At 37.4% G+C, this 288,358-nt stretch overlaps 1 protein-coding gene across 3 annotated transcripts; it reads right to left on the bottom strand.

Moving 5' to 3' along the window:
* Positions 1 to 31,880: 31,880 nt before the first annotated feature.
* On the bottom strand, positions 31,881 to 205,222 carry nek7 (NIMA-related kinase 7). Of its 3 annotated transcripts, XM_039735004.1 has the most exons (10): positions 202,180 to 202,248; positions 199,694 to 199,720; positions 186,288 to 186,428; positions 171,516 to 171,578; positions 144,240 to 144,350; positions 124,654 to 124,762; positions 71,405 to 71,512; positions 59,457 to 59,551; positions 37,376 to 37,489; positions 31,881 to 32,576 (listed from the first exon to the last, which is right to left on the bottom strand). In XM_039735004.1, the coding sequence occupies exons 3-10, from the start codon at positions 186,408 to 186,410 to the stop codon at positions 32,466 to 32,468; spliced, it is 834 nt and encodes a 277-aa protein (XP_039590938.1). In that variant the 5' UTR covers positions 186,411 to 186,428; positions 199,694 to 199,720; positions 202,180 to 202,248; the 3' UTR covers positions 31,881 to 32,465. The 3 variants fall into 3 exon arrangements, with proteins under 3 accessions (XP_039590938.1, XP_039590937.1, XP_039590936.1); XM_039735003.1 differs by lacking the exons at positions 199,694 to 199,720; positions 202,180 to 202,248 and adding an exon at positions 205,135 to 205,222; XM_039735002.1 differs by lacking the exon at positions 199,694 to 199,720 and having other exon boundaries at positions 202,180 to 202,270.
* Between the last annotated feature and the right edge of the window lie 83,136 nt (positions 205,223 to 288,358).

The raw sequence follows: 288,358 nt of genomic DNA on the forward strand, positions 1-288,358 counted from the left end.
GTTGTCGATCGTTATGTGTAGAATTTCAAATGAAACCTGCTTAACTTTTGTAAGTAAGCTGTAAGGAATAAGCCTGCCAAATTTCAGCCTTCTACCTACACGGGAAGTTGGAGAGTTAGTGATGAGTGAGTGAGTGAGGGCTTTGCCTTTTATTAGTATAGATATGCATACATATAAAATCCGCGATAGAGTGAAGCAGCGAAAGTCGAAGCACAATATAGCGTGGGATTACTGTATCTTTGTTGGGGTGCCCAAATTTATGCACCTGTCTAATTTTATTATTATGCATATTGCATATTTTCTGTTAATCCAATAAACTTAATGTCACTGCTGAAATACCACTGTTTCCATAAGGCATGTCATATATTAAAAGGAAGTTGCTGCTTTGAAAGCTCAGCCAATGATAAACAAAAATCCAAAGAATTAAGGGGATTCCCAAACTTTTCATATGACTGTAATTTAAAGCGTGACAAAAATCGTTGCACTTTTAGGCTTATATAGTTAATATATACACACATATATATATATATATATATATATATATATATATATATATATATATATATATATATATATATATATATATGATATACAGTGGTGTGAAAAACTATTTGCCCCCTTCCTGATTTCTTATTCTTTTGCATGTTTGTCACACAAAATGTTTCTGATCATCAAACACATTTAACCATTAGTCAAATATAACACAAGTAAACACAAAATGCAGTTTTTAAATGATGGTTTTATTATTTAGGGAGAAAAAATCTAAACCTACATGGCCCTGTGTGAAAAAGTAATTGCCCCTGAACCTAATAACTGGTTGGGCCACCCTTAGCAGCAATAACTGCAATCAAGCGTTTGCGATAACTTGCAATGAGTCTTTTACAGCTCTGGAGGAATTTTGGCCCACTCATCTTTGCAGAATTGTTGTAATTCAGCTTTATTTGAGGGTTTTCTAGCATGAACCGCCTTTTTAAGGTCATGCCATAGCATCTCAATTGGATTCAGGTCAGGACTTTGACTAGGCCACTGCAAAGTCTTCATTTTGTTTTTCTTCAGCCATTCAGAGGTGGATTTGCTGGTGTGTTTTGGGTCATTGTCCTGTTGCAGCACCCAAGATCGCTTCAGCTTGAGTTGACGAACAGATGGCGGACATTCTCCTTCAGGATTTTTGGTAGACAGTAGAATTCATGGTTCCATCTATCACAGCAAGCCTTCCAGGTCCTGAAGCAGCAAAACAACCCCAGACCACCACACTACCACCACCATATTTTACTGTTGGTATGATGTTCTTTTTCTGAAATGCTGTGTTCCTTTTATGCCAGATGTAACGGGACATTTGCCTTCCAAAAGTTCAACTTTTGTCTCATCAGTCCACAAGGTATTTTCCCAAAAGTCTTGGCAATCATTGAGATGTTTCTTAGCAAAATTGAGACGAGCCCTAATGTTCTTTTGCTTAACAGTGGTTTGCGTCTTGGAAATCTCCATTTTGCCCAGTCTCTTTCTTATGGTGGAGTCGTGAACACTGACCTTAATTGAGGCAAGTGAGGCCTGCAGTTCTTTAGACGTTGTCCTGGGGTTTTGTGACCTCTCGGATGAGTCGTCTCTGCGCTCTTGGGGTAATTTTGGTCGGCCGCCACTCCTGGGAAGGTTCACCACTGTTCCATGTTTTTGCCATTTGTGGATAATGGCTCTCACTGTGGTTCGATGGAGTCCCAAAGCTTTAGAAATGGCTTTATAACCTTTACCAGACTGATAGATCTCAATTACTTCTGTTCTCATTTGTTCCTGAATTTCTTTGGATCTTGGCATGATGTCTAGCTTTTGAGGTGATTTTGGTCTACTTCTCTGTGTCAGGCAGCTCCTATTTAAGTGATTTCTTGATTGAAACAGGTGTGGCAGTAATCAGGCCTGGGGTGGCTACGGAAATTGAACTCAGGTGTGATACACCACAGTTAGGTTATTTTTTAACAAGGGGCAATTACTTTTCACACAGGGCCATGTAGGTTTGGATTTTTTATAGAAATAGATAGAGAGAGAAGATATATTCTGTTGAAACAAAACTCTAAAACAAAGTCAGATTTTTTAAAATACAGAATTACCAATGATGGATGCCAAATACTTTTGTTAGATTCAAGTTATTGCACGGACAATTGTGGGTTCATTTTTCATGCGGAGTTACCAACAAATTTGTCCACGTCTAGTTTTGAATTCACTGGATATAAGATTATACTGAAAAGGGTATTTGAACTTCGGTAGGGTATTCATTTTGATTACAATGATATTCCGAATACATATAACAAATCCATTATAAGCAGTGCCTTGCAGAGCTATTCTATTCCTAGAGCAGTTCTGAACGAAGAACATAGTGCTGATGTGACATGCCAAAAGGCTCCAGTTTTGTCTCATCTGTCCAAAGGGCATTCTAACAGAAGCATTGTGTTTTGTCAATGTGCATTTTAGAAAATTCCACTCTGGCTTTGTTGTTTTTCTTTTAACAGAGGTGTCCTCCTGGGTCGTCTTCCATTGTGAGCCAGATGGTGCAATCGGACACTTGGCCTTGGACTTCAGCTTGTACCTCTTTGGATGCTGTCCTTGTCTTTTGGATGCTGTCTTTGTCCACTAATCACACTATCCTTCTGCAGATTCTGGGGTCGATTTTCCTCTTGTGGCTGCGTCCATGGATGTTTCCTTCCCTCCCATGGACTTCAAACCACTTAACATTTTAAACTGTTGTCACAGGAACATCAAGGCACTTGGAGATGATTTTGTAGCCTTTGCCTTTAACATGCTTGTCTATAATTTTCTTTATAATCTCCTCTGACAACTTTTTCATTAGCATTCTCTGTTCCAAGTTCAGTGAGACATTCAATGATACCAAACAGCAGAGTGACTAAATTTTCTCCACTTAAATAGGCTGAATGACTGATTGCACGATAGGAGATGCATGTGATACTAATTTAAAAAAAAACAGTTGCTTTGAAAATCACTCTAATTTAATGATTTGTAATATTTTCTAGGCTTACTAACAAATGAAGAATAAGCACTATTTGATCTCTTTTCAAACATGCTTTACTTTATTCGATGACATATGAAAGGCATGCAGGAGTACACGAGGCAATTGCTTTACATGTGGTCTCTTTTCAGGAGGCATACAGAACTTTTCAATGAGCTGCAAAGCTAAAGACAATTTTGTCCACATCTGCATTTACAACCCTTTACTTTCTGCACATTTTATTGTGTTGTAGATTTAATTTTAAATTTGCCATTTTTGCCCATGAACTGACAAAGTGAAGACATGTTTTCAGAATATTTTACAAATTCATTAAAAATCAAAAACTGAAATCCTCCATTCTTATCAGTATTCAGACATTTAGTTATGGCATGCCAAATTCTGATCAAATGCATCCTAATTGCTTTATTTCTCCCTGAGATGTGTCCAGAACTTGAATAAAGTACAACTGTGGTAAACTTAAGTGGACAATTTAGAAAGGCACACATTTGTGTGCAACCATCGGCCACAACATCAAAAACCACCTCCCTAATACTCTGCAGATCCCCCCTTGTGCTGCCAAAAAAAACTCTGACCTATCACATCTGAAGGTGTCCTGTGGTACCTTGTACCAAGACATCAGCAGCAGATCTTTTAAGTCCTGTAAGTTGTGAGGTGGGCCTGCATGAATTAGATTTGTTTTTCCAGCATACTGTATTCCACAGATGCTCGATCAGATTGAGTTGTGGAGAATTTGGTGGCCGTGTCAACGTGAACTCTTTGGTATGTTCCTTTAACAATTCCTGAAAATGTTTGAAGTGTAGCAGGGTACACTATCCTGCTGAAAAAGGCCACTACCTTTAGGGAATACTGTTGTCATAAAGGAGTTTATGTGGTCTGCAACATTCTTTTTAGCAGATCACATATGTTAAAGTAACATTAACATGAATATCAAGGCACAAGGTTTCTCGGCAGAACATCGACCAGAACACCACACTGCCTCTATCTGCTTGCCTCCTTTCCAAAATGCACACTGCTGCCATCTTCACCAGGTAAACACACATGCACCCAGCTTTATGCATGATCTAAGAGAAAACATGTCACCAGACCAGTCCACCTTCTTCTATTGCTCCATGGGCCAGTTCTGACGCTCACATGCCCACCATAAGTGCTTTCAGTGGTAGACATGAGCACTCTGACTGGGCTTCAGCGACAATGCCCCCATATACCTTTATATATTGTGTCTTTATGTTATGTGTTGTGGATTCTTCATTGTCCTGCATTCTATGTAGAACCATGATCCTGAAGGAACGTTGTTTCGTTTCACTGTATGCTGTACTACTGTACATAGATGAAATGACAATAAATACACTTGAATCTTGAAGTTCTGATGCACTGTGTGTTCTGGCGCCATTCTCTCATAGCCAGCATTCCATTTTTCATCAATTTGTGCTTCAGATGCTCTTCTGTGGTACTGGACCAGACGAGCTAGCCTGCACTCCCCACATGTATCAATGAGCCTTGGGCTCAAGAGACCCTACCACCAGTTCACCGGTTGCATTCTTTGGATCATTTTTGGCAGTTACTAACCACTGCATACTGCAAACACCCCCACATGATCTGAATGTTTTGGAGATGCTCTGACCCAGTCATCTAACCATCACAATCTGACCTGTCAGTGTTACTCAGATCCTTACACTTGCTCATTTTTCCTGATTCCAACAAGTACTGACATTACCCTTGCTCCTTAATACTTGTATATGCCACCCCTTTACAGGCTATATTTGTAACAAGATCAATGTTACTTAGTTAGTGGCTGGCTGGTATATTTGTAAAGAACCACAATTCATACTTTATGTCAGGACAAAACTCTGATGTCCAAAGAACTCTCTGTAGACCTCCTCGATACTAATACAAATTGGTGGGGCAATATCAAGGCAGAGGTATTAAACAGTTTTAAAATTGAGTAATCCCAGGAACAGAGTTGCCTTAATACATTGTGAAATTGAAGAAGTCTGGAATTACCAGAACTCTTCCTAGCATTGGCCATTCAGCTAAACTTTTTAACCATACAAGAATGTCCTTATTCAGGGAGGTGACCAAGAACCCAATTGTCTCTCTAATAGAGCTTCAGAAGCCCTCTGTTGAAATAGGAGAACCTGTTGGAAGAACAATAATCTCAGCAGCAGTCCATCAATGTCATTTACAGTGTTTAACTCGGACTTGGGGTATACCAAACAGCATTTAAAAGACTCTGTGAGACCATGAGGAAAATGATTCAATTACCTGATGAGACAAACATTGAACTCTTTGGACGTAACTCCAAACACCACGTCTGGCAAAGATTAGGCACTGCTCATCACCCATATAATTCCAGGATAGCATTGGGATGGTAAACAACTAAAAATTAAAGCCAGATCCTTAATTCTTGCTTCTCTCTGTGATTTTTCCAGCCACCAGGAGGGAAAAAAAAACATCAAAGAATACAGATCAGGGGTGGCCAACTCTGACCCTGGACGGCCACAAAGGCTGCAGGTGTTTGTTCCAAACCTGTTGCTTAATTAGAAGCAAATCCTCACCAACAACAGATCTTATTTAATTTCATGGCTTATTAGTGTTTTAACTCTACCATTTCAGTTCATTCTTAAATCATAGATTTGTTTTTCCTTTCTAATTATACATGTATTACCTAAGCAATCTAAATCCTAAAACGGAGGAGTAATTTTCAGTTCTTCACTTTCTCTTCAGTTTCCTTCTGAGTACTCAATTAAACAAAATAGTGAACCATGAATACACACGGGTGGAAATGGAAACAAGCCACATGTAGAACTGTTCGATCTGTTCTTAACTCAATTTTTCTTTTTGTAAAAACATGATTGCTTTGTATGGATTGTAATAAAATTAATAAAATAAAAAAAAAGAACTGTGGGTTCCTTTGTCAGTGGCATCTTATTGCCAATAAGGAGCAGTTATTAAAACAATGAATACAGTGGTTTAAGACTAAAATAAGCAATTAAGGGTTCAAAATCTTAACAAGTGAGACAACTAAAATGAAGCAAAAAAAAAGACTCCTAAGCAGTAAGTGATTTCTCATGAAGCAACTGGGATGGAACAAAAACCTGAAGCCACTGCAGCCCTCCAGGACTGACACTGGTGAAAAGGAAATAAATACAATGAAGTTAATTATTAGCAAAAACTAGTCACTAATTAAGAAAATGGTTAGAATGAAAACCTGTAGCCTCTGTGGCGCTCCGGGATCAGTGTTAGCCACCCCCGTTACAAATGCTTAAGTTCCTAATTGAACACTAATAACAACCTGGGCATATTTTTTAATCAGTGCCATCAAACCAATCTAAATACATAATTTTTTTTTTTTTTATTAATTTTATTACAATCAATACATAGCAATCAAGTTTTTACAAAAAAAAAAGAATTATGCTAAGAACAGATCGATCCCCACCCTTGAGAGAGAGAGCAAGCCAAACGGTGTAAAATTTAAGGCTTTTAAAAATACCTAAATCAACAAATTCTCTGTGCTTTATAAACTGATTTCAAAATATTACTGATTAGATCCTGCCATGTTTTGAAAAAAGTCTGCACAGATCCTCTAACTGAGTATTTGATTTTTTCCAATTTTAAATAATATAACACATCAGTTTCCCACTGCCTTAAAAGAGGAGAGTTTGGGTTCTTCCAGTTTATCAGAATAAGTCTGCGTGCCAACAGTGTAGTGAATGCAATCACAATTTGTTTGTCTTTCTCCACTTTAAGACCCTCTGGAAGAACCCCAAACACAGCTGTTAATGGGTTAGGAGGGATTGTGAGTCCAAGACTGTCTGAGAGGTAATTAAAAATTTTTGTCCAGAATAATGTTAATTTGGAGCAGGCCCAGAACATGTGACCTAGTGAGGCTGGGGCTTTTGCAGCGTTCACAGGTTGGATCATGCCCTGGAAACATTTTGAGAGTTTTAGTCGAGACAGATGTGCTCGATATATAATTTTGAGTTGTATAATTGTATGCTTTGCATATGGAGCTTGAGTGAATTCTCTGCATTGCTACTTTCCACTCCTTTTCTGATATATTAATTGAGAGGTCATTTTCCCAGTGTCCTCTTGGATCTTTGAAAGGAAGGGATTGTAAAAGGATTTTATATATTGTAGAGATGGAGTCTAACTCCTTGAAATTGAGCAATAATTTTTCCAGCGTGGATGAGGGTGCAAGATGAGGAAAATCTGGAAGGTTCTGTTTAACAAAGTTCCTGATTTGAAGATAGTGAAAGAAATTTGTAGCTGGAATGTTAAATTTGGAATGTAATTGTTCATAGGATGCAAAGACGTTGTCTATATAAAGATCTCTAAGCAAGTTAATTCCAAATTTTTCCAGATATTAAAACTGCATATGTTTGTGAGGGTTGAAAGAGGTGGTTCTTTTGCAGGGTGCCACAGAAAGAAGCTTCTCCGTCTTAAAATGCTTTCTACATTGGTTCCAGATTCTAAGTGAGTGGAGCACAATTGGGTTATTAGTGTATTGCCGATAAGCGTGTGTTTATTGGAGCACAAAGCAAGGAATACAAAGAAGTACTGCAGGATTTTACTTCTATTGCGGTCCATGCCTGTGTATGTTCTTCTATTTGTGTCCAGGTTCTTATCGACTGTATATTTGCGCCCAGTAATAAAACTGGAAGTTAGGTAGAGCCATGCCGCCTTCTGCCTTTTGTCTTTGTAGGGTCGCTCTTTTGATGCGTGGATGTTTAGAATTCCAAATAAATGAGGTTATTGTTGAATCTAATTGCTTAAAGAACGATTTATTAATGTATATTGGTATGTTTTGAAATAAAAAGGAGCTTAGGAAGAATATTCATCTTAACAGTGTTAATTCTTCCAGCTAGTGTGAGATGAAGGGTTGACCATCTATGCAAGTCTTGTTTAATTTTTTCCATGCAGGCACGAAATTTTGTTGATAAAGAGCTTTATGTTTACTTGTGATGTTTACCCCGAGGTATTTAAACTGTTCTGCAATGATAAAAGGAAGGGTGTCTAATCTAATATTATATGCTTGCGAATTCACGGAAAGAGTACACTTTTATTCAGATTAATTCTGAGACCAGAGAGCTTTTGAAATTCTGTGAGTGCTGCTAAGACTGCAGGCACAGAATTTTCTGGGTCCGATATATACAGTACCATGTCATCTGCATATAATGAGATTTTCTGTTCCAGTCCTTCTCTGCTAATCCCCTTTATCTGATCAGTATTTCGACAATGTATTGCCAGTGGTTCAATGGCAATTGCAAACAGCAGTGGTGACAAAGGGCATCCTTGTCTTGTGCCACGTTCTAGTTTAAAGTAGTCTGAGCAAATGTTATTGATGCAAACTGAAGCTTCTGGGTTAGTATACAGTAATTTAATCCATGCACAAATGTTGGGCCAAACCCAAACTTCTCCAAAATAGTAAAAGGTATTTCCATTCAATCATGTCGAATGCTTTTTCTGCATCCAATGATAATAATATTTCTGGGGTGTTTGATTTAGTTGGTGAGTATATTACATTAAACAGGTCGAAGATTTGAAGATAAGTGTCGGCCCCTAATAAATCCAGTTTGGTCTTGTGATATTACTGAGGGAGCACTTTCTCCATCCTTCTAGCTATGATTTTAGAGAGTATTTTAACGTCGTTATTCAGAAGTGAAATTGGTCTGTATGATGCACATTGTAATAAGTCCTTATTTTGTTTTGGAAGACAGTGATTAGTGCTTGGCGAAAGGTTTGTGGAAGAGATTGGTTATCTCTGGCTTCTGTAAATGTTGCTAATAGGAGGGAGCTAGCTGAGCGGAGAATTTCTTGTAAAACTCTGCAGGGTAGCCATCAGGGCCTGCTGCTTTTCCACCTTGGAGTGACTTTATAGCATCCAGTAATTCTGATAATGACAGAGGTTTATCGAGCTCCTCCACACTAATAGCGTCAATTTGTGGTATCTGTAATTTATCCAGAAATGCATTAGATTGTATATTGTCTTCTTTAAACTCAGTAGTATATAGGGATTTATAGTAGTCTCTAAAAGTGTACATTATATTTTTGTGTTCGATGATTTTATCTCCATTCGTGTTAGTAATTACGAGATTGCGCTATACATCTTGCTTGTGAATTTGTTGCTAAAAGCTTATTAGCTTTCTCTCCATGTTCATAATAATGATGTCTGGATTTGTAAATTAGTTGTTCGGTTTCTTTAGTTGTCAAGAGGTTTAATTCTGAATGTAGAGCCTGCCTCCTCTTATGTAGAGTCTCGCTTGGTAGTCTGGCATGTTCTTCATCTATTTTAGTAATTTCGCTTTTATCTCTGCTACTTTCTTCGGATTTATTTCTGTGGGAAAGATATGAGATAATCTGTCCTCTTAAGAAGGCCTTAAGAGTTTCCCAGAGTATTCCTGCAGAGATCTCAGGGGATGTATTTGTCTCTAGAAAGAATTCAATTTGTTTGGATATAAATTCAGTACAATTCTCGTCAGCTAATAGAAGCGGATTAAGGCGCCATCTACGGGGTGAGTGTATGGGGCTTAGTAATTTCAGCTCCAAGATCATCGGAGCATGGTCTGAAATAACAATAGCATCGTATTTACAAGATTTAATCTTAGGCAAGAAGTTATTATCTATAAAGAAGTAATCAATCCTTGAGTAGCAATGATGTACTGGTGAGTAGAAAGAATATGTTCTTGAATTTGGGTTTAAAACCTCCAGGGATCTGATAAGTTGTGATCAGTTATAAACTTTGTAATTATCTTTGCGGTGTTAGTTGCGTTCCCCTGTGGAGGAAGTCTTATCTAAAAGTGGATTTAGAACACAATTAAAGTCCCCAGCCATTATAAGTTTATGAGTGTTCAGATTGGGAATGGATGCAAATAAATTTTGTATAAATTCCTTATCATCAACATTAGGTGCATAAACATTTATCAAAATCATTTTACAGTTAGATAAGTCTCCCATGACCATCACATATCTCCCTTCAGGATCCAATACTACATCTGATGCTACAAATGGTACTGTTCTATGTATGAGAATTCCCACCCCTCTAGTTTTCTTTGTAAAACTAGAATGGAACATTTGGCCAGTCCAGTCTTTTGCAGCGGAACTGATCCTTACTTAGTAAGTGGGTTTCCTGTAAAAATACTATTTTAGCATTTAGACCTGTTAGGTGAGAAAGTACTTTCTTTCTCTTTAATTCGTGATTCAGGCCTTTAACATTCCAGCTTACGAAGTTAACTGTCCCATCATGGAGACACTGATTCTGAGTTTTTGGTGTCATATTATAGTCTTAACTGGAAGTGAAATAGTTTAGGTCTTAATTTCCTATTCCCCCAAGAGTTGTTGCCATGCAGCTTATTATTACGTTGATAGTTATAATTATAAAGATTGAGATGATAGATTAGATATAGATCAAGCCTGCTCTTTCTCTTCCCCTTAACCCCCCACCCTCCCTTTTTGCCTCCCCAGGTGAGGCTAAAACCCACTTCATGCAGTCCCAGTCCTCTGACATACCCAGAGACAGAGCACGTCCAAAGCACATCAAGCCCCCATGCAGTGGCGCTTTAAGGTTAAAAGATAGAGATATCTGTTACCAATATAGTCTTTAAAAGAGGAAAAAGAAAAGAAAAAAAAAAAAAGAAAAGAATTTTGCACTTAATATATATACATATATATATATATATACACATATATACATATATATATACATACACATACACATATACATATAATCTTCATCAATTTTAGTGCATTAAGATGATATCCCCAGATAATAAACCCAGGTGATGGTGTTAAAGATGTGTCCAAAACAAGCATAACAAGTCTTAATGCAGTAATAGCAATAACAGCAAACCAAGGGTATGATATTGAACAGTCTCATTTAGGGTACACATGAAATAATTAGAAAAGAAAAAAAAAGAGGAGGAAAACGTAATTAAGCACAATAAAACATAAACATTTAGCCCTAGTAATACTAAGTAATGATAAGTAATAAGTAAGTAATAATAATATAAGAATATGAGAATATATGCTGATAAAAACCCGTATTTTAAAACAAATAGATCAGACAGTAGATTATTAATCCTAGCTTTATCATTTACCGCCATGACTCACAATTATGTATCAGAATAGTCCGGGATCAGCTTTCTTAACTCATTTTCTGCCTCCTCCTTGCTAGCGAAAACATAGAAATGACCCTGCCATTCCACTTTCAGTTTTGCGGATACAGGAGGCCGTATTTGACATTGGCTTGCCGTAGCCGCTGTTTAATATTATAGAAGGCGGTGCGTTTGATAGCTGTTGCTGGAGAGAAGTCAGGGAAGACGCGAATGTGGCAATCTTCATATATAATATCTTCCCCTTTTTTCCTGAGGAGTTCCATCACCTCTAACTTAAATGATAATCGTTCAAAACGAACTATAAAAGATCTTGGTCGGGGTCTGACGGTGTTTGATCCGCGTAAGCCGCTGCTATCTCAGATTCTGCTTTAAAGTCGCCCCCGATTATTTTAGAAAAAGTTCAGTTGCGAATTTCACGGGTTTAAACTTTCTCGATTCTCCGGCAGGCCTTCAATTCTGACATTATACCTTCTATTCCCATCTTCTAAAGCAGCCAGTCTGTCTCCAAGTTTTTCTCCGAGTTTTTACATTCGAACTGACATTTACTGCTCTTTCCTCGGCACAGGCAGCTAGATGTTCGGCTATTTCGATCCGATTCGTGAATGTCTCACTAAGATGCTCCAATCGATCAGCAAGCGTGCTCAGTTTAACTGAGTTTTTCTCAATGCGCTCTTCGATTTTACCCAGCACCTGTCGAAGTTCAAGTTGTACCTCTTGGCGCAGCCTTTCATTTGCCTGTTGGATTTCCTGTTTTAATTCCTGTTTCAGTCTCTCAAGTGCCTTTGCCGTTGCTTTCTCATTAGCCTTCTCGCTTTTCTTTATATCTTGCCTGAGCTCAGCGAGCAACACTTTCAGTTCAGATAGCTGAAATGTGCCTTCTTGTGCCGTAGATGAAGCAGCAGACTCTGCTGAAGCCGGTGTCCCGCTGCTCCAGTCCAGCGTATTGCGTAACTGAAGCCGCGGACCTCCCGGCCTTTTCCAGTTTCAGGTAATCCTCTCCAATCGGCGAGCTATCCACATCTGCACTCACGATCGCACCACCGCTCCCCTTTTCGCTCTCAGCGGCGGCGATGTAGCGGACCGTGGTCCCGAGGAGTCTGTACTTTCGCCCATCTGATCCAGGTCTGTCTCTGAGAGGCCGTATCTCGAACTAGGGCTTGCTGATCGCAGCTTGGATGTAGCTTTCGTCTTCGATTCTTTCGGACCCCCCTTCTTGTTGGCCATGTTTATATGTGTTTACATATACTGTAGCGGTCCCTCTCGGGTTGAATAAATACAGGATATCTCAGAATAATAAGCAAATAATATGAAAAATAGCACCACTGCTAGCGGAGCTCCACTTCAGACGTCCATCTCTCGCATCGGACGAGACCAAAATGAAATACATAATTTATAAGCCTTTAATAAGGACATTCTGATAATCATTTCAGTTAGAAGAAGTAACTAATGACTGGAACAGTGACATTGTAAGTGAGGAAAAACTGGATCCTAGTATTTATAGACCAATAAGCCTTCTGTCCCACAAAAAATAATAAAAATACTTCATATTGAAAATAATATACTAAACAACACAGAAAATGAGTTTGTTTAGAGAAAGACTTTACACACCAATTTGTTAATAATTTCTGGACAGACACTTAAATAGCAAGAAAAAAAGCAATGATCTCTGCTTGGACTGTTACACTATTCGATTTATATTAATTATACTGACCCTAATATCATTAGCAAAGATATGAATATTACAGATGACACTAAACCTGGAAGGACAGCTAATACTCAGAAGGCAGGAAAAAGACATGGACCATCTTAAAAACTTAAAAAATACTTGGGAAATGCAGTTCAATGAACAAAAAGTACCAAGTAGTACATGTACTGTAAGTACAAAAATATTAAGAATATCTACAAGATAGATACAGTCATATGGAAAAGTTTGGGAACCCCTCTTAATTCTTTGCATTTTTGTTTATCATTGGCTGAGCTTTAAAAGCAGCAACTTTCTTTTAATATATGACATGCCTTATGGAGACAGTACTATTTCAGCAGTGACAAAGTTTATTGGATTAACAGAAAATATGCAATATTCATCATAACAAAATTAGATAGGTGCATAAATTTGCGCACCCCAACAGAGATATTACATCAATACTTAGTTTAGGCTCCTTTTGCAAATACAACAGCCTCTAGATGCTGTCCTCTTATGGCCTTTGATGAGTGTCTGGATTCTGGATGGAGATATTTTTGACCGTTCTTCGATACAAAATCTCTCCAGGTCAGTTAAATTTGATGGCTGCCAAGCATGGACAGCCTGCTTCAAATCATCCCATAGATTTGTTTTTTTTAATTTTATTGTAATCATTCCATACAAATAGATCAATTTTTACAAAAAAAATAGAATGAAAACAAATTAACCCCCACCCCTAAGAAAGACAGCATGGCCATCGGAGTAAAACTTAAAGCTTGTAAACATACCTAAATTGATTAGTTTAAAAGGGCAACAGAAAAGAATGGAGAAGAAAACGAAATGCGGAAAGAATTGCTTCCTCGGTGCTTTAAGAGCTTATTCTAAAGTACTAGCCAAAGCTTGCCGTAGCATACAGCGGTGTAAGAATAGGAACGGAAAATGGTGAGAAAGGAATTCAGTATAACAAAAGCTTAGGAAACCACCATCACATTATAAAGAAAATAGCAAGGAGTGAAACCAATGCCAATGGTTGACAGAGTACCTTCCTGTAGCAGGCTACGGAAAACAAAGACATATATAGATAGACGCTGCATTCACTGTGTTGCCCAGTCGACACGATAAGTCAGCGCGTCCGCCCTATTGCGAGTGGTAAAAGTACCATTTAAACTAATACAGGTAGATGTGGAAACCGGGTTTTCTGATGAAAAAACAATAACGTTTTAAACAGTATCGTTTACAGTACATACAACAGATTTTGGTAAATCATTTATATTTATATATTATATCATTTATTTGTATCCATTTATACACTAAATGCATACGTATCCCATGGTCTTAGAGTTGGCGGGTGTGGTTATCTGTCTTGTGTGTGGTGTAAAGTCAACGTGGCTCAGAGGTGCATGTGGACCTTTGCACAGACGAAAGCGATTGAGGCTGTGTTTGGTAAATTGTTGCATGCCTTGAAAGCAACGCTGGACTCGGGAGGACGGTTACAGTTGGCATGCGTGGCTCTGTCATGCGTATCCCATGATGCAGTAGGAGGGTTACAGTTGGCGGGCAGGGCTCTGTCTTGTTTGCGCTCACTGTCTTGAGTGCCCTTATATATATACAGATTATTGATTAGATCCTGCCAGGTTTTGAAAAAATTCTGTACCAATCCTCTAACTGAGAATGTGATTTTTTTCCAATTTCAAATAGTATAAAACAGGTTTCCCACTGACTTAAAAGAGGAGAGTTAGGATTCTTTCAATTTAGCAAAATAATTCTGCATGCTAAAAGTGTAGTGAATGCAAGCACAGTTTGTTTGTCCTTCTCCACTTTAAGCACATCTGGAAGAACACCAAACACAGCTATTAGTGGAATAGGAGGGATTGTGAATCCAAGGCTGTCTGAAAGGCACTTAAAAATTTTGGTCCAAAATTATGTTAATTTGGTGCAGGCCCAAAACATGTGACCCAGTGAAGCTGGGACTTGACTGCAGCGTTCGCAGTTTGGATCTTGACTTGGGAACATTTTAGACAGTTTTAAGCGAGAAACTGGCGAGGGTTGACCATCTATGCAAGTCTTGCTTAATTGTTTCCATACAGACGGCGAAATTTTTTTGATAAAGAGCTTTGTGTTTACTTGTGATGTTAACCCCTAGGTATTTAAACTGATCTGCAATGATAAAAGGTAGGGTGTTCAATCTAATATTATATGCTTGAGAATTCACTGGAAAGAGTACACTTTTATTAAAATATAAGATCCCAGATCTCAGAATCACAGTACAAGCCAAATACTAGCTTAGCAGACCCTGCCGCACATTGCATTCAGCACTTTAGTCATTTTAATCCTGTAACTCACCAGGAAGTCTTAACTTTAATTACTAAAATGAAGCCCACTAATTGTTCCCTAGATCCAGTGACAACAAAACTAGTAAAAAGTGCAATGGATGTTCTTGCAGCACCTATTCTAACCGTTATCAATAGTTCATTACTGCATGGCACCGTACCTGATGCACTAAAAGTGTCAGTCATTAAACCTTTACTTAAAAAGTCAGACCTAGACACACACATACTAAATAACTATAGGCCTATTTCAAATTTACCATTTCTCTCTAAAATACTAGAAAAAGTAGTCGCCAGTCAGCTTCAGTCACACCTTACGCATTACAATTTATTTGAGAAATTCCAGTCTGGCTTTCGCACTGGTCATAGTACAGAAACGGCACTAACACGGGTTGTAAATTACATTCTTTTATCCTCTGATGAAGGAAATTCCACTGTAATTATGTTATTGGACTTAAGTGCAGCATTTGACACCATTGACCATTCTATTTTACTGAACAGGCTAGAAAACGATGTTGGACTTACAGGCCCCGTGCTCGCTTGGTTCAGTTCTTATTTATCAAATCGATTCCAATATGTACAGAAATGTGCAGACAGTACTCCATCATTATACACAAAAGTTTAATATGGTGTCCCGCAGGGCTCAGTACTGGGACCTTTACTGTTTTCACTTTACATGCTTCCACTGGGATCTCTCATTAGGAAACATAATGTTAATTTTCACTCATATGCAGATGACACCCAGTTATACCTTTCATTTAAATCAAATGAAGTTTCTCCGATGTTGTCTTTAATTAGTTGTGTTAGTGAATTAAAGGAATGGATGAATGAGAACTACTTGTCTTTAAATACAGATAAAACAGAGATGTTAATTGTTGGAGGGAATGACGCTGATCACAGCAATATTTTGTCGTCATTTAACTCAGTTGGAATCCCAATTAATTTTACTGAATCAGCCGCAATCTAGGAGTTATCTTTGATTCTAGCATGTCATTTAAAGCACATATTACAAAGTCGTCCAAAACATGCTTTTTCCATCTTAAAAATGTTAGGAAATTAAGGCGCTTTCTAAATAAACAGGATTGTGAGAAATTCATGCAGATTCTACATTCATTCATGTAGGATTGACTACTGCAATGCGGTGTTCACTGGCTGTTCAAACTGTTCTCTATACAGCCTCCAGTTAATCCAAAATGCGGCTGCAAGAATTATTACAAGAACAAGAAAATATGAACACATAACTCAAGTTCTTAAATCTTTACACTGGTTCCCAGTTAAGTTTAGGGCAGATTTCAAAATCCTCCTTTTAACATATAAAGCATTAAATGGCCAAGGTCCGGCTTACTTGTCTGAACTTATCATGACTTATAAACCTGAGCGCACATTAAGATCTCAAGATGCCGGTCTGCTTAGGATTCCAAGGATTAATAAAATAACAGTGGGAGGTTGAGCTTTTAGTTACAGGGCCCCTAAACTGTGGAATGGTCTTCCTGCTTCCATAAGAGATGCCCTTCAGTCTCAGCCTTTAAATCCCGGCTGAAGACTCACTACTTCAGTTTAGCATATCCTGACTAGAGCTGCTGATTAACTGTACATACTGCATCTCTGTTGTTAGTCATTAGCACTATAACATAAGTAACATGATAATTATATTTGAATACTAACCCTCACCTATTCTGTTTCTTTTCTCGGTACCCAAATGTGGCAATTGGTGCCACGGCCCACCTGCCAAGTTGTTTGCCTGCCTATGGTAAAGTCATCCCTGATGGAGGATCACAGGAATCATGGGAAAGAGGGGTCCTTTCATCAGAGCAACGTTTTAGCCGTGGCATGGCCAAATGGGGAGGCAGCTAGATTGATGAGGTCTCCAGGACTCTAAAAATATCCAAACCTAAATATGTCATATCATCTACTGTTAAACCGTACTTCTAAAATTTTTATTATTATGCTGTATTAAGGAATTGTTCTGTTCTGTGTATTGTATTGTATTGACCCCCTACTTTTGACACCCACTGCACACCCAACCTACCTGGAAAGGGGTCTCTCTTTGAACTGCTTTTCCCGAGGTTTCTTCCATTTTTCCCTACAAGGTTTTTATTGGGAGTTTTTCCTTGTCTTCTCAGAGAGTCAAGGTTGGGGGGCTGTCAAAAGGCAGGGCCTGTTAAAGCCCATTGCGGCACTTCCTGTGTGATTTTGGGCTATACAAAAATAAACTATTGTATTGTATTATTGAAATTCTGAAACCTCACATCTTTTGAAATTCTGTGAGTGCTGTTAAGACTGTGGGTCTGATATATACAGTACCATATCATCTGCATATACAGAAATTATCTGTTCCAGTCCCTCTCTGATATATACAGTACCATATCATCTGCATATAGATAAATTTTCTGTTCCAGTCCCTCTCTAATAACCCCCTTTATCTAATAAGCATTTTGACAGTTAACAAGCAGTGGTTCAATGGCAATTGCAAATAGCAGTTATGACAAGGGGCATCTTTGTCTGGTACCACGTTCTAGTTTAAAGTAGTCTGAACAAATGTTAATATTAACTGAAGCTTCTAGATTGGTATACAGTAGTTTGATCCATGTTTGGGCAAAACCCAAATTTCTCTAATGTAGTGAAAAGGTATTTCCATTCAATCATGTCAAATGCTTTTTCTGCATCCAATGATAATAATATTTCTGGAGTTTTTGACTTTACTGGTGAGTATATTACATTACACAGGTGTTGAAGATTGGAAGTGTCGACCCTTGATAAATCCAGTTTGACCTTGTGATATTTCTCCATCTCTTTAGCTATGATTTGTGAGAGTATTTTAACATCATTATTCAAAAGTGAAATTGGTCTGTACGATGCACATTATAATAAATTCTTATTTTGTTTAGGAAAAACAGTGATTAATGCTTGGCGAAAAGTTTGAGGTAGAATTTGATTGTCTCTAGGTTCTGTAAATGTTGCTAATAAGAGCGGAGCTAGCTGAGTGAATAATTTCTTATAAAATTCTACAGGGTAGCCATCAGGGCCTGCTGCTTTCCCGCCTTGAAGTGACTTTATAGCATCTAGTAGTTCTGATAGAGCCAAAGGTTTATCCAGTTCCTCCACACTAAAAGTATCTATTTCTTTATCTAATGTATCCAGAAGTGCATTAGATTGTGTGTAGTCTTCTTTAAACTCAGTAGAATATAAGGATTTATAGTAGTCTCTAAATGTGTACATTATGTTTTTATGGTCAATGATTTCATCTGTGTTCATGTTGGTGATTACTGGGATTGCATTACAAACTTCTTGCTTAAGGATTTGTTGAGCTAAAGCTTATTAGCTTTCTCTCCGTGTTCATAGTAATGATGTCTTAATTTATAAATTAGTTGTTCAGTTTCTTTAGTTGTCAAGAAGCTGAGTTTTAGATGTACAGCCTCGCTTGGATGCCTGGCATGTTCTTCATCTATTTTAGTAATTTTGCTTCTTAGCTTTGGTACTTTCTTGGTTTCTAATTTATTCCTGTGGGAAAGATATGAAATAATCTGTCATCTTAAGAAGGCCTTTAGAGTTTTCCAGAGTATTCCTGTAGACACCTCTGAGGATCTATTTGTCTCTAGGAAGAAGCTGATTTGTTTGGATATAAATTCTGTATACAGTTCTCCTCTGGTAACAGAAGCGGGTTAAGATGTCATCTGCGAGGTGAGTGTGTGGGGCATAATGACTTTAGCTCAAAGATCAGAGGTGAATGGTCGGAAAAAACAATAGTGTCGTACTTGCAAGATTTAATCGCAGGCAAGAAATTATTACCTATAAAGAAATAATCAATTCTTGAGTAGCAATAATGTACAGGTGAACAGAACGAATATGTTCTTGAGTTTGAGTTTAGAAACCTCCAGGGGTCTGATAAGTTGTGGTCAGTTACAAACTGTGTAATTGTCTTAGATGTGTTAGATGTCACAAAGTGACAGGAGTCCTATCTAACAGTGGGTTTAAAACACAATTAAAGTCCCCAGCCATTATAATTTTATGACTGTTCACATTGGGAATGGATGCAAATACATTTTGCATGAACTCCTTATCATCAACATTAGATGCATAAACATTTATCAAAATCACTTTACAATTAAATAAGTTGCCCATGACAATCACATATCTCCCTTCAGGATCAGATACTACATCTGATGCTACAAATGAGACTGTTCTATGTATGAAAATTCCCACTCCACTAGTTTTCTTTGTAAAGCTAGAATGGAACATTTGGCCAGTCCAGTCTTTTTGCGACCGGAACTGATCCTTGCTTAGTAAGTGGGTCTCCTGTAAAAATACTAAACTGCTCAAAAAAATTAAAGGAACACTTTGAAAACACATCAGATCTCAATGGGAAAAAGAAATCCTCCTGGATATCTATACTGATATAGACTGGGTAATGTGTTAGGAACGAAAGGATGCCACATCGTTTGATGGAAATGAAAATGATCAAGCTACAGAGCCCTGAATTCAAAGACACCCCAAAAATCAGAGTGAAAAAATTATGTGGCAGGCTAGTCCATTTTGCCAAAATTTAATTGCAGCAACTCAAAATTGTACGCAGCACTTTGTATGGCCCCTGTGTTCTTGTATACATGCCTGACAACATCGGTGCATGCTTCTAATGAGATGACAGATGGTGTTGTGGGGATCTCCTCCCAGATCTGGACCAGGGCATCACTGAGCTCCTGGACAGTCTGAGGTGCAACCTGGTGGCATTGGATGGACCAAAACATAATGTCCCAGAGGTGTTCTATTGGATTTAGGTCAGGAAAGTGTGGTGGCCAGTCAATGGTATCAATTCCTTCATCCTCCAGGAACTGCCTGCATACTCTCACCACATGAGGCCAGGAATTGTCGTGCACCAGGAGCCACTGTACCAGCATAGGGTCTGACAATGGGTCCAAGGATTTCATCCTGATACCTAATGGCAGCCAAGGTGCCTTTGTCAAGCCTGTAGCGGTCTGTGTGACCCTCCATGGATATGCCTCCCCAGACAATCATTACCCCACCACCAAACTGCTCATGCTGAATGATGTTACAGGCAGCATAATGTTCTCCATGGCTTCTCCAGACCCTTTCACTTCTGTCACGTGCTCAGGGTGAACCTGCTCTCATCTGTAAAAAGCACAGGGCACCAGTGGTGCATCTGCCAATTCTGGTATTCTATGGCGAAAGCCAATAGAGCTGCATGCTACTGGGCAGTGAGCTCTGGGCCCATTAGAGGACATGGGGCCCTTGGGTCACCCTCATGAAGTCTTTCTGGTTGTTTGGTCAGAGACATTCACACCAGTGGCCTGCTGGAGGTCATTTTGTAGGGCTCTGGCAGTGCTCATCTTGTTCCTCCTTGCCCAAAGGAACAGATACTGGTCCTGCTGATGGGTTATGGACCTTCTATGGCCCTCTCCAGCTCTCCTAGAGTAACTGCTTGTCTCCTAGAATCTCCTCCATGCACTTGAGACTGTGCAGGGAGACACAGCAAACCTTCTGGCAATGACACGTATTGATGTGCCATCCTGGAGAAGTTGGACTACCTGTGCAACCTCTGTAGGGTCCAGGTATCGCCTCATGCTACCAGTAGTGACACTGACTGTAGCCAAATGCAAAACTAGTGAAGAAACAGTCAGAAAAGATGAGGAGGGAAAAATGTCAGTGGCCTCCACCTGTTAAACCATTCCTGTTTTGGGGGTCATCTCATTGTTGCCCCTCCAGTGCATCTGTTGTTAATTTCATTAACACCACAGCAGCTGAAACTGATTAACAACCCCCTCTGCTACTTAACTGACCACATTAATATCCCATAAGTTTAATTGGCTTTATGCTATACTCTGATTAAAAAGTGTTCCTTTAATTCTTTTGAGCAGTATATTTTAGCATTTAAACCTGTTCGGTGAGAGAATACTTTCTTTCTCTTTAATTCGTGATTCAGGCCTTTAACATTCCAGCTTACAAAGTTAACTGTCCCATCATGGAGACATTGATTCTGAATTTTTGATGTCATTTTATAGTCTTAACTGGAAGTGAGACAGCTTTAACCTTAATTTCCAATTTCCCCATTAACTACTGCCATGCAGCCAATTGTTACTTTGATAGTTGTAATTATAAGGGTTAAAAGGATAGATTAGATATAATCTGCTCTCTTTCTCTCCCACACTTTATCCCTCCCACTTCACAGAGTCCTGGTCCTCTGACATACCTAGAGGCAGAGCACGTCCAAAACAAAACAAGCCCCCCAAGCAGCGGTGTTTGAGGATTAAAAGTAGAGATATCTATTGCCAATAAAGTCTAAATACTATTTTTCTAAATATAATCATTAAACTATAAACATAAAATATAATATTCAGCAATCTTAAAGTATGAAGATAATAAAACCCAGGGAATGGTGTTAAAAAGTGGTCCAGGATAGGCATAGTAAATCCAAAAGCAATAATAACAGTAACAATAACACAAGGGTATGATATTAAATAGTCTCCTTTAGGGCAGAAAAGAAAAAAAAAAAAAAATTCATAATTTCTTCCACACACACGTCTATAACTAAGTAAAACATAAACAGAAAGCGCCCGAGTAATGAAAAGGATATAACCCGAGTAATGAAAAGGATATATAATTATAATACCCGTATCATTACAAGTGGATCAGACAGCAGGTGATATCTACAGTACTTGCCATGCCATGACAGGATGTGACTCACTATTGTGTTTCAAAAAAGTGTCGGGATCAGCTTCCTTAATTCCTTTTCTGCTTCCTCCTTGCTGGAGAAGATGTGGTATTGGCCTTGAAAATCCACATGCAGTTTGGCAGGATACAAGAGGCTGTATTTGATATTGGCTTGCCGTAACCGCTGTTTAATGTTGTAGAAGGCTGCACGTTTAGCAGCTGTTGCGGGAGAGAAATCCGGGAAAACATGAATGTGGTTATTTTCAAATATAATCTCTTGCTTGTGTCTGAGAAGTGCCATCACATCTAGCTTACATAGTAATCTCTCAAAGCGGACAATAAAAGACATAGCGGTATCTGATTTAAATTCTTCTCCAATTATTTTAGATAACAGTTCAACTGCGAATTTCACTGGCTTTGGACTTTCACAATTCTCAGGTAGACCTTTGATTCTAATATTATTCCTTCTGCATCAATCTTCCAGAGCTGCAAGTCTGTCTCAGAGCTTCTTGCATTCAGAATTCACAGCTGTAGCTTTTCCATCAGCGTTAGATGCCAATTGTTCCGCTGTTTCAATTCAGGCTGTGAATGTCTGCTTAATGTCATCCAGCTGATCGGCAAGTTTCTTCCGTTTAGAAGTATTTTCTTGGATGTGTTCCTCAATTTTCCCCAGAATAACTTTAAAGGTCGCATCAAAACAATTGTATAGATGCATTTCCAGGTCTTTATTATCTTTCTTCATATTTTTCTAAATGTCTTTCTTTAGCTCACTTATGGCCGTGGCCATGACTGATGTTGGGATCATTTCCTTCAGTTCGGAGAAATTGTTTCAGCTTTCGTGCTCCACAGTTGAGTGGCAACCCCGGTTACAGCCAATGTTTCGGGCTCGCGAGGAATGAATGAAAGCACGGACGGCAAGGCCATTTCTGGCTTCAAGTGATCTACTGGAATCGGCGAACTCTCATGACCTGCATCACTTGCACCTTCGCTCCCATTTTCGCTCTCGACTGGAGAATTTGCAGTGGGGCGGGGTCCTGGGAAGTCTGTGCATTAACCTGCCTGCTCCAGGTCAGTCTCTGAAAGGCTGTATCTCACACTTGGGCTTGATGTCTGTCTAGACTTGGATGTAGATTTAAGTTTCCTTTCCGGTTCTTTCTGATCCCCTTTCTTGTTACTCATATTTTATATATTGTAGTGGAAGCCCCTCGGGTTGGGTAAATACAGGATACCTCAAAATAACAAGAAATAAATGAAAAAAATAAAGCCGCTGCTAACAGAGCTCCGCTTCAGACCTCCATCTACCGTAATGGACGAGATTTTCGATGATATTCAAGTCAGGGGAATGTGACGGCCATTCCAGAACATTGTACTTCTCCCTCTGCATGAATGCCTTTGTAGATTTCGAACTGTGTTTTGGGTCATTGTCTTATTGGAATATCTAACCCCTGCGTATCTTCAACTTCGTGACTGATACTTGAACATTATCCTGAAGAATTTGTTGATATTGGGTTGAATTCATCCGACCCTCGAGTTTAACAAGGGCCCCAGTCCCTGAACTAGCCACACAGCAAGATGGAACCTCCACCAAATTTGACAGTAGGAAGAAGATGTTTTTCTTGGAATGCGGTGTTCTAATTCCGCCATGCAAAGTGCTTTTTGTTAGATAGATAGATTAGATAGATAGATTAGATAGATTGATAGATAGATAGATAATGACCAAATAACTCAATTTTTGTCTCATCAGTCCAAAGCACTTTGTTCCAAAATGAATCTGGCTTGTCTAAATGAGCATTTGCATACAACAAGCGATTCTGTTTATGGCATGAGTGCAGAAAGGGCTTCTTTCTCATCACCCTGTCATACAGATCTTCTTTGTGCAAATTGTGCTGAATTGTAGAATGATGTACAGATACACCATCTGCAGCAAGATGTTCTTGCAGATTTTTGGAGGTGAGCTGTGGGTTGTCTGTGACCATTCTCACAATCCTGCGCATATGCCGCTCCTGTGTTTTTCTTGGCCTGCAAGACCTGGGTTTAACAGCAAATGTGCCTATGGCCTTCCATTTCCTAATTATATTCCTTACAGTTGAAACTGACAGTTTAAATCTCTGAGATAGCTTTTTGTAGCCTTCTCCTAAACCATGATACTGAACAATCTTTGTTTTCAGATCTTTTGAGAGTTGCTTTGAGGATCCCATGCTGTCACTCTTCAGAGGAGAGTCAAAGGGAAGCACAACTTGCAATTGACCACCTTAAATACCTTTTATCATGATTGGACACACCGGTCTATGACGTTCAAAGCTTAACGAGCTAATCCAACCAGTTTGGTGTTGCAAGCAATAATTATTGAGCAGTTACATGCATTCAAATCAGCAAAATTACAATGGTACCGAAATTTTTGCACAGCCAGTTTTTCACATTTAATTTCATACAACTAAATACTGCTTCACTAAAAATCTTTGTTCGGAAAACACCCCAGTACTCAGGTGTTCCTAGGAAATGAAAGACATACCACTGTTATCTTTTTTGTTGAAAGTAAATTATTATGCAGGCTGAGAGGGGCATTCCCAACCTTTTTCATACAGTATGACTGTACCTCTGTCCCAGCGGAAACATTTTCTTCAAACAGGCGATGTACAGAGGCATTTAAAAAAGTAAATAATTTAATTATATTGAAGGAAATGTCAAAATAAATAAAGATATATTAAGCTTATAATGCTATAATGAGACTGCATCTGGTGTCCTGTGTGCATCCCTGGTTACCACACTAAAAAAAAAAAAATAGATAAGCTCATAAAAAAAAAAATGTGCAGCAATCAGGTGCACCTCTGGACTAAGGGGAGTGTCCTACTCTGAGAAGGTTGTGGATTTAAACGTTTAGTTGTTTTAGCTGGGAAAACTGTGTAGGGACCTAACCCCCCTAATTCTCACAGACATTAATAAAACTGATCCAGTAGAATTCTTTAAGTTAAACAGTGACTCAAATACCTGAGGACACCAGTGGAAAACATTTAAAACTGTAGAAAGGAAGCACTTACTTACACAAAGAGCCTTAGGAATCTGAAAAAAAAAAACTACCAAAATGTGTAGCTGAGGCAAAAATATTGCCAATTTTTAATATGTATCAGGATGAGATATTTGGACAGCTTAACTAACCAAAAAAGGTATAGACCGAATGATGAAACTTCTTGCTTGGTTTAAACAAGTAACCATTATTTTAAGAATTTTAATGTAATCTAAAGATAATGTCATAATGCCTCTCTTCAAGACATTCACTGTCCTAGAAAGGAAAACAATAGAATTAAAGATTTCAGCCATCCTGCACAGACGCTTTTCTCATTCCTACCCTTTGGCAAGTGGTACATGATCATGGGCACCCAAAGCACATTGTCAGTTTCTACCCACATGTTGTAAGGTTGTTGAACAGTCTGTTGTAAGAATTCTAATGTTGCAACATTACAAACAGTGTGTAAAAACATATATTTGCCAATATAGCTCTGGAGCAAAAATCCTAGAAATGTTATAACAAAAAAAAAAAAAAATTATAAAACTTACAGCAACTCCATTTTAGTCACTTTCAAAATATTCTCCCTATGATGTAATACACTCGCCCCAGCTTTTCTTCCATTCCTTGAGACATTTCTCCTATTCATCTTTTTTTTTTACCAAGTCTAAAGCCTTTTTTTCCTGGATTTCTTCCACAGTAACAAATCTTCCTTTGAGTCTCGTTTTTGCTTTATTGACATCTTCAGTCTTGCATCCTCAGTGTTCCTCGTTTTCAATTCATATTGTACTGTTTATTACGTCAAAATGTTAATGTCTAAGGTACAGTATGTGATACTCAGCCGTCTCAGCGTTAGTGATCATCAACCTTGCGTAAGTTTTATGAAGGTTCTACCTGCTTTAATCTACCTGGAAGTCTCTAAGCATCACTCAGTCATATCTTGAATGTCATCAAATAAAGGAATGGTTGTGAACATCAGAAGATGGAGAGCTGAACCTTAATATGTAATTGGTGAAGACACATGTGTTCACTGGCGTTGATGGAAATTATTGAATGGATCATACAAAACTCACACCAATCTCTTCGGTGTTTCCTGAAGAAGAGTGCTGACTTGTTATGCTCAGCTGTGAAGGCTGGGTTTCCAGTTACTTGCACCACTTGTATCATGTCACACAATGCATTGTATCCTCTGTACCTGTCATGTATCTCTGGCTGATGGCTTAAAAACTGCTGTGTAATACTACCCAGCTCCTTGTGAAAAATGACCATTTTCACCGTTACTGTAATACACCTGCTAAGAGCTTTGAAACTGAGCTGGTTCATGTCAGTTATTGCTCACATTCATGTAAACACTGAATTCTAAAGAAGGTCTGGATAGATTACATTTTATTGACTACTCCATTTGAGTTATTATTTTCTTTTTAAATGTATGTTGTAGAATCTGCATTCTTGTCTGCTATATTAGGGTCAGCAAGGTAGTGCAAGAAACAACTCAAATGTCTTTGTGACACACAATGGTAACGAAATCAAACTAAAATAACCATCATGTAACCATCATGTACACACTTGGTCAACATCAATAAGTATGATTCATCATCATTCAATAATTGAATTCAAACAAACCGGTTAGATACCCTGAAGACTACATTGAAAATATGGGTCACAAAGTACAAATTCAATGCAATAAAAGTGAGTTCAACTAAAACCGTTCACAGCTACAGTAGTTAGGAGGCAGAGGATGGGTCATTCCACTCAACAAAAGTGATTACACCAGTGATTTCCAATTTAGGCTAAATGCATGAACAAGGGTATATAATAAACCGTTGAGTATCATTGCCTTCTTAATTATGGCCTGGGTTGACCATACAGCATTGCTCCAAATGGTGAGGAATTGCCTGAACTATAAAGAAGCCATTTTGTGAGACTTCATAATGATGGTAGTGGGTACATGAGCATCAGTAGGTTTCTGAACATGAGCCAAAACACAGTTGCAGCAGTGGTTATATGGGAAACAGCATACTACCAACAACAGAAAGTGCAATGGGTGTATTAAAAAAACAGATAGGGAATTGCTTCCGACTTGGCACACAGATTGTCTGTGGAAATTGGCGCGTGCTCAGAAAGTGGTGTCTTGAAGAAGAAACCTTTACTTCACAAAAAAACACCCTGAAGATTAAACTTTGCCAAAAAAATAAAAAAAATAGCCTGATGAAGACTGGCAGGAAACTCATTGGTAGATTAAACTAAAATAAATTTGTCTGGAACTGATAGGGCCCTGCCATGAAATGGGAGTGTGCTGATATGGCATACGGGACATGATATTTATACATGGCACTCTGAATTCAAGTTTTTATCACCAAATACTGAATGAAAAGATGTCTCCTAGTCTCAGCTGGCTTGGCAGGAGGAGAATTGTCCAACATGACACTGATCCCAGACACAACTCAGAAATCATACAAAGTTTTTATAGAAGAAAATAAATGAATACTATGACCTTGGCATTTTAAAGAGGAAGGTAGTGAAACACAATCCTTAAAGTAAAACTGACAAAAATCATCCTTGAAGAATGGCAGAAAATCTCTCTGAAGATTTATGCAAGACCAGCATCATTCACGTCTGGAAGGATTGAATCTGTCATCAGAAAATAAGGCCATATATAAAAAGTATCAAAAAATAAAAATAAAAGACAAATCTCACTAATAAACGGTGTAATGACATTTGTTGCAGTTGTGATACATATGAACCTTTCATCAGAAATTACTGTTATTCAAACTGAGTAGCTTCATTCTTCTTGGGCTTTGGCTACTAATAAATTATATGCATTATATGGACATGGTTTGTAAATAAAAAAAAATTGTACTGATAATGACCAGGGGTGTCTTCAAGTTTTGTTATATACTGTAACTTCTCTTATCACCACTAGGTAGATGATGCATACTGTACATCATTTTCATTTACTCTGTTTCAGTCCAGTCTCAACTGCTTCTCTACCATCTCATTACAGATGAAAGGACATCATCTTACTTAATCACTTCAAGAGTAACACCTTGTACATGCCTTTTTTCAATTAACAAATCTTCCTCTAATCATATTCATGACAACATCACCTTCTCACTACAAAAATACTATCAAGAAACTTTGTGTGACCTTGGATAATACCTTCTGTTTCAACCAACACACTTCTTTACTAGTTCAGTCGTCAACTTTTTGTTTCACAACATCCAAACAACAAACAATAACTACACACTCTCCTTCAGGCTTTTGGTCTCTCTAGGCTGGGAGGTGAATCTTACGTCTGTTAATTCTCAAGATATCTGCAATCCAGACTCTCCAATTAATCCAGAATGCCCCACGGGACTTGTGAGTTCTGTTTATATTTTCATATACAATACACTTTTCCTTTACACTTTAGATTGGCTTCCAGTTGATACTAGAACCCACTTTAAAAATTGTTCCTGAACTTACAGGTCTGTGCAAAACTATCATCCACAATGCCACCAGTTTTGTTTCTCTCCATGTGAACTTCCAAGGTGGCTCTCTTTTGTTTTCGCCGACTAATTATGTCTCCATTAAACAAACATAATAAAAATTACTGCTCTCAGGCTGTGATATGAACCTTCAATAAAGAGTTGAAATTCTGACACGACCCTGCCCAGCAGGCTATTAGTATACAGTATACTAAAGCCCATTTTCAAAAACAACTTTCTGTAGTACAGCATCAGGAAGAGCTCAAGTATTTGGCAGCTTTAGGGAAGAGGCAGGTATGGAAATTCCAAAATATTGCTAGTTAAGCACAAGGCGAATTTAAACACAAATGTAGATGAAGGTTGTTAAAGAACACTTTGACACTTAATGCAAAAATGCATTGTCAGAAATTAGTACAAGGAAAGTGCATAGTAATTTCCTTTTTATCAATAGACATATTGGTAATCAAAATACTGTATATTGTAAGTGACCATATAATACTCTTCTGTTAATTACATTTTTAAAAATGTCTACGCTTTAAATGAGTTTATGTAACTTTGACCACTTTGATATTAATCTTTAGCATGATTAGGGTTCGTAATTCTATACAATTATGGTTAAGCTCGAGTCAGACTCTGCTATTAGGTGAAAAGCTCAAATAACTCTCGGGAGAGTATTCTACTGTAATCTAGTGGATAAAATAAATTATGCTGCCAAAAAAAAAAAAAAAATCATGAATATTTCTATTTGTTTTGCCACTTTAATGTAACTCAGCAATATACATGAGAGGGCAGAGCCTTCAACCAAAACATAATGGAAGTGTAAATGAGAAGCTGTAAAGTCAGTTCAACAAAAAGCTGAAACTGAACCATTAGTTGAACGAAGAGATAGTGATGACAATGTGAATTGGTCATCAGATATTGACACTGATAGTAAAACTGATACATATGCACTGTACAGTTTAACCGCCATGACATGCTTTGTGAACTCAGTTGCCTGAAGGTTTACCATGGTGCAAAAGTAGGTGCATGGCCCAAAGGCAAAATTAATGGGATCAAGCAGAAAGTCAAGAAAGATGTTAGCCCCCTAAGCGACATTGGGTTGTGTTTTGGTTTCAAAACATGTCAAACGAAAAAAATTATTATAAGAAAAGTGCGCAAAGAAACAGCTTCTATGGCGTATTAAGTGTGCATCAGTACAATGGTGGACAGCAGACATACATTTCCTAATATTTTTGATTTTTACGTGATTCTGTTACACCTAATAACACATTTTTCTTGCTGAAAAAAATTCAATGTTTTACCAGGAATAAACTTAATGATGAAGAGGTTGAGGCAGGAAATGCCCTGGCTCCACAACATGTCTAATGCAGTACGAATGTTAAGCAGTTAAACAGCTATATCAGCTATCACTGCTTGCTATCCTATGTAGAAACAAAATAAACTTTGCCTCAATGTTGCTAAGACAATTACAATAAAGTTGCATCCCAGTGTCACAAAGTAAGGAAAGCGAGGTGACCATAAAGTATTTTATAATGTATCCATTAAACAACAGCTGTTGCAGGAAGTTAAACCTACTAGCTGCTTATTTTCAGTTTCTATGAATTACAGGATACATTATTTACATGTCAAAGAATTGTTAAACAGAACTTAATGCCAATTCAGTACTCAAGGAGTACAAACAATTCACATGTTGTACTAGGTATAGTGCAACATGCACTTTTTGTTTATTTAAAAAAACACTTCCTTTCATTGTTTTGCTAAGATAAATCATAGATGTGATTAAGGAATGACAAAATATTGCATACAGATGCTTTATATGACAACAAAAACGATCTACTTATCACCTCATACATATTTCAAACCTAACCAAAAGTTAAGATAATCTTTTATTACTTTAAATCGTTTAAAAAATTATAGGACATCCTGAACTATAAATACTGTGCGACAAGACAACAGATAAAATATAAGCATTAATTTTGTTTAAATGCTACTTAAATAACAACACATTGCATTGGTGTGTGATGTGCATACCTGCACAATTTAAATATCACAAGATTATTTCAATACTTGCTGAAGTTTAAATGAATCACGTATATTTTGGAACTGTTGTTCTTTTTGAAGACAAACATTTGTCTTTTTTGCCATTTGGTTTTGTAGTATTTATAAAGCACTGGGTTGCCTAAATAAAACTGCACAAATTCTACTCATACTGATAAGACAATTCATGAAAACAAATACTTCAAGTAACTATCATAATGTGATATCGTTAACATAAGCTGTTCAATATGTTAGTTGTCATTATTCACTAATTTCAAAGGATAATTCAGATTTGTGTGAGACATAGTATTATTGATTTCATAAAATGATTACAAATTAAAAATTTGTCAATAAATATTCAATACAATTAGTGCAAAACACAAGTTACTCTGGACAAAAAATAAGACATTTTACATTCTTTCAGACTGAAATTTTGAAAATACATTATAACTGACTTTGGATTTTGTATAACAACGACAACCTTCATGCAGTTTAAAATTATTTAAATTTACAATATGACACAAAGGTTCCCATAATTGCTTAACAGTCATCCATAAGTACTAAAAACTCACTGGGGAACATAATACATCAAATAACATTTTCTAACTTGCCAAATTGAAAGTCATAATAATTCATACAGTAATCTTATTTTTAGTAAATTGTACTTTGAAAGATCACCACCCAACATTGTGTACTTGCATTAACTCTGTGATATGTGTACTATAAATATATTTTTAAATAATTTTCAAAATCTGAAAAATAGATGAGACAAGTGAAGAAAATGGAAATAAGCAAGCAAAAATTTCATCTTTTTTGCAAAATTAATACACAAAAGTTACCTTTAAAGTTTTAAAACACTAGAATGATATTTGCCATTAACCATTTTATTTTGAGTCCTCCAAAATAAATGATATACAGTATCTGTATACTTTCAAATTAAATAACTTTGTACGATCTGTTTCAGTTTTAAAATATAAATTTGGGGTGGGTGATGCTCTCCTTGCAGCATTAAGCAGAATGGGTGCATATTGTTCGCAGGACACACTCCCACAAACATTTACAAATATTCACGCAATGAAAATTCAGAATCACTAATCAACCTAATTTAAACAGTATTGGAAGGATCCTTAATTACCATGAGCCCCTGTTATATATATATATATATATATATATATATATATATATATATATATATATATATATATATATATATACACATAAAATATTTCTTACCCAGCCAGAATTTTTTTAAAATGTAAATTTCTTTAATTTAAAACCAGTATAGGTTTGAATACAAGAACAAAAACAAAATTTTAAACATTAACATTTCTCAAAGCCGAAATTAGAATAATAAAAACACTGGGATAAATTTGTATTAAAGCAATTTTCTGTGACAAGTGTACAAGATCATAAAGAAAGATCTTATTTATATATGACTGTGCTTATATTTTAAATAATTAGAGTTTAAAATCCCATGTATTTGTATTAGAGACAATACTTGTCACTTTACATTAAAGGATTTTCAAAACCTTATATTCCAGTATGTTTTAGAATGCTATGCAAACCACTCTTGCCTCCTTGCACATCATTGAAGTTTAATGGCATACATAAAACACAATTAAAATGGTACAATATTTTATAAACAATTGTGTGAAGATTAAAAAAAAAGTAACCTAGATAGGCATACATGACACAAAACACTTTCAAGTGGAAAACACTACTTGGATTCAAAACACAAAACAGAAATCAGTCTGACATCATAATGTGTAACTGGGCAAGTCAGATTAGAAATGTTCCATTCCATGGTTGTCACTCATAATTTATACTTCTGTTGTAACAAGATCCCCCCAATCCCTTTTCAATTTCATGTTTATTATATATATATATATATATATATATATATATATATATATATATATATATATATATATATATATATATATATAAAACTGAAGACCCAGATGGCTGAAGAATCCAGTAACAAATCCCAGCTGGGCTTCATAAAAAAATATACTTCTAAATGAAAGTTATAAGCAAAAAAAAGCTGAATTACTGGAAATGTTTTCCATTTCATGTGTTAGAACGTTTTCAGATATTGAAAGAATTGCAGAGGACACTGGGAAATCACCTGCTTCTTTTCTTCATTCTTGAAGACAGATTTAGCTGCCCAAGGTGAATGCCTGCATCCGTTTTGCTATATCATACACATAGGCAATATCGGGCCTCTTTTCAGGATCCGGGTTTATACACATGTCTACTAATTTCCTCAGCTTGAAGAAAGAACAAGAAAATAATGTTATTGAAACAAAGTGTTGTTTAACTGAGGAACATAAATTAATACACTATATGAACTATATGAAAACTACGCTTCAAAATCGCAAGTTTTTTTTTTTTTTTTTTAAAGTTGAATTGTATTCCTTTTCATGAACTAGGTTTTGCCCAGTCATTTTGTTATACAATTATTAATATTTATAAATATAAAATTACATAGCAAATAACAAAGATCTTAATGGAGGTGTGACCATTTTAAAGTGGGCAATAAGCACTGGAACCAGGTGCAAAAGACAATTAAAGCTACTTGCGAAAAGTGTTATTTTAACTATTTTTTAAGAAGAAAAACTAGCTTTGTGTTTTTTTTTTAGTATCAGTTTTACTTAAAATAATTTTACAATTCTAGATTTCAATAAACATGGCAACACAGGAGTTAGTGCAGCTGTGTTATGCATCCAGCATCATAGAACCGAATCCCTAATCCAATTGACAGCATGGGATTTTCTTCTTTGCATGATGGGTTTCCTCCTACATCACCCTGTGATGATCTGGCAACCTGTTTGGGACAGCTAAGATTGGCTCTCCCACCCATAACTTTAGATTGGATTAAGTGGGTTTGAGAATGTTATGGTCTTACGCTCTAAAGAAGCTAAAACTTTGAGCACCAACTATTTAAGAACATTTTTACTTAAATGATTGTAGCTTTTTCTCCGCTCACTTTAAGCTCCAGAGAGGTATCACTTTAAACACATTATGATTCATAGTCTATTCAAATAAAATGTAATACACTTTATACAAGTCATTAACAGTAATATTACTTCTGAAGTTAGATTACAGTTAGAAATGCTTAGGTATGTCTACAAACTTTGATGATATAGTAACTACACAATAGTTTAAGGTCACACTTTTTGTGTTTAAATTGATCATAATTATTTTCATTAAAAGGTCTAAGAATTTCTACAACAATCAAAAATGAACTCAAACATAAAAAGATTACAATTGTTGTTTTACATAAACCAATCATGAGTAATCAAATTCACTAATTTAAGCAAGCAAGATAAACAGTATTTGTTTTAGACACATTGCTTGATACCACACTGTGAACTTCTATATTCCTAGTATGCATAAACAAAAAGGGGCACTTTAAACATATATAGGAGTAAACATGGACAGATGAACTTGCATAATTATGATGCAAATAAGGACTATTGACAGTAATAGACCAGAAAATTCAAGCATATATTTCTTTCATAATTACATGGGATTGTGACATGTATGAATACAAATGGGTAAAATGATAATTACTACTAAATTGCTTTAGTTCCACATATAATGAAGGTGTTGCACAGCTACAACACAATATACAAAACCACATATACATGCATAATATGTACAAGAATGCCTCACTATGAAGTTGTTAGTAGCAAAGAAAGTTATTTCAAAAGTAATAGCATTAATACTTATGCAGAATATTTAAAGCTATGATTTCTTACTTTACTAGCTATGTAATCCTCCATCTGGGCTATATCCTTTGTAATTGCCCTTTGGATATGAAAGATTTGCATCCCCCCTACCCAACTTCACACTTAAATGCAGTAAGAGGCTGAGCAAAGCAGCCCTGCAGGCAGGCTTACTTCAACCAGCTAGCAGTAGCATCATCATTAAAATTCTGTGCAAGGTCACCATAGCAACCGCCTGCAAAGTCTCCTCCGTTGCGCTCGGCATCTCCTAATCAGGGAGCATGTGAAATGCAAATTTAGACAGTCTGAAAATTAGTCAAGAAAAATAGGGGATATGTGAAATATTCATGTGTTTCATGCTGAAATAAAGACGGACAGACAGGGAAAATGACACAACAAAGAACGTCTGACTTTTAAAATATATTTTTTTTTAGATTTTTTTTTAACCCCAACTCTGACTAAATAATATGTTTGTGCACATAAACAAAATGTTATTACTGCAAAAACAATTGAAGGTAATTAAGAAATATATACACAATTTGTCTTGTCAGAGTGTTATCTGCAAAGAGAATCAGCTTTATTCTCCACATTAATCTATTTTTAATTTTCTTTTAAAGACTAACAGTAACAATGCTTGAAATACTTTGATCCAACTAATCATTAAAATATTTAAAATAAATTGTTATTCACACACATCTATATTACTTGTCACTATGGAAATGAATGTCACTGACCCTAGTTTGTATTTTTAAAAACAATTATTATGAAAGTACTTCTTAAATGTTAGTAGCAGCATCATGCAGCAATAGTTAGCACTGAAGCCTGACAATTATAAACACCTAGGCTTTATATCAGGCCTGGTCACTAATTCTGTGCAGCTAGTCTCACCCTTGTACCAAAGAAGTGTATGTTATGTTCACTAGTGGCTCTAAGTGCAGTTATTGCTGATGAGTAAGGGGTCTATGCATTGGGGGTGTCAATATCATATGCAAGTCTGCCTGCTGCAATGCCCGGAGTGTAATAATGCTGAAATATGCTGTAAAAAATATTTTGCTCAAAAATGAAGGCATTCGTGATTACACCTAATAGAACTGTTTACTGGACCAAAGTTTATCAACTTTCTTTCTGGGCCTTCTAAGGCTGTAATTTCTGAGAGGTGCTGAATTCTGAATTGATCACCTAAGGGGACTAATGTGGCTGAAGTGGATCGACTCTCAATTGGATTGACAAAGAAAGTGCAAATGGGAAAATGAGGAAGACAATGAAGTATGAGGGATACATGAGGGATACATTTCAAGCCTTCAGAAAAAAATACCTGGTGCCAAAAGTTATGGCAGAAAGGTGGACAATTTCAAATTAAGAAAAGAAAAGTTTTGTTAGCAAAAGGGTATCTAGTTTTAAATGAGAGGTACCAGCGGACAAAGATGTAAAAGATGATATAGTAGACAGAGTGGCCAGACTATAAGAGTGGAGGAGATCTGGCAAGAAAAAATGTCTCTCTTAGTTAAGAAGCATCTTTAACTATGTATGGCGCAAGATGGTGTGTTGCTGTAGTCAACAGACCACATATTTCTTAACTTTCCTGGTAGACTAGTGCATGGGGTACTGAAACAGAGATTTTGTCTAATGGTTGAAATTTATACTGAGAAGCAGCAAGGAGGATACTATGTCCTTGGTTTGATACATTATATTGATTCAATCACTGTTTTATAAACTTTAATTTGGAATGAACACACAGACCTACTTCCTTCAGTACCATTGTAGACTAGCCACTTGATTTGAAATGTTTGTTGATTCTGTAGTTACCATTGCCAATGTGGTGCTTATGGACTATTCCCCTCATCTTCAAAGGCCTTCCCTCCCATATTACAAAGCAATGCAGGGGTGGTTTTAAACTGTCCCTGTATGAAGAAATATACCCTACAAAAATGAAGGGCTATTTGGTGGAGAAACAGTAGTTATATCCATTACATTCAGAAGAGAAAAATGAATTTCTTAACTGGGTTTTGCAGAATGTTTTAATAAGCCAGCAATCCAGAGCTCTATCACTACTGATCCTCCCCCATCAAACTGTGGCACACTAAGTTTAAAAAAATGTGCAGCTGACAGCTGAGTGGTCACATTGTTGTGCTCTCTAAACACGCTTGAAACATCTAATGTTGTACACTTTTTAACTCTTATAGTATAACAGAATAAAATTAGAAATAACAGCAGTCCCTTATTTATGAATTATTTTGATTTCCCAACTTTATTAAAGTAATCCAAGTAGGATTTTTAAATAAAAGGCATAAGTGCTAAAGTTCCATACTGAAATTCAAGCCCTGATGTATATTTACTTAGGTGTTCTCTTTGTGTTACTGAAAAGGTGTTCTTACATATTGACCTACAGTTTGGTGGAATGGCAGTTTAAAAAAAAAAAAAAAAGTTTGCTGTTAAAAAAGCATCAAATCAGCTCACTGAGTAGGGCTTCAGATTATACAGTCTGCAAGGACCTCAAAACCAGCCATACTGTTCTTCCTCAGTAGAAGGATCCATCAGGGTGGCTTGCATATCTAATAAAGATGCTCCTTGGGTAACTACTATAGAAAGGGCATAAAATGTGACCTACTGGGTTATTAAATCAGGACTAATTAGATATCTCAGTTTTTCTAAGAACACAACCAAACCCCTCCTGGAAATCAGTGATGAGGTTAGTTAATACCGGTGTTAGCAAATCAGTTTGTTGCTACAGTAGTGTACACGAAAGAGTGGAAATAAAATGAGATGAAATAAATTAATTTTACTTTGAGTGAATGATTTTTTAAATATAAGCTTGTTTTTCCATTTCTAACTAACCAGTGACTATGAAAAAGAAAAAAAAAATCTTGTTTTAATTTAAAACTACTTTCATTTACAAAATATTGGTTTGTATGGATTAACATCATTAGAGATTTTTTTCTTTAACAGTAAGAAGTATTATAAATTAGTGCTGAGCCACATATATAATGACCTTCTTTGTCGCATTCAATTTAGATAATGAAATGCGGGTAAGTTCAGCAGTATACTGAAGGTTATGCAGTAAGTCAGTCACTGAATCATTAGAAAGTCCTGTATCATGTGACATTTCTTTATCAAACACCACACTTAAAAGCAGGAAAGAGTAAATTCAAATAGACAAACACTAGCTGCAAAAATACATACTCATAATTTTATAAACATTAAATATTAAATACTGGAGAATATTAAATGCATACCAATAAAAAACTGACAAGCATACAATATTAGCCTAGTAAGGCAAACTAAACTTATTTGCCTCTGCCGAGGGAAAAAAGAACCAACTTGGAACTCATATTTCTTACCTCTTCTGAATAATGATCAGAAGGAAGAGGAGGGTAGTCACACTGCTCAATTTTCTTGCACAAAGAAAAGAGGTTCATTTTATCACCATAGAAAGGACTCTGTAGGGCAGCCATCTGAGAATTTAGAGAAAAGGTATTTTTAATAAACTTAAAGATCCAGACTGTAACATTAATTAGCTTAAGCAATTATTAGTTTTAGGTTTTAAACACTATGTCATTTGCTATCTGTTAATATTTTTCCTGATAATTTCATTGAGAGTTTGAAGCACTATTAATAAATCAAATGAATTATCAGTATATTCAGAAATTAAATGTTTCTTAGTTACTTTAAAAGGTCTAGACAACAGAAAGACATTTATGTTCAGCTAAAGCAAAAAGAGATTAAGACCAAAACTAACATATGTCCTGAGTGGCCATTAAATTGTAAGTGGAAGACAGACACATAATCAGTGCAATGTAATGTTCCTTATGCTTATTGTGCATAATGATGTAGTCTACTGACCTAATATAAAAAAGGCAAACAAAGACAGTTTGAGTTTTTATTAAGGATAAAATTTATAGAATACTAAAGGGACAACTCTGCATGTCAGAGCCAAGGGTTACTATGATAAAGTGGAGAGCTAAATGAAGAACAGATCTCAAAAGAATTCATATCTCACCAACAAGAGAAGAGCAGCAACAACAAAGTACAGACCTTTGGCACAAAAAAGCCAACCAGTAACCCGTAAAGCTTAACTTCAAACCTATTATGAGGAAACCTCAGCTAAAGATACAATTTCAGTGTAGCTACAGGATTAAAAATGATTATGTTCAGGTGATAAGTCAGATCTCACTCAACGAACACTTAAAATAATTCACTTGCATAAGGTAGTCAAACAATATTAAACACTTTCTCTATATTTTTATAATTCAATTTGATTAAAAACAAAATCATGTTTTAAGTATCAATGTCAAGCAAAATCATTGTTAACAAAGTTGGATACAATAAACCAATATGTTTGCCTATCAATCTACACTCTGTAAACCAGAGTGATAAAGTTAAAACATGTTTTCAGTAAGGTTGGAAAATGTATTAAAACTCAAAATCAGAAATCTCTCTCTCCTGTATATAAGCATTCAGAATCTTTGCTGCAGCACTCCGTATTGTGAACAGATGCATAGTGTAGGCATTAATTATCTGTGAGGTGTCTGAAGGACTTCACTTATGTGGCAAATTTAACCAATTGGACATTGTTTAGAAAAGCATACACCTGCGCCTATAGGGTTCCCACAATTCACACTGCATGTCAAGACAAAAACAAAGTCATGAAATGGCAGTGAGGGCCTTGGTCGAGGAGGTGGCCAAGAACGCAATGATCACTTCTTGGCTAACTCCTGTCTAGAGTTTTCCAAAAGAAATTTAAAGGACTCTGAGAGCCAGAGGAAAAAGATTCTCTGGTGTGATGAGACTAAAATGAAGACCAGACACTGCTCATTACCTGCCTAACACCATCTCTATGGGGAAGCATGGTGATGGGAGCATCATTTCTTAGGGATAATTTCTCAGGGACAGGGAGACTGTTCAGAATCGAGTGGGAGGATGAATGTAGCCAAATACAAAGAGAATTTTGAAAACTTGCTCCAGAGTGCAATCTAAGGAAGCTTGAGATGATCTGCCCAAATCCAGGTGTAAAAAGCTTGTAGAAACTTGCCCAAGAAGATTTGAAGCAGTAATAGTTGCCAAAAGGGCTTCTACAAAGTACTGAATTAATGGTCGGAATACTATTATGAATGAGAGATTTCAGTTTTTGATTTGTAATAAATTGCAAACATTTCTTAAAACATGTTTTCTCATTGTCATTATGAGTAACTAAGAGCAGATTGATGAGGAAACATGGCAAATTTGTCCATTTAAAATTAAATTGACAACACAATAAAGTCTGGTGAAAATAAAGGGGTTTGAATACTCTTTGAATTAAATGTAAAACAGACATTTTCCAACTTTCAAGAGTGGCATGAATATCATCTCATTCCACAGTCTAACACTGGGTATGACAAATTCAGCTGCTTCAATGTTTAGTATTCTGTAAAGCATGATTTCAGTGTTACCATCCTTTCAGCAAAAAAGTCATTGCAAGTGGTGCTGAGCTGGAAATTGAGCAAAGGAAGGAAATAAAGTTCTTTTTATGTTAAAAAAAGGTTCTTGTTCAGCTCTTTGTACCTGGAACAGATATCTACATAGATACTACTCTATTGGGACTTCAGTTCTATGGTTCATTTGGTTGATTCACTTTTTTCTTTACAAACATACAAAAATTGTTGCTAAAAACACTCTTTACAGCTGTAATTGCACAACAAGTCTTCATTCTAGTGCCGTAAGCCTATCAAACACATCTTGATCAATTTTTAAAGCTTTGACGAAAACCAAAGATTCTACAGATGCAATGTATAACAAAACATGAAAACATAACTTAGTTGCATTCCAAAAAATACATCCAAAAATGAAAATTTAATGAAATGTAAAAAGCAGAAAACAAGAGACAAACTCCTCTTTTTTATGTCAAAGAACACAATATAAATACTACATAACCACTTGCTACATGATGTTTTCAAAAAGTCACACAAACTCAAAGGTCCATATTTTTTCTAACAATACAGGGTAACAATACAGTAGAAATAAATTGAATTTTCTTTTTTTAATGGTACGAGGCAAAATTCCTGATAAGACTAATTTAAAGGTTATAATTATCTTGGTGACCAAGGGTTGGGGGGGAAGAGCAGCTAATTCACAAATATGAGTGAAAAAGACCTTACAAGCTTTGATTCTAAAAACATGATAAATGTCAAACTATCCACACTAGGGGCTGGAAATGTACCCTGTTCTTCAATTTGTGCACCAATCTCACAATAACACTACGACAGTAGCATTGAAGAACCAACTTAGACCTGCATCCACAGTTGTACTGAAAAACAAAAATTATCATCATTAGTGCACACTATAGGCCATTTAGAGTAATTATGCTTATTAAAAGTGTCCACTACAACAATCAGCTAACAGTGAACTGGTGCCTTTGTGACCCTCACTATAGTTACTTTATTGTCACTGACTGTGCTGTTAGGAAGGGACAATCACCAGCAATATAAAATAGCAGGAGTTTTCTCCACCTGACACCATATTTACACTGACAAGGCTACCCTCCAAACCTGAAATGGGGGTGAGGTGGGTGGGAGACTGAACAACAGAAGCAACCCAGCTCAAGGAGTTCTGGCAGAATTCATTGCCACTGTAGTTTGTTACTACAGTCTGGTGTTCAACTAGGATTCTAAGAGAGAATACAGTTGTGTGTATAAACATAAATGCTTTAAGGGGTCACCACTTAAATAATCACATATTTGAGCTGCTGGAAGAATAAGTAAAAAAAAATATGTGGGTATCTATGCAGCTAATAGAGGCTAGACTATTGAAAAGCCCTATTGTTAGAACTAAAACAAACTATTAAGTTTTATTAACAGTTACTTAAGTATTACACTTTAATGCCAACAAATATACTATTGTATTACTTGCATTAATAAAAACTGACACTGAAAAGGTGATAATGCTTTGAAAGTATCACTTCTACAAAACCAGCTTAAAAAGAAATGTTCTTTGTAGTCTACAAAAACAACGTACACTCACATTAATACAAAAAGTTGGCACTTTGTTAAGAACACATACTAAACAGCAAGATGCTCCTACATTTCTTCAAAGAATAAACTAAATCTGTTGCTGCATAGACTCATTAATGGGAAAAGCGTGCAAGAAACGGCTACGGAGCCCATGTTGACTCTAATGTGACTCCATTCTCTCTGAGGTGTACAGCAAAGCAGTGATGGTCTAAGAGACTGGGGTCATATTCCAGGCTTGTCTGCATGGAATTTCCTTGCAAGTGGAAAAAGGTATGTGTGCTAAATGCCAATGTGTTCAGTGTTGGTTCCTGCCTTTTTCTGAGTTCAGATTGTCTTATAAAATGGATAAAGCAACCTTAAAATTGAATGGATGTTTGCTCACAGACATCAGTTCCATTTAATCCCATAGATAAAGAAAATGCACCCATATCTTGTAAATATAAAAGCCAAAACATTAAGCTGAATTTGCAGTGACATTCCTAGAACAAGGAAAACAGTGTGGCATTGGTACAACATTATTGGACTTTAACCAATGGTGAGTTATATCTGGATCTTATAAGCCACATCTGTCAAATATGAAATAATAATTATTTACTGCAAGTGCTTTCCTATCGACAAAGTATGACATGCAATGCTGAAGGAGAGGCGATTTTGCTGGTACCATTATAGCTGTCATGGAGGGATGTATCTTCTTAATACCAATACTTATGTAACCAAAGGAATTCAAATGTTCATTTACTTACATCAATGGGCCCAGGACCACAAAAGTACTCCCCACTCATTACACTGCAACCATTTGCCTATATTGTTCGCACCTCATGGACTTGTGTTTTTTTTTCCATATCCTTGTTTTCTCATCAGAGTGAATCGGAAGGATACAAAAAACATCAAATCAAATCAAGCTAGGTTTTTCAAATATTTTTTTTTTACTTAGTCCATTGCAGTTATCCATTATTTTTCACTCAGAGAAGTGAAATTCAGTTGGATCACAGTGAACCAAAGCCTACAATGGCAGCTTCAGGAACAAGGTAGGAATCAGCAAAGAAAGGAATGCCACAATTTGTATTGCATGCCATACAAGAGCATGTAACTCAACCAAATAAAAAGCTTATTTTTGGATTATTCAAGACATAGTGATATTTAATTTTCTGTAGACATACAAGTAACAAATCCATCAATACAGTAAAGCTAACAGTTGTGTGAATCAGGTACTTCTAAGCAGTAATTTGAATAAAAAACTTTGCAGTTGTTTTAAGACAGTTTTTTAAATATTGCACAGAAGCCTGCCCTTATCAGTGCTAAATGTTTAGCTTCAGCCATTAGCAACCACAGTATGCTGCACAGCAAATACTGCTAGCATCTTGCTCACTCTGGACTTTGACATTACATATAAACTAATTTGAGTTTTCTATGCAATACAGCAACAACAAAACACACAACAAAGTAGAAAAATTACAAAAATAAATAACTGCTGTAATAAATCTCAAAAGCTACACAATATATTTTTTGCATTTCTTTTTTATAATGTACACAAAGCAATAAAAGTGCTTTAAAGGAATATTTTATGGAACAGTCATGCTAAGCACAGCTTAGATTGCTTAATCTCAAGCAGCTAAAGATATAAAAAATATTTTATGTACTTGTAATTTGTAAATTGTTTTGAATAAAAGAGTCAGTGGTTTGTAGGTTTAATAAGATTATGTACACTAACTGCTTGTTACATTGGATCTCTCTATAATATGGATTTAGAAACATCATGGAGACTGAGTTAGCTGTAATTCTTATGTGTAAAGAGTTTGTGCCACATTACAAAATTTCTACTTTTGAGCTTTTCAGTTTTGAGACCCTGAAACTGTTTTCCCATCTTCTTAAAACTACACAGGAAACAATATAAAGCAAAAGTACTGTTTGTCTCTTAATAAAATAAGAACTTACAATTGACATATTTTAATATACTTGCCAAACACTGAAGCAGCATAAATGAGGTAAATGGAATTCAAGCATTTGCGAATGAAGAAATACAACTGAATAGTCCACCAATGTTTGCAAATATGCTTGCTATTTGCAAACAATTTGTGCAGCTATGTAATGAACAAAAATTAACAGTGAAAATGTGCTGCTGACCATATCAACATTTCCATTAAGTGATATTGTATGTGCAAAATGTTAAAGCAAATGTAAACTTAAGCACACACAAATCAATACCCCAATAAAATATGCACCTGTGAATACCAGAAATGTCATTAATAACCATGCTGCACATCAACTTATTCTATAATAAAATTAATAACAAAATAAAGTTAACTGTCAAACTTTGTGGTAAAACAGGATGTTAAATGAAATACAAGTGAATGGTGCAAGAGAACCTGTTTCAATCTATTAAAAAATGAAGCTTGTGCAAAGTTCATCTTTCAGCAGGACAGTGTTCCCAAACACAAGGCCAAAGTGACCTTGGAGCAGTGGCTTAAGGACAAAAAGGTTAATGTCTTATATTATCCTGACAAAACCATGATCCATGCCTTACTGAGAACTTGGGGCACTAAGTGAAAATACTAGTTTACAAGCATCACCCAAATAAGCTAAACAATGCAGATTTTACATCTGATCAGAACAGACTGAAATCAAACCAGAATGGTATTCAAATGTATACTTCAAAACACTTAAAAGCTGCCCTTTGCTGCAAAGTGTGGCACTGCAGAATATTATGTGGCATAAACATTATGACATAAAGTAATTTTGAGTTTTACTACTTTGAAATAAAAATATCACAGACATAAAAATTCCACTGTTAAGGTTTATTATTCAGCACAATTATAAAACTGTCACAGGAATTAGTATTTTTGTAAGATACTGCATATAAAAAGCTACCCACTCAACAGGCTATATCCACACATATAAAAAGGTTACTTCAATCCTAAAAACACTTAATATGAAACTTATAAATATTACAAAGCTTAAGCAAACAATATTTGTATGCAACAGTAAGGGAAAGTGGTGGCTAAAGAATCAAAAATGAAATGTATATGGAAATGATCATTTAAAGTTTAATTGCTGAAATCAAGAAAAAAGTAAATGTATGTTAGTATTTACTAATGAAACATAATGCTTTCAATTATGAATTTAATAACACTAATACTTGATCAATACTTAAGTCGTAGTAAATAATTCAAAAAGAATGACTGATAAAATGAAGTATAGATTTAAAAAAGCATAGAGTTGCACATTTAGTCACTGCATAACTATTTACTAAGCTTTAGGATTAAATCATTTCATTACTCTAAAGAAATTATAACTAGACTTCAATAGCCCATGAATAAAAAATACCTACAGCACTGGATTAAATTAGTTTGGCTTTAGCTGTTGAAAAGGATGGGATTTCAAAAAAAATAACAAAAAAATACTTCTTTCAAAAATGAACTTGCTGGCATTAAAAAAACTCTTGCCATATTCTTTAGTAATACAATAAGTCATTTTTTTTTAGTTTGGAAACAAAGCAGAAGCATAAAGTCAATTCATTCTAAATGAAGTTAAACAGGAGCCAAAGTATAAAGGCTGCAGCAACAGGTGAAAGAGGAAAATGAAACTTCCTTAATGGGATACTGATCAGTTAATAAGGGACATCAAAAATAACCTATCAATGCTAAGACCTTAAAGCCAGTCTTTGTACTCCATGTGGAACCCAGACTCATGTACAGAGTACATACCTGTTTAGTCTAAGGCAGAGCTATTCAATTACAAATTCTGTTGGGCCAGATTTCCAAACCATGAAATTAAGCTGGGCCAATTTTAAGTGGTTAGTAAGCAAAAGGTAATGACAAATTTTAAACCAAATAAATAAATCTATTGAAAAACAAGTAATGTTTATACATCGGCTCCCTTTTAAATTTGGTCACATCTGATATGGGCACATTAAAAAGTGCATAAAAAAACAATAAAAAAAATTGTAACTGATCAGAATCAGAGGTAGAAGCTAGAAGCAATATTTTTTTCACTTTTGAAATAGAAAAATAAACATTTTGGTCATATATAAACCAGGCACAGCACAAAGTGCATTTAATAAAATAAAAAAAGAACAATCAATGCTGTCAAAGCTATCAGTGCACAAACTTATAACATGTGGTAACAACAACCAACTCACATGAATATGTACTCTACTGCATACTAAGGGAACATAGGTTAATTTTATATCACCACATGGGGAGATTAGACACGGTTTTGTTACACTTCCCATATTATGTTGATATTGTGATGCGTCTCTCACTGCTGCATGGGCTGTGAGTGGTGGAGTCTTGGGGGAAAGCACATTGTGAGGGCTCAGGGCATGTCCCTAGACAGAGCTGAATGACAGGATCATGGTGAGAGGGGAGCTAATGGTAAAAGATTAGAAAGAAACAGAAAAGCGGAAACTACTAGAGAAGAAGCGGTAGGGCACTGTTTATATTGTGGCACACCAAATAAAAAGCCAGTTGGCATTTTGAAGATTCCACCAGTGAAGTGACTCCTGTGCGTCTTATTCAACATGTTGTCACAGTATCATAGACTACTACCACCACTTCTAGACACGTTTATATAACACTTTTCTCACTACTCAAAATGCTCTCCGCACTGGCAGGACCCAGGATGTGAACCGATGATCTCCTTACAGTGAGACAGCAGTGCTACCATTGCACCACCTGTGTGGATTGAATGTTGCTAGGCTACATGGAGTGTTGCATTCATGGTCTGTACGACTGTAGGAATTTATGTAGAAATTTCTGAAGGCTTGCAAAATGTGTTTTTCCTCAGTTTTTCTCTGCGATTCTGCTGGGACCATTGGCTGGGTCACTCAGAGGTTGCTTCTCAGAGTTTGTAGTGCATACACTTGTATTAATTTCCTTGTATTCTGTACTTCTGATAATAAACTTTTTCCCACTAGCAACTATTTATACAAATTTAGAATTCATTTTCCTCAGTTCATTATTTTACTGTTACTCAGAAAGATGACTATTTCAGTCAAACATTTTGGTGCAGTGGATGATAATTAGTTTTCATATTTTTGATTAATTTTACTATTTTTACAGGGTAAGATTTTAAGTCCTTAACTGTATTCCCCCCACCCCCATTTCCTACACATGTTAAAAATTACAATGTGCACACAAGAAGGAAATGTAGTAATTAAAATTTTTAAAACATTAGAGTGTGAATCATGAACGTGGTTTTCTGAATTAAATACTCAGATAGAAAATTGTAGTGAATTTTTATAGTGAACACCACTCATGTGCTTTAAAATGACCCATCTATAGCAGAAAGCTTTACATATATTTATTACAGTTGGATCATAAACCAGTTAAATTACTTGTTCCGAGTCACCAACTAATCAGAGGTGAACAGTAAACTAGCAGCATATGATTTTACTGTACATTGCCTTAGCCACTAGGGCAAAATGAATGTAAAAATGTTAAGAAGAGGGGTTGTAATTTACTCCAGAAAAGACTATATTCAATTAAAAAAAGTGATGCTGGAATTAACAGCCATGTCAAATTACATGATCCAATAATATCAAGAGCTGACAGACAACTAAGAAATTGGTTGAAACAAATACTTAGTCAGTACAGTGTGCTTCATGAACTTTTCTATAAGGTGATATGTCATGCTGCTTTATTTGCTAAAGATTAAAAAACAAATAAAGTTTTCGATAAATTTATAAAACTTCTGCCACCTTTCTATTAATTGAGAAACGTTAAACATTATAAAGAGATACATAATTAGTGGAATCTTTTAAGACTGCATTACACAGTTTCAACTGAATACACAGCCACCAAGTACCTAAAAATTAACCTTGCTTTCAAACTGGGAATTATTCTAACACATACAAAACAAAATCTTGCTTATTTATTCAGGGTAAAAATGTATTTGTTCAATATAATAAAAAAAGAAAGATGCAAAAACAATGAAAGCCAAAACAAAGCATTTCATACTACTAGAGAACAAAGTTATACACTCCTGGCCTAATTATGACATAAAAACAAATACTGCAGCAAATGAGTGTGTATCATTTTTGTTTGCTTTGCTTTATAAAGGTAATACTAGGAGTTTTACACCATACTCGGTTCAGTTCTTATGTAGCTGTTTACGTCTTTGTCCTTGTCATGACAGCTCTACTACACATTTCAGAATATAGATGAAGACAACACACTTTAATGAACATAAAAAATAACTTTTTTTAATGCTCCAATAGTGACAATATCCCAAAAGTAATGATTTCACAAGTAGAAAGAAAACTTAATTAATAATTGAAATACAAAGACAGATGATATTACTTGGTTGCCAAAAAAAGTGGCAGTTAAATTGTTTTATAAATGTTGCATACTCATTTACTTATTCTCTTTCCAACTTAATACCTGATGGTACAAGTTTTACATATTTTATACAAGAGTACAAAGACTATCTGTGTTACACTATTAGAGAAAATACACTTATTGTTGCTTTTAAAAAGCAACCTGTGACACTAAGGATTACAACATATTAAAGAACATAGCTAAATGATATGTATAAAAAATGAAGCTGCTGTTAAAAAAAATCTCCAAGAACATTCAGATTAAGGTTAGCGTTACTCTGTAATATTACTTACTTTGACAGTTATTTGTTTCACAAAACATTTACTCTTTTAACTAAAAACCAAAATGATTCATTTAGCATTATAAATAGCTTACGTATGGTAACAGTTTAACATAAATGTGGTCAGCTGAAGACTACACTGTCTTGTTATTATTTTATAACTCATCTTGTCAAGGAGCTCACTATGAAAGGTACAATAAAAGACTGGCTGAATTAATAAAATATTTCTAATGCAGCACTATGGAAACAAGAGCAATTTTGATCTTCTAAACATACACTGTATTAGTGAACTTTCCCCAAAGGTAAACATCAATATCTGTAAAATATAAGGGAGTCATTATTGTTCTAAAATCTAAGCAGCTGTTACTTATATTTTAGCTTCACAAATTTACAATAATCATTACAAGACTGAAAAGAAACACTTCACAAATTAGTCCTTATTCTGATTACATTATTTCTGGATTAACAATGTCACTATAATGACATTCAGCGATCAAAAAAAATCATTAATTTCTTAACTTTATTCAGATACTCCTGCAGTAGTTAACAGTTTTTAGTTTTTTAGCCCTCATTTCTGTCATTCACATTCTGCTCTACCTAGGGATGTAAATAATAATACATATGTTAGCATTGTCTTAAATATTTTTTCATCAATGACAATAGGTTCTATTCTTTGAAGCATATCTTAAAAGTGTTCATTTAAAAGACCTAAGAGTTAAGTGGGACAGAACTGCTAAATCTAAATATTAACATCTTTGAAAAATGTTTAATTGTAGTTAGAATACAATTCTTCTAAAATGTTATATATTCATATATAATATACAATAAATGCTTTAAATAACTTTATGGCACAAAGGCATCACTATGACTAAACAGGGTACTCGCACTGCACGTGACTGACTAATTTAGTAATTTTCTTTGAGTCAGGCAAAATTAAGGTGTAATTTGTCATCTTTTACTATAGAATAGATTAGATGGTCACTTCATCTTTATTTTACTATTAGTGAATAATGAAATAAATAACATGAGGTGTTTTCATTTTAATACACAACATTCATTTATTACTATATTTGTAGCTTTTTTTCCAGGTGAGAGTTGAGTAGGGCTGGAATTTATGCAAACAGCATAAACATGGGTTCATGACAGGAACAAGCTTTGAACATACATTAGTTCATACCCAGAGACATTCAATGAAATGTTCACTCAAAAATGCATTATGAAAATGGTTGCACAACTTAATATATTTAAGTAATTTGAAAGGCACAGACCATCTGTCGGACTTGTTTCTGGAAGGCTGAAAGATGAATATGTTTATTGAAATATGGTATAGGAACAAAAAAAATGTTATTAGTGATTATTGGTAAATAAATTTTAAATATTAATATAGAATCAAGTAAGTAATATATCTCGCACAATATTTTACAATACATGAATGGAAACATACATTAATTCTAAATGGAGCACAGGTGGAAGTAGATGCTAAGAACATCACTGTCATTAAAATGTATGTAACTTCTCAATGTCAAGTTGATGAAGTTCGTGTAAACAAGGTATTCATTTAATTACAGCTTACAAAGCTCTTCTTGGGGATAATAGAATATGGCATCCAATTAGCAGTTAGCATCTGGCTGAACCTGCTTATCATAACTGTGGTTTCTTTTGCTGATAATACAAAAAAGGACATATTCATAGAGAATGTTTATAGATGTAATCCATCCAAGCAGCACAAACACAACTTTTATTTAAATATATCTTAAAAGCACTAGGCAGGTCTATCAATAGTGAGCTATGAACTGCCTAATTTTTCATGATCAAGGTAAATAAAAACACACAAATACTTAGAAGCAAAGTTCTGCTAGACTGCACATATAAAACTGTAACCTTTCAACAAATAACACGCTATTAAAAATAAAAATGCATACATATTTAAAGAATAATCAGTAGTTCTAAATGTCAATCAACATTGGTAGGCATTTTCTGAAAAATAAACAAATAAAATAATTATATACGATGGTACATCATTTACTTAGAGATTACTCTGTAATCCTGACTAATTATGTACCTCTAAACATTTTACATTTTATTTCATTTGTATTTATCAGCTTTTTTAAATGGGTTAACAATTCTTTGGATGAATTAAGACACTTTATTTAAAAAAAGTTCACGAGTGATTTTTGCTAATTAATAATTAAAGAAACTGTAAACATTAGGCTGTTGTGCCACTTTAAGCATATAATAAAACTTTGTGTTTAAAGAAAAACAATTAGTGAGGAAATAATAGATTTAACTGGAAATGTTATATGTTGTTGTTAATACATATAGCATTTGAAAAATTATAATTACTCACGTAGTCATGGATTCAGGTTGTAACAAACCAATACATGTTAAGGACACTTTATTAATATAATATTTAACTTTATAATTTATATTCAGTAGGAACATAGGCAAATGTATTTAGACAGTGTGTATGACAAGGAAAAAAAATTAGAAAATCTGTCCCTTTTCAGATTTTTTTTCTTTTCTTTATGGGACTAAAAGCAGTTTCATTTTAAGAATCCTATCCAAGAGCTGCTAAACCTCTCAAGCACAACAGCATGAACACCACAATAAGGATCCCTGCTCCAGAGTCAGTCACCCTTTTCTGCATGTGCTAATAAGACTGATTTTGAAAGGACAATGTGTACATTCCCCAGACAGGCAGAGATTGTGTGAAACACGCTAGCCCATCCTGTGCTACTTGGTGAGCTTCAACAGGGACAGGACAAGCTGAAAATGGCTCTCATCTGTCTACTGCTCTCTGCAATAACATTAACTCTTACCTCACCAAAGGAAAATGATGAAAATACTGAACTCCATTTTCTGTTATGGTAAAGAAAAGAAACACCTCTAAAACTGATTAATTTTTCATGTGTAATAAAAATAATGTTAATCTTTGATATTGTACTAGTCTGCAGTATAGCAAGTTTCTGTTAAATACAGAATACACAGCACCAAAAATGACTGATTTTATAGTACCATGTTGCCTTCATGTTTAATCATCATGCGATAAGTATATAAAAAAAAGACAACAAAAAACTTGCATAACCTCAAATTCTAACAGATGATCTCAAATGACAATATTGCTCAATATAAATTAATTTCATAAAGTTATAAGTGCCTAGAAATCAGGTGCATTATTTTGAATGAGAGTGTAAACACTTTAAAATCTGCTCTATCAGAATATACCACCACATAATAATAATACCTACAGCTAAAATTACAGAAGTGTTACAATGTGTTTACTCTAACATTAAACTTTATTTATGAATCACTAAGTTGGATGTCTGATATTTATTTGCTTATGCACAATACACATATAGACACACAATACTATTTCATTATTTTTATAAATATTTGAAAAAATTATAAACCTGTAAAAATGTTGCATAGCAAAGATATCAGGAAATCCAATAAAGGGTTAAACAAGGACTACAATATTTTCATGATCTCCTGCTTTGACAGATGAAAAATGTCAACTGTCCTGTTTTTATTTTCAAGTTTTTGCACTATTCATCTGGTTCATTAGTGCATCTCGCTGCTGCCCCTGACAGCTGCTCGCCCTCTCCTCCCAGCAGCTGAATTTTTCAGGCTAATTTGATCCTCCACACTGAGACGATCGCTGAAATGATTGACTTGCTCCCTGACCTCCAGGGCCCGACTTTTCCTGATTAGTATTCTGGGGCTGTTCAAGGTACAAGAACCTGCTGTCTGTCTTCAGGGCTGGTGGCGGCACTCTCTCTTATTTTCCGTATGCCACCAACCTACAACCTCGTGAGGAGGCATCCACTGCTCAGAACACTAAAGCAAATGTGTAAAAACCCTCTTCCCCATGTTAAGGTCCCATGTAAAAGGAAAAAAAATGGCATTAGCTTAATTAATACTGATTCTTTTTCATTTTCAGATCATGCCAATTAATATTGTTTCCCTGTGCGCAGAGGGCAAAAACCAAGTGCTAAAATTCAAACAGTTCTAAGATAGTTATAATTATTTCATCTACCATCCCTTATGTTAACTTTCATAATATATTTATCAAATAAAAATGTCCATCTTTTTAAGAGAATTTTAGTATAACTGTAATTAAATATATATTGAAAGAATTATGCTATAACTACCATCTTCTTCAAACAGCAGCTTTAGATGACTCCCTCTGAAAAATAGTGGCCTACTATGATTAAAAGAAACATTCTTCACACAGAGACCATATAGTTTAAAATAATCGGGCAATGAAGGCAATGGCTACCAAATCAACACAAAACCTAACTTGACCCAGAACAAATGTTAAGAAAAGATTTGTATGACTGTCATTAAAAATACTGCATTTTTACACATGTATTGCTATATTATAAAATTAAATTAAAACTTCATGCATCTAAAACGTGAACGAAGTAAAGATGTTTGTAGTTGTAATACTTGGTTAATCTTTACACTAAATGGCCTAAGGTGTAGAAAATCTGCCAAGTCTAATGTCAATTTAAATTATACATAAATACATATTTCAGACAACAAATTTCTATAATCTAAAAAAACTGATATGCTGCTTTTATTGATAATGAAATTTTACAAAACTCCTGTAATAGAAGTGGTTTATTTCAAATAGGTATTAAAGTAAGCACTTCAATATGTGTTAAAACCACACTATATCACACAGTACCACATCACTGACAGTTTAAATAAAAACATGGAAAAGAGACAAATAAAAGAAAATAAAATGTGAATCGCTTGCATCATTTAGTAAATTTCATTAGGAAAATACAATTCACTGAATTAAAGTCAAAGCAAGTTATAGATAAACATAATTTTAAGTCTATTCTGTTGAACCAATAAAATAACTAATCTTGGAAAAGAGTTATCAATTACATACTCCAGATGATCAATTTTAAAATATAACAAATTTCAGACAGGTTTTGGGAAGCTAGAGACCTACCTGGCAGTAACAAGGAAGATGCAAAAGCCCAACCTAGCTGGTGCAGTAAAACAATTCAGTCTACTTTGACACCTTATAAACCAAAAGCTTAGGAATAGTAATCCAAACAAGCAATTAAATTGAATTAACAATGCATGTTGTAATACAATACTATGAAGTATTGCATTACTAAATATGTATTCTCAAGAATTAACATGTCAAGCGTACAAAGTAACTTTGATTTCAGTTTTTCAATTCTTCCAAATAGGTGAAAATGTCCACTGTACTTCATAAGTAAATTTAAACAGTTATTACTTTATTACATTACTGTAAAAAGTTCACCTTTGCACATAATTTTTAGTCCATGTCACAAATGTGAATAACACTTCTTTTTTTCAAGATAAGTAGTTTGTTGTCACAAAGCCAAAATGACATGTTTTTCTTTTATTTGATGTTTATTTCATACTGTATAAAGTTTCAGCATAATGTTAATATGGATCACAATGTAACTGGAACTGATAGGCTTTAAAGGATATTCTAATGCAATTCTTATCAATTATTTTTGGACAATTTCTTTTTGTCTCTGATTCTTCTCCCAGCCACAAATGAAACAGAAATAGAAAGCAATGAACAAAATATGGTTGACAGAGTTGCAACCATTTCTGAAGTGGATAGTAAACAGTAATACATATAAAGGGCTGCCAAATTTTATAAAGTAGGTATCACTTTTTAAGCAAAAATATCTTGATATTTAGAGTTATTCATTTTCCCCTACCAGACTCCTTTTCCCGGCTGAACAGAAGCAGTCTTATAACATTATCCTGTTACCACCATGTTTGACAGTAGGTGCTGTGTTGTTTGGTAGATAATCTGCTTCAGCTTTGTACCAAAATGTCTTTAAAATTAAGGCTAAAATATTGTACCTGGGCTTATTATAACATAACACAATTTTCTTATATAAATCTAGGATAATGAATGCATCTTTTTGCTAAACTGACCGGGATGCTTTTTGTTTCTGATAAAACCATTTCTGTCATGCCATGCAATGATTAAAGAAATCAAATTTATTCCATTTAAACAGCAATTAAAAAGTATTTTAACAGTTTAAAATGGAAATCTCCAACTGTGACTTTAATACTGGTTTTTCAACATGGTCATTGAGAAATTGTGATGGTACCTGGTTAAAAAAGCAATCTTAAAGTCTCAGAGTATTTCTTAGCATAGAGAACTATGCGCATGTAAGCTTTAACCAAGTAATACAGTTGAAAGCAGCATTTTGGGGACAAGTTACAGCCCAAAACATTAGGTGATAATGAAGTGAGGAGCTGGGCTGTACGGCCTGTTCCCAATTTATCATTCCTCGTGTTTTTTAGCGACAATACTTCAAAACCTCCCCTCATGCAGGAATCAAGTCGATTCAGATGACCTTAGCCAAAAAATGTACATTATTATTAAAAAAGATATTTTCTGGATACCACACATACATTTATACTGTATGTTAATGTTTATTTTAGTATCACCATAGTCTTCAATTGTTTTTATTCTGCTTAGGGCGAGTGCAAATCATGAAGCACTTGTGACTTAGGAACTGATTCTTAAAAGATACATGTGGAAATTGCAGCTTTCAAATAAATGCAACACTTGAAATCCTGTCCCTTCAAAAAATGCAAAGTCATGTAAAGCACATGGAGCCAGACACGCTTCACACTCCCACTTTTACATGTGGCATACAAGAAGCCCAGACAAAATTGCTTGTGATTGCTCAAATATGTTACACACAGTAATTAATCATTTTTTTCTGTTCTCAGCTATGCTTCTTTTTCCTCCTAGAGACCAGAACAGATGATGCTCCAACCCATTTCTCTGTATTCAAATGGATGCATTGCAAGTCTTCATGTATTTCACAAATAAAGCAGCTGAATAAATAAAATGTATTATTGCAATGGTCTTTAAATAGTTCCTTCTCATTATAACTGTTTATTTAGCAGTACATTTTAATTATAGTTAATTACAAAAAAATCTGCAAAATGAGTTGACTTCATATGAGGAAACTACAGTACTATTAATAAATAATAAAGAACTAAATTTTTAAGTAAAACAAAAGAAGAGGCTACACTTACTTCCACAGCTAAACAAAAACTAGGAATCTCAATAAATATAATGGAAAGTGGAATTTAAAAATGTTCATCATTTTGGAAAGAATCTATTCTGGTTCAGGAGTGCATTGTAATTTTCCCCACCAAAATTACTGGAAAGGTTAGCTTTATTCCATGACTGCTTACTATAAACCAATTTTGAGCAATTGTTTCAAGACATTTATCTTGACATGTACATGGCTTTAATTTCACCAAGTTATCTCTACTGCTAATTTAGTAGGGTTCAGGAATAAAAGGGTTAGGCGTGTGAAGATTAGCTGAAGCTCACAACAGGGGCAGTAAAAAGTTATGGGCAATAGGAAGTTGTGGTAAGGAAAGACTGGATGTAGGAGGAGCCTAAATTATGATGAGTCTGCTAACTCAAAGTGAGTACCAGATACACCCTAGATTTTGAGTAGATGCTGCAGAAGGAGGCTTCACATGATGAAGAGAAGGGACTTTCAATAACCTGACTTTTTCATTTACAGCTATTAGAGAGTCTGTAGTTTTGCCATTTCTGCTCAATAATGAGCACTTCGAAAAATATATTGTATATATCTGTTGGTACATGCTCATGACTCTCTTAGGCTCCAATTTGACATTCTTGTGATTCAAACCTACTAACTATTCTCCACAGCAGACTAAAACATGTGGCTATCAGTGTTTTATAATGAAAACATTTTTTTTTCCCAAACAGCGTGAGAATGGTATATTTGGGATTTTACATGAACCCTGTTTCTATAACTGTTGCTTGCCTAAAAGTAAGCCTAAGATTCACTCCTCACAGTAAACAATCCAATCATAAAATTTGTCCATATATTTAACATAAACACTGTCTACTTATTTTAGTTACTGCAATTGTCTTGACATTGTATTTGATTAAAATATTACAGCAGAAAAAATAGTTCATATTTTCTGATGCCTTCATTTTTTCAGTGTAGAAAGGAAAAAAAATAGATTTGCTCTTTCCCCAGGCATTTGTGTGCTATTTGGATCTTGTGACTTACTTCTCAATTCTTGTTCTAAAGACCAATAGTAAAAGATGCTGGTTTGTCTGGACCCTTAAAACATAAAAAACAGATCAAAATAATGTGTAAATACCATCATGTAGTATTTTTATGCTGCTGACCTTAAATTAATTTTTCTTTTGGAAAGGTAAATGTGAGAATGTTTGTGTATCAAATAAAAAAAGTCATAATTATTTTATCTACCATCCCTTATGTTAACTTTCACAATATATTTATCAAATAATATTGTCTATCTTTTTAAGAGAATTGTAATATAACTGTAATTAAATATATATTGAGAGAATTAAGCTAGAACTACCATCTTCTTCATACAGCAGCTTTAGATGACTTCCTCTGAAAAATGTGACCTACTATGATTAAAAGAAACACTCTTCTCATACAGACCACATCGTTTAAAATAATCAGGCAATGAAGGCAATGGCTACCAAACAGTAATTTGTTTTGCTTTATAAAAAATCTTGCTTAAATATCTGTAAGGCAAAGTTCTTATCACCTAGTTGCAAGGTCCAAAACATGCAAACAAAGACACATTGACATGAATAAAGGGTAAGCAATTTAACATGATGTTCTCAGACTGTGGGAAGAAACCAGCGTCTCGAAAGGAAGCCCAGATGAGCATGAGGATTTTTGATAAAAAAAGGAATAAATGCTACCTGTTGCACACAGGCAACACAGTAATTTTTACACTTATATAATTCAAAATGTATATATCAAAATATCTTTAACAAATCTGTGCAAAGACATCTAGCAATATAAAAGTAAAAAATGAAAGCATATTGAATATGTACAGCAGGGATGCCACTAAAGATGATTTTGCAAACAATTTGTCAACTACTTTGTTAATTTAAAGTTAATTTTGTACAAATAATTCAAGCAAACATAATACTGCTTGATGTATTTTACGTTTATGAAATAATTTATATATGAAATTTGAAAGAAAAAGACATTAAGTTTTAAGGACAGCTTTTTAGCTCTTTAAATGGAGTGGGGAGATAATGTGTGAGAACAGTATATTTGGGATTTTACATGAACTCACACAAACAAATGTAATTTCTGTCTTAGCTTGAATAAAATACATTTAAAAAAAAATTGTGTTCATTTTTACTCAAAGTCTCATTATATGTACTTAAAAAACTGTCAGATATAAATAGATGCTTGTTCATATCTGTCATAAAGTTTGTTTTTCTAAATCTAAGATGGCTGGCTCAGCTATGGATATTTGCATATAAATGAACCCAACTGAATGCATATTGCATACGATGGCAACTCATGTCTTCTGTAAACAATGTAATAAAACTTTTGTAGCATTAGTATTAAACAATAATATAAATTAAAGTTTTCTTTAATAGTTAATTTTGGCACTGTACGTGCAGTATAGTTTTGCACTTTGTTCCGAAGGGGTAGTGTGCAAAGTAAACATTTTTTTAAATTCCTGGTATTTGTTGTTGCCGCCATCACATTTAAAATATTTATTTAGCCAATTATTTCTGGCAATTCCAATGAATTGATTTTTGAAGAGATGTTTGTGATATTTGATTTCTTACTGTTTACACCATTTCCCATTACATATTTAATATAAAAACAGACATGAGCAGGGCTGACAATACATGTCTAAATCAGTTAATTTGTCTTTACATTTTTAATGTTTTTCAGCAATGTTTCCTTTTTGGAAAACAACCTACTAGACATCTTTGTAAGTAGCCTGTACAACACACAAATTAATTTACTCAGAACAGTTTTTCGGCTAAAAAATGACCCTCTACTTCAGACTTAGGAGAGAGAGGAATGAAATGAAAGAAAAGTTTTCATTACAGAGCATCTGATAGATGGCAGTCAGTATGATCGCACATGTTGCTTTTCCAGTGTACTCATCTGTAGTGTAAGGGAGGTAGCTGGGCACTTTTTAGCCTCTTTTATGCCAACTTTAGACAGAACACTGAAAGAGCCCAGAACCATTTCACTTCAGCAACTGCTTATTTTTATATTTTCAAAATGTGAGAACAGGGTTTCGTTGAACCATGAATTCTGTACAGTTGGCAAAAACTAAATTGCATTACAAAGTGTGTTTCTTTCAAAGTGTGTTGCTCTTCTGCAAACTTTCTTACATCCCCATATTTAAAAAATCACCTTTCTGAGTCAGCCTAATCATTTACTGAAAGTCAGTTATTTAAAATGTAATTACAAGAGAAAAAACCTAAAACAACTTAATAAAGATACCATGTTTATAAAGAATTTTATAGCTGATATGCAGTTTTCTTTTGAATCCACAAGATTGACAGTTAGACAGTCACAAGTAAGGATTAAAATGTAACTCTACCTGAAAAGGATTAAAATGTAACTCTACCTGAACACAAGGTAACACATACATTTAACAGACTATCTGATTGTGTTTACTGTAGTTAGCCTGTGTATTGAAATATTATTTTAATTCAGCGTGCTTACGAGAGATAAAGGTGGTAAGTTGCAAGTGCATACAGCAGATATTCCAAATATATTATTAATCCTATTCAAAGAAATAGGAAGTTTTGATACAGAAATTCTCAATAGAATGGATTTTCCATGTCAATCAGGTTCACACTGCTAAAAAAAGTTACCGTATGTCTAAGTGAGTATAAGTGGGTTATTTAAGTTAAAGTTTAACCCTTATTCGTGAGCTATAGTTAAGAGTGTTTCCTCTTCAGGTTTTACTGCATGTAACAAAGGCTGCTGCAGAATACCATTTGTGTTTTACATAATGAACAAACAACCATCTTGTCAAGTTGTTCTAGAGCAGGGGTCTCCAACTCCAGTCCTGGAGAGCTGCACATTTTTATTCTAACCCTTTTCTTAATTAGTGACCAGATTTTGCTGCTAATTAACCTTTACCTTCATTAGCAACCAAACAATATTAAAACACAAAATGAAGCAGCACATAAACAACAACCTGCGTCCATTACACAATAACTGAAAACAAACAAAGGTGAAGGCCTCAGTAATGTTGATCTGCTCAGGTCCACAAAACATTTTGATGGTGCTTTAAAAAAAATTAACAGTTTTGGAAATGTCTGAATGAGCACCATGGAATTAATTAACTGTTTAATTCGCAACGAGAATTGGCTTCAAGTTAAGAAACCGAATGAAGGTTGGAGTTTTAGGCCCCAACTTAGTTCATCATCTGTTGGCTCACTTCACATCAAATTTACATTTAGGTACCGTTTAAGGAAAAAGAATCAATTCAGCGGTCAGAGTCTCAAGAAAAGTCAATTAAAATAAAAGGAAATAGTTAATTAGCAGAAAAAGCTGGTCACTAATTAAGAAAAGAGTTAGAATGAAAACTTGCAACAACAGTAGCTCTCCAGGACTAGAGTTAGAGACCCCTGTTCTAGAGAAAAATATTCACATTGAGAAGACTTTTGGGTAATAATTGCAGGGACCTCTGAAGAATATGAGAGCTGCCATCATGATTTACGTACTCAAAAACTGCACGGGACATCGTACCATGCCAGTGTACAATGTGGAGGAAGAAGCAGAGATGATTAGATAATTAAGAAGATTTAGCTAGATTAATTTTTGTCAATTATATTGAATAATCATAGCAGTCCTAATTTAGAGTAAATAAAATAGAAAATTTATCAATTGTGTAAAGCACTGCTAAGTTTATTTGTACAATGAACAGCTTATCTTAAAAGTTCATACTACATCTCTGGCAAAAAAAAAAAATCTAACACTTGATTTAGTAAAGTTTTAAAGCTTACCTCATAGAGCAAACAGCCTAGTGACCAGATGTCAGATTTGAAGTTGTACCCGTTTTCATGTATTCTCTCAGGGGACATGTAATAAGGGGTACCAACTAAAACATATAAAAGTAAAAAAAAAAAAAAAAAACATTATCTTTGAAATGTTCAAAGATTAAACATACGTTTGTTGTCATTAAAATTATATGCTTCTAAATCAAAAAAATATTATATAAGCAAAAATTATAGTAATAGCAAATGAGTATCATTTAATTTACCCAAAATACCCCAAACTGTTTCTATAAAAGTTGGTTTCATAAAAACAAGCCTAAGGTTCAAGCCTCACAGTAAACAATCCAATCATAAAATGTGTCTTTATATATTTTATATAAATAACCATCTACTAGTAAGGAGTTATGATCTATTAGATAGATTATTAGTGCTTCCACTAAAGGGAATTTAAGAGTTCAAATGAATGTGTAAACAAGTGGATCCCATTTTTATAATATATAATAAAGGCAGCAGACCCCCGTGACCCTGTGGGTAGGATATAGCGGGTTGGATAATGGATGGATGGATAAAAAAGTTCTGCATGCATGAAAGGTGATCCTGGCCTCAAACATGCAAACCAAGGAACCAAGAAGAATTGTGAAAGTTTGCTGGGCTGGATAGACCAATTTAGGCTTACTTTAATGTTTGCTGCTGCTACTACACGTCTATAGGACTGCTAACTAACTTAATAGTTTTTAAAGTATCAATAAAGAAAGGCACATACTTGAACTCAACATTTTTAAACTTAACTTTTTTTTGTCAAAATCAAAAAATTATTCTTTGTAGTGTACTTTTCTTGCACATTTCTAGGTGCAAGGGGTGCTGAATGGGATATGTTTACTTTAAACTGAATTACCTGAACAGAAACAAAGATGTAGAATAGCAGGTACAGCTACAAAGCATACATGATGCTTTAACTGATCTAATTTAGTAACTAATAAAATAGACACATTATTCATTTTACAGCTTTATAAGGCAAACAGCACCACCTTTCTGTGAAATAAAGTTGCACATAAACTAAAATAAAGATGTGTGTCAGTTTATTTTGATAAATGTTGCGCTTTGTGTACACATATAGCACACTTATTAAAAGTACACTTAATAAAATGTTGTACTATTTCCTCTCTACACAGTAAGTATACACTTTACTTGCCTTTCAATAACAACAGCATGTATAATGCCTTAATTATTAGGAATACCTATCTAGTACTGGGTAGGAAATTTGATCCACAAAAGCTTGAACTCTTCAAGGTATGAATTTAGTTGTCAAAGAAACAAATGAAAGTTGTTTGCCTACTTGACTTCAGAGATTGTCTGAGTGAGCGAAAGAGTTTTAATGCACATTCTAAGTTTCATGCTTTGCTATAAAAATAGGACTGGGAGATGAAAAATAGCCCTTTAAGCTACTAGCCTATTAAGCGGCAACACTAGTAATATTTTAGCTGTGCTGGATATTAGATGCTATTAGATGCTAGAATCAGGACATAAACTAGAGCACAGCTTCTTAGCTATATCCTAATATATAAAATATAGTTGTTAAAGATTATATAGTATGTTAAGACATATATATGCATGTTTTTCCAAAAAAAAAGTAATATAAAATAAATAAATAAACTAAGTAAATACCACCAAAAACACTTTCACTCAATTCAAATGCCAGGAGAAACTAGACAGGCCGCAAGGATGAAATGCTTAATTAAAAATGCTCACCTTAAAAGAAAAAAAACATTTTTTTGTTTTTTTTCCCAAGCAACTTCGTCAAAGTTAAAAATATAGGATAGGAAGGTTCTGCTCCAACAATGATATAACGTAAGTGAATGAAATTTAAAGGTATTAAAGGTCAGTTTTATATTTATCTTTTAATTTTCAAACAATCCTCATTAGCTTTCACCCATCTCATTAACAAGTGCAAAAGTGGCCAAGGTGTTTTTATGCTTGTTTATTTAGAGAAATTAAAGAAACATACTAAACTCACGCTAAATACTTAACTGCACTTTTCCTGAAGATTATATTTCAAACTTTAAGGAGGCAGAATGGACACAAAATTATTACATCTGCAGATTTCCCAAAATTGTTAATTTCAACATTCTTTCAATATAGCTGATGTTGCCTAAAATTAATTTACAGCTTGCAGAAATAAGCAAAGTATATAAAAACCCAACTGAAACAGTTTTATTGCTGTTCCTTACAATTGCATGAATTATTCAAAAAATAAGTGAGTTTATTTACACCCCAGCCAAATTACATATTTTGCTGACATTTAAAGTATAATAATAGTGAATTTAATTTCAACAGCAAACAAACTAAAACAGTGGTGTTTTTAATATGTTAATGCACATTTATGATTTATTTGATAAAGTAAAAAATTTAAAAGGATGGCTTTTTCAATAAGTCTGACGGATTTAATTTCCTCAATAGAAAATGAACACATAACGCCTGTGGTCTATGGTGTAATTATAAAACTAAGAAAGTTAACACTTTATTATAGGACATGAGACTTCTATGTGTCTAGTTAAGTGGGAGCTTAGTATAAAAAGTTTTTATGGGGTTTTAAAAAAACAAAAATCTGCATCAAAATCGGCTCTAAAAAAACCTGATTGCAGCATCCCTAACTAGATGAGCAAGAAAACTGTTAACTTGTACACTGTGCAGGAAGGCAAAGCAAAACATCCAAATGACTGCAAGGAGCCTACAGGCAGGTTTAGCTGAGAATGGAGTGGTGGAGCACTGCTCTACTGTGCATTGTTACTTTCACTGATATGGCCTTCATGAAGGACTATCAGAAGGACGCCTTACCTGTGATCTCATCACAAAAAAATATTAAATATGCAAAATAATGTCTGCATAAGAGAGAGGTACTTTGTAAACAAGTCCTGTGGCGAGATGTAGTTAAAACTGGACTCTTGGGCTGCAGCCACAAAAGGTTTATTTGGAGGAGAAAAAAAAACATTTGAAGAAAATAACATCTTGTCAACTGTTAACTACAGTAATGGATCTACAGTATTATGTTTTGTGGCAGTAGAACAGCTAGTGACCCCAGAAATATTGTGTGCATACAGGGAAGAACTGATTACACTAAATATCACTAAATCCTTGATGAGAATGCCATACAGTAATGAAACTGAATCTGAAGAATGGGCTGATTTCTACAAGACAACAATGCAAAATATATTTCAAAATCTACTGTGAAGTTCCTCAAGAAACACAAGGTAAATGTTTGGAATGGCCATTGCAGTACTCTGACTCAAACATCATTGACAAGGTGTGGATAGATCTTAAACATTCTGTGCATATAAGACAGCCCATGGACAACTCAGATCTAGAAATGATCTACAAAGAAGATTGGGAAACATTTGAAAAACAAGAGTATAAAAATTCTTAGCTGTCTACAAAAAATGTTTGCCAGTTCTGGGCTATCCTGAAGGGAGTGTTACTAAGTACTGGTTTAGTAGGGTGCCCAAAGTTTTACAAATGCCACATTTATTCTTATTCATTTACAGTTTTTCAGCTAATCAAATAGATCATAACTCCTTACTAAGTTTGTTTCCTCTTAAAGATCTATTTACTGTTTTTACTTCAAATGTCAACAAAATATGTAATTTGATTAGGAATGTCCAATCTTGCATGGAACTTATGATACACTAGTGTAAAAATACCCTATTGTACTTAAAAATTTACATCACAGAAAAAACGCATCTGTAGGAAGACACAGATGTCTGAGTCAACAATATCTATATTTAGGTTTAAAATCAAAATTTTCAAAAATAACATGAAACTCTGGGAAAATGATTCAAATGACATGAATTACATATCACTGGAATTTCCAGGGGTAAGATAAAAACACCTGCTGCATTAATGCAACTCCAAAGTGAAAAAACAAGAACATTAATCTGCTATATTACCAAGACAAAGAAAGAAGAAACTGCTTATACATTAAGATGCTTATACAGGAAAATAACAAAATACAGTGATCCCTCGCTATAACGCGCTTAGACTTTCGCGGCTTCACTCCATCGCGGATTTTATATGTAAGGATATCTAAGTATATATCACTGATTTTTCGCTGGTTCACGGATTTCTGCGGACAATGGGTCTTTTAATTTATGGTACATGCTTCCTCAGTTGGTTTGCCCGGTTGATTTCATACAAGGGACGCTACTGGCGGATGGCACGTATTACGTATTAAATAAAACTCCTCAATGATATACGATATGCTTCCTGCATGGTGATTTGCATACTTAAAAGCCCGAACAGCACCTATTGATTTTTAATTGTTTGCTTTTCTTTCTCTGTCTCTCTCTGTGACATTCTCTGCTCCTGACACGCACTCCTTTGAAGAGGAAGATATGTTTGCATTCTTTTAATTGTGAGACACAACTGTCATCTCTGTCTTGACATGGAGCACAGTTTAAACTTTTGAAAAAGAGACAAATGTTTGTTTGCAGTGTTTTAAAGTCCCTGTCTCTACAACCTCCTGTGTTTCTGTGCAAATCTGTGATCCAAGCGTGACAATATAAAAATAATAATATAAACGTATGGTTTTACTTGGATTTTCACCTTTTGCTGGGGGTTCTGGAACGCAACCCCCACGATCGAGGGGATCACTGTATACATTAGCAAAGTTATTTAAATAGTAAAATTATTCTCTGTAAAAAAATATTGCAATATTCTATAATTATTACAACAGCATCAATTAGGTACACAAAAGAAGCAGCAGCACTGGACATAAGGTTTAAAACATCTCTAGACAGGGAGAGTGTCAATTAGCACAGTGAAATGACGGATTCCCGATCAGGATTGCGGGGGTGAATATTGTTTTTTCTTTGCAAGAACTGCTCCACACACAACAAGTGGACATTTGTAACAAACTGCAAAGGCCGTAATAAATGTTTATTTTAAATTATTATGAGTTAGTGAAACTATGTACATTTCTTTATATGTGATATTTTCTTTGATATCTGAGAGTATAGCACTGACTAGTTCTATAGTTGATAATTTTAACAGTTAAGCATTCCAATTTATTGAACTTATAATGCATGGCAAAGCCTTGAAACTCTTAAATGCATTATGCCAACAGCTGCACTGTTAAATGACTGAATGTTCAGTAAAAGAAGTGACATGCCTGTGAAGTGTTTTTCCTAACATTCATAAGTGAATGTGACCCACGTACAACTTCTGTCCAAACAATCTTTGAGAACACAAACTGTCTATCTTCTGCTTAAAGAAATACTCCACCCCAAAATGTATATTTTTAAATGTTACTTGTTTTGAGGTGATTACCAAGAAAAAATATATCTCTTGTTTTCATGGAGAATGGAGATAGAAAAAGAAAAAAAAGTTAGACAGAATGGCACTCTATGGCAACCAAAGCTGGATTATAGCAAACAGTATCAAAAACACCCAAGGAAAAAAATCTTTTTTGTTGCATAATTCACATGTCAATTATCCAGTCACTAGCAAAATACCCGCCGCAGCGGAGATAGTGTGTCAAAGAAGTTATGAAAAGAAAAGGAAACATTTTAAAAATAACGTAACATGATTGTCAATGTAATTGTTTTGTGACTGTTATGAGTGCTGCTGTCATCAAGGATTTGATAATCATTATTTCTTTCAATCAGGTTTGTATTTGGAGGGTGTGTTGTGTTCAAGTTATATTCCGTGTTTGTCAACTGTTGTAAAGATAACCGGTTTCATTCATCGAAGTGTTCACTACCCAAATCGGTACTCGTGAATCTAAGATGTTTAACGGGCATTCCTGGTATTAAGTTGTGGATTTGCCTGCGAATATTTAGCGGCAGCGTGTCAATGAACTTAATTTAAACTTAAGCTTTACACCTTGCTTTCCTATTGATATGTCTACGAAGGCTTGTTCAGATTCAGAGGGTTGTTCCTTTCTTACTGCATCAATAAACAGCTCGTCTTCCTCTTTATCTGAGACATCACACATTGCATGCACGAGTTTACCTTTCCCAGTCCTGCAAACTTTAGCGAAGTGGTTCAATTTACCACATTTTTTCCACTGTCTTTAGCTGGACATTGATTTTTTCCACTGTGTGCTTTGTTTCCGCAGTACCTGCACTTATGAATATGCTTGTATGTGTCACACGCTTCATATTCTTTTGCTGCCTTCTCAATTGTGTAATGCGTTTTTTGTTCAGTGCTCTTTGGAGCTCTTGCTTTTTGTGTGCGTACTGCGTTCACAGTCAGTTCACGTGAGCTGCTCGGAGTACATGCATCGAAGGTTCTCAGCTGTGGTTGTGCTATCTTGTGCGATCTTGTGATGTCCATGGCTTTATTTAATGTTAGCTCAGACCCGGCACTTAAAAGTGTTTCTCGTACTTTCGCTGATTTTGTGCCAAACACTATACTATCCCTGACCATCTCATCTTCGTTTGTATAAGCACAGTCCTTCACCAGCAATTTTAACTCCATCACAAAGTGTTCAAAAGTCTCATTTATATCTTGCGTCTTTCTCACTAAACTTGTATCTCGAAAATCGTATTCGTCTTAGGCATGACAAGCGCCTCGTAGCAGCAGCATGTCTATTGGATTGTTGCGACCAAGCTGCAGGCTATGGCGTATATATGCGTAAGTAGGATTCAGTTATGACCGTTACACGTAGATTTTCGAAATGAAACCTGCTTAACTTTTGTAAGTAAGCTGTAAGGAATGAGCCTGCCAAATTTCAGCCTTCTACCTACACGGGAAGTTGGAGAATTAGTGATGAGTCAGTCAGTCAGTCAGTCAGTGAGGGCTTTGCTTTTTATTAGTATAGATATGTTCACAATATGGAAAACAAATACATTTTTTTGCAAAATAAATGCTTCTGGAAAAATCATAGCTGAGCATAAATAGGAAAAGCAATCTGCCTGGAATTGACCTTTAGAATTGCAGATCTGCCTCTAGTGCTTATTTACTGGTCAACAGTCCTATCCTTAACTTGCAATGTGTACGGAAGACTTTTTACAAAAAAAAAAAAAAATTAGTTTAGATATGTTCACAAAAAATACAAAGATTGTGAATATAAGTGGAAGAGGATGGATGGATGAGTGCATACAGAAATATGTTGATACTATTTAGTCATTACTGTATATTCAGCAGTCTCAGGGCTTAGACCTTTACTGTTTTCACTTTACATGCTTATCATTATCAATAGAAATCATATCATTTTACTTTCATTCAGATGCAAATGACACTTGATGATTTTTTTTTCAGATTATGATATTCCTTCAATAATGTTATTAATTAATTGAGTCAGTGAATTACTAGAATAGCTGGACAATAACTCCTTGCCTTTTGAATGAGGCAGACTACAACAATATCCTATAATTTCTTAACTCAACAGGTTTAAACATCAATTGTACTTAGTCGGCAAGCAAATTAGACATTATCTTTGACACTAACATATTTGCAACACAGGTTACAACACTACCCAAAAACTGAATAAGTTGCATGTCATTGCCTGTGTTGGGTTAATTAGGCAGGAGAGGTGCTTTTTAATTGACTAGTAACAGCTAGAGTTGCCACAAAATAAAAAGGTGGGTTAGTGTTAGAGAGGAGAGGAAAAGAATAACAAGAACACGATGAGAACAAAAGAGCAGTCACTTGTGGGAAGATGGGTTTGGTAAGAAAAATTCAATGGTGAGAGGACAGAACAGGGGGCCATCAGTTCTGCAGAGCTATAACAGCAGACTAAGACCAATGGCTATAGTGTAGGTCCCTGGAAGCAGCTGTATTTGGGTCTACTGACTTACAAAAGAGAGAAAATGAGTATGTTGAGAAGGCTCTGGAACAATACCAAGACAGAAGGATCCAAAGACTAGGAACATCCATTTCAGGGCAAGAGGCCAGGGAGACAGTTTGGGTCTGCAGTGACCGATTGAAGTGGCGGTTCAAGAATGCAGAGGGCTACACCAAAAAATAAAGTCTTAGCAAGATATAAAATACCTCCAAAAGATTTGTTTGGATTTTAACTGTATTTATTTTTAGAAATTTTTGCTATACCTGAAGACACTGGTCTTCAAATGCAAGATTTTATAGAATTATTGATGATTTATGCACTGTTGCATTGTGTCACTTTCTTTTATTTGTAATAAACTTTGTTACACTTTTGAATGAAATTCTTGTCTGGCTCCTCATTCTCCGTGTTCCATTCTGGTCATGAAGTCCCAGAACAGAGGATGGTGCCCATGGCTGTGGGCAATGGGGCATTATGCATCTATAATAATTTCCAAGGACAAATAAAACAGGAGATTGAGCATTTAGCTACAGGGCCCCATAGCTGTGGAACCATTTACCTGTTTGTATAACAGGCTGAAGACTCCTTATTTTTTTGTACTCTTTTCTACTTTTTTCTATTACCTGTGAATATTGCATATTATTATCTCTGTTGTTAGTCATTTGCATAAAACATGTTAAGTATTGCAATAATTAAGAACTGTTACTAACCCTCCTCTATTTGGTTGCACTTCTCAATATAAAGCTACTTTAATGTTGTTAACCTGCCCAGTGAAAAGACACCACAGATTCCAAGAACATTGTAATGCAAGGATAACAAATATTCTGTCATCTTATTAAATGCCCAGCTCAGATTATAGTGTAGAAGGCCAGGAAATGGGTGTTTAGCCAGTTGGTCAAAGTCTCCAGAACTGTCTTTGTCTGAATGTGTCTTTGTGATATAACCCACAAAATGGTCACACAGATACAAAGAGACAAAGAAAACTAAAGGAAAAGGAGTGTGTGCAGTGTGCTGGGAAAAAAAAAAACAATTTTTGTTAGGCAGCGTAATTAATACATCATAGGGACCATTTGCACATACACCCATGCTGACTTGTACCAGGAAAGAGCATGGGAGGTCAAAAAAAAGTTTTGTAGGAAGGTTTACAATGAAATGTAAATCTCAACCTAAAAACAAGAACAAAAATCCAGTGAAAATAATTTCGAAACACAATGTATATATTTATTCATCATAGAGAAAAGCCAAGCAAAATGACACCTTTCATTGGCTAATTAAAAGGATTACAATATGCAAGCTTTTGAGGCAACTCAGGCCTCTTCTTCAGGCTTGCCTCGAAAGCTTGCATATTGTAATCCTTTTAATTAGCCAATGAAAGGTGTCATTTTGCTTGGCTTTTCTCTATATGCATAATGACTAACACGGTACAACAGCCTAGTACTTTATTCATCATAAAAACACTTGTTTTATATGTTTTTATGGTACTTTATATTTTACAATTCAGTTCCAGTTATAGTATGATTGTGCATCCAGCATTCTATTCATACAAATTAAACTTTCACTTGGCATTTGTGGATTCAAACCTGTACTACATCCTCTAGACAGAGAGCAAAAAAACAATCACCAAATTAATGAAATAAAATTCCTTCATCTTATGTGACTAATAGGGCTTTTAGCAGCCTCACTGCACATTAGGACTTCTGCGCATGTATAACCTGGAAAGATAATTGTGGCAATGGTTCCAGTTGCAAACTGCCAATTTATTAAACTAATAATTTCCTTTCATGACTATAAACCTATAACACATGCATTTGTGAAAAAATATAATAATAATTAAGTTTAAATCAGGTAATTGACAGACTCAACGACAGCAAGGTTATATCTCAGCTAACTAATGGAAAGCATATTTGATGCATTTCTATGAGAAGGCAATGGATAAGACAGACCTAAACTACACAAAACAGAAAAATTGGTAAAAGAAAATCTGTATTTTATTTACTATAATATATAATGTGCGGTCAATCAGTTAATTTGGCCATTCATAAAGACTTTAAAGAAAGTAAAGTATTAATAACATAAAGACTTGAATTCTAGCAGAGACAGAGTTCAAGCAGTATACTTTTTATTACCAAAACAGAGAAAGCAAGTAATTGGCAGTGAGTAATGTGCAGGCAGGCAGCTGAAGAAAATCCACAGGGGGCAGGTAAAACACTGAAGTTTGAAGGTTCATAGTTTACCGAAAGCAAAAGTAATTCCTACCAGCAGCTCAAGGAAAGCTTCTGATACATTTGGGGGAAGATAAGAGTGTGAAAGATTGATGATAGGAAAAATACAGACAAATGCTGGCAGTTTACAAAGTTTAGCCCTCCACACAACACCTTAAATGCACTACTGAATTAACTCTCCTGTGGCCAACGAAGCAAAAACAAAAAAAAAAGAAAAAAAACAAACTGCAGGGTCACAAGTATTATTAAATTATATGGTATGCAGTTATGATGGTTTTAGTATAATATCAGCTTTTAGGTTTAACTAAACACACTGAATCGCAACAAAGATATTTCCTTATGTATAAACTAATAGATGTGCATGTATTGAGGTTATGTTTTAATAATGTTTTTATATATATATATATATATATATATATATATATATATATATATATATATATATATATATACACACACACATACATACACACAATGTTTACAAAATTCTATAAAAAATGATATATAAAAAACATTATTGTGATTGCAGTGACACCGTTTCTTTTCTATTTTGAGCATCTGTGACCAAATCATTTTTAATTGTTGTCCTTTTTTTCATTTTTATAATTTAAATGTGAACATGCCCTGACTTGAGACAATAATGCTGTTCAGTTTGTGTCTGCAGGCTACTTAAACACTGGAAATAGAGTTAAAATGATAAGACAGAGCTTCACAACCTAAATATTGACAGGCATATACAAAAGTATCCTAGACTTCTATGCACATACAGTATTCTTGTGCAGGTCTGTCTCATTACAACCAAAACTGTCAGTATTCCCATAGAGAAAAGGGTTAGTCTAGATGCCTACAGGAGCACAAATTCAGACTTTTCATGCCTGATATTAAATTAACCTAATATAAAGAACGCCATGATTTGCAGTTCTCACTAAGAACATTAACTTATTTTAAACAGGAATTTGAGTAATATCCTATCAGATAACTGCACACACTTAGACATTATAAATAGATTTTGTCAACACGTGAAGAAAGGTAACATAACTGCAAATATGTCAGTCTTTATTCCTGTCAGCTATAACCATATATCAAAATTATTTTGCAATATTATTTTTATTTTTTACATTACCTTTTTCTTTTATGGGCTGCTATGTGGTATTAAAAATAGCACCTAACAAGAAGCCACCCACAGAGGGCGCTCTTCAAATCTATCAGCAGAAGCTATCCCTTAAACAGAAAATGCTAATGCAAACTAATGTGAAAAAAGATAAATAAACAACAATAAAAAAGTATTTCCCCTTATTTAGTACTAAACATTGAAAAGAGAGGGCCATGCAAAAACAGAAATGTTTTATTATCTAAACATATATAATTACATAAAAAATTGTGTAACGGAATTATATAATGGAATTATCACATTTAACCCAAATAAAAATGCTACAAATACCATTTAACTGGCCAAGAGGGAGAGAAATATCTTCAACTATGGCAGAAATCAGAACATTCTCATGCATGAATAAAATGTATAGTGGATTATTTTGATGTGTGAAATCTCCATGATTAACACAAAACAAACAGTGCTTGAAATTTAATATAATGTATATTTTACTTTATAAATTGTTTTATTAAAGACAAATATAAAACTCAATTTTATACCCTTAAGGAATATCAGGTCAGCACTGAAAATGATCTTCATGCAGCCCATTTATATCTGTCTGCTTCATTTTATTGTACCATTTTTTGTGTCAATGCTGCTAAACCACTTCATACCCTTCATATACTTCATATATTACATGCTAGACTTGCGAAAAAAGACAAGGTTAAGATAACATGAAAACCCCTAACTACCAATTAAATGTTTATGTACAGTATATTGAACATAAACATATACTTTGTATTTATTTTTCAGTGCTGGGTTTCTTTCTGAACATACAGTTATATTAAAAAAAAAAGTTTTTTCTTACCTAAAGAATGTGCTGCTGTAGTTTTAGAGCTAAAGAATCTTCCAAGACCCAGGTCTCCTAATTTTACAACCCCAGTGGCGGTGATGAAAACATTTGCAGGTTTAATATCTATAAAAAAAGATTAGAAAAATTATGAAAAAAGAGCATGCAAGAGACAAATTGCTAAATAGTCATAAATAACTAATACTATGTCATATAACACTAAAATTTTCATTTTATGAAAAACAATACAGACTGTACATTTTCACCTAGTAATGAAAAAACTCCCATACTGGCACAATGTTCCTTAAAGAATATAACTTAAGGGAACATAAGGATAAAAGTAAAACTATATGCCCTGTAAAACTGTATATTATTTATTTAAATTCAGTCATTGCTATAAACAATGAACAGTGAATTATTTGTGACTATATTAACAAAAAATACAGTCAGTCAGACATTTTCCAACCCGCTATATCCTAACACAGGGTCACGGGGGTCTACTGGAGCCAATCCCACCCAACACAGGGTGCAAGGCAGGAACAAATCCCTGGGTTGGGTGCCAGCTCACTGCAACAAAAATACATATTTAACATTTTACTTGCTTCTTATTATCTAGGATTGCAAGTAATAAATGAATGAAGGAAATAGAAAGAGTAAATTCTTATTTTTGAGGAATTATACTAGAAAAGGTTTAATAATGTTACCTGCTTAAAAGTACTACAACTACATTGACCACCACTTAAAATATAGAATGCAAACAAATGTATGCAATATCATTAACAGAAACATCTAACCATTTCTATTTAAATGTGCATGCATGAAACAGCTAAAATCTATAGTATTTTTAGAACTATTTCTTTTTTACACCCCTATTAGAAATAACTACATCAAGGGATCACCTACAAAACTGCTAAATACTTTAAAGTCAGAGGGAATCTAATACACTTTTCAAAAATATACTCTTATTATCTAGAGAGCGAGAACCAGAGTTTTAAAATGCCACATATTTTACTTAAGGATAGTTTTCTGTATGGGGTGATTTCTGATTGCATGGTAATGGACGTACTAAACAGTTGGTAGTACCACGTGAGCATAAGGAGAAGGTTTCAAAAATTGAAAAGAGTCACGTTTTGGGGGATCACCTCAGCCCGGAAAAGAGGGAACGCATTTCAAAGCACTTTTTTTGGGTGAATGTGGGCCGGGATGTGGAGCGATTTTGTAAGGCCTGTCTTGACTGTCAAACAGTTTCTGCTCGCAGACCTGCCACAGGACCCCTTATACCAGGGGTCCTCAAATCATAGTCCTGGAGGGCTGCAGTCGATGCAGGTTTTTGTTCTAACCCACTTGCTTAATTAGAAAACAATTATTGCCAATAATTTAATTTCATGGCCCATTAGTGCTTTAACTCTGCTATGTCAGGTTATTGTCATATCCTAGATTTTCTTCTCTTTTCTAAGGATATCATCCAAAGGATAAGAAGCTTAAAATGGATGAGTAATTCTCAGTCCTTCACTTTTTTCTCTTCACTTTCCTTCCAAGTATTTAATTAAACCCAATAGTGCATGATAAATACACACGGGTATAAATGGTAACAAGCTAAATGGAGAAATGCTGGTCTCTTTTGTCATTTGCATGTTATTGCTAATTAGGAGCTATTAAAAACCAAGAATACAGCTGCTTAAGACTAAAATAAGCAATAAGGGTTCAAAATCTTAACGAGCAAGACAACTAAAGTGAAGCAGAAGTGTTACTTGAGCAATAAGTGCTTCTTATTAAGCAACTGGGTTGGAACAAAAACCTGCAGCCACTGCGGCCCTCCTGGGCCGTGATTGAGGACCCCTGCCTTATACTGATGCCAATTTTAGACGTCCTCTTTGAGAAGGTGGGATTAGATATTATTGGCCCGCTTTCCAGGAGTAAAAGTGGCTTTCAGTACGTGCTTGTGTTAATCTACTATGCCACAAGATACCCAGAAGTAGCAGTGCTGAGATTGCCAGAAGGCCAAACTATTGCAAAAAGCACTCTCTGATAGGTTCACACATATTGGTATTCTTCATGAGATTCTCACTGATCAGGGCACATCCTTTATGTCTTGCATCATGAAACAGCTATGCAAATGTTTCAAAATTAAGAAGTTGCACTCTGCGGTTTATCATCCGCAGATGAATGGACTGACTGAACGTTTTAATAAAACCTCAAAACAAATGATTCGGCGGGTAGCCCATGACGAGTCAACTTCCAGGGATACAGTTGTACCTTTCCGCCTGTTTGCTGTCCAGGAGGCCCCGCAAGTGTCCACTGAGATGAGTCCTTTCAAACTATTATTTGGCTGGCGGCCACGAGTATTGAACATTTTTCAGGATGAATGGATGTGGTCTTGTGAGACACCCCTGGGGGAGGTTCGTCGACCAACTCATTTCGCTACAAGACCAGATTGCCAGATCGTCCACTATTGTGGTGGAACATCAGCAGTGCGAGCAGGAGGCACAAAAACATAATTATGACAAGATGAGTAAACTCCGAGAGTTTAATAAGGGGGATCGTGTGCTGGCGTTGATCCTATCTGATCCACATAGATTTCGGGCCAAGTGGCAAGGGCCGGCAGTAATAGAAGGGTGTATGTTCCCAGTGAATTATAAAGTCGGAATTCCTGCGTGGCGGAAACCCATATAAATTTTGCATATTAATCATTTAAAGGAGTGGCATAACCATCATGCAACTCTGGTCGAGGCCAGAGTGGTCCCCCAGACTGAGGTTGCTATTGGGGATGATTTAAACGACAACTAGAAATCGGAAGTGCTATCGCTGTTCGAGGGTAATTCAGATGTCTTTTCGGCAACACCTATCTGGATAATAATTTCAGAACACAAGATTGTCACTCCACCCAGTGTTACTATACAAGTACCCCCATATCGCCTACCAGAGGCAACAAGGAAACATTGAACATTCAACATACGAGGAAGTCCAACAGATGCTCCAATTAGGCATTATTCGACCGAGTAAAAGGGAATAGCGAAGTCCAATTGTACTCGTCTCAAAGTATGATGGTTCAGTTCTGTATTGATTTTGGGTGTTTGAATAATATTTTCAAGTTTGATGCATACCCGATGCCGTATGTGGACAAGCTAATAGAAAAGCTTGGGTGGGCTTCATATATCTCCACCCTTGATATCACGAAGGGTTATTAGCAGGTCCCCTTGGAGAAATCCGTTGTGAGAAAACTGTGTTTGCCACTCCGGATGGGCTGTTTGAATTTACGGCACTCCCTTTTGGTCTCCATGTACATCGTTGACCTTTTAGCAAATGACAGACCAGATCCTGCGTCCCCATGCCACGTACGCAGATGTCTATCTTATCAATGTGGTCATTTTCAGTAATGACTGGGAATCTCATCTCATCCATCTTTAGCTGGTGCTTGACAGTTTAAGTCTGGCGGGGTTGACAGCCAACCTTAAGAAGTGCAAGCTGGGTATATTAGAAACCAATTATCTGGGATATTCTATGGGGAAGTGTTTGCTCAAGCCTCAAATGGACAAGGTGTGTGAGGTGCTTGCATATCCCTGTCCAGAAACACAGAGGTAGGTTTGTGCCTTCCTCAGGGTCGCAGGGTATTACAGGCAGTTCATTCCCAATTTTGAACATCGGGCTGCACCCCTTACTGACTTGACAATGCACAGAAAAAAATCGCAGTGTTGACTGGACCAATGCCTGTGAGAGCTTTCGTGGATCTAAAAGCCGCTGTATCATCAATCCTGGTTGTGCGGAATACTAACTTTTCAAAGGAATTTATTCTACAAATGGATGCTAGTGCTTTTGGTATAGCAGCAGTGCTCTCACATTGTTTTCAGGGGGAACAGCACCCCATCATGTTTCTCAGCAAAAAGCTACTACCCAGGAAGCATAATTATTCGACTACTGAAAAAGAGTACTTGGAGATTAAGGGGGCAATGGAGTCCCTCCGTTATTATCTCTGGGGATGACGTTTACCCTGGTGACTGACCACGCCCTGCTGCAGTGGCTGTACAAACAGAACACCACAAATGCTCGGTTCACTTAGTGGTCAGTTTGCAAACGTTTGCTTTTGATGCTCTTCACCGTCCCGGGGCTGCACACACCAAAGCTGATGTTCTCTCACACCTAGCCGAGCCCAGCTTGGATGGTCACTTTGCCCAAACTGATGTGGACAAAGCTGAGGGGGGAGATGTAAGGTTTCTAAATTCTTTTGGGACTCCCCTCAACAGATGATGTGCCGAAGTGCATCTTGTAGGGTAATCGCCACATCTGTGGAAGACAACCACAGGCTCCCAGTGCTGTAACAGCTCGCCATGAAAGCAAATCCCAAAAGATTGCAGTTGTGCAATAAGGAACATTAAAAATGCAGGGAACAGTATTACTTGGCTACTAACCTGGCCACAACCCTGCGTGATTGTCGTGACTGTGTATAGGAGAGTGGTAGATCCCGCTACAATAAATAACAGTGCTGTTCCTTTTTCAAGCTGAATAAAGGCTGGTTATGCTAAAGTACTGAGAATTAGCCTTGTGTTTTGGGGTGCAAGACATGGACTCGCACGTCACCTTCCGTATGGAGTTTGCATGTGACCCTTGTGTAGGTTTACAACAGAGATTTCAATTTCAAATGTGTCTCAAAATTAATTGTGTGTGAAATTTTGACTGCTTTGCTTCTCCTTCTCCCATTGTTACAAAATATTCAAACAGATAAATACTTATACAGTATATCCTTGTTAATGCTAATTGTTCTGTTGTGTAACTGATATAGTTATAATGTTATGGATCACAACTAGCCAGAGCCTCTGTAGTGTAATGTTTATCACAGCACAAATATGCAAAAAACTTGAAAATTTTCAAGAGGATCTTTTATTCTTCACCTATAGACAAGAGTAATTTATAAGCAGAAGAAAACAACTAGTTTGCAGCTAAATGATTAAAGAAAATCTAAAATAGTTTTTGTAGTTATTAACAAAAAGATTTTATGTCAGCTCTATAATCCTATAAGTAAAACAGAATAGTAGTTTCTTTTTGTCTTTTATGTTAATGACCTCCTCTGCAAACCTGGACGATATAAATACAAAATTATAACATTAATAATCAACTTTTACCCCACACTAAATGTAACCTGTATATGAAACTACAGCTTTTCTGTTTGATATTTAATATGTAAGTGGTGACATTTGGTGGGTGACAGTCTTCATGTATTAAAAGGCCATTTACTATTTTTATTTTAATAACAATGAGTACAAGAATTAGTTTTCACCTAATAGCAGCCCAAATCAATTCTCAAAGCCTTGTCACAACTTTATGTGTAATTTGTAAACACATAAATTTGTAAACTGCGATAGTGTGCTTTGTAAAAAATGCTTTAGAAAATATTCAATGAAGTACTATCTGCTAAAAGACAGTTCAACACAATGACCATGTACTCACACAACCTTACCAATTATTCTAAGAATAAATTCCAAGAATAACTAAAGTTATTTACTTAAAATCTTTAAGACATGAACTCAGGCTGACTGGTGACCCCAAGTGGTCCTGTTATGAGTGAAGTGGGACTATATGTACTAATGATGCAGAATTGGTTCCTGCCTTGTATTTAGTACTGCCAATTTATGCTCCAACCTCTTAAGACTGGGCTGGATAAAGCAGTTACAGACAACAAATTCACTGACGGCAAACACAATGACAAGAACTGAGCGCATTAAATGCATATGGACAATGAAATCCTACAAAATCTCTTCAAGCAAAGTGTGATAAGACGTCATATGCTGTCACCAAAGTCCATTGGGTTTTCTTGCAGTTTTTGATTTGTGATCTTTGTCTCTCTATGTCTTTTATTATCTCTCTCTCTTTATCTCTCTCTCTACTAGTACACTTTTTTTCTCCTTGACCTCTCTACTTTTTTCTTCATATCTGTCCGATGGAGGTTATTCTCCCCAGTACATGATTGCTATTAAACTTACTAAGCTCTCTTAACTTCTGGAAAACCTTTCTCTTTTGTTTTTCTTCAAATTTCTGAACAAACCATAAACAGGATTATCTGGCCCTAATATCAAAAACTGTGACTAATCAAGAGCTAGATGTAAACCTCTTTTCATAGGTTTTGAAGTCAGTTTCATTTTATTGTAATTTCGATTCCTTCAGTTTCAAATTTTAAAATGACATGGCAACAAATTTAGACATTACAAAGTAAGAAGTACCTTTTGTGTTAAGGCAAGCTACTGTATGTGTTATGCTTTATTTGACAGAACTAATAATTATGATTTTTTTTAAAAATACATCTTTGTCCGTGGGACACAAAATTCAAAGCTGGCAAATTGATCCTCAATGTCCCTTATGGCTCAGGTAAGATCTTGTGAGTCATATTCAGAGGTGGAGAAGGGATGAGCCCATAAAAACAAATTACTGAGAAATTTCCATAAATGCAACAGTAAATGGAGTTAGTGAAGAACTAGACCAATTTTTTGTCCAGGATTTCTCTCTGTTTTGCTGCATTTTACCCTCTACCCTTAAAAGCTTTCCAGTGCCTGCAGCAATAGAATTGTATTCCCACACTAACATGCTTCATGGTGAAGATAGTACAATAAAAAAGACAGCCCCTACCCCTATATACAATAAGAACAGAGTAAAAATCAACTAAATGCATAGATGAAGAAGAGGAAACTAATTATTTAACAAAAGCATCACAAACACCACCAACTGAACCCAAATGTGCTGTGATTGTGATACCATATAATAAAAGTTTTCACTGTAGACCAATTCTCAATGGCTTGCAAGGTTGTTCCATTGGTCTAAGAGGTAGACAGATCCAAAAAAATTAGATTAATAAAAGAAAGATTGTCAACTGTGAAAAGAAAGAAGTTTTGAAAGTTTCCAATGAGAGGCAAGAAGTCAGTCACTATAATGCAAAGATAGAGTACAGTCTGTCTTGATTAATGACGGTATGTGGTTCCAACGATGCACATCATTAAGTGCACTGAGGTATATTAAGGGAGCTTGGGCATGCCTTTGTGTTTGAAGGCATTTTTGTCCCTCTGACTTTGAACACAAGGTGGAGCTTCTGCATCACTGAATTCAATTTCCAGAGTGCAGTGAAAACCTAGCCAAGTTCCAGCAACATCCAAGGAGGTGCCTTTGTGACATTTTCATCAATGAAGCACCATGTATACACCTGACCTGACATAACCGACCCTAAGCTAAGCTAATCTAACCTCAAGAAACCAAACCTAACATTAGCATAATAAATGCATCACATAAATTAATAATCATTATTGAAAAACAGTAATAATAATACATTGATAGCAATATTAATATAGTAATATGACTGCTTGTGTTTCAACACTGTTTGAGTACATTTATTGTATCTCTATAGAACTTGTCATTAAAGCATGATGTTGTTAACTAAGTCATGCATGTAATTCACAATGGTAAGCACTGGCTTTGATAGATCCAATGAAAGTAGGGTTTGAGGAAAAGGAATGATGTTTACAGACAAAAAAAAGAGAGAAATGGGCTTATCTGTAACCACAAGCTGAAGACAAAAGAGAGCAGTGCCGGGTAATTCAAAGGTTATGCAAACGACAAAGTGGATCAGGTGAAAGGCCTATGAGAAAATGTTTATGAGGATTAGGGTGGGGCCTACCTTGAGTTGGATGAACTGGTAGTTTGAGTTCCTGGAAATCTGACATTCATTATATAAAAAAAAAACTGCAAGGAGTACATGAATAATTTGAGACTGGCTTCTGTATCTTTTCAAAGGATAGGAGACACAACCTTCCTTTTCTGCACAGCGATGGAGCTCAAAATCTTGACAGAAGCAAATCTTGGAGGCTTCAACAATAGTGTTAGAGTTGCAATGAAACACTTTCAGCATCAGCTGATGATTGAAAAATCCCAAAACCTTACTAACAGGACAAGGGCCAGCATCATCCAACCACCTTCTGTATACACAATATGCATTCATTAGTTTCAAATTGAAGACAGGAAGGGCCAGGAACCATTTAGACCTCATCTGAGAAAGAAATTTTGCTGATTTGCAGCTTCAGTCTCACCAATCACAAATTGCCTATATGGGATCTATCTTCTTGATCTATCAGCTTTTTCAGGAACATTACTTTGCCAATGAGCAACTGAAAATTAGCTTCAATGAGCAACTGAACTGGTCCTAGAAAATGTCTAATAATTTAGATTTTCTTTAGTAGATGTCAGTTCAGATCATATCTCATTAAAGCTAGCTTACACAGCAGTATTTTAAGTAGTCATATGCTCAACAAGCAAATTCTTCACTGAATCCCAGTACTTATCCTAAAACTTCCAGGGCTGCATGCTGTGACTTTGTTAAGTTAAACATAGCGGAAAAAGATCTTCTTCCAAACAAAGACATCTCAAGGTAAGCAGGCAAGTGTCTCTAAAAAGTTGGGAAAACAAAACAAAGTTAAAAGAAATATTTTAAATGGACTACGTTTTGAGTTAGGAGGTGGAGCATAACCTTTAGCCATCCAACACCATGGAGTGCTATGTGACTTCCAGTGTTTTACAACAAACATGGTGTTTACTGTGATGGTCAAAAATCTCAATTTTGGTATCATCAGACAGCAGAACCTGTGCCTTCTGGCAAATTCTAGCTGTGCCATACTCTATTAGACTCCTAGGGATATTCTGTGACATGGATACTTTCTTGTTTCCATCCCGTCTTGTGCTTTTCAATTCCTTTTCATAGTGTTGCTTGAAGTGTCTTTTTTTTGATCATCGGTGTCAAAAAAAATGCAAATTAAATACATTGCCATCTTATGTTGTATAACCACTAGGGATTAACAAAGAATATCAAACCAAATTCAAAAACAACAAAATGGAAAAACTACTAGGGCAGCACCGCACAGTTCCCCCTCATGCTGCCGTAATAGCTCTGACCCATTGAAGCATGGAATCCACAAGATCTCTGAAGGTTTTGTCTTGTTTCTGGCTCCAAGATGTTAGCAGGAGATCCTCCAGGTCCTATACATTGTGAAGTGGGATATCCTGTGTGGAATACTGGGAGCATACATCTCCCCAAACCCGGACACTGAAAGGCACAGAGACACAAGTCTAAGGCAACACTCTGGCGTTTATTTCTCATGATGCAGCACAAGATTTTTCCCCACTACAGAGCATGGTACCAAAGCACCAGAAGTCCCTTCTTTCTTCTTCTTTCTCTCTCTCTGTCACCTCCACTCCTCTCCCAGCAAGCTTTGTCCTCCACCGGGCCCCAACTCTAGCTGTTTGAATGGGTGCTCCCAACTGGGCTGCACACAACTCCGCTCCTTTATTCAGCACCTGGGAGTGCTCCAGGTGGTTCATCAAGATTACCTGGAATCACTCCCAGGTATGGTGGAAATTGATTGAATGGCTATGCAGCTCCCCCTGCCTGACCCCATGAAACCCAACAGGGCTGCACCCAACTCCAGCTCCCAACAGGGCTGCACCCAACTCCAGCTCCCAACAGGGCTGCACCCAACTCCAGCTCCCAACAGGGCTGCACACAACTCCAGCTCCCAACAGGGCTGCACATAACTCCAGCTCCCAACAGGGCTGCACATAACTCCAGCTCCCAGCATGCCATGTGAGAATCCTTGGTGCCACAGCTGCCCAGGAGGGCTACGCGCTAGTTTTGGACATGCTCTGACCCAGTTGTCTGGGCATCACAATTTGGCCCTTGTCAAAATTGCTCAGATCCTTATGCTTGCCCATGTTTCCTCCTTTTAACACACCATCTTCAAGAACTGATATTTGTTTATTGCCTAACATATCCCATCTCTTGAGAGGTACCACTATAACAAGATAATCCAAGTTATTCATTTCACCGGATTTTAATGTCATGGCTGATCAGAGCATGTGATAAATGTTGCACTCTTTTTGAGAAAGCATTTTGTGTGTTCCTGCCTTTAAAACTCATAAGTAATTTAACAATGTACAGTATGTAGGGGCACTTCAAAGAGTGACCTGCACAACAACATACATTTCCCTAATCATAAAATCATAAGTGACATCCATGTTGTGAATCTGAAATATACTCAGTTAAATGAGTTGCCTACAAATGTTAAAATAAATGAAAAACTGATAAAAATTTAAATAAAATCAACAAAAACTGATAATTTTAAAATTTTAAAAATAAACAGATTAAACAATTACATTCTCTGTGTCTTCTTAGAAACAAACATTGTTCCCTGTTTATATGGAGATTTTTGCATCAAAGTACAGCAATTCAGCATTACCTTCTCTATTTTACTCTCCAACCCCTAGCTTCTCTTCCTCCAGAGAACTGGAAGCCCTATTCTGCCTAAGTCCTGACTCTAAGATCACTGGAGGATTAGCTGGAAGACCAAGCCACCAATTACTTCCAGAGTGAATCCCCTATGGACTTCTAGTTATTTATCTTTATGCAATGTGGCATATTAAAAATACTTCACTTTGGTGGCTCAAGTGAGGGATCATATGCCTCTCAATATTAAATGCTGCAATATACGACTTGTGAATGTTTAAATATTGCTTGATAAAAAGATCTCATAGTCAGAAATAATTTTACCAGCGTACCATAAGCTCTTAAAATGCCTCAGTGCACAAATACGAATAAGCACTTCACAGACACTTTGAAAGTGTTACGACTGAAAGAAGTCACTGTTAATGTCTTATTACATATCAGCATGTAAAAAGCTGAGGAATTACAGGTAGATCATACTTTATATAGTGTAAAAAAGAGATTTAGGATACATTTTAAAACATGAGTTCAGAAAAAAAAATTATCTATTGGGATGTGCCCCCTTAAAATATTGCATTTGTGCGATGATGTTTTCACATATATTGTCTCTTACTTTCAGGTGTGTAATAGAAACCACAGCATAGAGAGAAATGCAATATTATTTGAAAACGAACAGCGTCCGATCAGCTGTAAAAGTATGGCATTTCTAAAAGTTTGCTTTTTTCAATCTGATTCTCTCAGTCAGACTGTATATTTGTGGCTTATTCAGTGCACGCAAGAACATACAGGTGGCCAGATGCTGTATGCTACAACATGCTGGCGGTGATCAACGCACATTTTATAAAAAGAAAGAGACAAATATATGTGACGTTTTGAAGAAATCATTTTATGACATGATTTACCTTTATTTATTTACTTACTTCCTAAAGCCTAAAGTCACAAGTAGTGTGCAGAGGGAATGCTCACAAATGTGTGTAATGCCACGAAAAGCGCCTGCTAACACTTTAGTATGCAAGCAATGGTATGTGCATTCTTGCTCCGAGGTAGAAGGGGGTTGAGTTTACTTCTGTTAAAGCGCATCTATGTGAAAACAGCAGTATCAGATGAGGGGGTGGGGTGTGTTTGGGCTCGTGAACACGGCCGAGATAATAAAATTGACTAATAAAAATAAAAATAAAAAGCTAACCTTTACAAGTATCATAAATTACACGGCTGTTACAGACTGAAATCAAATGTATGTTTTTATTCTAAAATAGTAAGACTAAGAGCAGTTTACTTTTTAAAACGGAGTGGTGCAGGATCGAACTCGTGACCTTCTGATTCCCAGTCGGCAGCTGATTCTATTGCTCCACAGAGGCAGTCATAATAAACAAGTGTCAATGTCACATGTTAAGGCGGCTTTTTGTTTCTGCAGTTATATTTTTGAATAAAAGCGCAATTGTTGTGTTAGATTTGTACCTTCTGTGAAAATATTTCTTTAATATCTGGACTTCCGGCTTCATACATTATATAGTTTATGCCTACATTTTGTCATCAACTACTAGAATATAAAAAACGCTTCTGTTTTAAAAATGTGTTTACACAGATTACTGTAGAAACGGAACAGAAATGAAATACGTGTGTTCCAAACAACAAACTATTATTTCCACTCTAAAACTCCACTTCACTCCCAGAAAATCAATCAAGGCATGAGCTGGGAGAAGTTTGTGCACGTTCTAAGTCGGTGGGGGGATGGAATAGTTGGCTACTTGCAGCTTTTCTTTTAGATCAGGGGTGTCGAACTCCGGGCCTGGAGGGCCGCAGTAGATGCAGGTTTTCATTGTAACTCTTTTCCTAATCAGTGACCAGTTTTCACTGCTAATTATCTTTTTATAATAGAATTTAATTTTAATAGCCTTATTTTCCTCTGAATGTATTTCTTTCTTCATTAAATGACAGCCAAACAGAAATGAGATGTGAAACGAGCCAACAGATGATCAGCTAAACTGGGATTTCAAACTCCAACCCCAACCTATTTCACTCCAACCAATCTCTCAATGAGAAGCTGATTCTTGCTGTTAATTAAACCTGTTATTTAATTCCATGGCTTGTCAAAATGTTTTGGTGACCTGAGAGATCAACCTTACCGATACCATTGTCTTTCTTTATTTTAAGATATTGTGTGATGGGCATAGGTGAGCTGGTCATGTGATGGCTTGTTTTCTGTCTCATTATTGTTTGGCTGCTAATTAAGAAAAAAGAGACAACTAAGGGGCCTGAGTCAAGTTAATTAAAACTAAGGCAAAAGAAGTTAATTAGCAGCAAAAACAGCTCACTAATGAAGAAGATGGTTAGAATGAAAACCTGCAACCACTGCGGCCCTCCAGGACTGGAGTTTGACACCCGTGTTTTAGATTAACAAAAGACGCTGGCGGAGAGGTGAGAACGGTTTTAAGATGCGATTTAAGGTGGAATGGATTTACGTGTTTTTTCGTAGGCTCTGATAATTCTAGTGTTAAATACAATATTGTCTTGTTTTAATGCAAACATTTTTATTTTCTGTGTGGTACTATTGGGTTTTGTAAGGTCTTGCGCTGTGGTGACAAGATATATTGTGCAAACAAAATATGTATATTACGTGCACAAGTTATTATCTCATGGGAACAGAAACATTATGCTTTATATACAAAATACTATTATGTGGCCACAAAAATAGTTTTTTGTTCCTTCAAAGACAAATACAGTAAGCCTTACATGTGTATAATCGGTTTTGGCAGCTTTGCAAGTATAGAGGATTGATGAATAACTGATAAAGTTATTGGCTTGATTTACAGAGACATTCTTTGTATTGTATCACACAGTACTTCTTTATATAAATGCAGTAAACTGAAATATATTGCTATTGTTCACAGTGAACATAATTACTGAAATATGTTAGGAATTAATCACTGTTTCGTTATTTCATTTAATTCTACAACCCAATCTTAAAAAAATAAAATATATATATATATATATCATTTTTATTATGTTTAAATGTATAGGGCAGCACTTTGACCTCTTAGTTGGGGTATAAATTACCCAATCCCCAAGCACAAGGACACTTCCCTGTCAAGTGAATAAGGGAAAAAACTGGGGAGCAGTTTTCTCAGTGTAATAAAATGTACTTGGTGAAACACTTCTTGAAAGTCAGGAAAGCCAGAACAGTTAACGGTTCATTAATAGAAAGGAATGTAAATGGTTTAAGTGGAGAACTTCAAACTAAGGAAGTAATAAGTGGAACGCAAAGTTAAGAAAACAGACAGAGAAAAAATAAAGTTTAATAACTTTGAAGAAAGACATACAGATGACATTCAAGGGGGGACAGTATTACAGAAGCTTAAGGGGTCAGAAGGTGTTAAATAACTGCAGTAGTTCTTTACTGTATTGTAGCGGTGCTACTAGGGAATGAAACTTCAACTCCCAGCAGTCCCTGTAGAAGCTCTGATTGGTCATCTGCTGAGGGTGCAGAAGCTGCTGGGGACTAGGAGGCCAGAGCGAGATTTAAAAGTTGTCCAGTTCTACAGAGAAAAACAGTCTTTTGTTGTTTCGTCTCCAGAGTTGCCTGTCTGTTTGCCTTCCCTATTAATACCAGTGAATTCTTGTTTTGTCCTGGATCATCTCTTGTTTTGGGTGTCTTCCTGCTGCGTGAGGACTGTCTGAGGATTTGTTGTCGTCCTGTGAAGAAAGGAGAGCTCCTGATCCCATTCACATGACATCATCTCATCAGGAAATACCGGTACGACTGATTTTAACGTTCACATACAGTGTGCTGATCTCTGGACTATCTACTTCCATTATTTCATTTCATCAGTTGCCGTTTTTCATGGACTTCATTGTATGTGGTTTTAGTTATTGTTGAATTTGTGTTTATTGTATATTGCCGTAAAGGGAACTGGGGTGTAATCATTTTAGATTGTATAGTTGTATTACATTTATTAATATTGTTTAACACATTCTGTTTTATTATCTGTTGCTTTATTGTCTCTGTGAGGGAGTGTGTGTGAGTTGGGCTAAGGTTGGGTGTGTTCCTGGGATCCCGACTGAAAAAATAAATAAATCGCCATCCTATCAACAGTGTGAATCTTAGCTGGGTTTTTTTAGCCTACTACCATATTATTCATTTTAATAACTTAAATCATTTAAATTTAATAAAATGTGAGCATGACAGTTTAGCAGTTCAAAGAGAAATCTCAAACATTGGACAGTGCCATGAAAGTCTTTTGGATGTTTGATTTTTTGGATGGTGAAATCAGTCCACCTTGAAGGCTACATTTGCAGGAGATGCCAGCTGATCCAGTACCTCAAGCTCAGAGTCACTGAACTGGAGGAGGAGTTGGCTGGCCTGCGCTGTAGTAGAGAACTGGCTCAGGTTTCCTGTAGACAGATAGTGTGCACCCATAAGGTGGTGCGGACCTCCCACATCACAGATACAGGTAGGTCATAGTCACATGGCAAAGGGTGCACACTTTCCAGGGAATTCAAACCCAGAAATGGAAGTTTCAAACTGTTTTCCTGTTTCCTTGTGAAGCTTTCTCTGAAGACACTAAGGTAGGTAAGTAGGCAGGCAAGCATGAGGAGCCCCAACAGGCCACCTCAAAACCAGTCTGCAGAAAAAGTGAGTTTGCGATAGTGGGGGACTCAATCACTAGGGAGGGGTTGAAACGCAGGGTTGCTCCAGGGTCTTGCACAGTGTGCTGCCTCTTGGGCACACAGAGGGGAGACAACCTCTCTGGAAGGGTTAATAGGCTATTGGCCAAAGCAGGGCTGAATGCAGCTTTCATTGTCAATGTTGGAACAAATGACATACAAAAGGGCAGTCAATCAGTCCTGTGGTCCCCAATGTACAGAATTAGGTACCAAGCCAAGGAACAGAACTGACAGGGTAGTCTTCTTGGAAGTCCTACCTGTGCCATGCGCCAGACCAGGAAAGACTGAGATTAAAAGGCTTAAACTGTGTTTCAAATCTTGGTGAAGGACAGAAAGGTATTGGTTTATGCGGCATTAATACTCTGCCACAACTGATTAAATTTGAACAGGAGGGGCACCAATGTGTTGAGGAGGCATACGAGCAGGTTAGTCTAAGATTGTGTAAACTAGGGAATGGAGGAGCAGGGAGTTTAGGACAGGCCAGGTTTAGAACTGTACATGAGGAGAAGAACAATGATGTAAAATGAAATATGTATTGTAACATAAATTATAACACAAAGTTAAGTGCAAAAGTAAAATGAGTCACAAATTAAAAATAGATTGCCTTTTTGCTGCAAGCATAAAAAATAAAATAAGTGAGTTGGAGTTGTATGCAGCTGAGCATAATTAAGATATTACAAAAATAATAGAAAACTGGCTAAATAGCAAAGACAGGAATAAGCATAACATAGATGGGTACACATGTTTTAGGAAGGATAAAAGGAACAGAAAAGGAGGGGGGTTGCCATTTATGTAAAGCAGAACTTAAATGAAAGTTGGAAGACAAGCCACATCTTAGTGAGGACGTGGGAGGAATCAGTTTTATTTTTCACAAATTTTTTTTTTTGATTTTCAGTTTTCAATTGTTTATTTTTCCTTGATTCTGATTTTTGGGTTTTATGGTTTTTTTTACTGTACAACAATGAAATGGCACTTTACATTCCTTTTAATGAAACTGCACACTAGCACAACTGAACCTTATTTTGCAGTTCCATTCATCAGGTAGGAGCCCAGATCCTCCATGATGCTGTATGCTGCTAAAATGTCATTAAGATTCATTTAAGATTCATCTGGTTGTTGTGAAGGTACTGAAGCGCTACCTGTGAAAAGGTGGAAAAGTTGCAGCTCTCCATAAAGATAACATCTGTCAAAAAGTACTGGTCTCCAGTACCTGTAATTATGCATATTATTTCTAATCATTCCTAAACCTTAAATGTTTATACTGTAGATTGAAAATTGCATCATTACATCTGTAACTTCATCTACTGCATATCTTAAAATAGTTTGATTTTTCGTTGTAGTTAATTAATCTGCAAGATGCTAAATCTGGGAATTAAACAGAAAAAAAGAAAGGGAGACCCGCTTTTAAGGGCTCGTTGCATCTGAGAAGAAACCTGCTCTTCTGCCCAAGTTTGTGGGTGCCAAGTTTATAATAGAGGAGTCAACTGTGGACCATTTGTGCCTCGTCACTGCAAGGTAAAACATTTATTAAATCCAGAAACATTGTTAATTTTTAAAAGGGAACCCATTAACAGCCAGTGCAATTCACTAATAACATTTTTCTAAGGGAAAGACTGTTAATACCGGTTAAATATAATTTCATGTACAGTTAGAACTGCCTACAAAAAAATTATCATGCAGCCAAACTATGTGCTCTCGGCTATCAGTGGTTTCATCAACTACAATATAAATTTTATTGCCACAAATCTTTCAAAGAACGGAATCCATATGTTGTTCAAAGACACGGAGCAAATGACTTTGATGAAGACTGCTCTCATTTTCTGGCAGCGCACCTCCTTGTTTACAATGCTTAATAAAGAAAGGACACATCTTCACCATTTTTTCAAGCAGTACGTCTGACTCGCCAAAGTATCTTTTCATGTCCAGTCTATGGTTTGCTGGCAAAACTTGCAGAAAAGCAGTTGTCCAGTTTCGTAAAAGTCGCCGAGATATTGCTGTGCCCTCACTTTTGCAGTAAAGCTCATGTTTCTTCTTCTTTTTTTTTTATACGCAGTTAGGGTATCTAATACTGCTTGCTTCAACATTTCTGTCTTATGCAGCTAGCTACTTCATGTGCGCTTAACGAGAAAACATACAGGAAATGTGCACAAACAGAGGCACAACTGAATTTCTACAAAGAACTGCATTTGATTGATAAACAACAAACTAGAAAATAGTATCTGAATGATAGAACTACAGATTATTCAACTGTTTAAATTATTGGGAAGTTTTGTAGCAGTCACCCCTTCAGTCTCTAAATTCTGCACATTTACGTTTTTAAATCTAAATTCTGTTATTATGTGTTAATTACGTGATTCCGTCCATGTTTTCTACATCCCAAATATATTATGTTGGATGTATTCTTCAGTAGCTACAATATGAATGTAACTTCAATTTACCTTATTTCAAAGTACATGTCTACATTCTTAACTCTTCTACTGTATTTCCCTGAAAATAAGACATACTCTGAAAAAAAGCCCAAGCATGATTTTCAGGCTGCTCGGTAATATAAGCCCTACACCAAAAATAAGCCCTAGTCAAGATCGCCAGTTGAAAAGTAAGGCGCCTAAGGCCAGGTTTATACTTAATACGATGCAATGTGTGTGCCTGAAATATCTATTACATTCTAAGGATACCTTGCCACAATATCTCTGAAAAGGATGTTTAATGATTGCATCCATCAATCCAGGGATGCACCCATTCTAGCAGCATCGGCAAAAGACAAAAACAAAATCCCTGGACGGGGCATCAGCTCATCAAAAGGCGAACACAAGCACACACATACACTAACATCATTGTAGCTTCAACAGATCCCCAAACATTCAGGCCTTTGGATGGAAAACTGAGCAAACTGTGGAAACCCATCAGGAAAACATGCAAACTCTAGGCAGGGACCACAAGAGACGTGACTCCCTGCGAGACAGCAGTCCTACCACTCTGCCACCGTGCCACCCCGATATGTGTAACTATTAACAGTATTCATTATTTAAACAAAGTTAATTATTTATCTGTAAAATGTAACATACATAATTTAATGCATTTCATCATGACAGTGATATAAAGTATAAATTTAAGAATTCTAAATGTTCAGAGAGCTGGAACATCATAAATTTAATGTGTTCTGTGTGGTGATCTATTGCTGCTTACCGCTGCTGTCAGGTCAGGAGGAAGCCCAAGAAGCACGTAGCAATTAACAACTGGGTTGGTTTTAAGATGAGGTTTATGACAGTCTACTTTAATGATAAAGTAAACTACAAGATTAAAGTGGACATTTTGAAGTTAAAGCTAAAATTTCCACTTTAATCACAAAATAGACATTTTCATTACGTCCTTAATTTTTTCTCTGTGGCTTAAATACGCCACCATATATTCTGATGCTATTGTGAAGGTGCAAAAAAAATAAATAAAAAAGATGGCACAGAAGATGGTATGTGAGACTTTTAAAATATATCATGTCATTACGTTGGGGAATATGCGATGCTTGAATATAAAAGCAACATGAATACATTTGTATGTCAGCATTTTGCTTCACCACATCGAACCATTCATCAAACACTGAAGCACGCATATCGATCCTGGAGGTTCCTAAAAGTGGCTAAAGTAACAAGAAATTCAGGCTGGAATTCAGGGTTTGAATGTGGAGAGTTATGACGATATTCCAGAAGAAGATGACATGACTGTATTTGGATAAATGTAAACTGCTGTACATGAATAAATAAGACATAACATGAAAATAAGACCTAGTGCATCTTTTGGAGAAAAAAATTATATATGGTATTATTTTCAGGGAAATACAGTACATTTCTGTTATTAATGCTTATTTTGGAATATCTGACTAACGATTAGCTTATCAATGTTAGTTAGTGTGTGCATAGTGAGGATGCCCTACCTGAGCACATGGTGTAGTTATGATGTAAGATAGGGACGATTGCTCAGCAGTCTCATAGGGCCACCTCAATATGTGTTCTAACTGATCACAAGCAAACTTACTCCAATTGTTTTTTTCTTAAACAAAATCAACTCTTGTCTGATCACATGCGCTAGGGACTTTAATATGGTTCTGATTGATTAATTGTGTGAGTCGTTTTATACAAATTGTGTTATATTTGCACCTGTGTGCATTTTTTTAATCTTTTGTTGTTTTTAATGCTCCATTTCAGCCCTTCACTCATCATGCTATTAATGAGATTCCCCAATTACCGACAGCAAACACTCAGCAGGACTACCAAAGCACACAAAATGTCATGCAAATGTTGCTAAATCAGTCCTGTGACAGATCACATTCAGACTTCATGCAAACCACTCCAAGGTTTGCTTGGAACCTCACAGAGACCACCCTTTCCGAAGGGCGATTTGGAAGGCACCAGGGTGAGATTGGCATGCTCAAATCTACGTAGAAAAATAGACCTTCAGGGAAACTGCATCAGTAAAACTGGTCTAAACAATCTAGGTGTGAAAACATTTTTAGATTACAAAGTGTGCTACAGACCCCCAATGCAGACAGTACTATCAATTTACATGTTATTGATAATATTTAAAAAGTCAAGTTTAATGGAGGATAATATAGTCATGGGGGACTTTAACTACCCAAATATTAACTGGGCTAACTTTGCAAACAGTGGAGTGCAAGAGCAGGAGTAATAAGTGACATTTTTTCAACACAGTTTGTGAAAGCACCAACACAGGGGGAAGGCTGTCTAGATTTAGTATCTATCTATACTAATAAAAAGCAAAGCCCTCACTGACTGACTGACTGACTGACTGACTGACTCACTCACTCACTCACTCACTCATCACTAATTCTCCAACTTTCCGTGTAGGTAGAAGGGTGAAATTTGGCATGCTCATTCCTTACAACTTACTTACAAAAGTTAGGCAGGTTTCATTTAGAAATTTTACGCGTAATGGTCATAACTGGAACCTACTTAAGTAGATATACACCAGCCATAGCCTGCAGCTCCTTTGCCGTGTGAGGCGGAGTTGCGTCTCTCATCGTCACACCTCCCACGTAATTGAGTGCCTGCCCATATAAGGCTGTCCGTCAGCGGCAATCCAATAGAAACACTCTACTGCTAAATATTCGCGGGTTTAGGGCTGTGCTTATGGAAATGAAGATGAGATGGTCAGGGTGGTGTTTGGCACAAACTCAGCGAAACTGCGAGAGAAACTTTAAAGTGCGGGTCTTAGCTAACATTAAATAAAGCTGTGGACATCGCACGAGATAGCACAAGCACAGCTCAGAACCTTCGATGCATATAGTCCCAGCGGCTCACGTGAACTGGCTGTGAATGCAGTACGCAGTCAAAAAGCAAGAGCTCCAAAGAGCGCTGAACAAAAGAGCATTACACAATTGAGAAGGCAACAAAAGAATATGAACCGAGTGACGCATACAAGCATATACATAAGTGCAGCTACTGTGGAAACAAAGCACACGGTGGAAAAAGTCAATGTCCAGCTAAAGGAAGACAGTGTAAAAAAAACCCCGTGCATGCAGTGTGTGATGTCTCAAATAAAGAGGAAGATGAGCTGTTTACTGATGCAGTAAGAAAGGAATCAATGAATGAAACCTGATATCTTTACAACGGCTGCCAAACATGGAATGTAACTTGGACACAACACATCCTCCAAATACGAACCTGATTGAAAGAAATAATGATAATCAAATCCTTGATGACAGCAACATTCATAACAGACACAAAACAATTACATTGACAATCATGTTAAGTTATTTTTAAAATGTTCCCTATTCTATTTCATAATCTCTTTAACATACTACTTCTCCGCTGGGAAGCACGGGTATTTTGATATTGATATATATATTATATATCTGTCCTCTTTAATAAAACCCCTGTGTGCGTCCAGGTGTCCGTGTCTTTTGGTGAAGTGCGAAATGCGCGAGGCTTGCGCGAGGCTTGGGCGACACACACTGGAAGCGTACACGCGCGCGCCACGACCAAATAAAGGACATCATCGACCATGGGCCACACACACTGGAAGGTTGGCACATAGTGAATGGTGTAGCCGCGGCCACGCACGATAAGCAAATAAAGGACATCATTGCTGGGGAGAGTGCTGATTGGGTAGTCGCGGCGCGCACATAAAATCCGTTGCTGGGGAGACGCCACACTACTGCCCCGTGCATGTTTACTAACTATCTACTAACAACATGCCACCCAAAAAAAAAGGACACGTCAAGTAGGACAAAAGAAACAGGCACTCAAATCGTACATAAGCAACATCTCCTAGAAGAACGGTCAGCTCAGCAAGTAAACATCAACAAAAGAAAGGCTGAAAGACAAGAAAAATACGAGCAAATAGATCGATTGTAAAAAAGAAAATGAGCATCAGAATATTCCCCGTATTGGTTTGGCTCTATCCTCTACTAATTTACCCTTTACCATAAGAAGGCGACAATTTCCAGTTACATTAGCCTTTGCCATAACAATTAATAAAGCTCAAGGGCAAACCTTAGAAAAAGTTGCCATTTACTTGCCAGAACCAGTATTCAGCCACGGTCAGTTATATGTTGCATTATCAAGAGTTAGAAATTTTACAGATGTTGTTGTCAACGTTGTAGATGGTTCTGAACAAGAGTGTTTACAAAAATGTTGTCTATAATGAAATTTCATTGAAAAATTTCCTGAGGTAAAAAATAAAAACATTTTCCTAAATATCTTCTTCAGATATTGTGTATTACAGATTGTTATAAAGTTTTACACTAAGGCAATATTAATTATACTTACTGTATTGTCATATACATTTCTATTTTATTTTTAATATTATTTTACTTTAGGCTTCTTGCAAAATATTTTTAACAAAAAAATTAAGACAACAAACAGAATGAGGTCAAGGTCCCTTGCCATTTAATATAGATTGTTCCTAATAATGTTTATGCAATACTGTTCTAGCGCCCGTTATTGTAACGGGCTTAATGTCTAGTATATATATATATATATATATATATATATATATATATATATATATATATATATATATACAGTAATCCCTCCTTGATGGGGGTTGCGTTCCAGAACCCCCCGCGATAGATGAAAATCCACAAAGTAGAAACCATATGTTTGTGTAGTTATTTTTATATATTTTAAGCCCTTATAAACTCTCCCACACTGTTAACATTATTAGAGCCCTCTAGACATGAAATAACAGTCAAAAGTTTAAACTGTGCTCCAATACAAGACAGAGATGACAGCTCTTTCTCACAATTAAAAGAATGCAAATAGATCATCTTCTCTTCAGGAGCAGAGAATTTCAGAGAAAGAGAGAGAGCTCGCAAAGAAAAGCAAACAATCAAAAATCAATGCGTGTGCTTTTAAGTTTGCCGCGGCATTTTTAGAGGAGCGTCCGTATCTTCTAAGCAAACAGCCTCTGTGCAAACAGCCCCTCTGCTCACATCTCCTCCGTCAGGCGCAGAGAACGTCAGAGAGAGAGAGAGAGAGAGAGAGAGAGAGAGATTAAAGCAAACCATCAAAAAATCAATAAGTGTGCTTTTGGAAGCACCGCGATAAAGCAGCATTTCTTAGAGGTGCTTCCGTATCCACCAGGCAAACAGCTTCTGTGCAAACAGCACCTCTGCTCACACCCCCTCCGTCAGGCGCAGAGAATGTCAGAGAGGGTGAGATAGAGGCAGAGACAAGCAAACAATCAAGCACTGCGCGGGATGCATATCTTATAGCATTGAGGAGTTTTAGTTAATATGTAATACATGCTCTGATTGGGTAGCTTCTAGCCATCCGCCAATAGCGTCCCTTGTATGAAATCAACAGGGCAAACAAACTGAGGAAGCATGTAGCATAAATTAAAAGACCCATTGTCCATGAAATCCATGAACCAGCGAAAAATCCATGATATATATTTAGATGTGCTTACATTTAAAATCAGCGATAGAGTGAAGCGCGAAAGTCAAAAGCGTTATAGCGAGGATTACTGTATATATATATAATATATATATATATATATATATATATATATATATATATATATATATATATACATACACATACACACACATATATATATCCCGATCTACATACTGTCAAATAAATGAACCACACGCCGTGGCGCAACATAAGAGTCTTCACCTCTAGTGCTGGCGTCCGAGGTTCAATTCGAGAGGGGTGCAGTGAGTGTATATGCGCCTGATGAGTCCAGAAATAGGGCAAAACACGTGTCGCGTTCTCTTTGCATTATTTGACAGTAAAACTATTTCTATATATACAGTAATCCCTCCTCGATCACGGAGGTTGCGTTCCAGAACCCCAGCGATAGATGAAAATCCGAGAAGTAGAAACCATACATTTGTATGGTTATTTTTATATATTTTAAGTCCTTATAAACTCTCCCACACTGTTAACATTATTAGAGCCCTCTAGACATAAAATAACACCCTTTAGTCAAAAGTTTAAACTGTGCTCCATGACAAGACAGAGATGACAGTTCTTTCTCACAATTAAAAGAATGCAAACATATCCTTTCTTCAAAGGAAAGCTGTCAGGAGCAGAGAATGTCAGAGAGAGAGAGCGAGATAAAAGCAAACAATCAAAAATCTAATTTTAAGTATGCGAAGCACGCGATAAAGCGGCATTTTGTAGAGGAGCGTCTGTATCCTCTAGGCAAACAGCCTCTATGCAAACAGCCCCTCTGTCAGGCAGAGAGTGAGAGAGACATAGAAAAGCAAACAATCAAACATCAAGTGGCATGTTTGAGTAAATAAGCATATCTTATATCATTGAGGAGTTTTAGTTAATATGTAATACATGCTCTGATTGGGTAGCTTCTAAGCCATCCGCCAATAGAGTCCCTTGTATGAAATCAACTGGCCAAACAAACTGAGGAAGCATGTACCATAAATTAAAAGAACCACTGTCCGCAGAAATCCGCAAACCAGCGAAAAATCTGTGATATATATTAAGATATGTTTACATTTAAAATCAGCGATAGAGTGAAGCCGCGAGAAAGTCGAGCGATATAGAGAGGATTACTGTATATATCTATACTAATAAAAGGCAAAGCCCTCACTGACTCACTCACTCATCACTAATTCTCCAACTTCCCGTGTAGGTAGAAGGCTGAAATTTTGCAGGCTCATTCCTTACAGTTTACTTACAAAAGTTGGGCAGGTTTCCTTTCGAAATTCTGGCGTAATGGTCATAACTGGAACCTATTTTCTCCATATACTGTAATGGACTTTAGCTTGATGGCCGTGGGGAGCTGCGTGTCACATCATTACGCCTCCCCGTAATTAAGTGAACTGACTGTGAACACAGTGCGTAGAAAAGAAGGAAGAGCTCCCAAAGAGCGCAGATCAAAAACGCATACAAGCTTACTCACAGGTGCAGCTACTGTGGAAACAAAGCACGTGTAAACCGTAAGTTTAAATTAAGTTTATGGACCGCTCCGCTGCGTTTGTCATGCCTTAGTGAATACTTTATTAGTGAGATACAAGTTTAATGAGAACACACGAGGTATAAACGAGACTTTGGATCACTTTGTATGGAGTTAAAATTGCTGTAGCGAGAAACTTTTAAGTGCCGGGTCTTAGCTAACATTAAATAAAGCCGTGGACATTGCAACATCACACAAGAGAGCAGCTCATGTGAACTGACTGAAGCATATGCAGTGATTACTTCCATGCATCAAACCTGTTCAAAAACTCATTACACAATTGACAAGGTAGGAAAAGAATATGCTCGAGCTGAGGCTCCACAGCTAAGCGGTCTTCGGAAGCAACCGTCACGCTGCCACCAAATACTCACAGAAAAATCCGAAGTTAATACACACGCTGTCTCTAGAGTTTCTCCACACTCAATGTATTCCTCGCATCCCGTTATACCCTCTGATCTCCCATTTCAATTCAAATGCCTCAAATTTCCAGAAAGGCTCTGCTTAGCGATGACAATTAATAAGTCTCAGGGACAGACCCTACAAAAGGTTGCCATTGATTTGAGGCAACATTGCTTTCCTCCTGGACAACTATATGTTTCATTCTCAAAAGTAATCTCAGTGCACAGCTTGGTCATATTACAGCCGGAGTGCTGAACTGACAACGTGGTATACAAAGAGATCCTTAACAGATATTTATTGGTATATTTTCCCTCAGTTTAAAAAGGTTTTCTTTTGTTCTTAATAAAAATTTAAAACCAGTTCTTTCGCTCTCGGCCTTGAGGATTTTGCTATATACTGTACAGTATATATATATATATATATATATATATATATATATATATATATATATATATATATATATATATATAAACTGCTCAAAAAATTAAAGGAACACTAATTAAAGGAAAAAGAAATCCTCCTGGATATCTATACTGATATAGACTGGGTAATGTGTTAGGAGCGAAAGGATGCCACATCGTTTGATGGAAATGAAAATGATCAACCTACAGAGCCCTGAATTCAAAGGCGCCCCAAAAATCAGAGTGAAAAAATTATGTGGCAGGCTAGTCCATTTTGCCAAAATTTAATTGCAGCAACTCAAAATTGTATGCAGCACTTTGTATGGCCCCTGTGTTCTTGTATACATGCCTGACAACATCGGTGCATGCTTCTAATGAGATGACAGATGGTGTTGTGGGGATCTCCTCCCAGATCTGGACCAGGGCATCACTGAGCTCCTGGACAGTCTGAGGTGCAACCTGGTGGCATTGGATGGACCAAAACATAATGTCCCAGAGGTGTTCTATTGGATTTAGGTCAGGAAAGTGTGGTGGCCAGTCAATGGTATCAATTCCTTCATCCTCCAGGAACTGCCTGCATACTCTCACCACATGAGGCCAGGAATTGTCGTGCACCAGGAGCCACTGTACCAGCATAGGGTCTGACAATGGGTCCAAGGATTTCATCCTGATACCTAATGGCAGCCAAGGTGCCTTTGTCAAGCCTGTAGCGGTCTGTGTGACCCTCCATGGATATGCCTCCCCAGACAATCATTAACCCACCACCAAACTGCTCATGCTGAATGATGTTACAGGCAGCATAATGTTCTCCATGGCTTCTCCAGACCCTTTCACTTCTGTCACGTGCTCAGGGTGAACCTGCTCTCATCTGTAAAAGCACAGGGCACCAGTGGTGCATCTGCCAATTCTGGTATTCTATGGCGAATGCCAATCGAGCTGCATGCTGCTGGGCAGTGAGCTCAGGGCCCATTAGAGGACATGGGGCCCTTGGGTCACCCTCATGAAGTCTTTCTGGTTGTTTGGTCAGAGACATTCACACCAGTGGCCTGCTGGAGGTCATTTTGTAGGGCTCTGGCAGTGCTCATCCTGTTCCTCCTTGCCCAAAGGAGCAGATACTGGTCCTGCTGATGGGTTATGGACCTTCTATGGCCCTCTCCAGCTCTCCTAGAGTAACTGCTTGTCTCCTAGAATCTCCTCCATGCCCTTGAGACTGTGCAGGGAGACACAGCAAACCTTCTGGCAATGACACGTATTGATGTGCCATCCTGGAGAAGTTGGACTACCTGTGCAACCTCTGTAGGGTCCAGGTATGCCTCATGCTACCAGTAGTGACACTGACTGTAGCCAAATGCAAAACTAGTGAAGAAACAGTCAGAAAAGATGAGGAGGGAAAAATGTCAGTGGCCTCCACCTGTTAAACCATTCCTGTTTTGGGGTCATCTCATTGTTGCCCCTCTAGTGCATCTGTTGTTAATTTCATTAACACCACAGCAGCTGAAACTGATTAACAACCCCTCTGCTACTTAACTGACCAGATTAATATCCCATAAGTTTCATTGACTTTATGCTATACTCTGATTAAAAGTGTTCCTTTAATTCTTTTGAGCAGTATATATATATATATATATATAGATCTGTATATATGTATATATGTGTGTCTGTGTGTGTGTATGTATATATATATTGTTTGTGTGAATGTATGTATGTATGTATAATGTGTGTGTATGTATATATGAATGTGTATGTGTGTATATATGTATATTTATCTGTATGTATGTGTATATGTATATATGTTTATGTATGGGTGCAGGTAGATTCTTCAGGGCCTGGTTAAGCTCATTTCTTGGGCTAGGATGAGCTTCAAGCCAACAAAATCCAGGTCTATGGTACTGAAGAGAGGGAAAGTGGTGGACAAGTTTCGCTTCTCAGTGGATGGCGTAACAATACCATCAATTAATGAGAAACCAGTCACTAGCCTAGGTAAGGTTTTTGACTGTAGCCTCAGAGATACTCGTCCAGTCAGACAGCGATCAAGAAGCTGGAAGCTTGGTTGTGGCAGTAGATAAGTCTGGTTCACCTGGCAGATTTAAGGCATGGATATACCAGCATGGCATCTTGCCACGGATTCTTTGGCCGCTGTTGGTGTACAAAGTGTCGATGTCTATAGTAGAGGCCCTGGAAAGGAAGATCAGCTGTCACCTTCGAAGATGGCTTGGCCTGCCTCGCAGTCTTAACGAGTGTAGCACTATATGGCAGGAGTAATAAGCTCCAGCTTCCTATCAGCAGCCTGGAGGAGGAGTTCAGGGTTTCTCGTATAAGAGGCCCTAGTCTACCAAGGCTCTGGAGATTCTAGAGTAACAGCAGCAGGTATTGAAGTGCGAACAGGAAGGAAGTGAAGAGCACAAGAGGGACTGGAGTTGGCAGAGTCTCGGCTGAGACACAAGGCACTTGTGGGCACAGTGGCAACGGGGCGAGCAGGACTGGGAGCAATCCCAAAGCCACAGTACAACAAGGCTCAGGGCAAGGCGAGACGAGGATTGGTCCTAGAGGAAGTCCGAGCAGGTGTTCAGGAGGTGAGGACCAGCAGGCGATGAGCATGCGGCAGCAAGGGGCATGGGCGAGGTGGGAAGGAGCACTGGAGAGGAAGATCACCTGGAATGACATCTGGAAGGCAGAGCCACAGCGTATTAAGTTCCTGGTCCAAGCTGTGTGCGGCGTGCTCCCCAGCCCAACGAACCTGCATGTTTGGGGCAAGAGTGAAGTTCCAAGCGTGTCCACTCTGTCCTGGATGAGGATCCCTGGAGCATATTCTGAGTAGCTGCCCATCTGCCCTTGGAGAGGGCCGATACCGTTGGCGACACGATCAGGTCCTAAAGTGTATAGCAGAGACCATTTCACATGCAGTGGCCAACAACAAATATGTTGGCAGCCAGAGAAGAATTGCCTTCATAAGGGCTGGTGAGCAGGCTTAAAGCAAAGCAAAAATCAACCAGCCTCCTTTCATCTTCAGCAGACTGGGAGCTGCTTGGGTTGACCTGGGCACGCAGCTCAAGTTCCCGAATTTGTAACATCAACCTCATTGAGACCCGATATAGTTTTAACATCTGCATCGTCCAAGCAAGTCCTTTTGTTGGAACTGACAGTCCCATGGGAGGACCGCATGGAAGACGCAAATGGCGTAAGCGGCTCAAGTACCAGGAGGCTCATTGAGGACTGCCGAAGGAAGGGTTGGAAGGCTTGCTGTGAGCCCATAGAAGTAGGGTGCAGAGGCTTTGCGCTCGATCCCTGTGTAAGATCTTTGCCAGGCTTGGAATCACGGGAGCTGCAAAGAGGAGAGCCATTAAGTCCATCACAGAAGCCGCAGAAAGAGCCTCGAGGTGGATTTGGATCAAGAGGTCCGCAAAGTGGGCCAGTGCTGCTGGGACACAAGTTGGGGCGTGATCAACCCGGCTGGGTCACCTGAGAGAGGGTGTCTGATGTTGTGAGACCAAACACCCGATGATCTCAGGAAACATCACTGATGATGTGTGCCAAGCGCATCCAAAGATGTATCTAAGTACTGTTGATATGTTTATGTTTATATGTGTGTGTGTCTGTGTATATATATATATATATATATATATATATATATATATATGTATATATATATATATATATGTATATATATATATATATATATATATATATATATATATATGTATATATATATATATATATATATATATGTATATATGTATATATGTATATATGTATATGTATATATGTATATATGTATATATATATATATATGTATATATGTATATATATATATATATATATATACACATATATACATATATATATATATATATACACACACATATACACTCACCTAAAGGATTATTAGGAACACCATACTAATACTGTGTTTGACCCCTTTAAGCCTTCAGAACTGCCTTAATTGATGTGGCATTGATTAAACAAGGTGCTGAAAGCATTCTTTAGAAATGTTGGCCCATATTGATAGGATAGCATCTTGCAGTTGATGGAGATTTGTGGGATGCACACCCAGGGCACGAAGCTCCCGTTCCACCACATCCCAAAGATGCTCTATTGGGTTGAGATCTGGTGACTGTGGGGGCCATTTTAGTACAGTGAACTCATTGTCATGTTCAAGAAACCAAATTGAAATGATTTGAGCTTTGTGACATGGTGCATTATCCTGCTGGAAGTAGCCATCAGAGGATGGGTACATGGTGGTCATGAAGGGTTGGACATGGTCAGAAACAATGCTCAGGTAGCCCGTGGAATTTAAGCGATGCCCAATTGGCACTAAGGGGCCTAAAGTGTGCCAAGAAAACATCCCCACACCATTACACCACCACCACCAGTCTGCACAGTGGTAACAAGGCATGATGGATCCATGTTCTCATTCTGTTTACGCCAAATTCTGACTCTACCATTTGAATGTCTCAACAGAAATCGAGACTCATCAGACCAGGCAACATTTTTCCAGTCTTCAACTGTCCAATTTTGATGAGCTCGTGCAAATTGTAGCCTTTTTTCCAACTTGTAGTGGAGATGAGTGGTACCGGTGGGGTCTTCTGCTGTTGTAGCCCATCCGCCTCAAGGTTGTGCGTGTTGTGGCTTCACAAATGCTTTGCTGCATACCTCGGTTGTAACGAGTGGATATTTCAGTCAAAGTTGCTCTTCTATCAGCTTGAATCAGTCGGCCCATTCTCCTCTGACCTCTAGCATCAACAAGGCATTTTAGCCCACAGGACTGCCACATACTGGATGTTTTTCCCTTTTCACACCATTCTTTGTAAACCCTAGAAATGGTTGTGCGTGAAAATCCCAGTAACTGGGCAGATTGTGAAATACTCAGACCGGCCCGTCTGGCACCAACAACCATGCCATGCTCAAAATTGCTTAAATCACCTTTCTTTCCCATTCTGACATTCAGTTTGGAGTTCAGGAGATTGTCTTGACCAGGACCACACCCCTAAATGCATTGAAGCAACTGCCATGTGATTGGTTGATTAGATAATTGCATTAATGAGAAATTGAACAGGTGTTCCTAATAATCCTTTAGGTGAGTGTATATATGACAGCAAAACTCATAACAGTGACAAAACAATTACATTGACAATCATGTTATGCTATTTTTAAAATGTTTCCTTTTCTTTTTCATAACTTCTTTAACACACTACTTCTCCGCTGCGAGCTTGGTATTTTTGGTATTTTCGAGTGTATATTACATATATATATATATATATATATATATATATACACATACATATATTATATTAACACACACACATACATATATATATCAGCGCTTCCCGATTCATTTTAGCCTCACACCCCCTGTGACGGACGATGCTGATTTCGCAACCCCTTGGTTTGAGAAGAAGTATGAAAAAATATGAGGTTAATGCAGAAAAACAGATCACCAATTGAAGCTTTATGAATAATGGATACTTTATTCGCCATCAATAATTGTTTTGTTAAAGCCATACTCAGTGTAATCCTCCTTCCATTTTCTAAATTTTTCAGGACTAGCCATGATTAAATGAACGGTAAAAAGTAAGAGCAAGCGGCGGTGACTTATTGAGGCAGGCAGGCGAGAGCACAATAGCACGCTGGCTCAATGTAGTGCATGTCAAGTTGATCTAAAATGCGATCAGATTAAAAAATATATCTTTTCAAGCTCTATTTGCATATAAGTAGGTTCTATGTAGTCAACAGAAATATCTTTGGTAGGAATGTAAGTGGAATTTAGTCTTTACATTTCTATGGTGAAGAAAAATGTATGCAATGATGACTAAATTTAACTTACATTCCTACCAAAGACATTTCTGTCAACTAAATAAAATTACTTATATATGTGTGTATATGTATATATATATGTAGATATATACATATATACATACATATATATATTATATATATATATATATATATATATATATATGTGGATGTATGTGTGTGTATTATATATATATATATATATATATGTATATATATATATATATATATATACTAGCAGAATACCGTTATACAGTGGAGAAGTAGTGTGTTAAAGAAGGTATGAAAAAGAAAAGGAAAAATTTTAAAAATAATGTAACATGATTGTTAATGTAATTGTTTTGTCATTGATATGAGTGTTGTTCTCATATCTATATCTATCTATCTATCTATCTATATATATATATATATATATATATATATATATATATATATATATATATATATATATATATATATATATATATATATATATATCTTATGGCAGCGAGAAGTAGTGTGTTAAAGAAGGAAGGAGAAACAAAAGGAAACATTTTGAAAATAACGTAACATGATTGTCAATTTAATTGTTTGTCACTGTTATGAGTATTAAGCTGTGATATATATATATATATATATATATATATATATATATATATATAGCAAAATATCCAGCCATAGCGATGTTGTGTGTTAAAGAAGTTATGAAAAGAAAAGGAAACACTTTAAAAATAATGTAACATGACTGTCAAAGTAATTGTTTTGTGTATTTGGCGGCAGCGTCACAAAGTTTTTTACGTCTAGCTGCATCAGAAAATGTACCACGACGTCTGACACACCTCCTTTTTAGTGTTTTCTCACAGCTTGGATTGCTGCTGTCATAATGGGTTTGAGTCTACACATATATATATATATATATATATACACACATACATATATACACACACATATCTTCATATCTATATACATATCTATATATACACACATATACTGCTCAAAAGAATTAAAGGAACACTTTTTAATCAGAGTATAGCATAAAGTCAATGAAACTTATGGGATATTAATCTGGTCAGTTAAGTAGCAGAGGGTTGTTAATCAGTTTCAGCTGCTGTGGTGTTAATGAAATTAACAACAGATGCACTAGAGGGGCAACAATGAGATGACCCCCAAAACAGGAATGGTTTAACAGGTGGAGGCCACTGACATTTTCCCTCCTCATCTTTTCTGACTGTTTCTTCACTAGTTTTGCATTTGGCTACAGTCAGTGTCACTACTGGTAGCACGAGGTGATACCTGGACCCTACAGAGGTTGCACAGGTAGTCCAACTTCTCCAGGATGGCACATCAATACGTGTCATTGCCAGAAGGTTTGCTGTGTCTCCCTGCACAGTCTCAAGGGCATGGAGGAGATTCTAGGAGACAAGCAGTTACTCTAGGAGAGCTGGACAGGGCCATAGAAGGTCCTCAACCCATCAGCAGGACCGATACCTGCTCCTTTGTGCAAGGCGGAACAGGCTGAGCACTGCTCGTGCCCTACAGAATGACCTCCAGAGGGCCACTGGTGTGAATGTCTCTACCCAAACAATCAGGAACAGACTTCATGAAGATGGCCTGAGGGCCCGACGTCCTGTAGTGGGCCCTGTGCTCACTGCCCAGCACCGTGGAGCTCGACTGGCATTTGCTCAAGAACACCAGAATTGGCAAGTCCGCCACTGGCCCTGTACTTTTACAGGCGAGCAGGTTCACCCTGAGAAGCTGTGATAGACGTGAAAGAGTCTGGAGAAGACAAGGAGAACGATATGCTGCCTGCAACGTCGTTCAACATGACAGGTTTGGTGGTGGGTCAGTGATGGTCTGGGGAGGCATATCCATGGAGGGACGCACAGACATCTACTGCGTAGGAAATGGTGCTCTGACTGCCATAAGGTATCGAGATGAAATCCTTGAACCCATTGTCAGACCCTACGCTGGTGCAGTAGGTCCTGGTTTCCTCCTAATGCACGACAATGCCCGGCCTCATGTGGCAAGAGTATGCAGGCAGTACCTGGAGGATGAAGGAATTGAAACAATTGAATGGCCTTCACGATCCCCTGACTTAAACCCAATAGAACATCTGTGGGACATTATGTTTGGTCCATTAGGCGCCAGGTTGCTCCTCAGACTGTACAACAGCTCAGGGATGCCCTCATACAGATCTGGGAGGAAATGCCACAAGACACCATCCGTCGTCTCATTAGGAGCATGCCCGACGTTGTCAAGCATGCATACAAGCTCGTGGGGGCCACACAAGATACTGAAAAGCATTTTGAGTAGCAGAAATTAAGTTTTTGAAAAAATGGACTAGCCTGCCACATCTTCATTTCACTCTGATTTTAGGGTGTCTACACAATTGAGCCCTCTGTAGGCAGAAAACTTTTATTTCCATTAAAAGACTTGGCATCCTTTTGTTCCTAAGACATTGCCCTGTCGTTATTTGTATAGATATCCAACTTCATATTGAGATCTGATGTATCTAATGTGTTTCTTTAAAGTGTTCCTTTAATTTTTGTGAGCAGTGTATATATATATATATATATATACTTATCTACATAATATATACACACATATACATACACAAATGTATGTATATATATATATATATATATATATATATATATATATATATATATATATATATATATATATACACACATACATACAAACATACACACAGGTATATATATGTATGTGTCTATATGTGTGTGTATAGCTTTGGTCACTGAGTGCAAGGGAAAAATAATAAAATATAGTCTATAAGTTATTAAACAGTAAAACATTAATGTTTTAAAGTACAGGTACATTGAGCACTACTGGAGTGGTTGCGGTAAACTACAATTTAAAGACTGTGTAACACAACAGGTAAGTAGTACTAACAGCAGCTAAAATGTATATGGATCATCTGTCGGTAGTAGATCCCTTTTGAAAGGCTACACGGCTGTGGTATAGAAATGACATTTCTATGTGAGCGTTCAAATTTCTGCCTCTGGTAATGTGCCTTACCGGCATACCCAGCAATTAAAGAAAATTAGTTTTGTGTCCTCTGCAGTGTTAAGAGAGAAAGGTGTAAAGAAAGGAAAGTTGCCTTTTTCTTTTATATAGTGTAGAGAGGCGTCTTCGCTGACGATATGCGCTTTTGGGGACAGTGCGGTGGGTCTTGTGTAGACTGGTGAGACGTCCCTGCCATTAATCGGCTGTGATGCCACTGTTGGTCCTCCACTCCTGTGCGTGTCTTCATAATCCGAGGTGCGAACTCATAATCGCATACGTGCAAAAGAAAGTGCGAAGCGCCTTAATATTAGTTGCAGCGGTGTAGAAAAGGGGTCCCGTGTTTGCACTTGTCTGGGCTATAGCTCAGGGGGAGGAGGAAAAATATTAAAAGTGCTCACTTTCACTTAAGGCAGAAGCGCAGTCAGCGTCTCAAAGACCGGCACAGCTATGCGGCGCGCGCGGCTGCTCGACTTTTGCAGGGCAGGAGATGCCACTTTTGCAGACACGTTCGCGTGATCAAAGTCTCAGAGCTCTTTGGAGGTCATTCATATATATATATATATATATACATATACACACACACAGTGGTGTGAAAAACTATTTACCCCCTTCCTGATTTCTTATTCTTTTGCATGTTTGTCACACAAAATGTTTCTGATCATCAAACACATTTAACCATTAGTCAAATATAACACAAGTAAACACAAAATGCAGTTTTTAAATGATGGTTTTATTATTTAGGGAGAAAAAAATCCAAACCTACATGGCCCTGTGTGAAAAAGTAATTGCCCCTGAACCTAATAACTGGTTGGGCCACCCTTAGCAGCAATAACTGCAATCAAGCGTTTGCGATAACTTGCAATGAGTCTTTTACAGCGCTCTGGAGGAATTTTGGCCCACTCATCTTTGCAGAATTGTTGTAATTCAGCTTTATTTGAGGGTTTTCTAGCATGAACCGCCTTTTTAAGGTCATGCCATAGCATCTCAATTGGATTCAGGTCAGGACTTTGACTAGGCCACTCCAAAGTCTTCATTTTGTTTTCTTCAGCCATTCAGAGGTGGATTTGCTGGTGTGTTTTGGGTCATTGTCCTGTTGCAGCACCAAGATCGCTTCAGCTTGAGTTGGCGAACAGATGGCGGACATTCTCCTTCAGGATTTTTGGTAGACAGTAGAATTCATGGTTCCATCTATCACAGCAAGCCTTCCAGGTCCTGAAGCAGCAAAACAACCCCAGACCATCACACTACCACCACCATATTTTACTGTTGGTATGATGTTCTTTTCTGAAATGCTGTGTTCCTTTTCGCCAGATGTAGCGGACATTTGCCTTCCAAAAGTTCAACTTTTGTCTCATCAGTCCACAAGGTATTTTCCCAAAAGTCTTGGCAATCATTGAGATGTTTCTTAGCAAAATTGAGGCGAGCCCTAATGTTCTTTTGCTTAACAGTGGTTTGCGTCTTGGAAATCTGCCATGCAGGCCGTTTTGCCCAGTCTCTTTCTTATGGTGGAGTCGTGAACACTGACCTTAATTGAGGCAAGTGAGGCCTGCAGTTCTTTAGGCGTTGTCCTGGGGTCTTTTGTGACCTCTCGGATGAGTCGTCTCTGCGCTCTTGGGGTAATTTTGGTCGGCCGGCCACTCCTGGGAAGGTTCACCACTGTTCCATGTTTTTGCCATTTGTGGATAATGGCTCTCACTGTGGTTAGCTGGAGTCCCAAAGCTTTAGAAATGGCTTTATAACCTTTACCAGACTGATAGATCTCAATTACTTCTGTTCTCATTTGTTCCTGAATTTCTTTGGATCTTGGCATGATGTCTAGCTTTTGAGGTGCTTTTGGTCTACTTCTCTGTGTCAGGCAGCTCCTATTTAAGTGATTTCTTGATTGAAACAGGTGTGGCAGTAATCAGGCCTGGGGGTGGCTACGGAAATTGAACTCAGGTGTGATACACCACAGTTAGGTTATTTTTAACAAGGGGGCAATTACTTTTTCACACAGGGCCATGTAGGTTTGGCTTTTTTCTCCTAAATAATAAAACCATCATTTAAAAACTGCATTTTGTGTTTACTTGTGTTATATTTGACTAATGGTTAAATGTGTTTGATGATCAGAAACATTTTGTGTGACAAACATGCAAAAGAATAAGAAATCAGGAAGGGGCAAATAGTTTTCACACCACTGTGTGTATATATATATATATATATATATATATATATATATATATATATATATATATATATATATATATATAGCGAAATACCAACGCCAGATGAGAAGTAGTGTGTTAAAGTAAGTAATGAAAAAAAGGAAACATTTTAATAATAGCGTAGCATGATTGACATTGTCATTGTCATGAGTGTTGCTGTCATATATATATAATATATATATATATATATATAGATATACACACACACACATAAACATATATATACATATACACACATATATACAGTATATATACATATACATCCACATATATATACATATATATATATATATGTGCACAAAACCACGCTTTTATTATCAATGCTTCCGTCAGGTAGTCTTTTGAAATGAAATTTTCCTCCAATCAGTCCTAGTAGCGCGCTTTCTTCTGACTGTTACATTTTTGTAGCTCTGATGTGTACATCAATGTAATCGGTGTACCAGGAAATCATGCATTGATAGAAGTTCCCCTTTGCTTGGAATGCAAAGTGTGATTAAATGCGTTATTTTTTAACGCGTTATGGAGTACATGCATCTAAGCTTCTCAGCTGTGCTTGTACTAAGAAAAGGAAACATTTTAAAAATAACGTAACACGATTGTCAATGTAACCTTTTGTAAGTAATGCCTGGAGGATTCAGAGTGTGGAGAAACTGCAGAGACAGCGTTTGTGTTAACTTGTGGATTTTTCTGTGAGTATTTGGTGGCAGCGTCACAAAGTTGGTTCCGCAAGACTGCGTTAGCTACAGACTCAGCTCACAGCGATATAAGGTGAATGGGAGGGGAGATGATGACGTGACTCTCCCACCCGCCTTAACTGTCAATCCCCCACAAAGACAGTCTCTCGGAATTTGCATAAGCACAGCCCTTCACCAGTAATTTTAACTTAGTTACAAAGTGATCAAAACTCTCGTTTATATCCTGCGTCCTCTCATTAAACTTGTATCCCGCATTAGCAGTGGGCATGACAAACGCCAGCGGCAGCCTGTCTATGAACTTAATTTAAACTTTAGGTTTACATCGTGCTTTGTTTCCAAAGTAGCTGTACTCGTGAATATGGTTGTATGTGTGACTCGGTCGCTTCTTATTGTTTCGCTGCCTTCTCAATTGTATAATACATGTTTTCTTCAGCGCTTTTTGGAGTTCTTCCTTGTTTTCTATGTACTGAGTTGACAGTCAGTTCACATGATTACATGGGAGGCGTGATGATGCCACACGAAACTCTGCCCCCCACGGCCATCGAGCTCAACTCCATTACAGTATATGGAGAAAAATAGGTTCCAGTTATGACCATTACGCGTAGAATGTCGAAATGAAACCTGCCCAACTTTTGTAAGTAAGCTGTAAGGAATGAGCCTGCCAAATTTAAGCCTTCCACCCACACGGGAAGTTGGAGAATTAGTGATGAGTGAGTGAGTGAGTCAGTGAGGGCTTTGCCTTTTATTAGTATAGATATATATATTGAAATAGTTTTACTGTGAAATAATGCAAAGTGTCTGCAGCGACACATGTTTTCACCCTAATTTTGGGGTCATCAGGTGTACATACTCAGTGCACCCACTCTCAGGAATCGAACCTGGAACATCGGCTAGGCGAAGCCTCTTCCATTAGCACGGCGTGTGCTTTGTCTATTTGAGAGTAGGCAGATATATACCTGAGCTCCGCGGTGCAGAAGTAGTGTGTTAAAGAAGTTATGAAAAGAAAAGGAACATTTTAAAAATAACGTAACATGATTGCTAATATACAGTAATTGTTTTGTGAGTGTTATGAGTGTTGCTGTCATCAAGGATTTGATTATCATTATTTCTTTCAATCAGGTTCGTATTTGTAGGATGTCTTGTGTTCAAGTTACATTCCCTGTTTGTCAATCGTTGTAAAAATAACAGGTTTCATTCATCGATTCGTTTCTTACTGCATCAATAAACAGCTCGTCTTCCTCTTTATCTGAGACATCACACACTGCATGCACAGGTTTTTTTTTTTACACTGTCTTCCTTTAGCGGGACATCGACTTTTCCACCGTGTGCTTTGTTTCCGCAGTAGTTGCACTTATGAATATGCTTGTATGTGTCACACGCTTCATATTTTTTGCTGCCTTCTCAATTGTGTAATTGGTTTTGTTCAGCACTCTTTGAAACTGTTGCTTTTTGTCTGTGCACTCGTCAGTTCACGTGAGCCGCTTCGGTATACATGCATCGAAGGTTCCCAGCTGTGCTGGTGCCATCTCGTCGCGATGTCCACGGCTGTATTTAATGTTAGCTAAGACCGGCACTTAAAAGTTTCTCTTGCAGTTTAAGCTGAGTTTGTGCCAAACACCACCCTGACCATCTCATCTTTCTCTGCATAAGCACAGTCCTTCACCCGTGAATATTTAGCGGCAGTGTTTCTATTCGATTGCCGCTGACGGACGGCCTTATATGGGCAGGCACTAAATTACAAACGCCAGCGGCAGCCCGTCTATGAACTTAATTTAAACTTTAGGGTTACACCGTGCTTTGTTTCGAGTAGCAGCACTCATGAATATGGTTGTATATGTTAGTCGCCGCTTCTTATTGTTTCGCTGCCTTCTCAATTATATAATACATGTTTTGTTCAGCGCTTTTTGAGCTCTTCCTGGTTTTCTACATACTGCGTTGATAGTCAGTTCACGTGATTACGTGGGAGGCGTGATGATGTCACATGAAACTCCACCCCCCACGGCCATCCAGCTCAACTCCATTACAGTATATGGAGAAAAATAGCTTCCAGTTATGACCATTACGCATAGAATTTGAAATGAAACCTGCCCAACTTTTTAAGTAAGCTGTAAGGAATGAGCCTGCCAAATTTCAGCCTTCTACCTACATGGGAACTTGGAGAATTAGTGATGAGTCAGTGAGTGAGTCAGTCAGTGAGTCAGTCAGTGAGGGCTTTGCCTTTTATTAGTATAGATTAGAGGCTTTGTAATTAATTAATCTTGATTAATCACATCTAATCGCACAAGAAAATCTGCCCCAAAGTGCAAATGTTTTTTTAATTTAAAAGGGTTTTAGTGGGCGACAGAATCAAATAACAGACATGGACATGAATATTGTAAACTCAAGCTCTTTTAATTTCTGAAAAAACTGCATTTCAATTTAAAACAGAAACAAAAATATCATCCCTCTCTAAAACTGGGCAGACTTAAAAATAAAGTGGTATTTTAAGTACTTTAAGTACATTTTCAGAATGGCATTGTCTTTAAATAATAATAATAAAAATTTCAACAGAAAGTGCAGTTTTTCTTCTTAAAAATTAAGGCAGAAATATAAAAGGTAATTTGACCAGCTTCACCTTTAAACTCTTTGAGTAACATTAGCCAAAATTATTTTGTACATTAGGCTAAAACAGTGTGATCATTGAACATTTTGTAATTAGATGTAATTAGAATTACTAACGGTCATGGAAGTCCAATGATCCCCAGTAAGAGGCACAAAGTCCGCTTTCTATAGTGCATCTAATTTTGTTTGCTTTTCAGTGTCATAAAGCTGTTGAATTTCACTTGAAATAGTCTTTCGGCACAGCAGTTGGAAAGTTGGATCACCTGGCGCTAACTGTAGCACATCTTCAAACCCCTATCTTCTACTACTGATAGTGGTGTAAGTCCAAAGCAATCCATTTTGCGAGAGAATTTGTAGTTTGACCGATGTTGACCTACTAATTTTGGCCCGAAGCCAGTTATTTCATCAGGTTTGGGCTGCCGACACCTTTGTTGGTACTCGAACTCGTACTGCTAGTGCTAACAGCTGTGCTCGCTGCAACATGTGTTGCATTTAGATGGTACCGTAAGGTTGAAGTGCTTCGGTGGTATGCAGACTCCTTTTTGCAGTTTGCACAAAACCACGCTTTTATCAAGGCTTCCGTCGGGTGGTCTTTTGAAATGAAATTTGCCTCCGATCAGTCCTAGAAAGCGCTTTCTTCAGACTACTCCATTTTGTAGCTCTGATGTGTGCATCAATGTAATCGTTGTACCAGGAAATCATGCATTGACAAAAGTTCCCCTTTGCTTGGAATGCAGTGTGATTACATGCGTTATTTTTTAACGCATTATTTTTTTTAAATTAATTAATCGCAATTATTTCCCCGCGCGTTAAATTCCCACCCCTAATATATCTATATGAAACCTGCTTAACTTTTGTAAGTAAGCTGTAAGGAATGAGCCTGCCAAATTTTAGCCTTCCACCTACACGGGAAGTTGTAGAATTAGTGATGAGTGAGTCCGTGAGTGAGTGAGTGAGTCAGTCAGTGAGGGCTTTGCCTTTTATTAGTATAGACTAGCAAAATACCACGCCATGGCAGTACTGCCTTAAAATTTTATTAAGAAGAAAATTAAACCTTTTTAAACTGAGGAAAATATACCAATAATTATTTGTTAAGGATCTCTTTGTATACCACATTTTGAGTTCAGCCCTCCGGTTGTAATATGACCAAGCTGTGCGCTGAGCTTAGTCTTGAGCATGCAACGTACAGTTGGCCATATGAACAGTAATCTTGTTTCAAATCTCACAGCTTGGATTGCTGCTGTCATAATCGGTTTGAGTTTCATGGTTTGTTTCAATTACAACAGTATTTGTAGGACTTGTGTTGAAGAGACATTCGGCATCTGTCAAGCGTTGTAAGTATACAACCGGTTTCATCGATAACTTCACATCCAGCTTTTGAGAGTTTAAACATTCATAAACATCAAAGTGTCCACTACTGAAATCGTCACCTGTCAATCTAAGATGTTTATGAGGCATTGGCGGTTGTCGAAAGGTGTAAAATATTTGGCCATTTTGGTACACTTGAAAGCGACAACCGAACAATTCAGCGGCAGCCATCAACTCACATGCAGATGCATAGGTGAAGGGCTTAAGCATTTCACTCTTATAAGCTCCTGTGTAGTATAATTATCTCCTGTACCGTCATCAGTCCACACCTTGGACCTGTCCCAGTCATTAGAATTAGAATTAGAACAATCTAGGCGAGAACAGGCCATTCAGCCCAACAAAGCTCGCCAGTCCTATCCACTTGCTTCCTCCAAGAAAACATCAAGTCGAGTTTTGAAAGTCCCTAACGTCTTAAGCGTCTTAATTCAATACATAAGACACAATGTTCCTCGGATATCAAGAGTGAGCCTGATATGGCTGTGCAATATGTAACAAAGAGAATGGAAAAGGCAGGTGCCATCTCTGGGCATGGAAACCACTTTCGGTAAGTGACAGTTCTTTGATCGATGGTGATCACCTCGATAGACATGTTAATGGGGAATACGGTTGGAATGATAAAGGAAATGGGTACCTGAACAATGTAAAGTAAGTCTAAAATACCTAAACAATAACTATAATCATAATAAATGAACAATAAAACAGCGGAGAAGCCATGGATTAAATAAAAAGGCTGTAGTTATCAGCAGGGAGGCGTGAATCTCATGGCGAAGCAAGGAAGGAATGTAGAGACTGGAGCGACGGACTGCCTTATATAGGCAGGCAGCCAATAACGTGGGAGGCGTTGGAATGGGGACCCAGCGCCGCCTCACCGGATGACGGGCTGCAAGCTATGGGCGATATATATATGCGTAAGTAGGATTCAGTCAGCGTTGGGAACCCAGCGTACCAAATTTCTTGAAGATGGGCCCATAAGTAACAAAGTTCAATATGGCGGCCGACAGTGGCATCATATAACCGAAATAAGTACCAAATTTCAGCATTCTACCTACACGGGAAGTTGGAGAATTAGTGGCGTTGGAAAGTTCAATATGGCGACTGACAGTGGCGTCATACCACGAAATAGAAATGCATTACATTGGTTTCAGTTAAGCGCGGGAAGCCGCCTACCAAATTTCGTGTAGATGGGGCCATGAATAAGAAAGTTCAACATGGCGGACGTTGTTGACCGTTATGACCATTACGCATAAATTTGAAATGAAACCTGCTTAACTTTTGTAAGTAAGCTATAAGGAATGAGCCTGCCAAATTTCAGCCTTCTATCTACATGGGAAGTTGGAGAATTAGTGACATTGGAAAGTTCAATATGGCGGCCGACAGTGGCATCATACCACCGAAATAAGTGCATTACATTGGTATTGGTTAGCACAGGGAAGCCACCTACCAAATTTCGTGAAGATGGGGTCAGACTTCTACCTACATGGAAAGTTCAATATAAGCCCGACAGTATAGTGTAGAATTTGAAATTAACCTGCTTAACTTTTGTAAGTAAGCTGGAACAGGAATCAGCCTGCCAAATTTCAGCCTTCTACATTCCTGCCAAATTTCAGCCTTCTACCTACGGGAAGTTGAAGAGAGAGAGAGAGAGAGAGAGAGAGAGAGAGAGAGAGAGAGAGAGTGAGTGAGTGAGTGAGTGAGTGAGGGAGGGAGGGAGGGAGTGCTTTGCCTTTTATTAGTACAGATAAGAGCAGCTCACTACTGAAAACGGCAAATATAGGAAGCAGTGGGGATCAAACCGGTGGCCTCTTGATTACAAGTCAGCAAATATTACCGCTATGCCATGGAAGCTGTTGTACCGTCCTTGAACCTTTTGTGAAAGTGTTTATTTGATCTTTGGACTTCAGGCTTCACGCATTCTATAGTTTATGCCTGCATTTTGTAACATTTATTACTAAAATATGAAAAATTTTCTGTTTTAACAATGTGTTTACACAGATTACTGTAGAAACGGAACACATCTGAAATGCATGTGTTCCAAATAATAATCTATTATTTCCACTGTAAAACTCTAGCAGTTCACTCCCAGATAATCAAACAAGGCATGAGCTAGGAGAACTTAGTGAACGTTCTGCAACGGTGGGGGATGGAATAGCAGGCCGTTTGCTGTTTGTCTTAATTGGCACATTTACAGGACAAAAGCCGCTGACGGTGACGGATTTTTAGGTGGGCCGGATTTACGACTTTTCTCGTAGGCTCTGGTAATTCTAGTGTTAAAAGAAAAAGCATTTCAAAAGAATGTAAGGTTATATAGTACAATGTGTAGAGTACAGTCAAAGGAGGTTACGCTAAAGCTTTATAATGAACTGGTAAGACCTCATCTGGAGTATTATGTGCAGTTTTGGTTTCAAGGCTACAAAAACACACAGAATCACTAGAAAAAGTCCAGAGAGCGACTAGGCAGATTAAATGGCTGATGTATTTGACCTAACAATGTAATGGGGTAAAAGTAAAAGTTGCCCTAAATGAAATTTACTCGTAAAATAGAAACAGCTGAAAAATGTACTCAAGTAAAGCAACAAAGTAGTTGCACTTAGTTATTTTGCACAGGTAAATACATTCACACACATTCTTCCAAGTACTACATTGCACTTTGTTCTATAAAAATTCCATAACATTAATACATTTCTGAAGATTGCATGGAAATTAAATAATTCTTTGCATGTTTATTTTGATTTATTTCATCTGCATGCAAGTCTAGAATTAATGGTACTAATAAGGGAAGCCTTACGTTTCTGTTTTCAGACAAAAATCCTTCTTTAGTACTATACATTTTTAATTGAAAACATGGGTTTCAAAAGTACTGGCAATCCCATGATAAATGTTTAGTGAAGCCTTCCCTGGCAAAAATAACACCACTGAGTCCTCTTCTGTGATGTTTAACTGGGTTGGAGAAAACTTGTAAAATGATCTTGTACTACCTCTCCAGGAAAAAAATTAAAAGTTCTTTGCACTTTTGAGTTTGTAGACTGTCCTCTTTTGGTAGTAGCAGCTAGATCTTGGGTTAACATTTCTTGACATGTAGTGGAATTCATTCTAACAGTCCATGGACCACTTAAGAGAAAAATATCTCCCATGCATTTATTATATAAATGGTAAATGGTAAGTAATTTTTACATATGTTTTGAGGAATATTTGAATCATATGTTTGGGGTGAGCTACATTGAAATAAGGTATGTTACTAAAATAACATTTAAGTTTATATATTATGTGGATTGACGATAGTCTCCAAAATGGAAATCTTCCTATTCTATGTCATCCTACTTAAAATATGGCTTTCAGCCAAGTAAATGTGTTTTAAAGTATTTATAAACATATTATTTTGAATAAATTCAGACAAAAATCTAAATTTTAATGTATATTATTTTTTACAGCTCATTGTAAAATTACTGTATACATCCTTGAAAGTTATTAAATGAAAAGCAAATGCCCCATGTATACCTGCATGCCTCTGATATGTTATTGAATAAAATAAAGTAAGTCTTGAAACAGAATAAGTATTGCTTATTCTGCATAGATATTCTAAAATGTCCTGGACACATTTGTTGGTAACCTCACAAAAGATTACAAATCAAACAAACTGATTTATTTGATTAGTATCACACGTGTCTCCTATCGTGTAATCGAAAAGCATAGTCACTCTGTTGTTTGGTATTATTGTATGTCCCACACTGAACGTGGACCAGAGAAGGCTAATAGTTGTCTGAGGAAATTAGAAAGAAAATTCTAGACACGCATGTTAAAGGCAAAGGCTACCCAATCATCTCCAAAAGGCTTAATGTTTCTGTGAGAACAGTTTAAAATATTAAGAGGTTTAAAGTCCATGGCAGAAAAGCCAACCTCCATGGACACAGCTGCAAGAGGAAAATCGACTCCAGTATGGACAGAAGGATAGTGTGATTAGTGGACAAAAAGACAAGGACAATATCCAAAGAGACACAAGCTGAAGTCCCAGGTCAAAGTCCATCAGTGTCTTATTGCACCATCTGTCAATTTTTGAGTGACAGTGGGCTCAGAATGGAAGACAACCCAGGTGGACACCTTTGTTAAATAAAAAACAAAAAAGCCAGACTGGAATTTTCTAAAATGCACAATGACAAAACACAATGCTTCTGTTAGAATGCCCTTTGGACAGATGAGAAAAAAATGGAGCTTTTTGGCAAGTCACATCAGCACTATGCCCACTGACAGAAAAATTAAGCTTTTAAAGAAAAGAACACCATACTTATGTGAAATGTGGAGGGGGGTTTGGTTATGGTTTGGCACTGCTTTGCTATGTCTGGCACAGGGTACCTTGAGTCTGTGCAGGAAACAAAGAATTCTCAAGATGATCAAGACATTACAAAGCAAAATGTTCTGCCCTGAGTCAGAAATCTCTGTCTCAGTCCAAAAGGACAATGACCCCAAACATACAGATAAATGCACTCAAGAATGGCTAAGAACAAATCACTGGACTATTCTGAAGTACTGTAGTCTTGAATGAGTCCTAATTTCATTGCAGCGTCTCATTTCCTGCTTGGCCAACTGGAATAAACAGTGTTGCTGCTTTCCACTACGTGTTGCTTTCCGGTATGTAGTATGCATTTAAACTGCATTTTATCAAGTTTAAATGCTTCTATATATGCACAAAAAATGCATCAATTAGGAAAAGGGGGATTAACATTATCCAAATGTCTGAATATGGAAGATTCTGCCTAGAAAACCAGGCCAGCAAAGACTTTGAAATAGCTACAGAGGACAGTAGGTGAAACCTATGTAAAAGAGCACCAGTCTGTTATACAATGAGTTCTTGTCAGTGTTTGAGTGACACACATGAAGCCATTACACCACCAAAAAAAAACGTAAAAGATTGTGTAGACTCCACCAAAAAGCAACCTTCTGTGACGTGGGAAAAAATTCTGTGGTCTGACGAGACCAAGAAACAGCCTTCTGGCCAAAGTTCAGAGAGATATTTGAGGGGTGTGGTGTAAATGCTAACACCTCAAATAACTACCATAGTTACAGTGAAGTAGAATTGAGGGATTCATTTTGGTACTTACTGTAACTGTGTGTCAGCACATATGAATATGCCATCCTGGATGAGCTGGACTACCTGTGCAACCTGAATTGGCTGCAGCTACCAGCTCATGCTTCCATAGTGACAAGGACACAAAAATACACAACTAGAGAAGAATCAGTCAGGAAGGATAAGGAGAGGGCAACTGTCTGCGTCCACCACCTGCAAAACAATTTGTTTTTTGGCGGTTGTTTTGCTGTTGCCTCTCCAGTAGAACCTGGTGTCACTTTCATTTGCATCAAAGCATTGCTTATGCTTCCTAACTGGATAGATTGATATCCCTGGAGTTTAACTGATTTGGTGTTAGACTCTGATACTCAAGTGTTCCCTTGATTTTTTTGGCAGTGTGAATATAATATATATAAGCTGTATGAAAATAAAATAGTTCTTGCTTTCTTTACTATCTCTATGCAAGAGTACATTGCATTACATTTCTATATGAAATGATGATTATTCCTTCCAGGTTTTAGCTCCTTTAAAATCTATGGACATTACGTAATTCACAGTGTGATCTAACCAGGATATGGTTGAGGTAAGGTGTAAATACAATACTAAACTACTGTCTGTCATTAATGTACTTTTCAATACAAACTTTCTGCCCAATCTAACAAGACATTTAGTAACATAGCTTCTAGGCCTTGTTAAAATGTTTTAATCACATTAAGATATAGATGTTAAATGCAGATGAACGTGAAAATAACTTCAGAAAAAAACATACACTTTTTAGTTAGCAAAACTTAAAATCAATCAAAACTAAACCTTTTTAGAAAAAAAAAATGACAGAATCTATTTTATACAACATCCAGTAATGTTAAATTTGAAGGTTGAAAACTTTTTAATGCTGTATAATATTTCATATAATAGGACAAATCTCAGAGATGATTATAAATTTATAACTCACAATTGTGAATAAAATCTTCACGGCCTGAATAAGACTGGCAATATACATTTTCTCTTTACACAAAATCTGCCAGAGGCATACATCTACAGGGCTATTTCCTTCTATATTTAAAAGCAAAAAAAAAAAATCATGCTTAAGTTAACTTCTTTTGGCTATAATTAAATTGTTTAAATGCCTTGTTTATTGATTTTTCCTTTATACGCAATCTTTTAGCATAGGTGAGAAAATTAAATATTAACCATATTTGAACACAACTATACAAATATTTGACAATTAAAAAATATATTAAAAATATATTAATTTCAACTGAACCATAAAACACAGAGTGTGTTAATAAAAGTAAACCAAAAATGTAGAAATATATTTTAGGATGGCAAAAACAATTATTTTTAAAACAAATATGTACTATAAATCTTAACATTGTGATTACGCATGTTTTTATGTAGTCTGACATAATAAGTGTTCTACCAAATCTAATCTAACATAACAAGTGCTTTACCAAATTCTGTCACCACAGATTTATTCTCTACCCTTTTCTTAAACGTGCACATGGTATATTAAAGAGTGCATTCCACTAGGGCTTGACTGGTCATACTGATCACTGCTATATTGGGAAATATTTGTTTTTTATATATGCATCAGTATTGGTTGAACTGGCATCAATATTATGATGCAGAAACTCTGACATTAAGCCTGTTTAATATGTTATTTTTCAAAAATACCTCTGTTTGAAAAGCCATTCCTCTTGACTAATATACACCAAGTCTGTAAACAAACCAAGTACATGGTAAACAATTCTATGCACTAACCATTGAGCACATTCAACATCCCTAAGACTAACAAACAGATAATATATTATATAATATCTAATATAATAATACAAAGATGGCTGACCTACTCACTTATTCATCAATAAAAACACTATTTCCTATTTAGTTAAAAAGCTGAATTTTGGCAGGATGGTACAATTAAGTCAGTAGGTACTCACTAAGACAGGACATTTCCATATATCAATATTTAGTGGGCTCTTATGTACTTCCATTTCAAAAAGCTGGGTGGGGGTGTGGCTTGGTGGTAAAATACATGAAAAATGCAGAGAATAGTGATGTCAGACCACAATATGCCGCTATGCTCCAATTCACAAAGCAAAAAAACAAAGACCTGTCAGTGCAGTACACCAGATACTGTACCTTCAAGCCCTGTGTGCAACACAAGCCAGGAGCACCGGCTTGTCATTATCAGTTTAATTGCTGGCACAGTTTGTTAAAGTTGTCCCCCACAGATAGTACATAGAGGACATGGACATTGTACAGAGTACTATTTGTTTTGACCTGCTCTTATAAATACAGTGCTTAAAACATTGAGTTAATCCCACAGGACACAAATGTGAAGCCTGTAAACATCAGTACTGTACAGTATGTAGCATATTAAAGGAAACCAGTGTATATTGCTTTTGATCTAAACCCTCCTCAAACTTTGTAATGGTACAAGATTACAGATCAAAGCGTTACACTGAAATCTAACTGAAGAGACCACTTTTACAGGATCTGCTACAGGATTAAATACTTAAACACAAAATTCCTTTTATTACTGTTAATCACCTATTTGAATTCAAAAGAATAAAGTTTCCACTAAAATGTTTTTGCAATGACTATCACGGCAAGTCACAAGGAAAAGCAAGAACTGATCTACAGTACGTCAGGAATGTTTTACTCATGTGCAATTGTATGTAGCATGTTCAAAAGTGGGCAGCACTGTAGTGCAGTAGTAGCACTGCTGCCTCACAGATAGGAGATAATGGTTCATGTCTGGGATCCCCCCTGCATGGAGTTTGAATGTCTTCAACAAGTCTGCATGAGATTCCTCTGGGTGCTCTGGTTTCCTCACACAGTCCAAAGACATGGAAGTGGACTAGTGATGCTGAATCAACCTTGGTGTGTTTGTGTTTGTGTGTGTTTATATGTGATTTCACCCTACAATGGGCTCGTACCATGTCCAGGGATTGTTCCTGCTTTGTGCCCTATCAATAGCACCTGATGACACCAACTCTTTCGATTCACTAACACAATGTCTTACTGGTATTTCTGAATGGATGAATAGCAATTTTCTCAAACTAAATAAAGAGAAAACTGAAATTTTAGTGATTGGCAATAATGGATTCAATGAGGTTATCAGAAATAAACTTGATGCACTAGGATTAAAAGTTAAGACGTAAGTAAAAAACTTAGGGGTAACTGTCGACTGTAACCTGAATTTTAAATCGCATATTCATCAGACCACTAGGACAGCATTTTTTCACTTATGAAACATAGCAAAAGTTAGACCTCTTATATCATTGAAAGATGCTGAGAAATTAATTCAAGCTTTTGTTTTCAGTCGACTAGATTACTGTAAAACACTCCTCTCAGGACTACCCAAAAAAGACATAAATCATTTGCAACGAGTGCAGAATGTAGCTGCTAGAATCCTAACTAGGAAAAAAAAATCCACTAACACATTTCTCCAGTTTTGATGTCACTACACTGGTTACCTGTCTCTTTCAGAATTGACTTTAAAATTCTGCTTATCTATATATATAATTCACTAAGGCAAGACAACCATGGAAAGCACGCCGGAAGGGGCATGGATTCACTAAGCTGCCGACAAGTGAGACACCTATGGCGCATACAGGAAGGAGCCACGCCCACCAACTCCAAGACCATTGAATACGACGACAACTCACAGAGCCACGCCCACCAACTCGGACGCAACGACACAGAAAAACCGGCATCATTTATATTCATCTGTTGTAGAGGTCACATGCAGCTCCGACCCACGTTGACTGTTCATAGAGGCATGTTTCTCGAGGTGAATCGCCATATACAGCGTGTAAAACTCTTTGTGAGGGGTATCCCATGGGATCCTTAAAAAATTCATTTACAACTGAGGTTAAAACACAATGAAGTGAGCGGTCTTTAAAAAACAAGTTTTCGGTTACGACGCACGACCGCGTGCACCATGGCAAACTTTTTTACACAATACATACAGCAATTCGCATCCGCGACAAACATGCGTCTTCTTAGATGCTCCTGCACTTTGTACACACCCCCCTCCCACCGTGGTCGGGTGTCTTGGTGGATTATATATAGAAAGGCAGCCAAAACCGCACAGAGCAATGAAAAGTCTACGTGAGTCACAGGTGCATCTGGACTGTGCAAAGACGACAACGACTCGAGTGACGAGTTGGAGGTGGGCACATGAGCAGGCAGTGTATACTAAACGAGAAATCAGCAGAACTAGCATGACAGAGGGACCGGAGTGGACATCCTCCTCTCCTCCTGTTCCACCCTCCGCGCCTGAGCGCCGCACGGATGATTGTGTGTTGGTTTGTTCCGTGCATTGGTTAAAACCCAATGAAGGAGGCAGTCTAAAAACCAATAAGCCCTGTGCCTCTGTTTCATTACTGTTTCGCCTGCTTCACCAATGCAGGCCCTGCAACAGTCGAGACGCACTCTCGGCAGCTGACCTTCTTTGTGCCTGACCGGTTCACACAGAGGCACCACATGACCAGACGGTGTGTATGCTTCGAGAACGAGGGTGGACGCGACAGGACTATCTAAGAAGAGGCATGTTTGTCACAGATGTAAAACGCTGTATTGTATGTTGCCCTCTCCAGAGTTGCATCTTTTTATTCACCTACAGTCGTATACACAATGAAGTGAGCAGTCTTTAAAAACCGAGTTTTCAGTTACAACGCATGACCGCGTGCACCATAGCAAACTGTTTTACACGCTACATACAGCAATTCGCATCCGCAACAAACATGCGTCTTCTTAGATGCTCCTGCACTTTGTACACACCCCCCTCCCACCTCGTTGCTACCGTGATCGGGTGTCTTGGTGGATTACATATAGAAAGGCGGCCAAAATCGCACAGAGCAATGAAAAATCTACGTGAGTCACAGGTGCATCTGGACTGTACAAAGACGACAATGACTCGAGTGACGAGTTGGAGGTGGGCACATGAGCAGGCAGTGCATACTGGACGAGAAATCAGCAGACTAGCATGACGGAGGGAGCGAGTGGGTTAGCTGGGTTAGGTTCTAGCTCCTTCGCGACCCTGCTCAGGATTAAGTGGGTCTAGAAAATAGCATGAGAAATTATATACATAATGTTTTGCATCTTATGAACAATTGCACTTCAAATTTAACTTCTTATCAACACAATTTTTCCACTATTTTCAAATCAGAAATGTTGCTAAAAGGAACCTCTCCAATTTTCCTAACCTCCCAACCAGCTCTATTCCAGAAGAAATACTGATCAGTCTTGTATAATTTTTAATTTAACTGTATGTTTATTTGTTAGTAATTACTGCTGTCACTATTTTGAGAAGATATGCAAGATATGTTCAAGGTATAATGAGGAACACTGAGTGTACACAGAGGTAGTTCAAATCTATAACAAACTAATGCACAAATGCAAGACTCAGTATAGAAAACATGCAGTGTACACTTAATTTATATTTTCCCTAAAGAAATACTGCTGCTATGCCAAAGTGTCTGATATATGTAGGCAAAGAAGTTCCATAGTAGCTTTCACACATTGAGGTGGAATGAGCTACTGGCTAACAGTGATCCAGTAATAGATGGAAATACATCATACAGAAGAGTGGCAAAGTCAGTCAAGAGGACCTCTACATTTGTAAGTGAGTTCACAATCAGTCCAATAATACAGCTGACCTTTCTTGTGAGTTTATTTAAGGACCTGACATTCCATCAGCTGGTATTAGTCCCCCATACACCACAGTGTAGTACAGTATACTAGCTACTTACAGACTGGTAGAACATTCCTGGCAGCTTATTACATACATTTAAAGTCCTGAGCCTCAGAAAGAAAAGCTAAACTGGCCCTATATGCATAGGAAATCTAAGTTGCCTGTGAAATCCACAGTGTTCTGCAGGACACATAGGTATTTTAAGATTGCATCACCTCCATATCCTCTTCCATGATGGTAACTGAGCTCAGGAATACACCGTCATATTTAAAATTCACCACTGATAATGTTGGTCTTGCACTAGTGCTGGGTATTGGCAATGATGTCACCTCGACAGCTCTGCATATTGTATAACTGGCATGCAGCATGCTTGTCTGAAACATAGTAATTTTTAACGTAATGAAATGTAATTGTCACGCAGGAACTTGCTGCCATGGACATTCAGCTATCTCAAGCTAGGGCTACTCTCTCCGCTGACCTGAGAGATGTGGCGATGCTTTGCTTAAGATCTTCATAATGCATTGGTACAATAACTTCACTTGTTTGTTTCCTGGTCGGTATAGCATACCACCGTTCAAAAACCTGCATCATTTGTAGAAAGCCTTCGGTTTCAATAATGGTGTAAGTCTCATATCTTTACAGATAAAAACTGCTATAGATTGTCATTTTTTGAGCACAAGGTGAATTAAAGAGAAACTTTGAGCTACCCCCAGTCTGCAGTGTCAATTGTTTAGGCTCTACTCATTTGGATGTTGACTTAGATTACATTTATGGTTCACATCGGGATACATGATTTCTCCAATTTGTTGTGCTACAACAATACTTTACTTATGAGCTGTACAGCTTATATATGGCTTTGCTTTTATTCTGTTTTTCTTTACCGACATACTGTTTGCATCCATAGGAAGTCTGCATACCTGATTTAAGTTTCAAAGGCACTGATTGGTTAGTAAAGTGCTTTTTCTGTAGAAAGCCTTAACAGGCACATTCGTGACATCTACTGGATGGGATGCCAAAAACAAAGATAAGAAAAAATATACATATAGTAATTGAGCAGAATTGAGATTCACAAGATCGATTTTGAGATTTTTGAGAATCAATATCAAAATTGTTTAAACAAAAAAAAATGATTAATCAGAAAATCAATATTTTTACCCAGGTCTACCTTTCAACACAAAATAGAATCCTGAAATAGCTTCACATTTTTTGTCTTCATTACTGATATAGCCAGAAATGTTGAAGTTAGTAGAGAACGTTCAAAGGACACAAAACTTGCAGCTGAACTTCAAATTGACATGTGTAGAGCATGAAAAGAAAGGGAGACCAGACAAGTTCTTATGGTGTCTGCACTGCTGCCCTGACACTGAGCCTTTAAGCCACACCTATAACTGTAAGTTGTATGTTCCATGTATCAGAATACTGTGTGTGTACCTACCTATCTAATTTTGAGCTCATTTCCCAAGCAGAGAGGCTAGACAGCATATAAGACAGAACAGAAATTAAACTTCAATGACAGAGGTAACAAAGGTAGAGGCAGTTACTGGCATGAAACTGTAAATTGACGCCTTGATTTTGCTACACTGAAAAAGATTAGTAGACATCAAACCTTAAAGCTATACATGTTCCTTCATAATATAGTTATTGATTACAAATTCTGATGCAACTCTGGGATATTTTCATAAGTGAAATACCTCTGTGCATGACACGCCGTGAGTGCATATGATCCAAGGCACTACAAAGCTGAACAAAGTATTTCCATACTGTTCTTTCAGGAATCAACCTCTTCTGTTTCTTAAAATGCTGTTGAAAGAAAACAACAATATTAGTGTCACAATAACAATATTATTGTCACAATGTGTTGCATATGCAACATTATGAATGATTTTTTATAATCAAGTCTTAAACAAAAAATGAAAAAAACAAAATGTAACGCAGACTACAGACCAGTATTTATATGTATTCATTTCACACTACTAAATTGTTGTCTATATACAATATTTTCTTCTTTTTATCAAAATGATGATAATGTATTGCTGTGAAAGTTAAAAGATTTCCATCTACCACAATATGCCTTTAACACAATTTAATAGGTATGTTATTCTAAGCACAGCAGACAGCATCTGTGGCAAATTCTACACCATCCAACCTATCTGTGCCAAATTTTGCAGACACTCCCCATTTGTCGAGGGGAAGACAATAAGATACAACAACAGCACATTTTCATACAAATAATGTAGCTCAAAGTGCTTTACAAGATGAAGAAAGAGAAAAAAGAAAGTAATAATTTAAAATCAAAGAACACTAACATAGAATAAATACATTTTGTTCAGAATATTTTCACCTTAGGGAACTCTATTTAGTGACTGCACCAATCCTTTTTAAGGGAAGTGTCCCAAGGGTTCACTATTATAACTTGGTACAGGCATCAAAAATTACTCACTACTGTGGCTTTAGTCAGTAAAGATTTGGTTTGGTTTGGTTTATCCCCCTCGGGAATTTATTTAATACCACTTCGGCACTTTATTCAACCATCCAAGCAATTTAGTGTGATTTGATACATTGACTCTTATCAGAAATAACAAACAATTTCCCAAGTAGATATATTTTACACTTAACAGTCCCAGGTAAGGGTGCAGATATTTTTTTTTTATGTAAAAGAACTCACACTAGTGAGAAGCAAACAGTCAAACGCATCATTTATTACTGTATACATGTATTGCTGTATCTGATTGCATAATGTAAACTGACCATAAAAAAGATTCTAAAAACAAACAAATATAATAGAGACACTGAAAATTACTAGAGCTAAATATGAACCAGCAAACCTTTAAAGACAAATACTGCTACAGTTTTATTGTTCTTCATAGATGTTTAAAATTCAGTTTTGACCAGATGAGATCAGCAAAGTACAAATCTCATTTTAATACCACCTGAGCACATCACAAAATGCCCTTTGGAAACTAGAAAACTAAACCTAACCATTTCGTTCTTGACTCAGATGAACAATAACACTTTATTTAAAAATTTCTCAGATTTCCCAGAATGGATATAGGGGTGTGGTGGAAGAATATCTCTATTAATTGACAGATTTTTTTAATGATTTTTGCAAAAGCTGTTTTTAGCTTGTGCATGCACCAGCTTAATGAAATTATCAGCAGGCTCTGGCTACAAGTTGGCTTGATCAAGGGAAGTGGGTTGGCACTTGGGGGGGTTGGGAGGAAAAGTTTATCTTGAGAAAGGTCTTTGTTAGAGAGAGACTGAATGGAGAAGTGCCAAACAGTGTGATGATGGGAAGGGCAGCATTGGCTGTGCTGATGAACCATAGAAGCAGAACATCAGAGGGCTGCGAGAAGGTTCTGGATTATGGCCATGATCCTGTCCACTGAGCAGATGGGATACAGAGAGAGAGAGAAAGAGGGAGAGACAGAGACAGAGATAGATCATGGAAACAAGCAGAAGTAGGGGGGCAAAATGCAACGACATCCAGTAAAGGGAGTGGCATCCAGGGAGCTGTGGTAACAGGCAGAGCTGGCAGCTCCGTGAAATGCAGGTATTACAGGATAGAAACATGCATTTGATTTGAGTGTGTAACAGCTGGTGTAAATTTATACTATTTGTAAAGGTTAGGTTTTTTATTCAGGTTTATTCTCTAAGTCACGTTCACGCTCCCCCTGATGTGGCACTGTTTTCAAATAAAGATGTGCTATAACAAAAGTGAATTCAGATGTGGATTCTATATCAGAAAGAGAGAACAGAAGCCCTCCCCACAAGAAACGTACAATCACACATAAGAACAACGCAGCTGCACCAGGCTCAAAGGTGAAAGATGGCACCATTTGGATGCAGCATTAAGTTGGGCATCTTCCTGCCACTGAATCTGCCCCACACATCCTTCAACAAAACAGCAGAGCCTACAGAGTTTGCCAAAGCATCATGCAAAGTTACATTTGCGATTATGTTTTTTGATGGTCTTTATATAAAAAAACATTTATATGTTACTTATATAAATGCCACATCGAATGTTGTTTACCTATACTTATTCATTTATCTACCTGCAGCGTAAAGTCAAAGTAGACTGTAAAGCTTCCAGTGGCTGATCGACACAGGCATGCTGACAAAGTACATGTGCAATGCCACTCATTTTTTAGGAAAAGATCAGTTATGTAAAGTGCAATGGCAGCTTCCACCTGCAGCTATAGACACTTCAGGTCATATAAAGACCATCAAAAACATAATTGCACAATACCTTGGTGAGCTCTGTGCGCCCTGCTGCTTCGTTAACACTAGAATATCTAAGGCCTACGAAAAACCTTAAATCCCTTCACACCTCTCCATCAGCGTGTTTTGTTTTGTAAATGTGTCGATTAGCACAAGCAGCCTACTGTCTTATCCCCTGCCTTGACGGAACTCAACTTGGGCAAAATGTTCTCCACCTCAAGCCAAGGCTCCTTATCTGCATATGAGGTTCCTGGAGTTATACAAGGTAAATAATACAGTATACTGTTATTTGGAATACATGCATTTCATGTGTATTCCGTGTCTACAAAGTGTAAGTGTAGGATAAAAGGAAATGTGAATTAAAAAATGCTGAACACAAACCTAAAGCAGAAACGTTTTCCATGTTATACTAATAATGACATGAAGTGAATAATGTGTGAAAACTTTAATCCAAATATCAAATAAACACACTCACTTTTATTCAAGAATATAACCAAAAGAAAAAAAAGCATTTGCTTTACGTATTGCTGTCAATGAGTTAAAAACCCAAGCGCAAATGTCAATCAACTAGAAGTTCTTGAATGGTGCAGAGTTAAGAAACGCTGTCTTATAACGCAAAGGTCCCGGGTTTGAGACTGGGCACTCTGCATTTTGAGTAGTAAGCTGCTATTATTATTATCTATACTAATAAAAGGCAAAGCCCTCACTGACTGACTGACTGACTAACTAACTCACTCATCACTAATTCTCCAACTTCCCGTGTAGGTAGAAGGCTGAAATTTGGCAGGCTCATTCCTTACAGCTTACTTACAAAAGTTGGGCAGGTTTCAATTCGAAATTCTACGCATAATGGTCATAACTGGAACCTATTTTCTTCCATATACTTTAATAGACTGCAGCTCGATGGCCGTGGGGGGCGGAGTTGCGTCTCACATCATCACGCCTCCCATGTAATCACGTGAACTTACTGTGAATGCAGTATGTAGGGAACAAGGAAGAGCTCCAAAGAGCGCTGAAGAAAAACTGCATTACACAATTGAGAAGGCAGCAAAAGAATATCAAGCGTGTGACACACTCAAGCATATTCATAAGTGCAGCTACTGCGGAAACAAAGCACGGTGTAAGCTGCAAGTTTAAATTAAGTTTATAGACACGCTCCTGCTGCCGTATGTCATGCCTAAGACAAATACGATATTTGCGAGATACAAGTTTAATAAGAAGACACGAGGTATAAATGAGACTTTGGACCACTTTGTAACGGAGTTAAAATTGCTGTAGCGAGAAACTTTTAAATGCCAGGTCTTAGCTAACATTAAATAAAGCCGTGGACATCGCAAGATCACACGAGAGCGGCTCACGTGCAGCTACTTCGGAAACAAAGCACGGTGTAATCCTAAAGTTTAAATTAAGTTCAGGCAGCCTGCAGCTGGTGTTTGTCATGCCCACGACGAATGCGATATTCGCGGGATACAAGTTTAATGAGGACGCGAGGTATAAACAAGAGTTTTGATCACTTTGTAACTAAAATTGCTGGTGAAGGACTGTGCTTATGCAAATTCCGAGAGACTGTGTTTGTGGGGGGACAGACAGTTAAGGTGGGTTGAGGAGTCACGTCATCATCTCCCCTCCCATTTACCTCATTTCATTCACTCCATTTCGCTCCGAGCTGAGCTCCGCAGCTAACATGGTCTTGCGGAAGCAACTTCGGAATGCTGCCACCAAATACTCACAGAAAAATCCACAAATTAATACACACACTGTCACTAGAGTTTCTCCACACTCTGAATCCTCCAGGTAATACTGAGCATAATCTAATTTTGAGGGTTGGGACACCAATAATGTTACTGAAAACCTTACAGCCACCGAGACTTTGTAACGGCACGAGACTTCTTTGGCTGACTGCCTGCCCATATAAGGCACTCCTCTGTTTTTGTGAAGCAGCCTTTACACAACTTCTCCGCTGTTTTAAAAACGAACGCCATATAAGGCTGCCTTTTTCTTTGCTTCGCGGCTGTCTGCTGTTTGATTGCTCGTTTATTATGATTGTTATAGTTATTGTATAGCTATTTTAGACTTAGTTTACTGTTCAGGTACCCATTTCCTTTATTTAATCAGCGCCTTTTCCGCTATTTTTATGTTCGTTTATTACGATTATAGTTATTTATTGATTCCCTTCTTTGGCTGACTGCCTGCCCATATAAAGCGCTCTGCTGTTTTTTGTGAAGAAGCCTTTACACAGCTTCTCCGCTGTTTTATAAACGAACGGCATATAAGGCCGTCCTTTAAAACAACCTAATTGAAGCAATTATTTTTACTGCCAGTGCCTCAGGTGAGACAGTTTTTATTCCTTGCATCCCGTTATACCATCTAATCTCCAATTTCAATTCAAATGCCTTCAATTTCCAGTAAGGCTCTATTTCGCAAAGACAATTAATAAGTCTCAGGGACAAACCCTACAAAACGTTGCCATTGATTTGAGGCAAGATTGCTTTTCTCCTGGACAACTATATGTTGCATGCTCAAGAGTAAGCTCGCACAGCTTGGTCATATTACAACCGGAGTGCTGAACTGACACATATACATACATATATATATATACATACATATATATACATATACATTTTGGATTTTTTTTCTCCCTAAATAATAAAAACCATCATTTAAAAACTGCATTTTGTGTTTACTTGTGTTATATTTGACTAATGGTTAAATGTGTTTGATGATCAGAAACATTTTGTGTGACAAACATGCAAAAGAATAAGAAATCAGGAAGGGGCAATAGTTTTCACACCACTGTGTATATATATATATATATATATATATATGTGTGTGTGTGTGTGTGTGTGTGTGTGTATATATATATATATATATATATATATATATATATATATATATATATATATATATGACAGCAGCAATCCAAGCTGTGAGAAAACAGTAAAAAGGAGGCGTGTCAGACGTCGTGGTACATTTTTTGATGCAGCTAGATGAAAAAAAGTTTGTGACGCTGCCGCCAAATACACAAAACAGTTACTTTGACAATCATGTTACGTTATTTTCAAAATGTTTCCTTTTCTTTCTCTTTCCTTCTTTAACACACTACTTCTCCGCTGCCAAGCGGATATATATATATATATATATATATATATATATATATATATATATATATATATATATATAGATAGATAGATAGATATGAGAATTACATATACATATATATATATATATATATATATATATATATATATATATATATATATATATAGATAGATGGATAGATATATATATATAGATAGATATGAGAACAACACTCACATCAATGACAAAACAATTACATTAACAATCATGTTATTTTTAAAATTTTTCCTTTTCTTTTTCGTACCTTCTTTAACACACTACTTCTCCCTAAAGCTTGGTATTCTGCTAGTATATATATATATATATGCATACATACACACACACATAAACATATATATATATACATATCCATACATATATACATATACAGTACACATATATATATACACACACACACATATATATACATACATTTGGGGTGGCAGGGCTCCGGGGGTGGATGAGATACGCCCGGAGTTCCTTAAGGCTCTGGATGTTGTAGGACTGTCTTGGTTGACACGTCTCTGCAACATCGCATGGAAATCGGGAACAGTGCTTCTGGATTGGCAGACCGGAGTGGTGGTCCCCCTCTTTAAAAAGGGGGACCGGAGGGTGTGTTCCAACTATAGAGGGATCACACTCCTCAGCCTCCCTGGAAAAGTCTATTCGGGGGTTCTGGAGAGGAGGGGCCGTCGGATAGTCAAACCTCGGATTCAGAAGGAACAGTGTGGTTTTCGTCCTGGTCGCGGAACAGTGGACCAGCTCTTCACGCTTAGCAGAGTCCTGGAGGGTGCATGGGAGTTTGCCCGACCGGTCTACATGTGTTTTGTGGACTTGGAAAAGGCGTTCGACCGTGTCCCTCGGGGAATCCTGTGGGGGGTGCTCCGGGAGTATGGGGTACCGGACCCCCTGATCAGAGCTGTTCGGTCCCTGTACAACCGGTATCAGAGCCTGGTCCGCATTGCCGGCAGTAAGTCGAGCCCATTTCCAGTGAGAGTTGGACTCCGCCAGGGCTGCCCTTTGTCACCGATTCTGTTCATAACTTTTATGGATAGAATTTCTAGGCGCAGCCAGGGTGTTGAAGGGGTCCGGTTTGGTGGACTCAGGATTGGGTCACTACTTTTGCAGATGATGTTGTCCTGTTTGCTTCATCAGGCCGTGATCTTCAGCTCTCTGGATCAGTTCGCAGCTGAGTGTGAAGCGGCTGTGATGAGAATCAGCACCTCCAAATCCGAGAGCATGGTCCTCAGCCGGAAAAGGGTGGAGTGCCCTCTCAGTGTTGGAGGAGAGATCTTGCACCAAGTGGAGGAGTTCAAGTATCTCGGGGTCTTGTTCACAAGTGAGGGAAGAATGGAGCGTGAGATCGACAGGCGGATGGGTGCGGCATACGCAGTGATGCGGGCTCTGCATCGGTCTGTCGTGGTGTAAAAGGAGCCGAGCCGTAAGGCAAAGCTCTCAATTTACCTGTCGATCTACGCTCCTACCCTCACCTATGGTCATGAGCTATGGGTAGTGACCGAAAGAACGAGATCGCGAATACAAGCGGCTGAAATGAGTTTCCTCCGCAGGGTGTCTGGGCTTTCCCTTAAAGATAGGGTGAGAAGCTCAGTCATCCGGGAGGGGCTCAGAGTAGAGCCGCTGCTCCTCCGCATCGAGAGGAGTCAGATGAGGTGGCTCGGGCATCTGATCAGGATGCCTCCTGGACGCCTCCCTGGTGAGGTGTTCTAGGCACGTCCAACAGGGAGGAGGCCCCGGGGAAGACCCAGGACACGCTGGAGGGACTATGTCTCCAGGCTGGCCTGGGAACGCCTTGGGATTCTCCCGGAACAGCTGGAAGAAGTGGCCGGGGAGAAGGAAGTCTGGGCCTCTCTGCTTAAGCTGCTGCTCCCGCGACCCAACCTCGGATAAGCGGAAGAGGATGGATGGATGGATATATATATATATATATATATATATATATATATATATATATATACACACATACATTTATACACATACATCCACATACTGTATATGTATATATACCTATCTACATATACACACATACATATACACACACACACACATATATAGTCTTTGGGGTGCGAGCAACTGTTGCTGGGGGTGCCAGAATCCATGAAGGAAGAAAAATGAAAAACATTATTTGTACAAAATCTTAATTTATTTATCCATTCCTAAATAATTAAATGGGCAGGCTATTTCGTATCAGTGCAATACGCTGTTTGTTAAAACGGATGACTCCCGCTCTTACGTGCAAGTCTGCCTGGATATTATGAACTATCGTTTCTGTTCAAGTTCTATTTAAATTTTAAATAGAAGGAATTTTTATTTAGTCGACAGAATATTATTCCGGAATAAATCAACTCAAACCTTAAATAACTTTAAATAATATTTTGCTCTCCATAAAAATATATCCTGTCTAAATTATACAAGTTAGAAATAAGGTAAACGTTAAAAGAACAAACATTCAAATTTCTTTACTCTTATGTAATTTTATGTAAAAAATAAGCTTAAATTTTAAATATCCCAAAAGATTTTGCTCTCCATAAAAATATATCCTGTCAAAATTATACAAATTCAAATATGAACATGGTGCATAACAAAACCTGGAAATATAAATAAAATGTGTTCTTTTCAGCAATAACAAATCAAATCATTCAGTTGTCTTTGCTCTTATGTCATTTTATCAGAGCTGGACGCCTGGCATCTTTTTTTGGCAACAAGTTCGTTTATGTTTGGTGTGAGGTTCTGTGTTGTGGAGATTCTCAGGATGGACTGCAGGTGCTCATCAGTGAGGCGACTCCTGTGTGCTGTTTTGTTAGTCTTCATGACTGAGAAGAGCTTCTCACACAGATATGTGCTACCAAACATGCACAAGGTTCGCAGCATGTAGACGGAGCTGGAGCATTTTGCGGGAATGGAGTGAATAAACTGTGCGGGCCGTGCAGTATCGTACTTTGCCTTCAGTGTGCCATTACACTGCAGCTCAATCACCTCCATCTGAATCTGCACAGGTGCAGTTTCCACATCGACGGCAAATGGGTTGCGAAACAAGTCAAAATTCTTTTTTTGTTCTTCAAATTTACCAAAGCGCCGCACAAACTCAGTGTGCTCAGTTTATCAGCAAAGTGCGTATTTGGGAACACCGCAGTGCCGACTTGGTTCAACATTACTTGGCAACAGGGAAAGTGGGGCAAGTTGCATTGGTGCATTTGTGTCTCCCATAAAAGTAGCTTCACTTGAAATCACTTTGTGATTTTGCAAGGGTAAAAACGTCTGCTGAAGTGTCAGATTCTTCTTTAACTCTTCTGCTTTCTGTATCTTGTGCATTGCATTCAGGTCTTTCAGGTTATCTTGATGTTTTGTCTCATAGTGCCGTCTTAGATTAAATTCTGTAATTACAGCCACATTAGCTCCACAAATGAGACACACGGGTTTACCGGCAATGTCAGTAAACATATACTCAGCCTCACATCGGTTTTTAAAGGCTCTATGTTCAGAATCACCTTTTCTCTTCGACATCGTGTGGGCTAGCTTCGCAATAACTTGCAGCATCATAAGCTAGACTTGATTAACGCGTAAGTGTTCGGCAAGGCAGCTGAAGCGCTGCATTATGGGATCTGTAGTTTATTGTGTTACCAGCGCTTCATATCCCCGGGCCATTAATAACAATAATATATAAAATGATCTCGCGGGCCGGATATAATTACACGCAGGGCCAGATGTGGCATGCGGGCCTTGAGTTTGACACATATGGATTAAATAGAACTTGAAAAGATATATTTTTTCAAATGTGAACGCGCAATTCAGATCGAGTTGACTCGCACTACAGTACATCGAGACCGTGTGCTATTGTGGTTTTGACTGTGTGCCTTAATAAGTTACCCTCCCCTCGCTCTTACTTTTTTACCGTTCATCTAATGAATACACTGAGTATGGCTTTACCAAAACAATTATTGATCGCGAATAAAGTATCCATTATTCATAAAGCTTCAATTGGTGATCTGTTTTTCTGCGTTAACCGCATATATTTTTATACGTCTCAATCCAAGGGGATGCAAGGCTAATCGAACCTCGGACGCCGGCGCTAGAGGCGAAGCCTCTACTATTGCGTCAAGGCGTGTGGTTTGTCTATTTGAGTGCAGCAGTGTAATTCGGTTTTTGTTCAGCACTCTTTGGAACTGTTGCTTTTTGTCTGCGCACTGCGTCAGTTCACGTGAGCCGCTGAATATGGTTTTATACGTCACTCGCTCGCTTCTAATTGTTTCGCTGCCTTCTCAATTATATAATGTATGTTTTCATCAGAGGTTTTTGGAGCTCTTCCTGGTTTTCTACACTGCGTGATGACGTGGGAGGCGTGATGATGTCACACGAAACTCCGCCCCCCACGGCTTCGACCTCAACTCCATTACAGTATATGCAGAAAAATAGCTTCCAGTTATGACCATTACGCGTAGAATTTCGAAATGAAACCTGCCCAACTTTTGTGAGGAAGCTGTAAGGAATGAGCCTGTCAAATTTCAACCTTCTACCTATACGGGAAGTTGGAGAATTAGTGATGAGTGAGTGAGTGAGCTTTGCCTTTTATTAGTATACTAGCAAAATACCCGCGCTTCGCAGCGGAGAAGTAGTGTGTTAAAGAAGCAATGAAAAGAAAAGGAAACATTTTGAAAATAACGTAACCTGATTGTCAATGTAATTGTTTTGTCACTGTTGTGAGTGATGAGTGTTGTTGTCATATATATATATATATTTACACACACACACATAACCATATATATATATATATATATATATATATATATATATACATATCTATACACACACACATATATAAACATATATATACATATACATACATATCTACATATATACACACACACATATATAAACATATATATACATATACATACATATCTACATATATACACACACAGCTATTTCGTATCAGTGCAATACGCTGTTTGTTAAAACGATTGACTCCCGCTCTTACGTGCAATAACAAATCAAATCATTCAGTTGTCTTTGCTCATATGTCATTTTAGAGCTGGACGCCTGGCATCTTTTTTTGGCCACAGGTTCGTTTCTGTTTGCTGTGAGGTTCTGTGTTGTGGAGATTCTCAGGATGGATTGCAGGTGCTCATCAGTGAGGCGACTCCTGGGTGCTGTTTTGTTAGTCTTTATCACTGAGAAGAGCTTCTCACACAGATATGTGCTACCAAACATGCACAAGGTTCGAGCCGCATGTAGACGGACTTTTTTTGTTCATCAAAGTCACCAAAGCGCCGTGCAAACTCAGTGCGCAGTGCGCTCAGTTTATCAGCAAAGTGCGTATTTGGGAACACCGTAGTGACGACTTGGTTTAACAGTACTTGGCAACAGGGAAAGTGGGGCAAGGTGAACTGGTGCATTTGTGTCTCCCATAAAAGCAGCTTCACTTGAAATCACTTTGTGATTGTGCACGGGTTAAAACGTCCGCTGAAGTGTCAGATTCTTATTTAATTATGCTGTTTTCTGTATCTTCTGAATTGCATTCAGGTTACCCTGATGCAAGGCAGCTGAAGCGCTGCATTATGGGATCTGTAGTTTATTGTGTTACCAGCTTCATATACCCGGCTTTAATAACAATAATACAGTATATAAAATGATCTCGGGCTGGATATAATTACACGCCGGACCGGATGTGGCCCGCGGCCCTTGAGTTTGACACATATGGACTAAATAGAACTTGAAAAGATATGTTTTTTCAAATGTGATCGCAATTCAGATAGAGTTGACGCCAAGACTACAGCCTGCATGCCTCAATGAGTCATCCTCCCCTCGCTCTTACTTTTTTACCATGCATCTAATGAATACACTGAGTATGGCTTTACCAAAACAATCATTGATGGCAATAAAGTATCCATTATTCGAGTATGTAGAGCGGGATATATATATATATATATATACATATATATATATATATATATATATATATATACATATATATATATATACCAGCGTATCGCATAGAGAAGTAGTGTGTTAAAAAGGTAGAAAAAGAAAAGGGAACATTTTAAAATAACGTAACATGACTGTCAATATACAGTATTTGTTTTGTGAGTGTTACTGAGTGTTGCTGTCATCAAGGATTTGATTATCATTATTTCTTTCAATCAGGTTCAGTATTTGTAGGATGTGTTGTGTTCAAGTTACATTCCGTGTTTGTCAATCGTTGTAAAGACGACAGGTTTCATTCATCGATTCGTTTCTTACTGCATCAATAAACAGCTCGTCTTCTTCTTTATCTGAGACCTGACACACTGCATGCACGGGTTTTTACACTGTCTTCCTTTAGCGGGACATTGACTTTTCCACCGTGTGCTTTGTTTCCGCAGTAGCTGGATTTATGAATATGCTTATCAGGCGCTTCATATTTTTGCTGCCTTTTCAATTGTGTAATTGGTTTTGTTCAGCTCTTTGGAACTGTTGCCTTTTATCTGTGCACTGCGTCAGTTCACGTGAGCCGCTCGGTGTACATGCATCGAAGGTTCCCAGCTGTGCTGGTGCCATCTCGTGCTATGTCCGTGGCTGTATTTAATGTTACCTTAGTCCTGGCACTTAAAACTTTCTCTCGCAGTTTCGCTGAGTTTGTGTCAAACACCACCCTGACCATTTCATCTTCCTCTCCATAAGCACAGTCCTTCACCCGTGAATATTTACCCGTGGCAGTTTGCTATTGGATTGCGCTGACGGACGGCCTTATATGGGCAGGCACTAAATTACAAACGCCAGCGGCAGCCTGTCTATGAACTTAATTTAAAGTGTAGTTTTACATCGTGCTTTGTTTCCGAAGTAGCAGAACTCATGAATATGGTTGTATATGTCACTCGCTCGCTTCTTATTGTTTCGCTGCCTTCTCAATTATATAATGCATGTTTTCTTAAACGCTTTTTTGAGCTCTTCCTGGTTTTCTATGTACTGCGTGATTACGTGGGAGGCGTGATGATGTCACACGAAACTCCCCCACGGCGTTGAAGCTCATCTCCATTACAGTAAATGGAGAAAAACTGCTTCCAGTTATGACCGTTCTGCTGTAGAATTTCAATATAAAACCTGCCTAACTTTTGTAAGGAAGCTGTAAGGAATGAACCTGCCAAATTTCAGCCTACCACCCACACGGGAAGTTGGAGAATTAGTGATGAGTCAGTGAGTGAGTCAGTGAGTGAGTGAGTGAGTGAGGGCTTTGCCTTTTATTAGTATAGACTAGCAAAATACCCGCGCATCGCAGCGGAGAAGTAGTGTGTTAAAGAAGTTATGAAAAAGAAAAGGAAATATTTTAAAAATAACGTAACATGATGAGTCAGTCAGTGGGGGCTTTGCCTTTTATTAGTATATATATATATATATATATATATATATATATATATATATATATATATATATATATATATATATATATATATATATATGTGTGTGTCTATATATACAGTAATCCCTCGCTATATCAAGCTTCGACTTTCGCGGCTTCACTCTATCTGGATTTTAAATGTAAGCACATCTAAATATATATCACGGATTTTTCGCTGGTTTGCGGCTTTCTGCAGGAAATGGGTCTTTTAATTTATTGTACATGCTTCCTCAGTTTGTTTGCCCAGTTGATTTCATACAAGGGACGCTATTGGCAGATGGCTTAGAAGCTACCCAATCAGAGCATGAATTACATATTAACTAAAACTCCTCAATGATATAAGATTTGCTTCCCGCGTGGTGTTTGATTATTTGCTTCTCTCTATCTCACTCTCTCTGCCTGACGGAGAGGGTGTGAGCAGAGGGGCTGTTTGCACAGAGGCTGTTTGCCTAGAAGATACGGACGCTCCTCTACAAAATGCCGCTTTCGCGGTGCTTCTGCATACTTAAAAGCACGTATTGATTTTTTGATTGTTTGCTTTTCTTAGCGAGGGCTCTCTCTGACATTCTCTGCTCCTGACGGCGCTCATTTGAAGAGAAGATATGTTTGCATTCTTTTAATTGTGAGAAAGAACTGCCATCTCAGTCTTGTCATGGAGCACAGTTTAAACTTTTGACTAAAGGGTGTTATTTCATGTCCAGAGGGCTCTAATAATGTTAACAGTGTGGGAGAGTTTATAAGGGCTTAAAATATATAAAATTAACCATACAAACATATGGTTTCTACTTCGCGGATTTTCACCTATCGCTGGGCGTTCTGGAACGCAAGCCCCGCAATCGAGGAGGGATTACTGTATATATATATATAGATATATAGATAGTGGAGCAATATCAGAAAGGTGTTACCCAGCGAAAAATTGCAAAGACTTTGCATCTATCATCATCAACTCTACATAACATCATCCGAAGATTCAGAGAATCTGGAACAATCTCTGTGCGTAAGGGTCAAGGCCGTAAAACCATACTGGATGCCCGTGATCTCCGGGCCCTTAAACGACACTGCACCACAACCAGGAATGCTACTGTAAAGGAAATCACAGAATGGGCTCAGGAATACTTCCAGAAACCATTGTCAGTGAACACAATCCACCGTGCCATCCGCCGTTGCCAGCTGAAACTCTACAGTGCAAAGAAGAAGCCATTTCTAAGCAAGATCCACAAGCTCAGGCGTTGTCACTGGGCCAGGGATCATTTAAAATGGAGTGTGGCAAAATGGAAGACTGTTCTGTGGTCAGATGAGTCATGATTCGAAGTTCTTTTTAGAAATCTGGGACGCCATGTCATCCGGACCAAAGAGGACAAGGACAACCCAAGTTGTTATCAACGCTCAGTTCAGAAGCCTGCATCTCTGATGGTATGAGGTTGCATGAGTGCATGTGGCATGGGCAGCTTGCATGTCTGGAAAGGCACCATCAATGCAGAAAAATATATTCAGGTTCTAGAACAACATATGTTCCCATCCAGACGTCATCTCTTTCAGAGAAGACCCTGAATTTTTCAACAAGATAATGCCAGACCACATTCTGCATCAATCACAACATCATGGCTGCGTAGGAGAAGGATCTGGGTACTGAAATGGCCAGTCTGCAGTCCAGATCTTTCACCTATAGAGAACATTTGGCGCATCATAAAGAGGAAGGTGCGACAAAGAAGGCCCAAGACGATTGAACAGTTAGAGGCCTGTATTAGTCAAGAATGGGAGAGCATTCCTTTATCTAAACTTGAGAAACTGGTCTCCTCGGTCCCTAGATGTCTGTTGAGTCTTGTAAGAAGAAGGGGAGATGCCACACAGTGGTGAAAATGGCCTTGGCCCAACTTTTTTGGGATTTGTTGACACCATGAAATTCTGAATCAACATATTTTTCCCTTAAAATGATACATTTTCTCAGTTTAAACTTTTGTTCAGTGATTTAAGTTCTATTCTGAATAAAATATTAGAAGTTGGCACCTCCACATCATTGCATTCAGTTTTTATTGACGATTTGTATAGTGTCCCAACTTGTGATATTAATATGGTCAGTTAAATAGCAGAGGGGGTTGTTAATCAGTTTCAGCTGCTGTGGTGTTAATGAAATTAACAACAGATGCACTAGAGGGGCAACAATGAGATGACCCCCAAAACAGGAATGGTTTAACAGGTGGAGGCCACTGACAATTTTCCCTCCTCATCTTTTCTGACTGTTTCTTCACTAGTTTTGCATTTGGCTACAGTCAGTGTCACTACTGGTAGCATGAGGCGATACCTGGACCCTACAGAGGTTGCACAGGTAGTTCAACTTCTCCAAGATAGCACATCAATACGTGTCATTGCCAGAAGGTTTGCTGTGTCTCCCTGCACAGTCTCAAGGGTATGGAGGAGATTCTAGGAGACAAGCAGTTACTCTAGGAGAGCTGGAGAGGGCCATAGAAGGTCCATAACCCATCAGCAGGACCATTATCTGCTCCTTTGGGCAAAGAGGAACAGGAGGAGCACTGCCAGAGCCCTACAAGCAGGCCACTGGTGTGAATGTCTCTGACCAAACAACCAGAAAGACTTCATGAGGGTGACCCAAGGGCCCCATGTCCTCTAATGGGACCTGAGCTCACTGCCCAGCAGCATGCAGCTCGATTGGCTTTCGCCATAGAATACCAGAATTGGCAGATGCACCACTGGTGCCCTGTGCTTTTTACAGATGAGAGCAGGTTCACCCTGAGCATGTGACAGAAGTGAAAGGGTCTGGAGAAGCCATGGAGAACATTATGCTGCCTGTAACATCATTCAGCATGAGCAGTTTGGTGGTGGGTTAATGATTGTCTGGGGAGGCATATCAATGGAGGGTCACACAGACCGCTACAGGCTTGACAAAGGCACCTTGGCTGCCATTAGGTATCAGGATGAAATTCTTGGACCCATTGTCAGACCCTATGCTGGTACACTGGCTCCTGGTGCACGACAATTCCTGGCCTCATGTGGTGAGAGTATGCAGGCAGTTCCTGGAGGATGAAGGAATTGATACCATTGACTGGCCACCACACTTTCCTGACCTAAATCCAATAGAACACCTCTGGGACGTTATATTTTGGTCCAACCAATGCCACCAGGTTGCACCTCAGACTGTCCAGGAGCTCAGTGATGCCCTGGTCCAGATCTGGGAGGAGATCCCCCACAACACCATCTGTCATCTCATTAGAAGCATGCACCGATGTTGTCAGGCATGTATACAAGAACACAGGGGCCATACAAAGTGCTGCGTACAATTTTGAGTTGCTGCAATTAAATTTTGGCAAAATGGACTAGCCTGCCACATAATTTTTTCACTCTGATTTTTGGGGCGTCTCTGATTTCAGGGCTCTGTAGGTTGATCATTTTCATTTGCATCAAACGATGTGGCATCCTTTCATTCCTAACACATTACCCAGTCTATATCAGTATAGATCAGGGGTGGGCAAAGTCATTCCTGGAGGGCCGCAGTGGCTGCGGGTTTTTGTTCCAACCCAGTTGCTTAATTACAAAACAATCCTTGCCAATAATTACATTTCATGGCTTGAAAATGCTTTAACTCTGCTATGTCAAGTCATTCTCATATCCTAGATTTTTTTTCCATTCTAAGAGTATCATCCAAATACTTTGAAGTGTAAAACGGATGGGTAATTCCCAATCCTTCACTTTTTTCTCTTCTCTTTCCTTCCAAGTATTTAATTAAACCAAATAGTGCATGGTAAATACACACAGGTGTAAAGGGTAACAAGCAAAATGGATAACTGCTGGTTTCTTTTGTCATTTGCATCTTATTGCTAATAAGGAGCAATTAAAAACCGAGAATGCAGTTAAGACTTAAATAAGCAATAAGGGTTCAAAATCTTAACAAGGGAGATAACTAAAATGAAGCAGAAGTGTTTCTAGAGCAATAAGTGCTTCTTATTAAGCAATTGGGTTAGAACAAAAACCTGCAGCCACTGCAGCCCTCCAGGAATGACTTTGCGCATCCCTGGTATAGATATTCAGGAGGATTTCTTTTTCCCATTGAGATCTGATGTGTTTTCAAAGTGTTCCTTTAATTTTATTTACATACAATCCTATGGGGGAAACTGCTTTGTTCATTTATCATCTCGGTTTACGACCAAAGTTCTGGAACTAATTATGGTCGTGAACCGAGGTTCCACTGTATATATATATATATATATATATATATATATATATATATATATATATATATATATATATACACACACATACACAGTGCATCTGGAAAGTATTCACAGCACATCACTTTTTCCACATTTTGTTATGTTAGAGCTTTATTCCAAAATGGATTAAATTAATTTTTTACCTCAGAATTCTACACACAACACCCCATAATGACGTGAAAAAAAGTTTACTTGAAATTTTTGCAAATTTATAAAAAAAAAAAAAAAAATTGAGAAAGCACATGTACATAAGTATTCACAGCCTTTGCCATGAAGCTCAAAATTGAGCTCAGGTGCATCCTGTTTCCCCTGATCATCCTTGAGATGTTTCTGCAGCTTAATTGGAGTCCACCTGTGGTAAATTCAGTTGATTGGACATGATTTGGAAAGGCACACACCTGTCTATAGAAGGTCCCACAGTTGACAGTTCATGTCAAGAGCACAAACCAAGCATGAAGTCAAAGGAATTGTCTATAGACCTCCAAGACAGGATTGTCTCGAGGCACAAATCTGGGGAAGGTTACAGAAAAATATCTGCTGCTTTGAAGGTCCCAATGAGCACACTGGCCTCCATCATCCGTAAGTGGAAGAAGTTCGAAACCACCAGGACTCTTCCTTGAGCTGGCCAGCCACCTAAACTGAGCGATCGGGGGAGAAGGGCCTTAGTCAGGGAAGTGACCAAGAACCCGATGGTCACTCTGTCAGAGCTCCAGAGGTCCTCTGTTGAAAGAGGAGAACCTTCCAGAAGGACAACCATCTCTGCAGCAATCCACCAATCAGACCTGTATGGTAGAGTGGCCAGACGGAAGCCACTCCTTAGTAAAATGCGCGTGGCAGCCCACCTGGAGTTTGCCAAAAGGCACCTGAAGGACTCTCATACCATGAGAAACAAAATTCTCTGGTCTGATGAGACAAAGATTGAACTCTCTGTTGTGAATGCCAGGCGTCATGTTTAGAGGAAACCAGGCACCGCTCATCACCAGGCCAATACCATCCCTACAGTGAAGCATGGTGGTAGCAGCATCATGCTGTGGGGATGTTTTTCAGCAGCAGGAACTGGGAGACTAGTCAGGATAAAGGGAAAGATGACTGCAGCAATGTACAGAGACATCCTGGATGAAAACCTGCTCCAGAGCGCTCTTGACCTCAGACTGGGGCAACGGTTCATCATTCAGCAGGACAACGACCTAAGCCTGGAGTGGTTTCAGGACAACTCTGTGAATGTCTGAGTGGCCCAGCCAGAGCCCAGACTTGAATCCGATTGAACATCTCTAGAGAGATCTTAAAATGGCTGTGCACTGACGCTTTCCATCTAACCTGATGGAGCTTGAGAGGTGCTGCAGAGAGGAATGGGCGAAACTGGCCAAGGATAGGTGTGCCAAGCTTGTGGCATCATATTCAAAAAGACTTGAGGCTGTAATTACTGCCAAAGGTGCATCGACAAAGTATTGAGCAAAGGCTGCGAATACTTATGTACAGGTGATTTCTCAGTTTTTTAAATTTTAATAAATTTGCAAAAACCTCAAGTAAACTTTTTTCATGTTGTCATTATGGGGTGTTGTGTGTAGAATTCTGAGGAAAAATTGAATTTAATCCATTTTGGAATAAGGCTGTAACATAACAAAATGTGGAAAAAGTGATGCGCTGTGAATACTTTCCTTATGCACTGTACATAAAAACAGTGCATACCTTCGTACATACTATAGATGTGCTAACGATTCAATCATATTTGGTGTTGGAAATGGTTACCTTCTTCTTGCAAACACAGATAGACACAGGGCTTCATATTGGCAAAGGTATCCACAAAGATGGTAGGGTTGATGGCAGCATTTTCCTATTCAATGTTTCACTGTAATTGTTCCAGTGTAAAAGGCTTGTTCTTGTACACTATTGCTTTCAGCGCTCCCCAAAGGAAGAAATCAGAAGGTGACAGGTCCAGGGAATGATTTAAGTTCCGCCATGCTACAAGCTGACATGTGACAGGTTGCCCCATCTTGCTGGAAATAACCTTCACCAATCTTAACAGTCACCCAGTTCATTCACAAATAAGTCAAAAATGTTCAGTCAGTATTGATAGTGAATCGCTTCATTATTAAGACAGTAATACATCATAACTCGGGGCCCTGCTCATTAGAGTCACTCTGTACTATCTAAACCAGAAAACAATTATGATAATTTATGAAGAACAATATATTGTTTTATGATCTTGTGGGGGTAAAGGACAAACAAAAAATTAAACAAAGCTAATTTAAATACAATAGGAAAAGATTCCCTTGCCGGAAACAAAACAACCCGAGCAAGGGTATAAAGAAGAATACTGACCCACCTTTATCATTCGTGAAAGATCTCCAGCATCTGCCAACTCCAACACTATATTTAGTTCATTTTCTTCAATAAATGAAGCATAATATTTAATTACATTTGGATGGTTAAGTTGCTGAAATAAACAAGAAAGAATAAAATTTAAAAAATACAAATGGAAACAAAATTGTTATGCTATTTAAGCAAAAATTAACAAGCTATGTACATTTTTTACATAAAACGGTTTTTGCATTGCATCTTGTACAAGACTTAAAACAGATTTGCAAGTTGTTGTAAATGCCTAAAAGCTAAATTTAGATTTGAAGTAAGCTACTGTACTTTCATAAGTAATATAAGCTAAGTAAATAGCAGCACACCTTGAGGAATTTAATTTTACGTTGAATTAACTGGAGAAATTGAGACTAAAATAATATAGCAAATACAACTGTAGGTTTGCGATAAGAAGTCTGCAGTGAAGCGCAGTTTTAAATAAATGATCGGTTTCCGGAGCTCTGGAGTTAATTGGGGTGCTTCGCTGATCGCGCATTCACGTACAAATGTGAGCGTATCTGTCAGGTGTCTCATTCACACCTCGGAGTTAGGCAGAGGACTGTATCTGTACACAAATGAGCACAAAATGGCCAAATGGGTGCCTGCACAGTAGAGAGGATAGGAGAAAAAGATTGAGAGGATCAAAGAGCTGAGCAAATGAGAGAACGGAGGTGCCCTTGGTGGGTGGAATTTTGGTTTGTGTGAGAGAGAGCGAGAGAAAGAGAGAGAGATAGATAGACAGATAGAGTAAGGACAGTGAGTAGCCCATGTTAATTAAAATGGAGGCAGGCCTGCACTTGAGTGTGGGGCTGGAGAAGGGGTGCTCCCATTGAGAAATGAAGAGGTGTACGAGTGGCCCCATTGTGCAGCATCCCATTTATGACTGGCTGTAGGAGACATATGTGGGGTTCCGAAGAGTGTCATAAAAGCACCAACAGATTGCAGTAGGAACCAGAACCTGGGATTTTGTGGATGATGTCATGTTGGCGGGCATCTCATCACGCTGCAAAGTCCTGAAGAGATAAATTGAGGAGACGCCAGATTTTTGAAAAAGGCATCGGGGCTCATGTCTGTTTTAAAGGAAGAAACCGGCCTGGAATTTTAACCTTTTTGTATTGGATTTATTTATTGTTTTTAACCTTCACTTTTTCGCACCTGATTTTATTAGATTATTATGGAACATTTTTATGCACTGCAATTTTTGAACACTTCTCTGGTTTTCTGAACACTTTTGCACCAACCCCTTGCTGACTGCGTGTGCTCTAATTTGCCCAGCTCATCGGAGTTCAAGATTATTGATGGTTCTGGGTTCAAGAGACTTCCGGAAGTAATCGGGGAGTGTAGACCCAACCCAGACCATCGCAAGCTTCTAATAAATTTTCTTTAGAGTTGAAAAACTGATGAAAACCAAATTGTAAGAAATCAACTTGACAGATAATCACTAGCCTAAAAATCAGTGTATAAAAAAACAACTTAAACTTGGTGGATTAAAACAATTAAACAACATTTTAATATCCTCTGATGAAGGAAATTCAATAATAATGTTATAATCACATGTTCTCTGACCTTTCCTTTTTTGCTTTACATGCTTCGGCTGTGAATTATCATTAGGAAACCTAACATTCTTTTTGACTTGTATGCAGATGATACCAAAGTACACCTTTCTTTCAAGCTAAACAGAGGTTTCTGTGATAATGTCCTAAATCATGTCAGGGTGGATAGATGAGAACTGCCGTTTCTGAATACTGAAAAAAACGGAGCTTATTAGCGGGAACGATGCAGACTGCAACAATATTCTTTTACTGTTTACCTCTGTTATATTAAACATTATTTTTTGTGAAATGAACTTCACTTTATCTATGATCTTTTTCATCATTTTTTAAAAGCACACAACAAAACTACATACACCTGTTTTGTCTACATTAAACATACAGGAAAATGGAATAAATATTGATGAAACAAAAAAAAATAATGCATTTATTTCTAGTAGGTTTGTCTATTTGTAATGAAATATTCCAATCATTTTATATACAGCTCTCAGCTAATTTAAAATCCTGCTGCAAGAAACATTTTAAGAACTAGAAAGTACAACCAGAAAGTGAGAGAACTAGAAAGTCTTGCACTGATTTCCAATTAAGCTTTGGACTGATTTTGAAACGTTCCTTTTTACATATAAAGCTTTAAATGGCAAAGACCCTGCTTACTTATCTAAATGTATCATTACTTACAAATCAGGGTGTGTATTAAGATCTCAGGATACATACTAAATATTTCAAATACAGTCATATGAAAAAGTTCAGAAACTCCTCTTAATTCTTTGGATTTTGTTTATCATTGGATGAGCTTTCAAAGTAGCAACCTCCTTTTAATATCTGACATGCCTTATGGAAACAGTATTTCAGCAGTGAAATTAAGTTTATTGGATTAACAGAAAATATGCAATATGCATCATGACAAAATTAGACAGGTGCATAAATTTGGGCACCCCAACAGATATATTACATCAATACTTTGGTTGAGACTCCTTTTGCAAATAAACAGCCTCTAGACACCTCCTATAGCCTTTGATGAGTGTCTGGATTCTGGAATGGAGGTATTTTTGGCCATTCTTCCATACAAAATCTCTCCAGTTTAGTTAAATTTGATGGCTGCCATGCATGGACAGCCTGCTTCAAATCATACCATAGATTTTCAATGATATTCAAGGCGGGGGACTGTGACAGCCATTCCAGAACATTGTACTTCTCCCTCTGCATGAATGCCTTTGTAGATTTCGAACTGTGTTTTGGGACATTGTGTTGTTGGAATATCCAACCCCTGCGTAACTTCAACCTTGTGACTGATGCTTAAACATTATCCTGAAGAATTTGGTGATAATGGGGTGAATTCATCTGACCCTTGACTTTAACAAGGACCCCAGTCCCTGAACTAGCCACACTGCCCCACAACATGATGGAATTTCAACAAATTTGACAGTAGGTAGCAGATGTTTTTCTTGGAATGTGGTGTTCTTCTTCCGCTATGCAAAGTGCTTTCTGTTATGACCAAATAACTCAATTTTTGTCTCATCAGTCCAAAGCACTTTGTTCTAAAATTAATCTGGCTTGTCTAAATGAGCATTTGCATACAATAAGCGACTCTGTTTGTGGCGTGAGTGCAGAAAGGGCTTCTTTCTCATCACCCTGCCATACAGATGTTCTTTGTTGAAATTGCGCTGAATTGTAGAACGATATACAGATACACCATCTGCAGCAAGATGTTCTTGTAGGTCTTTGGAGGTGATCTGTGGGTTGTCTGTAACCATTCTCACAATCCTGCGCATATGCCGCTCCTGTATTTCTCTTGGCCTGTCAGGCCTGGGTTTAACAGCAACTGTGCCTGTGGCCTTCCATTTCCTGATTACATTCCTTACAGTTGAAACTGACAGTTTAAACTAGGCTTGGGCGGTAAAACGGTAATATGGTATCCCGCGGGATCTAAAAATAGCAACGGTGTCAGTTTCAATACCGTTATACCGTCATAAAAACAATGCACTTATATAGGAGACAAGGATTAAATATTAAATATAATTTATTTAATGCCTAAAAATGCGTATGCGATGCGTGGTTGTCATCACGTGACAGCGTGGAGGAGAAAGAGAGAGGTGGGGAAAGATGGCGAGTCGCGCACCAAGTGACCTGGTCTCGAAAAAGAACACAACTTCTGCAGTTTGGCAGTATTTCGGGTTTCGGCCGAACGAGAAGGAGAGGCGGTAAATACGGACGAGGCAATTTGCAAATTGTGCAACAAAAAGGTGACCGCGAGAGATGGAAATACATCGAACCTAAGGTCGCATCAGGTGCGCTCAGAGCTGCACTTCAGGAATGGCAACTTGACGAGAAAAAACTTTCAGCCATAACCACTGACAACGCTGCCAACATTCATGCCGCAATCAGGTCCCTGCATTGGCCGTGGCTATGCTGCTTCGGTCACAATTTAAACTTGGCTGTCACAAATGGATTGCATGACCAGAGGCAAAAAACCGAGCGCGCCCTCGGACTATACACACAGCTGGCAACGTAAGCATGAACTCCACAAGAAGCAAGTGGACTTGGGACTCCCAAAACATAGTCTCATAACGGTAAGCATAAAACGTGCAGAGAGTTCCTCAGGGGCAGGGGCTCAAATATAAAAAAAGGGATATATATATATATATATATATATATATATATATATATGCTTTGCATCACATAAATTATATTGAAAAGTAGGCTATATTAAAATAGAAAACCATTTTTTAAATTGTAATTTTTTTCCTGTATTTTTTATCAAGTAAATGCAGGCTTGATGCGCATAAGGGACTTATTTAGCCTGAAATAAATGTGCATGCAAATTTCACCAAGTGGAATAATATACGTTAATAGACTTATTTATTTATGCATTCATTCGTTTATTTAGGCCTATTTATTCATTCATTCGTTTATTAACGATGAATTGGCCTAAATAAAACAATTTCGCTTTATTTATGCCTATTTATTCATTCATTCGTTTATTTATGCCTATTTATTCATTCATTTGTTTATGCCTATTTATTCATTCATTTGTTTATTTAGGCCTATTCATTCATTTAGATAGATAGATAGATACTTTATTTAATCATTTATTCATCATTCATTAATTAATTCATCCATCCATCCGTCGGCAGGACTGCGCAACTTCGCTGGGGCTCCAAACTGGCAATGGTGGAGCGAATCCTCGAGCAGGCCCAAGCGATCAGACACGTCCTGTCTGATGACAGAAGGAGCAGCCTGTCCCTGACCTGGCAGGACATGGGCGTCTTGAAAGCTGTTCACGAAGCACTGAAACCAGTCGGTGACTTCACTGATATTTTGTCAGGAGAAAATTATGTGACCAGTTCCTGTATCCTCCCCATACTACAGCTCTGCAGGGACAATGTGTTGGCTGCGTCAGAAAATGACCCCCAGCTAACAAAGTCAATCAAAACTGGAATTCTAACAAAGCTGGAGGCCAAGTATGAATCCAATTCAGTGTGCAAAATATTGCGAAAATGCACTTTCCTCGACCCTCGTTACCGTGGAGGATATGACGGATGACAAGCGCATTGGCTGAGACCAAGGCTGAATTACAGGCTGAGATCGTGAGCTTAGAGGCAGCAGGTTCAGTGGCCATCAGAGTGGAAGAGGGAGAGGAGCAACCTGCACCCTCATGAAAAAAGATGACTTTGGGGAGTATGCTGCAAAAAAAATCTGATGCAATGGCAGGTCCCGTCGGCACCGTAGAGGACCGAGTCGGAGCTGAAATAACAGCCTACTGTTTGGAGCCAGTTAATCAAGGAGACGAGGACCCACTTCTCTGGTGGAAAAATGCTGCGGGCGTTTTCCCCAAATGTCGCGAGTGGCACGAAAGTACCTGTGCGTCTGTGCCACAAGCACACCATCGGAGCGGGTTTTCAGCACCGCAGGTAAAGTTGTCGGTCCACAACGTGCCCTGTTAAAGCCGGACAAAGTAAACATGCTGGTTTTTCTAGCGAGAAATCTTGAATAGATTGATGCCACTTGCCATTCGTTCCTTTTAAGCACTGTGTTTATTTTTATTTAATTGATTCAGGTATTTTTATTTGGTTTACGTTAAAAACGATATTGGAAAGAAGACGTTTTTGTTCAGGACTATTGCTTGGCAATACTTTTTATAATATGGATGATGTTTACAGTGGAGGAAATAATTATTTGACCCCTCACTGATTTTGTAAGTTTGTCCAATGACAAAGAAATGAAAAGTCTCAGAACAGTATCATTTCAATGGTAGGTTTATTTCAACAGTGGCAGATTGCACATCAAAAGGAAAATCGAAAAAATAACTTTAAATAAAAGATAGAAATTGATTTGCATTTCATTGAGGGAAATAAGTTTTGAACCCCTACCAACCATTAAGAGTTCTGGCTCCCACAGAGTGGTTAGACACTTCTACTCAATTAGTCACCCTCATTAAGGACACCTGTCTTAACTAGTCACCTGTATAAAAGACACCTGTCCACAGAATCAATCAATCAAGCAGACTCCACACTCTACAACATGGGAAAGACCAAAGAGCTGTCCAAGGATGTCAGAGACAAAATTGTAGACCTGCACAAGGCTGGAATGGGCTACAAAACCATTAGCAAGAAGCTGGGAGAGAAGGTGACAACTGTTGGTGCGATTGTTCGAAAATGGAAGGAGCACAAAATGACCATCAATCGACCTCGCTCTGGAGCTCCACGCAAGATCTCACCTCGTGGGGTGTCAATGGTTCTGAGAAAGGTAAAAAAGAATCCTAGAACTACACGGGAGGAGTTAGTTAATGACCTCAAATTAGCAGGGACCACAGTCACCAAGAAAACCATTGGAAACACATTACACGCAATGGATTAAAATCCTGCAGGGCTCGCAAGGTCCCCTGCTCAAGAAGGCACATGTGCAGGCCCGTCTGAAGTTTGCCAATGAACACCTGAATGATTCAGAGAGTGACTGGGAGAAGGTGCTGTGGTCTGATGAGACCAAAATAGAGCTCTTTGGCATTAACTCAACTCGCTGTGTTTGGAGGAAGAAAAATGCTGCCTATGACCCCAAAACACCGTCCCCACCGTCAAGCATGGGGGTGGAAACATTTTGCTTTGGGGGTGTTTTTCTGCTAAGGGCAAAGGACAACTTAATCGCATTAACGGGAAAATGGACGGAGCCATGTATCGTGAAATCCTGAGCGACAATCTCCTTCCCTCTGCCAGGAAACTGAAAATGGGTCGTGGATGGGTGTTCCAGCACGACAATGACCCAAAACATACAGCAAAGGCAACAAAGGAGTGGCTCAAGAAGAAGCACATTAAGGTCATGGAGTGGCCTAGTCAGTCTCCGGACCTTAATCCAATAGAAAACCTATGGAGGGAGCTCAAGCTCAGAGTAGCACAGAGACAGCCTCGAAACCTTAGGGATTTAGAGATGATCTGCAAAGAGGAGTGGACCAACATTCCTCCTAAAATGTGCAAACTTGGTCATCAATTACAAGAAACGTTTGACCTCTGTGCTTGCAAACAAGGGTTTTTCCACTAAGTATTAAGTCTTTTTTTGTTAGAGGGTTCAAAAACTTATTTCCCTCAATGAAATGCAAATCAATTTCTATCTTTTATTTAAAGTTATTTTTTCGATTTTCCTTTTAATGTGCAATCTGCCACTATTGAAATAAACCTACCATTGAAATGATACTGTTCTGAGACTTTTCATTTCTTTGTCATTGGACAAACTTACAAAATCAGTGAGGGGTCAAATAATTATTTCCTCCACTGTATGTTAATTCAACTCTGGTTGACTGTTGTGGGTCTAGTTGCACTTTTTTATAAGCTGCTCATATTTGTTATTAAAAGTTGTTCAGGCGGTGTGATTTAATTTAATTGATTTGTGTCTTGGCGTCTCCTGGAAAACTGTTCTGGATGTTTATGTTAATTTAATTCTGTTTGACTGTTGTATTTGCACTTTTTTATAAACTGCTATTTGTTGCTAATAAAAGTTGTTAATATTGTTCTGCATGTTATTTTGTTATTGTTTCAGTATTAGTGTTTGATATTCAGTTTCTGAACGGTTTAGGCACAAGCCAACAGTTTGGTGATGCTGTCTGAGCCTTACGTCACAATTTTTTTATTATTCACGGTAATACCGTATACCGAGGTAAAATAGGGAGGAGGTTTGACGGTATCAAAATTTGGATACCGCCCATCCCTAGTTTAAACCTCTGAGATTGCTTTTTGTAGCCTTCCCCTAAACCATGATACTGAACAATCTTTGTTTTCAGATCTTTTGAGAGTTGCTTTGAGGATCCCATGCTGTCACTCTTCAGATGAGAGTCAAAGGCAAGCACAACTTGCAACTGACCACCTTAAATACCTTTTTTCATGATTGGACAGACCTGTCTATGAAGTTCAAGGCTTAATTAGCTAATCCAACCAATTTATTGTTGCAAGTAATCAGTGTTGAGCAGTTACATGCATTCAAAACTGCAAAATTACAAGGGTACCCAAATTTTTGCACAGCCAGTTTTTCACATTTTATTTAATTCCATACAATTAAATACTGCTTCACTAAAAAATCTTTGTTTGGAAACACCCCAGTACTCAGATGTTCCTAGGAAATGAAAGACATACCACTGTTATCTTTTTTGTTGAAAGTACAGTGTATTATTATGCAGGCTGAGAGGGGTTCCCAAACGTTTTCATATGACTGTATATCCAACTTGTTTTATTGCCCAAGAAAAGATATCTGAGATACTGGCAGAATTAGAATTAATGGATGAGAAGAGTCCATCATTAGATTAGATGGCCCAGCACAGACTCTTCTGTAGAATGCCCAGCCACCAGGCTGACGTCTCCAGGATTATGACAGAGTTTGACTTTGTCTTTTATGACTGACCATGGACTAGACAAATCCACGTTTTATTTTCTCTAGGAATTTTGCTACCTCAAATTTTGTTTTCCTTTCCTCCTTTCTCAACTGAGTATATCCAGCAACTAATTAATGGAGAGAGAGAGAGAGAGAGAGAGAGAGAGAGAGATAGATAGATAGATAGATAGATAGATAGATAGATAGATAGATAGATAGATAGATAAAGACCAAAGGGGTCACAGAAATTTCCCTTTTGACACGCTCATGAGACAAACAGACCAAAAAAATACAAATATAAACAAACCATTAAAAAAAAAACCTACTTCATCTGATTCAGAACAGATACTGCTGAGGGTACAAAAGATTTCTTGTATACATTCTTCCGCGCCAATGGGGTTTTATACCTCCTACCTAATGGTAGCAATCTAAAGAACGCATAAAGAGGGTGAGCGACATCCTGGGTATGTCTGGGATTCACTTATATTAATCAAAAAATGAAAAAACTGTGCTTTTCTGTCTGTTTAAAACAAATCCATGTCTTCATGTGTACTCAATATATAAATTGGTGTTATGATAAAGATAATAGTAAACGAAAAATCAGACATAATTAAAATTTGTTATCTGACTTATTTGCTCTATGGGGTTTTTAAAAATTTGTGACACGTGTTAATACTTCTTTAATTTAAACTATAATAACCTGGTTTTTTGAGTTTTTTTACCGCTTATAAAACTTGTGTTCAATAACCACCTCTTCCTAGTCCCAATAATATGTGAAAAATTTTAAAGCTGTTAAGATCCTGTTTGAAATTTCATGTTTTAGTTAAAATACAGCCAAAACATTATTACTGCTGCCAATGGCTATCACTGCTTAAAACGAGTCATTTTAAATTTATTATTCACATTTGACTGCAAAGCCCTTATTTCAGCAGCCATTCCTTCCACGTCATAATAGTAAACTCCCTTAGCGTATCCTTTATTAGTCACATTTAAATGCTAATTGGTTATTAGAGAAAACCTTCCAACTAGATTAACAATGCTAAAACCTATTATTCTGTTCACTTGGATTACAAGGTACTGGCATTCCTAAACTTCAGTTCTGGGTTCAAAAATTACCAAAACAAAAAGCTTTCTCAATAAAAATTAGTAATTTTTTGTTTTTTAATTTTTTTTATTTTTTTTTTGCAAAATGGAGGTTATTCCATTTGACAAGTTGCCAACAAAATGAAGATTTCGTAAAAATGTGTCTATTACTGTCTTGAGAGAAGGCAAACTGGATTTAACCAAAAGAGAAAAAACAAGGCTACATAAGTACTAAATACATCAGAGTCTGCAATTTCAGAATGAAATGCCTTAAAGTAGGGGTCCCCAACTCCAGTCCTGGAGGGCCCCAATGGTTGCAGGTTTTCATTCTAACCCTTTTCTTGATGAGCGCAATGTTTTTGCTGCTAATTAACTTCTTTTGAATTAATTTTAATTGACTTGTTTTTTAAGATTTGTTCCCCCAAATTTCTTCCATCATTCCACTGAATTTCTTCAATTTGTTCCTTAAATGGCACAGAAATGAAATCTGAAGTGAGTGAGCCAACAGAAGACCAACTAAGTCAGGGCCTCAAACTCTAACCAATTTCACTCCAACCATTTCCTTAATTAGGCCCGGATTCTTGTTAGTAATTAAAACTCTTTCTTTAATTCCATGGCTTGTTGCTGTTGTCATTGTGCAATAGCAGACATTTCTGAAACTGTTGATTTTCTCTTTCTATAAGCACTGTTGAACTGTTCTGGAGAACTGAGTAGATCAGCATTTTTGAGACCATCACCTTTCTTTATTTTCAGATATGGTATGATTGACAGTTTGCTGGCCATGTTTTGTATCTCATTATTGTTTAGCTGCTAATTAAGGAAAAAGAAACAATTAATAGGTCAGAGTCTTCAAGATTAAGTCAAATAAAATTAATTCAAAATAGGTTAATTAGGAGCAAAAACAGGTCACTAATTAAGAAAAGGAGTTAGAATGAAATCCCGCAGCAACAGGGAACTCCCCAGGACTGGAGTTAGTTAACCCTGTCTTAAAGGATCTCAGCTGGCTTCTTCACTAAATACTGGTGATATCTGCAACAGAGAAAAGATGACTCCAGGATGCTGGCCATAATGCACTTTGCCAGTCATCTTCCATTCAATTTCTGTATTCTTTGGCCCATTTTAACCTTTTCTTTTTACCATTTTAACCTGTTCTTTTTATTTTCCAGTTTCAGACTTGGCTTTTTATTTGAAACTGCCTCTAAGACCAGCAACCTAGTATAATCTTTTCTTATGATGCCCCAAAGGCGTACAAATGGGAGTTTCACCAGAGGAATGGCGACACTCAGTATTTTTGGAGAACATGTGGCCCCGGAAGGTGGCCTTTCTCCAGCAGCTTCCTGACTGGGTAATGAAAAACCACCTATCCCTGCTGGGTCAACAATCCATTCACAGAGCCTCACAGCCAAGTAAGGGAACCTCTTTTGTGACCAGGATGCCAATACATCCCTACCATCTATCATACAAAATAAATTGAAATTTCTAATAATAAATCCCTCAGACAAAACAAAGTGCTAATAAAGGCACACAATAAATGCTACCTGGCACCACCAGGCTCAGTTCTACATAACTTACTTGCAATTGAAATGGCAATATACTTTCATTTTATGAAAGATGGCGGATAATGCCATCAATCAACATATGTAGCTTTCCTTTGGACAACAGCGCCATACCAATGTGCCAGTGTTGTATAAATGCTGCTGAACACACAGACAAGGACTATATATTGTTGAAAAGTTTAGACTGTCTGTTTTTTGTGCGGAATTTGATACTTCTTTCAATATCAAACCAACCTTAGATAAACAAATCTTAAGCAATCTAGTGCCAGATGAAAAGGTGTAACGGCTGTCTTGGATATGTGCGAGTGTAACTGGGGTTTGCACCTTTCCTCATTCTTATTAAGGGTGGAATGGCTGAATGTGTAAGGCTGGCCAATGGTACATGGGGAGGGGAGCAAATGGCTCTGACGGCCAAACAAACTGTGCAGGGAGGATCCAACCTTATGTAAATGTGCGGTGGGAGAAATGTGGAGGAGGAGAAGAGAGTGCCTGACCAAAAGGAAAAACAGACGACATAAAAGAAAAAGGCAAGAGTAAAAGCTATTCAACCCACATGGAAAAAGTCAGGTGTACCTGGGTTCAATTATGGACAAACCATTTTCATTTTCGTGTGAATAAGGGAGAGGACCTGACGGACCAGCACAAGGGACTGTTTAGTAGTACGTTTCCCTGAACAGAAGGTATGGTTCGGTGCATTCTTCCCTGCAAGAGACTGTAGATGTTCATCTCTAACAGTGGATATTTAAAGGACTTTGATTGCCATCCATCCTCTTCCGCTTATCCGAGCTCGGGTCGCGGGGGCAGCAGCTTAAGCAGAGAGGCCCAGACTTCCCTCTCCCCGGCCACTTCTTCCAGCTCTTCCGGGAGAATCCCAAAGGCGTTCCCAGGCCAGCCGGAGACATAGTCCCTCCAGCGTGTCCTGGGTCTTCCCGGTCCTGGTTGGGCGTGCCGGAACACCTCACCAGAGAGGCGTCCAGGAGGCATCCTGATCAGATGCCCGAGCCACCTCATCTGACTACTCTGAGCCCCTCCCGGATGACTGAGCTTCTCACTCTCTCTATCTTTAAGGGAAAGCCCAGACACCTTGCGGAGGAAACTCATTTCAGCCGCTTGTATTCGCGATCTCGTTCTTTCGGTCACTACCCATAGCTCATGACCATAGGTGAGGGTAGGAGCGTAGATCGACAGGTAAATTGAGAGCTTTGCCTTACGGCTCAGCTCCTTTTTCACCACGACAGACCGATGCAGAGCCGCATCACTGCGGATGCCGCACCGATCCGCCTGTCGATCTCACGCTCCATTCTTCCCTCACTCGTGAACAAGACCCCGAGATACTTGAACTCCTCCACTTGGGGCAGGATCTCTCCCCCAACCCTGAGAGGGCACTCCACCCTTTTCCGGCTGAGGACCATGCTCTCGGATTTGGAGGTGCTGATTCTCATCCCAGCCGCTTCACACTCAGCTGCGAACCGATCCAGAGAGCTGAAGATCACGGCCTGATGAAGCAAACAGGACAACATCATCTGCAAAAGCAGTGACCCAATCCTGAGTCCACCAAACCGGACCCCTTCAACACCCTGGCTGCGCCTAGAAATTCTGTCCATAAAAGTTATGAACAGAATGGTGACAAAGGGCAGCCCTGGCGGAGTCCAACTCTCACTGGAAGCGGGCTCGACTTACTGCGGCAATGCGGACCAAGCTCTGACACGGTTGTACAGAGACCGAACAGCTCTTATCAGGGGTCCGGTACCCCATACTCCCGGAGCACCCCCACAGGATTCCCGAGGGACACGGTCGAATGCCTTTTCCAAGTCCACAAAACACATGTAGACCGGTCGGGCAAACTCCCATGCACCCTCAGGACTCTGCTAAGGGTGAAGAGCTGGTCCACTGTTCAGCGACCAGGGCGAAAACCACACTGTTCCTCCTGAATCCGAGGTTGACTATCCACGGACCCTCCTCTCCAGAACCCCCGAATAGACTTTTCCAGGGAGGCTGAGGAGTGTGATCCCTCTATAGTTGGAACACACCCTCCGGTCCCCTTTTAAAGAGGGGACCACCACCCCGTCTGCCAATCCAGAGGCACTGTCCCGATGTCCATGCGATGTTGCAGAGGCGTGTCAACCAAGACAGTCCTACAACATCCAGAGCCTTAAGGAACTCGGTATCTCATCCACCCGGGGCCCTGCCACCAAGGAGTTTTTGACCACCTCGGTGACTTCAGTCCCAGAGATGGGAGAGCCCACCTCAGAGTCCCCAGGCTCTGCTTCCTCGTGGAAGGCATGTTAGTGGGATTGAGGAGGTCTTGAAGTACTCCTCCCACCGACCCACAGCGCCCGAGTCGAGGTCAGCAGCGCACCATCCCCACCATAACGGTGTTGACACTGCACTGCTTCCCCTCCTGAGGCGCCGGACGGTGGACCAGAATCTCCTCAAGCCGTCCAAAGTGTTCTCCATGGCCTCTCCAAACTCCTCCCATGCCCGAGTTTTGCCTCAGCAACAACGAAGCAGCGTCCGCTTGGCCTGCCGGTACCTATCAGCTGCCTCCAGAGACCCACAGGACAAAAAGTCCTATAGGACTCCTTCTTCAGCTTGACGGCATCCCTCACGCGGTGTCCACCACGGGTTGGGGATTGCCGCCACGACAGGCACCGACCACCTTGCGGCCACAGCTCCGGTCAGCCGCCTCAACAATAGAGGCACGGAACATGGCCCATTGGACTCAATGTCCCCACCTCCCTCGGGGCGTGGTTGAAGTTCTGCGGAGGTGGGAGTTGAAGCTACTTCTGACAGGGGACTCTGCCAGCCGTTCCCAGCAGACCCTCACAACACGTTTGTGCCTACCAGGTCTGACCGGCATCTTCCCCCCACCATCGAAGCCAACTCACCACTAGGTGGTGATCAGTTGACAGCTTCGCCCCTCTCTTCACCCGAGTGTCCAAGACATATGGCTGCAAGTCCGACGACACGACCACAAAGTCGATCATCGACCTGAGGCCTAGGGTGTCCTGGTGCCAAGTGCACATATGAACAACCTTATGCTTGAACATGGTGTTCGTTATGGACAATCCATGACGAGCACAGAAGTCCAATAACAAAACACCGCTCGGGTTCAGATCGGGGGGCCATTCCTCCCAATCACGCCCTTCCAGGTCTCACTGTCATTGCCCACGTGAGCATTGAAGTCTCCCAGCAAAACGAGGGAATCCCCAGAAGGTATGCCCTCTAGCAACCCCTCCAGAGACTCCAAAAAGGGTGGATACTCCAAACTGCTGTTCGCGATACGCACAAACAACAGTCAGGACCCTTCCCCACCCGGCGGAGGGAGGCCACCCTCTCGCCCACCGGGTAAACCCCAATGCACAGGCTCCAGTGGGGGCAATAAGTATGCCCACACCTGCTCGGCGCCTCTCACCGGGGGCAACTCCAGAGTGGTAGAGAGTCCAGCCCCTCTCAAGAAGATTGGTTCCAGAGTCCAAGCTGTGCGTCAAGGTGAGTCCGACTATATCTAGCCAGAATATAGTTTGATTGCATTAACTTTTTTCTTTTCTCTTTCCCATACCTATGTATTAGTGGCGTATGTGGTTGAGTGTTTTGTGTCGTGATTTGTGTGGGTGGGAATCGCTGTAGCACAATAGTATGTATATAAGAGGTCTTGTTAGTTGTGTCCAATTTCTTATAATAATCACTTTTATAACTCAACTTTGCCTTCTCTGGTGTGTTTCTCTACTTGTGGTGGTGTAGTAGCGAAATAGTGTTATTCTCTCACACCCTGGATCATTTCTTGAAATTTTTATTTCCTCTTGCTTTAGCGCATATTATAATTATGCCGGCTCAGAGGGCGGTACAAGAGAAAGAGACATCAATACAGATACTCCTGTCTGTGTAATGACACTTATACATACTCTGCACTCTTTTGGAATGTGTAGATTGCCCATTTTCACATGAAAATGTAAGTGCCTCTTGATCTATAATAAATAAAGGCAGATAAATATGTACATATGTAAAGCAGTTCTTTGTCAGGAAACGGTGGCTATGTTTTGTAACAGAGATTTCTCAGAAACATACTCAAGTACAGCTTTTTGCTGGAAACAGGTTGTTCTTTTACTTGGTAACTAAAGAGTCATGAAAAAAAGTATTTAAAATAAAACTAATAATTTTATTAAGAACAAAGACAAAATGGAAGATGTGTTAGTACCATCAAGCTCATTCAGGTGTGTTTAATGGAGATGGAAGAAGCAAAAAGGTAACAGTTGCAAGTCTTTTCCCTGTGTAAGTTAATTTGATACTTTTTTATAACCAGATGTCTCCTTGGTATTTTAATCATGTTGTTCAATAATACTTTCGGTTATCTCGAAATTAAAACAAACTAGGAAATAATTGTCCTTGAATAAGTTAATGTAAGTCTCTCATTTAAATTATTAAATGCTAACAAATGCTGTCACACTGAACATATGTACATAAGTACACCTGAAAAAAGGGGCTTTATTAGTGATGATCTGCCTTGAGAACTGCAACTAAAAGCAAATTAAAAGTGTAATATAACTGCACAATTAATTCTTAAAAAATTTGGAAGGAGACTCGTTAATACCCCTGATGCTGAATTGTGAATCACAAGTTCAAAATAAACTTTCAGTGTAAGAGGTCAGGTACAGCAGGGCAATCATCATTTTGTCTTATCACAGTAAACAACACATAAACGTGTAAAATATTTTATAAAATCACCTCAAACATCTAGTTTATCTCTGAAAATAATCAGATGTATTAATTGTCCTATTGTTTTTTTAATCTGCGATGATAACGAAAATGAGAACTAGAACTAAAAATATTGTTTTTTGTTTTACAAAAACGAGAACTGAAATTAAGGCAGACAGAGAAGCTAAAACTAAATAAAAATAAAAATTAGTGATATGTGAATGAACTAAAACAAGAACGAAAATTGAGTAAAAACGAAAAACACAGCAACAGCATTTTCGTTTGATCCAGTTCAGTCGTGCAGAGGGGTTGTTTGTAGGTTGCCCTGAGTGTTCAGTTACATTGCGCTGTTCACTATGCATAACTTGGGCTTACAATAGTCACTTCCATAAAGGACCGTTGTTTGTTTGTTGAGTACATGTGACTCGCTGGGTTGAAGCAGTAAGCACTTGTGGTTGACGATGGCGAGTTTTGCATAGATGTTTTGCAGATAGAAAGCGAGAAAGTAACATGTGGAAATACTTTAATTACAGCGCAGATGATAATAAAAGCAAATGTAGCGTGCGAGAAAAAGAAAAGAGTCTTGGAGTTTCAGTGGAGGACCAGCTGGATCAGTACTTAGTGGAAGTCCAGCACTTCTCTGGCACCATGACTGCACTTCATACAGAGGTATGCGGTCTCACCTATCATCATGAAAAGTAAAAAAAAAAAATTCTAATAATGATAACATAAATATATTTGTCTACTGGTCTGTGCTATAAATTTTTTTTGTATAATTCCAATAATTTTGATAATTTTTATAGTCAAAATCGTTGAACTTGCGCATTTTCTGATCAAATATAGGAGTGAAACGCAAGGTGCAACAGCGACGAGACGAGCCAAGCCTCACCTCGAACTGTGCTATCCCTCACACACCAGGTTGATGCATGCAATTGGCACATGCCTGTTTCTATCACTCTGTATGTCACCAATATAATGTTTGCACACGTGTTTATTATACACCCTGACTTTCCACTGTCTGGCTAATATTTTTAATGATGTGTGTGACATATCTAATCTTGCTGATTGGACATAAAACCACGGTGAAAAGACACAAGGTGAGGCAGACAGTACTGTGCCACACTGAAGGGGGCGGATGTCAACCCAATAGGTGCTTGTTGCTGCTGTTGTTTTATGCAGAGGCTCTAGGTGCCAATAAGGTAGCAATATCAGAAAGTCAAGTGCACTGCAGTAGTCTGTTTATTTTAAAATTTTGTTCTGACTGACTGACAAAATGGAAGATTAAGACTTTTAAAACTAAAGGAAAACAAGGAAGACTTTTACCAGAAAGTGAGATTTTCATGGAGAAGGATAGGCACATGGACTTCATTTACAAATAAAGGTAAAACCATAAACGGTTATCAATTTTATTAAAAATGGGCTTAGACTAATAATAAAAAATCTAATATTTAAAAACTATATTTGACCTTAAATAAAATACTCTTGTTTTTCTTGTTATCCTTTTGTTGAACAGTCTGTATTAAAATTGATTAAAGCATCAGAATTAAAAGCTTTTAAAAACAACTAAATATTGCAATTAAGGTAAAAATTTAAGTCTTTTTTTTTCTTGTATACTACTCTTTACTTTCATTTGTATTGAATGAGTATGAATTGTGAAATTGCAACAGCAAATTTACAATAAATGGAGGATGCAGAGCAAATGCTCTCTTTCCGCTCTCTCTCACTGCTATAAATATAACGTTCTTTTTTAGCCAAATATGTGCCTTACCTATCTGTGTGTAAGCTGATGATGATATGAAACATAACCAGTACTCAATGTGCATGCTGCCAATTGAATTGCGAATAAGCCAATCTTTTGTGTTCATATATTTGTAACTCTGACTCAGAAGGAGTCAGTGCCTCACCAGCCATGAACCTCACTGCATGTCACTGCTTCAGTAGTGCCAGCAGAAATCGTCAACATACAGCCTGCTGGCACCAGTAGCCGAGGACTTGCATTGAAATATGTGTAGGCCAGAATTTGTGGTCTTGCCAACAGAAAAAAAAACTAAAATTGTACTAATATTATGTAAAATAAGCCAGAACTAAGTAAAATAAAAACTAAAAATTTAAACACAGAGCTAAATAAAAATTGTTGACTCCACTGAAAACTAGAACGAAATAAAAAATAAAAATTTATTTTATAAAATAAAATAAAAACTAAAACTACAATTAATATCAGAACTGAAATACCACTGACTGATAATCTGGCAAACTAATGGAAAAGATTCCATGGCACACAGAAAAAGAAGGGCAGCGACATCTGCTGGCCATTTAACAAATTGCAGAAGCCGCTTATTTAACAGGAAGAAGAGTAATGGCAGCTAGTGCATTCTCTAAATGTGGATGGCAGCAACTCCCCTAAACTTTTCAGGGTTCGCAGACACATGGCTGCATAAAGTATGCTGCCGGTGAGTGTTCACAGGTACATAATCCATACAATCGCAAAAGAAATTGTCACTCATTATAATGGCAAAAACAAGGACAAAGACCACAACCCTTGCTGACAGTCCAGCCAGACATAAGAGGAGTTTCACCGACAAACATGCAATTACTTGCAACCCACTGGGGATCTTGGTCTTAATTGAAAGCTTATGATGTGATACACGCTAATGAAGTAACACTCGGGGGAAGCAACAACACCCATTATCTGGTTTTGCATCTTACTTATGAGTAAGTGCTCAAGACAGTGACAGAAAGAAACGGAATCCATGCAAGACAAGGATAGACAAATGCCTGTGCAAACTGACCTATGGTTCTGTACTCACAACAAACTGATTGGTTTAATCTCAAAATATAGTGCAACACAATGTGATGGTGCCAAAAAAGAAATCCAGTGGTGACATCTCCTGAACATGTTACATCCATATGCAAACACTGCTTTTACATCTTAACATCACTGCTTCACTGAACAGTACTACATTAACAGGTAAGAAGAGTATGCGATATGTATCGTCTACAATATCTTAATTGTTGTTTTAACAATGTGCAAGCTGAAATTGGTTATTTCAATCACTTTATAAAAACAACAATTAAAAACAAACCTTGACAGTCCATGCATTCACTGTCTAACAGGACAGGCTACTTACTGCACACGCAGAAAGCGAGCACATAGGCGTGCACAGTCAGCGCACCACAAGTTAAGCTAGCATAGCTGCTTAAAAATGAGTGTGCAAACGGGACAAAACAGCCTCACAATCTAGGTCTTTAAGATTTAATTGCAAGACATGGATTATCCTCACTCACATGGCAGTGGTTTGGCTTTGAAAGGACTGTTGTTGGTCGAAAGACAGCAATCTATAAACTATGTCGAAAATCAGTTGCTGTTAAAGACACCTTGACAACTAACCATATGTGAACTAACCACTTCACAGAATATGAAGAATACAAAAAGCTTCAGGAGTCAGCTGTCCATGACAGGTCTACTCCACCCAAGGTACAAGCACAAAAACAGACACAGTAAACTTTAGCTGAATCATTCTGCAAAAAAAGTGCTGCAGGACAAGAAAAACAACAGATAGCATGACATAACAAATGCTGTCACCAATTACATCACAAAAGATATGGTACCAAATCAAGTAGTTGAGAGAGATGGTTTCAAACAACTTACTTTAGACCTAAGATACATACTGCCTGGCCAAAGACAGTTCAGTCAAACAGCTCTGCATAATTTGTCTGATTCATATCACCGAAGTCTGAGGCATAAACTACAATAGGTTTCACATTTTGACATAACAGATTTATGGTAAAGCCAAACATACGAGCCACAACTCTCCTTGACAGTGCATTTCATCAACAAAATATGGCAACTGCAAAGCTACTGTTTGCAAACATCCTAGTTCCCTGAAGACGACAAAGGCAATATTATTGTCCAAGTTCAGAAAGATGTGCTGGTCACTGCAAGAAGACTGCATGGTCTGCATGACAACTGACAGTGGGGCTAACATTGTCAATGTGTAACTGGGAGAGGGTTCCTTGTATTGGATATAGGCTTCAAATTGCCATTAGTCAGTAATTTATGTCCCTCTATAAAATGCAATTTAAGTGAAACTGATCTAGTACTGAGTCCCGTAAGTGTGAGGCAAAAAATGTTTGAATGAATTAATTAGTTCGAATGGAATATTTTTATTTCCGTAACAAGCATATGTCTATCAGGAGTGTTTTATTTTGCAAGTTGTCTTGATTGGGATTATTTGATTCCAAATAACTTTTTTTTTTCCATTATTTAAAACACTCTTACAGATCCCTGTCTCCTCCATCCCGCACCTATGGCTACAGAAGTTGGAGCAGGTGATAACACATGGGAGGAAACAAAAAAAAAATTAATTTGGCAGCTATTTAAAAAAAAAAAAACCATAGGACTTCAGAGAAGCAGAGTCTTCACACTGCCATAGAAAAAAAAGCTACTTGATGATGCCTGGGGTGGGTGGGCAGTGATGTAAATCCACTTGAGTGGTGTAAAACGCAAGAAGTATATTTCCACAAACTGGGGAAACTTGCAAAAATAAAACTGTGCATCCCTGCCTCATGTAACCATTCCGAGAGGGCTTTTAGCACTGAAGGAATTGTAATATGCAACCATGCTGCTCTGAAGTAAGATAATGTTAGCAGACTTGTTTCTGTCACACAACTTTAAGTTTCCTCAGTAGAATTTTACAATTATTTTATTTTTTTCTGGTATCTTTCTGCAACATTGGACAAATCTTGAAGTTAGTAATTTGCTTAAAAATGTTACAGGCTTGGGGTTTCTTTGTGCAATATATGACAGAACTTGTTTACAAATTCTATAGTTTTTTTTTTATGTTCAGTATACAGTAATCCCTCGCTATATCGCACTTCAACTTTCGCGGCTTCACTCTATCGCGGATTTTAAATGTAAGCACATCTAAATATATATCACAGATTTTTCGCTGGTTCGCGGCTTTCTGTGGACAATGGGTCTTTTAATTTATGGTACATGCTTCCTCAGTTTGTTTGCCCAGTTGATTTCATACAAGGGACGCTATTGGCAGATGGCTTAGAAGCTACCCAATCAGAGCATGTATTACATATTAACTAAAACTCCTCAATGATATAAGATATGCTTCCCGCGCGGTGCTTGATTGTTTGCTTCTCTCTATCTCTCTCACTCTCTCTGCCTGACGGAGGGGGTGTGAGCAGAGGGGACTGTTTACACAGTGGCTGTTTGCCTAGAAGATACGGACGCTCCTCTACAAAATGCCGCTTTATCGTGGTGCTTCTGCATACTTAAAAGCACGTATTGATTTTTTAATTGTTTGCTTTTCTTAGCAAGCGCTCTCTCTCTGTGACATTCTCTGCTCCTGACGGCGCTCCTTTGAAGAGAAGATATGTTTGCATTCTTTTAATTGTGAGAAAGAACTGCCATCTGAGTCTTGTCATGGAGCACAGTTTAAACTTTTGACTAAAGGGTGTTATTTCATGTCTAGTGGGCTCTAATAATGTTAACAGTGTGTGAGAGTTTATAAGGGCTTAAAATATATAAAAATAACCATACAAACATATGGTTTCTACTTTGCTGATTTTCACCTATCGCAAGGGGGTCTGGAACGCAACCCCGCGATCGAGGAGGGATTACTGTATAACTGAACTTTGAATTTTTACACTATATTAATACAGCATGTTTGATTTTTTTTCTTGCTTGTATGTTGCACAATTCACCTTATAGTAGAATAGTTTATATTTATCAAGACTGCAATGTTGAGACCCTGTAGTTCAAAAAAAAAAACCTTGATAAATAGGAATCTCTACTTATCTCAAAATAGAAATTACTCTAAGCCAATGCAATGCTTAAACTAGATTAAATAGATTTTGAACATGTAATGATGAATGGCTGAATAGAGTAAACAGAAAATAGTAAAAGTGATCTTATTAAAAAGATTCAAGCCAGAAAATGACAGTTTAATAAGGCACTTCTGACCCCAAAGTAGGGATTTCCCAAAAACAAATGCTTCAGTACTAATCCAGTATTACGGTTATGAAAACATAACGGAACTTTATTTTTTAATATTGTTACTACCAAGAAAGTTGGTACTGCGGTCATGCAAGACTGTGCATAGATGAATTACTTCAGAAGACACAATAATATATGAGAAAATAGATCAAAAATTACATACAAAAATGTCTCCCTGAGGTAATGATATAGCAGGTACAACTGAAAAACAGCAGATATTAAGTCTGCAAATGTTTTTTTCTGTTCATGCATGAAATGCAGGAATCATACATTATTTAAAATAAATAAATAAGAGCAAAATACAAACACAGGCTGAAGTTATTGCTAATTTTATTCCATTATGGAATTGATACAGAAACAAATTTGTCTGTGCTTTTCTTCTGAAAAGAATGACACCAAACAAATGAGGTGCGATCATTTAACTTGTATTGTTATACATTTTTAGGAGGAAATGAAAAGATAATAAGATTAACCACTTTTCCTATGATTGTTATTGAGTTCTTCTATAAATATTAATCTGTTAAAGCATTTATTTGTTTTCCTAACTAGAGTATTCAGTTCAGGGTTGTGCTGGGGTACGACTTACATGCATCGTAGTTACGTATATAGGACTGTAGGATGTAGAAAGGCCGCATGCACTAACAACAGTTGAGGCAAAAAGCTTTGATGCAAGATTCAAACAAAGTGGCTATTTGGCTCCAGTAATGACATGAGCGGTTCCATGTGTTAATACCAAAAAAAATGTATTTAGTGCTTCATTGGACAAGGCACAGCTCCCTATTAATACAATTTATACTATGTTAACAGAGATACAGTGGTGTGAAAAACTATTTGCCCCCTTCCCGATTTCTTATTCTTTTGCATGTTTGTCACACAAAATGTTTCTGATCATCAAACACATTTAACCATTAGTCAAATATAACACAAGTAAACACAAAATGCAGTTTTTAAATGATGGTTTTTATTATTTAAGGAAGGCTTGCTGTGATAGATGGAACCATGAATTCTACTGTCTACCAAAAAATCCTGAAGGAGAATGTCCGGCCATCTGTTCGTCAACTCAAGCTGAAGCGATCTTGGGTGCTGCAACAGGACAATGACCCAAAACACACCAGCAAATCCACCTCTGAATAGCTGAAGAAAAACAAAATGAAGACTTTGGAGTGGCCTACTGAATCCAATTGAGATGCTATGGCATGACCTTAAAAAGGCGGTTCATGCTAGAAAACCCTCAAATAAAGCTGAATTACAACAATTCTGCAAAGATGAGTGGGCCAAAATTCCTCCAGAGCGCTGTAAAAGACTCATTGCAAGTTATACAAACGCTTGATTGCAGTTATTGCTGCTAAGGGTGGCCCAACCAGTTATTAGGTTCAGGGGGCAATTACTTTTTTACACAGGGCCATGTAGGTTTGGATTTTTTTTTCTCCCTAATAATAAAAACCACCATTTAAAAACTGCACTTTGTGTTTACTTGTGTTATATTTGACTAATGGTTAAATGTGTTTGATGATCAGAAACATTTTGTGTGACAAACATGCAAAAGAATAAGAAATCAGGAAGGGGGCAAATAGTTTTTCACACCACTGTATGTAACTAACTAAACACACAGTAGACAAATATAACAGCACTGCTAAATACAAATCTGCACACACAAATGGTATGTCATTCTTTTGATTCTGAAGGCAAACTATCGATCATTAGTATAAACCATAAACAAAAACACACATCATATATTTGAATGGTATGTTAAGGAATGTGATGCTGCCTCACAGTTGTAAATTTATTGCGCACAGGTATTGAATGAAAGCTCAATTAATTTTCAAGTTTTTGATTTGTTCACAGGCATAAGAAATTTGATCACTGTTGTTGAAATACAAATGCTATTTAACAGGAATTCTGAAATAAAAGGATTAATGTAAAACTGACAACGATGGACAGATTTGGAAATTAAAACATCTGAGAAATTAAAACATTTCTTATATTTGAAATTTAAATAAATTTGACAAAGCCATTAAACATTACTCTTTGGTAATATTTTAATTAGCTAATTCTTCAAATATAAATCTTACAATAGAAAATATTACAAACCCAACAGATTGATTTACTGACAAACCAGACTTTAAGAGCATTTTGTTACAAAAACAGCTTAAAAAGTTGGGTTAAATAGAAATATCTGCAAGTATCTTGAAATTCATTGATTCAACAGTACATATATAATAATGTTTGAATTTTTATATTTAGTATGGATTTTAAGTAGCAACGTTTTCAGTTACTGGACAGTTGCACTGTGGCAATCACCATTTCTGCCACACGTTAAAATTCAAGCTTTGCATTGTGTTTTGATGTTTATGAATGCAAATACAGTATTAGTTTACTTAAGTGATAGTTGGGTAACTAATTGATGGCTCTACAAGTACTTTAAAGCTGTTGTTACTATTTGTATTCATATATTTTATATTGTTATATAGAAACGGGTACAATATTGTTCACTTCAATAAACCAAGGCACTTTAACAAAAAGCCATTGAATGGGATTTCTGTTTTTGCTGTGGTATTGTAAATTTTCACTTATACTGGTATCGAAAACAAAAATTCATTTCTTTTACTTAAAACAGCAAAAATTCATTTCTTTTACTTAAAACAGCTATATATTGAACAAAATAGCATTAACCATACATAACAAGAATCAAAATGACATTATTAGTTTTGTTAAGGTTTGCTCCATTTTCTAATAAATCTAATTTTCTAACTTTTTTCATTTTCATTTCATTTTCTGAAGCCACATTTACTCTTTTTGTTTTGTGAAACCCTGTGGTATTTCAGCATTTGCAGTACACCAGGAACCTACCTAGAAATGGGTCTCTCTTTGAACTGCCTTTCCCAAGGTTTCTTCCTTTTTTTCCCTACAAGGTTTTCTTTGGGAGTTTTTCCTTGCCTTCTTAGAGAGTCAAGGCTGGGGGGCTGTCAAGAGGCAGGGCCTGTTAAGGCCCATTGCAGCACTTCTTGTGTGATTTTAGGCTATACAAAACTAAATTGTATTGTATTGTATTGTACCAGTAAAGAAAAAAGACCCCTGTTCATTTCACTGAGAACGAGAACAGTGCATTTAAAAAATGGTATATGCTACATATTTTGTGCACATCCATACCTGGAAAGGGCTGGATGAAATTAATGTACTGTAGATGAACAAAAACTCACATATTGTATATAGTTAAGCATTTCAGCATGGAAATTCATAAGCACAGCAGGTCGACTTCTTTCTTTCTGTTTTCTAAAAATTAAGCTGAGCACTCTTAGCCATAATGGAGCTGCTGTCTAGGGCTGTAGAAACTAATGTCACTATTCAACTATAATTCAAGTATATGGGGAAAAGAAAAGTATTTTAAAGGCAAAAACTGACATTCATTCAAAATTCAGTATGGCTGCTTGTTTTATGTTACATCATGTTATTCCAGACATGTTATGTATTAATAAATTGTTTTACAGATGTTTTTGCAAATCACTTTCTGAATAATTTTCTTCATACTTTATTTAATAGTTAGCTTGTGCTGTCATAAGTAAAAGGTACAGGTATCTGCTTCTGAAACACTTCACAATGCATTTTGGGACAGACTTGTCTACCTTACTTACAATGCCATAGAAGCCAAAGTAACAACAAACATTTAAATAAATCTCTGGCACCATAGTATCATTCTGATCCAGATCTTGTTCCTAAATATGAGAATCCCTAACATATCCCTTTTTTATGTTATTACTTTAAATCATTCATTGCAGCACACAAAAACTATTTCTCTTTCAGAGTAAAGATAAATGAAAATAACTGTCACATTTCTGATTTCCTATTTGTTATTATAACAGCTTTAAAATCACAAATATAAAAAAGTTTTTTCAGTGTAAGTAGTGCTCATTTTGATAGCTCAGCCCCATATGCACTGTTATATGCAGTCTCTGTTTTGGGATGCTGAATTGACACATACTTCCTATAACAGCAGGACATAATGAACAAATTAAGGTCATATGTATTACACTTTTATTGAAACTACAAAGATGTAAAACAAGAAATGGAGTTTAATTCTGCATGTAATTATTTGACTGTCTGTTCAAACCAACAGCACTCAATGGGCATTCCACCTGTTCTGTTTATTTTCCGGCAACAACATTTTCATTCAGCCAAGGAAATAACAATAGCCTAAGCTTGTTATGCTTTGTTCTGTAGTTATTTATCAACTTAGCAGTATCCTCAAAAAACCCTCCAACTAATTTTTTCAAACTTTTTAAAGTTACTTTGAATAAAGGCATCTCCTAAATACACAATAATGAGGAAGAAAGATTTAAAGCATTGATATAACAACATTTAACTCGTTCAGAAATTTACTCCAAACACTTATGTAAATGGAACTAGCATAGCACTGGTTACACTGTTTTGACAGTTAGGCAAAAATATTTTCCCAGCATGGTCAGAGCGTGGGACTTTCTCAAAATGCACACCTAAGTGAGGGGCATGCTTGACCACATCACTCAAAAATAGGATATTGGCCTTAGAGCTTCTTACATAACACGCAGCATACAATTTTTAGTTGAAATACAACATGATTTGCACTATCCAGCGAGCAGTGTATCTTGTCAAAGGCTGATTTCCATTTTTTATCTGAAATTCTGATTGAAAGGCCCCTTTCCCAATGCTGCTTCAAGTCATCTAAAGGTGACTTTTTGAAAGAGAATGGCCGAAAGTAGAAACACTGCATATTTCAAAATAGTATAGTTTCTACACCTAATATTAAGAAAGATAATGGAATTCTGACAAACATTTAACAAAATTTCTGACTTGTATGAAATGGAGAAAATTCAAACCAGATATATGCATAAAAGAAAAATACTATTACATAATATTCCTAAAAACTGAGTTAAACATTATTTAATCCTTTGTACAGATAAATTTTAGGAAATAAACCAAAACATTTGCTATTGACTATATAATATATTTTTGTAACAGCATAATGCTTAAATTAAAATGTGAATCAACAGAGAAAACAGTTTGCTACAATGAACTTCTAATATTAAAGTTGTTAAGAACTTCACTGAAACTCATTTATTAAAACAATAAACAAATGTACCATGAATTAAAACTATTTTTTTTTTAAAAAACAGCTAAAGAGTAATTACACATTTCCCATTTCAGACTAACAAAAAATTGAAGCTTAAAAATCACAGAAATAATTTCCATTATCATGCACAATGCCCATTTCACAAAAAATAACTGAAAAAGATAAAAACTGAATACTATATATTTTTTGCTTAAAGAAAAGAAAAAAAAGAAAGAAAAAGTCAATCCCAGCCTCAAGGAATGACACATGGAAGCTAGTGATCTACACTCGCCTCACAAGAAACTGCATGTCTGGTACAGATCAATTGTTTTTCTCTAGTATTAGGTCTCTGTTGAGGCACCTTTAGAAAACATAATACAACACATGAAGCAGCTTTTTCTTTCCTCTAGTTTTTTACCTTAAGGAGATCTATTTCTTTGATGCAATCTGCACGAGCTTTGGCATCCATCAAGTCAAATATCTATCAAAACATCAAAAGAAAAATAATATTACAGCATATCAGAACATGGGAATGCATACAAAGTATAATGAAAGCAATAAATACCTTCACAAGCTGCACAAATTTAAAAAGTATATAATTCACCAAAATAATTATTAAATTGCACATTTTCCTATAATAAAAATGCAACATAAAAACATTTAACAACTTCAAAAATTTCAGATTATTATGCAATTCTTTAATCCTCCCAGAATTTTTCATTTCAATGATAGGTGAAGATTAACATTGCAAGGTCCTTACAAATAAAACATATAAAATACATACACACACACAATACAAACCACCAATTCAAGTCATTCTGATGAGAGTCTCTATATTAAATAAGATTCAGGACTGAAAATGCATCTAAACTAACTCAAACACCAACCAGTCAATTTTTGGACCGTGAGAGTAAATTATTACCCAAATAAACAAACAGAAGTTATGAAAGATAAAAAAATAACACAGGAATAATGTGCCAACAGTGCTCTTCATTGTTCCCTCGTGCAACATCTGGGAATGAGTCCAACTCACTGATAATCAGTTCAACAGTAACATGATTATCAATGATGCTCATAATTAAACATTCAGTTTGAGCTTTTTTATATCATAATTAAGAAGAAATAAAAGTATTTTTAAATAATTAGTAGGAAAAGGTGAAATCAACTTAAATGCATAACTATATATTTTACATGTAACATTTAACACTAATGGACTTTAGAATGGGCGGCACGGTGGCACAGTGGGTAGTGCTGCTGCCTTGCAGTTAGGAGATGCGGGTTCGCTTCCCAGGTGCTCCCTGCGTGGAGTTTGCATGTTCTCCCCGTGTCTGTGTGGGTTTCCTCCAGGTACTCCGGTTTCCTCCCACAGTCCAAAGACATGCAGGTTAGGTGAATTGGCGATTCTAAATTGTCCCTATTGTGTGCTTGGTGTGTGTGTGTGTGTGTGCGTGTGTGCGTGTGTGTGTGTGTGTGTGTGTGTGCACGCCCTGCCCGGGGTTTTAAGCATATAATGTGTGAAGCCTGAAGTCCAAATATCAAATAAACACTTTCACAAAAGGTATAACAAAACAAGTGTGCTTTTATTCAAGAATATAACTGCAGAAAAAGAACCTGTGTTAGGGTGCGATATTGACGCGCCTTTAACATGACTGCTTTGGTGGCGTAATGGTAAGAGCTGCTGACTGGTAATCAAAGGGTCACAAGTTCAATGCCACATGACTCTGTTTTGAAAAGTGAACTGACCACACGGTAATACCCGAACAATTCCAAAGCAATGTTTGCATTGATATGTGTTTTTTGTATCTCACACCCTCATACACCTTTACCATAAAAGCATCCCTTATCTACAATGGAGTGTTCGATTAGAAGAAAATATGAAGCTGGTTTTAAATTAAATGTCATTAAAGTAGCGAAAGAAATTGGTAACTGTGCTGCTGCAACAAAATTTGATGCGTCTGAGAAACTAATACGAGATTGAAGGAGGCAAGAAGATGTTTAAAAAAAAAAATAATTAAGTGTCGCATTTTTGAACGGGCGTATAAGTCAGGGTATGATTTTATGATCGATTTTTCGGGTTTCAAGTTCGACTTAAACATGAGCATATACATTATAGAGAAAATAAAATGACACCGAATTCAAAAAAACCACCACGAAAGAGAATCACCAAATTGTTAAAGCTCAACTAAACTCGACAGTGTATTGAGACAGACAGAAAAATGATTACCTTAACTCCATTAAGTGAAATTAGAAGCAAATGCGACTGACTTATCACAGAAAACAAGTGAGGTCAAAGGTCTTATTTAGACCCAACAGATTTAGAGAAGATAATTTAGAAATCCAAAATGCTTCTCTCCACAACAATTGTTTATTAAAATCTGATTTTAATAATCTACAAAACTATATTATATTAATATTTTAAATCAGTCATAACATGTTTTAAAGTGATAAAATGTCTAAAATTGAGTTGTTTTAAAGACCCAGTTCTGATGTTGCTTTTATGTTCATCAATTCTGTGTCTGATGGACCGTACAGTTTTACCAATGTTAAATAATTTTTAAGGAAATACCAATAAATACACTATCCCTTTAGTACTACAATTACAATTGTGTCTTAGTGTAATGACTCCACGTTATGTTTTAATTGTATTTCCATTTAGAACATGGCTAGAGCAGCTATAATGCAAAACATACAAAATGACCAAGGGTAGTTTGTACAGACACATGAGAAAGTTGTAAAGAAAAAGAAGTATGAATTGGAGTTATCAATAGATCTTTTAAGTTACGATTGCATGAAAATAAAAAACCTTCACGCTGCTCTGAGACAACAGACAGGACTCCTTTCTGCTTTCCTAGAGAGTAGCTCTGCTGCAGCCGTCCATAGGAAGGCTGCTCACATTGTGAAGGGGATGGGGGAAGCCATCAGGAGCCCCATCCACTTTTTGTTGAATAAGCGGTTGCTCATGGAATCCCAAATAAGGCACATTGTCTGTATTGAGAGGGAGCGTAAATTAAGGCACTACAGCCATGCAGCACTAATAAGAGTCAATAATAAATCTCTATTGCAATGAAAAACTCTTAAAAGAGGAATTAACGCACTACTTAGGGAAAACCGTTTTTTTTTTGACATTACAGTTAAATAATGTAATAATTTCATATTCACATTGTACAGGAAGTCTATGGATCATAATATATTACTACATGCTTCAAGTTTCCACCTAAAATCAATGATCAATAATTTACTTTTATCACAATTCTTTTGACTGAGATATATCTTCTCTGAATGCGGTACTGTGATAAAAGTAAATTAACTGAATAAGAGAGCTGCTGCTGTCAATCACAGGCTTGTAGGTGGCAGTAAGATATGGTGAGATCTGTTCAGTTGTACTGCAGGTTCATAGTAAAAAGTACTGATATTTGAATATAGCAATTTCAGCTTGTTGTATCCAGAAAACCAACATGCTGATCGAAGTTTATTCATTTCAATACCAGCATTCTACAATCAGAAAGATTCATTCACTAGAATATTAGTACAGAGTGAATAATTTCTGTTCCTGAGTGAATAAATCTCCCAAAGCAGTAAGAGAGCCAAAATCAGTCAGTATTTAAATGACTGGATAAAACATTTTGTTCAAATTTCAATATGCCTGCTTTTTACCATTTCTAATTAATTCATTCATTTCCAGTCTTCTTCCTGCCTTTCCCATACCATATCAAGTTGAAACTCTCCAGCATTAAAATAGCTTCTGAAATAAGTTTAAGTTGGTTCTCTACATTAAATAACTGCCACAGAACCTGAACTCCCCATGACATGTAAAAGTGCATCCAACTTATTTAAAAGCAATAGAACATTGTGCATTTACGGAGACAGGCCAGTTCTGAGTACAGTTGACCCTTGATATACGACCGGCCTGACATGCAAACAACTTGATTTACGACCAACATCTTGCGTTACGACCCGAATGCGGTCACGTGTATCCGCTTGTGTGATTGTAAACAAACAGAAGAGAGTATTCGTAAGTGTCAGCCGGAGCCCAGATACATGTGTTTGTGGATGTAATTTCGGTCAGTGCAGTGATTTATCTATATATATAATTCACTAAGACCATAGTGAGCAAGACGTATAATTGCTAAGGAAAGAAGAGAAGGTAATGAAAGCGATTGTTAAGGGATGCTTGCTAGCGGGCTGGCACGGCACATGATGATGTCATCAGGCTGAGTCAGCACCGGCTTGCTTTGGAGTGTATTATTACAGCAGTTAATAACACGACCAGCTTTGAACTGAGTGCTACTGTCATTATTAACTTGAGAAACAGCGATCACAATCGAAACGAAGAAGGAAATTGTGTGGAAATATGAGAGTGGTGTTTGTGTGACCAATCTCGCTAATATGTACAGCATGTCGAAATCCACCATCTCGACAATTTTACAAAGAAAAGATTTGCATAAGGAGGCTCCTTCTAAACAATAACCACCTTCCGTTTCATTCTCCTCCTCCTCCCTTCCTGTAGCCCAAAGAAGTCAAATTAAATGGTGAGTACAGTATGAAATTGTTGTTTCTGGTAGGCTAGGCACTTTTTATAAGTTTTTGGTTAGTACATTAGAAAAATTATTGGTGTTTTGGTAAATTACGCATATTATACAACCCTTTTTTTATTATGAAAAGGTGTTGCTGTGGGAGGTTCAGAGCACATTATGGGTATTTCTATTATTTCTTATGGGAAAAATAGTCTTGACTTACAACCAACTTGAGTTACAACCAGCCCTCGCGAACGAATTGAGTTCGTAAGTCAAGGGTCCACTGAACTTTCAACTTAATTTTCATCTTTGCTCGTATTTTTTCCATCTTCAGATGAACTGTTCCTTTGATAAGGTACAACAGGCAGTGGTGATCACAGTGCCAAATGATTAGTACAGGAGCATTTAATATATCCCACTTTATGTTCTCAGAGTCTCTTACATTCTCAGATGTTGTAGACTTACATAGCCATCAGATTCCTCTGATCCTCTATGCTTATTCTGTGACAATTTTCAAGATCCCAGATTGTTGAAAAGGCAGTTAATATGGGCTGTGATGGTGTGGGTTGGCTCCATGCTACCAGCTCCCACCAGGAGTCTGTTGAGCCCAACACCGTTGTTGATCATGACCGGATGAGCCAGGCAAATGAGGACACTCAAAAAACAAGGGGAAGGTGCAAAAGTGATCTAGTGCTTTATTAAAAACCATCAAAACCAAATCAACAATGTTAAATTTTCAGTGCAGTCCATAAAGAAAAGTTCAACAAATAATCCAATAAATTAAGTGAAAGTGAAGGTTAAAAGCAATCAAATAAATCCATTAAAAGCAAGGTTAAAACTTCCAGGCGGATATCCAATTTTTAAAATCAAGTCCCAGGTGCTTCCCTTTTTTCTAGCATTTCTTCCCCTTATCCAGAACGGACCTTACAGGAGGAGAAGACGCTAAACCTAAAGGCACAACAATTTTTCCACGAGTCCAGGTCCCTGCAACTCCATGACTACAACAAGACTCCCACTCCTGACAAAGGCTTGGATCCCCAAAGGCCATGGTATTCACTCTGGGGCTCCCAGTCCAAGCCTTGCCGACTCACACTGCCTTCCTGGACTTCCGAGGAGAGTCGCCTGCACCACCTGGTCAGTTCAGCTCCATAAATTGCTCAACTCACAAATATGTAATATTCGATCATTTTCCTCAATAAATAAATGACCAAGTATAATATTTTTGTCTCATTTGTTTAACTGGTTTCTCTTTATCTACTTTTAGGACTTGAGTGAAAATGCTTTAGGTCATATGTATGCAAAACTTTCGCAAACTTTCGAGCACAACTGTAATATTTAATCCTTGCGAAGCTTGTATCTTTATACTGCATGTCTGAAATAATGATTCAAAGATGACACGCATCATCTAATTTAAACCACAACTTGAAGCATTTACTTATTGAAAATTGCTCTCATACATTATATAAAGTGTTCTGTAGTTGTACAAAAATATTTTGGAGCTTCACATTCCAGTCACATTTGTGAATTTCCCCTTGGGATTAATAAAGTATCGATCTATCAGTCAAACAAAAACTGGAATATGATTCATAAGTAAGAGGGGTCCCAAAGGTCCTGCTTCATTCCCAAATCAGCTGACAAAGCACCCAAACCTTGTGACTGGAAATAGTGTCTTATACTAAAATCAATTAAATTCACTTTTCCCTCATCAAGCTATATTCAATACCGCAGAATGTCAAACTAAAAACAAGATTGTAGAAATTTTTGTTTAAACACAAAAAACTGCACTATCATAATGACACAAGTATTCAGATCTTTTCCTCAGTACTTTATTGAAGTATTCTGCCAGCAATTAGAGCCTACAATCTTCTGAGATTTGGCACTCTTCTCACCAGAAATGCGCTGAATACCACTGATGGAGTGGGGATTTGGTACAGAGTGGATATTTTTAAACTTCAAAGATTGTTATCCTCCTTCGAAACCTTCTTTGACTATCATCTATGAGCTCCAAAATGCTATGTTACAAGCATAGCTCTTCACCCTCAAAGTCTTCTGAGGAGCATGGAGTTCCTTACACTGGGCCTATTCCTGGATGGGCCAGGAAATCAGCACCTCCAAGACGCTGATCCTTGAGACTGCATTACAGCACACAGATCCTCTAACAGACATCCAGATTAGCAGCACAACACTGTGGAACACACAATACTTTCCCTAACATGGAAGCATAAATCTCTAGTGTTGCCTCTGTGACTGTGGAGATTGGGAACCTATTCCAACAAGTCTCCTCTGCATTTTGAAGACATCACAAATGTGTCATCTCTAACCAGAATCTGTTCATGGCAATCAAGATTGTGGTCTATCAGGCGGTGTGCATAAAGCTCTCCTCTATGAATGCAAGTCCTGAACTCTCTATGATAAACAAATCTGCTTCCTAGAAGCATTATACTTCTGCTGCCTCCAGAAGATCCTGGGCACCACTTGGTATGGCAGGATCCCACACACAAAATTTCTGGAACACTGCTCATCAACCAGCATTGCCACCATGCTATTCAGCTGTATTTTCTGCAGGACTGGACATGTTATTCACATAGATGAGTCTCGGCTTCTCTGGAAGGCTGTTTGAACTCACCAAAAGAACCCAACCTTGGGATAGCCCGAAGGATTGCTAAAAGGACCATTTAAAGCATTCTCTCATCAAGGCCTGCTCCATTCAACATAGGCAGCTCGAGACACTTGCTGTGGATTGTGTGCTTTGAAGATGGATTGTCATTGAAGGATTCAATTACTTCTAACATCAATGTACTCATCATCAAGAGGAGAAGAGAGTGGCAAGCATCTCTATTGATGCCAACTTTCTATGCCTGGGGAGCAATTGCCCTGCCTATTATGCCCCTGGGTCTACCTTTCCTGAATTGGGCTGTTCTGCAACCAGCGTACACAAAAGATATGGACTGTCAGAGATGGACAAATGGATGAACAGCATCATCAACAGACAGCCATGCCATATGTTAATAATTTTCATTTCATTACATTGTTCACTCAAACATTACTTTGTTTGTTGTCCATTATATGCTCAAACTACAACTTTTTTCCATAGCCAGACAATAAAGTTTTAACACTGAACAATGTTTATAGGCTGCACATTTAGGCAGTTCATGCAACAAATACTGTAGCTTGAGGAGGCAAGGAAATGGACTATGCAGTTTTGAGGATGAATTACAAAAAAATGCAATGGAATATAAATCTAGGTTTAAGGGAACCTGTGTGTTAATACAAGTAAACAGAATTTTCTGTGTTATGAGATGAATAATGGGTCAAGAAATTTTCAGTTCATCATTACAGCAAAATGTAAGTCATGCCTAGGTGCTGTTCGGCAGGAAGCTCACAGCATAAAACATAAATTCACAACCACCTCGATTTTTTTAGTCATTACATGTCTGTTACAGTGAGGTCACTAAATGTTCATATATAGTCTATGAGACAAAATGTCAATATACATTGTAGGTATTATTGCAATTTGAGGAAAAAAACACTAGCAAAGTGAATAAAGTTCTTTGACTATTTAGGTTAGGTAGACTTTATTATCCCAGAGGGATAAGTACAGAAACAGAACACATTGTTACAGAGATCCACTACATAAGCAAAGACACAACATTTGACAAACAATGTCACTGTATAAACACACACTCAATATCAACAATTACTTTCAGCATAAAACAATATAACAAGGCAAAATTTAACATTTAGCAGCATCCCTACAAGTAACAGAATTTTAAAATGCTTAAAGAAGCATTGAGCATTAAGCTCAAAGAATACAAAAGTTCTTAAACGTGTTGCTCTTTACCTTTGGAAACCTAAATCTGTAGCCTGATGGCAACAGCTAAAACTTAGAGCAAGAGTACCCAAAGTGGTCGATATCAACCCCCTGGGGTCAATAGTTTCAATAAAAAAATTTGGGGGTTGACAACAGCAAAAATAGACCCCTTTACTACTGCTATTTGTTTGTTACTTCAAAATATCTATGATTCCAATAGGTACCTAATTAAGAAGTAAACTAATTTAAAAAAAACACTTTTTTGATTAAAAAAACATTACATACCAAACCTGCGAATGAAAAGGTAAAATGTGTCATTAAAAGAGTCACATGTAAGAATGCATGAAAATACATGTAGCAAAATATGTCTGTGCATTGTCTTATTGAACGTATCAAAGCAAGTGCGGACATGAAAAACCGTTGCATGTCCGCACTTGCTCGCAGTGGGACGAGACGATGGATATTCATTATTAGCAGAATCTATCAGTCTTGTGTTTTATGCTTTCATAAAACACGATAAATTGGTTTGTTTGATGTGACTTGTACTTATTTGTGATTTGAACTTTGAATATAATTATTTATTGAGGAGCAGTACTACAAAAAAGAAAATCAGAGGACACAGAATATTTATCTGAGTTTGAACAAAAATCTTGTTTCAAGTAAGTACATGCTTCATTGTTTTGTTTTGTTTTTTTTATCACAGGGGCTGTCGAAATTGTTAATGGAAGTTTTTATTTCTTCAGATAATAATATGACTGAACCAAAAAAGAAATGCAGACAGTACAGCTTGGACTATTTGTACTTATTTTGAATTTACATATTTATTTCATAAATGTCAAAAATGTAAAAAAAACTCTGCTCGTATTTTTTTGCTTTAATTTTCATTAGTGCAGGTTTTGATATTAAATGTTGCACAAGATAATGCCATATTCCGTAGTCCTTTTATCTTTTTTAGTCAGTAATTACAAGTGATTAAAATGAAAAGTTTAACATCTAGTGAAATATTTAATATCGAGTACTGTATACATGTATTAATTTGAGTAAGTAAAGTAAATGACTTGGGGGTCGACAGTTTTAAAAACTTTTGGCAAAGGGGTCTGCAGCCAAAAAAAGTTTAGGAACTCTTGATTTAGAGCAAAGAGGATGGCTACCGTCTAAAAGAACTGAGTTGGCTTTCTTTCTAACCTGTTTGCAATACATATCAGAAATAGAGGTTTGCTGTGAACCAATTAATTTTAGTGTTTTATAATGTTGTTAAGATGATTTAATGCTGAGGTTGCCAAAATAACAGATAAAAGCAAATGTAACAATGGATTCAATAAAATATTTTTAAAAAGTGTCATTATGGTTTTTTCCACTTTAAAACAGTTAAGTTTCTTAAGAAAGAAAAGTTGCGACTGTGCCTTTTTTTTTTTTTTTAAACAGATTTGTGCTTTGTTAAGGTCAAAGTTTAGTTTTTTTATCAAGGATTGTTCCCAGATTTTGTATTGGTCTACAATCTCCAATTAAAGTTAAGACAGTGGATGCTGGATAGCACATGAAATCTACAACAATATCTCAGAAATATTAATTTGTAAGTCAGAGTGATCACACAATTATACAAGCTCATTGACAGTAGGTCCATGGCTGTCATCCTTATCTTGTAGAAGACTCACAATGTCAGAGTTTCTCAGGGTTTCAGAAAATGTCAAGCCTTGAGTAAACTTCTGCAGTCATGTGTATACTGGATAAACAACAACCCACAGATTGTCCACAGATGTACTTAAGACTATCAGAGTAACAGCCATTAACACTCACTCTTTGTGCTCTGTTTATTAAAAAGTCCAGAATCCACCCCACCAAGTTAGGGAGCAAACAGAATTGATCAATCAGTTTCTCAACTGACTGGATCAATTAAAAGCTGACAAAAAGTTTTTAACAGCAAACTTGCATGGTTTTTGATCCTTCCAGGTGCTCATAAAATAACTTCAAAAGTTATGCTGTGGCGTCCTCAAAACCCCACTTTGCTCAGTATGCAAATTGGCTAGGGTCCAGAAGAGCCTCAGTTTTGTTAAGTAGTTGTTTCTTAACTTCTCAAAGGATTTCATGATAGGTTACTGACTGGTCTAAAGTCACTTAATTTTTCTGGGGTGTGCAGTTTTTGCCAATTGAGTAACAGTTTATTAACACAACAGATTGTGTATTCGTTTCAATTTACAGTGCAAGCATTTCCAGTATTGGGTGTATGTACTGCATGAAACAAGTTGCTAATTGACAATATATAGAACTAATAAGTAATATCACAAAATACATGTACAGTAAGCGTAGGCATAGGAGAAATGACAGCAATATTCCCATTTGCAAAAATAAGTGGGATCCATGCATGCAGTCTATTCTATAACACAATCAAAGTTGTGCTTTGGGGTTGACATGGGGCTCCCTTGGTAATAAATGTGTGCACTTTGTACAGTATTCATCCCCTCTCTCTTCTGAGCTGCAATAGGGCCATTGGTCAAAGCTTGTTTAGGTTGCAGGGAATCCAACTCACCCCGTATTTTTCTCTCCACCCTGGCAGCTAGACTTGGAGATGTACAGTACACATCAAGTATATAACCACATCTTTCTTCAGCTTTGGTGAACCTTTCAGCTACTTCAGAGGTCATGCTACATACAGTCCCGATGAAAAGTTTAAGACCACTTGAAAAATGTCAAAAAATCATATTTTGCATGGTTGGATCTTAACAAGGTTCCTAGTAGAGCTTCAACATGCAACAAGAAGAAATGGGAGTGAGACAAAACATTTTTCGAGCATTCAATTAAATGAAAATAACGATTAAATTGAAACAGGCTGTTTTACAGCTGATCAAAATTTTAGGACCACATGCCTTTAAAAGGCCAAATCTGTGCAAAGATGTGGATTCATTGTCATTTTCTGTCATGTAGTCACCACGTTCTGATGACAAAGGCAAAAAACTCTTCCTTTTTGAACGTGGTCGGGTTGCTGAACTGCATAAGTAGGGTCTCTCACAGTGTGCCATCGCTGCTGAGGTGGGACGCAGTAAGACAGTCATTTGAAATTTCTTAAATGATCCTGAGGGTTATGGAACAAAAAAGTCAAGTGGAAGACAAAAAAATTTCACCAGCACTGAGCCGGAGGATCCAATTGGCTGTCCGTCAAGACACTGGACGATCCTTGACCCAAATTAAGGCTGGTGCTGATAGCCCCATAACCATGGTGCTGACTGCAGCCCCATAACCATCAGACAGCATCTGAGACTGAAGGGCTTCAAAAGGTGGAAAAAACATCTTCAAAGACCTGATGGTTTCAACGTTACTTGAGCGATCCCACAGAACTGCTCATTTGGACTTTGCAAGAGAGCACCAAACATGGGGCATTCAAAGGTGGAAGAAAGTTTTATTATCTGATGAGAAAAAATTTAACCTTGATGGTCCTGATGGTTTTCAACGTTACTGGCATAACAAGCGGATCCCACCTGAGACAGTAGATGCCCTTCGTGCGGCCGTCTTCACCACTTGGAGAAATGTTCCCACTCACCTCATGGAAATGCTTGCATCAAGCATGCCGCAACGAAGTTTTGAAGTGATCAACAATAACGGTGGAGCATACTCAGTACTGAGTTCATGTTTGGAAGTTTGATTTCTGTTTTAGGGGGGTTTATGGGTTTTTTTGGAGGTGTGGTCCTAAACTTTTGATCTGCTGTAAAACAGCCTGTTTCAATTTAATCATTGTTTTCATTAAATTGCATGCTCAAAAAATGTTTTGTCTCACTCCCATTTCTTCTTGTTGCATGTTGAAGCTCTACTTGGAACCTTGTTAAGATCCAACCATGCAAAATATGATTTTCAAGTGGCCTTAAACTTTTGATCGGGACTGGATCATCCTGTTTCTTTTCCATTCTGAAAACACCTCCACTTCTTCACTCATACATGCATGCTGTGCTGACAGAATTCAACTGGCAGCTTTTCTGTGCTGAGAGGTAAAAAGACAGGATGCCTTAAAATAGCCTGCTCGCTGTAGCATTGTTATTGACAAAGTCAAGTAATAATAATAAGAATAAAAAGTGTTGGCTAATTCTCTTTTTTCTATAATGTTATCACATTTCAATCAAATCAGGCAAACAATTTTTGAGATTTTTGGAGCATTTAGTTTTTCTATTATAGGGGGATTTTTACCCTTAAATAGTAATTTATCAAAATTTCCAATTAACTTGACAACTAGTGCCCTAATGAACAATCCACCTAATTTCAGCTTTTTAACTAAATGGGAAATAGTGTTTTTGTTGATGAGTGAGTGAGTCAACTTTTCATTTTTTATTATATATATGTTTATGTGTGTGTATGGTTTTCAGATGGCAACAACAGACAAATGCAACCTAAACAAATAGACAAAATTAGAAACAAACAAATAACTGGACTACTTTTCAATAATGAACACAATGTATAAACATTCACAGTGTAGTCCTGGCTACAAAAGGTATTTGAACCCTTATATTTAGCAACAGGTAGAACCTAATGTTTAGAAATAAGCTACAGCAAATGTAGAGCTTACAGATACAAAAGGGGATTATACAAGTTGCAGAAAGGTTGGGAAGAATTTTAGACCATTCCTACTTACAGAACTTCCAATTTATTGATTTTTTTTGGGATTCCTTTCATAAACAACATTTCTTTGATCATACCACAAACTGTTGTCTGAGATCTGTACTCTAACTTCACTATTACAAAACACAAACGTTCTACTGTTTAGGGCCATTCTGTTATTGATTTACCCTTAGGTCATCATCTTATTGCATCACTCAACTTATATTCAGCTTCAGGTGGTGGATGGCTTTCTCCTGTAAACCTTTTATATAATTTTGATGCATTATTATTAGTATAGGGGCGGCACAGTGGTGCAGTGGTAGCGCTGCTGCCTCGCAGTTAGGAGACCTGGGTTCGCTTCCCGGGTCCTCCATGCATGGAGTTTGCATGTTCTCCCCATGTCTGCATGGGTTTCCAACGGGCTTTCCGGTTTCCTCCCACAGTCCAAAGACATGCAGGTTAGGTGGATTGGCGATTCTACATTGGCCCTAGTGTGTGCTTGGTGTGTGGGTGTGTCCGACGGTGGGTTGGCACCCTGCCCAGGATTGGTTCCTGCCTTGTGCCCTCGTCTGTTGGCTGGGATTGGCTCCAGCAGACCCCGTGACCCTGTGTTCAGATTCAGCAGGTTGGAAAATGGATGGATGGATTATTAGTATAATAGCAATAATGGTGTGAATATCCAAAGTGGTTTGGTTGTACTGCAGCATACACCAGGAAGAAGCTATGGAAGAGCTATGGAAGTCAGTATCTAAAACACTGAAATGACACTGTCTGAAAGCAGACAGCAAAACCATGAGCCAAGTCAAAACAAGAACTGTCCAACCTGTTAACCAAAGAATGATTTGTCACCAGTTGAATGTTAAAAATGTTTAAAGATAAGATTAAGATTTTTTAAGGTTTTAATCCATAAACTCAGGCATTATACCATTTGCTTTGTAACTTTTCAAACCAAAGCATTGCGACATTGGTCATAGTGCCTTTTGAAAGTCAGTTCCTAGCATTCCAGTAAGAAAATGCTGAAGTTACAAAATGGCGACATAAAGCATTAAAAATTAAACAGAATTATTTATATTTATCTGAAACTAAATTATTAAAACACATGAGTAGAAATATTCCTTGAAGTTAGAACTCTGAAATGATCTATATAACAGAGAAGTTATTTCACTCAAAGAAATGTGTCCCAATTCACAACACTGATCAGGGTAGGAAGACACAAAGCTGCCCAAATTGTAATGCTCCCTCCATGGAGCTTATATTTTGTAATGAATTTTTGGTTTTAGTATGTAGAACTATTGTTCTACAAATACAGCATTACTCATTTCTACCAAAAAAATTAACTGTTTTCCCATCCATTCAAAGAGTATTGTCTTGGAAGTACTGTGAAACAGCCAGATAGTCTTTTGCAAGTTTAGGATGTGTACCAGTGTTTACAGAGAATGGTGCTTTTTCTCAGTGGTGCTCTTCCATGAATACTAATCTTATTTAGTGCTTTTTTTGTATACTGGACAGATGTCTGCAGATGCTTTGCTGTTACCTTAGGGTACTTTTTCCATGTACTTCAACACTAAACATTGTGTTCTTGCAGTGTTCTTGGCAGGATACCTTGTCTTGTAGAGAGAGTGGCAATAGTAGTGAACTGCTTTTATTTGTGCACATTTTGTCTGACTGTGGACTAATGAACACCCAGACCTTCAAAAATGCTTTTGCTAGCTTTAAGTATCACCACAATTCTTCAGTCCCCTTATATGTCTGACATCCACATACTGTATTTGTCTTGAGAAAAGCCGACTCTGTCAGTAACAAAATCTGCATCTCATTTGTAAAGGGCAGGGCACCTCCAATCCACACCAGTAAACTTCTCATTCATTGGAAACCCTGATTCCAATTAGCCTTTGAAGAAGTTATCAGTACAGACATTCCTATAGTTAAGACGGTGAACATTTAAACAATCTTTTGCTAATTCACATGATGAACCACTATAGTTTGTGTATGATAACTGTGGACTGACTGTCAAATGAATGCCATGATCTAGCTGAAGATCACAACATATTGTTATAAATAATTAATGTAGAAATCCAGGTGATTCAAAGGGGATAAAATCATTTTCTTTAAACTATGATTTTCCGTTTATTAATACAATTATTTTTGACGATACATGTCTTGAAAGGAGAGGCAATTCATGACTGATAACCAGTTACATACCATACTGCAAGATGTGCACTAAATGTTTACTCTGCATATATGAAAATAGTACATAAAAATGAAGAAGAGATATCTCACTTACCTGAACTTTTTTCAAAGCTACTGGAACTCCATCTAATAAACATTTGGCTCTATAAACTTCACTAAATTGTCCTCTTCCAATCTTCTTCTCAATCTGAAAATTTGCTAAAGAGTTGTAACCCATATCTGGTCTCAAAGGTTTCTAAAAATAAGCAACAGGTATTGAATTAGAATCATTTTACACTAAAAGCAAATGTGCAGCTTTAATTTGATTAATTTGACTGATTTTTTTTACCAACACATGGTGTTTCAGAAAATAATATCCTGTAAAAATATATCAAAGTTCAGATAAAGTATGTTCTTCAGTGTTCCAAAGTATTTCTACACAATTTAAGGGGTCATATTCAGATTCTTTTTTTTTTGACACAAAAAACAATGTTAGCAGTAAGAGAAAGGTTGCAAATCAAGAATGAAACTGAACATTTTAAACCTACAGAATAAACCAGTGTTTGTCTTAATGAATACTAGTTGAGGATGATTTTGATAAAGGGCTGCCATACACAAAAAGTTCCTGAGTAAGTGCTGGTTCCATGAATAATTTTTTTTCTAATTGTAAGCAATACAATACTTTTAGTAAATTTAGTAAGCTGTTTATGATTCTTCCAGGAAACAAAACTGTTCTCCACCTATACAAAAACAAATATCACTGCAATCAGCAGCATTCTTAGCAAAGCCCTTGTTTTCTAAAGTTTACCAGTTGGCCAGCATTTCCCAAATAATAAATGCATAATACAAACAGTTTCCATCAACAATTACTAACTAAGCAATAACTGAGATAAGCCCTTTGGTTACTGACTTGTTACTAATGACCTTTAGAGTTTTCTGTGCAACCTTTAATTACATAAAATGCGGCAACAAAAACTGACATATATCACAAACCAACATGTCATAAGTGACACTAAAAACATACCTAAAGGAAAGACCATAGGGCAGGGCAATTTTATAAGAAAAACTCAACAATCCAAGCAAATACAACACCAATTATTTTGTGATAAAATTTTGAAAGTTATACGGAGAAACTAAAAAGAAGCACCTCATTGATAAATAGTTTAAATTGCCTTCTACCAATACAATCATTTAAACAACACAAAACAGGCAATCACAATTATAAACCATTGCTGGATTACTGCATTTTGAGCATCCTTGGAATTATTCAACAGCAGTAATAATAAAATACAATCTTGAAGATGAAAATGCAAGTGAACTACATTTTGAATTTACTGCTTAAAGGCTGGCTTCTTATGCAAAATATGAATTCAAGTGTTGCTTACAAATTAGTAGAAACAATGTGTAGTTAATGTAGTGAAAAGGTGGGGGTTACATGTATAGGAACTATAGATGTGGGGCCATGGATTAAGACAGGGAATTACTTTCACTCAGTGCATGGTAAGTTGACAAATGTTAGCATGAGCCTCTAAAGCAGTGTGACAACCGCATGCTGAGAGCAAAGTCTCACTAATGTGTTCTGGCATGCAGATTTGTAATCACACATTTACATATGCAATGACCTACATTTGCATGTCAGATCGCACACTGTCTTGCTTTATTAACGCTGGGCACCTCCCTGAGCTTGGCGGCCTCAGTGGCGAGAGAAGGCCAGAGGGTGGTGGTTTTTTTGGCAGCCGAGGGACGGACTGCCAGCAAGGATTAGACTGATGCGTCCTGAGCATTAGACACTTCATTAGAGGTAATCTGTTTAACAGTGGGCAGTGTATGTAAACTTCACAGCCCATTTGCGGCACCTTTTCGCCCTATGGCCTCCCTTCAAAGGGCAGCATGGCTGAGTGACAGCCTGTCTTATCCTCTTCTTTGTCCTGTCATACAATTTAGAGTGGAGAGCTGACAAGAAAAGAAGCATTGCTGCACATATCTCCACCATTAGGTCAGTCGAATAAAGAACACCATTTGTACAGATTACAGCTTGTGGAAAACACAAGGTTTGTTTTGCTTGACAAGAGGGGAAGAAAACCAAAAAAAAGATAAGGAAAATTAACTGGTGAAGCAAGTGATGCATGGAAAATTAATGCACAGTACATTTTCTTCATTTCATAAACTTAAAAGTTACTTTGAGACTAAAACATGACAGTGAAAAATAAAAAGGTTTAATTTAGAACAGATGTGCTTTGGAAAGAGTAACCACAACCAGGATGTGAGGGGAAAAAAAAAAAAAAAGGTAAGGACCTAAAAGGTACTCATGACTTGAGCAAAAAGCAAAAAAGGGTACAGAACTCCACCATGAAATATTTGAAAATATGTAATGCACATACTTGTTTAAAAAAGAATTAAGAAGATGCACACATAGCATAAAAGTTAACTAGTATGGAAATACAAAAACCTGAGCTTGGTCCAATTATTTGCATTTTTTTTTTTTTTTTTTGGGAGAAACAATCTTAACTCATTTTGCTCATTGCAGTGTCTTTCGTGGGCCAAACAAGCAAATGTTACATTAACAAAGTCTAAAAACCATTTAAGAAAACCATTAAAAAAAAAAACATCCTATTTGTCTTACATATGAAAGTGGAACATACTGTATTTTAAATCCTTGCTTTATGATAATGAGGTTACCTTGTACAGTAACACTCAGATTCGTAGTGGCTTGATCACTGCAAAACAGCATCATGTCATACAATATCAGAATACAGTTAAATTGTTTACATAGCAGAAGCATGGGAAAGGCACTATATAAATAATACGTATTATTAATATTGATTTAACTGCTGTTTAACTGATTATACAACTGGGTACCCATCATTTTAAGGGAAGTGGTCCACTGTAGTCCTTTCAGCTCATCATTTAAAAATACACAAACAAGATTCCAATCAGAGTTGGAGGTAAAGGCCGCAAAGTTTTCCAATCAGAGTTGGATGTAAATGCAGCAAAGTTAACCTTGTATTAAACAAAGCAGTTTCAAATACTGGGTGTGTGCAAAACAGTTGAAGTTAAACAAAATAAAATTTGTCCTGAATGCAAAGTTTATGTAGATTTTCTTTAAAGGTCTTTTGCCTTAGGCAAAATATTGCCCACACTGATGAACAGCAGAAAACATCCAAGATGATGGATGGAAAGAAAATTCTTGTTTACAGTATGCTATTGTAGGATAGGGCAGATATTACTGCAAACAATGCCAAATTTTACCAATGATTTATTGATCCAAACTGTCAATATTACACTGCAGAGGGCAGAGCATCTTCAAACTGTCAAGCAGATTCAGAATTTGTGGGATTTTCTTGTCAATAGAGCTCAGGATCACAAATTAAAAAAAAAGACACAAAAGAGAAATAAAACTCTATCAGTGCACCTCTAACATACTTTGTACACCATATACACATACACACAGCAAAACAAAAAAATAAATGCCTGTGTACGTGTTTCCGGTCTCTCATAATGATCTAATTGGTCTCAAAATGACAGAATGTAAGAAGCAGACTTTATGAGAACACAATAGAAAGAGGAAGCACCGGTCAACACTGACTGAGACACACAACAATACTGAAAAAACCCACAGAATGCTAAAGGTAAATATTTTGAAATGCATCCATTGACCTAGTTATGTGTTTGTTTGTGTACAGGTGCCGGTCATAAAATTAGAATATCATGACAAATGTTTATTTCTTTTAATTTTGATGATTATAACTGACAACTAATGAAAGTCCCAAATTCAGTATCTCAGAACAACAACATGATGTTGTCTACCTTAAATAAATCCAGTTCAATTACATGATATTACTGAAAGGAACACTTTTTCTATAGAACTGTTACGTGATTATTACACAGAAAAAAATTCAAATAGTTCTAGAGCAGTGTACAGCTACAGGGAGATTAAACCACACATAAAAAAAATATATCTACTCCAAACTTCACAGCTACAGTCAAGTGACAAAGTAAGTAACATGGAAATTGTTGACATTTTCAACATATTTGAGCAGACAAACATTAGATCTTCATACAAACAGTGCCTACAGATAAAGGTGATATACTTGAACAAATAAATGACAAATTGGACTGGACTGCCAATACTGATGCTCTATGTAAGAAAGGTCAAAGCAGACTATACTTTCTGAGAAGGTTGGCATCCTTCAACATCTGCAGTAAGATGCTGCAGATGTTCTACCAGACGGTTGTGGCGAGTGCCCTCTTCTACGCTGGTGGTGTGCTGGGGTGGCAGCATAAAGATGAAAGACGCCTCACGCCTGGACAAACTTGTTAAGAAGGCAGGCTCTATTGTAGGAGTAAAGTTGGACAGTTTAACATCTGTGGTAGAGCGACGGGCACTAAGCAAACTCCTGTCAATCATGAATAATCCACTGCATCCACTTAACAGTGTCATCTCCAGACAGAGGATTAGCTTCAGTGACAGACTTTTGTCATTGTCCTGCTCCACTGACAGACTGAGGAGATCGTTCCTCCCCCACACTATGCGACTCTTCAATTCCACCCGGGGGAGTAAATGCGAACATTAATTTTATTTTAATTCTTTTTATTTTTATTATTATTTAAATAACACTGAAATGGCGTATTCATTCTTCATTATCTCATAATTTAAATTAACAAAGATACTGATTCGTCATGTGGAAAAAGTAAGCACACCCTACATTTATCCCCACTTCAAATCCATAAAAAAAGAATCAGGTGTTCCAGAATATATGCCAATGATTAGAACATTGCTGGGTAAACATTACCATGAACACTACGTATGGGAACACCGTGATCTGCATGTATTTTAAACCAATTTTTGAAAGTGTAAACAAATCCAGTGTGTGTATCCTTGAGTGTGTGGGGCAATGAAGTGCAGTGTGCATATCCTGAGTGGACACCATGTTATCCACAAAGATCTTAGAACAGATGAAGGCTGATTTCTATTGACTGGGTATATATAAAGAGGTGGCCAGATTTTGCGCATCATGTCCACAGTGCCAGTTGCACCAGAGTCACCAAAGGCATAGAGTTTGTGCAGTACTCATTATTAATATACTGTATCCTTTGAATAAATGGAACGCTACATTTTTGAGCCTCTCGAACCCCCTCTCTGAGGGTATAAATATTTTAGGGTTGTGGTTGCCTATGCTAACCACTATCCCAAACCCATTCCTTTATGACTAGCTACATCCAAAAACATTGCCAAGGAATTTCTAGGGGTCTTTTCTCTATGCAGGCTCTAATTGGGTGTGAGTATGTGCAAGTGTGTTTCACTCCACGGTTAACTGGGGAACTGGCTGATAAACGAGCGAAGGCAGACAGATTAGTCATGCAGCAGACGGAGCTGCTCCTTGCACCCATATCCAATTAGGCAACAGAGGATAAAGCAGCCTGGATGGGACATAAGAATGAAAGTAAGAACAGTAACAGACGTGAGAATAGTATCATGGGGAAAGATGGTACGAGCCAGCCAGCCAGTATGGGGAATGGCAGCGTGGGCATTGGCCCCACAAAAGATCAAAGGATTTGTGCTCTAGAGACAGATCACCCCCACTGATTATTCTAGAGGAGCAGGTGCGATCAAGATCGTGTCCTACCCTAAGAGATCCTAGGTACACCAGAGGTGCAAGAAGATAGGAGGACGATCGACCCCAAGTGGTCTGGCCGATGCCACTCGAGGCTGCAAAGATGTGGATCGGGTTGGAGAGGGCTGTAGTTGCTGGTGTCTCTGTCATCTGAGTGAGCAATGGGTAAGCCAGGGAGATGAAATAACTGGGATTGTCAGACAGAACAATGACCCGATGAGTGTAATGGTTTTATTCTTGTTTTAAACCCTGCATTTTAAACTCACGAACTGTCACGGTTTTAAGAATTATTTATTTATTGAACAGTTTTGAGCAATGCACATTTGAACACCTTTGGTTTTTGAATTGTTTTAATAAAAGCACTTTCACCTATGCATGACGTGTGTCGTCATTTGCTAGGCTCATCCCTTGGGTATATTAATGGTGGTAAGCAGGCTGAAAAGGCTCCCAGAAAGACCCATTAAGCATGGGGCTGATCTGCACCAGCACAAGGGGATGGTTTTAATTCCAACCTCCCGTTTGAAACTCATGGCCCAATGGCAAGTACAAATGACTGTAAAAGAGAGCCAGGTTTAGGGTGACAGTTACTGTAACTTTGGTGCTTTCTTTTTTCAGACCTCTCACAACTTTAAGAATTCCTATGTGAAATCAAAGTTGTTAATTTTTTATCAATCCATTATATCACAACTCATGTAGTGATCAGACTTTACTATTGCTTACTCCTGTATACTAATACAGAACTAGAAAATTAACTCAACTGATCCTACCTGTAAACAATCATGACTGAGATATCTTCTCCCATACATCAATGTACCATTCAAAAATAGGACATGTGCTTCTAGCACGTTTATTACATTTGAGCTGTTATACTGATGAACATTAGTCTGGCTTAAAAAAAAAAGCAAATTCATTATACAAATTTAGCATTTGCAGATTCATGTTCAGCGATGAAGTATGAGGTTTTGACAGTCCTGCTTACTGTATGCCTCTGAGATTATGTATTTCTTTTTTAACGCTGTATATGTCATGTTAATAAGGAGATGTGGCTTGTGCTTTAAAGCACTGAAACACTAAACAAATTTTATTTTGATATTAACAAAAGTAGTAATTAATTTAATCATTGGTACAGACAAGCCAAAGGTCAAGAGTTAACCTCTTCGTCTGAAACTTGGCTCAATTTCTATGTGCTACAACTGTTTTTGGCGCTGCCATTATGTACTTTCCTCCCACATCCCAAACACACGTAGATAATTTGACCTGATGTGATGTCACTGAATTATTCATATATGTGTAATTGTGAATGCATGCAAGGTTTCTGCCGTGCCATGAACTATATAAGGTGGTTAAAAAAATACAGATGTATGCTTGGACAGACATCTACGACATCATAGGTGTATACGGTAAGTGCATAGCTGCCTAAAAATGAGTGAACTGACAGTGCCGGGGTTAAAACAGCCTCACAGGGGTAAACATCACAAGTAAACATAAAGCTCTTTATCAACAAAATTTCGCCATCTGCATGGAAAAAATTAAACAAGACTTGCATAGATGGTCAACTCTTCATCTCACTCTAGCTGGAAGAATTAACACTGTTAAGATGAATATTCTTCCTAAGCTCCTTTTTTATTTCAAAACATCCCAATATACATTAATAAATCATTCTTTAAGCAATTAGATTCAACAATAACCTCATTTATTTGGAATTCAAAACATCCACTCATCAAAAGAGCGACCCTACAAAGACAAAAGGCAGAAGGCGTCATGGCTCTACCTAACTTCCAGTTTTATTACTGGGCAGCAAATACACAGGCGATAAGAACCTGGACACAAATAGAAGAACATACACAGGCTTGGACCGCAATAGAAGTAAAATCCTGCAGTACTTCTTTGTATTCCTTGCTCTGCGCTCCAATAAACACACGCTATCGGCAATACACTAATAACCCAATTGTGCTCCACTCACTTAAAATCTGGAACCAATGTAGAAAGCATTTTAAGACGGAGAAGCTTCTATCTGTGGCACCCTGCAAGAGAACCACCTCTTTCAACCTTCACAAACATATGCAGTTTTTAATATCTGGAAAAAAATTTGGAATTAACTTGCTTAGAGATCTTTATATAGACAACGTCTTTGCATCCTATGAACAATTACATTCCAAATTTAACATTCCAGCTACACATTTCTTTCACTATCTTCAAATCAGGAACTTTGTTAAACAGAACCTTCCAGATTTTCCTCATCTTGCACCCTCATCCATGCTGGAAAAATATTGCTCAATCTCAAGGAATTAGACTCCATCTCTACAATATATAAAATCATTTTACAATCCCTTCCTTTCAAAGATCCAAGAGGACACTGGGAAAAAGATCTCTCAATTAATATATCAGAAAAGGAGTGGAAAGTAGCAATGCAGAGAATTCACTCGAGCTCCATATGCAAAGCATACAATTATACAACTCAAAATTATATATCGAGCACATCTGTCTCGACTAAAACTCTCCAAAATGTTTCCAGGGCATGATCCAACCTGCGAACGTTGCAACCAAGCCCCAGCCTCACTGGGTCACATGTTCTGGGCCTGCACCAAATTAACATTATTCTGGACAAAAATTTTAATTACCTTTCAGACAGCCTTGGACTCACAATCCCTCCTAACCCATTAACAGCTATGTTTGGGGTTCTTCCAGAGGAGATTAAAGTGGAGAAGGACAAACAAATTGTGATTGCATTCACTACACTCTTGGCATGCAGACTCATTCTGATAAACTGGAAGAACCCAAACTCTCCTCTTTTAAGTCAGTGGGAAACCGATGTGTTATATTATTTGAAATTGGAAAAATCAAATACTCAGTTAGAGGATCCGTACAGACATTTTTCAAAACATGGCAGGATCTAATCAGTAATATTTTAAAATAAGTTTATAAAGCACAGAGAATTTATTAATTTAGGTATGTTTACAAGCCTTAAATTTTACGCCGTTTGGCTTGCTCTCTCTCTCAGGGGTGGGATTGATCTGTTCTTAACTCAATTCTTCTTTTTGTAAAAACTTGATTGCTTTGTATGGATTGTAATAAAATAAATAAATAAAATAAAAAATAAATAAAACAGCCTCACAAACTATGTCGTTAGATTTAATTGCAAGACATAGATCATCATTACTTTCATGGAGGTGGTTTGGCTTTTGAAAAGAATGATGTTGGTCAAAACACGGCAATCTGCAAACTATATCGGAGATCTGTTGCTGTTAGAGACAGCTCAACAACTAACTTGTTTCTCCATCTGCCAACTAACCACTACACAAAATATGAAGAATACTAAAAGCTTCAGGAGTCGGTTGTCCACGACAGGTCTAAATCACCCAAGGTACAAGCACAAAAATACACTCGGCAAACTTCCATTCTCAAAAAACTTCCATATCACAAGAAAAGCAACAGCTGGCATGACAAGGCAGAGAGAAGACTGCATGGTTTGTGTGAAATTAGACAGAGGGGCTAACATTGCCAATGCAGTACAGAGACTTCTTTGCTTTGGGCATATGCTTCATATTGCCATTGATTAGTAGTTTGGGTCCCTCTGTAAAATGCAATTCAAGTGAAACTGATCTAGTACAGAGCCCCATATGTGCCATGCAAAAAAAAAAAAAAATCAGTTACAACAATCTATTTTTATCTCTGTAAGATGCACATTCCTATTGGGTACACTTTATTTCTCAAGTTGTCTAAGTTGGGGAGCCTTGATTCCAAAGTATTTTTTTTCTTACATTATTGAAAACACACCGATCCCCGCCTCCTTACAAAGCGCCATCCAGCCTATATGGCTGCAAAAGTTAGAGTAGGTGATGAGCAACAAGGAAGGGAGAAAAAAAGAAGTCTTATCGCAGCTATTTAAAAGAAAAAAAACACAGGAATTCAGTGAAGGCGAGTCTCTGCACACTGCCATTGAAAAAGCTAGGTGGACAGTGATCTAAATCAACTTAAGTTGTGGAAGGCACAAGAAGTACACTTCCCCAAATTAGGGAAACTTGCAAAAAGTACCTGTGCATCCCTGCCTCAACCAGCCATTCTGAGAAGGCATTCAGCATTGTAGAAAATGATGTAACATATAAATGCGTTGCTCTGTAACCAGATGTTATGGACACACTTGTGTTTCTGTCACACAACTTGAAGTTTCCTCAGTAGAATTTTACAATTGTTTCACTTTTTCTGATATATGTGTGCATTGTTGGACAGAATCTGAAGGTAGTAATTTGTTTAAAAATGTTTGCTGTTTTTTTTGTATCTTTATGAAATATATGACAAAGCTTGTTACAAATGCTACAGGTTTTTTTCCTCCTGTGCAGTAAGTATTTGACAGAACTTTGGATTTTTACAATATAGTACAGTATGTTATACTTATGTTGTTTATATGCAGCAGAATTCACCTTACAGCAGAGCAGTTTATGTTTACCCAGACTGTAACGTTCAGGCCCTGTAGTTCAGTTATCATTAGTTTTTTATTCCCTTTGGACTCATTTTTGGTTTACATGAAGGGAATGTGCCTGTTTAAAATGCTCTCAGTTTTAATAGTTTTCTTGGTCTTTTGTGTAAATCCTGTAGGCCACTTTGAAAATGTTTATTCATACTTGCACTCATTGATATTTTTGTACCATTTTACTGCAGTTTTAAGTAAATAAATAAAACCTGTTTTCTTTAAGCATTATTTCCATTAATCTCATTAGTAAGCTAAAATGAATATCCCATTAACATTACCATACCAGATCAATAAGACTTTCACAAACATGTTTTAAAAGAATGCAAAATATCGTCTACTTATCATTATCGTCAAAGTCCCAGGAAATATCAACATTTTTTGCCAATATCGCACACCCAAAATACAACAACATCACTGCGCTCTAAAAGCACACACAAATACAAATTTTTTAAATAATGGAATGAAAGTGGTAATAACAACACCCTTTAGAAGTGTGTATTTTTTTTTAAATAAGCCAAATCTCACAAATCACAGTGTGAAATTCTCCTGCCTAAAATTCAAAGCATTTCACGGCGTGACTTCTGCTGTTTTTGCTTTCAACATGTCTTAATGTGGTGCTGTAGCAATACCGCTGTGAGCTATTTTTATATACGTTTTTTCTCACATATTACTGAACATTCTTAAGTAATTAGTCTTGTTGCAATGATGCATGAGTACAGTACTGATTTTCAAATGCGGTACTACAAATACTGTAATAACAAAAAAGAAACTAGTCGAGTTTTTGAAATTTTGGTATCAAAGGTAACCTTTTCAAGGCAATTCAGGAGAATTTATGTGGGTTGGGGGGTGTACAAGATGTTTCTATTCAATAACTAAGATCATTATTTCTTCAGAGGTCAGATGATTATCTAGTTTAAAAAAATAAGACAGACTTAGACAAATTTTGATTAATAAAGAACTTTCACTTTGTGTATTTGCAGAAGAGCTTTTTAGTTTGTCCTTATTTGAACATCTTTGTTCTTATCAAAGTGAAGGGCAGATTATTATCTGGTCTCATGATTCAAAAGCATACGCCAATAGTTTGGTTTAGGTTTATAGGTTTAGACACAGACCTTTTTCAGTGATAGTGAGAAAGGCTGTAGTTGGTGGTATCACAAGTTAACAGGGGTGTGCCTTACATTTGTGGGAATAATAAACAGGAAGCAATAAGCAGGCAGTCTGAAAAAGTGGTTAAGGCTTTAGACTTCGAGCCCAGAGGTTGTGGGTTCAAATCCCACTACTGACACTGTGTGAACATAAGCAAGTCACTTCACCTGCCTGTGCTAAAACTGGAAAAACAAAAGGAATTAAACAAATTTCAAATGTTATAAGCTACCTTAGATAAAGGTGTCAGCCAAGTAAACATCAAATTTAGAATCAAGCATCATGGAGGTGAAAAAGGACAAGCCACAATAACACTGAAAGAACACATATATTACACAAGACTTGAACATAGGTCAGGTGTTTGCAGAAAGCAGTTTAAAAAAAATGACATACCTTTTATTTCCATAGCAGTACCCTGCACTTCTTTGAAAAGGGGATATTATATTTGCTGACTTCTTTCTCAAGAAATAGATGCAACACAGGTAGGGATTTGTGCAGGCATTTTCAAATTTAGTACCACCAAGTGGGGTTGAAAAATTAATTAATTAAAAATCGAAATTATGATTTGAGACAATGTAATTAGCAAATTGCAAAAGCTGTGATTTGGGATATGTTTTACACCATGTCTGCCCAAGAGTTTAAACTATCACCTTGATGGTTTTACAAATTCATGCCGTTGTCCTCCTGTGATGGTCATGCTCATCAATCAGAAGAGGAATAATCAACTGCATATATGTCCGCCAACAAATTGGTGGTGTGGAAGAATGGCCTCCGCTATCTAGTTGGAGGATGCCACAGAAACTGAGCTGATAAGGTACCTGATGATTCCTACTATGAATGGACAGACAGGAAGATCCCCTGGCCTGGTGGAAGGTACACCATGTTAACTTTAAAATGCTGAGCAAACTGGATTGCAAATTCCCGTGCATACTAGCCATAAGTTCACCATCAGAGAGACTTGTTTAGTGCTGAGGGCAATGTAGTAATGTGTCAGCGTTCATATCCATAATCAGCAAAGTCTGACAAGCTGGTTTTCTTGACAAAAAAAATCTATAAAGATCACAATGATTTTATCTGTTCTACACTAAATCCTATAGTGGCCTTTGTGGAAAAAAAGTTAAATGTTGTTTATCTACAAATAAGTGTTTTATTTTAATGTACAATATGTAGATATTTTATGTAACAACTGTATTCTATTTCCATTATTAAACTCAGTAATTACTTTTTTAGATAATTATTCTATGGTTTGTTAATTTATAAACTAAGCGCTGGATATCAGTCAATAATGTTATATTGATTACAAATTGTGCAATACTTAGAAAGCTACTCTTGAGCTACAAGTCACAGCTTGTGTGATAATTGTTCTATACCCTCTGCCAATTAAAAAATGCAATAAATACGTAATTCTTGCAATGGATATAAGGCAGTTACTATCTTGATGGTATCTCATGTGGTAATGCTCCATCATGTTTTAAATCATGAATACTGAACTGAAGGTTGACTTTGAAAAATTATATCAGAAATCAAATCTCAGTATCTGTCAGAAAAATTGCAATTAGATATTTGCCAAAATGTTCAGCCCAGCCATTACATAGTCCTCCTCATCGACAGGGGATGATCAACATGTTGCTCAGCCACATTTCTGATGAACAGAATGTTTTGTGAATCATGCAATTGCTTTCTTTATTTCCCTTTGAAATTACTATGGCTGGTTTATGGAAGCAAAAGGTCTCTTTTGTACCTCCTCGATGGCATGTACTGCATCGCCTTCACTGGGAAAAGCCTGTACATGAAGTACGAATGCCAGATTTAAAAAAAGAAAACAGCAGTGGTGATTTTAATGTCTAGGGTAAGGGGCTCCAGCCTTCATTCAAATTATAAAACTGGGAAGTTATAGTTGCACATACATTTTCACACCCAAAGGATAATCTAGACCACATCAGGGCCAACAGAGCCAGCCCTCACCAAAAGATAACAAGCTTGCATCACACAGCAATAAGACAATTTCAGTAACTACAAAAAGCAGCATTTTTCTGCACATAAAGTTGCACTGAGCATATAATATAAAATGGAAAAAGACTTGAGAAGAAAAGGTTGTGGGGTGCTATACACATTTTAGTATACCAAGGTAAATTTATGAGACCAAAGTAAATTTATGAGGGAAGTTTATTACTTATTTTGGAGAATATCTAATTGAGATGTGCCACAATGACTCTTAAAAGCAGAAACACCACTGTTTCTAAGAAGGGCATGGACTACAGTAGAATGAAGGAAAGGAAATGTCTCACTTACTGTTCATTCTTCACCTCCTGGAAAGCACTGTAAAAGAATAAATTTAACAGAACTAATTTCTTACTCCATCAACTGTTTGCACTGCTCCTTATTAAACTGAAAGGACTTGTAATTGCATACTGTAACCCTGCACATAATTAATCAGTTAAACTTTGTTCTATGTAGCTAGGGTCTTTCTCAGCACATACCATAACAATGTACTTAACAAAGCACTCTCACACACGCCTCCACACTCTCACAAAAGCAATCTGCCCCCTCTAATTTAATCATAAGCCATGTGAAATATCTTATTCCTGTGAATACCTCATGATTTGTAAGAATAATAAATCATTTCACCTTTCCCTAAGTAACCATAACATAATTGTTCAGAAATACTTTTAAAATCTTTAAAGTTAGTCAGAATTATGTAAGTCAATTCTCAACAGATGCATACCGTAAAATATATTATACAAAATTATTTTTAGTGACTTTTCTTTTGCTCAAATCAGAAATGTACGTTGTCATGTAAACAGGAAAATGGAAATGAAGATTACCATCATCTCTGTGCATTTACTTAAAACTGCTAAAAAGTAAAAGTGAATCATTAACACACAGTAAATAAAATTGACAAGAGTATATTAACTGCACTACCAAAGAGGATTCCCATGCTTCAAGTTATTAAGAGTTTATCTTAAAACACAGAAAAAGACTCAAGAATGAAATATTATATTAGAAAGTGAATGGAGAAAGAACCTCTTCCAAAACATAATATGCTGTATCGGCACAAATTGCTAAACTTAAATTAGCTACTGGAAGTAGCACATGAATTTCACTTAATGGTTACTAAGGAGTTAAGATCTTTCAGTTTCAAAGCTCAGTGATGCAAAACAACAAATGCTTGAATTATGTAAAATTTATTCGAACTTATTTTTCAATGTCTTTCTCAAAACTACAGGATTTGTAGATTTGTTGTGAAGTTCACACCTAAATAATATCAATTTTGTGGGGCATGAAAAAGAAAAACATCCAAAAACATCACTTGATCAGATCAGTGAAATTGTCTCTAAATTGGAATATCAGAAGTAAATTTAAATGGATATGTAACAGAACCATGTTACTCTCCCTTTTTTCAAACAAGACTGTTCCTCAGATATATTACTAAGTTTTTTTTTATATTGGTGATTCTGTATCTAGCTTTAAGTGAGGGTTCTTGTATTCCTAAAGAAATTATATATCTGAAGTTATTTTCTTCATTACATTAATTTCTCTTTGCTGATTTTCTTTGTTGTTTTTCCTTTTCATTTTATTAATCATATAAACCACGTTGCAGGAAACAAGATACTGATCAAAAAATGATAGAATACATACAAAACACCATCTATTTTTACAGTTCACATCAACCTCAATATAGTAAATCTTCCATACCCAGTTTATAGAGAGCTATGTGATCTGAGAAACAAATATATTTTCTTTAGGGACTGTGGCTCAGTTGTAGTACTTCTACTTTTTTTAATCTTTTTGAAAATAGATGTTCTTTAAAATTAAAATGTGTATCTTCATACTATTGTTTGTCATACAATATTACAGTTTTTTTTCATTAATCCTATTAGAGTCGTCTACAATGCGATTATATGGCCAACAGTGCTCTATGCAAGCAGATATTGAACAAAACATGCCCTTATTGTCACAGTTGTTTGGGGTTTTTAATCCTGCTAATAACCCATCATATAATTTAGATTTTTTAATTCCTGTTTTTACTACAACTCTTTCCACTAAGTTATCGTGTAAATGAGTTACTCCATTCTTTGAAATTAGAAAGATGTAAAATAAAGATAACATAATGAATGCACTTAAAGTGATTATATATGAAGCACATTTTTTAACAGTGTTAGGGAGACTAGAGCCTAAGCCAGCAAGCATAAGTTGCAAGGCAGGAACAATCCCAGCACAATTCATCAACTCAAGGGCTTTTCTAAGGTAATTCTAAGGTAATCATAACAATAAAGGGAAAAATTACTTTGAAGCACTAAGACTAGGATGGAATGACGAATATGTTGTTTTAAGATCATAAAATATCTACAGTATATCTTTATCTGCATAACTAGAATACTCAGTTCTATTTTTTTGAATGACTGCAGTTTTGTGTGCTCACTTGTGATAAATAGTAAGTATTACAACAAATAAATGCATGGTGATATAAAGGAAGAACTAAAGCATACATTATGGCAGCAATCTTCTGTAAACAAAATATCATGTATTATACAATTGTACATATTTTAGTTTCAGACATTATTTTATTACTGCAACTGTAAAAAGAGAGAATATAAAAAGTAAATTCTAAATTTTGGAATTATTCATTTAATTTTTAAGAAACTAATCATAACCTCAGAAGGTAAGTTAAAACTTAAATAATTAGACAAACAAATAAATAATAAAATGTGTTAATGCTTGCCAAGTTAATTAGTAATTTCAAATGCCATTGAACATGAGCATGTTTGAGATCATACCTGTGAATGATACTGGGAAGGTGGTGAATGCTGGCCTTGCTGAGAATGCTCATCCATGATAGCAAAAACTTGGCCCTCTCAAACTCTGCTAAAATAAGAAGAATGTATTATTGATCAAAAACTACTATGATACTATGGTAGAAAATGTAAATACAGAACTACTGCACAGTGTATAAAGCTTATTTATAGCTTAATGTCATCATGGATTGTGAAGTTCATATTACTTCATAAATTATTACTAATTTATGCTTTGTTCTTTAATAATAGAATGCGTGACTAAGCAGGCTGCTGACAGGTCAGATAACAGTCACAAATATATTGTACTTCTTACTATACAATTTGAATAACTTTGTTTAAACTAGGCAGTAAATGTTTTATTTAACTTTTCTTAAATAATATTGTACATATTAATATACACCATGCTTAAGTCTAATAACAAGGCAGCAAAAACTGAAGAAAGTTTCCTGTGAATACAAAAGAATTAGCAATACTAATTTTTCTATCAATAACTAAATCCAATCCATGTATTTACTTCCAAAACCACATAATCCAGTAACTGTCTTACTGGTGGTTGGCAGATTACTTACAGACTTAAGGTAAAAATCATACATGAAGAGGTATATACAGTATTTATTATTAAAGAGAGAGTGAAGAAGTATGACAGTACCTTGAATCACAATACATATACAAAACTGATTTGGGCCTAACTTAACAACAGGTATGTACAGTAACTCAGCCTTACACTTAAACAACCTGCAGGGTTTTGGTTAATGATCCATTACCTCACAGAGCAGAAAATAATAGTAATAGCAGATAGCACAAAATTCACCACTGATGACTGTGAGACATGTACAGTCTCTTCTGAGGAAAGGCTACTCCTTCACAGCAGCTATATTTCCTGAGATGGGACGACAGGAACATGTGCTTCGGACAGTGGTAGCTGTTAATATCAGGTTATATTGCTCAGCTAACCAGTCAGGAACTGACATAGCTGCTTAACTGTGATATAGCTTATTGCCCAGATGCACACACCACTATATTCATTTGGTGACACACGTGAACAAAACCACAAAATGACTGAAAATGGTGATGAAGTAGTGCAGGACGGTATGGCCAAAATTCTATATCACAGTATTTTTCAAAATTATACCGGTTTCGCGGTGTTGGATGATATTTTTTTCCCCATGCATGAGTGGATGTTAACCACATTTCCACTGTAATTACTGGCTAAGAATAACCTATTGCACTGTCATGAGAATTGTGCATTGTACAAAAAAAAACATTTTAATGTGCACACAAGTATTAATACAGGTTTGCATGGCCCCATAAAGTGATAGTTTTCAAGGGAGGGGCACTACTGAAGAGAAGGAATCACACTGCATGACAGTTGCAGTCAAAATATAGAGCCTTTTTATTGAACAATATTTGCAAACAACTAAACTTTTGACAACATATTTTCAACCATCCAAAGAGGCATTTAGACTTAGTAAAATATCCAGAGGTGCTTGTCAAAAGTTGTATTGCACTGAACAATGTCTTGAATATGAATATGTCTTAGAAAAGGAATAAATAGTATTTTTTGTAAATCAACTACACTTTATTAATGTTAACAATCTCTGTCCACTAACATGTTAAAGTGACTTTTTAAACAACTTTACCATCATTAAACTGCATAATATTTAAACTAATAAATAATAACAGTAAAATAAATAATAGTGCAACTTCCAGTAATAATACTATTACTTCCAAGACTTCAAGCCCAGGTGCATTACACAGTATTCACCAAATAAAAATAAAATAAAATAAAACAGATGCAACTTGGTGATGACATCTTTACCAACCGAAACATCATTAAGGCAAACTGCATTAATATGGACCTTGCTTTAAGCTAAGCTATATACATAAATAATAAAACTGCAACATGCATTTATATTGCTATTTGTGGTATAGCCTTAGGGCCACAGTGAAGAAAAAAATACAGACACAGTGATGAAAAAAAACTATATATCGAGATTAAAGTCGACATTTCCACTTTATTCTCGTAGTTTATTTTGTCATTAAAGTAGAATGTCGTAAACTATCCTTCATCCTATAATCAATGTTTAGTTCACTAGATTTTCTCAAACCTCGTCATAAGTTATGTAGCACTTTAAATGCTTTGTTAAGTGTTCCCCGACCCAGTTGTTAATCATTACGCTCTTCTTAAACTGACTTCCTAGTAGAAATAGAAATGATGTAGAAGTAGAAATGTCGATTTTATTCTCGTCATATGCATCGAGATTAAAGTGGAAATGTCGAGATTAAAGTGGAAATGTCGAGAATAAAGTCAACATGTCATCACACTATTACACAGCACCCAGGTACTGTACATTACACAGTATTGAAAAAAATACGTCTTGGCTTGCAGTATTATCCAGTAGTATAGAAACTGTATTCACACATTTGAACATAATGGTCCAGATCCGACCTTTTAAATCCAACTAGGATGGAATGACTAATATGTTGTTTTAAGATCATAAAATATCTACAGTATATCTTTATCTGCATAACTAGAATACTCAGTTCTATTTTTTTGAATGACTGCAGTTTTGTGTGCTCACTTGTGATAAATAGTAAGTATTACAACAAATAAATGCATGGTGATATAAAGGAAGAACTAAAGCATACATTATGGCAGCAATCTTCTGTAAACAAAATATCATGTATTATACAATTGTACATATTTTAGTTTCAGACATTATTTTATTACTGCAACTGTAAAAAGAGAGAATATAAAAAGTAAATTCTAAATTTTGGAATTATTCATTTAATTTTTAAGAAACTAATCATAACCTCAGAAGGTAAGTTAAAACTTAAATAATTAGACAAACAAATAAATAATAAAATGTGTTAATGCTTGCCAAGTTAATTAGTAATTTCAAATGCCATTGAACATGAGCATGTTTGAGATCATACCTGTGAATGATACTGGGAAGGTGGTGAATGCTGGCCTTGCTGAGAATGCTCATCCATGATAGCAAAAACTTGGCCCTCTCAAACTCTGCTAAAATAAGAAGAATGTATTATTGATCAAAAACTACTATGATACTATGGTAGAAAATGTAAATACAGAACTACTGCACAGTGTATAAAGCTTATTTATAGCTTAATGTCATCATGGATTGTGAAGTTCATATTACTTCATAAATTATTACTAATTTATGCTTTGTTTTTAATAATAGAATGCGGACTAACAGGCTGCTGACAGGTCAGATAACAGTCACAAATATATTGTACTTCTTACTATACAATTTGAATAACTTTGTTTAAACTAGGCAGTAAATGTTTTATTTAACTTTTCTTAAATAATATTGTACATATTAATATACACCATGCTTAAGTCTAATAACAAGGCAGCAAAAAGTGAAGAAAGTTTCCTGTGAATACAAAAGAATTAGGAATCCTAATTTTTCTATCAATAACTAAATCCAATCCATGTATTTACTTCCAAAACCACATAATCCAGTAACTGTCTTACTGGTGGTTGGCAGATTACTTACAGACTTAAGGTAAAAATCATACATGAAGAGGTATATACAGTATTTATTATTAAAGAGAGAGTGAAGAAGTATGACAGTACCTTGAATCACAATACATATACAAAACTGATTTGGGCCTAACTTAACAACAGGTATGTACAGTAACTCAGCCTTACACTTAAACAACCTGCAGGGTTAGGGTTAGGGTTAGGGTTAGGTTGATCCATTACCTCACAGAGCAGAAAATAATAGTAATAACAGGTAGCACAAAAATTCACCACTGATGACTGTGAGACATGTACAGTCTCTTCTGAGGAAAGGCTACTCCTTCACAGCAGCTATATTTCCTGAGATGGGACGACAGGAACATGTGCTTCGGACAGTGGTAGCTGTTAATATCAGGTTATATTGCTCAGCTAACCAGTCAGGAACTGACATAGCTGCTTAACTGTGATATAGCTTATTGCCCAGATGCACACACCACTATATTCATTTGGTGACACACGTGAACAAAACCACAAAATGACTGAAAATGGTGATGAAGTAGTGCAGGACGGTATGGCCAAAATTCTATATCAAGGTATTTTTCAAAATTATACCGGTTTCGCGGTGTTGGATGATATTTTTTTCCCCATGCATGAGTGGATGTTAACCACATTTCCACTGTAATTACTGGCTAAGAATAACCTATTGCACTGTCATGAGAATTGTGCATTGTACAAAAAAAAACATTTTAATGTGCACACAAGTATTAATACAGGTTTGCATGGCCCCATAAAGTGATAGTTTTCAAGGGAGGGGCACTACTGAAGAGAAGGAATCACACTGCATGACAGTTGCAGTCAAAATATAGAGCCTTTTTATTGAACAATATTTGCAAACAACTAAACTTTTGACAACATATTTTCAACCATCCAAAGAGGCATTTAGACTTAGTAAAATATCCAGAGGTGCTTGTCAAAAGTTGTATTGCACTGAACAATGTCTTGAATATGAATATGTCTTAGAAAAGGAATAAATAGTATTTTTTGTAAATCAACTACACTTTATTAATGTTAACAATCTCTGTCCACTAACATGTTAAAGTGACTTTTTAAACAACTTTACCATCATTAAACTGCATAATATTTAAACTAATAAATAATAACAGTAAAATAAATAATAGTGCAACTTCCAGTAATAATACTATTACTTCCAAGACTTCAAGCCCAGGTGCATTACACAGTATTCACCAAATAAAAATAAAATAAAATAAAACAGATGCAACTTGGTGATGACATCTTTACCAACCGAAACATCATTAAGGCAAACTGCATTAATATGGACCTTGCTTTAAGCTAAGCTATATACATAAATAATAAAACTGCAACATGCATTTATATTGCTATTTGTGGTATAGCCTTAGGGCCACAGTGAAGAAAAAAAATACAGACACAGTGATGAAAAAAAACTATATATCGAGATTAAAGTCGACATTTCCACTTTATTCTCGTAGTTTATTTTGTCATTAAAGTAGAATGTCGTAAACTATCCTTCATCCTATAATCAATGTTTAGTTCACTAGATTTTCTCAAACCTCGTCATAAGTTATGTAGCACTTTAAATGCTTTGTTAAGTGTTCCCCGACCCAGTTGTTAATCATTACGCTCTTCTTAAACTGACTTCCTAGTAGAAATAGAAATGATGTAGAAGTAGAAATGTCGATTTTATTCTCGCATATGCATCGAGATTAAAGTGGAAATGTCGAGATTAAAGTGGAAATGTCGAGAATAAAGTCAACATGTCATCACACTATTACACAGCACCCAGGTACTGTACATTACACAGTATTGAAAAAAATACGTCTTGGCTTGCAGTATTATCCAGTAGTATAGAAACTGTATTCACACATTTGAACATAATGGTCCAGATTTGACCTTTTAAATCCAACGTATCTCCAGAAAACAGACGTGACACCTTTCTCCAGCCAAAGTTCTTCTGTGTCATCATCTTCAGAAGGGCCTGCACATGTGCCTTCTTGAGCAGGAGGACCTTTGCGAGCCCTGCAGGATTTTAATCCATTGCGTGTAATGTGTTTCCAATGGTTTTCTTGGTGACTGTGGTCCCTGCTAATTTGAGGTCATTAACTAACTCCTCCCGTGTAGTTCTAGGATTCTTTTTCACCTTTCTCAGAACCATTGACACCCCACGAGGTGAGATCTTTGTGGAGCCCCAGAGCGAGGTCGATTGATGGTCATTTTGTGCTCCTTCCATTTTCAACAATCGCACCAACAGTTGTCACCTTCTCTCCCAGCTTCTTGCTAATGGTTTTGTAGCCCATTCCAGCCTTGTGCAGGTCTACAATTTTGTCTCTGACATCCTTGGACAGCACTTTGGTCTTTCCCATGTTGTAGAGTGTGGAGTCTGCTTGATTGATTGATTCTGTGGACAGGTGTCTTTTATACAGGTGACTAGTTAAGACAGGTGTCCTTAATGAGGGTGACTAATTGAGTAGAAGTGTCTAACCACTCTGTGGGAGCCAGAACTCTTAATGGTTGGTAGGGGTTCAAAACTTATTTCCCTCAATGAAATGCAAATCAATTTCTATCTTTTATTTAAAGTTATTTTTCGATTTTCCTTTTGATGTGCAATCTGCCACTGTTGAAATAAACCTACCATTGAAATGATACTGTTCTGAGACTTTTCATTTCTTTGTCATTGGACAAACTTACAAAATCAGTGAGGGGTCAAATAATTATTTCCTCCACTGTATATATCTATCCCTTTAGCTGTTTTTTATATGTCTATTAGACAGTGCCCTATGGGATGCCAAACAGGCAATTACAATGATTTTCGGAAAATATAAAGTCATTCCTGAATATATAAAGTCAAAACTTGAATATATAAAGTAATTCCTGAATATATAAAGTCATTCCTGAATATATAAAGTCAGAGTTAGAATATATAAAGTCAGAGTTAGAATATATAAAGTCACTCCCGAATATGTAAAGTCAAAGCCTGATTATAAAAAGTCGGCGTCAGAATATATAAGGTCATTACCGAATATATTAAAGTCAGTGTCGGAATATATAACCTTATTACCGAATATATAAATTTAAAGTCAGATTATATTGATATTGATTGAAACGACTCAGGCACATTTTTAGTAAACTCAATGAGTTCCTACTACAACGTAATGAACTAAGTTAACAAAAACATAATATTTTAAATATTTAAAAAAAAAAAAAACCCTGTTCAGTTAATTCATTCAAAATGATGTATGTGCCCGGCATTTTGAACACTATATTTATTTATTCTTTTTGTATGGGCGCATTTTTGGACGAACCTCACAAGCCTGCTCGACTCTGAGTGGCTTCTGCCGAAGTTTACCTTTCACTAGTACGAGCGAAAAGACAAGGATAGAAGTTTTATATATTCGGGAATGATTTTATATATTCTAACGATGACTTTATATATTCAAAAATGAGTTTATATATTCCGACGCTGACTTTATATAATCAGGCTTTGACTTATATTGAGACTTATATTCGGGAGTGACTTTATATATTCCAAAGCTGACTTTATATATTCGGTAATGACTTTATATATTCTAACTCTGACTTTATATATTCAGAAATGACTTTATATATTCTGAAGCTGACTTTATATATTCCAAAAATCATTGTAATTGCCTGTTTGGCACCCCATAGGGCACTGTATAATACATATATAAAAAAAAAAACAGCTAAAGGGATAGATATATAGATAGATAGGAAGGAAAGGCACTATATGATAGGCAGACAGGGAACCTGCTATATAATAATAAATATGCAAAACAGTTCCTCAAAGTAAACAAGTTAGACAATACAGTGATCCCTCGCTATATTGCGCTTCTACTTTCACGGCTTCACTCCATTGCGGATTTTAAATGTAAGCATATCTAAATATATATCACGGATTTTTCGCTGGTTCACGGATTTCATGGACAATGGGTCTTTTAATTTATGGTACATGCTTCCTCAGTTTGTTTGCCCAGTTGATTTCATACAAGGGACGCTATTAGCGGATGGCTGAGAAGCTACCCAATCAGAGCAGGTATTATGTATTAAATAAAACTCATCAATGATATACGATATGCTTCCCGCTCGGTGCTTCGCATACTTAAAAGCCCAAATGGCACCTATTGATTTTTGATTGTTTGCTTTTCTCTCTCTGTCATTCTCTGCTCCTGATGTGCACTCCTTTGAAGAGGAAGATATGTTTGCATTCTTTTAATTGTGAGACGGAACTGTCATCTCTGTCTTGTCATGGAGCAGTTTAAACTTTTGAAAAAGAGACAAATGTTTGTTTGCAGTGTTTTAAAGGCCCCCGTCTCTACAACATCCTGTGTTTCTGTGCAAATCTGTGACACAAGCATGACAATATGAAAAAACAATATAAACGTATGGTTTTTTTACTTCGCAGATTTTCACCTTTCGCGGGGGGTTCTGGAACGCAACCCCCGCGATCGAGGAGGGATTATTGCATACACATGGCATAACATTCAGGTGCATTCAGCAAATAAGTTAACTGATATGAAAGTTGGAGCATTTCACATTTTTACTTATGTTATCTAAGAGCAAGTTTTTTTTTCTTAAATAGTTTTGTAACAATGACTCGAATTCAAAAGTAATAGCAATAAAGTGCAATTAAATGTGTTAGACTACATTAAGTACATGCTTTTTAACAGCAGATTACAAAGGACTTAAAAAAATGAGCACAAATAGGGTTGAGTTTGTGTAATTAAAAATGAACGCAAGATAAATCCTGTCAGAACTTATTCCACCTTTATTACATCATTGCAATCTATACAAAGAAGGTGAAAGGAGGAGTTGCATTGTGTCTTTGTGGACCTGAAGAAAGCATATGACAGGGTGCCTCCAGAGGAGCTGTGGTAATGTACTGTATGAGGAAGTCGGGAGTGGCAGAGAAGTATGTAAGAGCAAGTTAAGTGCAGCAGCGGTGAGGTCTGCAGTAGGAGTGACGGTTGCATTCAACGTGGAGGTGGGATTACATCAGGAATCGGCTCTGAGCCTGTTCTTATTTGCAAAGGTGATGGACAGGTTGACAGAGTAGATTAGACAGGAGTTCCCTTGGACTGTGACGTTTGCTGATGACATTGTGATCTGTAGCAAGAGTAGGGAGCAAGTTGAGGAGAACCTGGAGAGGTGGAGATATGTGGAGAGGAGAGGAATGAAGATCAGTAGGAACAAGACAGAATACATGTGTGAATGAGAGGGAGGTCAGAGAATGGTGAGGATGCAGGGAGTAGAGCTGGAGAAGGTGGATGAGTTTAAATACATGGTGGAGTGGTGGCTCTGAGGCTAGGGATCTGCGCTGGCAATCGGAAGGTTGTCGGTTTGAATCCCGTAAATGCAACTCTGCTCAGTTGGGCCCTTGAGCAAGGCCCTTAACCTGCAATTTCTGAGCGCTTTGAGTAGTGAAAAAAACGCTATATAAATGCAAAGAATTAAAAAAGAATTAAGGGATAAACATTACAGAGTAACATGGATTGAGGAAGAAAGGTGAAAAAGAGAACGCAGGCAGGGTGGAATGGGTGGAGAAGAGTGTCAGGAGTAATCTGAAAGGAAGATCTACAGGTCAGTTTTGAGACCAGCTATGTTATATGGGATGGAGACGGTAGCACTGACCAGAACGCAGGAGGTATATTGCAAAAAGGATGTTAAAGACAGAGCTGCCAGGCAAGAGGAAAAGAAGAAGGTGATGTATGTGACAGAGCAAGATGTAGAGGACAGGAAGATATGGAACAAGATGATCTGCTGTGACAACCCCTAACAGGAGCAGCCAAAAGAAGAAGACGACAAAGAAGGTGAAAACAAATCAGAAAATGTTTAGTGATAAAAGAAAAAAAAAAAAACCTGGTTGCATTAGTCTGCACAACCTTTAATAATCAAGGATGTGGCTGCGTTAAGAATAAAGCAATCACAATAAGTCTTATCCTTAATAATGGTATACACCTGACATCAATTAAAGGGTCTCTAAATGAGCTCAGATAAAGTTTGACTCTTCCTGATTATTATCAGATTATTCTGATACCCTCTTGGTTGCAACATACTTCAAAAGCCATGGTCCGCAAAGAGCTTTTAAAACATAATCTCATAATTGAAAGGTATCAGTCAGGACAGAAGTACAAAAAAGCATCCAAAGCATTAAACATCCCATGAAGCAAGGTGAAGACAGTCATCAACAAGTAGAGAAAATATGGCTCAACAGTAATTCTGCCAAGATCAGGACATCCCTACAGGACTGATGAGAAGACACGGAGAAAACTGGTAAGGGAGGCTACCAAGAGGCCTACAGCTACAGAGTTTCTGTTGGTTTCATTTTTTTATAACACAAAATCTGCAATTTTGGCAGGGTTGTGTATACTTTTTAGATCCACAGTACCTTTCCCGTGTTATTAATTAGTTCAAAAACCATTTAGCTGCAGACTGATAGCATCATTTCTTTACAATAATAACTGGCAAGTATAATATTGTTCAAACAATTTAATCTTACATGTGCTTACATAATTGCTTTCCTCTTCCATTTATTTAAAGTGAAGTGACTTTTTATTGGCTCTGTTAGTTAACTTACCTAAAGCAGCATGAGATGGGCACTGCTGTCGGACGAGTAAAAGAGGAAAATATACAAGTTCAAACAACCACTTTCAAGGTAAAATTTAAACAGTAAACTCATTCCTTGTTGAATAGAGAACATTTCTCCATTTGAAGGTGGATGAGTTTGCAAATTCGCCAATGCTTTTTGAAGGGAGATACTGAAATTTTTGAACTTTGTACAGCACTACCTGTTTGAGATGTCTGAACAAAAGACTGAACTGTTTTGACAAACGTATTTGAAGAATAAGTGTGCCACTTCTCAAAAAAGCTGGTACACAGAAGGCTGAATTGTTTCATTTTGACAGACAGACAAACATGGGCATTTACAATACGTGCTTTGCAAATTATATGAGAATGCACCTAAAAATGGATGTCACTGGATGAAAAATTATTATAAACTCTATTGAAAAGAATATTTTTTAGATGTTATGTGCTCGTTTACATCTGTGAAATTGCTCTAAGCTAAGACAGCCATAACACGACACATGGATGTACTTTTAAATATCTATATGTAGCTGACAACTATTCTATTTGAAAAAGCTTTTAATCTTTATTTTATCATTCTCATGCTCTTTATTATCAAATTCAATAAATTACAGGCAGTCCCTGGGTTACGTACGAGATAGGGACTGTAGGTTTGTGCTTAAGTTGAATTTGTATGAAAGTCAGAACAGGTAAATTATTTTAATAAATGCTTTTGTTGACCGACTGTAACCAAGTGCTCTGCCAATTAATGATGGAGTTTCACCTCTCTCTGACCTTTTTATTATTTCTCCTTTATTTTCAATGGTGATGGTTTTTATCTTCTTTACTGTATCACCAGCACTTGCATCAGATTTGTGTTTCAGAGACATTCTTGAAGGGTGAAGACAAAAGGTTAAGATGAGCTCTTCTGCACGGCACTGTACACGCTATCACAGGAAGGCACCCGTCGTCAACACGTTTGATGTACTGAACAAGAGACAACTTCTTGCTATGTGTGCAACAGTACAAGCAGGCTTGCTATTGAGAATGAATGGGGGCGGCGAGGCACCACACAGTCACCTTCACTACAGTATGCTGGCTGCAGCATCCACCAACCGAGAACGAACACAGTGCGGCCAAAGGCGAGTAGTGAATCGCCCACCACTACCCCCATTCAACAGGCAGCCACCCTACAATGCTATCCCACGCCACCCCATTCACCCTCAATGGCCTCCATTCAGCCACAGCTGGGTCACCACTTGCAGCATTACTATCCGCCCACCCGTTTGTTCTCGGTGGGCGGGCAGTGAAACGCCTCCCTTCGCTCCATCCAGCCTGCGTCCAGTCAGGAGCAGTAGCTGCGGCGGTGTAGTGGGCAGGCAGCGAACTGCCCCATCAAGCCTCCATCCTGCACACGAGCGATAGCTGTGGCCCCAGTAACTATGGACCACAGGTCACCGCTTGCCGCCAGTAGCCGCCCAAGGGACACAACACTGTGCGAGCAGCAAAATCGCCCCCCTTCAGCCTCCATCCAGCCACTGCTTGCAGTGTTCCCAGGCCGAAGATGACGGAGTGGCAGTTACTGAGGCGCATGTGTCACAGCTGCGGCCCCGATCGTAAGTCATAGGTCGGATGTCCGTAACCTGGGGACTACCTGTATTAGCAATCCAATAATTGCAGCATTTTAGATGTACACAGTGTTAAGATTTATGTAGCTCACAATTGTAAAAATATTGGAACCAAACTGAGTACTTAGTATATATGTTCAAAATGCAGATATTTATATTATACAAATAAATATCTTTTTGTAAAACATACAGTAAATTTTTCTTTGTCAGATCTCACCTACAGTGTAAATGTAATAATATATAAATAATAATTAAGCTAGCTAGGATCACTCAGAAACTTTTTTTATGAAAACAACTGGGGAATTCATTTAGTGAAGTCTGCATCAAAAATTCTCTTTTACAGCTATTCTCAAAGACCTATTCCCATGTAACATAAGGAAAGATGCTATTTAAATTTTTATGCAAATAAATAATGAATTTAATTTAATTTGTTTTCTTTCATTTACTCCAAGTAAAGACAAAATGAAAATGACTAACATATTAAAGTATTTAAAATATTCTTTAAATAAATTAGAATGACTGGGCTACACATTGAAGAGTTAAATAGAAAATAAAATCTGACAAGCTAAAACTGAACTGCATATACTGTAGTTTGCAGAAATATATTTCAGTTTCCTTTTTAAGGTTTTCTAGACATGTTTAATTCACATCAAGAACAGTACAAGATAGTACTATTGCAAGATGTAACTGTGAAATTTTCTGTACACATAGTAGTTGCCACTGTTCCAACTCATTGTTTCAAAGGATTTTATTAAATAATGCACAAGAGTTCACATATTTAGCATATGGACTCAAACCTTCCCCCCAAAGCCAAATGTTCACATTGTGCTGTTTTTTGTGCATATTCATATATCAACAGGTCTAAGACTCACCCTTTATTATTATACTTTGGCTTTGTAACACTGATCAGATTTTATTATATAAACACATTTTAAAACATATGTACTTTGGTCTTCCCAATGACCAGACCTGTTTTCCATCATGTGCCCATTGGTCCAGAGATAGACTCTAATACCCAAAGAGACTAAATGGGATTAGACAGGTTAAACAGGATTGAGACTTATTTTTTTAATTTATAAATCAAATTACAAGTAAAACATTTTATACAATCAGCAAACATTTATGTTTGAATATTAGCCAAGTCAAACAGAGCAACACCCAATCCCTATTCAATCTATAGTACAGTATGAACAGTCATTGTTTCATCTTTGCAGTTTAAACTATCACAATAAAATTTTCATTGCATAATGCTGTTCCATCTGTTGTTACTCCAAATAATTGTATTAAATGACTGGGAGTAATTGTAAATCAAACATGATCTGCTTCAACACAATGATCCTCCTCACCTAACACGAGCTGGAAGGCCTGCTCTATGAAGCTGTGTATTTAAAGAGATGTCACTACTACCCTATTCTCCAGGCCTGGCCCGCCCACTGTGACCATCACCAAGTACCAAACCTCTATTAGGTGTGCTATGCGAATGATGCAGACATCAAATCAGCTGCAAAAGACTGTTGGCATGAACAAAACAAAATGTGCTATTAGGGTAGCATAAGATGATGTTTGTGAACATTATAGCAAGTATCTCTTTATTATGAAAAAAATCTGGGTGGGAGACAAGACGGATCTTCTCGAAGACAATTTGACATACCGTGGAAGAAACTTCAACGCCACGCAAAGACAGATAATTTGACGCCCCACAAGACAAGGCAGTGAGACAACATTTAAAACAAGTTCACGGACATCTAACCAAACAGTTGTTGGAGTGCTTTTGGCAGACAGACATCATGTGCTCCCAGCTCTTAAAACAATGACAAGCAGAACACACAGCTTGCCAGCAGCAGCAGGAAGCCAGCAGATGATACGACCACTTCTCCTTAGTGTGCTTTCTGCAACACAATGCGAGAGGCAGAGATGCGAAGTGGCAGAAGGACAGCTGCTGTACAGGCTTTTAAATGATTGACGTGCAGCGACAAAAGAAAACACAGCTCTCCAACAGCAGCAGCAGAAAGACAGCAGATGATCCGACAACATCTCCTTAGCATAAGCGTTCAGCCGCCTCCTTCACAACACAAGCAGCGCTATATGTCCTGTGAGAAACATTTAACTAGGCCCGTGGCCGGAAATAAAGGGCAAGTATTGTTTTTACAAAAGTTTTAAAGTAAAAGTGAAAATAATGCATATGAAACAATTCCCATGAAAATAAAAACCTCTTTAAATTGTATATCCGGAAACCAAACCCGGGGTGGACGGGCAAAGCCCCTAGTATTAAAGTAAACAAATTACTTGTTTGCTTATACTGAATGGGTCAAAGTGAAAGCATTTTGATCCCCTGAACTATCTATATACTACTGCTATTCTGAGTGTGTAACAGTCCTGTCCCTATAACTTATTCACCTTTTTAGGTTACGTATGCACTACTAGAGTATTTAATACTTCATAAACATGTAACCATGTCTTGTTTCTTTAAATGTTCAAAATTAAACCTGAAATGAATATAAGTGGACAAAGTAAACAAACAATGAAACAACCATCCACGAAAACAATCCTGTATAAACTAAGAACTGCTGATCAGATTTTGTTAAGGCCAATACAAGGCATTGACTATGTTACCGGATCGGCCGATACAGATTTTTTTCCTTTATCTCTTAAAGAAATAAAAATGTACAAAATATGCATACATGTCAAATTCTTACAACTAATATCTTTATAACAATATTTCATTACAATGAACTGTTTTACGGTCCTGACAGTTTCCCCATAAGACAGAGTCTATAAAAATCTTTCTTGTTACCAAAAAATACATTCAGCAGATACTTTCATTACAACGGCGCCCAAAAGACCTTGAAATACTAGCTAGTTCTGTGGTCACAGCTCAGTTGTGCACAACAATCCTCAAACAGAAACATGACACATTTTTCTCTTTCTTCAACTTTCCTCATACTGTTTTTGCTTTGTTTGTTTTCTGTGGTTTTCAGTGATACCTTATTGCTTATTGCTCGTCAGCATTTGAAAAACATCCATTGAATTTAACTCATTGTCACCCTCCTATACAAATGGCAGACAAAAAACAAAAACAGTTCACATTAGAAAACTTGAAATTTTTGCAGCCTCGATTCTAGCAAAACAAAAAGACGCTGCCAGTGAATTCAGAATTTCCCATCATCATTGTCAACTTTCTTAAAAGACCAAGCAAAATAGAATACAAACCTTGGGCCTCAGCACAAACGTAAGTGAATTGCTGCATTTGAAGATGTCAAAAGCTGTTATTCCTCTCATCATTGGCAAGTCACCAGTCCTTAGTGTTTTAAGCGCCACATTCCTTCTCTAAGAGTATAAAGCAAACCAGAGAGCTTGGATGACTCAAGGCATTTTGGGAAACTGGCTGTGACAGCTTCACAAGGATATTATGATGCATAAGTCACTGTCTTGCACCCCAAAACATGAGGCTGAGTCTCAGTACTTTAGCAAAAACAGCTTTATTCAACTTGAAACAGGAACAGCACAGTTATTTCTTATAGTGGGATCTACCACCCTCCTATACACAGGCACAGTAGTCAGGCAGGGTCGTGGCCAGGTTAGTGGCCAAGTAATACTGTTCTCTGCATTATAATGTTCCTTGCATCACCTATCGACGACAGGCTCAACTGTGATCGGATTTGGATTTGCTTCTCCAGCACTCTACTGCAGCACTGTTACAAGCAATCTCCCACAGACGGCAATCACACTTCGGCGAGTCTCACAATATGAAGAAGAACAACAGAAAGATTCTGCTTTTGGTTGAAAACTGTGCTGCTCACAGCATGCTTCTACATTTAGATAATGTTCAAGTTGAGTTCCTACCATCCAATGACACGACAGTGCTTTAGCCATTGGATCTGGGCATCATTCGCACCCTGAAAATGTATTATCACAAAGGAAATGCTGAGAAAAATTCTCGTCAGCATAACTTGCAAAGGTATGCAAGAAAAAATAAAGGAACAAATATAGGAAAATTCATCTAAGTTTGGGAGTAAACTTACAGCAATTGGCACTCAGTTTAAAGACGTTAAGCAAATACTCACGACTTGTATTGAAACAACTGAACAAATGGCATCTACGGCTGACAGAAAAGCAACTGAGACTTTCTGCACTGGAAGATAGATTCAAAAGGAATAATATTAGAATCGACGGTCTCCCTGAGAATTGTGAAAGTACAAACCAGCGAATTTCATAGCTGAACTATTCTCTAAAATAATTGGAGATGACTTCACATCAGACAACGAGATACCAGCAGCTTACTGCATACAAGGATTAAATCCTTCTAAACCTAAAACTCGTGCGTTTGGAAAAATTACAATTTAAACTTCATATAATGTTACTTCTCAGACAGAAACAAGAGATTATATTTGAAAATAACCACATTCGTATTTTCCCGGATATCTCACGATCAACAGCAGCTAAACGTGCCGCATTTTACAACATTAAAAAGCATTTACAGAAACCTGAGATTCACGATACAGCCTCTTGTATCCTGCCATACTGAAAGAGGACATTCAAGGAAAGCTATACATTTTTAATTCTATGGAGGGGGCAGAAAGAGAGCTAAAAAAAACTGATCCCGACACTTTTTTGAAATACGTTCGTTGGTCGCATCCTATTCAGGCATAACAAAGATCTAACTGGCTGTTTGATCCACCTGTAATGATACTGGTACCATAATTATACATCCTATTTACATCTCAGTCACTTTTTGTTTTACGTTTTAAGTATAATTACAGGCGTATATGTATGTATACTGTAACATCATACACTTGGTTTATTGCATTAGACTTGCTATATTCATTCAGGGCTACTGTTTAACATCATTCCCTGGGTTTACTTTCTCAAGATTGTTTAAGATTATATGTTATGCTTATAGTATTTGGACTGTATTGACAATAGACTAGGGGGCTCTGCAACCTGCTCGCTTCGCTCGCCATCCCCCATGCAGGCCATATTCGTTAGTCATTTCCCGGATCTGCCACTTGCGACAAATCATGCTGTGCTTTTGGATAAACACAAATATCAACTCTGTCCTTGATATCGCGGTCTTTTGAAACTGTTAGCGCTAACAATTCGTCACATGCTGGTTTATTATATACTAGCAAAATACCCACGCTTCGCAGCGGAGAAGTAGTGTGTTAAAGAAGTTATGAAAAAGAAAAGGAAACATTTTAAAAATAACGTAACATGATTGTCAGTGTAATTGTTTTGTCACTGTTATGAGTGTTGCTGTCATCAAGGATTTGATTATCATTATTTCTTTCAATCAGGTTCGTATTTGGAAGATGTGTTGTGTTCAAGTTACATTCCGTGTTTGGCAACCGTTGTAAAGATAACAGGTTTCATTCATCGATTCCTTTCTTACTGCATCAATAAACAGCTCGTCATCCTCTTTATTTGAGACATCACACACTGCATGCACAGGTTTTTTTACACTGTCTTCCTTTAGCTGGACATTGACTTTTTCCACCGTGTGCTTTGTTTCTGCAGTAACTGCACTTATGAATATGCTTGTATGCGTCAATTGCTTCATATTCTTTTGCTGCCTTCTCAATTGTGTAATGCGTTTTTTGTTCAGTGCTCTTTAGAGCTGTTGCTTTGTGTCTGTCTGTGAGCCGCTCGGAGTACATGCATCGAAGGTTCTCAGCTGTGCTTGTGCTATCTCGTGCGATGTTAGCTCAGACCGGCAATGCGTCTTCTCATTAAACTTGTATCTCGCGAATATCGTATTCGTAGTAGGCATGACAAACACCAGCGGCAGCATGTCTATGAACTTAATTTAAACAAGGTTTACACCGTGCTTTGTTTCCGCAGTAGCTGCATTTATGAATATGCTTGTATGCGTCACTTGCTTCATATTCTTTTGCTGTCTTCTCAATTGTGTAATGCCTTATTTGTTCAGCGCTCATTGGAGCTGTTACTTTTTGTCTGCGTACTGCGTTCACAGTCAGTTCACGTGAGCCGCACAGAGTACATGCATCGAAGGTTCTCAGCTGTGTTTGTGCTATCTCGTGCGATGTCCACGGCTTTATTTAATGTTAGCTAAGACCTGGCACTTAAAAGTTTCTCTCTCACTTTTGCTGAGTTTGTGCCAAACACCACCCTGACCATCTCATCTTCGTTTGCATAAGCACAGTTCTTTACCCACGAATATTTAGTGTGTTTAGTGTGTAATATTTAGAGTGTTTCTATTGGATTGCCGCTGACAGACGGACGGCCTTATATGGGCAGGCACTCAATTACGTGGGAGGCATGACGATGAGGGACGCAACTCCGCCTCACACAGCGACCGAGCTGCAGGCTATGGCCGGTATATATGTACATAAGCAGGTTCCAGTTATGACTGTTATGCGTAGAATTTCGAAATGAAACCTGTCAGTCAGTGAGGGCTTTGCCTTTTATTAGTATAGATGCGAGCGTGATCTTTCAGATCTTTTGTTCATGTTTATCAGATACATTTCATGTAAAGTGCAATACTTCTGGACATATGGATTTGTATCCATTATTGGCTGTAGAATTTCCAATACGTCTGATAGTTTAACTCTTTCGATTTTATGTAGCATCGCTTCTCTGATCTTAACCTGACCGAAATGTGGTTTCTTTGAAATTAAACTTGTAGTAGCTTAAAATGTTGCCGGACCATAGTGTATGGTCCAGAATCGTGCAATCTACGTTTTGAACATTATATCTACCAAACGCAAACAGATTATTGTAGATTTGGATATTTTGCATGTAGTGTTTGTAGATTTCACTTTCAACAAATTACAAATCTTTTAATTCTCGTGGATACGCCTCTTCATTGGGAAGAAACACTACTTTTTCCTTTTTGGCAACACGAATTAGACGATCTACAAGTCTACGACTTAAACTTTAAAACCGACAAATATCTACATACTTTTGTCATATCATTTACAGTTGTGCTTGAAAGTTTGTGAACCCTTTACAATTTTCTATATTTCTGCATAAATATGACCTAAATCATCAGATTTTCACTCAAGTCCTAAAAGTAGATAAAGAGAAACCAGTTAAACAAATGAGACAAAAATATTATACTTGGTCATTTCTTTATTAAGGAAAATGATCGAATATTACATATTTGTGAGTGGCAAAAGTATGTGAACCTTTGCTTTCAGTATTCTTTGTCCTTGCTGACTATTACTGGGATCCTTTGTGACCTCACTATTACACACCTTGCTCTTAGAGTGATCTTTGTTGGTCGACTACTCCTGGGGAGGGTAACAATGGTCTCGAATTTCCTCCATTTGTACACAATCTGTCTGACTGTGGATTGGTGGAGTCCAAACTCTTTAGAGATGGTTTTGTAACCTTTTCCAGCCTGATGAGCATCATCAACTCTTTTTCTGAGGTCCTCAGAAATCTCCTTTGTTCATGCCACGATACACTTCCACAAACGTGTTGTGAAGAGCAAACTTTGATAGATCTTTTTCTTTAAATAACACAGAGTGCCCATTCACACCTGACTAGTGGTGGGCGGTATCACCAAAATTGTATATCACGGTATTTTTCTAAATTATCCCGGTTTCACGGTATTCAACGGTATTTTTTTCCCCCATGCATGAGTGGATGTTATCCACATTTTTCACTGCAATTACTGGCTAAGAATAACCTATTCCACTGTCCAGAGTATTGCACAAAAAAATTTTTTTAATGTGCACACAAGTATTAATACAGTTTTGCATTGCCCCATAAAGTGATAGTTTTCAAGGGGGTGGCACTAATGGAGAAGGTATCACATTGCATGACAGATGCAGTCAAAATATAGAACCTTTTTATTGAACAAATTTTGCAAAAACAAACTATAATTTTGACAACATATTTTCAACCATACAAAGAGGCATTTAGACTCCAGAAGTGCTTGTCAAAAATTGTATTGCACCGAATGTCTTAGAAAAGGAATAGTAAATATTTTTGTAAACCAACTACACTTTCTGTTAATGTTAACAATCTCTGTCCACTGACATGTTAAAGTGACTTTTTAAACAACTTTATCATCATTAAACTGCATAATATTTAAACTAATAAATAATAACAATAAAATAAATAATAGTATTATTACTGATAGTTGCACTATTACTTCAAGACTTCAAGCCCAGGTGCATTACACAGTATTCACCAAATTAAAATAAAATAAAACAAGTGCAACTTGGTGATGACATCTTTACCAACTGAACCATCATTTAGGCAAACTGCATTAATATGGACCTTGCTTCAAGCTAAGCTATACTGGGAAGAAAAAAACAAACTATATGTCGAGAACAAAGTCAACATTTCCACTTTATTCTCGCTGTTTATGTTGAGATTAAAGTCGACATTTCCACTTTATTCTCATAGTTTACTTCATAATTAAAGTAGAATGTCGTAAACTAAACTTCTTCCTAAAATCAATGTTTAATCAATTACTTAATTTACCCCGTCATAAATTAATGCAGCACATTAAATGCTTTGTGTTACATTCCCCGACCCAGTGCAGTTGTTAATCACTACGCTTCTTAAACTGACTTTCTCTGCACAAAGAGAAGACAGCAATCACCATACAGAATCCATTCACTTCATGATATTCCTGCTTTCTGAAAATTTAGAATGCTAAGATAAATACTTGATATCATTTTCATGATGAAATGCATTAAAGCAGGTATTACACATGCACGGTAGTGAGGCGGTAGTGCTGCTCCCTCGCAGTAAGGGGTCCCCAGGTGTATGTTCAGTGTAGAGAACTTTATGGCAGGTGTGACGAGGCTCCAAAAAACTGGATGTATGAATAGCTATCGCACAGGTTTAACTTAAATATTGTGCAAATGTTGGGTTTCTGATCTGCTGGTCAAAGACACAAACACAGAATTCAATGCATGTTCTTCTGAGTGGGCTATCTTTATTGCATGCGTGCTGTCTGACGTACCAAAACCCCAGTTCCTTTTTCCTTCCTTCCTTTTTCTTTCACCACATAACCAATCACCACACGATAAACGCGTCTTTGTGAAATTAAAACTAGTTATAAACTTAGCCCACGGAGTGTTCAGAACTTTAAAAATATCTTCGTTATACATGTTTAATTATGCCATCCATTCAGAGTTGCGCCCATCTCTGAACGAGTCACCAGCACATCGCAGGATGAATACAAGCAAAACATACACAAGCAGGGTCAATATAGCACAACAAAACCCCACATCCTACATGACTTTGAAAGGAAACTGAAGCACGCTGAGTAAACCCACCAGAAAAACATGCAAATGGAAGGCAGGCACGCCGCTGTGCCCCATATGATTAATGCATGCTTTAATGCATTTCTCCGTGAAAATTATATTAAGTATTTATCTTAGCATTCTAAATGTTCAGAGAGCAGGAAGATCATGAAGTGAATGTATTCTGTGTCCGGCGATCGCTGCCGGCGCCTCCTCTTAGTGCAAGAAGAAGTCAGTTTAAGAATCACTTAACACAAAGCATTTAATGTGCTTATGAAACTTATGACGGGGTTTGAGAAAATCTAGTAAATTAAATATTCATTTTACGATGAAGTTTAGTTTACGATGGTCTACTTTAATGACAAATTACAAGAATAAAGTGAACATGACGTCACACTATTACACAGTACCCAGGTACATTACACGGTATTGAAAACAAATAAAACGAGTACAACTTGGCTTGCAGTATTATCCAGTAGTATAGAACCAGTATTTACACATCTGACCTTTTAAAACTAAAGTTATCTCCAGGTGACGAAATTGACTCCTTTTTTTCTGCAAAAGTTCTTCTGTTCATCATGTTCAACTTTACTTTTAGTTCAGTTTCGGAATGCTCTCTGTCCATTTTCACCGCGCGGCATACCTATTCTACAGCCCACTATTTGGTGGTGTAGCAGTGAAAAAGAGCCCTAGTGCAACAAATCTGTGTTTAGCGGTGTAGCAGTGAAAAAGGTCCCCACTTGAACAGTTTCCCGCTGCGCCATGTTCCGAACGTCATTTAGGCAATTTAAACCAGTGTTGCGGTATAAGAAAAATCCATATCATAAAAAAAATTAAAAACGGTTTTCGGTATGAACCGGTATACTGCCCAGCACTACACCTGACTTTCACCCCATTGATTGAAAAAAACCTGACTCGAATTTCACCTTCAAACTAACTGCTAATCCTAGAGGTTCACATACTTTTGCCACTCACAAATATGTAAAATTCGATCATTTTCCTAAATAAATAAATGACTAATGTGAACGCAGCCCGGACACAGACAGGCGGACATGTTGTTCATCACCACTACACGTTTATTTTACAACTAATATTTACAATAATCAGTCAAGTGCACACAAACCCCAAACACAGTCCTGGCCACACAATGCCTTCTTCTTCGGGCTGCCTCCACACTCTCTCCTGCTTTGTCCTGCTTCTACCCGACTCCAGCCTCGAATGAAGGGAGACGGCCCCTTTTATCTCATCCCGGATGAGCTCCAGGTGTTTCCCGGCATTCCTCCCTGGACACGCCCCAGTGTGGCAGAAATGCCGGCTGTTCTCCCGGAAGCTCTCCAGGTGTCCCTTCTCTTCTTCCCCCCAGCACTTCCTGGTGTGGCGGAAGTGCTGAGGTCCAGGGTCCCCAAGGCATTGGGGCGCCCCCTGGCGGTGACCACAGGTCCCTACAGGGTTGGGCTACCCGTGGCCCCCAAACCAATCAGGATGGCGGCCCCCACGTAATCCATGGCGTCCCTCAAGGCGTCCCGGCCAGGTCGTTGCCCCTGGCATCCCTGTATAATATTATATAAGTATACAGTAATCCCTTCTCGATTGTGGGGGTTGCGTTCCAGAACCCCCCGCGATAGATGAAAATCCGCGAAGTAGAAACCATATGTTTGTGTAGTTATTTTTATATATTTTTTAGCCCTTATAAACTCTACCACACTGTTAACATTATTAGAGCCCTCTAGACATGAAATAACACCCTTTAGTCAAAAGTTTAAACTGTGCTCCATGACAAGACAGAGATGACAGTTCTTTCTCAGAATTAAAAGAATGCAAATAGATCTTCTTCTCTTCAGGAGCAGAGAATTTCAGAGAGAGAGAGAGAGAGAGAGAGAGAGACCGAGATTAAAGCAAACCATCAAAAAATCAATAAGTGTGCTTTTGGAAGCACCGCGATATAGCGGCATTTCTTAGAGGTGCGTCCGTATCCACTAGGCAAACAGCTTCTGTGCAAACAACACCTCTGCTCACAGCCCCTCCGTCAGGCGCAGAGAATGTCAGAGAGGGTGAGATAGAGGCAGAGACAAGCAAACAATCAAGCACCGCACGGGAAGCATATCTTATAGCATTGAGGAGTTTTAGTTAATATGTAATACATGCTCTGATTGGGTAGCTTCTAAGCCATCCGCCAATAGCGTCCCTTGTATGAAATCAACAGGGCAAACAAACTGAGGAAGCGTGTAGCATAAATTAAAAAACCCATTGCCCGCAGAAATCCGCAAACCAGCGAAAAATCCGAGATATATATTTAGATGTGCTTACATTTAAAATCCGCGATAGAGTGAAGCCGCGAAAGTCAAAGTGCGATATAGCGAGGGATTACTGTAATATTTTTGTCTCATTTGTTTAACTGGTTTCTCTTTATCTACTTTTAGGACTTGAGTGAAAATCTGATGATGTTTTATGTCATATTTATGCAGAAATATAGAAAATTCTAAAGGGTTCACAAACTTTCAAGCACAACTGTAAGTCCATATGTTCGATCTCTATTCGCTGTTCCATTATTACACCAAGTAATAATTTCTGTTTGGTAGTGCTAATCAATCAATCAACATTTATTTATATAGCACATATTCATACAAAAAAATGTAGCTCAAAGTGCTTTACAAAATGAATAGAAAAATAGAAGACACAATAAAAAATAAACATAAGTCAACATTAATTAACATAGAATAAGAGTAAGGTCCAATGGCCAGGGTGGACAGAATGCAATCTTTACTATCAGCTTCTTGAGAATTTCTAATTTTAGTACTTTCATAATCTCTAACCTGCTCTGCATGAGTATCACGCCAACGTTTTTGATCCTCTTTACAACGTTCTACTTTGTCTTCTACTGTCTTTTCTTCTTCTGTTGTTTGTCTTTTATTTCTACCCCCGCTTGGACCTGTTAGGTTTTTAATTCATCTCTTGGCACAAAGTCTTGTCTCATGGGGCATGAAATTATCTAACTGAAAATGTCTCGTCCCAAGATTTTTTTTAAATAATAGAGAGATCTCTCTATTTTGATCTTTATACACCTCTGCCTGGGGGCTTGTTTTGTTTTGGACATGCTCTGTCTTGAGGTATGTCAGAGGACTGGGTCTTTGTGAAGTATGGGAGACAAAAATAGGGTGGCAGGGGGACTGGGGATGGAGAGAAAGAGAGCAAGCTATTTCTAATGTATTCTTTTAAACCTTATAATTATTTATTATTTAAACCTTATAAGTGACAATGCAACATAATGCTTCATGGCAATAACTCCTAGGAAAACTGGAAAATAGTAATAATAATAATACATGTTATTTATATAGCGCATTTCCCATGCTCAAGGCTCTTACAGAATATAAGAAAGAGCGGCAGGGTATACAGTATATAGCATTGTATAAACCAAATAAATAAATAAAGAAGATTAAGACAGTAGATTCAGAGAAAGCCTAACAGACAACATAATTGATGGTCTAGCACACACATACGGGTTACATGAGCATCTTGACAGAGAGGTAAACTGAGAGAAGGGTAATAAAGTCAAGTAGAGCTAAAAGCCTTCCTGAACAGATGAGTTTTGAGTTGTTTTTTAAAATAATTCATGGAGTCAGCTGATCTGCTTAATTTCGGTAGGTCATTCCAGAGTCTGGGCACTATACAGCTGAAGGCCCTGTCACCCATGGAGTGTAGATTAGTGTAGGCACAACAAGATTGCCAGAATCAGAGGACCTTAGTAGGCGGGCAGGCACATAGTGATGGAGAAGCTCACTGACGTAGTTTGGCAAGGTTATTTAAGGCTTTGTAGGTTATTAGTAGGATTTTATATTCGATTCTTTAAGACACAGGGAGCCAGTGAAGACAGCAAGATGGGTGTGATGTGCTCGCTGCTGCTGGTTCGAGTAAGGACTCTTGCAGCCGAGTTTTGAATAAGCTGGAGCTGTGATACAAGATTAGAAGTGGCACCTACCAGTAGGGAATTACAATAATCGATGCGGGATGTGATAAAAGCATGGACAAGTTTCTCAGCATTAGAAAAGGAGAGGAAAGAAAGAACACAGGATATGTTATGGAGGTGAAAGTAAGAAAGTTTCTTAATGTGATTTATGTGGGCGGAATAAGAAAGGGAGGAATCAAACATGACACCAAGATTCTTTGCAGTAGAGGCAGGTCTGATGAGATCACCACCAAGATGGACTGAGAAGGAGCTAATTTTATTAAGTTGCATTTTAGTCCCAATTTGCAGGAGCTCAGTTTTGTTGCAATTTAATTTTAAAGAGTTCTGCTCCATCCAGGTTTTAATTTCACCAAGGCAGGTTGTGAGCTGAGAAAGCTCTGATGAAGTTCCACTTTTAACATTGAAGTAGAGTTGAGTATCATCTGCATAAAATGATAGCCCAGTCCATAGCTACGAATAATATGGCCAAGGGAAGGCATATAAATACAGAAGAGAAGAGGGCCGAGGACAGAGCCCTGAGGAACTCCTTGTGTGACTGGCGCTGAGCTGGATCTGCTGTTGCCAAGACTAACAAACTCTTGCCTATCAGTCAGATAGGACTTGAACCACTGGAGGGCAGTGCCAGAGATACCCAGCATGTTCTCCATTCTGGACAGTAGAATGTCATGTCTGACAGTGTCAAATGCTGCACTGAGGTCTAATAGAATTAATATGCTGGTTTGTCCAGAGTCTGCTGCCATAAGCAAATCATTGGTTACCCGTAGCAGAGCAGTTTCACAGCTGTGCTGCCCTGAAACCAGACTGAAAGGGTTCCATCAAATTATTAGTGGTTAAGTAATTGGTGAGCTGGGAGGCTACAACACGCTCAAGAGCTTTTGACAAGAAAGGCAAGTGGGAAAATAGGCTGGAAATTGTTAAAATTGTCAGCATCAAGACCAGACTTTTTAACATTGGGGTTACAGAAGCGATTTTAAAAGTGAGCGCACAGAGCCAGTGTCAAGGGATGAGTTTATTATTGTTGTAACAGTCGGGATTATGGCATGAAGGCAGGATTTAAGTAGTGTGCTGGGGATGGGGTCCAGTACACAAGTAGTCGGCCTCATCTTACAAAGCAGGTTATTAACAAACGCAGATGTGACTGGTGAGAACTTAGAGAAGGAGCTGGATGGAGTGGGAAAACAGGGAGAGATATAAACAGATGATGTATTTATGTTAGTTGAATTATTTAGATCTTTAATTTTGTTACGGAAAAAGTGGAGGAATTCCTCACAGACTTCAGTAGAAGAGGTAGTTGGGCCAGATGCGGGTTTGAGTAGTTTATTAACTACAGAAAACAAAACCCTTGGATTATCATGGCCACTTTCTATTATTCTGCCATAGTGGGTGTTCTTAGCAGCAGTTAGTGCTTCTCTGTAAGCTCTTTGGTGGTCAGAGAAAGCCTGGATGTGCACTGTGAGGCCAGTCTTACGTGACATTCTCTCAAGGCGTCAGCCAGCTTTCATAGATGCAATTCTGAATTATACCAAGGAGCTGAACGTTTAAAGGAAACCTCCTGATGTCTTAAAGGAGCTATAGGGCTGTTATAGTAGTCAACAAGACTATCTAGTGTTGATGGAATAGGTGGCAGACAGTAAAGATCAGAAATGGATCCAGAAAGGATAGAGGGACAGATATTTTTAAGGTTTCTGTAAGAAATTTGTCATTTACAGGTAAGAGGAGGGAAAGGTGAGACAGTGAAAAATACTGCTTTATGGTCAGAGAGTCCAAATCAGTGCTGTAAATGTTGGCAACAGATAGTCCAGAAGTGCAGATCAGATCCAATATATGACCACCAGAGTGGGTGGGAAAATCAACATGTTGTGTCAAGTCAAAACAGTCCAGTAAGGATAGGAATTCATTTCTCAGTTTAGATGTAGTAGTGTCAATATGGATGTTGAAATCACCGAGAAGGATAATTCTCTGAGAATAAGAGCTTAGGTGGGTTAAAAGTTCAATCAGATCAGATAAGAAGGATGCATTGTATTTTGGGGGACAATAAAGAACAATGAGTGAGACAGGACCTGATTTTGTTATTAGTTTAAGAGCCAGGCACTCAAAAGACAGTGGACAGTCAATTGGGATTCATTTGACGTTTAAGTCTGCTCTGATAATTACTGCTAGCCCACCTCCTAGTCTAGAGCTGTGAGGTTCTGTTTGGAAAGTGAAACCAGGTGGAGTCGCCTCCGTGAGAGACGTAAATTCGTTCGGTTTTTGCCAAGCCTCCGTTAGACACAGTATATCAAGTTTTGTGTCAGTGATGAGTTCTGACAGCACCAATGCTTTGTCATTAAGAGATCTCGAGTTAAAAAGTGCAATATTAGTTAATGAAGCTTATTATTGCACAGAGCCATGATCAGGGTTTATTTCCACATAATGTAAATCTGGCACACTGACACTTCTATTTCCAGGGCCATGAGATGGACGGCTTATTCCTGAGCAAATGCTGCCGGTCGTCTTTTCATTCGCAGCACAGCGGTGGCGGGCAACCTGACCCGCAATGTACTTATTTCAGGCGCTGCAAAATACCGGCGTCTTTTAGGATGTTCCAGTCAGAACATTTGCTCTGGACAAACTGTTTAATAAGAAGGAGTTTGTCATGGGAGTATTTTAGCATGATACTGGACAATACTTATTTGAAAAGCAGTGGAGAAGCAGCACAGCACAGCGGAACCGGTAGGACAGGCAGGTGTGGCAGCATAGAGGAGATGAGCAGCGATAGCAAAGCAGCAGAAAGCATAGCAGGAGGAGGTAGCAGGATTTGGAGGTTCCAATACACAGCCACAAACAGTAACGCTTGGTAATTTCAGGCGTGATTCCCCTGGAGCCATAAGCCAGGTTAGTATGAAGTTCCCAGTCATAGAGTATTGTAAGACGAAATGGGAGCAGATCAGCATAGCGAATATAATGACGAAGACAGATCATCCCGAGGTCCTAGATCTCCATGTACAAAGAAATGTTCGTAGGTCTCGTCCTTCGATCCACAAACTCAGCTGTTCCCAGTCAAAGTAGAGTCCATAAAATCTGTAAATATTAAGCCAAATCCATGCAATTCAAGTCGGCTGTATCGACAAACTATACTTACAATAAAAGAAATAAAACAAGTGTGAGAAAGTGTATAATTAAGGCGAATTTTGCGAAAAGTGTTGTTAACAGGGAGGAGCGGCAACAACTTGCGCGTGCCAGCGTCCCCTCACCTGCTGAAATAAGTAAGGTCAAAGCTCTCTTATTTCAAGTTAAGACTACAAAAAGACAACAAAAGCTCAGAAGCAGGATCTTCATGATCAAACAGTTAACTTTGTGAGGTGCAATGTTAAAGGGCTTAATCACGAATTAAAGAGAAAGAAAGTATTCTCTCACCTAGCAGGTCTAAACCAAAATAGTATTTTTAAATGAGACCTACTTATTAAGCAAACATCCGTTTTGGCTGCACAGAGACTGGATTGGCCAAATATTCCATTCCAGATATACAAAGGAAACTAGTGGGAATTCTTGTACATAGAACAATAACATTTGTACTAACAGATGTAGTATCTGATCCTGAAGAGAGATATGTGATTGTCATAGGTAACTTATTTAACTGTAAAGTGATTTTGATAAATATCTACGCACCTAATGTAGATGATAGGGACTTCATGCAAAACATATTTGCATCCATTCCCAATGTGAACACACATAAAATTATAATGGCTGGGGACTTTAATTGTGTTTTACATCCAGAGACTTAGATAGGTCTCCTGACACAGGGACGAGGAGTCTAACACCTCAAAAACAATTATGCAGTTTGTAATTGATCACAACTTGTCAGACTCCTGGAGATTTTTAAACCGAAACTCAAGAGCATATTCTTTCTACTCACCAATGCATCACTGCTACACAAGAATTGCTTATTATTTTAAAGATAATAATTTCTTGTCTATGATTAAATCTTGTAAGTATGATGCTATTGTGACCTCCGACCACGCTCCTCTAATCATGGAGCTAAAATCACTATGCCTCACACACTTATCTTGCAGATGGCATCTTAACCAACTTTTATTAGCAGACGAGAACTGTACAGAACTTATATCCAAGCAAATCGATTTTTTTTAGAGACAAATACATCCTCAGAGGTTTCTACAGGAATACTCTGGGAAACTCTGAAGGCTTTCTTACGAGGACAGATTACCTTAACCCACAAAAATAAATTGGAAACCAAGAAGGTATCAGAGCTAATCAGTGAAATTTCCAGAAAAGATCATGAACATGCCAGGTGTCCAAATGAAGGACTTCATAGGCTCTGCACTCAGAACACAACCTCTTAACAACTAATTTTTAAATCAAGACCTCATTAGTATGAAAAGAGAGAGGAAGCCAATAAGATTTTAGCTCAACAAATCCACAAGCAGGAAGTTTGCAATGCAGTCCCACAAATTATCAACACCGAGATAAAAACATTGATCATAAAAAATAATGCACACAATTAGAGACTACAATAAGTCCTTATATTCTACTGAGCTTAAAGAAGACAAGACACAACCAAATGCATTTCTGAATGCATTACAGATACCACAACTAGATACTCTCAGCGCAGAGAAATTGGATAAACCTCTGGCACTATCAGAATTACTACATGCTATAAACTCACTTCAGAGTGGGAAAGCAGCAGGCCTTGATGGCTACTCTGCCATAATTTAGCTTTTATTAGCAACATTTACAGAAGCTAGAGACAATAAAATTCTACATCAAACTTTTCGTCAGGCTCTAATTACCGTGTTCCCTAAGCAAAATAAGGACTTATTACAATGTGCATCATACAGACCAATCTCACTTTTGAATAACGATGTAAAGATACTTTCCAAAATCCTAGCTAGAAGGATTGAAAAAGTGCTTCCTTTGGTAATATCACACGACCAAATTGGATTTACTACAGGTAGACAGCTTCCAATCTTCAACACCTGTTTAATTTGATATATTCACCCACAAAGTCAAACACCCTGGAGATACTATTACCGTTGGATGGAGAAAAAGCATTTGACATGGTTGAATGGAACTACCTTTTTACGATGTTGAAGAAATTTGGGTTTGGCCAGAACATCTGTGCATGGATCAAACAACTGTATACCTGTCCAGAAGCTTCAGTTTGTATTAACAACATTAATTCAAACTACTTTAAACTAGAATTGGGTAGAAGACTGCCCCTTGTCACCACTGCTGTTTGCAATCGCCATTAAGACACTGGCTGCTCGCTCTCAAAATACTTATGAGATAAAGGGAACTATCAGAGAAGGACTTGAACAGAAAATTTCTCTATATGCTGATGATATGGTACTGTATATATCTGATCCACAAAATACTGTGCCTGCAGTCCTAACAGCACTAACAGAATTTCAAAAGATTTCTGGTCTCAGAATTAATTTGAACAAAAGTGTGCTCTTTCCATTGAATTCTCAAGCACACAATATTAGATTGGACACCTTCCCTTTCATCATCACAGATCAGTTTAAATAACTAGGGGTAAACATTACGAGTAAACATAAAGCTCTCTATCAACAAAATTTCGCTGTCTGCATGGAAAAAATTAAGCAAGACTCGCATAGATGGTCTACCCATCATCTAACTTTAGCTGGAAGAATTAACATTATCAAGATGAATATCCTTCCAAAGCTTCTCTTTCTATTTCAAAAAATTCCAATATACATCAATAAATAATTTTTTAAGAAATTAGTTTCAAACATAACCTCATTAAGCCTAACAAAGGGTTAGGCTTTATCATAACTTTCAATTTTATTACTGGGTGGCAAATATACAAGGTATAAAAACTTGTACATTGACACAAATAGGTGAGCAAACGCAGGCATGGTCCGCAACAGAAATAAAATCCTGAAGCACTTCTTTATATTCCTTGCTTTGTACCCCCAATAAGTACAAGTCATCGCCAATATACTAACAACCCAATAGTGCTTCACTAACTCAGAATATGGAACCAATGTAGGAAGTTTTTTTAAGATTGGGAAACTTACTTGTGGTACCTCTGCACGAGAACCACCTTTTTCCACCCTCTCAAACGTACTCAGTTTTTATTGTCTCGAAAAAATTCAGGATTAACACTAGAATTACCAAAGCCTATGAAAAAATGCATAATTTCAGCCCACCTAATATCCCTTCAAACTTCTCCATCAGCATCTTTTGTAAATGTGTTGATCAACACAAGCAGCCTGCTAACCCATTACCCCCACCCATCGCCGCAGCTCAATTCAGAAAGAAGGTTCTCATTGCTCAGTGTTTATCTTGGAGTGAATTGCCTGAAATTGTAGAGGGTAAATAAATAATAATAATAATGTTCCGTGTTTAAAACAATCTATCTAAACACATTGTTAAAATAAACGTTTTTAATTTTTTCATAATAAATGACAAAATGTGGACATGTACTGTATAATGTGTGAAGCCTGAAGTCCAAATATCAACACTTTCACAAAAGGTACAAGTTTAATACAACAGCTTCTGTGGTGCAGCGGTCAGAACTGCTTAACTGTAATAAAGAGGTCACCGGCTCAATCCTGGCTGCCTCGCAAAATTTCCCATTTTGAGTAGTGAGCTGCCCTTATTCTTAATATTATACAATTAAAACATACATTTGATTTGCGTCTGTAACAGCCAGTGTAAATTTATAGTACTTGCAAAAGTTAGCTGTTTTTTTTTCAGTTTTATTCTCTCAGTCATGATCACGATACAATGCCAGCAAACCCCCAGAAAATAAGCCCCCACCAAAACAAACCTGACGATGTTAATTTTTACTTGAAACTGGGAATAACTGTGGCAGCACAGTGGTAGCGCAGTGGTTCGCTTCCCAGGTCCTCTCTGCGTGGCGTTTCCGTTCTCCCAGTGTCTGCATGGGTTTCCTCCGGATGCTCGGGTTTCCTCCCACAGACCAAAGACATGCTGGTTAGGTGCACTGGCGATCCTAAATTGTCCCTAGTGTGTGTGCTTGTGCCCTGCAGTGGGCTGGCACCCTGCCCGGGATTTGTTCCTGCCTTGCGCCATGTGCTGGCTGGGATTGGCTCCAGCAGACCCCCCCTGACCCTGTGTTAGGATATAGCGGGATGGATAGATGGAATAACAGTGGATGTGAGTGTTATTTGGAGACAATGGAGCTGGACATTCTCTGATCTGGAGGGATAAAAACTTACATACAAATGCTGGTGAATCATGCCTTCTTGGTATCTCACTATCACTTGAATTCTTTAATTCAGTTTCATTGAATGTGCCTGCTCACGCTGAATTAATATGCACCTTCTGATCCATGATGTCAAAGCCGCACTGACAAAAAAACAGAGACCTAGGTATCTATACTAATAAAAGTCAAAGCCCTCACTGACTGACTGACTGACTGACTGACTGACTCACTCACTGACTGACTGACTGACTCATCACTAATTCTCCAACTTCCCGTGTAGGTAGAAGGCTGAAATTTGGCAGGCTCATTCCTTAAGGCTTACTTACAAAAGTTGGGCAGGTTTCATTTCGAAATTCTACGCGTAATGGTCATAACTGGAACCTTACTACTTTCGTCCATATACTGTAATAGACTGCAGCTCGGTGGCTTGAGTGCCTGCCCATATAAAGTAAATATTCGTGGGTGAAGGACTGTGCTTAGCATATTCATAAGCGCAGCTACTGCGGAAACCCTCCCTCAGCGGAAGTGCAAGAGAAACTTTTAAGTGCCGGGTCTGAGCTAAAATTAAATAAAGCCGTGGACATCGCAAGATCGCACAAGATATTTGCGAAATACAATTTTAATGAGAAGACGCAGGGTATAAAGCCTCGATGCTAAAGACCTGGCGAAGTCATGCCTTCTCTGCTGGCCTAAAAAAATATCTGAATCACAAACTGATGTTAATTATATTTTGTCCATAAATACTTATTAAATAATTCCAAATAGTCGGACCGCTTCCGATGGTTGTGCTGCTTCTAGGCATGTATTTTCGTATTAAAGCATTTAACCAATTACATTTCAGCCATCATTTGTTGCCAGGCAGAGAGGCCTTCAAAATCTGTTGTACAGGCACTCTAACACAGAATAAATGTCGATTAACCTGTTGCTTCAACCAATCAACAGGTTAATCATCAACAAGCCAGATTTTGAGTTGGTGTCAGTAGGGCCCTCTAGCAGGCGTACAGCAACGTCACCGTATTCAGACCCATTGATTGGACAGAAGCTGATATGAGGAACTCTACGAGGCCACTGAACGCACCGCAAGCGCTCCGAACGCAAGATCCTCGCTGCGCTCACGCCAATTCCATGGCAGGATTCTGGACAATATTATTTGCCAGACACAGACCAGATTTCAAGACCACGAAAACTTGATGCTTGTCATGCTCCTCGAGCCCCACAAGTTTCGGGAATACAAGAAAAATTTCCCGCATGCAGCCTTCTCCACTTTAACACAAGAGCCACGGAGCAGTTTTTGATCTGTCTCAGCTAAAAACAGAACTGACTGTAATGTATGCCATGGATGATTTTGCAGAAAAATCTCCCACTGATCTCCTTGACTTCCTTCATCAGAAAAATCTGAATTAGAGCATGGGGCAGCTGTTTACATTGGTATATTTGGCGGTGACCATTCCCGTGCACACTGCTTCTGTCAAGTGGACATTTTCAGCCCTAAAGCAAATTAAAACTTATGCCAGAAATACGACAGGGCAGGTTCAACTTTCAGCATTAGCTTCGATGGCGATAGAAAGGGACTTTTTGATGAAACTGAAGCGCACTGGTAATTCGTATGACAGAGTAATTGAACTGTTTTTGAGGAAAGAGAGGAGGATGGATTTTGTTTACAAATAATCTGAATTTTTGGTGAGTAAATTGTTGCAATTTTCCTAAATAATATTGCAAGTTTATGAGTTATTATTGATGTTTTTTATGTGTGCCGCGGCAGTGGCTGCAGTAGAAAGGAACTTGTTCACCCTTAGTTTCTCTATTCAATAAAGGCATTTATTGTGGCTACAGGAGTTATCTGCGATGCAGTGGCTCTTTATACTGTATTTCTGCATATTAAGATGGTTTTTATAAGCATAAATTAGTTTTTGAGGGGCGGATTGATTCAGACGGAGCACTACCGAAGGCCTAGGTGTCAAATGCACGGTCCGCCACTGGACCAGATGATACGTAAATTTGATGAACATTACAACCCGAAAATAAACAAAACCGTAGAGAGGTTCAGATTATACTTCTCCCAGTGTGTCTCTCTAAATCCTCCGTGCGAGAACATTATCATAAGGCTTAACAATCTTATTGTTACACCTTCTACGTGCACCGTACTCTCCTTATTACGAAGTCTTCCTTGCTTTACCGCTGGCTGCTTCTTTCCATTCACCTTCCTAGCTCTTTATTTAAACACTTTTCCTTCTCAATTTTCCGCTCCTTCACTGTCTTCTCCCTTTTCGTTCAAAATACGCGCCTCCTTGCCTTTTTTCAGTCAGCTCCCCTTATGTCACACCATGGTACGTTTATCACAAGTTAATCCTGGGAATGCCTGTTAAACATCTTACATTCACGAGTAGAGATTTGCGTAGTGAACACTTCGATGAATGAAACCTGTTATCTTTACAACGGTTGACAAACACGGAATGTAACTTCATAACAACACATCCTCCAAATACGAACCTGATTGAAAGAAATAATGATAATCAAATCATTGATGACAGCAACACTCATAACAGTGACAAAACAATTACATTGACAATCAGGTTATGTTATTTTTAAAATGTTTCCTTTTCTTTTTCATAACTTCTTTAACACACTACTTCTCCACTGCGAAGCGCAGGTATTTTGCTAGTATATGATATTTGGAATAATTCATTTTATTACGTGTAAAGTACATTCCGGAAAACATTGTGGCAGTGATGTAATATTATTCATATTCATTCGCATACCTTCTTGCGGTTGTAATCAGTGACTGCATTGTTTGTTTGTTTTTTTCAGATCTTGCCCAATCTCCACATTTTGGTGCATGGTGGTATTTCTATTGTACTCCAGGACATGCAGAGGAAAGAATAGTACAGAGAGGTCAGTTCCACACTATATACAATCATCAAATTCAAATGTTAACAGTTCCAACACATCTAAGGACCATCCTTCCTACATGGACGATGTGTACCTGTTGCAATGTACACACTTTTTTCTATGCTGTAGTGTCTATTACATTGAAGGAACACCAGACACTGAGTTTGCTATCCTTTGGGGAAGCAGCTGTCTTGGAACAGAAGCTCATCTCCATCGCCTTTTCTTGTAAGAAGTGACGACGAAGTTCCTCTGCAAGGTGAGCCAAGAACACTCTTTTCTCAGTGGACCCCATGCAAGCCTTGCACAGTACATGTGCAAACATCATCACACTAATGCAATATTATTTGAAACTAACAGCGTCAAATCAGGTGTAAATTTATGCTGACGCTATTAGCTAAAGTCAGATTAGGAAGCTAGGGGTGGGGGGTTAGGGGGGAGCGGGAACGTGACAGAATAAGGCTGAAAAAAAAAGATAACTTTTACAAGTTCCTTAAATTTACACCCGATTCAACCGCAAGAAGGTATGCGCTTGAGTTTGTTTCAAACCAGTTTTGTTAAATTTGACTTGTATGTATCACCATGACATATTCACACTTCAGGATCAGATACTATGTCTGATACTACAAAATGAGATTGTTTTGTGTATTAAGATCCCCACATCTCTAGTTTTTTTTTTTTTTGCATAGCTGGAGTGAAAGATGTGGGCAATCCAATCTCTTTGCAAACAGAAACTAGTCCTTACTTATTAAGTAAGTCTCCTGTAAAAATACTATATTGGCATTTAGATCCGTTAGGTCAAAAAATAAATTTTTTCTCTTTAGATTGTGATTGAGACCTTTGACATTCCAGCTCAGAAACTTCACTGTTTGGTCAGAGATACACTGCTTCTGAATTTTTGAGGACATTTTGTAAACGCAAGTAAAAGTAGTACATTGTTTCATACATTTGGTTTAACCTTGATTTCATATTGTTGCTGAGTATTGTGGCTATGGAACTTATCATCATGCTGGCTCTTATAGTTGTCAGGGTAGAAAGGATAAATAAGAAATAACTTGCTCTCTCTCTAACCCCCAGCCCTCCCCTATTTTGCCTCCTCAAGTGAGATTAGACCACACTTTGCAAAGTCACAGTCCTCTGACATGCCAAGAGACAGAGCAGGTTCAAAACAAAACAAATTCCCAGCAGCTGTGTAGTAAAGATGAAAATTGAAATTTTTATGATAATACAATCCAGATGCAATAAACCTAGGGTATAATGTTAAACAGTCCCCTTAGGTTAAAAAAAAAAAAAAAAAAAAAAAGTGCATTGTTTCCATCTTCTCTGTGCGGAAATGCAAGTGCAGTTGGGAGTTGATGCTGTTGACTCACTGGGGGTACTGGCAATTGATACTGGTGGTATTGGTAGTAGTTGACAGCAGGGAACGAAAGGTCATGCTCCATTCCAATAATTTGCCTGAAATCAGCGAATTCTAATTTGCCTGCCTCACTCACAATTTTGCTCCCACTTATGCTCTTGACTGCAGCCGGTGCTGCAGCGTGAGGTCCCAAGAGATGTATTCCTTCACCTGTCTCTTCCAAGTCAGTCGCTGGCAGGCCGTATCGTCAACTTGAGAACATTCATACTCTGATGAAGCTTTAGCTGCCTTTTCATTCTCTTTCTGAACCCTTGGTCTGTAGCTCATGCTTTAAATCACTTGTATATACTTGTAATTAAATCCTCTCAAGCTGAATACTGGATACCTCGGAATAAGAGTAAAAAAAAGTAAAATAAAGCTGCTTGTGGAGCTACGTCCTAGATGTCCATCTCTCACAATGGACGAGACCAACTATCTTTTTTTTTTTTTTTTAACAATTTAACAAATCAACAAATTGACAAAATAATTGCCAGATTAATTGATTATTAAAATAATCATTAGTTGCATTCCTAGTTTAATGTGTATTGTGTTAGATTTGTATGCATGCATTTATTTTTATGCTAAAACTGCCTAGCTATCAGAAACAATGATGCAGCATGACTACCAGATATGTACAAAATTTACCCACAATGCATAGTATTCCCTGTTGTTAGATTTGTTACGTGTCATATCACATTTACAGCTCATGCAAACCGCTGCAGGGTGGCTTGGTACCATGCCAAGACCACCATTTCTAAAAGATCTCAGGCTGGTTGTTTTTCCAGTTCAAATAGCATGTTCACATCTACCAAAACAAACTGGACTATAAAGAGCTTGAATCAACTGCTCCAAAGGAACTGTGTGTGAAAACACCTATACATTCACCAGTCAGATCACACAAATTATTTTCAATTTATTTTGAGGTAGGGGATTGTTCAAATACGTTAGACAGCAAAGTACACAATGTAGGGGGTAGTTGAAATTTACTTGTTAAATTCAAACAAGATAACATGTGAAGAAATTGTAGTTGTCCAGGAGTGTAGAAATTAGAAATTAGCATTAAACATTTATTGAAAGCATATTTAATTGTTTTATAAATTTTATATTCAGTTATTCATAATCAACATTGCAGATGGTTGCTTTTTCCAAATGAAACTTACTTTAATAGCAACAAATGAAAACTACTTAAAGGGCTAACTGATGCAATCTAGCAAGACACTAGCTGAGAATGCTTCAAAATATTTTCATCATACCCAATCTACTATCCTATTAAAAACTGTCTGGCAGAATCTCTTAATCTGTTAATAATCATCTTACAAGCTCTTTCAACAGGAACCTGAGGCTCTCTTAGACTTCATCAGTTCAATGTGTCTTGGCAAAGCTGAAGGTTCCTGGCAACCTGACAAGCATCACACAGACAATCCATTGCTATCTGAAAAAGACTGTTATAGCTCTATTAGAATTTCTCATTCAACAATTACAATATAGGAACATGTTAACTGTAAGAAATGAATCTGCAACCTGGATCAATTTAAAGTATACCAATATCCTGAGCCTAATTAAATAAAATAAAGAAGCAGGTTTAGTTTCATGAATGTTTATAATGAACAAGCAAATATATATACAGATATACTTCTATAATACATATGTTTATTAATAAATTGTATTACTGTTTCTTAAAATAAGTGTGATTCAGTTGCTCTAATGTACAGTAAGTCTAACAGCCAGATACCATCTGCTACTGCAGAAAAAGGTAAGGTAAATAAAGTAGAAATTGTACCAAATTATTTACTTAATTACTGGCATTGGGAAGATTGACAATTAGGGTAAATCGTGAAACTTTGGATGATTTAAAATCTGAACCATTCACTACAATAGACAGCAAAAACCAGCTTGAAAATAATTTGCACAGATCAACAGCAGAAAAGCAGCTGCTGGAAAAAGAAAAGTTTAATATTCTAGAGAGAGAGAGAGGGCAAGAGTTTAAAAGTAAATACATAAATACAAAGAACTAAGACACGATTAACCATAATCTAACATGCTTGTAGGACAAGTTAACAATTGTGATTAATGAAAAATCGCGGTTGCAAAAAAAGAATGACAGACAACAGGAAGATCTTACAATAATAAGAGATAAATGATCCTTGGCAGACTCTAAAACTAATCAAGCTTCAATGGAATTATGCAAAAATTACCCAAAAGTGTGGTGCTGCTGTATAGCCACGTGGTCTCAAATTACGAAGAGCACACTCTGCACAACAAAAATCTTCCATGAAAAGTTCAAAAGAAAAAAAATAATAATAAAAAGGAAAATAGGAAACCTATCCCTCGTTAAGTGAGTGACCATGCCAGGTAGTTATAAAGCTTAAGCACATGCGAAATTATAAAAGCACACCTTATGAAAAGGTGCTTGCATCCAACTCAAAGGAAAATGCAGGTTATAAAAGAGTCAGAGACTGAGCAAACTTCTCTGAAGTGTTTAAAGTAGAAATGAATGTAACATAGACAAATATTTAAGAAATATTCAGCAAAATCTGGCATATGTGCCAGTTTTTACTGTGCAATAAAAACAATACCTGTTCATGTATGAATAGAAAGTCAAAACTGGGAAATCTAATCCAAATATGTGTTACTGTGCAAGGTACTGGACAGGAAGTATTCTTTACATATAGATTTAGAGCATGTGCATTTAAAAGAAATAAGGAATTTAGTTTAAAAGTTATGGGTGACAAAGGGCATCAGTAATCTAAATCTGTCCAACAAGGAAAAGAAATCAATAAGCAAAGAAGTGGTTACGTCTCCATGAAAGGGGAAAGAGCGTGATAAATCACCAGACAGACATTTAAAATTGAACTGTAAAGAACATTCAGGACAGCAGGCTTCGAAAACAGAAGAATAGCTTGCTTGAAAATATAACTGAAATTATCAGAAAATTCCTTCACGTAGTTCAAAAGTAAATGAACAGATAAAAGCCACTGGGTCCATGCCAGAGAGGCACAACTGATGCAGTCTTCTCGCCCTGGCCTCTCTGGCTTAAATTGCTTGACACTGAGGATTGAAATAAGACATCAGTCTCAAAGCACACAGGCTCCGAACAAGCCCATCTGCAGAGTTAGAGAGCTATTGTCTCTCACCAAGCAGATTCAAAAAAGCAAAAAGGACATAAAAACACAGCTTTCAAAATAAATCATGTTGTTTAACACCTTTGTGTGACACTGTTGTGTCTATCTCAAGCATTCACAAAACTTAAAATAGTTTAGAAAACTAATGACTAATAGGAGGAAGAAAAACTTGTATTTTGGTGTGGTTATCTTGGAGAAGAAAAATAATTAAGTTAGAAAATCCATATAGTTCATACCAATAATTGGCAACGGTATAAACAAAGCATTCTTAAGGCAGTGCGCAGAGCTGAAAATGGGTATCAAGCCTTGAAAAGTTTGGGAACCACTGAACTAGATAATAATGTATACATGTGTCATATGGGAAATTCGGATCAATAAAGCAATGCTAAAATAGTGCTTTAAGCAATGATTAAAAAATTGAAAAATTTCTTCAGCCTTAAAATACATATAATGATGAAAAATGTATATCATGATATAATTAAAAATTACCACGATTACATATCATGGTATAATCTATGCTCATATTGTTTTCAAACTGAATTCAGATTTTATAGATTAACAGTTGCTAGTTTTACTATGATGTTTCTTTAAATATAGACCATTCTAAAGAACCAAAGTAATGATATTAATACATTTTATTTATATAGTACCTTTCTCATACTCAAGGTGCTTCACAGAATTTCAGCATGCACAATAGGAAAAAAGCAGAAAGAAGATCAAATACAACAACACTGCATACATAATATCAGCATAAAACACTAAATAAAAATAAAGGAAACATGAAGCTTTGAATTATAATGACAGGACAGGTAATGGAATGCAATAAAATACAAAAGTACAAATACTAAAAGAAAACACTAAACAAATAATATAATTTGTGATACAAATGCAAATCATCCAGGTTACCTACATAGAGAGATCAACTGAAACAAAGGGTCAAAGAGTATTTGCTTTAATTTTTTTTTTTTGTTGTTGTTTTTTTTTTTAAAGAATGATTTGAGTCAGCTGATTTACTTAAGCAATATTCAAAATATCTTTGTTGTAGAAAATCATAAATATGAACTTAAGAATAAACAAACATACAGTGGCATGCAAAAATTTGGACTCCCTTGCTTTAAATATGTTACTGTGAATAGTTAAGAGAGCAGAAGACAAACTGATCACCAGAAGGTATAAAGTTAAAGGTGACACATTTCTTTTCAGCATTTTATGCAAAATTAGTATATTGTTTTTGTTTTGCACAATTGTACATATCGCAGATAACTTTTACCAAGGTCTCAGACCTTCATTAGCTGTTCACAGTCATCGTTAGGAAATCCCAGGTGATGCAAATTGCAAAGCTGTATAATTTTTCTGACTCTTCAAACCTTTCCCCAAAAATCAGCAGCTATGGGCTCCTCTGAGCAGCTTCCTAGCACTCTGAAAAATAAAATAATTGAAGCTCAAAAAGCAGGAAAATGCTACAAGAAGAAATCAAAATGATTTCAGGTAGCTGTATCCTCCGTTCATAATGTTATTAATTAAATGGCAGTTAACAGGAATAGTGGTGGTAAAGTTGAGGTCTGGAAGACAAAAAAAACTTGCTGAAAGAACTGCTTCATTGGATTGCTAGACAGGAAAATAAATACCCCTGTTTGACTACAAAAGACCTTCAAGGAAGATTTAGCAGACTCGGGAGTGATGGTGTACTGCTCTACTGTGAAATGACACATGAACAAATATGACTTTTATGGTAGAGTCAGAAGAAGAAAAATTCCTGCAACCTAGCCACAAAATTCAGCACCTGAAGTTTGTAAGTGAACATCAAACAGGCCTGATGCATTTTGGAAACAAGCCCTGTGGACTTCAAATAAATACCAGCGAATACTGGAAGCAAAGATCACATCTTCTGTTTAAAAAAAAAAAAAAAGTTGAAGTTAAAAAGAGGATGGGTCCTACAACAAGATAGTGACCCAAAACAAACCTCAAAATCTACAATGGAATACATCAAGAGGTGTAAGCTAACAGCTTTACCATAAACCTCACAGTTTTGCGACCTAAATATAGATCTCAACAGGGAGTGAATACAAGAAGGCCCAGGAATCTTGCAGAATTAGAAATCTTTTGCAAAGACAAATGGGAGAAAACACCCCAAATAACTGCAGGACTCTAGTGTGGCTACAAAAACGTTTAAAAGCTGTGATACTTGCCAAAGGGGGTATTTCCAAGTACTTACTATGTCGGATGCCTAAACATTTGCTTCAGGCCCTTTTTATTTTTTTGGAATTTTGTACCTGTGAATGATGGAAATAAAATGTAATTAAAATATTAAAGAAATCTGTCATCTTTAACTTTATGCCTTTTGGTGATCCGTTCATACTCTGCTCACTTAATTATTCACAGTAACAGACATTTTAAGTAAGGGTTCTAAAACTTTTGCATGCCACTGTATATGGCATACACCATTAAAAAGACGCAATCTTTGAAAATATGTATATGGGGTAATGTGCCTGCTAGGCATTAAAAAAACACCTGTTTTGAACATTCCACAGGTGAACAGGTTAATTGAACACAGGTGTTTGCCATGATTGGGTATAAAAGGAGCATATCCAAAAGACTCAGTCGTTTACAAGCAAGGATGGGGCGAGGTTCACCACTTTGTGAACAACTGCGCGGACAGTCCAGCAGTTTAAGAACAACGTTTCTCAACATACAATTGCAAGGAATCTAGGTATTTCATCAAAAGATTCAGAGAATCTGAAGAAATCTCTGCACGTAAGCGGCAAGGCCGAATACCAACACTGGATGCCCGTGACCTTCGATCCCTCAGGCGGCACTGCATTAAAAACTTACATCATTCTGTAAAGGATATTACCACGTGGGCTCATGAATACTTCAGAAAACCATTGTCAGTTAACACAGCCCGTCGCTACATCTACAAGTGCAAGTTAAAACTCTACCATGCAAAGTGAAAGCCATATATTAACAACACCCAGAAACGCCGCCGGCTTCTCTGGGCCCGAGCTCATCTGAGATGGACTGATCCAAAGTGGAAAAGTGTGCTGTGGTCTGACGAGTCCACATTTCAAATTGTTTCTGGAAATCATGGACGTCGTGCCCTCCGGGCCAAAGAGGAAGAGGACCATCCAGATTGTTATCAGCACAAAGTTCAAAAGCCAGCATCATATGTATGTGTGTGTGTGTATATATATATATATATATATATATATATATATATATATATATATATATATATATATATATATATATATACTGTATAGTATAGTTTTGGTGGAGGTATTTATATACACCGATTTTTCTCTTTGAGAATATTTATTTTGTGGATTGAAGAATTGAAAGGACTTTGTTCTTATGTAGCATCTCCCTGTCTGCATTTTTATTTAGGAAGACTACCAAATTATTGTGTATATACACTACTGGACAAAAGTTTTAGAGCACCTCAGTTTTCTCACTTTTTCATCAAATTTAATTAACTGAAATGCACTGAATGACCTTAAATGGTAAAGCATTAAACGGTCTTAGGTTTAAAAATAAAGTTTAGGTTGACAAAAACTGAAAAAACATTCAGAATATTACAAATGGGCCTTCTTCAGTGAACAACTAACAGGTTACAACCTACTGATGTTGTAGACTTGCAAGTTGAAGCAAACAATCTGCACAAGTGTCCCAACTCTCTGTCTTAAAGCAGAGTTGGAACAGACTGTGTTACTACATCCCCTGAAGATACTACCTGGATAATATTACACTATAGAAACTTGTAAAATTCCAATGAAAATATAAATTAACAAATAAAATGAAACAGAGCATTATTACTCTAAGAAGTGTAGGCCTTTCATTGAGAGAAATTGCAAAGAAAATCAAGTGTCAATGAGAACAGTGTCCTACACAATCTAAAGACAGTTGGTAACCAGAAGAAACTCTGGTATGAAGAGATCTGGCAGAACCCAAAGTCACAACCCAATCAGAAGTTTCTGAGGGTCAAACAGCTTGTGTGATAGGTGCCTCATAGCACAGCACCTTCAAGCACAGCTTGACAGTGGTAGAAAACTGTGAAGAGAAGAAAGACTTTGTGCTACATAAATGACAGGGTGAGTGGCAGAAATAAGGCTGATCCTTAAAGGACAAAGAGGGCCTTGAAATACCGACTATGGACTACTGCAGACTGGAAGAAAGTCTTATGGATATATGAATCAAAATTTGCAATCCTGGGTTCATCACGGTGTCTGTATGGCACTTGAGTTGGTGAAAGGATGGTTCCTCAATAAGTTACACCAGCTATCAAACATGGAGGAGGAAGTGTGATGGTCTGGAGTTCTTTTGCTGGAGGAACAGTTAGTGACTTGGACACAGTGAATGGCATTCTGAATTAAAAAGGTTACCAGTGTTTGGCTGTCGTATCAGCAAAAGATGGCTACTTTGATAAATCAATAATTTGAATAAAATCTGGTACACTTAATGATACTTTTTCTTACTTTTTAATTTGCCATTTCTTATTTATTTGTTCCATGCCTTGATTTCATAAAACATTAAGACGCCAAACTGCGTGCATTTCCATAAATAATGAAGTGTTCTAAAAATTTTAACCGGTGGTGTAAATTTATTTTATTTTTTTCATTTAGGGACTTGCAGTATTCACTGTGAATATTATACATTCCAAAAAAATGTAAAAAGTGCAGCATTTTGTTTTGGCATGAAAAATTACATTTTTATTAAATCTCAAAAGTATAATGATGATATAAATAATAACAGTTATGATGAATAAAAATAATATGAAATAAACAATAACAAAATAATAATAATAATAATACTATTAATGATGTCAAAACAGTATATAATCTTAATATAAGTCCTTTGTGTGGTAAATCTTAAAACATTGTAACTGCCGACCCCTTACCCAGCCGGCAGCTACACCTCCAAGACCTGTGGCCTGGATAATTTACTGAGATGAATCTAACTGTCAAGCCGTACCTCTAACAAAGTACTCTTCCCCACAATCGACGGTGTAAATATAAACTCACAAAAACAGATATGTAAAATTATACTGATTAAATGTATTAAATGAAACAACAAGACAAATGCAAAAATAGAAAGAAACTTAAATATAAATATCCCTCCACCACATCAACAATGAAACACCACCATATATAAATACAATAAAACACTCCCTTGCCCCTGTAACATATAACAAACAACACAAATAACAAAAATGAATGAGATACGGAAATGATCATGAACTTGAGTCCAGTTATAAAAACTGTCCTGAATACGGTTGACTGAACTAATGGTAAATGAGTCGTTTGATTTTCCCGGAACAAAGTAGAACAGACTCACCGTGGATCCTCGGTGCGTGGTGGATGATGAAGTCTGACCCCGGGGTCTCTCATGATGAGGATATTGAAGTCAGTCCGGTGAATTGGAAAAACAAACTGGATGAAAATGCGCGAGGTGGAATATGGCAGGTATAGATGGCTCATGGTCGTGAAATGAAAAAGTCTCTTTCTCTTCTCCTCTCTTCCCCTACTGGCTTAAATAGTCCTGTGACGGCTGTAATTGATTAATAGTAAACAGGTGTTTTCCAGGTTTGAGGCTGGGGTCTTCTTCCATTATCAGTCCCCCTTTACAGGGACGGCATTTACTGATACACACACATAAACAGTAAACGGGACAATGGAAACGAGACGCACTCAGAACTGACATTTGACAACACTAACTATGTAGCCCCGCTACAACATGGTGAAAGACACAATTTAATGTCACGGTATGAACAATAATAGTGCATTTCTTTTCATATTTTCTTTCCAGATTTATCAGTTTTTGAGCAGCACACTCCACTGGTATGAGTTAGATTCAGTTTTTTTTCTGTTGGTGGTATATAATCAATTAAATGTCTACAAATAAGACACTCTGGATTGATTCATGATGTGCTGGTTCAATTTAAAAATAGTGTGGACAGTAGATATGCGGCAATGATTTGTTCTACAAGCTAGCATGTAAAGTTTGCATGAGATACAGTTTAGCCACATTTTTGTATTAATAAGACGAATGAATTCCAAATATACTGTTCTACCAGACGGTTAAATATCTTTTTGTAGTATCTCTTATGTTGTCTCTGCATAACGGGATAGAATTTCAATTCTTGATCAGCAAAATTTACCCCACCCTTCGTTCTATTGCAGCCAGTGACTGTAGTTGCATTATGTACAAGGCTAAGAAGACAAACATCCTTCCTTGTCTTTCCATTTCAGCACAAGTCTTCAGGCATGCCACAAGGGTTGGGATGCACTGGTCCATATGCGTCAGTCTTTCTTTGCAGCAAGATGTCAAATAGCTCTGGTGAAGTATATAGCACCGATGACATAGCAATGCTGTACTGATTGTATTTTGGGTCAAACATTGTCCCTTTCCTTGTGTACAGAACTCAATTCCCAATGTTTCCCATTTTAGATTCACAAAGCTCATAAAACTTTATGTTAAATCGTACTCTTTTTGATGCGGTGTACAGTATCCATGATAGTCTGCCCTAGTGCTGGGCGATATGGAAAAATCATATATCACGATATGGATTATTTTATATCACAATAACGATATATATCACGATATACCACCCACAATAAAGTACGTTTTCAGTTATTCTCTGAAAAGTTTGACAAAAATATCATTGCATACTTTTTTTTGCAACTTTATTTTGAAGTGACATTTAACTGAACTGTCACAAATGAGAAAAATACATTTTAGTTTAGCAATATAAATGTATCAACTGACAACAAATGTGGTGGAGGTAGAGCTACAGTAGCCTTCACATTTTTTTATCCACATCATAGTTATTTAAATAGTATTATCAAAATAAACTTTATTTAAAAAAATAAAATTAAAGTGCACAACCATTTCAAGTTTCTGAGCAGAAAAGCACTCAATTATAAAAAATAAACACAAAACATTTTTCAACCTTGTAGTGCAAAGTTTGCAAACCAAAATAAAGTATCAAAAGTAAATATCAGAGTTGAACATAACACTGTTTAAGGCATTAGCCATGAATAAAGTGCAAACATAAAGGCTACTTGGTAAAAGTAGAAAAAATGACTGTCAAATTTATAGATAGATAAATACTTTATTAGGGGGTCTTTCTCGGAATTACTATAGTAAAAATGACAGAACAGTAAACTAAAAGTACCTCATATAAATTACAGCACGAGTAACGCACCTTGGGCTATCATGGCTCCCGTGTGGTCATCTGGAAAGTACGCAGTCTGTAAACAGCAAGCACAGAGGATCCAGTCTTTGCTGACGTAATGGATGGTTACGCTCATGTAGGGCTGCGTAGCTCTGCTCGTCCACAGGTCAGTTGTCAAGGCATAATGGTTCACACTGCGAACATCCTTCTCTACTTGGGCCCGGCATGCGTTATATAAGCGAGGCAACTCGACTTTACTGAAGTGCTTACGACTGGGCATAACGTACCTCGGGCGGAAACAGTCTTTTGGCAGAGTTTGCACATGACTGTCTTCTGCTCCGTGTCAGAGCTCTTGAAGCCAAAATGCAACCAAATCACTGACGTACCCCCACGTTTCGGTAAAAGTACTTCTTGGGCTGCTGCCTGCATAGCAGTTTCAGTTTGTTGCGACTCCGGGCATTCATCTTTAACCTCTTGCGTCTCCATCTTTAAGCACTCACGAGTTAACTAGCGTAAAGCATGTCGCAACAACGTAAAGCGTCTTGTCGCAAAACCACAAGACGGAGTTTCTTTGCGAAAAAGTTCATTTTTATTCTTGATTATCACTTATATAAAGGGTAGAGTATGCATTGCATAGCGACAAGACATTATCATACATTTGTCATAGCCTATTTAATGCAATATTTTATTTAGTAATTGATAAAATTAGATTAGAAACGATAGAAACGATAGAAGAGAAATAGGACGATAGACACTTTTCTATCGTCCCCACAATACATATCGTCATATTGCCCAGTACTAGTCTGCCCTTATAAGCCATGAGACTTTCATCGATACTGACATCACGGTCGGGAATATAAAGACTCGGAAATTTTGCTGCAATGGCCTGGTATAACTCCCCAAATTTTCTTCAGTTTGGGTGTTGGATGGGTATTCTCATCAAAGTCTTAATTGTTTGTAAAGTGCTGTGGTAATGCGCGGTTCGCGTCTTACCAAATTTTAGTAAGTAGCAGCATGTATATCACTATAAGAAAGTGCACTTACCGTTGGTGTGTTCAGGGCGCTGTTGCGGGAAGCTGGGCCGTCTAGCGGTGGCGCTGAGGCGCTGAGGGTGTTGGACACCGCGTGGGGCGGTATAATGGCCAGTACGGGCTCCGCCGCATGTGTTCATTTTTACACTCCGGTGTCCTCGCAGCCTGCCTAGTGCAGGCGGTTTAAAGTGCGGCGCGCCTAAAAGAGAATGCCGGCATTTGATTGATGGAGTCAGAGATGGGGATCCCATAATGTTAGAGAAATGATTTTACTTACTGGTGAGTCAACCCACGGTGCGTGCTTGAGCTCAGCATAGCCGTTAGCTGTACGGAGGGCTTATACGCACGCCGCGACCCGCAGGAGTTTGGTTTTAAATACATAGTTGCTCGGGGTGTGTGGCGTGAATGCGCTACCGTCTACCGGGGTAGGTGCATGAGGTAGACATGTTGGCAGATTGGCTGGACAATCTTGCCGGTTATATTTAAAGAGTTACCGGCCAACAGGGGTCGACAGTGGACCTAAGAGCGAGGTAGGAATAAGCACTGCTGAGCTATTTGTAGGAGCAGTTGTAATTTTGGCGGCTTTTGCATATATTCTTTTGTATATATTCTTTTTGTATATAGAGTTATATATCTCCTAGTGATTAGTTTTGGTGGAGGTATATATACTTATTTGGTGCTGGGATAGTTTTTGATTTTGGTGCAATTGTTTTATTTTTGTATATAAACACACTTGTTTTTGTACATTTTTCTTTCCTGCTGGAGGAACGTCTTGAACCCAGGATAAGAGAAGACAACCTTCATTATTGGAACGTGTGTGTGTAGTTTTTGTAGGAGTGCACTGTTTTTGTAAATACACCATATTTTTCCTTTTTGTTTGTTTTTATTCTCTTTTTGAAGTGTCGGGGTTAAAGGACTGTGTCTCAAAGCCTACCTGACACTACTGCATTTTTTTTGTGTACAGCACTCTTGTAAATAAACTTGCACCATTCACCCTTCAATTTTTGTCTGTGTCTCTTCTCTCCATTGATCCCGTTCGGTTCATGAACTATCAGATGTCCTGTTCCTTTCCACACTATAGAACAAGTTATGGAAAGAACAAGGGGAATGCAGCTGTCACAGACTCAAGTTTTGCAGCACAGTAGAAATGGGAAATCTGGCATTAAACTGGGCAGCATGTGTAATATGGAAAGTGTGTAATAAATTTTAGCCTGGATTTGTCCTATGGGTCTGGTAATGAACAGGCCATGATGTGCATTGACACTACAATGAGGACCATGAGAGCATATGAAATGACAAGACAGGCAGACAGACAAATAGGGCATTATATGATACACAGACAGACAGATAGATATGAAGGAACTATATAATAAATAGATGTGAAAGGCACTATATAAGTGCTGCTTCACATAGTCCCCTCCCCATAAAAACTGCATTCCTGCAATAATTTTTTGCTTTAGCCGCCACTGATAATATGATCTACGCCAAAATTAGTATGTATATTAAGTGACTCTTTAGCATTTTGTTTCACTGAATAAAACACAAAGTGACAACCAGGCATTTATCGTGTCTGAAGCAAACTCTTCAATTACAGAAAGCTGTAATTATCATGTCTTATTATGTCAGAAATATAACAAAACATTTCCAAGTTAATAAAATGCATGTAAAATATGCAGTATAGTTTTAAAAAAGCTCATTTTTATTTATGATTTTTAAGCAAGTCACCTTAGCACATACCATTTAATTTCTCCATTAAAAGCAGAGCATGTGACCTAGTAAATGCAAACAATGGCACGCCCACATGTGCTGCCTTTGCATATAATGCCCAACTATTTTACACTTGACTGTCACAGTATCTGCATCACTTAGCTGTGTAAAAACACCCTTTGCCACTGCCAGCCAGAATGTATGAGCAACACAGGAAAAGCGTGGGATTTCAACATCATCAATGACTGTCACGGACCACAATATGCACATAACTTTTCGGAATGACCCAAGTGCCAAGCATTTCCTGAAATGCACCTGCTTGGTTGGCCAGTATGGGAGAGCGAAATTCTCATCTATCCATTGTGCCGTTATGCTGATGATAGACAGTGGACAAACATCTCTGCTCCAACTATCAATGGCACGTTGACAAGTGTTATGTCATGCAATAAGCTGCCAATATGCTTCTTGTGCATCTTCATATGACTTGGAATGTTGTACTTGAGTTCCAACACATTCGGGAGGCACCGAAACCCCACGTTGTTAACAACCAATAGTGATCGATCATCAAAAACAATATACAGGGCAAAAGCTTCTATTATTTTACCTGCCTGCAAGTTATCATTCAACACTCCTTGCTAGGGTCTGCCTCAAAGTTAGTTGATGCTGCACACCACCACCAATTATGCTGTGCTCATTCTTATGTTTACTTTTGAGATATAGCAGATAGTCTATTTACAGTTATGTTCATATTTGGACAGTGATACAATTTTTATAGTTTTGTCTATGTGGATCACCACAATAGATCTGAAAATAAGCAATCAAGATGTGACTTAAGTGCAGGCTTAGAGAGTGTTTAACAAGAACAATGCATAAGTCTTTTAGAAAAGTGGGTCAATTTTATACATGGCCTCCCCATTTTCAGAGGCTGAAAACTATTTTCAATGCTTAGTTAAAAATCATTTGCAGTCAATGACTGCCTGAAGTCTGGAACTAATGGTCTTCTCCAATTCCTAAGTTACCACCCTAATGATGTTTTCCCAGACTTTTACTGCAGTTGTCTTCAGGTGCTGCTTGCTTACTGGAATTTATGCCTTCAGATTTGTCAGCAGCAAGTGAAATGCATGTCCAATTGGGTTGAGGTCAGTTGTTTGACTTGGTCATTGAAACATATTCTCCAATTCCTTCCCTAGAAAATCACTTGGTTTGTTGTCACAGAATGTTTTGGCTCATTGTCCATATGTACTATGAAGCAAACTCCTATCAATTTTGCAGCATTTGTCAGAATCTGAGTAGACAGTACAGCCCTACACATTTCAGAACTCATCCTGCAAAATTTTTTCAGCAATCATATATCATCAATTAACATCATTGACCCACCTCCACTGGAAGTCACACATGCCCCCTGCCACAACAATGCCTCCGCCATATTTCAAAGATGATGTGGTATGCTACAGGTCACGTATTCTGCATGTTTAATGATAAGGAGAAACTCCTTTTTCTCCAGCCAGGGGTCTTGAAATCTCAGCAGGAATTTCTCCCTAGCCATCTGCCTCAATGAAGGCATCTTTTATCATCTCTTCATCTTATGCTTAATGATCGAGTGACTCACCCGGGAACGATGCTTAGGTGTGTCTGCGTTTGCTTTGAAATTCAGCAGAGTGAAAAATGATGGCTGTCCGATTAACTGCAATTTTAGTTCCCTCTCCTTTCTCTTTCTCCGATCGCTTTTCGGAAGGAAGTCAGTTTCGTAGTTTTTATGAACAGTTCAAAAGTGCCTTTCCACATTTTCCTTCTATGGAATAGCAATGATAGATTGACAGATCAGACAAACACACTTCGATTGTGACATTGTGAGAGGAAAAAAATCCTCTTCCAATTCCACATCCAGCCCATAACCAACAAATTTTTAAAATCCCTTCTTTAGTCGATATAAATTGGAACGCTAACTAGATCACTTAGATAGCCGGAGTCTGGCAGTAGCTCGCGCGTTTGATCATGCGTGCGGGATGACCAGTGTGTTAGAAAAGAGATCTCAGACTGGCCGCCCTGTATGTCAATCAAGTGGCAAATGCCATAGGGAGGATATATGATAGACTAACGTTTAAAGGAAACATTTTTTGAATGCAACGCAATCTACCTACCTGCACTACCTTTCCAATCTACCGGTCGATCGCAATCGACGTATTGGGCACCCCTGGCCTAGGCCATGTTTATGTAGAGCAACAATTCTTTTTTTCAGATCCTCAGAGAGATCTTTGCCATGAGGTGCCAGTATGAGAGTGTGTGAGAGCAATAACACCAAATTTAACACACCTGCTCCCCATTCACACCTGAGACCTTATAACACTAACAAGACACATGACACCGGGGAGGGAAAATGGCTAATTGGGCACAATTTGGACATTTTTCACTTAGGGGTGTACTCACTTTTGTTGCCAACGGTTTAGACATTAATGGCTGTGTGTTGAGTTATTTTGAGGGGACAGTAAATTTACACTGTTTTACAAGCTGTACACGGACTACTTTACATTGTATCAAAGTGTCATATCTTCAGTGTTGTCCCATGAAAAGATATAGTATTTACAAAAATGTGAGGAGTGTACTCACTTTTGTGAGATACTGTATATAGCTATATACAAACAGTAAATCTATATATCTATATCTATATCTACACACACACACACCAGTCACTTTATTAAGTACACCTTGTTTGTACCAGGTTGGACCTTTTGCTTCCAGAGCTGCTATAATTCTGTGTGGCACATATTCAACAAGGTGCTGGAAACATTCCTCAGGGATTTTAGTCCATATTGACATGATAGCATCATGCAGTTGCTGCAGATTTGTTGGTTGCACATCCATGACATGAATCTCCAGTTTCACCACATCCCAAAGGTACGCTACTGGATTGAGATCTAGTGACTGTGGATGCCTTTTAAAGTACAGTAAACTCATTGTCAAGTTTAAGAAACCTGCATGAGATGATTCGAACTTTGTGACATTGTGCATTATCCTGCTGGTAGTAGCCATCAGAAGATGGCTACACTGTGACCATAAAGGGATGGACATAGTCAGCAACAATACTGAGGTAGGCTGTGGTATTTAAATAATACTCAGTTGGTGCTAAGGGTACTAATATCCCCCACACCATTACCCAACCATCACCAGCCAGAAGCATTGATACAAAGCAGGCTGGTGAATACAGAAGAAACTGAATAAATAAGACATAATCATGTAAATGAGATCTGAAAAAAATTAATTCATATACTGTTATATGTTTGTTTACAAACTAAAGAAATTAAAACAATAAACAGAGACTTCCCTTAATTCTTATCTGCCTTCTGCACACATCTTCAAGTCATTTATTGCTTTTGTTGGAACATTTCTTAATTACTTTCTGACTCTCTTTTGTGCCCTGGAGCAGTTTCTTGCTATTATTTTAATAATCACTCCAATAGTCTTCAGCCATATTAGCAAATTAGTTTACCATCAAAATGATTTATATATTTCATAATAAAGATACTTCTCTTTGGAATGTCACTCCTCACAAAAGTGTTTTTGTACCTCTACTTTAAAGTGAACATAATAATACATTTCAACATGTAAGGTTAGCTTTATTTTTTAACATAAAACTCAAGGCTCTGTTTTTTGCAAACAATAAATCCAGTAGACTTTACTGACTATGTATAATTAATTTGTACACATATTTTGCATTGTGCCAACTGTTACTGAATGTGATGAATTATGGTGAATACAGCATTTAAATCAGGGGAAAAAATAAAGAAAATTATAATATCCTTGAAACTAAACTAAATATTATACTATCCAATGAATGGGCATGCAAAAAACATTTAAGTAAGACGCTTGGTTTGTTAACTTACTGAATGCAGAGAGTAACTATGAATCGATTTCTAAAAATCATTGTTTAAATAATTAACACTATTGTCATAATACAGAGATTTAAGGAAGGACATGAAGAGAGAAAAAAATCCCAAACTGTTCCTCTAAGCACACTTGCTGATATGTTGGACGTTTGAATCTTTGTTTTTGAAAAGGCATCTCCAATTAGTCATAATAAAGTATCTATCTAATTATGAAAGTACAATTAACATGCATAAAATCAAGCTTACATCAACTAAACGCACATGACAATACTTATCATAAGACCAGCATTTTATAAAGCACTAGCAAAATACCCGCGCTTCGCAGTGGCGAAGTACTGCCTTACAATTTTTATTAAGAAGAAAATTAAACCTTTTAAACTGAGGGAAAATATACCAATAATTATTTGTTAAGGATCTCTTTGTATACCACATTGTGAGTTCGGCCCTCCGGTTGTAATATGACCAAGCTGTGCGCTGAGCTTACTCTTGAGCATGCAACGTACAGTTGGCCATGTGAACACTAATCTTGTTTCAAATCTCACAGCTTGGATTGCTGCTGTAATAATCGGTTTGAGTTTCATGGTTTGTTTCAATTACGACAGTATTTGTAGGACTTGTGTTGAAGAGACATTCGGCATCTGTTAAGCGTTGTTTATACAACAGGTTTCATTGATAACTTCACATCCAGCTTTTGAGAGTTTAAACATTCATAAACATCAAAGTGTCCACTACTGAAATCGTCACCTGTGAATCTAAGATGTTTAAGAGGCATTGGCGGTTGTCAAAAGGTGTAAAATATTTGGCCATTTCGGTACACTTGAAAGTGACAACCGAACAATTCAGCGGCAGCCATCCACTCACATGCAGATCCAAGGTGAAGGGCTTAAGCATTTCCCTCTTATAGTGCTCTTGTGTAGTATAATTATCTCCTGTACCGTCATCAGTCCACACCTTGAACCTGTCCCAGTCATTCAATACATAAGACACAATGTTCCTCCGGATATCAAGAGTGAGCCTGATATGGCCGTGCAATATGTAACAAAGAGAATGGAAAAGGTAGGTGGCATCTCCGGGCATGGAAACCACTCGGTAAGTGACAGTTCTTTGATCGATGGTGATCACCTCGATAGACATGTTAATGGGGTACAGTTGGAATGATAAAGGAAATGGGTACCTGAACAATGTAAAGTAAGTCTAAAATACCTACACAATAACTATAATCGTAATAAATGAACAATAAAACCGCGGAGAAGCCATGGATTAAATAAAAAGGCTGCAGTTATCAGCAGGGAGACGTGAACCCCGTGGCGAAGCAAGGAAGGGAATGTAGAGACTGGATAGACGGACGGCCTTATATAGGCTGGCAGTCAACCACGTGGGAGGCGTTGGGATGGGGGACCCAACGCTACCTCACACGGTAACCAAGCTGCAGGCTATGGACGTATATACGTACGTAAGTAGGATTCAGTTAGCGTTGGGAACCTGTGTACCAAATTTCTTGAAGATGGGCCCATAAGTAACAAAGATCGTTGAAAAGTTCAATATGGCGGCCGACAGTGGCATCATACCACTGAAATAAGTACGTACATTGGTTTCAGTTAGCGCAAGGAAGCTGTCTACCAAATTTCTTGAAGATGGGGCCATAAATAAGAAAGTTCAACATGGCGGACATTGTTGACCGTTATGACCGTTACGCGTGGAATTTCGAAATGAAACCTGCTTAACTTTTGTAAATAAGCTGTAAGGAATGAGCCTGCCAAATTTCAGCCTTCTACCTACACGGGAAGTTGGAGAATTAGTGACACTGGAAACTTCAATATGGCGGCCGACAGTGGCATCATACCACTGAAATAAGCACGTACATCGGTTTTGGTTAGTGCAGGCAAGCCACCTACCAAATTTCATGAAAATGGTGCAATAAATAAGAAAGTTCAACATGGCGGACGTTGTTGACCGTTATGACCGTTACGCGTAGAATTTCAAAATCAAACCTGCTTAACTTTTGCAAGTAAGCTGTAAGGAATAAGCCTGCCAAATTTCAGCTTTCTACCTACACGGGAAGTTGGAGTGAGTGAGGGAGGGAGGGAGTGAGGGCTTTGCCTTTTATTAGTATAGATTTCCCAAATGGTATTAGAAACGTTTTTAAAAATATCTAATTTTGGTTTCTTTTTATCCCTCCAGTTTCTGTCTAGAAATGCTGTAGAATTCACTTTATTTATAACATATAACAAATTGCATATTTTTAAGCAGAAGGAAGAATGGCTAGCTTTCTCACCAACATACCTGATTTTAACTCACTACTTTTAGCTGGCTAACTATGTAAAATAATATGCAAGTGATAGATTAAAAAACTTTTTTGATAGACTGGTTGAACATTTAAAAATTACATTAAACAAGAAAGAAGACCACAGCCATCAAAACTATGTAAAATGAGGAGAAGCTGAGAGGTTTTCATGATGGATGCCATTCATCCATCCATTCTACTCCGCTTATCCGAGGTTGGGTCACGGGGGCAGCAGCTTGAGCATAGATGCCGAGACTTTCCTCTCCCCGGCCACTTCTTCTAGCTCTTCTGCGGGAATCCCAAGGCATTCCCAGGCCAGCCGGGAGACATAGTCCCTCCAGTGTGTCCTGGGTCTTCCCCGGGACCTCCTCCTGGTTGGATGTGCCCGAAAAACCTTGCCAGGGAGGTGTCCAGGAGGCATCCTGGTCAGATGCTCGAGCTACCTCATCTGACTCCTCTCGATGCTGAATTGATATGAATGATACCAGAAATATTAAAAAATAGTAATGTGACTAATTAGTTATACTCCTGGTGGTACTTTCTTCCTATGATGGCCAGGATGCGAGAAAGGTTGGAATTTAATTATATAAAAATTGGACAATCTTCAAATGACAAAATGAGAGGAAAAACACTTCTTTAACTACAAGTGAATGACTCAAAGTGTAAAAGAAAAACCTTGATTTAACTATGTGGTATGCCTGATAAAGGATTAAGGCAACAAACAGCTACACAAAGTTAATGCAAGTTTAGGGATAACAATCATGTTTTTTGGTGAGCAAGATTTACTATTTCGAAAGAATGCTGGAAGTCTCTGTCAATCAGGACAATTATCAGAAGCTGGGAGAACTTCCAGCAGGCTATTAGGAAGTGTATAACACACATAAGCAATAGCTGAATGTTTTTTAAGGGCATCAGAGACAACACAGAATGGTTTAATTTCAGTGACTGCAACATCTACTGAGGCAGAAAATTACTTCAAATAATTCTCCACTGCCAATGTCAGCTCTCTCTAAAAGTGAAGAATGTTAACAAGCAGAACCTTTTCTAAGAAATATGTATTCAATTTTTTATAAGTCAGGAGGAAGCATTAATTTTGGGCAATTTCGGGCTTTGCAGATTAATGTGGAGCATAAACATTTGATGGTACAAAGTCTTCTTGGTAATGGATTTAAATTGACTCCAAGTATATATGAAAGTGACAGCTGCAAGTTCAACAAAGACAAAAATTGGAAAAGACAATTAATCAGTGTTAACTAGGGAATCCATTCCCAAGCTCCTGATTACCGGGAGCCCGGGATTCCCAGACATTTTTCATTCCAACTGCTGTAATTCCCGGGAAACCAGGAATGGCCAAGCTCTCGTATATAGCGTGTAAAAATCGATCAAGAAAAACAGTGTTATACAGGGTGTCCCAATCAGGAGTACAACTTTAAAAATGCAAATTACTCGAACGTGTGAACTGAACATACCTGTATTTAGTGGAAAACAAGTCCACATTACAAAAGGTGCTGAAAATGTCTGTGACACCCCGTGTAGTGGGAATTGGAATCACCAGCCTACACTCTAGGTGTCTAGTATGTGGGACCGAGCGTGACCAGGATGATGGTGTAAGACAGGGAGACACGGACACAAAAAGGGTTGGGTTTTTTGAAAAAATAAAGTGAGGTTTTATTTACAGGTGCACTTACAGAAAAATCAAAAATACTGTCCTGCGGAATTTATATATTAAAACACAGTCCAATGTCGCAAAGGACACACAAAAACAGTAATCAAATAGAGCCCAGAAATGACTATATACAATATTTACTGTTTTTCCTGAAAGTCCCAAATGAAAAAATATACTGCTCACAAACTAGTGAAATCCAAATATATACACAAAAGCAAAATGTGAAGCTGTCTTCCTCCACAGTGATCCAAGTCAGGAAGCTGCTCCTCCAAACAGTGTATAATACATGATTCACCCAAAAATATTCAAAAATACAGAAAAAAAAGTGTATATACAAAAATAAACAGTGCACCACTAACCACAACCCAATAAATACCTCCACCAAAGTTAATCAAGAGATATTTATTTGAAAAAATATTTACAAAAACAAAGCACAAGCCGTAATGCTTGGTAACTTCTAAAACGCAGATCTACCAAGTACAGTACCTTCCTCCAAGACGAACTAGTCAGAAAAGACCCCCTCTAGAGGCCATGAGTCCCTTTTGTATTCGGCGCCACTGCGCTGACCAATTAAACTGCCGTATGTCATCCCTCCCGGGGTACGTGGTGACGTGAACGTGTTTGCGAAAAGCAGTGTCTACTATCCCACATAATTACTATAAAAATATAGCTGTGCCGGCTTTTCAGACACGGACTGCACTTCATGCCTTAAGTTAAAATAAGCACTTTCTAATTTTTTTTCCTCCTTCCCCTGAGCTACAGCTCAGACAACTACGAACACGGGATCCCTTTACTAGACCGCTGTAAACTAATATTAAGGCCAGTCAATGGCAAGGCTGTCTCTCCAGTCTACATGAGACCCATGGCGACACTCCCCAAAAGGCGCTAATATCGTCAGCGAAGATGTCTGTCTGCACTATATAACAGAAAAAGGCAAGTTTCCTTTCTTTAAACTTTTTTGTCCTAAACAAATGCCTCTCTAATAACACAGCATAGGATGCTTAACTAATTTTATTTAATTACTGGTAATGTCAGTAAGGCACATTACCACAATGTCCTCCCCCAACGTCCGCGCACAAGGAAACGCGGCGCTCCATATTCGAGAATGTCCTGTGCAACATGTCACTGTCGATGGCAGCAATTTCACGCTCGATGTTTGCTTTCAGTTGTTCGATGGTCCTGGGTTTGTTTGCATAAATCTTGCCCTTTAAATATCCCCATAGAAAAAAATCTGGGGGAGTTAAATCGGGCAATCGAGGTGGCCACAAACCTTTCGAGATCACCCTGTCTCCAAAAAATGATCAGATCTCTTCCACACTGGCATGATAGGTATGGCACGTTGCCCCGTCCTGTTATAAGTAACCTTCTTGAAGTTCGTAGTCATCCAGTTGTTTCACAAATTCGTCAGATATGGACAAGTATTACATGCTTGCTTTCGCCACTCTGCAGGGTTGGTATCTGGGGCTAGACAGCGGCGCTGCTATAGTGCCCGCCTCTTTATGACACAGAATCGATTCTTCATTAAATAAGGAATATTTTGCACCTTGTTGCATGATGATACACGCACGCGTTGCAGAGTAATTCACATTTTTAAAGTTGTACTCCCAAGTGAGACACCCTGCAGTTGAAAATAATTAAGTGGCACGGCTTTTTGGCCCATGGTGTAGTGTGTTGCCAATTAATTAAGTTAACAACAGACCAGCAGCAGTCAGTATCCCAGCTCCCAGTAAGACTGAGCACAGTAGACTGGGAGGAGTCTGCACTCTAAAGCACACAGAATGATGACAAGAAACTGGATGCATCAGTAAAACCTGAAATGGCAGTGTTTCAGAGCAACGGCAAGCGCAGGCATTGCTTAGAACAAGTGTATTGGTATCTAATGACTGTGCCGCCTACTTCAGTGGAGGCAGAGCGTGCTTTCTCAGCATCTCGTGTACCCTGCACAAAGCTGCGCTCTTGCCTGGACGACCGCACGCTGGACATGTTGTGCTTTCTACGCTCTTATTACCGCAACTAACTAGATCATGGGTGCCCAGTATGTTGATCGCGATCAACCGGTAGATCGGAAAGGTAGTACAGGTAGATCGCGTTGCATTCAAACATCTTTTTTAAATGTTAGTCTGTCATATATCCTCCCTATGGCATTTGCCACTTGATTGACATACTGGGCGGCCAGTCTGAGATCTCTTTTCTTCTAACACACTGGTCATCCCACATGCACCCAAACAATCAGATTGTGATTCAGACTACGAATGCATAAATATCATTACCCCTATCTACATGCTTTCAAATAAACGAAACACATGCAGTGGCTTTGCCTCTGACGCTGACGTCCAAAGTTTGCTCCCCGAGAGGGGGTGCAGTGAATGTGTACGCCTGATAGGCCCAGAATTAGGGCGAAACACGTGTCGCATACTCTTTGCATTATTTGACAGTAAAACTATGCAACATTCTATGATCTGCTTCTCGCAACTGAAGAGGGTACCGTGGCGGATGTTTGCCGACTCGCAGACCAACCACAAGCGTTACCTAGTAGGTAACCACTCATACAATCAGATTGTGATTCAGACTCAAGCGTTACCTAGTAGGTAACCACTCATACAATCAGATTGTGATTCAGACTACGAATCCCATAAATGTAATTACCCCGACCTACATGCTGTCAAATAAACAAACCATACACCGTGGCACAATGTAAAGAGGCTACGACGCTGACGTCCAATCCATGAGAGGGGATGCAGTGAGTGTGTACACCTGATGAGCCCAGAATGAGCCTGAAACACGTGACACACACTCTTTGCATTATCGGACAGTAAAACCATGCTATATATATATAAATATATATATATATATATATATATATATATTGTCAAAACACACGCAGGTAGGGGACAGCGGACGGACCTTAATACGCTCGGTAAGACATTCGCCGGCAGGGAGTGGTGGGGTACTAACCTTTCTCCTTGTATTTCTTACAGAAAAAAAGAAGCTCCGCCACCATAAGCCTCCTTCTTCCCGCAGTACGTTACTTCCGCCCTTCCTCCGTCCACTACTCATGACGTCATCGATCCCATCTTCCACCACGGTTCCCTCCCAGCATTCCTCCACTTCCGGCTCCTCCTCCATAAAATGTCCGCCGAAGCCATCTTTGGGTGTCATGAATTTCGGAAACATTATTTCATGTACATTGACCTGTTTTTGATTTATTGTGGATTATTCTTCAGTATACGGGGCCGGAAACCCCAAACCTTTATGTTGTCTTTTGCTTCATCTTTTACAATATATATACATACACACTCTGGTCATAAACTGATTTGGTCGTGAACCGAAGCAATTTCCCCATAGGATTGTATGTAAATACAATTAATCCGTTCCAGACCATACGAACTGTATGTAATATATATACTTAAGTTTTGTATCACAAATACAGTTAATTAAACCATAGAATGCACAGCGTAATAGTAAACTAAATGTAAAAACATTGAATAACACTGAGAAAACCTTGAACAACAGAGAAAACTAACACTGCAATAGTTTGCGCTATAGCGCTATCAACCGCTGGCTAAAAACACTTTTTTTAATGAGTTTTAAGCACAGGGAAAAAAATGAACATTTGAAAAAATCTGTAATTTAATAAACCACCAAGAAAAGTAACATTGCAACAATGCACACTACGAACCGATCACTGTAAATAGAAGTGAAAACAAAACCAAACCCAGTGCATTAACTGCCTACCTTATGAGCCCAGCTCTCTCTCTCGCGCTGCCTGTGTGTATGTTTGTGTGTCTCTCACGCGCTGCCTGTGCGTGTGTGTGTGTGTGTGTGTGTCTCTCTCACTCTCATGCACGTGTGCGTGCGTGTGTGTCTCGCTCTCTCGATCTCTCTCTCTTGCTCGCTGCACAGGAAATGCACAGGGAGAAATTGAACACGTACAAACCGAAAGAGAAACTGGCTTGTTCGTATACCAAGTGTGTGGTCGTGAACCGAGGCAAAAGTTTGGCAAACGTTTTGGTCGTAAACCAATTTGTACGTGTGCCGAGACGTTCGTGAACCGAGGTTCCAAGGTGTGTGTGTGTATATATATATATATATATATATATCTCATTTTTAACACACACAGTGTGAAAGATATTTTGACCTTCTTCATTTTAAAAGTTTGCATGTTTGTCAAGCCAAAAAGTGTGGGCACCCTGAACTAGACACATGTAGCTAGTCAAATATGACAGCATAAAATCTAGCTTGTAAATAAGGTTAATATTTTACTGGTGTCAACATATTGAAATAGTTTTATTAAAAGTGATTACTGCCAGTCTGTTTCTAAAATCACTTTACATGTGAGATAGACCAAAAGCACCTCAAAAGCTAGACATCAGGCCAAAATCCAAAGAAATCCAGGAATGAACAGAAGTAATTGAGATCTGTCAGTCTGGAGGTTATAAAGCCCTAAAGCTTTGGGACTCCAGGAAGTTAGAGCCATTATCCACAAATGGCAAAAACATGGAACAGTGGTGAACCTTCCCAGGAGTGACCAAAATTACCTCTGCGCAGAGCGACTCATCCGAGAGGTCACAAAGACCCCAGGACAAAGTCTAAAGAACTGCAGGCACTTGCCTCAATTAAGGTCAGTGGTCACCTCCACCATAAGAAACAGACTGGGCAAAAAGCGGCCTGCATGGGAGATTTGGCAAACCACTGTTAAGCAAAAAGAACATTAGGGCTTGTCTCAATTTTGCTAGAAACATCTCAATGATTGCCAAGACTTTTGGGAAAATACCTTGTGGACTGATGAGACAAATGTTGAACTTTTGGAAGGCAAATGTCCCGTTACATCTATATAAAGGAACACAGCATTTCAGAAAAGAACATCATACCAACATTAAAACATGGTGATGGTAGTATGATGGTCTGGGGTTGTTTTGCTGCTTCAGGACCTGGAAGGCTTGCTGTGATAGATGGAACCATGAATTCTACTGTCTACCAAAAAATCCTGAAGGAGAATGATCTGTTCGTCAACTCAAGCTGAAGCGATCTTTGCTGCAACAAGGGAGCCTGAATGGCTGAAGAAAAACATGAGACAATTGAGATGCTATGGCATGACCTTAAAAAGGCGGTTCATGCTAGAAAACCCTCAAATTGGTGCCAAGAGATTGTCCCAGGTCATTCTCAATCCAGCTCTGAATGGCTGAAGATGTGGAACATAAGATGCTAGAAAACCCTCAAATAAAGCTGAATTACAACAATTCTGCAAAGATTGCAAGATTGCACGCTTGATTGCAGTTATTGCTGCTAAGGGTGGCCTAACCAGTTATTAGGTTCAGGGGCAATTACATTTTCACACAGGGCCATGTAATTTTTTCTCCCTAAATAATAAAACCATCATTTAAAAACTGCATTTTGTGTTTACTTGTGTTATATTTGACTAATGGTTAAATGTGTTTGATGATCAGAAACATTTTGTGTGACAAACATGCAAAAGAATAAGAAATTAGGAAGGGGACAAATAGTTTTTCACACCACTGTATGCAAAGAAAGGTACAGAATATAAAAGCAGTAAAGTTTGAAAGTATTGTAGCATCCCAGCCAAGATGAAGCCTTTTTTGTTTTAAGTGACTGTTAGGTCCGATCGAGGGAGGGGAGAGTATAGCACAGAAGACTGATAGCTGGGTGCTGATTGATGTAGTAAGGGGGGCGAGACCCGTGAGAGGAGGGGTTGAAGAGGGTGCTAGAAAGTTGTGTTTGGGGTTACGCAGTCGGCGATTGTTAAAGTAGAACTTTCGTGACACTTTATTACGTCAGTCGCTACAGTGTCAAAAAAAAGATAGTACAGATCGCATTGACACAAACAAAACGAAATTAGTTTAATTCAGAGAATTTCAAAAACGGTGAAACTAATGAAATGGCAACAATTTAAAAAAAATAAAAAAAATCTTACAAGTGTGTATCCGGAAAACCAAACACGGGGGTTGGCGAGCGAAGCCCCCTAGTAGTAAAGAAACACAGCAGATGATTGCATGAACAAAGACAACCATGCACTACTCATGCAATTAACAGAATTCCAGCAGGATCTGCTGATGGCATTAATGAAGCAGGATGGTCTTTTCTTAATACTGCACAATGAACTGGATAGGAGAATGTCTGTATTGTTGGTGACAAAATGAAGATGAGAGTACTAACAGTCAAAGGTGTGGGCCTGGACAGGTGAGGCAAACACTCACACAATAAGATCAGGGCATCAGAAGAGAGGAAGACTAAACGGTTAAGATAGCATGCACTCAAAACATATTCAAAAGCCTTCTTGAAGCAGGACTGTGGTAACACATTCCCCCGGCATGACCATCATTTACTTGTCACTAACACACTTACCTAGCAGTTTGAATGGACTAACTGAAAGTAGGAACAGCTGTCTATTACTTTGAGTGATGAAAGCAGATTCTGCAATAGAATGAGTGATGGTCATTTATGTATCTAATAAAGACCTGGTAAACCTGGTTCTTCGTGATATACGAGGTGCGATCTAAAAGTTCCCGGAATGCATTTATTTAAAAGCATACACACCAAATAACAGTTAATGGTGAACAGTTCCTTCAAAATAGTCACCCACTGAGTTGATACACCAATCCCAGCGAGATTTCAACCTTTCAAAGCACCTCTGGAAGTCGTTTTTTGTCAGTGTATTCAAGACAGCGGTTGTTACCTCTTGGATCTCCTCCACCGTCGTCTCAAATCTGTGTCCTTTGAGCCTCATCTTCATCTTAGGAAATAAAAAAAAAATCAGACGGCACTAAATCAGGGGAGTACGGAGGGTGGGGAATGGCAGTAAACTTTGTAGAAGCCAAAAATTCATGCACAATCAGAGATGTGTGAGCTGGTGCATTGTCGTAATGAAAAAGAAATGACTTGTCAACCAACATCTGAGGACGTGTTTGGCGAATTCGATTTCACAAACGCCTTAGAACATCCCTGTAGAATGCTCCATTCAACGTCTGTCCTTGTGGCACAAATACCTTGTGGATGATACCCTTTACATCAAAGAAACAAATGAGCATTGACTTGGTGTTGCTGTGATCCTTCTGGATGCAGAATAAATGCATTCTGGGAACTTTTGGATCGCATCTCGTATGCCTTCTATAGAGCTGTGATTCACAATTCTTTTCAACCTTCAATAAGTCTCAAGAACCCCCTCATTCACATCAACTAGCATGACTTTAAATTTGTTCCTTTAAACTCATTTTTAAATCACTTTTATTAAAAACTAACAATATTAGTCAATTATTATAATAATGTAAAGTTTCATATCAACCAAAAGTGGATTATTAACTGTGGGTGAACAAAAACAGACTCACCAAGCCAATACAGCTCCCTTTAAAAAGATACTTGAGTTTGTTTGCTTTTGACAAGTTTTGATAGTTCTGGGAGCAATGTAGCCACAATGGTAATAAGGCTATTAATACTATAATTCTTTACATTTATAAAGCATTTGTCTCACTACTCAAAGTGCTCTCCAAGCATGAAGGACCCAGGAAGTGAACTCACTTTACCCTTGCTGCAATGTTATTGTCACAATGAATCTCTATCATTGCTTGGTTTTGACTTAGGTGAAAGCTGATAAAGTCGCTTTACATAGGCAAGTAGATCTGAAAGTAAAGTTTATGTGTACATTTGCTCAGATCAGTATTTTCCTTTTCCACACCAGAACTAAGCCAGTGTCTTTTCTGTATGTTTCAACTTCAGTCCACAGTTGGAGGACAAATCCATTATCTCTTCCTGCAGTCTGACAAGTAGGCTTTTTGGTGCTGTTCTCAGTCACAATGAAAGAATTTTACACCATGCCCAGTATATCAGACCTGGTTTCAAAGTCAGTAAAGTATCAATTCAGCTCACTGTTGAGACTGGAAATGTGTGCTTGCACCCTTTACACTTCAAGAGCTCTGTCTGTGTTTGGTGAACACATCAGTGAAATATGCCAGATATGCTACCCACTATTGCTCTTAAAACAAAACAATACTCATTTATATAATTTCTTACCACACTCAGATGATTCTCCAACCTGAACCTCAGTTTTGTGATGCCTATATGGCATTCTTTTTTCTCTTTCTCTTAGCGTAATTTCTTAAGGGTTTCGATTGCACATTCACACCAAGGGATCAATACCTAATGTTTCAATAAGTCAGAGAAACACATGATTTTGCCATTGCCTTTAAATATAACAAATCAGAACACCAAGTTCTGAACTACTGGATTTTGGTATGCTTAGAAAAGTATGAAAAGAATTTAAAATACATTATATAATATTGTGCATTAACAACTGACAAATTATTCATTTGTTTGGGTTTGAAAAACAGAAAAGGCAATGCTTTGTGTACTTTATGCTTAAAATGCAGGCACTCCTAATAAATTCCAAAAGGTGAACCCTACAGCAGAAAGTATTTTTACAATGTACACTAAGACAGAATTCAAAACTGTTTAACTCATATAAAAAAAAAATAATGAATCAATTACACTTTATGGGTTCTTTAAAAAAAGTATGTACTGTATTGCTGATATGAAACATTTACCTCTACTACAGGCAGCCAAATTTAAAAAATGTGCAAATGAATGGACTCAACTTTTTTGCTTTATTTAATGAAATATAAAATAAGTGAAACCCAGATTACATTAACATACCATTCAGTAAACACTTGCCTTACTTTACCTGAAAATAGAGTTTTGCAAAAAAATAAATATAGTACCGAGTGACACAAAAATATAATCATATGGAAATGTAAGCATTATTTCAATGGTATTAAAATTATATGATATAAAATAAACACTGACATACTATATCCTGCAGCTCATCAATAAACAAAATTAACACAAATATAGTTTCCAGTGACACAAAGAACTTAAGTCCTATCTTAATGATCAAACTAAAATAAGTGGTAATTTAGGGCATAGTGTGTAGGTGGGTACAAAATTACTTCAAACAAAAGGAGTAAAGGGTAACTGTTAGCAACTTTCTTTTTGTGTTTTTTTTTTTATTTAAGTATTGTCAAAATTGGTGTTACTCAGGGATCAGTGCTAGGGATGCTGCTCTTTCTGGTAAACAATCTGGAAAACAATATAATTAACAAACGGGTGAAGTCTACAGATAATTCTAAACTAGACAGAAGAGTAGATAAAGTAGCATCAGCTAAAACTGACCTAGACAGCATGTCAACCTGGGCTGATTTGTGGCAGATTAAATACAGTATAAGATACTACATGTTGTAGCAAGTAGAAACGTTAAGATTTGAATACACAATGGGAGGTCTGAAACATGAAAATACACCTTAAGATTAGGATGTAGGAGCCAAAAGACTCATCAATGACTAGATCAAGGCAGTGTACAGAAACAAGAACACTAATAGGATGTTATATATCAGAATGTGCACAGTACAAACAAAGGGATGTTATGCTTAAAATATATACTAGTGCAGTTTTACCTGGAATACAGTGTAAAGTTGTGGTCTTTATATTACTTTTAATAAAAATTTTTAAAAAATTTAAAAAAAGTGATATGGGAAAATCAACAAATGAGCAACTAGGGCGATTCCAGGATGGAAACATATGTGCTATGAGAAGAAATAAACCTAAGCAGATTGAAAGGTGACATCATCTAAATATTTAAAATTATAAATTGAATTAGTACAGTGGATTCCAACTGTTACTATAAAATAAAATCTTAAACAAGAATACGGGGATACAGTAGGAAATCTGCTAAGGGCAAATTTCACTCAAATGATACAATTTGTTTTGTTTAAACAGAGCCATTGACACTGGGATTATTATCAGATAGTGTGGTAGAAAGTATGATGTCCTTCAATCTTAATTCAGTTTGATTTTGTAGAATCCAGGTAAATGGGAGATTGCTAGGCTGATTGACCTGTGCTCATCACAATTGTTCTAAAAAATTAATGCAATAAAATTCTCAAAACAAAAACTGTGGAGAGGTATACATGGTCATTGCAATTTGACAATATAATAAATTAACCTCAAATTAATATTTTTTAAGGTAAGTGGCAACTACCACAAGCAGGCTATCTACACACCAGATTAATATCAAAATAATTCAGAGCCACTCCTTGAAACAACCAATGTCAAGATGTGTTAATTGACTGATAGCTAATCTAGCTGAGAGGTCAAAAAGCAAGAAACCTTTGTTCTAAACAAAAGTAAATAAATGTATTAAAGAAGCCTGTCAGAGATCAGATTTTTTTGTAAGAAAAACATGCTTTTTGCAAGACTTGGAGTTACTTGGTCAGCTGCCTATCTAAATCAGAAAGTTTTCATTACAAAAAGATTTGATCTGTGATCGTAAAATTGGCAGATCACAAAATACAATATTTTCAGTCCCTGCTTTTTAAGCTTTACAGTAATTTAGTCATAGTGCTCATTTTCGCAAGGTATTCCAGTAGTTTTTGCAGCAAACCTCCTGCAGTGTAAACAAAAGAGCAGTGAGTGGAGGAATATTAGCCTTTACATTAAAGAAATTGAAGTAACAAATTGAGAAAAAGAAATCGGATAAGTCATCGCTTGCAATTAGACTAACAGCAGGAATTGGTCTTGTCCGTTACGGGAGATGGACGTCTGAAGCGGAGCTCTGTTAGCAGCGGCTTTATTTTTTCACTTATTTCTTATTATTTTGAGGTATACTGTATTTACCTGATCCAAGGAGTTTCCACTACAGTATGCAAACATGAGTAACAAGAAAGGTGGTCAGAAAGAACCGGAAAGGAAATTTAAAACTACATCCAAGTCTAGACAGACATCAAGCCCAAGTAAGAGATATGGCCTTTCAGAGACTGACCTGGAACAGGCAGGCAAATACACAGACTTCCCAGGACCCCACTCCCCTGCATCATCTCCAGCCGAGAGCGAAAATGGGAGCGAAGGTGCAAGTGATGCAAATCACGATAGCTCGCCGATTACAGAAGATCACTTGAAACTAGAAAAGACCTGGCAAGAAGACATCACCTGTTGTCTGATCCACTTGTAATAATACAGGTATTATAAATTATACATCCTTTTCTCTACTCAGACACTTTTTGTTTATTTTTTAATTACAGGTATAGACATGTGTGTGGAAGAAATTAAAGTAGGGTAAATGCTAACATTAATTTTATTTTAATTTCTTTTCATTTTATTACTATTTAATTTTTTGTTTTTTTTTAAACCCTAAAGGAGACTGTTTAACATCATTCCCTAGGTTTATTGTTATTATTGCATTAGGATTTACTATGCTTATCTTAGACCATTTTTAAAACCATTCCCTGGGTTTATTATCTTAATACTTTAAGATTGCTGAAGATTATATATATATATTTTTTTTTAATTAATTTTATTGCACTCCATACAAAGCAATCAAGTTTTACAAAAAGAAAAATAGAGTTAAGAACAGATCGATCCCCACCCTTGAGAGAGAGAGCAAGCCAAACGGTAAAATTTAAGCTTTTAAACATACCTAAATTAATAAATTCTCTGTGCTTTATGAACTTATTTTAAAATATTACTGATTAGATCCTGCCATGTTTTGAAAAAGTCTGTACGGATCCTCTAACTGAGTATTTGATTTTTCCAATTTCAAATAATATAACACATCAGTTTCCCACTGACTTAAAAGAGGAGAGTTTGGGTTCTTCCAGTTTATCAGAATAAGTCTGCGTGCCAAAGTGTAGTGAATGCAATCACAATTTGTTTGTCTTTCTCCACTTTAAGCCCTCTGGAAGAACCCCAAACACAGCTGTTAATGGGTTAGGAGGGATTGTGAGTCCAAGGCTGTCTGAAGGTAATTAAAATTTTTGTCCAGAATAATGTTAATTTGGTGCAGGCCCAGAACATGTGACCTAGTGAGGCTGGGACTTGGTTGCAACGTTCACAGGTTGGATCATGCCCTGGAAACATTTTGAGAGTTTTAGTCGAGACAGATGTGCTCGATATATAATTTTGAGTTGGAGCTCGAGTGAATTCTCTGCATTGCTACTTTCCACTCCTCTTCTGATATATTAATTGAGAGATCTTTTCCCAGTGTCCTCTTGGATCTTTGAAAGGGAGGGATTGTAAAATGATTTTATATATTGTAGAGATGGAGTCTAAGTCCTTGAGATTGAGCAATATTTTTCCAGCATGGATGAGGGTGCAAGATGAGGAAAATCTGGAAGGTTCTGTTTAACAAAGTTCCTGATTTGAAGATAGTGAAAGAAATGTGTAGCTGGAATGTTAAATTTGGAATGTAATTGTTCATAGGATGCAAAGACGTTGTCTATATAAAGATCTCTAAGCAAGTTAATTCCAAATTTTTCCAGATATTAAAAACTGCATATGTATGTGAAGGTTGAAAGAGGTGGTTCTCTTGCAGAGGTGCCACAGATAGAAGCTTCTCCGTCTTAAAATGCTTTCTACATTGGTTCCAGATTCTAAGTGAGTGGAGCACAATTGGGTTATTAGTGTATTGCCGATAGCGTGTGTTTATTGGAGCACAGAGCAAGGAATACAAAGAAGTACTGCAGGATTTTACTTCTATTGTGGTCCAAGCCTGTGTATGTTCTTCTATTTGTGTCCAGGTTCTTATCGCCTGTATATTTGCTGCCCAGTAATAAAACTGGAAGTTAGGTAGAGCCATGCCGCCTTCTGCCTTTTGTCTTTGTAGGGTCGCTCTTTTGATGCGTGGATGTTTTGAATTCCAAATAAATGAGGTTATTGTTGAATCTAATTGCTTAAAGAATGATTTATTAATGTATATTGGGATGTTTTGAAATAAAAAGGAGCTTAGGAAGAATATTCATCTTAACAGTGTTAATTCTTCCAGCTAGTGTGAGATGAAGGGTTGACCATCTATGCAAGTCTTGTTTAATTTTTTCCATGCAGAGCGAAATTTTGTTGATAAAGAGCTTTATGTTTACTTGTGATGTTTACCCGAGGTATTTAAACTGTTCTGCAATGATAAAAGGTAGGGTGTCTAATCTAATATTATATGCTTGAGAATTCACTGGAAAGAGTACACTTTTATTCAGATTAATTCTGAGACCAGAGATCTTTTGAAATTCTGTGAGTGCTGCTAAGACTGCAGGCACAGAATTTTCTGGGTCGATATATACAGTACCATGTCATCTGCATATAATGAGATTTTCTGTTCCAGTCCTTCTCTGCTAATCCCCTTTATCTGATCAGTATTTCGACAATGTATTGCCAGTGGTTCAATGGCAATGCAAACAGCAGCGGTGACAAGGGCATCCTTGTCTAGTGCCACGCTCTAGTTTAAAGTAGTCTGAGCAAATGTTATTGATGCAAACTGAAGCTTCTGGGTTAGTATACAGTAATTTAATCCATGCACAAATGTTGGGCCAAACCCAAACTTCTCCAATGTAGTAAAAGGTATTTCCATTCAATCATGTCGAATGCTTTTTCTGCATCCAATGATAATAATATTTCTGGGGTGTTTGATTTAGTTGGTGAGTATATTACATTAAACAGGCGTCGAAGATTTGAAGATAAGTGTCGGCCCCTAATAAATCCAGTTTGGTCTTGTGATATTACGAGGGAGCACTTTCTCCATCCTTCTAGCTATGATTTTAGAGAGTATTTTAACGTCGTTATTCAGAAGTGAAATTGGTCTGTATGATGCACATTGTAATAAGTCCTTATTTTGTTTTGGAAAAACAGTGATTAGTGCTTGGCGAAAGGTTTGTGGAAGAGATTGGTTATCTCTGGCTTCTGTAAATGTTGCTAATAGGAGGGAGCTAGCTGAGCGGAGAATTTCTTGTAAAACTCTGCAGGGTAGCCATCAGGGCCTGTTGCTTTTCCACCTTGGAGTGACTTTACAGCATCTAGTAATTCTGATAATGCCAGAGGTTTATCAAGTTCCTCCACACTAAAAGCGTCTATTTGTGGTATCTGTAATGTATCCAGAAATGCATTAGATTGTGTATTGTCTTCTTTAAACTCAGTAGTATATAGGGATTTATAGTAGTCTCTGAAAGTGTGCATTATATTTTTGTGTTCGATGATTTTATCTCCGTTCGTGTTAGTGATTACGAGATTGCTATGCACTTCTTGCTTGTGAATTTGTTGAGCTAAAAGCTTATTAGCTTTCTCCATGTTCATAATAATGATGTCTGGATTTGTAAATTAGTTGTTCAGTTTCTTTAGTTGTCAAGAGGTTTAATTCTGAATGTAGAGCCTGCCTCCTCTATGTAGAGTCTCGCTTGGTAGTCTGGCATGTTCTTCATCTATTTTAGTAATTTCGCTTTTATCTCTGCTACTTTCTTGGCTTCGGATTTATTTCTGTGGGAAAGATATGAGATAATCTGTCCTCTTAAGAAGGCCTTAAGAGTTTCCCAGAGTATTCCTGCAGAGATCTCAGGGATGTATTTGTCTCTAGAAAGAATTTGATTTGTTTGGATATAAATTCAGTACAATTCTCGTCAGCTAATAGAAGCGGGTTGAGGCCATCTGCGGGTGAGTGTATGGGGCTTAGTAATTTTAGCTCCAAGATCATAGGTGCATGGTCAGAAATAACAATAGCATCGTATTTACAAGATTTAATCTTAGGCAAGAAGTTATTGTCTATAAAGAAGTAATCAATCCTTGAGTAGCAATGATGTACTGGTGAGTAGAAAGAATATGTTCTTGAATTTGGGTTTAAAAACCTCCAGGGATCTGATAAGTTGTGATCAGTTATAAACTTTGTAATTATCTTTGCGGTGTTAGATGCGTTCCCCTGTGGAGGAAGTCCTATCTAAAAGTGGATTTAGAACACAATTAAAGTCCCCAGCCATTATAACTTTATGAGTGTTCAGATTGGGAATGGATGCAAATAAATTTTGTATAAATTCCTTATCATCAACATTAGGTGCATAAACATTTATCAAAATCATTTTACAGTTAGATAAGTCTCCCATGACCATTACATATCTCCCTTCAGGATCCAATACTACATCTGATGCTACAAATGGTACTGTTCTATGTATGAGAATTCCCACACCTCTAGTTTTCTTTGTAAAACTAGAATGGAACATTTGGCCAGTCCAGTTTTTTGCAGCCGGAACTGATCCTTGCTTAGTAAGTGGGTTTCCTGTAAAAATACTATTTTAGCATTTAGACCTGTTAGGTGAGAGAGTACTTTCTTTCTCTTTAATTCGTGATTCAGGCCTTTAACATTCCAGCTTACGAAGTTAACTGTCCCATCATGGAGACACTGATTCTGAGTTTTTGATGTCATTTTATAGTCTTAACTGGAAGTGAGACAGTTTAGGTCTTAATTTCCTATTTCCCCAAGAGTTGTTGCCATGCAGCTTATTATTACGTTGGTAGTTATAATTATAAAGATTGAGAGGATAGATTAGGTATAGATCAAGCCTGCTCTCTTTCTCTCCCCCCTTAACCCCCACCCTCCACTTTTGCCTCCCCAAGTGAGGCTAAAACCCACTTCACACAGTCCCAGTCCTCTGACATACCCAGAGACAGAGCACGTCCAAAGCAAAACAAGCCCCATGCAGCGGCGCTTTAGGGTTAAAAGATAGAGATATCTGTTACCAATATAGTCTTTAAAAAAAAAAAAAAAAAGAATTTTGCACTTAAAATATATATATAGTCTTCAGCAATTTTAGTGCATTAAGATGATACACCCAGATAATAAACCCGGTGATGGTGTTAAAGATGTGTCCAAAATAAGCATAACAAGTCTTAATGCAGTAATAGCAATAACAATAAACCAAGGGTATGATATTGAACAGTCTCGTTTAGGGTAGAGATGAAATAATTAGAAAGAAAAAAAAAAAAGGAAAAAAAGAAAAAGTAATTAAGCACAATAAAACATAAACAGATAGCCCTAGTAATACTAAGTAATAATGAGAATAATGAGAATATATGCTGATAAAACCCGTATTTTAAAACAATAGATCAGACAGTAGATTATTAAACCGCCATGACTCACTATTATGTATCAGAATTGTCCCGGGATCAGCTTTCTAAATCCCTTTTCTGCTTCTTCCTTGCTAGCGAAGACATAGAATTGACCCTGCCATTCCAATTTAAGTTTTGCCGGATACAAGAGGCTGTATTTGACGCTGGCTTGCCGGAACCGCTGTTTAATGTTGTAGAAGGCTGCGTTTAGTAGCTGTTGCTGGAGAGAAGTCAGGAAGATACGAATGTGGTTATTTTCAAATGTAATATCTTCCTTGTTTCTGAGGAGTGCCATCACCTCTAGCTTAAATGATAATCGTTCAAAACAAACTATAAAAGACCTTGGTCTGGGTCTAACGGTGTTTGATCCGCGTATCCGCCTATCTCAGATTCTGCTTTAAAGTCGTCCCCGATTATTTTAGAAAAAAGTTCAGCAGCTGTAATGGAAGGATTTTTCTAAAGAGAGGGGGGGATCAAGAGAGCAGATGGGCGTTGGTCGCTCAGCGCGAAACCCAGCTGCATTACTAATGTTTTGGGAGAAACAGCCGGGAATGTTCTAAAGATACAGCCAAGGCTATGTAAGGAGTTGTTTTTCACTTTGAGAAGCTTTTTTCACATGTAAGCATATTACTGTGTCTTCTGGTATCAAGCACTAGTCTCAAGGCCGAGTAGAAGAAAAACATAGCGCCGTGTCCCGTGGAAGTGTGAGAAACTGATCACTTCTGCATACACTGCTTCCACGTAGGCCGCTTTTGGGCAAGGACACCTAATTAGTTCATAAGGGAAGGTTCCGCCCTCAGTTTCTTTGGAGGCTCAACCGTGGGGACAGCATGCACCGCCCAATATTTGAAAGGCAAAAAATGAGATGGTCCTATGACAGGACTGACAAGCGGGCCCCCTCAGTCTACTGGTCTGGGATGATGGCTCTGTTTCTTTTTATATGTCTGTAAGTGTTGTTTTGTTTTGTATGTCTGCATCATATTATGTCTGTAAGTGTTGTTTTGTTTTGTATGTCTGCATCATATTGCATTATATATGTGTTTGATTATTATAATTGATTAAGTAATTAAAATAGAAGTAACGGACCTCTTCTCTCTGATTCTTTGCCTACTTATGTTCTAATCCCTTGAGCCATTTACCAAATCAAAACAGCAGCGAATTTCACCGGGTTTGAACGTTCTCAATTCTCAGGCAGACCTTCAATTCTGACGTTATACCTTCTACTTCCATCTTCCAAAGCAGCCAGTCTGTCTCTGAGTTTTTTGCATTCAGAGCTGACATTTTCTGCTTTTTCTTCAGCACTGGTGGCTAAATTTTCGGCTAATTCAATCCTAGTCGTGAATGTCTCCTTGAGATCCTCCAATTGATCAGTAAGCGCTTCAATTTTACCCAGCAGCTGTCGCATTTCCACTTGCATTTCGTGTCGCAGCCTTCATTTGCCTGTTGCAGCATCAGCCGTTGCGTTTCGTTTGCTTGCTGCCATTCCTGTTTCAATTCCAGCAACTCTTGTTTCAACCTCTCATGTGCCTTTGCCCTTGCTTTCTCATTTGCCTTCTCGGTTTTCTTTATATCTTGTACGATCTCAGCGAGCATCACCTCAGGTTTAGACATTTTAATTGTGCTTTCTTGTACTGTGGGTGAAGCGTCAGCCTCTACTGTAGCCAGTACCCCCGCTATTTCCGGCTCGCGTGGAGTAATTGAGATCGCGGACTGTAAGGCCCCTTCCAGTTTCAGGTGTTCTCCGATCAGCGAGCTATCGAGATCTGCCCTCCCGATCGTTCATTCGCTCCCCTTTTCACTCTCAGCCGGCGACGATGTAGCGGACCTTGGTCCCGAAGACTCTGTACTTTTGCCCAGCTGTTCCAGCTCTCTCTCTGAAAGGCCGTATCTTGAGCTAGGGCTTGCTGATCTTGGCTTGGGTGCAGCTTTAGTTTTCTTTTTCTTTCGGACCCCCTTTCTTGCTGGCCATATTTATATATGCTTACATATATACTGTAGCAGTGTCCTTGGGTTGAATAAATGCAGGATATCTCAGGATAATAAGCAAATAATATGAAAAATAACACCGCTGCTAGCGGAGCTCCACTTCAGACGTCCATCTCTCGCATCGAACAAGACCAACTCCGCTGAAGATTATATTTTATGCTTATAGTCTGTTAATAATTATATTTTAGGCATATAGTATTTAGACTTTATCGGCAATAGATATCTCTATGTTTTAATCCTCAAATGCCGCTGCGAGGGGGCTTGTTTTGTTTTGGACGTGCTCTGTCTCTTGGTATGTCAGAGGACCGGGACTTTGTGAAGTAGGGTCCAGCCTCACGTGGGGAGGCAAAATGGGGGGTTGGAGGATAAGGGGGGGGAGAGAAAGAGAGCAGGCTATATGTAATCTATCCTTTTACTCCTTATAATTATAACTACCAACGTAAAAATAGGCTGCATGGCAATAACTCATGGGGAAATTGGAAATTAAGGTTAAAGCTGCCTCACTTCCAGTTAAGAAAAAAAAAATGACATCAATAATTCAGAATCAATATCTCCATGATGGGACATTTAACTTTGTGAGCTGGAATGTGAAAGGCCTGAATCACAAATTAAAAAGAAAGAATTCTCTCACCTAAAAGGTTTAAATGCTAAAATAGTATTTTTACAGGAGACCCAGTTACTAAGCAAGGATCAGTTCCAGCTGCAAAAAGACTGGACTGGCCAAATGTTTCATTCTAGCTTTATAAAGAAAACCAGAGGTGTGGGAATTCTAACACATAGAACAGTCTCATTTGTAGCATCAGATGTAGTATCTGATCCTGAAGGGAGATATGTGATTGTCATGGGCAACTTATTTAACTGTAAAATGATTTTGATAAATGTTTATGCATCCAGTGTCGATAAGGAATTCATGCAAAATGTATTCGCTTCCATTCCCAATGTGAACACTCATAAAATTATAATGGCTGGGGAGATTAATTGTGTTTTAAATCCACTCTTAGGACTCCTGTCACAGGGGGGATGACATCTAACACTGCAAAGACAATTACATAGTTTGTAACTGACCACAACTTATCAGACCCCTGTAGGCTTCTAAACCCAAACTCAAGAACATATTCGCTCTACTCACCAGTGCATCATTGCTACTCTAGAATCGATTATTGCTTTATAGATAACAATTTTTTGCCTACGATTAAATCATGCAAGTACAACGCTATTGTTATTTCCAACCATGCACCTCTGATCTTGGAGCTAAAATCATTATGTCCCACACACTCACCTTGCAGATGGTGTCTTAACCCGCTTCTATTAGCAGATGAGAACTGTACAGAATTTCATATTTTTTCCACAGGAATAAATAAGAAACCAAGAAAGTATCAGAGCTAAGAAGCGAAATTACTAGAATAGATGAAGAACATGCCTGGCGTCCAAGTGAGGCCCTTCATAGGAAAAGGCAGGCTCTGCATTCAGAACTCAACCTCTTGACAACTAAAGAAACTGAACAACTTACAGTGTTTATAAATCAAGACATCATTACTATCAGGGGTGTGGAAATCAAATTTGTTTCTACTTGTCCACGGACAAGTAAACTTAGAAAATCCACTTGTCCGCCAGTTAAATTCACTTGCCCATAAACAAATAACATAAGTGAAAAATAGTTTATTTTTTCTGATCTCTTTTATTGATACCAAAACTGCCTTCCATTTTAAAACTGAAAAAAGTTCTTTCAGAGAGTAGTATTTTGCCACATAGCTCTAGAACATTATATAAAAGATTCCCTTATTTTAACTGGCTAATAAACAATGCCTTCATTATAGCTACACTAGTTCTTTTTTCATATATTACAGTTACATAAGAGAACATTGTCCTGATTCATTTTCTGCTATGTTCTTCAGCTTTTGTCTTGCAACATCTTCTCCCCCAAGAATCTTTACTATCTCAGACAGCATGGGCTGAATGCTGTTCATTTCTGCTTGAGCTGAACTGCATGGTTCCTGGATTGATGGTCCTGCAGAAGTGAATGCTGATGACTTTTCAGGTTTTTTATAAGTGATGTGCCTGTTGCCAGGTGACAGCCAGAATTCCACAGCTGGTCGTGGGTCAAACTCTTCTAAAGAAGCAGTATTGAACAGCCTAGCATAACGCTCAACATTTGAGGCGTTCAGCTTTAAGCGCTTTTCAATTGAACCAACTTTTTCTTACTTTTAGACTCATGTCTCTATCTGCCAGTACTAAACCCCAGTTCCTATCCTTTTTCTTTTCTGCACACCAATCATCACCACGATAAGCGTATTGTGAAATTAAAACTAGTTATAAGTTTAGACCTCTGAATGGATGGCATAATTAAACATGTATAACGAAAATTGTTTTTAAAGTTCTGAAAACTGAGGTCTAGGTTTAGCAACTGTTTTAATTTCACAAAATGTTTATGCTAATTGGTTATATGGAAAAGACAAGGCACTAGAACTAGGGGTTTATCATCTGTGACAGGCATACAAACATACAATAAAGAAAGCCTGCTCAGAAAAACATCCATTGAATTCTTCGTTCGTATCTCCGACCTCCAGATCACAGACCCAACATTTACAATATTTCAGTTAAACCTATGCGATACCCATTCAAATACAGTATCCAGTTTTTTGGAGCCTCACGTCACACCTGCCATAAACCTCTCTACACTGAACGTAGACCTTAGAACCCCATAAAGCAAGGGAGCACTACAGCCATGCCACCGTGCCCGCCACCATATCTAATACATGCTTTAATGCATTTCATCGTGAAAAAGATATCAAGTGTTCTATCTTAGTATGCTGAATGACTAGATTGAACAGGAATATCATGAAGTCAATGTCGGCGGATTGCTGCGGCGCCTATCACTGCAAGAGAAAGTCAGTTTAAGAAGCGCAAGAGAGATTAACAACTGGGTCATGGAACACTAATATAAAGCATTTAATGTGCTACATTAATTTATGAGGGTTTGAGAAAATCTAGTAAATGAAACATTCATTTTAAGATGAAATTTAGTTTACGACATTCAACTGACAAAATAACCTACGAAAATAAAGTCAACATGTCGACTTTAATCTCACATTTACATTTTTTTGTCTTCACTGTGTCCGTATTTTTTTCACAATGGCCTTACTACGCTTTCTTAGGTTTTTCAAGGCCTGTTGGGCCAGTTTTAATGAAGAAATGATCCATTTCTCATCCGCGATGCTACTTATTTCAGTTTCAACAACACACATATAGCGAGAACAACTTGCTTGCGCCCAGTGCATTATGGGTTCGCAGGTAATTCCTAATGACATATTAAATTCAGCAAGAGGTTACATTTCCAAAGTAAATATTACCAATGTTGTCGGGAAAAAAAATAATCGCGTCTAAGTGAAGATTTTTATTGATATTTCATAACATTTGGAAACCGTTAGACTGTTTTCTTTATTTTTAAAAAACTGCGCAGCGTAACCAACTTGTTTTATATGAAAAATTATCTAATCAAAAGCGATCTATAGACAGCTCATCAAAATTGATGTCCAATAAATTTCTTAACTCTCAATATATCACAACCTACGCAAATCGCAAATTTCAGAAATGATCAAATGTCTAACAAGCTGTATGTAAGCGAAAACAATTGCATTGTAGGTGAAATGACCGCATTTTTATATAGAAAAAAATTATTTTTAATATATAAAAGTTATCGATTATAATGAAAAATCATCAAATTACATCAATATGTCGGCATGAAAAAATGACCGCATCTCCAAAGCGTGTAAATAGTAGGGTAAAATACTTATGTAAGACCACAAGAGTGCTTCCCACAGAAAAATCAGCCATCATTTTGTAAACAATATTGAATACCAATTTGAGACATGAAGAACATGCCTAAGTAAACTGTTTCCATGAATGATACAAGAAGTTCGCAATGCAATCCCAGTAATCACCAACATAAACGGAGATGAAATTATTGACCATAGAAATATAATGCACACATTTAGAGACTGCTATAAATTCTTATATTCTACTGAGTTTAAAGAAGACAACACACATTCTAATGCATTTCTGCATACATTCCAGATGCCACAAATAGATACTTTTAGTGCTGAGGAACTAGATAAACCTCTGGCACTATCAGAATTGCTAGATGCTATAAAGTCATTTCAAGGTGGTAAAGCAGCAGGCCCTGATGGCTACCCTGTAGAATTTTATAAGAAATTCTCCACTCAGCTAGCTCCCCTCTTATTAGCAACATTTACAGAAGCTAGAGACAATCAAATTCTACCTCAAACTTTTCGTCAAGCATTAATCACCATATCTCCTAAACAAAATAAGAACTTGTTACAAGGTGCATCATAGAGACCAATTTCACATCTGAATAATGATGTTAAGATACTCTCAAAAATCTTAGCTAGAAGGATGGAGAAAGTGTTGTCTCCAGTAATATCACAAGATCAAACTGGATTTATTAAAGGCCGACACTGATCTTCCAATCTTCTACTCCTGTTTAATGTAATATATTCAACGGCAAAGTCAAACACCCCAGAGACATTGTCATCATTGGATGCAGAAAAAGCATTTGACATGACTGAATGGAACTACCTTTTCACTAAATTGGAGAAATTTGGGTTTGGCCAGAATATTTGTGCATGGATCAAACTACTGTATACCAATCCAGAAGCTTCAGTTTGCATTAACAACATTTGTTCAGACTACTTTAAACTAGAACATGGTACCAGACAAGGATGCCCCTTGTCACCACTGCTGTTTACAATCACCATTGAACCACTGGCAGTTCACTGTTGAAATGCTTATCAGATAAAGGGGATTATCAGAGAAGGACTGGAACAGAAAATTTCTCTATATGCAGATGATATGGTACTGCATATATCAGACCAAGAAAATATTGTGCATGCAGTCTTAACAGCATTTACAGAATTTCAAAAGATCTCTGGTCTTAGAATTAATTTGAAGAAAAGTGTACTCCTTCCAGTGAATTCTTAAACATATAAAATTAGATTGGACACCCTACCTTTTATCATTGCAGATCAGTTTAAATGCCTAGGGGTAAATATCACAAGTAAACATAAAGCTCTTTATTAACAAAATATCGCCATCTGTATGGAAAAAATTAAGCAAGACTTGCATAGATGGTCAACGCTTCATCTCACTCTAGCTGAACAAATTAACATCGTTAAGATGAATATCCTTCCTAAGCTTCTCTTTTCATTTCAAAACATTCCAATATACATCAATAAATCATTTTTAAGCAATTAGATTCAACCATAACCTCATTTACAGTATTTGGAACTCAAAACATACACATATCCAAACCTAAGCGACTTCCTACTCAGTTTTAAGACCTAAGGCAGAAGGTGGCATGGCTCTTCCTAACTTTCAGTTTTATTACTGGGCAGCAAACATACAAGCTATAAAAACCTGGACACAAATAGATGAACATACACAGGCTTGGTCTGCTATAGAAGTAAAATCCTGTAGTACGTCTTTATATTATCTGCTTTGTGCCCCAATAAATGAAAGTTATTGCCAATATACTAATATCCCAATTGTGCTTCACTCAATCAGAGCATGGAACCAATATAGAAAGCATTTTAAGATGGAGAATCTTTTATCTGTAGCACCTCTGCAAGAGAACTACCTCTTTCAACCCTTGCAAACATATGCAGTTTTAAATATCTGGAAAAGATTTGGGATTAAATTGCTTAGAGATCTTTATATAGACAACATCTTTGCATCCTTTGAATAATTACATTCCAAATTTAACTTTCCAGCTACACATTTCTTTCACTATCTTCAAATTTGAAACTTTGTCAAACAGGACCTGCCCGATTTCCCTCATCTCGCACCTTCCTTGATACTGGAAAAAATATTGCTCAATTTCTAGAACTTAGACACCATTTCTGCAATATATAAAATTATTTTACAGTCCCTTCCTTTCAAAGATCCATGAGGACAATGGGAAAAGGATCTCTCATCACTCAACATATCAGAAAAGGAGTGGAAGGTAGCAATGCAGAGAATTCACTCGAGCTCCATATGTGCAAAGCATACAATTATTCAACTCAAAATTATATATTGAGCACATCTGTCTCGCTTAAAACTGTTCAAAATGTTTCCAGGGCAAGATCCAACCTGCAAATGCTGCAATCAAGTCCTAGCCTCACTGGGTCACGCGTTTTGGTCCTGCACCAAATTAACATCATTTTGGACCAAAATTTTTAAGTGCCTTTCAGACAGCCTTAGTGTCACAATCCCTCCTCATCTGCTAACAGATGTGTTTGGTGTTCTTCCAGATGGGTTTAAAGTGGAGAAGGACAAACAAACTGTGTTTGCATTCACTACACTGTTGGCACGCTGACTTATTTTGCTAAACTGGAAGAATCCTAACTCTCCTCTTTTAAGTCAGTGGGAAACCAATGTTTTATACTATTTGAAATTGGTAAAAATCAAATTCTCAGTTAGAAGATCTCTACAGAACATTTTCAAAACCTGGCAGGATCTAATCAAAAATATTTTAGAATAAGCTCTTAAAGCACCGAGGAAGTAATTCTCTCCGCATTTCTTTTTCTTCTCCATTCATCTCTATTGCCTTATTAAACTCATCAATTTAGGTATGTTTACAAGCTTTAAGTTTTACTTCATTGGCCATGCTCTCTTTCGTGGGGGTTGATTTGTTTTCAATCCTATTTTTTGAAAAAATGTATCTATTTGTATGGAATGATTACAATAAAATTTATAAAAAAAAAAAGCTAACAGCAGAAAAGCTACTTTAATTCAGCCCCTTTTACTTTGTCCTTTAAATTAAAATACACGTTGTTTGAGAGTGAACAGCAAGCTTTTTTTTAAGTCCAGCAGCTCACATTTTTAATTGGAAAAAGAAAATATTGATAAATTCAAGATTGCTGCTTAGTAAATAATAGGCATTTTTAATATATGTTCTGTATTATTTGTTGCTGTGTGTCATACAGCATAATCTTTGGTAAGAAACAACTAATAAATAATTAAAATGGTAAACAATATTTATAATTACACCTCAAAATTACAAATGTCTAGCTGATACATTGAAAAAAATTACTGACTTTAATACATGTACTAAATGTATATCTTAACAGCAATTAATAATTTAAAATGATTAAAATCTAGAAGTACATGTACATTTATATTTACAAAAAAATGAAAACAATACAACAGCCTGTAATTATGAGAAGCATTTTATTTTCTTTTATACCGTATGTATCATGTGCAAATATTTTTGTATATTTAGTAGTTAAAGTATGTATTGCAAGGAAATTTTATCAATTTTAGTATTGTTGTGGTCACTGAACAATAAGCCTACGGAATTGCAGCTAACAACTGTTTTAATATAGCTAACAACTGTTTTAATATAGGATATAGCACTTTTATGCATCTGATTTTGTAGGAGCCTAGAGTAAAAAAAATTTTTTAAAGGGTCAAAGAAAAAAAATTAAATCAGTTTCATGAAAACTGGTCATCTGTATTGGCCTTAAAAACCTTATTGAAGCATCCCTAGCAATGACAGATAAAAAATGATAGAGTATTAGGATTTAAGTCTGCTTTTCTCCTCTTTAGCCTTCCTGTCACTAGTTTTAAGTCTTACCAGAGAAAACAGAACACAAAGCATTCTGACAAAAACTACAGCTAAAAGGAAAATGGATCTTGCCAAAAGTACAGTAATTCAAAACTCTTATGCAAATCTTTTACAATGAAACTGAAGAAGGAGGAAAAATAATTTTAGAATAGTGAAGTCAAAGGCCAAATCTAAATTTAACTGGATTGCCATAGGGGACTTCAGTTAGATGTACATGTAAAAAGGTTCTCAAATATAACACAATTGAAGCAATTATGCGTAGGCAAAAACTCCTCCAGGTCATTGTAAGACAGTGAAATATAAACACAAGAAATACAAATGCCTACAAAATGGACTATATTATGAATTAAAAACACATGCACACAAGTCTTTGCTATTCATGATATTATTTTTTTGTTACAAATGGAGGTATGAAATGAAATCTTCAAGTGTTACCTGTTAGGTTAGATTTGTGCCATCTTCAGATAAAGTTAAATTAGACTGCATTTCTAATTAGTGTTTATTTGTCTGTGAATGCATTAAAATAAAATAAACAGTGACACAATAAAAACTAACAAGAATACCTTGTGTTCATAAAAAAAAATTTTTTGACTTGCCAGTTCAGCTGGCTTTATGAATCTTTCTTTAATTGTGTTTATTTCTGAGTCTTTAAAATTTTCTGAATTATGTACAAATCATGTTAAGCACATTATAAAAGGAAATTTAGACCATAAACATCTTGTTTAAAGAAGAGCTTGATGCAAGTTAGGGTTCTGTGTACAATAAAATCTCACGTATAATGCGTGCAATTTTCAGTCTTTTTTAGTTTGCTAAAAATTGGAGTCCGCATTATACACAAGACATTATTTTAATTAGGCATTTTCAATAAGCCTGCATGGTAGGGTAGGAATGAAGGTACTCAAATTCATTATGTGCATAAAGCACTTGGTTCCATCTGTGGTACTACTTCGCTGTAAGTTAGAAGTGTGTTAAAGATCTCCCCTCTCACTTCAGACGTCAGCGGACTTGATAATAGGTAGGTGGTCGTTGTGTTCCTTCAGTAGGTAATAATTCTAACACTTTTAGGGTCGACTTTTATTTCCTTTTCTCCCAGGGCTGAATATTTTTCCAAAAGACTGAGTTTTCTGAAAAGCACACAAAGCAATAGTTTTTCACATATATCAACATAAAATGTCTGCTGTGTGCAGTGCACACGTTAGTCATCTCTGGCTGTTGTGGCGACGAGCAGCTGTCATGTTGTTCTCTGAAAAGTACACAAAGCAACGGATTCACACATAAATCAACATAAACAGTCTGTTGCTGGTTCTGTGGCCACTGTTGTCTCTGGTGGATGTGGCAGCAGCTGTGAGGGGGTGGTGGTTGCAGTGCGAAGCAATCTGGTTTGTAATTCTTGTCATCGTAAGTGGTGGTCCTTCAAGGTGAATATTGCCATAGGTGCATCAGCTACTCAAACGCATATCAGCTGATTTTATATCTCGATCTCCAGACCATTTGCATCAAAATCAGATTCCAGATAAGTTGCAATCCAATTTAAAACAATAAAACATACACAACGTTTTGTGGGTGGATAAACAAGTATCATCAGATGAAGATGATGGTGATATTTATTACAATGGTATCAATGACAACAGCATTGACTTGACAGCACTAGATGAGCTTCTCAGTAGTAACAATAACGGCGACTGTTCTTCTAGTTAGGTATACCTATATTTAGTTATAAAATTTTGATTGGGATTGTTATTACCTAGGTATATTTTGTAAAAAAATGTATGCCAATTAAACTAAAATCTTGCATATTAAAAAATGTTACCTAGTAGGTACTTATTTACTAAGTACTGTTAAAAGTGTGATATACCTATTCACCTAATTTAAATAAAAATGACAATAATAATTATTACTTTAAACTTTGTTTTTTTACGTGAAAATTTTGGGCTAAATCATCATACATTATACACATGATTTTAGTGTACTTTCCTTAATTCTAATTATAGGCCATGGCTACATTCAAGCCTGAGCTTTATCACTTTTAGCTTAAATGGAATCATCAAAAAATGAACTAATGGATCTATTTATACTTTTCAAATTTGAGCCTGCATGTCTGTAACATTAATTTTTTAACATATTTATTATTATCTAATTTGATATGCAACATCCCTTTTTCAGCATACAATTCCTAAGTAGGTGGTTCGAAAATGGTTGGATTTATTCTTATCCATAAATATAAAACTATTACAAGTAATTGCTATGAACCCAAAAATCTAACAATATATAGCTGTTGAATATAAACTGTTTTATAATGTTTGTGCCTAAAATGTGTTGTATGTAAGACTTCAAAGATGATGGATAGCTCCAGACCTCCTCCCTATCGCGTCAAATTGTGCACTTTTGTTTCGTGAAGTCTACGAAATGGGCAGTTTTACGCAACTGCAATAAAAAGAACCCAGGGAACACTAACGTTTCCTTCTGATAGCAAAAATCCTGAAATGCAGGTACTATACCAAGTCAAAAAAGAAACTGAAAATATTTTTTGAATACTACTACAAAGGGAAAAAAACTAAATGAGAGTTTAAGAGTTGGAAATGGCAAATGAACAATAATATTTTACCCAAATATTTGAAAAAAGAAGAAACCAATGGGATGACTTTTCTCTGCCTCTTAAAATATGTTAAGGACTAACAAAACCCCTTGGACCTCATGTAATTTAACCTCTTCTAGAAATGAAAGACATTATTCATAAATCTCAATTCAAATGCTACTCCAGATGAGAGAAGGAGCTGATGACTAAACACGTCTACAACTTGCTACAACACAATATCAGGATTTTACTATTTGATATCAATACCAAAGAAACTTCATGACACTTAATATTTATCAATACCACAGCAAAAACAGAAATCCCATTCAATTGTTTTTTTATTTAATGTAAAGTAAATAATATTTTTCCTTTCTGTAATAGAACATAAAATATATAAATACCAAGATATTTATTTGTTTCACTGACGCAGTGATCCATTTGAGTTACAACTGGATTAATTTATTTTGCTTTTCCAACTAGAGCAAAGACAGGTAAAGTGACATGCTTGTGATCAAACAGCATCAGCAGCAAGAATTGAGCCCCCACTATAACACAATACTTGCCAAAACCTATGCCACACCGTCACAGTAGTAACAACAGCTTTAAAATACTAGTATACCCATCAATAAGTTACTTAAATACAATATACTGAAAGTAAACTAGCACTGACAATTATAAACATATTAGATTACATCTTCAAAAGCGTTTAAATATAAATTGGGTTATGCTCAGTCTATATAATTCACCTGTGAGACAACACCAAGAGTTCAATGTGCAGTTCTGGACACCAGACTACAAAGA

Source organism: Polypterus senegalus, chromosome 14 (genome assembly GCF_016835505.1).
Source record: "Polypterus senegalus isolate Bchr_013 chromosome 14, ASM1683550v1, whole genome shotgun sequence".
NCBI lineage: Eukaryota > Metazoa > Chordata > Cladistia > Polypteriformes > Polypteridae > Polypterus > Polypterus senegalus.

Coding starts and splice junctions, on each gene's coding strand:
- nek7 (XM_039735003.1), bottom strand. CDS start 205,191: ATGGATGAGCATTCTCAGCAAGGCCAGCATTCACCACCTTCCCAGTAT. Junction 124,763..144,239: donor ATCTTTCACGAATGATAAAG/GTGGGTCAGTAT, acceptor TTCTTTCAACAG/CATTTTAAGAAACAGAAGAG. Junction 37,490..59,456: donor TAGGCTGTTTGCTCTATGAG/GTAAGCTTTAAA, acceptor CTAAATTCTCAG/ATGGCTGCCCTACAGAGTCC.